The sequence below is a fragment of the Ischnura elegans genome (genome assembly GCF_921293095.1).
Source record: "Ischnura elegans chromosome 13 unlocalized genomic scaffold, ioIscEleg1.1 SUPER_13_unloc_1, whole genome shotgun sequence".
NCBI lineage: Eukaryota > Metazoa > Arthropoda > Insecta > Odonata > Coenagrionidae > Ischnura > Ischnura elegans.
Window position 1 is genome coordinate 9,852,490 of NW_025791657.1, and position 288,358 is coordinate 10,140,847.

General features: G+C 37.5%; 7 protein-coding genes and 1 long non-coding RNA gene across 14 annotated transcripts; 3 read left to right on the forward strand and 5 right to left on the reverse strand.

Moving 5' to 3' along the window:
• Window positions 1-6,072: 6,072 nt before the first annotated feature.
• LOC124172045 lies at window positions 6,073-77,389 on the reverse strand. Its single transcript, XM_046551452.1, has 11 exons — window positions 77,123-77,389; window positions 74,938-75,019; window positions 65,317-66,095; window positions 59,445-59,597; window positions 55,040-55,159; window positions 33,913-34,044; window positions 30,526-30,657; window positions 22,256-22,328; window positions 17,072-17,805; window positions 12,624-12,680; window positions 6,073-6,180 (listed from the first exon to the last, which is right to left on the reverse strand). The coding sequence occupies exons 3-11, from the start codon at window positions 65,860-65,862 to the stop codon at window positions 6,073-6,075; spliced, it is 2,055 nt and encodes a 684-aa protein (XP_046407408.1). The 5' UTR covers window positions 65,863-66,095; window positions 74,938-75,019; window positions 77,123-77,389.
• Window positions 77,390-90,023: 12,634 nt separating this feature from the next.
• On the reverse strand, window positions 90,024-115,301 carry LOC124172444. 4 transcript variants are annotated; one of them, XM_046551884.1, is made up of 6 exons: window positions 115,221-115,301; window positions 114,857-115,057; window positions 114,594-114,731; window positions 104,007-104,123; window positions 102,651-102,723; window positions 90,024-91,809 (listed from the first exon to the last, which is right to left on the reverse strand). In XM_046551884.1, the coding sequence occupies exons 2-6, from the start codon at window positions 115,022-115,024 to the stop codon at window positions 91,085-91,087; spliced, it is 1,221 nt and encodes a 406-aa protein (XP_046407840.1). In that variant the 5' UTR covers window positions 115,025-115,057; window positions 115,221-115,301; the 3' UTR covers window positions 90,024-91,084. The 4 variants fall into 4 exon arrangements, with proteins under 4 accessions (XP_046407840.1, XP_046407841.1, XP_046407843.1 ...); XM_046551885.1 differs by having other exon boundaries at window positions 115,156-115,227; XM_046551887.1 differs by lacking the exons at window positions 114,594-114,731; window positions 115,221-115,301 and having other exon boundaries at window positions 114,857-115,143.
• A 658-nt stretch (window positions 115,302-115,959) lies between these two features.
• On the forward strand, window positions 115,960-144,417 carry LOC124172299 (transcription factor A, mitochondrial-like). Of its 2 annotated transcripts, XM_046551736.1 has the most exons (6): window positions 115,960-116,255; window positions 116,336-116,505; window positions 116,587-116,792; window positions 128,355-128,450; window positions 137,658-137,918; window positions 144,178-144,417. In XM_046551736.1, exons 1-5 carry the CDS (start codon window positions 116,185-116,187, stop codon window positions 137,889-137,891), a joined length of 777 nt encoding a protein of 258 aa, XP_046407692.1. In that variant the 5' UTR covers window positions 115,960-116,184; the 3' UTR covers window positions 137,892-137,918; window positions 144,178-144,417. The 2 variants fall into 2 exon arrangements, with proteins under 2 accessions (XP_046407692.1, XP_046407693.1); XM_046551737.1 differs by lacking the exon at window positions 144,178-144,417 and having other exon boundaries at window positions 137,658-138,151.
• A 1,742-nt stretch (window positions 144,418-146,159) lies between these two features.
• Window positions 146,160-147,749, reverse strand: LOC124172218. The gene is made up of 2 exons (XR_006868087.1): window positions 147,090-147,749; window positions 146,160-146,580 (listed from the first exon to the last, which is right to left on the reverse strand). It is a non-coding gene; the product is annotated as an uncharacterized LOC124172218 (long non-coding RNA).
• Window positions 147,750-161,003: 13,254 nt separating this feature from the next.
• Window positions 161,004-162,952, reverse strand: LOC124172046. The gene is made up of 3 exons (XM_046551453.1): window positions 162,320-162,952; window positions 162,081-162,208; window positions 161,004-161,127 (listed from the first exon to the last, which is right to left on the reverse strand). Exons 1-3 carry the CDS (start codon window positions 162,950-162,952, stop codon window positions 161,004-161,006), a joined length of 885 nt encoding a protein of 294 aa, XP_046407409.1.
• Window positions 162,953-172,435: 9,483 nt separating this feature from the next.
• On the forward strand, window positions 172,436-213,907 carry LOC124172443 (zinc finger protein 813-like). 3 transcript variants are annotated; one of them, XM_046551880.1, is made up of 8 exons: window positions 172,436-172,714; window positions 172,816-172,953; window positions 185,020-185,190; window positions 186,847-186,966; window positions 187,830-187,949; window positions 200,902-201,021; window positions 207,322-207,394; window positions 211,741-213,907. In XM_046551880.1, exons 1-8 carry the CDS (start codon window positions 172,526-172,528, stop codon window positions 213,456-213,458), a joined length of 2,649 nt encoding a protein of 882 aa, XP_046407836.1. In that variant the 5' UTR covers window positions 172,436-172,525; the 3' UTR covers window positions 213,459-213,907. The 3 variants fall into 3 exon arrangements, with proteins under 3 accessions (XP_046407836.1, XP_046407837.1, XP_046407838.1); XM_046551881.1 differs by having other exon boundaries at window positions 185,023-185,190; XM_046551882.1 differs by lacking the exon at window positions 200,902-201,021.
• Window positions 213,908-244,225: 30,318 nt separating this feature from the next.
• On the reverse strand, window positions 244,226-261,640 carry LOC124172047. Its single transcript, XM_046551454.1, has 11 exons — window positions 261,585-261,640; window positions 261,228-261,489; window positions 260,970-261,107; window positions 258,214-258,381; window positions 257,290-257,409; window positions 255,299-255,427; window positions 251,162-251,293; window positions 248,636-248,708; window positions 245,239-245,468; window positions 244,870-245,074; window positions 244,226-244,777 (listed from the first exon to the last, which is right to left on the reverse strand). The coding sequence occupies exons 2-11, from the start codon at window positions 261,393-261,395 to the stop codon at window positions 244,593-244,595; spliced, it is 1,548 nt and encodes a 515-aa protein (XP_046407410.1). The 5' UTR covers window positions 261,396-261,489; window positions 261,585-261,640; the 3' UTR covers window positions 244,226-244,592.
• A 1,288-nt stretch (window positions 261,641-262,928) lies between these two features.
• On the forward strand, window positions 262,929-286,164 carry LOC124172048. The gene is made up of 6 exons (XM_046551455.1): window positions 262,929-262,974; window positions 265,301-266,062; window positions 266,973-267,140; window positions 268,629-268,748; window positions 275,840-276,037; window positions 286,099-286,164. Exons 2-6 carry the CDS (start codon window positions 265,523-265,525, stop codon window positions 286,162-286,164), a joined length of 1,092 nt encoding a protein of 363 aa, XP_046407411.1. The 5' UTR covers window positions 262,929-262,974; window positions 265,301-265,522.
• The last annotated feature ends 2,194 nt before the right edge of the window (window positions 286,165-288,358 follow it).

The window sequence follows — 288,358 nt, forward strand, 5'->3', positions numbered from 1 at the left end:
GTTTCTCCAACGCATGTTGTATGTAATGGGAAGTTATCATTGAAAGGGAAATATGTTTTAAGTTCGGCGTAATTGTGTTAGGTTTCGGCGTCCATTTATTTATTGCGTGTTAAAATATATTGCTGCTTTGCTTCTGTTGTCGTGACGATATGGCTTGACTGAATTAACTCGAAGTTTGTCTTTATAAAGTAAGACTCCCTAAATTTCGGTGTTTATTCTTTGATTAGGAAATGTAGTAGGCAACGCCCTTAACCTGTGCTTTCATGGATGATGATGGAATAATCTCGATGTTTCGGCCGCAGATGTGGAAAAATGAGGAAAAACATGGTAATGGTAATTTTCAGGATGGATGGAACAGCTGTGAACTAGTATATCGTGTGTAAAGCTCTGTGGTGTGACCTCATACTCAATGTTTTTGTGTCAGCCTATTACTATATGCTCACTGAAAATTTGAGTGGAGAATCGTAGATGTTCGAAAACTTTATTACTATTCGGAGTGATCCCTTCATGTTTTCGTGCAAGTATGCAATGATTCGACTGCCCATGCTATATATTTGAATAAAATTACAGTTTCATCGAAAATGGCGAATAATATGTGGAAGGGAATTTCGACTCGAGGGGCATGTATATTTGTATAGGCTGTCTACTTGAGTAAATTAACAGTTGTTGAAATATGGTACAATTCGTTTATTCGCATAATTCGACCAGATAGCTTACATTGAGACTCTTTTTCGTTGCTTGTAAAGTATTGCAATAAAATTATGGGTAGTAAATATGAAAGCATTGCGGAAAATTATGCTATCTGTGGTAAATGGTTGCATTAATTGTTATTTTTTAGGTTCTGTCGATGAAGCAACTTTGTGCTCCGCAAAATATGCTCGGATGTTTATTTCCGCACAATTCCTTTAATATAGTTGATTATTCAGCTCGCGTAAAGTTGGTTTCAAATCATTTTTAGCTATTGTTTCATTTAACATTATCTTGAAGAATGCTCACATCGCGTTAAAATTAGCCTCAGCCATGAATATTGAGAGAGTGCCCATTGATTCCTGTATTGATGCATAGTAAGTTGTTCTCTTTTAAATTTATGCAAGAGAAGCCATGAATTGAAGGTATTTTTTCACCTAAGGTTTAAGTAATTTTAAGTTGATAGTTCTTAGGTGAGTCTCCTTGATTGCACGCATGTATAAATATGCCTGCAATCTTATTAACGTAATTATCTATTTATTATCACACCACTTGACTGAATATTGCAACCAATTATTAATTGTTGGGTGTTTGCATTTAACGTATGTAATAAACAAGTTGTTATAAAGGTTTGCTTGCACACTGAATGAATAATATTTAGCTAAATTTACAATAACATATACCCCATACTTTGTGCTTTTAACATTATTTTTTATAACTATATGCCTGTGGCCTTACCATATCACGCACTTTGATTCGTCTAGCACTTATAACCTTATTGTGGATTTTGTCAATCATTTTGTGGGGTAAACACTTTCACAGAGCGTCCGCAGCGTTCATTTTTTTAATGTATGGCTATGTTTTATCCCTTTTAACCCTTTCATAAACTTTATCACCACAAAAAACGCAATTTTGTTAATTTTTATAAACAATCTAACTCTAAGGACTTATTGAACGAACCTCATGTATTAGTTCTCTTAAAGTTAGCCATGAATAAAGTATCATTTGGGAGCTAAGTAAGTGATATTTGCACACCTAATCCAAGTTTTGCAGTGGTTTTAGAGAATTTTTGCATTTCTGCATGCATGAAATTTGTTCATCATGCTAGTTAGTCTCATTGAATAGAAAATTTTCTTGCGATTCCAAATATATAAGCCAAAACTCTCCTAGGACTCCACAAACGTCAATAAATGCTAATGAAAAATGCTCAAACATCGCTTGAAGTCAGGTGACCTGGAACACCTTCTGACATCATTGCACAGTACACCATTCACTTCGCTAAGAGAGCAGAGTGGTGGAGCCTTGAATGCAAGATATCGAAGTAAAAATCTTCGTCGAACTTTGTGGTAGTTCCTAAAAGGACAAATTGACATAAGAGGGATTTAAGAAAGCACAATACCTCAGTTTACTTTTGGTCGACTTCCTTATGGCGGCTGATTTTCTGAAAAGCAGTGATTGCTTTGTCAGTATTGCAATGCGGGAGTAAAATAAAGCTGGTAAATAATCATGCAATTAATGAAAATTATTTTACAAACTTTTTAAATATATATTAATTGTCCATGTAGATTAAATATATTCATTTTTAGCTGCAAATCTATCTTATGTATTTACTTAGTTACCTACCATGCGGAACTTAGATAGTCTTCCTTAATCGGCCGGAGTTGAGATCCTAATGATCCTGAAAAGGTAAAATAAAGTATTTGATAGACACAGAAATAAGTTTCAAATACTATTTATTCTGTACTCAAGTTCCAGTTTTTGATACCCTGTCGATTTCTGTAACAATAAAGTCTGTTCATTGTCTGTCAGTTGGCTGTTCGCTCCCTGTTCCCTGACCAAGAGAGAACAGGCAGGCGACTGTTCGTAGAATGTAAATTGGAACGCCTTGTCTGTTCCTTGTCTGTGAGAAAAGGGTTACTTGTCTGTTCCCTCCCTGTTAAGAAAGCGGCATTCTCTGTTCCTTACCTGTTGAACCACAGACAATGAACAGGCAGGGGACTGTGCGCTGTCAGTTCATTGCCTGTTTTCTTCGGCTGTTAGTTCCCTGTACCTTGACCAAGAGAGAACAGGCAGGCGACTGTTCGTAGAATGTAAATTGGAACGCCTTGTCTGTTCCTTGTCTGTGAGAAGACTGTTATTTGTCTGTTCTCTCCCTATGCGCATACTTTGTTCCTTAACTGTTCGCTGTTGCTAAGTTGGGCATAATAGACAAGAGATGATTTATGTTAAAATAGAATTAAAAGTTGAAATTCATTTGAATGATTGTAAGAAAAACTTTTATTTTGCTTTTCCACATATTCCATTATAGTTATAAACATCTTGAATAGTTGTAGAAAAGCAAGCTTTGTCATCATTAACAGAACAACCACTACACCAACAAAATATTTCACATGCCTTCATCAAAGAAATATGTACTTCCTTAAATTAATACAACTCGGATTCTGCACTATGTCAACATAATACGTGTGATTTTAAAAGAGAAACACGCCTTTAAAGAATATTTTTGAACACGATGATTTCACTTCTCACAAACAAACCTACAAGAAAGACAGTCCTCTGACAATGTTTGTCGGTTCTTATTGGCGACGTAACGCACATACGCATAATACAAATACAATACAAATCTCAGTACTTGCTCAAAAACTTAAGAGACACAATAAATTATTAAATAAACACACTCAAGAACAAATATCACTTCACGACTTTCACTATCACTGAATGGATGCCCGAATTACTTAATTCGTCACTGTGGGCATTTAGCACAGGTTAAATAATACTCAAATAAATAACTGTTTTCTCCGCAACCAACAACTTCACCACAACACAGTCGACCATGTGCTCGTAAACTGTCCGGATAACGGTATCGGTTATTGGCGTCATTGTTTGCGTTTGCTATCTTCTATAGGTAGGTAGCAGCACCACGCTATCTTTCCGTCCTTGTTGAGAACCTGTTCACTAGCTGTTCACTGTTTTCTGTTCGTACCCTGTACCGTGAAACGGACAATGAACCGGCCCTTGCCTGTTGACTGTCCGTTCACTGTTGTCTGTTCGTTCCCAGTCCGCTGAAACCACAGAGTACATACTCTTTGGCTGAAACATACGGCCCCTGCCTGTAATTGGCGAAGTAAAGTATTTAACGTGCGTAAGCCGAGCGGATAGCTAATATAATTTGCGTGCTCACTTCAATAACCGAAATCCGTGGTTGATGGTAATCGTGATAATGAATTCAACCGTATATAATTACTGTTTAAGTAGATATGATATTTTCTTTGGATTCAATCAAACTTCCTTGTACTCAATTAAATTTGGATTAATCCAAATTGTTGTCCAAATTCCGAAACTTGAAACAATTGTTCGTACGTTGTTCATAATGTGTTCTCAAAATCTCCAAAAGGCTCCAAACTGACAGCGAACAGGCATTATTTTTTCGTAAATCGATAGGGTGTTTAGTGTTTGTTCACTGTTGTCTGTTCATTCCCTGTTCGGTGAAACATACTACCAACCGGCCCCTGCCTGTTAAAAGCTTGTTCACTATTGTTCCCGAAATGCTTGTTTCCTGCCTGTTTAGGAACAAGCTGCAAACAGAGTACAAACTGTTGGTAGGCTGTTCGTAAGTTGTTCCTACTTACTCACAATTGTGAGTGACCCGAGATTGTTCGTTGGCTGTTTATACCCTGTTCACTAATCTCGAACAGGCTATCAACAGACTTCAAACGGACAGCGAACAGGCATTGTTGTTTCAGAAATCGACAGGGTAAGAAACCCACTGCAGTAACGAGACGAAATTTTAGATTTTGCGTTGACATGCAGCGAATTTTATGGGCAACACAGCAGCAAATACTTAATTTACCTTACCTAAAGCCACATATTTCTCGTATATTCCTTATTATACCCATTGTTTAATCGTAATCAGTATTTATTCTCATGAATAGCCACCTTCCTTTATACATATAATCCCACAATCGGTGGACTGTTAGGTACATTTCTGGGGTTGTTTACTAGGTGAAATGAGTGATACCTACATCCTAAATTTGGTGGCCATCCGAGGAATACTGGCGATTTGATAAAAACCTATGGTAACTCTGATTCAAGAGTGCGCTTACATTGAGAAACATCCCGTTGATAATGTAAATGAAGTATTTAACTGCATTCCATAGGTCATCAACCACTTTCTTCTCTTATTTTTGTCCTTTGGGGCACAAGCAAAAATCTTCTCCGGTGAGAAAATAGAGGTGGGACTTGAGTGGTGGGACACTAAACACGATATATATGGTTTTCACACGTTTGTTTATTGAATATCCATGCTGCAATACACTAATTCCACTAACCAAATGATGTGGGTGTCCAACGTAGATCACAAACTGCATTCAACTTATTTTCATTTAATCTTTCCAAATCTCCCCAAACAATCCCCTTTATTTGTTTCAACAAAGCCTTGGCAACCTAAAATATTCACAGTCTGCATTTTGACGTTAAAACAGCAATTCTTACCGCCAAATTTGCATTTGAGCCCTCATATATCGATTTTCTATCCACTTCCTCAGTCTGTCATCAGTGGATACCGTGCCGTGATGTCACTCTCCGATAACGTCGTGTTTTCAAGCAGCCGATGAAGGTCTATTTTTAAAGACTCATAACTCAGCTAAAAAGTATTATTCATCCGCAAAATTTTCGGCGAGTACATTTGAGGCAAGGAGCTTATAATTAAGTTATTTTAAAAAATTGTGCGTGTTCCCCATTGTGGTTTCATTTCATAGATGACTTTTATAGAAGCTGCAAATCACTTTCTCATTCATCTCGAGTCAAATAAATATTTTTATTAAGTTCCATATCCTATATATACTAATATCATTTTTCTTCACAACTTTCATTCTGAACTGTATTTATTTACGCCTTTAAGGGGGGGGGCACCAGCCCCTCCTGCCCACCACATGCCCATGTGCTCAAGAGATTTTTACAAGAGGGAAAGTTTCTTGGCAAACAACTTTCCCTTGGCCAACGAGCAGGCGTGGCCTCAGTCAGTTGCTCTCAGACCTCCGTCGAGTTAACATCGTGAATCTGCTGGTGGAGCAGTGTTGTCAAACCTCTCCTTATATCTGTAACTATGCCTTCAACAATGGTGCCTCATTCAGCGTGGTACCTGACAGTGTCATGGGCTTCTGAGATTATCCTTAATACCTTCCATAGAGTAGTTATATTGTGTCGGTGCCGACATTTTCATTGACAAATTGGGGTGGTTATATATATTTGGTAACATTAAGTTTGCTCTCTCTCTTGGTACTGCCCCTACCCCATTAGCGAAGCCTTCTGATTTTGTTTGGGCTCTTACGAAAGCTCAATCACGAACATTAACACATTCAGCGAGGAGCACGTCAACTGAAGTGCTCAGCCAGTCAGGCCGGTAGCCCTTTCTCCACCACTGTACGTGAGTAATATCCACTTCTGAGCCTTCCAATTGTCTGCATGGCCTTCAGCAAGCTTCCCTCTTTTGACCTGTGTGCAGTTTGTAAATAGCAGGATTTGAACGGAAGATATAGCGCAAAAACCTCTATTTCTCTTTCTCATTTAATCGGCCGATTCTGACGACTTTCATGAAAATCAGACCCGCAGTGAATGTGTTAAGTGAATAGATTGTAGTAGATTCAAATGATGGATACCACACCTTCACAGTCCTAAGAACTCCAAGAAAATCCTCACGACGTACAACAACTGCCAATCATGGGCATACTCAGCGAGGGGCAGGAGGGGGCAGCTGCCCACTTGAAGCAAAAATTGCAAATGTCTTTAGGAAAAATAATATTTTTTCAATCAAATAATTTTAAAAACTAATGAAAAGCTGTTATATGTAGTTTCCTTAGAGTGTCGATTTCATTCACATTTTCCGTGCTTAAATCTTATCTACAACTTGAGCAACGAAGGCTTGCCCCTGATTTTCTTCCTGGGTACACCCCTGCCAAAAAGTTTATTCATTTTTCTTACAATTTGTGGATTGTGGACATAGGCTTAATGATAATCCTATTAAATAAATGAAGTTAATAATTAGCCTACGGTCAGGTGCAATGCATCTGACAGGCTCAGCACAAGTGTTTTTTTCACTTCTCCGTGCCAATAAGTGGCTTAGACCCTTTCTATTCATAGGCGGATCCACGTGGGCACGTGCCCCCCCCAGACCCTCAAAAATATGCAAGATTTTTAATACGGTCCCATTGTGATTGCGTTCGTTTTGTATTACGAGGTATCGTTGTGCCCCACCCAGAACAAAATCCTGGATACGGCCTTGCTTGTGCCCCTCCCAGAAAAAAATCCTGGATCCGCCCCTGTTTCTATTCATAGTAGCTGTTAGTTTTGACACACTATATGCAGCCGTTTGCATTTCTGCCGATAGATCAGTGGCGGATTATTTGGTATAATTAAGTAAAAATATGGTAAAGTAAAGTAAGTAAAGTAAAGTGGAATAAAAGTATTATTGGATATGTAATATAGCAAAATAAGAAACCCTAATCATATACAATTCACATATTAAATATATTACATACGATAATACTTAATAGCCTAAATAGCAGATTCAATCGCACCTTGCTGGATTGGTCCGTGGCAAGACGACGGTGTGTATAGGGGTTTATGCAAAGCAAATAAGGAATTATTTATGCGTTAGTCTACACTAACTATGGTGCTTCAAAGTTTAAATGGGTACCACTGAGCCATGCTAATAGTTAATTATGTCATTTTACATCTGTGCCTGTTAGGCACATTACGCCTGAACTCAGCAATTCCAATATTGTGTCTGATGAAAGGTTAAAGAATAACATTGTGGGCAACTCCGGAATGTTAATATTCTGACTAATCCCAGTATACTTAAACTGCCAGGTATTCAATTTGGTCGTCCCAGGGATTCTTCAGGAGTCACGAAAAATCCTTTAGAGAATTCCATAGGATCTTAGCAAATCCCATGGGTTTTTACGGCATCTATGAAGAGAGAATGTTTTATTGATTTCATGGCCACCGGTACTTTCTACAAGAATAATCAAATAAGCAGGTGAAGCAATTTTTACTGATGAAGCAAGGGAAAGTAAAACATGCACTTGAACAAAAGGAAAGATTAAAACATGAAATTTTATTTTTAGGAAGCAAATGCATATGATTTATTATACAAAAAGAAGATTGTAAATTCTTGGACCAAATTTGACCTCAAAGCAATATAAGTATCATATAAATCAGTGGCACCGACTCCATGGGGCTTGAGCCCCCCCAATAATTCGTTATGGGTGTGAGGAAAAAAGTGTCAGGCTTGTCGATTTTCCCTGGAGTGTCCAGATATCGAGATTAGAGTTATCAGGGTTCTAACTTTGATCATATGACTCTTATAAAAGGCAAAAAAGACTTACAATTCACTACTTATAAAATTTCCCGGGAAAAGATCCCCGTTTTGGGCCCCCCCAATATTTTTTGTAAGTCGGCGTGCCTGATATAAATTAATATCAGCTTGAAAGATGTGTACAGGTTTAACCTGCAAAATTGAAGTACCCATTTCTAATTCAAGAATACGCATGGTGTGTAATTCATTTCACTGCTTAATTTTTTATTCTCCACGTATGGCTAAAAGTTCAATGATTTGATAAGTTAAAGCCTTGCACTTGTCCATACTTCTCCATGCAATACTATCAAATGAGTGTTAAGAATTTTCTTTCTTCCCTTTTATTCATTTTAGAGGTTATATGACCCAATATTTCTGTGTAAATGTTTGTGTAGATTTTATCCACTTCACTTCAAATTTTTGTGTATTTAATCTAGCAATTAACTTTACCTAACTCTTTTAAGAAAAAAAATCACTTGTACCCCTTAGCTTCCAACCCACTCAAATGCAATAATCCATTCCATTTCTGAAATCTGCCCTTTCCACATGGTGTAGGTATATAGCACCAACCAAGCATACTCAACAAACTAACGGGTAAAACATGAGCCATTTACAAAATTCAATTGCTTTCCTCAAGCCATCAAACAATATACTAAGTGGTAACCAGGTAAGTTGGCTTGGAGGCAAAATTTCAAGCAAAGTTCTGTTTTTTAGCATTTGCCATTAAATAACCCCTCTTTTTCATTATTTGAAGAATCAAACCATAAACACAAATTGCCAAAAAACACCAAGGAAAATACAATGCATATAATCAGGCAAAAAATATGGAGTCAAATCTAGCTATGGAATTAGTTCTACACTTGATGTGCATTTTTAAAAGCCACGCACCCTAAAATGATGAGTGGCTTTTGTGCAGGGATGCCGACTTACAAAAAATATTGGGGGGGGGGGGGGGGGCAAACCGGGGACCTTGCCCCAGTAAGTTTTATTAGTAGTGAATTTTAAGATCTTTAAGCATTTTAGAAGAGTCATATGATCGACATTAGAACCCTGATCACTTGAATCTCGATATCTGGACACTCCGGGGAAAATCGACAAGCCTGATACATTTTTTCCTCACATCTGTAACGAATTTTTTTTTGGGGGGGCTCGGGCCCCCTCAGGCCCCATGGAGTCGGTGCCACTGCTTTTGTGGCCTGCTGCCTTATTTTCAAATTATTTCTTAGGTTAGGCCACAGTTCCTTGATCAAGTAGGTTTCGAGAAAGCCTTCTCCATGTTGCCCACAGCAAAAATAAGTATATTGGCCATTCCACCTGGAAATGTTTTGCGCATAAGCCTGAGGATTCCCAGTACAGTAGATTCCGTTTAATGGGTCCACCGGTTAATTGGGGCAGATCTTGAAGAAAAGAACCAAATTGTGGAACATCCCAGAGTATTCTCCGCTTAATTGGGACAGCATGCCACTTTATTGGGCCATGAGTCGGCGACATAGACTCTATACTCGGGACTAAATTAAAATTTTTTGTTTTCAGAATACTATTTTTTTATATTTTCCTCCTTTGATTTACTCTTATTTTTCACAAATACTCCTATTCTTGCCCTTTTTTCAAAGCTCTTGCTGTTAAACTACCCGCAAGAGGGTAGGACTTCTTTTTAATAGGACTTATTAAAAGATTCATTCAGCGTCGCCCGAGGCTGCAATAAATATTTCTCACTAAATTGTTACAATTATTAAAAATAATTATAAATTAACTTAACTCGCTGTTTTATTAATCAAATTAATAGTTTAATAAACTTATGTTGTATTGTAAACATTCATTAGTCTTCTTTCCATCATTTCAACGTTTTATGCCCATATACAGGATAGTTCGCCTAATTGGGGCAAAGCGCACAAGTCCCAATTAACCGGAATCTTTGGTACATGGTGAAGCAATAAATTTGCTCAATATGTACTGCCTCTTTACTCTCTGAGTGTATCCAGCAGACACCATTAGTAAATATGAATTGCTAACTGCACAAATAGTATCATGCCCAAGTTCAAAAAAAAATGTTGATAGGTGCAAGTTAATACACACAATTTCTAGATCCCATTCATTTAAAAAGAAAAAAAATTTCAAACTGTATGTGTGGTGTATATGGATTTGCTCAGTTTTTTTCTCCTGTAAAATAGTACCCGATGCCTTTTGGCAGTTCATATGTTCATAGTTGGTCTGCAAAGCCTCAACAAATGGCTTTGAAAATGCATTCATGTTTGGGTTGCATCTCCAAACCAAAAACCAGCATTGCTATTTCTCACCAATGGCATCAGCTCAGCCACTATGAAAAACAGAGACAACAATGTCTAATCATACTGACCTCTAGCCTTGTTCAATTCTTTGCTCAGCCTACCTTCAGGAATATCATAAATCAAATCCAAAATACTGCAACTTGGGAAATATCTGTACATCGCACGTCAATCTGAGAAATGCTTAACCAAATCACCCTATGAATTCTCTACAAATAACACATGATAATTTTGCGAGCAACAAATCCCACATTCTTTACCGGCATTGTTATTATGCCACAAGCCAATGTAAGCTTGAAGCTTTCATTTTTGTAATGAATATGTGAATGCATGGAGTAAATACACCAAGGAACTCATCAATAAACTTATTCAGCTCATTTTATGTTTTTAGAAGACTATTTGGTAGGAGTAACACCTTGTAAATCAACTTTAAAACAGCTGACAAACATTTCCTTGATATCTTGTTTTCTAAGTATAACTTAAATATCTAGAGGACAAATTCATTCATATTCACCCGGCTATTAAAATAGTGGCTCACAGCTATGCACATTTTATCCATTATATAGGGGACGGGGCACGGGACCACGCTTAAATAACTGACAAGATTTTTAATCCGGGTATCATTACCTTCATTTTATTTTGTTCATAACAGAGCCTTATTTTATTGTCTAAAACCAAAAGGTAAAAAATTCGTTCCAATGAGATGGCAATCTAATAAGACTTTAACACTGCCAAAACTGCTGCAATTGAACCTGAACTTCACTGAACCTCAAACAAGTTGGAAAAAATAGTTAAATACTCATTGTCAGCCTTATGAGACGGAAATTATTTTTAGGTATCACTTGAAAAGAAAGCAATGTACAACTGAGCAAGAGTAAGTAAAAATAATATTACTCCTTTTTCATTTGGTAATTAGGTAAAATAAAAGCAGGCAGCACGGTTGAGTGACTACCTAATTCAGGAGCTGCATCCTTTGCAATCAGTTACAACAAACCCTCTCTGTTGGGTGCAATAGATCTGACAGGCATAGCATGAGTGCTTTTTCATTTCTTCGCACTATTAGGCGGCATAGACCCTTGATGCTCATAGTGGCAGTTTGTTTTGAAACGCTCTATGCAGCCTTCTTGCTTAGTTTGACTTTGGTAGTCCCCACAGGAAGTTGTATAAGTTTGGATCTGAGAAGCTCATTGCACCTGAACTTGTCACAATTTTAAAGGTATGTATTTTTGATTGGCAGAATATTTTTTTTATAGGCATTATCACTTGATGCTTCTACGATGTTTACTACTCAATGCTTGAATACGTTTAGTGAAACATCATTATCTAAATAGCATGTTAAATCACACCTTGCTGGATCAGTTTGGAGCCGTATGAAGGGGGGACTAGGGTTGTATAATATATGTGGTAGCCTCTTCCTCGCGGTGAGTTCTGGGTAGTTTTTTTTACGAAACTAGCAGACAGCTACTTAGGGAAATGCTTGGTGTTCAGGTTGTTTTTTCTCAGCCTTGGTTGAATTTCCTGTTGAAAATAGCTCCACAGGTACGTTATTCACCATTATGATTGATGCTAATTTCAATAATTTACCTTATTATTACTTTTTGTGGGATTATTTACTACCATATGATGACTTATTTGATAGGAAATGAAATTCAATCGAAATAAGTATTATTTTACCTGCAATTTAGCCCCCAAAATGGAGTTTTAGAAATGTAGGCAAAAAAGAGTTTTGTGCGGGTTGTCTATACTCTAATTTTGTTGTTAATTCATAGACATTTTTTTAACCATAGATTTCGTCAAAAAAACTTGAAATTACATTTCCATAAACTATAAACATGTATCCACTCTATGATATTATCCATCATCCCATATTTTCATAAAATCCGTCTTCATAGCCGTTTGATTCTGAAATCAGCCTGATTTTTTGCAAAATTTTGAACTTTAGAGCTCGGGCGGCAGTGGTTAATATTATCCGATTTGAAAAAAATTTTGCGTGCGAGATCCTTATATCATTTCGCAACTTTCCCGCATAGGGCAAATTTGATCAGAAAAAAAACCCTTTCTAAAAAAAACCCACCCTATAGTAAATACTACATGAAAGACTTGGTATAAGTATTAGACTACAATGATAATAGCGTATTAACATTTCAACTTGCAGCTTTGAGCAATGCTTTGACTTAATAACGTCTTAACGTATACGTGCCTAACAGGCACATTGAGCCAGAACTGGAGAGTTCAAATATTATGCCTGCCGGAAGGTTAATTAAGGGAGTTATTAGCTAACCCAATAGAGAACTTACCTGCTGCTTCTGCAGTGGATCATGGGCCATAGCCCAATTCTCAATGAACTCTCCATTCTAAGTTAAAGTACAAGGCTGAAAGTAAGCAATGAGATTCCCAAAATTCAGCAATGCACAGAATGGCAATTAAAATATCACCATCCCATAAAATGGTATAATTCCCTCACCACAAAAAGGCAAAACTTTGGAACAATGTTGTGTTTTTTAATGAAATGCCTGAAAGTCGGCTAAGTAAAACTTTTCCACAGATTTTCATAGTTTTAATGTAATACAGTGACTAAATGCCTTATTCTAAGCAAAATATTTGGAGTTTAAAAAATTAAACTATGTACTATTTCCAAAATGATTATGATTCTGATCATGATTCATATTTGAGAGGTGAAAATGATTTTCTCAATTGTTAAATAAGTTTAATTTCAAGAACAATATAAAATTTGGACATTTATTTACAGCCTTTCAAAGAAAGGCTAATAATTTAAATAGCATAAATATTCGAATAACAATAGGAAGGTTCAAGAAACCTATTTAACACTAAAACATGTTTACTTGAAAACCAATACAATCGTAACAGTAATAAATATAACTCATAAGCTATGAACACATTAAGGAAGTGTGTTACCCATTACTTTGAATGTAAAGGATACTCACAAAATCCACCATCCTAGCGTATGTCACCAAACGCACCTTTTTCCATTTCATTGCCCTTTTTAATTGAATTATCAGTATTAGCATGGAGAAGTAACCATATGCAGTGCCCGGGAAGATTAGGGGGAGTTTAATACAGAGTTGATACAGTATACGGTAAAACACACAATCAAATCAGTGAATGCCATCAATTCACATCATCAAAAAGTCAAAGCTGTAGAGTACTTTAGGAAGGAAGGCAGGCATATTGAAGGATAACAGATAACAGGAGGATAAATTACCAGACATTTGTTACAGGGAGTGGTAGCAATTATGGTCAAGGGTTATCAATCGTTACAACTACCAGCTTGATTTAAAAAATTTAAACTGGTTACAGTTAGGTTTTGAAAAGAAATGCTAAACGAAGTCTCTCACCACAATTGGATGAGTAATGTTAAAAAACAACTTAATACACATACTTTGCATTAACAAATGAAGCATTTTACTTAAAACCCACAACATTAAATTCAGAGTTGAGAAAAATATCAGCTGACTTATATTACACTAAGATGGAAGGGTAGATTACAGAAATATCTTGCATTACCTTACATAGTTGGAGGGCAAAGTTGATAATGGTATGAAGCCATTAATGAAACATTTTAACTGCTCTTATGATTATACCTGTTGCCATTTACTGCGATTACAGCAGCCACCGTTTTAACTTAGTAATATATACTTGTGGGGACACACTCACCATCGCACTTGCTTTTGAATATGAGTACAGGCTGTCATATCACTAAGGTTGGCATTGCTTGTTTTCTGTTGGGTTGATTGTTTTTCGTTTTCTCCCGCTCTCGGAGATGGAGTGATAGAAGAGTAACATGTGAATTGTATCATGTTTGAAATAAATGTGGCTGTAAACATAAAGATATAACATTGCACTTGCTTTTTAATGTGAGTACTCTAGTTTGGCATGTGCCAATAAGAGTAACGATTACTTTCAGAAAGTAATGGATAGATTACAAGAAATAGTTTAATTTTTGAAATGCAATGATTCCACACAAAAGCTCTTCCAAACTCGGGTTTACTAATGCATCCACCCAACTTTCTCAAAACAACATAATTTGCCACTTCATCATCCCATGTTATTGTTGGTATCCCTAGTGCATACAGAATATCCAAAAATGCGTGATTAGAAACCTTCCTCATGGAATCATTTTGACGGCACACCATCTCTACTTGGTACCTCATCATTAATTACTCATTATTTAAGCAATAAATAAGTATACAACTCCTCAATTCAGATTTGCTTGAAGCTAAATTACAACAGAATTATCATTAATGATAATTAACCCGTCAATTATTTAAATAATGAATACATATATACACATAAAATTAAACATGAATAAAATCCTGTGTACTCATGTATTTGACAGTCAAAGTTACAAGTCAAGGTGAAAGACTTACCGTATTTCTCCGAATATAGTTCCCTTCTAAATATATACCCCCCCCTAATTTTGAGGCTCGAGTTTCAGGAAAAAAAAATGGGTTTGAATATAGTCCCCCTTTCCTTTTACCATGGGCATTTTTAAGGGAAATTTGTAAAAAACTTAAGGGAAATATGTTTCCCTGAAGATTTGAAGAAACGCAAGTGCGAATGCTCACGTAGCAGTTTTACAGAATGAGCATGGTTCTTTTTAATTGTTTGCTTTTCTTGTTTTACTACAGTATTATCCAAATTCCTGTAAAGAGGAGAAATAATAAATAAATAATGAAAAATTGGAGAAGGTAGTGCCAATATCCGACTATTCAATTTTATATATTTGTGCCTTATATTATGGAGGTATTTCCTCTAATTCATGGTCCCTTATGCGACAGAGATTTCTCGTGGGCATAAGGTACAATGAAAGCAAGAGAAAACCGATCGTGCTGCGGGAAAAAGCAAGGGAAGTGGAGGAAAATGGGAGTCTGGGAACGCCAAGGAAAAAGAAAAGGGAAGGGACGTGCCGAGAAGCGAAACTAAAAAATAGGTTTGATTCTAGTCCCCCCTTTACTTTTACCATGGGCATTTTTGGAAAAAGTTGGGGACTATATTCAGACAAATACAGTAATTAAGACAGGAAGTAAATTTCGCAAGACTAATGTTTCTTACCTGTGTGCTTACCTATGTGTTTGGCAAGGTTATACCTAGAAGCAAAGCCATTTTTTGGAAAAGGGGGGTACTATATTCAGACAAATACAGTAATTAAGACTGGAAGTAAATTTTGCATGACTAACGTTTCTCGACTGCGTGCATACCCATGTATTTGGCGAGGTTATACCTATAAGCAAAGACCTTTTTTGGAAAAAGGGGGGACTATATTCAGACAAATACAGTAATTAAGACAGGAAGTTAATTTCGCAAGACTAATGTTTCTTACCCGTGTGCTTTTTTTGGAAAGCCGGTTTTTGGAAAAGGGGGGACTATATTCAGACAAATACAGTAATTAAGACTGGAAGTAAATTTTGCATGACTAACGTTTCTCGCCTGTGTACATACCCATGTGTTTGGCGAGGTTATACCTATAAGCAAAGACCTTTTTTCGAAAAAGGGGGGGACTATATTCAGACAAATACAGTATTTATGACAGAAAGTAATTTTTCATGACTAACGTTTCTCGCCTGTGTGCGTACCCATGTGTTTGGCAAGGTTATACCTATAAGCAAAGACCTTTTTTGGAAAAGGGGGGACTATATTTAGATAAATACAGTAATTAAGACAGGAAGTAAATTTTGCATGACTAACGTTTCTCGCCTGTGTGCATACGCATGTGTTTGGCGAGGTTATACCTATGAGCAAAGACCTTTTTTGGAAAAAGGGGGGGACTATATTCAGAAAAATACAGTAATTATGACAGGAAGTAATTTTGCATGACTAACGTTTCTCGCCTGTGTGCGTACCCATGTGTTTGGCAAGGTTATACCTATAAGCAAAGACCTTTTTTGGAAAAGGGGGGACTATATTTAGACAAATACAGTAATTAAGACAGGAAGTAAATTTTGCATGACTAACGTTTCTCGCCTGTGTGCATACGCATGTGTTTGGCGAGGTTATACCTGTAAGCAAAGCCCTTGAGGCAGACGGTGCATGAGTACGGTTTACTTTTTGCGTGCGTTTGCATGTGTTTGGTGATTTGACCCCTCTGGGAGAAAGCCCTTCTGCAGACACTGCATGAATAAGGTTTCTCCCCCGTATGAGTGCGCATATGCTTTCTGAGGTTGCTACCGTCGCTGAAAGGTTTCCCGCAAACGCTGCACACGTGTGGTTTGTCCCCGGTGTGTGTTCTCGTGTGAATGTTGAGCAAGCTCCTCACAATAAAAGACTTGCAGCAAATACTACATGAATAGGGTTTTTCTCCCGAGTGAGTCCGCTTGTGTGTGGTGAATGCAGAGCTGTGAGAGAAGAGCTTGCAGCACACGCTGCATTTATAAGGTTTTTCCTTGGTGTGCGTGCGAATGTGGGTGGAGAGATTATATCGGAAAGTAAACGGTTTGCCGCAAATGCCGCACGAAAATGGTTTCTCTCCTGTATGTACACGCATGTGGTAGTCGAGACTGTATTTTTTAGAAAAAGATTTTCCGCACACGCTGCATGCATAACTTTTTTCTTCACCGAGGATATGTTGAACATAATTATTGGGCAAAATTGGGCCGGAGTGAGTTTTCTTTTTCGTGCTCGAACTTCTCTGATTAGGAAGGTTTCTATTTGCAGAGGAGGACTTCTGGGACAAATTTTGCGCACGTGGTTTCCCATTTACAACAAAACTTCTCCTCCTTTGTCTCACGTTTTTCTTCTCCACTATTCCCCCAGACATTTCCTTAAGAAGCCCGACTTTGTTTTGCCTTAGCCTGCTTCTTTTCTTGGAGGCAGAGGGCTTGCCAGACTTACTACATTCCTCATTCGATACAGGAGTTTTGAGACACTCATCTATACCCTTTAAAGATTTCTCATCACCGTCCAAAGTGTTTTTGCCTGAATGAATTTGGAGATGTTTGGAGAGCTCACTTTTTGTGTTGAATCCTGCTCTGCAATGGAAGCATAGATATGAATTACCATTTGACAAGCAACTTTTCCCCGAACTGTCAATTGAGCAACTATTTAACTCTTCTTTGTATTGTGTGGCAGTCTCTAGGCCACCTTCTCTGTTTTGACTTATTGTGGTTAGCCCAAGGCTATCTATGATTTTTGGGGTATCATCTATACCCCCCATAACAGCAATTGTTGCTACATCTCCTTTGATTTTAGAAGCTGGATTGCATTTCGAATTACACTGTGTATCATTTGGAATTAAGCCAGATGTTATCTTGCCAGTAGGAGGGGAACAAAAATTTTCCAAGTCCTTGTCAATCACATTTGTTACTTCCCCTGCATGGGATGTTCGAGTCTTGGATTCAATGAGTGACAAGGAGGCAGATGAACCAACGCAGTCGTCGCTGGAATCAATCCTTACATTTCCTTCTTCCAGCAGATATGAAGTTGATGCTGTTTGCAGATGCACTCTCTGAGGTTCTGAGATCCCTAGAAAAGAATTTAGCATTATAATTATCACTGTCCAACATAAAATTTATGAATGACTCAAATAATATTTTTCTCAAATAATAAAAGTCGCTTTTAAGACAGCCAAAGACATTTGATAAATAATAAGGGAATTGTTCCAATCGACCCAATACACAAAAAAGCACAAGATCATCCAAAAAAATAAATTTAGTTTAACGTCACCTGAATTATTTACTTTACTGCTATCAATTAGGTATGCAAAACTTAAGAGGTGAAAGGAGTTTTCTCCATACGTAGTTTAACCACCAGTAGTGAAGCTCAAAATCTGGGGGTCTCTTCTCTAACTTGAAGTGCGGTAGCTTTCATGTGGAGAGATGTTTAACCCTAATACAGGCAAGATGAGTCTCATGGACTCATCGCATCACATTTTTGAGAATTTTATTTTGTTATTGAAATGTCAGCATGTAAATTTTTTACTTCTTCTAATTGTGTATTTCCTTTAAATAAGAGTAATTCAAACTTTTTTCGGAATTAAAGTTAATTACAAAAAAATTTTTTCCCCAGAATTCCCACTAATCCGGGCAATGTGAGTCTGCTTGCACGAAATGTAAAAAGTAATGTACATTTTACAAATACTTGGTGTGAATTGTCAAAATAATGTAAAATTATCACTATGTACACGTCACGATAAATGTTTGGTGTTTTATGTAGTGAAAACAGAAAGCATTAGTCATTAGAGTCTACTGCACTCGCTATTTGCCTATGTATGAAATTAATAAGTAATGCAAAACTTTTGTTAAACGAAAAATAATCAATTTTATGTTTTAAATGGTTCTATAGTGCACAACATGTACAAATTGATGTGAAAATTAATATTTTTCACTGTTTGATAGTTTAAATTAAAAGCGTAAGTTGAAAGAGCCCATTGGACTCACCTTGCCGGATTATGTCAGAAAAATGTTTCCCCGTATTAGGGTTAATTAACCTACTAGCTCCCACTTGTATTCTCTAATGCTGAAGCTCCGGCAAAGGAGCTAGCAGAAGCTACCGGTAGCTTATTAGGCTCCAACCCTTATCCTCTATGGGCTTTGATGCTACTTCCGTAGCTTCAAACTAGCTACCACGGTAGCTTCGCGAAGTGCACCCTCGGGACCCCGCGCTTCAGCTAGCTACCATCAAAATACACAGGGAATTCATATGAACCGCCATAAACCAAGCGGCGCATGTTGCTAACCTTTTGTTTTATCCCATCAGAATTTTTCTTGGCCCGGCTAGCGATGGAGTGGTAAATAAGAAAAGTGTTGACTGTTTTTGTTGTCTTCCATAATTATTTTCTTTAATGAGGTCGGGAATGCTGGGTAAATTATTTGAAGCCTTCAATTATTGTATTCTTAACAAAGTAGTGGGAATGAGTGATAAATATTGTGACTAAACATGTATGTTTTGGAGTGAACTATTGATTGCATTTACTAGCTGATTTCATTATTTGGAGAAGAAGAATGTTGCTTTTAATCATTTTATTTCACTGAAATCTTATTGTGCATGAAGTCATTACTAGGGAGAAGACAAAACTTGGATACAGTAGTGATTATTATTGATGCTGCGAGAGATAGTGTGTTGTAGTGCTGGTACAAAGTGATGCGTTGAAATCATTACCAATGCTAATGTATCCACTGCACAGAGATGGATCTCTTATTTTTGCAAGTGTCTATACATTTATGATTAACTTTCCCGTGCATTTTCAGCTACGATCTTTGTTGTTAAGTGATTGTGTGAAGAGAGTTAAGTGTTACATAGATGCAGACCATGTAGAGATGGATATTATTGTGTTATAATTCAATGAAACGTATTTCATGATAGTTATTAATTAATTTCTTGCTCCTCCAATGAATGAATGTGTTCATGATTTCTTTCTGCTTTCATTTGTGTGTCTTTGGCATTATATATGCATTTAATTTCAGTGCCGGTAGTTAGGGCTGTGTATTTGTTTTGAAATTTGAAAAAGTGTAGCCATGGATATTCCCGGAGTCCACAGAGGAAGTCATCACAGAAACAATAATATAATATGACTTTAATATTGAGAGAAGGAACTACGTAGGTTGGTTTATCATAATGATGGTCAAGTTACAATGAATCGCCCTCGCTTGCAATACTGCAAGGTTGGTGGTGGGATGTAATACTGATTCATAAAACCATTAAAATATTAATTTAGCCGTCGTGAGAACGGAATGACAGTAGAGTTTTGTGTAAATATCGCATGAAGCTTATTGTGAAAAATGATTGCATAGGCCAATCTGAGCGAAATGACGTAACTTTCAAACATAATTATCTCCACCTTCCCATAAACTTTGTTGAAGATATTCCCGAAATAATATATACTTATCGTATACACATGTAATTGCAATATTCTTTCGCAGTGCAAAGGGAACAATCTCTCCACAGGAACAGTTGGTCATCAAAATTTTTGTATCAAACGAGTAGAAGCATAAGGAGCAATGAGTGAAAAGTTCTCGGGAATAAGAACGACAATGTCATTGCATTGGTTTTATGTGTTTGATGTTCACTAACATTTTCTCTTCACTATATTTACATGACCTACTGGTTATGATTATCATTCGTGGCATAAACTGCTACATCAATCGAAACTATTGCATCAATGTAAATGCCGCATAGCCTTATATAATTATTTATACGTATTTCTATAATAATGAAAGCTAAAGGCACTCAGCATTCCGTAATTTACAAAGCACATTAATTTTCACTAGAAGAAAAGGTCAGCCGAGAACGACTACATTATGATTTTCCCACAATGAAACGAGCGATTTCATTGGTCCTAAAAGTAAAACTGAGTTCGCACGAAATGTTTCTCATACCCCATATCCGTCTGAGAAAGCTCCCAGAAATTCTTGGTCTGAGTTAGCTACTTCCATTTAGGGAATACATTTGGTAGCTAATTCTGGTAGCTAGTTCGAAGCTACCAGATCGGGAGCTTCGAGTTAGAGAATAGACCCCCTGAGCTCAGTACAAAAAATAGTACAATATCATTGTTCAATACAATCAAGCTCAGTACAATATCATTGTTATTCAGAACAATAATAGCAAACTGCCGCACATGAGGTATTGAATTTGAGTTATGTTTCTCGGTCACCTTGATTTATTTTCCCAAGATTATTTCTCAATTCCATATTATATGCCCATTATTTTCCATTCCTAGGAGTCTCCATCCACAATTTACAGTTGGGACTATCAAAGCGCAGTTGCCAAGCTCATGAAAAAAAATAAATAAGAAAGTGCACGTTACAAAGTTTCATTCTAATTTTCCAATTAATTAAAAATGAACTAAATCCAAGCTTAAATTTTCTAAGAATGCTGCCATCAGCATGAGGGCGTACCCAGCGAGGGGCAGGTGGGGGGGGGCGGGCAGCTGCCCCCACCCTAGAATAAAAAATTGCAAAGTCTTTAAGAAAAATCAATACTGAATTGAAAAGAAAGTATTCAAAAAAGTCTCATTAACCCTTTCACTGCTGTTCAATCTCCGGAAACCTTCTCCTCACATGCGGCGAAAATGTTAAAATGCGTCTCCTGGGCCCATGGAGCAGGTACTTCCAGGATGGGTGTGGTACACCCTCCGAAGGGTCACTAATCCCCGACCCTATCCTCGACGAACTCACCCTCGCAGGACCGTCTCATCAGCCCTACCAGCGGGGGCCCTACCTCCGGAAAAGTGACCGCTCTGACTGCAATTTGAAAATCAATCAATCAATCCGATCATCGAAATATGATAGTTTTCATCGCACTCCTGCCAATCAAGCCATCAAGTACGTCTTTGAACCGTGTCTCTGCGATAAAAAATAACGATTTTGTTAACTTTGCAACAAAACGTGGCTGCGGACCACCGGAAAATGGCCATTATATCAAAGTTAACAAAATCATTATTTTTCATCGCAGAAACACGGTTCAAAGACATACTTTATTGCTTGATTGGCTGGTGTGCGATGCGAACAATCATTTTTTGATGATCGGATTGATTGGTTGATTTTTAAATTGCAGTCAGAGCGGTCACTTTTCGGGAGGGAGCCCCCCCACTGGGAGGGTCGAAGAGAGGGGCCAGCGAGGGTGAGCTCGTCGAGGAAAGGGTCCCGGATTAGCAAGCCTTCGGAGTGCTTCAGCGAAAGTGCTGAGCGCATGGCAGGGAGGAAGAAAAAGTACGTCCACCGCAGTCTGTCGTGCGGACGTACTAGGTACGTCCACAGCAGTGAAAGGGTTAAACCCATGAAAAATTGTATGTATTAGTATATGATATGTAACTAAAATTAAACTTTTTAAAGGATAAACTAATGTCACAACTTGACTTGCCCCCCCTAGTTATAATCCTGGGTACGCCCTTGCATCAGCAGGTGCTTCATCCTACACAATCAGTATCAACTAGCCCACCATGTATGGTTATTCAATGGACCTTGAGCGCACTCACCTGATGCCGCCATTGTAGACACAGGGATCATTGCAAAATTCTCAATTGATTCCCCATTCTCACCAAAAGCTTGCTGAAAGTAAGTAACATTGAAGGAATCATATACAGACCCGGACATTCGCACTCTTTTTGCAGATAATTAATTCTCACTGATTCTACAAACCACATTTCATCAAAATTTGAAACCATATATTTGATCAAAATTTGAAGTTTCCTCGTATCTACTTTTTTACAAGATACAACTTTCTTAAACACACTGAGAGTACTCAAAATTTTCTCATTCCTTCCGAAAGAGCAGCAGCCTCAGATATATTTTACGTCTGCATTGTAGCAATATTTGGAATAACAGCAAAACAACAATACGTGTGATTACTCAGCCCTTGATATCATCATTTTACAATTTATTTCATGATACCAAATGATATCATTAACAAAATATTCCAACCATTGATTAAAACTTAATACCAGTAGGAATATTAAAGTTAGTTTTTTCATTTCTCCGCAGAGGATTCAGCACTATGCACAGAAGCAATATGAACCTAAAATCTTGAAAACCTATTTAAGGACAGAATTACCTAGCTAGAAAAAGTAATGGCAAAATATTGGAAAAAGGCAATGTTTTGAAAAGTAACACATAACAGTCAACAAAGTAAAGAGCGCGTAAAAGTTAAGACAAAACAATACATCATCTTTTTTGACCCAAGGAAAAAGAAGAAGAGACCATATTTATTTTAAATAAAATATAAACTATGGATCAATTGTTAACACAACCTAAGTTTTAACTAAGGTCTGAACTCGTGTGGTCTTCAACCATCACCTGCACATACGTTGGTTACGGTTACAGATGTTACAGTTGTTCATAGTGATACAATCTGACTGCACAGTTAATGCCACTAGTGCGACAGAGAAATAAAAAGCCCTATTAGAAATATTCAATTGAATTGTTCAATAGAAAAATTTTCAAATATGCAAATTCATCCAAAATGGTAATTTTATCAGGTAGGATATGCTTAAATCCAAATTTCACAAACCCTGAATTCTATATCAATAAAATATGTAGACAGAATCAAGTCTCTTGATTCTGTCTACATATTTTAGATTATTATGTCATATATTAGGTTATTATTACATATATTAGATAAGATGATTAAGACTTGATAATGACCTCTATGGTTCAAAACATGTCTTACAGACAAAATAAATTAGCGGAAATCAACGAAGTCTCCTTTTCATTTCGTATTACAATTCACGTTCAAGCAACAATTATCCATAGAGCTAATGCATATAAACAAAGCATGATTGACCGCAAACCAATCCCGCTTGTAAGATTATAAACCACGGAAGGACTACCCTACCCAACTACCCTCGGAGTCCGAGATAATGCAGAGTCCCCACTAGAAAGGGTCAAAAAAGGCTCGTGATTAGAGTGTGTGATTATCCGTGAGACCTTTCTTAACAAATTTCCTGCAAAAATGCTCCATACGGAGGGGACGGAAGCATCCCTCGGGGCACAAAACAGCGGTCATGCTAAGGCAAGAACTCCGCTGTCTTGAAAGTGTTAAATAATATTAAATCTTTTTATTTACATAGACAAGGAATAGAATGTTGCATATTGTATTTAAAATTTCAATTTCTTCAATGCAAGAGAAGACACTGCATCGACCTGATAAGTTGATGTTGACATTACCTGGCATTCAATTCTTTGTGTTATCGAATCTTGCTCAAGTCAAGTGCTAGATATTTTGATTCTGTTGTCTTCTCTGACATTCCACATTTCGTTGTGGCAGTAAAAATTCTCCCAAGACACTTAAAATACCACAAACACATTTTAGGCAAATATAATGGGCGCTGAACTGACAAAAATTTCATGTGAAATGAATTTGAAATAGAAGTTTTTGAAATTCCTGGTCAAAAATTCATGAATAATTCATGCATAATTCCAGGACTACGAATTCACACACAATTCCCCATTTTCCTGGTCGCTGAATGCCCTGCATACCTTATTGAAAGTGGACCCATACATGACACTAATGCTTCAAAAAATATTTCAGCAACACTGTCCATATGCACGCAAATTTTTATCTAACATGATACATTAACGCTGTCCGATTTTTTTTAAATGGGTCAAAATAGAACACTTTCAACAAAATTAGGTTAAGAATACCTGATCTCCTAATTTTAGGACACAATGAAAGATACAAACAAAAACTGGAAAGTAATAACCTTGAATCTGTACCTGTATCTTTCACACTGAAGTAATTAAAAATTTGGAGGCTACCTTATTGTCTCTTAAATCCATGAAACAATCAAAAATATTAACTGGAATTATCAACTGGAAAATAGATCAGGAAGCACAGGAGTTCCTGAATGAAGACCAATTCAGATTCTGAAAGAAACAAAGGTACAACGGAAACCATTTTGATCACCAGTGATCACACAGCCACGAAAGTGTGGTTTATGAAACCAGGCCTTACATGGATCATTAATAATACAAGAACAACCATATTATCGCCGCTAAAAAGATCGCGAACTTGCAAAGAAAGCTCTCAATCAGTCCAGGAAGCACTCTTAAATTACAGAATAACTGTATAAATAATAATACCTATATTGTTTGTTTTACGTAAATTATGACCATAACAAAACAATTAAATGGAAGTTTGGATTGTCCGTGTTTTCCAACTATTCCTGCTGTATCTCCCCGTCATCTGCCCTGATAATCGGGAGTGTACTGTATTTCAATGTAAAATATTCGATAAAATTGGATTGCATTGCACTCCTCACCGTGCCGCGGACAATAGGGTGGTTTCCTATAATGCCCATGCCTCGCTTGACGCAATTTCGAGTAGCACAATTTGGATAAAGCGCAAATTTGTGCCTCGGGAAAATATTCCTATGCTGCTTCGACTAATCAAATAACCTTTAATCATCTCTAGACAAAATGTGAACTTGCACAAAGAACACATGTAATTATACTCATTTAGAGCATATCAATAGTTTTACTAGCCTCATATTTTATTCTTTGTTTATATATTCGTCGAAATCCATTGGGCAAAGACATTACTTGTCATGTGTCCGGACAGCTAACATACCAAAGTTATTTATTCTCATCCCCTTTACTGAATAACATCAGTTAATTTAGATCATTAATTAAGTTTGGAGCTAGTGAAATTGAGTTTTTTTAAGCAATATGGTTTGAGATGTCATTTTTGCTGTCATAGGTTGTAAGGCGAATTGTCTACCGCATAAAGGGTCCAACCGTCCAGCATTCAAGGTCATCAGGGAGCCGAGACCCAGTTGCATATGGATAGCATCAATGCCTAAAAGGGTCTGAGAGACAGTCAAAACAGCAGTAGGCCCTCTTCATCTCAGGAATACAGGGCGGCAGTTGTTCAGCAGTAGAAGGTGATTTTGATAGAGCCATACGGAGTAAAAATCAAGTGAACAATGGCAAAAAATATAGGAATGGGATACAAAAGTAAAGAAGAAATCAAGAAAGCCATTAACCAAAAAGAGATATTGAAAGTGATCACTTGCTTTGAAAATAAAGACTGTCAAGCAATAATGCACCTAAGTTTAAGCTCACAACGCCAACATTCCACGCTATTATTCTGAATTAAGACGAGGTTAAAATGTCAGCAGGGTTCCCACTCTAACTATATTATAAAATTCGTGGTTTTTTCCAGGTTTTCATGGTCTAAATGTTGTCAAATTCACCGTCTGTTGATAAGCCATTTCAGGAAAAAATATTGATGACATAACAATCACCAGCTAACAAAAAATTTATCAAACGCAACAGACGTCATGAATGCAAACACAGCAATGAAAGTACTCTCTCTCGTGACGTCACCTATTGATATCAAAATTCAGGGCCGGCTAGAGGTTGTGAGTGGGAAAACGGAAGGAGCAGGGTGGTAGGGAAGAGAAGATTTGATTTTTCGCCAGAGTAAATGAACACTTAGTTTACCAGTCTTCCACTCACAGGCTCAATATTAACCCTGGAACCGTACACCGGGGCACTCAGTGCCCCTTGGAATTTTAACTTTGACATAAATTTTATTTGGCAACACTGGCTGCAGCCGGCTTCCTTGATTTTTACTTGACCATTACGACCTGTCAGTTACTTTGCTTGCTGTGACCATGGCACATCGCATTTTTTTGTGGAACGTTTTTGGGGCACTGAGTACCCCAGTGTACGGTTACTGTGAGTTTTCATTCAAGTGTGTATATTTTGTTTTCATAGATTTTTTGGAATTTTACCAGAGTATTTTTACACTGTATTAGTCATGGATAGACTACGAACTGAGGAGGACATTTTAAGTTAGTTAGCTCGTTCCTCTGAGCCTGAGAATTTTGAAGATAAGTCAGAAAGTGAAAATGAACAAGACATTTTGGAAGATGATGTTATGTCAGACTTTTATTCACCCGACGCATCTGAAAATGAGTTTGTTCTTGGTGGAAGTGATTTTGAAGGGGAAGAAGGACAAACAACACACGCAAGAAAATGACTTAGACGAAATGAAAACGCACAAGACTTGCAAGGTGAACCAAAACACCTGGAAGATGCATATGAAGAATCAGAAACAAAATGCAGTTGAAAAAACAGTCCCCGAAAATGTTATTCAGCTAAAAAAGTGTCCTCAGGGGTAAAAATAAGTACCGTTGGGCAACAAAGCCTGCTGAAAGAGTTGAACGAACTAAAAAAACTGCACCTTTAAAAGACTTTGATAGAAAATGTAAGGTTTCTTAATTCTACAATTATATTTAATAAAATATTAAAACAAGTAATTAAATTTATGTTTTTGCAATAATTTAAGGCCCAAATAACGCGTTTTCAATGTTTTTTAGAATAAAAATAAGTTTTTGTATTTTACACGTTTTTTAACTTTTAGGGGCACTCAGTACCCCAGTGTACGGTTAGTGTAACAGAAATGGAGGTGTACGGTTGCAGGGTTAATGTGTCGTCATGGTACACGGACCAATAATTTTGCTTCGAATATACGTGTGGAGTTAAATGCGTGGACAGTGTCTGCACCAGACTGACCTTGTAACATGATCGACATAGCGATTTTTCTTTTGGTCTGTCTGTTTGGTCTAGTTCTACAATCGAGTTTGAGAAATTGTTAAGTTTTTTTCCAGGTTTTTTTCACGGTAGACGAAATACACGGCTTATTCACGGTTTTAAGGTTTTCACGGTAGAGTGGGAACCCTGGTCAGTTACATCAGCCGCACCAACTTCAGCCCAGCGGTCAACACATACGCGAAATTCATTGCTGAAATAAACAGAAAGACTTCTAATTACCTGGATTTATAATAAACAGTTGAATGATGTTCCTCTATCACAGGCAGTTATTTATGCAAAAGCTGTGGAAGTGGAAGTTCTGGTTGGTTCCAGAATTTTAAACTTCGAGGTGCTGTTTTAGTGCTACGATATCAGGTGAATCTGCAAGCACTGATAGCATATTTGGTGCAACATTTTCTGATGAACTCCAATCAGTGTATGAGACTGGCTCCTTTCCCCTTCAACTACTGTTTAACGTTGACAACATGGAATTGTTTTGGAAGAGAATGCAACCTCGTTTATTCATTTTCTGGGAAGAAAACCTGAGTTAGGTTTCACGGCATTTAAAGACCATTTCAATTTGCTTCTTATGGTACTAATGCCCCGGGGGACTTCAAATTAAAGCCAGTTATGATTATTCATTCATAAAATCCTTGAGTAATGAATTGCTATTCTAAGTAGCATTTGTCTGTCATTTGGATGATCAACAAAAGGGTCTGGGTGACACAAGAATTGTTTTTATACTGGTTTGAAAATTTGTCTACTGCCGGCAATACATTACGAAACCCTGATATAGCATGCATTTTTCCTGGATGTTAGGCTACCTGCCTGAGAGGTTGGAATTTCTAAAGCACGTACAAATTTATTTTAGTGAGAAAAAAGTCTTTCCATGCGTACATACTCTCTTTAACAATATTTTTAAGTCTAAACCATTATTTAAATACAGGAGACTCTCGTTATTAGTTCGTGGGACCGAAAAACCGTAAGTTCATAATAACGAAGTTCGTATCAACGTTTCTTTTAGGTATCATCAGAAAAAAACAGTTTTGATAAATAATATTAAATTACGCAGAAATATGTTTAAACAGGAAAATTCGTTCCAGTTTCTCCACAGAAGAATGCAGCATGACGCAATCGAGGGTTGATAAAGTAAGTCCGATATACGAACTGGATGCGTTCCTAAGTTGATAAACCTACAGTACGGCCGCCGAGAGTTGTCCTATGACACACAGAATTGTCTAGGTTGGGGTAGGATGCAAGGTTGCCAGCTAAGAAAGGGAAACGCCTACAAAGGGTTCAGCGAAGAAAGGATGCGGAAGGGCCGCCGCGTGAAGGATCCAGAGGAAGACTCACTTGTTTTGGTGATTCAAAGAAAGGATTTTTTGTGGATCAGCCTTATTTCGTTGGCCTTATGCAGTTGACAACATTGAGAGACAAGGCGAGGGTGTGTTTTGAGGACAGCGATTGGCTGTAAACCATGCTGGCGTAGGGTTGTCCGCCCCTCCTGTTGTGCCGTCATCGGGTGACTCTCGACGGCCGGACTGCATGAAATTGCACTGAGAGGTACGGTTTTCCTACAAAATGCAACACTGCACCACAATGTGCTCCACCTCACGATATTACGAACTGATCTAGCTGGGCGTACGACGCAGCCGGAGCTGAAAAAAATCACTCCTCTCAGTAAGGAAGAACGGGCAAAACGCTTAACAGTTCCTAAATTCACGCCGGATACTTTGTTCAGATTGTGCCCAAATTGAGAGTTCCACAACGCCAAGCCAAACCGCAGAGCATCGGCCAAATCGAAAGGCGCCAAATTTGAAATTTGAAAAATTTTGAACGCTCATATCTCTGAAAATTTGTAAATCGAATGTGCGTAGGCAGAGGACTAACAGTTCGTCCAATTTACGTGTGGTTACGAGTGGGTCACCATGGCTCAGCAGGAATGAAACTTATTATATGATGTTGCGTGTACACCGAAGAAAGAACCATAATTGACGCTCTTGGGCACAGTAAACGAGAACTTAAACGCGGAGCGATTATTATAACTTAGCATAGTGATTATCCAACTAAATCCCATTGCTTATGCGTGGAACTTCGTAATAAAGTTCATTTTCTAGCTGCCGGGACTGAGGTCCGTAATTTCATAAAAACGAAAATTTCGCATTAACGTTTCTTTTACTATAGTTTGGATATGGCTTTTCATCGGGACCCACGACTTGCTTCGTAATAACGAGAACTTCGTAATAACGGTGTTCGTATTAAGGAGAGTCTACTGTAATGTCTTCTAAGGATATAAATAGGAAATATATGGATAATAGGAAGTTCAATATCCAAAACCTATGCTATTGGGAGCACACCCCTATCTTCCCCATGCTAAAACGCAATCATGAAACGCAAATTGGTATAGTGTAAAGACCCCAAGGAACGCATCCCTTGTGCAAAGCGAGGCATGGGTTTATTTTTTTGTTGCATAAATCACAAGATTGTTACTCCTGAAGAACGTATTTCACGCTCTTAGATTTTTAAATGAAGATATCTATTTTTCGCGATCAAATGAAAAGTGAAAATTTTCAAGCAAGAGAAAATATGACGGCAAAGTATGAATGCTGGGAAAAGCCCTTGTGACATCATTCTGGTTCCGGCTGCTGCCGTGTGAGGCCACCTTGGTGCGAGGCTATGAGCGCTGCTATGTCAGCTGCTAGCAGGTAGCGCTTGGCTTAAATATGGATTATTAATACCATATCAAACGAAGGAAACTTTCTGACCTTGGGCAATTTTAATGGGTGATTATTAAGAGATGTTTCACTGAGCTCTGTGCCTCGTGCATGCATTGGGAATCTCAGACGATGTAAAACTGCTATCTACTCGTATAGAAACTAGGTCCCTGTGAAGTCACGTGGAGTGGCATCGCATGTGCACCAATCTGGCCTTGTTCAAATGAGGTTAAAAATTGACCATTCACATTCGTCTAAACTGGGATTTCTAAAACCAAATAATTTGTTGATTTCGAATGCACTAATGGTGGGTAACGAATCGCAATCAATGCCTTTCTTTTTCTTTGACGAAGGAAACTACCCTATTGGGTGACTTGAGAACCCTAGTAAAAGGTACAAATTCTACCATTAATGAAACTTGAAAGTCAAAATTTTCACTAAGTGTAATATCACCTACATTCAATAATATAATCAGAGAACAAGAATTTCAGGCAAACCTTAACATCATCTTTCTCCTCAGGAGATGGTTCCTTCTTGGGCACCACCAGCATGCAGTTGTGGTCTGATATGATGGATCCTGCGCCATCAGCACCCACCTCTTCATCTTGGGAAGCAGTGGAGGCCTGAGTCTGTACAGGAACCCACAATCAGTATTATTAATGACAGGGTAAAAAACATGGAGATTTGTCATTGAATTTGCCACCAATTTATTTCCAAAATTCCACCAAAATATTTATTTTATTTGTCATTATTTCCATTCCAATCCCCTATGTAAAACGGATGCGATGGCTCGCTAGCTGCATTCACGCCGTGCCCCTGTTTTCCAAGCCTCACAGGACGCAATTGCGCTCCATGATCACAGATACAGTGAGTCCTCGTTCTACGTCACCCCGTTTAACGTCATTTCGCGATTACGTCACGAAAATTTTGAGACCGTCATTCGTTTATCGCACCTTCGCTTTGCGATAACGTCAAGGCTTTTAAATTTCGCGCGAGAAAAAAACGCGAAGCGGCGGGCGTTGCAGGTTGTTCGTTTTATGGGCGGTAATACAGTCAGTCTAAACGAAGTGTAAAACGGTGTGTTTATTGTTAATTGCGATTACAGTTTTAGCAAATTCTCTGCAAAATGAATTCTTAGGTAGGTGCGCAAGGTTTTACTTGACATAATGGTTTTCAGGAACCTAAAAAGTGATTTCAAGGTATTTTTCCGTGTAGAACTTGGATTTTTTGTCGTCACTTTTTTCGCCGAGTTCACAATAATTTTGGTTCCTGTAACTGCGACGATGTTTCAGCGATGATGATGCTCAGGCGACGCTCGCCCGGGCGACCACCATAGCGAAGCCGAAAAGCAAATGCGGGAAGATACAAAAATGGAGAAGGATTTACGTCACTGCTGCTATTGTCGTCAATGAAGACAGGAACTCGTATTTATGCCATAGTTTGGCATTCCTATCGTGAAAAAATGCCCCAGATATGATTCGCTAAAATTTTTTCGCGTAGGAATTGTGAGGTCTAGGAGCCGATAATCACTTTTTACATTGTTTCTTATGGGATATAATGTTTCGATTAACGTCATTTCGCTTATCGTCACATTTTTCAGGAACGGTAAGTGACGTTAAACGAGGACTCACTGTACACGTCCTCCAGCAGTTGCAAGCCAGGCAACTTGTGCTAGATGCAACAACATGGCGTGGTGCCTGATTGTGTATTTTCCGACGTTGATCATTGGTTTTGAAGCATTCATGCAAACCACTTTTCTGCATCCGTGATCACACAGCCGCGTATGGGTGGTTTTCGTAACCAGTTCTTATATGGAGCCATAATAATACAACTAAAACTTTGTTATCGCCATTAAAAAGATCGAGGACTGGCAAAGAAAAACTCTCAACTCCGGGACTCAATGAGTCTGGGTAGCACTCTAAATTAACATAATAAGATAGTTCTTTGATTATTGTTGGGCACATATCAAAATAGGACATTTTTCAACCAAATCTGCAGATAAACTCTTCACACACAAAAACAATAAAACTTCAATGGGAAAATTGAAGGCTCATTTTACTATGTATGCACAATGTCTTCCTGGTGGTACAGTTACATTCAGGAACTACACACAAGTTAAATGACCCATATCTCTTTAGAACCTCATTAGTTTGCCTAAAAGACTGAATAAAATAAAACTAATTACCTCAAAAGGTACATGGGAGCATTTCCGTGCATCATAACTTATGAGTCAGACTAATTAGCTAAGTAACGGGAAGTCAAGTTACCATAGATGAATGAAACAAGAAATAACTGTTTCAGTAAACCGGTACTAGCCACGGTAATAACGTTTACGGAGCGACCCGCAATGCACAAATTGTGCGAAAAAATCCACAGAGGAAAAATCAATCGCCTTGACCGGGATTCGAACCCGGATCCCTCGATTTCCGGCCGAGTGCTTCAGCCAGTTAAGCTACCGAGGCGTCAATCTCCCCTGAGGAAATTTGTGGACTATATCGGACAAGGTGGTATGGACTGCTGAGCATATTATGCGACTAGCAGTCCAGGTCGTGCGCATGGCGCCACAGCCGGAGAGCAAAGCCCGAACTTTGAACACGAGAGGTGTTCGCTCTGGACTTATTTCAGTAAACCGGGACTAGACACGGTAATAACTTTTACGGAGTCACCTACAATTCACAAATTGTGCGAAAAGTCCACAAATTTCCACAGGGGAGATTGACGCCTCGGTAGCTCAACTGGCTAAAGCACTCGGCTGGAAATCAAGGGATCCGGGTTCGAATCCCGGTCAAGGCGAATGATTTTTCCTCTGTGGATTTTTTCGCACAAGAAATAACTACTGAAGAGAAGTCAAGAGTGAAAGCATTGAGAATAAGTGCCACTAAAGAATGTTGAAATTCAATTCGATCGAATGAGTAAGTAATGAGGACGTGATAAGAAGAGTGGGAGAAAAGAGAGGTCTTCAAAGTTTGGGACATGGCTCCAATAGTCTTCAAAATTCTTAAGGAGAAGATAACTCAATCAGTGACTTAATGAGATAAGAAAGCATGATAAAAAGTATCCCCGAAGTACAGGTAGAGTGAAAGAAGGGCTAAGAATGGTCCTGAGGTTGTTTCATAGACCATGTTATTACAGTGCAACCTCGATATAACGACACCCCACGGTGCACTAATAAACACTCGCTATAGCGAATTGTTGCTTTACCGGGGGTGGAGCAAATAATAGCCAATATACCTCTTGCAAACAGATATACCGGAACAGGAGTGATGCGGCGACAGATAAACATCTATCCGATAAACGTAAGCATAAATTCAGGAGAAAGGCGATGTTTTTTGCATCACTAAATTTCCTTACTCAAATAACGACTAACTATTCAAACAATTTATAAGCGCCGCACTGAATAAAAATCATGCAAAGCATTGTTTCGTCAATCATTATATTTATCGAACGACAGTTTACCACATAAATTTGAGACTGAGCACTCCATTAACTTCATTTCTAACAGATCGCTAGCAATTACAGAGGTTAAGAAGTCTTGATGAAAGTCTTCCGGCGGTGAAACCCTCGCTATGGCGAGAGCCAACACCGAAAGGGTCTCGTAAAAACGAATTTTTTAACACGCTTATTATAGTGTCAATTGGCGGTGCATCGGCTATCTCTTGTAATAGCCGGGGTGTCGCTATAGCCCGTACTTGCTTTAACGAGGTTCCACTGTAATTATTTAAAAGAGAAGAAGATTGTAAATATGAATAGATTTGCATGCAGTAGAGAGCGATGGAGAGCTCTGGGAATTCAGTTAGCAATCTTGATTGCTAACTGAATACGGTGACAAAGTTCACATGCCATTAAAGTTCAGTTTACAATAAATAATTCATATGGTACACTACCTGATTAGCAGAAGTTTGAGACATGAGTTCACTTGTGGCGCCATCAGTGCAATCAATGTGATCATATCCTTCTTCATCATTGCTGATCCGTTCTTCTTTAATTGAAGAGGACTGGCATGTTCCTGAGTCCCTCTAAAGGAAAGACAAACACTAAATTAAACAGATTTTCATTGATTGGAGCAAGAAGAAAAAGTGATCATAACCAAAACATGAATTGCAGAGCATCTGTAGAAAATAAATAATCCCTGATGAACGATTCTGGCCTGTTTGTAGAAAGTAGAATAACTTAATCAACAAACAAGATTAATCCACTTAAGTAATTCTTCCTTCTCATTTAATCTAATGAAAGCCTTACTAAGTAGGAGGAATAACCTTAATGGGCAAACCTTGTGACTTTATGGGTCATAAAGTTGTGGACTCAACCCTACCACTAAAATTAATCAACAAATAATTTGACATAAAACTCTACAATATCATTGAATTACATAAAAACTTGTGATTTTCCAATAAAAATCTTACTATACTAAATCTAAATTAAAAATCATAATTTCTAGTGATTCACACATTCAATGCAGGCCTGACTTTCATTAAAGTCGTCAAAATGGGCCGTTAGAAAAATAAGAAAGAAAAATAGAGGGAGGTTTCCCTCAACGCTTCATTACTTAACGCTCCAGTTCCGTGAAAAGTTAAAAAAAATGCGTTTGAATATAGTCCCCCCCCCTTTACTTTTACCACTGGCATTTTTGGAAAAAAAAGGGGTGACTATATTCAGACATATACGGTAAATACTATTCAACTCATTCATAAAGAAGAGCATGGTTCATTTTTATTGAAATACACATCAATTTAAATTTATTTATGATGCTTATGTTTAAAAAAAATGCGAATTTAGTAAAAATGACTGGATTTTTCAGTAGGGCTTTAAAATAACCTGCCGGCACTCATTGTGTTAAACAGTAGTAGTATAGTAGTATTATAGTATATTTTATTACCCGAAGACCAGATTACACTGATATAGGAGTCGTCAGGTACATAAAAAATATAAACAGGTACATAAAAAATATAACACAGGTACATAAAAAATATAATAGACAAATAATTATACACTATTACCCTGAAGAAATTCATCTACGGAATAATATAATTTTTCTAGTAAAAAGCGTTTAGCTTGTATTTTAAATGAATCAGAAGTTTTACAATTTTTTAAACTGGATGGTAATTTATTGTACAGGCGTAACCCTATAGTTTTTGGGCCTAGAAAGGCTGATTTAGTCCTGACATAATTATAATGAATGGTATCATGACCTCTTGTGTAATAATCATGGACATCACAGTTTTTAGGGAACTCATAGAAATTAGTTTTGATAAACATGAGGACAGAAAGAATATACACACATGGGAGTGGGAGAATATTGAGTCTTTTAAAAATAGGTCGGCATGGGGCATTATAAGGAGCAAAGACCATAAGTCGTGCAATTTTCTTTTGCAGCCTAAAAAGCTTAACTGAAGCATGTGATGATCCCCAGTAAATAATGCTAGTAATGATGCGGGAGTAAAATTGGCCATAATAAAGTGTTAACAGAGCACGTCAGAACTAACAGAAAATCTAATGAAACATATAAGAAAACAAGTGGAGCATAGAATTTTAAGTAGATAACAGATATGTTCATCCCAAGATAGATTTGACGAGATTGTAAGTCCTAGGAATTTAACATCTTGAGTTTGGCGCATGAATTGACCATCATGGGCAAGATTAAGGTCAACACCATGTTTTCTCCTGAGATTAAAGTGCATGGCTAGGGATTTATCAACATTTATATCTAAGCAATTTAAAGAACACCAGTCGCTCAACTGCTGAAGAAGTATTTCACTTTTCTCAATTGTGCACTGTAGTGATGTGGATGAAACTAGAATGTTAGTATCATCAGCATAAAGGACGATCTTTGAACAGTCTGTTTGTAGATTATGAGGGAGATCATTAATATGTATCAGGAATAAATAATATATCAGTACTCAGTATCAAGGTTCTTAGACTGTAAGGTTGCCTCATTCGTAACTGCGCATGCGCCAGCAGAAGTCCCGTTACGTCACTGTAGACCCTGTATCCCAGCTGATCCTAGCCATTACATTTTTTGCACGCCAGAAATTGAGAGAGTATAAGTTCCTGAGACCTTGCCCCGCCTTGTGTTTAACGCGAATCTGAACACATTTCATGCAATTTCACTGAAATCGTCTTTGTAATCCACTACTCACAAGACGAATTTTTTGTGGGTGAAGAGCACCTTTAATCGTTGGATATGCCAGGCTCCCGTTCTACTGTGGCAACGTCCTCCAACAGCTTGACGAAAACGAAGAAAGCTGGACGGAATGTCTCATATCACAGGTGGATGCTTAAATTGAAAAATCTTTTTATTGTGTATATTAACTAATTGAATCATTGACCGTGTCTCGCCCCCCACACATGTGAAAAAAGTGGTGAAAGTGAATCAGTCAGAAAAACTAAGTGGATATGCTAAAGATTTCGTAATCAAGAACTTAGATGCCTCTATTGCATTGGAAAATCAGAAATTCTTCCCTTTTAAGGCCAATTGAACTGAATATTTTGCGCACTCATTCATGCACGGACTATTTTGCAAATTCTTCATTTACCTCGTATGCTATGAGTAACATCGTGTGCCAATGGTAAGATATCAAGTAAACAAATTTCTAGTACTTAGTCTGTAAATTTGAGTCCTTTCATATGCCTTTGAGAGCTATTGAGAAATTTTCGAGGTCACGGTTGAGCAAAATTGTTTATTAGTTTAGGGACAGAAAATTTTTAGCGTGTATAAAAATATTTATCAGGAATCAAGTATTAAATCGTAGTTCACATAAAAGAAACTTACGTTAATTTTAATCATAATATTTTCTCTCGAACTAGTAAAGTGGTTAAGAATAGCCTTTATAAACTTATAAATGTTGACTTAAGTCAAACCAAATAATATTTTTATGTACTCTTTCGCATTTATATTTATCTGCAAACTGTAATGAAGTAGACTCAACCCTCTAATTAGGACTAATTCGACAAATTACCAATGTTCTCTGATGTGTCTCCAACTTGGACAAAGCAATTATTAAATGTTACGCCAAGCAGAGGGTCTTTACAAGAATAAAATGTTTGAACAAAAAAAGCAACAAGGAAGAGCAACTTTGGTAGTGCCACTAAAAAGATTTAAAAAATTGTTCAGTAAATCCTTTTACATAAATTCTTATTATTTACACCCTCTTCAAATGAACCTTGACGGTGGAGCTAAATTTCTACAACAGACTTATGATCGACCAAATAGCTGATATGCATTAGTCTAATTTTTGTTCCAGCAATAGTCACTGAAAATTATCGAATTTGTTTCCTGCAGTGCTTTTTGGTGCCATGAAGCATTTTTCTTTTAGGTTTTTTGACCAAAGGCTACAGTGGAAACTTTCTGTGGGATTTAAGATAGAGAAGAGTCCTCTGATTCGAAGGCTGTTCTCCACTCAAGCGGGCAACTATGGTGCTGTTTTGATAACGGCAATTGTTGGTGGTTCATTTTCCATTTCTAGAAATTAGTTTACCGGGGAATTCTCATTTCTCTCAGCATTATATTGACGTTAGTTCCGTTTCATCTGTATAATTTTTTGCTTAACGCATGATCACTTTGAATTGCTATTACGAATGATTTGAAAATGGTAAAAACGCTAAACTCTTTTCACTCTATATGCTTATTTTTTTCTTCCCATTGAAGTAAAGGATTTCAATGTGCATAATTTTCTTTATCTTATATATTTTCAAAGCCCGGCGAGGAATGAAAACGAGCATAATTTCTATTTAAAAAGTGGCGGAACTGTAATTTTTTGAAGCAACTTATTCGTTTTTTGCGTATTTTCCTCCCAGCTATATTAATCTAAGTTTAAATTATATTGCGGAAGTAGCAAGGAAAACAGTGTTTTTGAGAGTTACAGGAAGGAAGTGTGGACACGGAATTAAGTCGCACACCTTCCCATTTCATCACTTCATCAGGAAATTATAGCGTCTGAATACACGAATTTATCTTTTTTTAAATCTTAGCATCATTATTTTCATAAATCGGCATTCAATTTAAAATTCCGCTTATAGTGTTCGATCAGGGGTGCCGACTTACAAAAAATATTGGGGGGCCCAAACCGGGGACCTTGCCCCGGTAAATTTTATAAGTAGTGAATTTTAAGTCTTTTTTAAAGTATTTTAGAAGAGTCATATGATCAACATTAGAACTCTGATCACTCGAATCTCGATACCTGGACACTCCGGGGAAAATCGACAAGCCTGACACATTTTTCCTCACATCTGTAACGAATTTTTGGGGGGGCTCGGGCCCCCTCAGGCCCCATGGAGTCGGTGCCACTGTGTTCGATAGAGGGTAACTTCAAGAACTCGCTCCGGTAAGCAGTTATGCCCATGGAAAGGCTAGAATTTGAAATGGCGCTGGAAGTTGGGTCTACAGTGAAGTCAAGCCAATGGGAGCCCGAGTCGCGAATGAGGCAACCTTTACTCTAAGAACCTTGACTCAGTATAACTCTCAATTCCTTACCCCCCTTCTGCTCCGTACTGAACGGAAGTGAAAACCATTTGTATGGGCACAAAATTTATGACTGCTTAGTGCCGTGATGTCAGAGCTCACTTGATCACTGAGCGAAGTTGAGCTGCCAGGCCTGACTTTCATTAAAGACGACAGAATCGGCCATTAAAATAAGAAAGAAAAATAGAGGGAGGTTTCCACGCCATAACTTAGATTCAAACACTGCTTTTACCAAATGGTGCACACGGTTCGAAAGAGGGGTCCTTGCTGAAGGTCATACACACGATCGAAGAACTCGGGAGTGGATATTAATTACGTACGGAGGCGGAGAAAGAACTCCTGGCCTGACTGGTAGAGCCTGTCAATTAACATGCTCGAAACTGAATGTATAAAGAAATAAAGTATTTCTCAATAAACTATTATGTCCTCTCTGTGGAAGGCAGAGAGGACATAATAGTTATAGTAGACAATCTTAATCGACCAACAGCAAATGGCAATTGAAGTTAATATGCCATCTCATTTAGACTTATTCAAGCTTTGAGTAGGAGGAACAACATTTTCAGGCATATCTTGATACATAATGGCTGATAAAATGGTTGAAAAAACCCTATCATTTTAATTAATTACCACATAATTTGACATTTCACCCCATAAATGCATTGTTTCCTAAACACCTTGCGATTTCCTCATAAAAAATGGATTCAAAAGTATGAATGGCATCAGCAGAGAAATTGAGCATAACGAAGTCAAAATCAATTGACAATAACCGACGGTTTTATGTCTATACATAAATGGCTATTTTGTAACTGACACCTGGTAAACAGACGGTTTGTAAACACGACATCTCGTAACTGTGACAATTACTAACTAGAAAATTTGCAGCTGACTATTCAAACTACTTAGTATAAAGACGTACTGTAACCAGAAGTGAAATGAAATCAACTCATGGATAACATGAAAAATATTAATACTCAAAGTACCCAGAGTGTTCGCCATCCTCCTTGCACATTTTTGATAGTGTTTTAAGCTTATTCTAGTCTGAAATGTTTGCTTACGATGCCTTTGATCCACTGATGCCTAAGGAGCAATTAATTTTGCTTGATATTTGGACAATACTAATTTACTATCAAAATATTTTAACAAGTTAATATTTTAAAAATAAAAATTTAAACAGCTCTTTCTGAAGGGCTTTGAGTCCCTAGAGCCGAATTTGATATTATTCTGTTTGATTGTTAGTTTATGATCCACTGAACCCCAATTTGCCTTCACTTTTACTTAATCCTTGACATTTGCAGGTACACAAATAAAGTATTTGATCAATTAAATGTTAAAAATTAAAATATACAATAACAGCCTTCCTGAATGGCTTCAAGACACTTGAGTCAAGTTCCATGTTATAATAGATACAGTAAAACCCCTATGTACAGAACCTCTTTACATCATAAACCTCCATACTTCGTACCATCCCAATGGTCCTGTCAGATTTACATGTAAATTTATAGGCAAACCTCTCATTGCACGTACCTCTTTATCTTGTAAAACCTCCATATATCTTAGCAAGGAGACACCCCCAAGACAGCCTAACTACCTCCGCAAATCGTACCAAGAGAATAAATAGAAACCATTTATGTGGCCGGCTGCAATTACGTACATGGAATAACATTTTCAGCTATAAATGTTTCATGCCTATTTATTGGTTATACCTTTAATATGCTGTACTTTTCATGTTAGCCATTAGTTGTGGCAATTTTGCTATTTCTATGCTATCAGCTATGGAAATATTTCCACTAACTTAGCTCCCATCAATGGAGACAGAAATACTCAACCGCATTGCTACTTCCGCATCTAAAATGAGATATATTTCACGAATTTACCATGACTCAAATAGGGTGGTTTCCTATTATTTTTTTATTGCCTAAATCGAAAGATTATTTTTTACTCCTGGGGTACGTATTTCGCGCTTTTAGATTTTTAAATGACTATATCTATTTTTTGCGATTAAATGAAAAGTGAAAAATTTCAAGCGCGCGAAAACGCGATGCGTAAGTAGGAATGATGGGAAAAAGTCTGTGCAACGCATTTCTGGTTCCCTCTCCCGCCTTGTGAGGTGACCTTGATCGAGGCTCTGAGCGCTGATAGGACGCAGGATGCTAGCGGGTAGCTGAGTACCTTGCTGGCTGGTAGCGCTTGGCTTAAAAAAGGTTTATTAATACCTTATCAAACGAAGAAAACTTTCCGACCTTAGCCAGTTTTAATAGGTGATTATTAAGACATGTTTCCCTGAGCTCTGTGCCTCATGCATGCATTGGTAACCTCAGACGATGTATAACTCCTATCCTCTCGTGTAGAAACTGTGACGTCACGTGGAGTGGAATCGCATGGGCGCCAATCTGGCCTTTTTCAAATGAGGATAAAATTTGACCCTTGCCATTCGTCTAAAATGGTATTTCAAAAACCAAATAATTTGTGTATTATGAATACACTAATAGTGGGTAACGAATCGCAATCAATGCCTTTCGTTTTCTTTGATGAAGGAAACTACCCTATTGAGCGGATTGATTTCATTTCCTGTCGAAAGATTAGCTCATCAACAGAGTCAAACATCATCAAGTGTTCCCAAACATGACTGATGGCCACAAAATTCACAAATGGTTGAGTGAACGAGCAATTTTTGCAATTAAGAAGAAAGATGCCAACCCTATTAAAACAAATCCAGTTTTGCAATTATTTTATTGCCATATTTCCTTGTGTATCACAATCTTACTATACTGCCTTAGTAATTTTTTCAATGCTCGCGTGAAAAATGGTGGTCCACAGTTTAATACGCTTGGCGACAGTTATATGCCTGGCCTGCGTATTCATGCCACAAAATCTGACTCATCCATTGGGAGCCCTGAAAAATCAATTTGTATTGTCATGGTTCATAAATTGATGTATCACCACTTCACCCGGGCTATCATCCGGCAACTGTCCTAGAGGGTGTTTTGTGCAGCAGAATATTTTCCACATGCATCTCATCAAGCCATTCTCGAATTTTGCATGGGCATCAGTGCGACAAGGCCGTGATGCTTTTCGGAATGTTGGCATCGTGCACTAATGGGTGATTCAGAATGCATCCTGGAAGTGAGCACCGAGTTTTTATGCTTTCATTAAAATGCTCTCGCTAGAATGACGACTGCTCAGTGCCACAACATCAGAGCGCTCACTAGCTCAGTGAGCCAAGTTGAGTGGTCAGTGTGGCACAACTCACCCATTCTGTACAATACAACGTACTCATAATTTTGAGAGATTTCGTTATTTAAATAAAAGATCGTAGCACTTTCCCACAATTTTTTTTTACTGCATACAACGTGTTTCGGCTCACTGAGCCATCATCTGGTACGAGACACTGGGAAACATTTGAAAATCACCTTTATACCGTTGAGAAAGGGGGCTTGGGAGGATTTGACATCTTTGAAGAAGGGGGTGGGAACAGGGGTGTAGAGTGGAGACAGTGGCAAAAGATACAACTACGGGATGTGGGGAACCCATGTTGGAAGCAGGACTCAGTCATAACTGGAAAATAATGACTCGTGGGAGGAACCACAGAAAATGGGGGGGTAAAAAGGGAGGCTGCGTGTCATTAGAGATGGAGAGGAGTAAAGCGATAAACGAAAATAGGTGGTATTTGTCATTTTAAACCAGAAATTCTACACTTCGAAAGTAAGAGCACAAGACTTGATGTTTCAGAGGAATTCAAAATTGTACATAGTGATATGAATATGCTCATGAATGAAACAGTGTTTGTCACCCACTCTCCTCTCCTTAAGATCCCCTTCCCGAAAACAAATGGTCATTGAAAAACAAAAAAATGCAATTGAAAACAAATGGTAAACGAAATTTTGCAATGAACGACACAGCTCTACTCTGCATGTTAACATTTGACAGTGTTCCCACTAACTATATTACAAAATTCATGGCTTTTTCCAGGTTTTCACGGTATAAATATAGTCAAGTTCACGGTCTGTTAATAAGCCATTTTAGGCAGAAATATTGATGACCTTACAATCCCTGACCTCACGTTAAATAAAAATTTATCAATTACAACAGACACTGTGAAAGCAAACGTAGCAATGGAAGTGCTATTTCTCATGATGTCACCTATCAATATAAAAATGTTGGTGAAGCTTAAGGTTGTGAGTAGCAAAATGGAGGGAGCAGTATGGTAGAGAGGTAAAGAATTCTGATTTTTTGCCAGGGTTAACGAACACTTTGTTTGCCGTCTTCCAATCACAGGCTCAAGATCAATGTGTAGTCATGGCACAAGGACCAATAATTGCACTTCGAATATAGGTAAGGTATTTGGAGGAGGCAACCGACAGCTGAGGTCATTTGCGCCATGAGGGAAGGATGGGTAAGGAAGGGTGGAGAGAAACCCGGTGTTGGCATTAGCCTGCTCTTAACGAAAGGCGCCAAGGGGACCACGGCTTAACGTCCCATCCCACGGACGGAGTGTTGCGCTTGAAATGTACTCCACACGACACTCGAGCAGGCATTGGGCAGTGTCTGAAAATTCTCTGCCACTGTCGGGATTTGGACCCCAGTCCGCCGGGTGGGAAGCCAACACTCTAGCCACCACACCAATCCGATCCCCCACTTCAAATATACCTGTGCAGATAAGTGTGTGGACAGTGTCTGTATGTGGCTCAGCCTTGAAACACAATGGGGAACATGCATGAAATTTGTTCATCATGCTAGTAAGTCTTATTGAATAGACAATTTTCTCACGAGTCAAAATATGTAAGCCAAAACTCTCCTAGTACTACACAAACGTCATTAAATGCTTATTAAAAGTGATGGAATATCGCTTATTGTCACGTGACCTGAAATGCCCTCTGACGCCATCGCACGGTACACCATTCACTTCGCTAAGAGAGTAGAAGGGCAGACTCTTGATTGCAATATATCGAAGTAAAAATCATCAACGAGCTTTGTAGTAGTTCCTAAAAGGACAAGTTGACTTAATAGGGATTTAAGAAAGCACAATACCACAGTTTACTTTTGGTAGACTCCCTTATGGCGGCTGACTTCCTGAAAAATAGTGATTGCTTCCAAATCTCACCAAACAATCCCCTTCTTTTAAATCAATAACGCCCTGGCAACCCAAAATATTCACAATCTGCTGTTTGACGTTAAAACAGCAATTATTTTCCCCATATTTGCGTTTGAGTCCCAGCATAGACCGATTTTTTATCCACTTCCTCAGTCAGCTATCAGTGGATTCCGTGCCGTGACTTCACGCTCCGATGACGTCGTGTTTTCAAGCAGCCGATGAAGATTAATTTTCAAAGACTAATAACTCAGCTAAAAAACATTATTCATCCGCGAAATTTTCGGTGAGTACATTTAAGATAGGGATCTTCTTATTCTAGTACATTGTAAAAATTGTGCATGTTCCCCGTTGAAATATCTTTTTTTTAATCAGTCAATTGTTATCCTACGATCAAGTTTGAGAGATGACGAAATTCACGGCTTATTCATGGTTCTAAGGTTTTCACAGTTGAGTGGGAACCCTGGTGGAGCAAGAAATGTTTTCTGCTGTGATCATATATGCTAGGCATTAAAGAGTAAGCACAATGGTCACCAACATTAAAATATGGACCTTGCCTCAATGAAAATTTCAAAAACACTCATTCAGTTTGTGCTCATCTAAACATTAATACTGAGCATGGTCCAATAAATGCAAAAATTACAATGGATTTTGGTCCATTTTGAATTGAGGAAAATCGGTGTGAAATAGGGTGGTTTCCTATTATTTTTTTATTGCCCGAATTGAAAGATTATTACTCCTGGAGTACGTATTTCACCCTCTTAGATTTTCGAATGACAATGTCTATTTCTCGCGATTAAATGAAAAGTGAAAATTTTCAAGCGCGCGAAAACGCGACGTGTAAGTAGGAATGATGGGAAAAAGTCCATGCGACGCATTTCTGGTTCCCCTCCCGCCTTGTGAGGTGACCTTGATCGAGGCTCTGAGCGCTGATAGGACGCAGGATGCTGGCGGGTAGCTGAGTACCTTGCTGGCTGATAGCGCTTGGCTTAAAAAAGGTTTATTAATACCTTATCAAACGAAGAAAACATTCCGACCTAAGCCAGTTTTAATAGGTGATTATTAAGACATGTTTCCCTAAGCTCTGTGCCTCATGCATGCATTGGTAATCTCAGACGATGTAAAACTCCTATCCTCTCGTGTAGAAACTTGGTCCCTGTGACGTCACGTGGAGTGGAATCGCATGGGCGCCAATCTGGCCTTTTTCAAATGAGGATAAAATTTGACCCTTGCCATTCGTCAAAACCAGGTATTTCAAAAACCAAATAATTTGTGTATTATGAATACACTAATGGTGGGTAACGAAATGCAATCAATGCCTTTCGTTTTCTTTGATGAAGGAAACTACCCTATTTTTGGAAATAGGAGTTTTGTAGTAATTTTTTTCCATGCTCAGGATTGCCACTCAAATTAAATAATAAAAATCACGACATTTTCCAGTTTTTCACAGTCTTGATGTTGCCAAATTCACGTTCTGTTGATAAGCCATTTTTGGCAGAAATATTGATATCGTGACAATCATTGGCCGCATGCAAAGTAAAAATTTAATTAACCCATTAGTGCATAGCGTCCGATATATCGGACGTGTCCATGTCTCACATTAACGCTTCTCGAGTCATTAAATTCAATGAGTCAACTAAAATATTAGCGGGGGGGTGAAGACACACATCCATTTGAACTTAATACAGTATTAAAATGTGGCGCAAGTCAACTGGAGCCCATAACAAAATGAAATACACCCATGTCTCGTATAGCGCAAGGGATGCATTCCTTGGGGTCTTTGCGCTATACGTTTTGCGTTATCCGAGACCGTTTTAACATTGGGAAGATAGGGATGCGTTCCTGGTAGCATAGGTCTTGGGTATTGAATTTCGTCTAAAACATATATATTCCAATAAATAGCCTTAGAAAACATTATTTATATAAATGTTTATAGTTTAAAACATCTTTAAAGATAGTATGCACGCATTTGAAGACTTTTATTCACGTCAAAAAAAATTCTTAAGTGCTTTTGAAATTCCCTCCTGTCGTCCCGGTGGGCTAACATCTGCTATCTCAGGGGTTCATAATGCATTGCCGGCAGTGGACGATTTTTCAAACCAGTGAAAAACAACTATTGTGTCACCCAGGTCCTTTTGTCGCTCATCGAAGTGACAGGCAAACGCTACTTTGAATGCCATTTTATAGCTAGCGGAGTTTATGAATGATAAATCATTTTAATTTGAAGTCCTCCAAGTCATTAGCGGCTAAGTGAAACAGTCTTTAAATGTCTTGAAGCCTTCCCAGGTTTTCCTTCCCTGAAAATGAATTAACGAGAATGCATTCTTTTCCAATAGAATATCGTCTCGTCAACACTAAAAACTAGTTGAGGGGGAAAGGAGCCACTTTCAATCACAGCTTGGAGTTCATCAAAAAATTTTGTGGTGACTGCGCTATCAACACTTGCAGATTCACCTGATATCACCGCACTGAAAATACCTGCTTGCCGTTTAAATTCTGGAACCAACCATAGCTTTCACTAAATGTCTTGGAGCGATTACCACTCTCGTCTTTCTGTACTGATTCACTATGAACTTTCCGTATGTGTAGACCGCTTGGTTGAAGTTGGAGCGGCTGAGGTCACTGAAGTTTTAACTTCGTCTTTATTCAGAATAATGCATCGTGCGTTTAAACTTCTGCGCAATATCGCTTTGACGTTCTCCATTTTCAAAGCAATTGACCTATATCAATTTCTCTTCTAGGTTTATGGTCTTTCTTGACAAATTCTTGATTTTTCTACCCGCATTCCTATTTTTTGCCATTTTCTCTTGGTTTTTACTCAGCATGGCTCTATCGAAATCACCTTCTACTGCTGAACTGTGTTCTTGAGATGCAGAGGGCCTACGACTGCGGGGAGGGAACGAAGCTATTGTGTTTGAGACTCTATAGGGGGACCCTCTTATATGCTGGTGCTCTTCATGCCCAACTCGGCTACCGCTCCATTTCTCTCCCGTGAATACCGATGACCTTGAAGGCTTTAGAGTAGACCCTCTACCTGGAAGTCAATCGCCCGATAACCTTTGACGGCAAAAATTACGTCTCAACCAGTATTGCTTAAAAAAACCTCATTTCCACTAGCCCCACGCTTAATTAATGATCTAAATTAACTCATTCTGTTGAGGAGACGAGATAAATTACTTCGGTAGGCCGGCTATCTGGACCCAATGACGAGTAATACTTTTGGCCATTGCACAGCAATGGATTTCGATTAATATATAAACAAAAAAGAAGATTTGAGGCAAGCAATAATATTAATATGCGTAAAATGATAGAAATTTCGTGTGTACTTAGCGCAAGTTCACGTTTTATCACGAGAGCGTTTAAGATTTTTGATTAGGCCACACTGGGTTGCAATGTTTCCGCGAGGAACGAATTTGCGCTATACGAGACATGGGTGTACACACGTCCGATATATCGGACGCTATGCACTAATGGGTTAATGCAACAAACGCCAAAGGTCTTCACGACTAAGTGGGAGCCCTGTTTGATCAAGTAGGGGAAACGGTTGCGTGTTTCTGCTGAGTAGTGCTGGGAATATATTCCACCATGGAGTGAATCTGCATCATAGCTAAACGGCACTAAACAAGGCCACACATACACAGAACACTCAAAAAGTCATCAGTTGCACGGGGATCTGAGCTTAGCAATAATAAAAAAAAGTCATTAAGGACAAACCCCTAGTCCTCATTACAATTCATGAGGATAAAATAAAATGGTTAACTTCCACACACTTTTTTATTAACAAACTACCGACCCGGTTTCGACACGTAGTGTCATTATCAAGGTCACGTGGGACGGTCATTATCAAGGACACTACGTGTCGAAACCGGGTCGGTAGTTTGTTAATAAAAAAGTGTGTGGAAGTTAACCATTTTATTTTATCCTCATGAATATAAAACATTTCCACTATATATCGCCGGACACTGTGAATTATGCTCATTACAATTTCCTGATCACATTTACGACAACATCCGAATCTACAACAATCAGAACCCTGTATATATCAATCTCTTATGAGGAACGAGTTATGTTGTCGCATCTGGCTAACAGCTACATCATTATGTCATGGCCACTCTGTCAGAGAGTACCACATTAACACTTTGCATGCCGTAATATTATGTCCTGCTAATCCTTCTGAGGATTGCCATAGACGTAATATTACGTCCATCTATTTTATTGACTTTGTTCGCATCAAGCTGTAATATTTTGCCCGTGGTACTTTTCCAGTTTACTGCTTAGTGGTTCTGTTATTTCAAAAATCAACTGCTCTATGGAAAAAGAGTTCTTTTCATGTCTTGAGGACGAAAAGTCCTCTGTAGCTACTGGCACCCTTATCTCAGCCTACTTTGTGTGAAAATTCTTTGAAGGAAAGAACCATTCGTTGATGGTGCAGTGACCCTTTTTGTCATCCAGGATTTTTGATGATTTGCTCGGGACGATGCTTTTCTATGATTTCCAATGGTTTAAATAGCTCGAATTGAATGTAATAAAATAATTATTATGCATTTTATGGTGGTACATCATTTGTTGCGACTTTTTTATTTCTCAAAAACAGCTAGTTTTCATTATTAAAATATATATTTAACTCCCTACTGTACACATATATTTACGTGTGGACGTTTCCTGACCCGGGAGACAACGGCCGTATATTTACGTGTGAGATTTTCCTGGCCAGGATAACAAAAGCCATATGTATACATTTTCTAGCTCTCTCCCTTTCAGGACGGTCGAGGGTTTACGTCGTGTTTGTCTCAGGACCCAACCCTGCGGGGTATAGGATTTACCCTCGGAATCCGGGAGCAGGTATAACCCCTCTTAGCGGTAAGGGACAGCGGTCATACAATGGGAAATTCCACTGAAAATGGATGATTATTCGATAAAATATCTTTCGTGCTGAAAATTACAGTGAAAGCAGTTCTTTTCTAACCTGCATATTGTTCGTAAAATTCCAATTTGAATATTGTATATTAATCTTGCCCTCTAAATGACCCATCGCCATGTTGGCTGAGCGTGACGTCAGAGTCCAGTAAACAATGTGTTTACGTGGTGCCAGTAGACTATTTGTCCCAGTTTTAGAAAAACCTATGTATCTCTCTACATTTAATTTTTTTATATGTTAATAGGGATGGGCAAAAATAACCGGTTTTATTTATAACCGTTTTTTTTATTAGGTATACAGATTAAAACCCGGTTATTTTTTTATGCCGGTTAACCTGAGTATTAGGTTTTTTTTGGCACAACCGGAAAATATACTGAGAAAAATAATCTGACTCTTTTGATTCCCGCACTCTCTCGTGATCCGTTGGAACTACCAGCACTCTCCGGCCCACTGGGTGAGGTTTTCCTGCGCCCCTACCGGCCACAGAGCAAATTAAAACCGGTTATTTTTGATGCAATAGAAGAACCTAGTGGCCGGTTAAAACCTAAGCGACGAGTACTTGTTGGCATAACCGATGGCAGGCGGGAGAGAAATAACCGGATGAGGGAGTAATCGTTGGGGAAACCTATTGCTGTGGAAAGGTTTTTTCAAAGGGTCTCGAGTTGAAATGGAACGAGTACTCGGTTATTTTTCAGTAATGCGAGTTGTATCTAAACAACCAGCAGAAATAACCGGACGCCAGAATACTCGTGAGGAAAGCATGCTGCTCATTACTGCGGTATAGGTTTATTCAATGCATCTCAACTAGTAAAAACTGTAACGAGTAGTTGGTTGTTCTCCGGTTATTGAAAAATAACCAAGGCGTTGGAGTAGCTATTACGGAACTGAAATGGATATGAAGTACCTGAAATATTATATTAGTTTGTGAAAGCATGCCATGTGACCAATAATACAAATATGAACATTAAAAATTCGGGGGGGGAGCCGGGACCCCTTATCTGTTTATACAATCAGGGTCGAAAGGGTGGTAGTCCCCGTAAAATTTGGGGGGGGGGGGGGGTGGAGTGTTATGGCCCCTCTAGCTTTTTTTTGGACTTAGGTATATTAAAGCACATTCATGGTAAGGGGTCCTGTCCCCCCTGGAGGACCGTAGTCCCGCTAGAAAATCTGGGGGCGGGACCCCTTCCGCTCTGTTATAAATTTAGTTATGTAAAAGCATGTCTGCGACATCGGAGTAGCTAGGGAGACTTACGGGACCCGGCCGCCTATAAAAATGCGGGGGGGGTGTATTGTGACCCCCCTAATTTTTAATGTAGATTTTGTTATTTTCAAGCACGGCTTTTTTTGGAGGGGTCCCGGTCCCCCCGAGAGGATCGTGGTTCTCCATAAAGTTTTGGGGGGGTCCTAGGGCCCCCTTAACTTTTTTGTTTAACCTCCTACCTATGACTGTGCTTGAATATAACTATGTCTAAACCTCAGCCAGTGGGTCGAAGAGTGCTGGTAGTTCCAACGGATCGCGAGAGAGTGCAGGAATCAAAAGAGACAGATTATTTTTCTCGGGTTCTTTTTCCGTTATGGCAAATTTAATGTAATTCTCAGGTAAATGGCATCAAAAAACAACCTGTTTTTAATTGGCTTATCTAATAAAAAACAAGCAAGGATCTACGATAAACTACACCACGAAGAAGGAAGATGAAGTTCAAAAATGTGGTTGGTTTTTTTTTAAGAATAGAAGATATGCAACACGCAATGCTTTAGGTTATATAACCTGAATATAACCGGTTTTCTTCATCCGGTTATTGTACTCAGGTACTCTACTCACTCAAAATAACCGGTTAACCTAACACCGGTTTTTTTCTCATAACCGCCCATCCCTATACACCCATGTCTCGTATAGCGCAATTTCGATAAGCGCAATTTCCATATAGCACAAATTCGTTCCTCGGGGAAACATTGCAACCCAGTGTAGCCTAATCAAAAATCTTAAACGCTCTCGTGATAAAACATGAACTTGCGCTAAGTACACACGAAATTTCTATCATTTTACGCATATTAATATTATTGCTTGCCTCAAATCTTCTTTTTTGTTTATATATTAATCGAAATCCATTGCAGTGCAATGGACAAAAGTATTACTCGTCATTGGGTCCCGATAGCCGGCCTACCGAAGTAATTTATCTCGTCTCCTTAACAGAATGAGTTAATTTAGATCATTAATTAAGCGTGGGGCTAGTGGAAATGAGTTTTTTTTAAGCAATACTGGTTGAGACGTAATTTTTGCCGTCATAGGTTATCAGGCGATTGACTTCCAGGTAGAGGGTCTACTCTAAAGCCTTCAAGGTCATCGGTATTCACGGGAGAGAAATGGAGCGGTAGCCGAGTTGCGCATGAAGAGCACCAGCATATAAGAGGGTCCCCCTATAGAGTCTCAAACACAATAGCTTCGTTCCCTCCCCGCAGTCGTAGGCCCTCTGCATCTCAAGAACACAGTTCAGCAGTAGAAGGTGATTTCGATAGAGCCATGCTGAGTAAAAACCAAGAGAAAATGGCAAAAAATAGGAATGCGGGTAGAAAAATCAAGAATTTATCAAGAAAAACCATAAACCTAGAAGAGAAATTGATATAGGTCAATTGCTTTGAAAATGGAGAACGTCAAAGCGATATTGTGCGGAAGTTTAAACGCACGATGCCTTATTCTGAATAAAGACGAAGTTAAAACATCAGTGACCTCAGCCGCATCAACTTCAACCAATCAGCCGCACCAACGTCTACACATACGGAAAGTTCATAGTGAATCAGTACAAAAAGACGAGAGTGGTAATCGCTCCGAGACATTTAGGGAAAGCTCTGGTTGGTTCCAGAATTTAAACGGCAAGCAGGTATTTTCAGTGCGGCGATATCAGGTGAATCTGCAAGTTTTGATAACGCAGTCACCACATTTTCTGATGAACTCCAAGCTGTGTTGAAAGTGGCTCCTTTCCCCCTCAACTAGTTTTTAGTGTTGACGAGACGATATTCTATTGGAAAAGAATGCATTCTCGTTAATTCATTTTCAGGGAAGGAAAACCTGGGAAGGCTTCAAGACATTTAAAGACTGTTTCACTTAGCCGCTAATGACTTGGAGGACTTCAAATTAAAATGATTTATCATTCATAAACTCCGCTAGCTATAAAATGGCATTCAAAGTAGCGTTTGCCTGTCACTTCGATGAGCGACAAAAGGGCCTGGGTGACACAATAGTTGTTTTTAGACTGGTTTGAAAAATCGTCCACTGCCGGCAATGCATTACGAACCCCTGAGATAGCAGATGTAAGCCCACCGGGACGACAGGAGGGAATTTCAAAAGCACGTAAGAATTTTTTTTAACGTGAATAAAAGTCTTCAAATGCGTGCATACTATCTTTAAAGATGTTTTAAAATATAAACATTTATATAAATAATGTTTTCTAAGGCAATTTATGGGAATATATATGTTTTAGAGGAAATTCAATACCCAAGACATATGCTACCAGGAACGCATCCCTATCTTCCCAATGTTAAAACGCTCTCGTATAACGCAAATTCGATATCGCGCAAAGACCCCAAGAAACGCATCCCTTGCCGTATACGAGACATGGGTGTATGTTAATTCCATCATCAGTTATGTGAAATATTTATCCTGAATAATTGACAGGTTTAAAGAGTGTATGCAAACTGGAAGATGCAGCACAATCTTGACAAATAGCGCTTATTACTTTCTCATCCTCCTCATCCACGGCGATTTCCACAGTATAAGCTTATTGTTCTCACTTAATGTTCTGGTGTCACCTTAGCCTCAACAGTGCAAACGCTCAATTTTATTAACACTTGAACCTAACAAACTGCCGAAACACCGTATGTCTCTCTTGCAGACCAGGAATGCTAATTAAATCGGCGTAAAATATGATCCATGGTATTTCTCCAAAACGTCAACTTTACATATTCCAATATTGCGCCAAGTACACATTAAAAGCAATGAGGAAATGACAGTAGTTAAAATGAGATACAAACCAAGCATTAGATTACAAGCGAACGAGATTATTGATTTAATTTATGTTACATTTCAATTTTGCGGCTTCTCAACTCCGCGCCGAGAAATCTTCATTACCGGAGAAGAAATAAGCGGCCATGAATTAATCTTCCTGCATAATGTTCCCAGAGTGCGTCTTTATGAAGTCGGAGTCAACCATTGCGCAATACAAGCACCGTAAAATTTTCAAACTATTCACATCTGTTTTTCACACACCCTTCAAGTTATGAATCAGTATCGTCGTAGATGTTTGTTATCGTCGTTACTGTTTTGCTATTGCCATGGAGCGAGTCTGCTCACTCGCATTCTGACGTAACAGGGCATTTTTGTGGCGGGAAAGAATTTTGTAATTTTTGGGAACTTTGAAGCTCTGAAGCAACAAGAATATTGAGAATTATGAAGTCATACTTTGCAGACGTAAATAACTTATTTATCTAAAATTGTAAAAAATCACCTTTTTAATATTATGATAGCACCCCATTGTTTATCTAGTCAGTTTTTGAAATAAATATTTGTTAATTTACATAATAAATAAACTAAGAATTGAATTCTTTGTCTTTTGAACAAGGTTTACAATTTTTAAACGAATTTCTACGATAAATATTAACTTATATCTCCAGTTATGAATAAACATCAACATGGAAATTGCTGCTGCATTAAATGTGTTTATAATGACCTTAGAACTTCGTTTAAAATTTGACAATGCTCTGAAAAAATGAGGAATTCAATTCAAAGTCTGCAATTTACGTGCAAGCAACAATTATCCATGTGCTAAATACATATAAGCTATCCATAAGTTGACCGCGAACCAATGCCGCAGGTATCGTCGTAAACCCAGAAAGGAGGGAGCACAACTAATTTCCGTGTCCGAGATAATGCGGAGTTCCAGCGTGGAGGGGTCGAAAAAGGTTCAGCGAGACCCTTCTTAATGAATGTCCTCCAAAAATGCTCCGTACCACGAGAAAGAAGAGTCTCTTGGGGCTCAGTACAGCAGTCATGCAAAGACGAAAACCCCGCCGCCTCGAAAGGGTTAAAAGTTGGCAATACCGTATTTCCCCGAATATAGTCCCCCCCTAATTTTTAGGCTTCAGTTTCGGGAAAAGTTAAAAAAATGCGTTTGAATATAGTCCCCCCTTTTGCGTTTACCATTACCGTTTTTTTATTACCGTTTAGGCATTTTTGGAAAAAAAGGGGTGACTATATTCAGACATATATGGTAAATGCTATTTAACTCATTCATAAAGAAGAGCATGGTCCATTTTTATTGAAATACACATCGATATAAATTTATTTATGATGCTTATGTTTCAAAAAAATTGCAAATTTAGTAAAAATGACTGGATTTTTCAGTAGGGCTATAAAATAAGCTGCCGGCACTCATAGTTTTAAACAGTACTCAGTATAACTCTCAATTCCTTACCCCCTTCTGCTCCGTACTGAACGGAAGTGAAAACCGTTTGTATGGGCACAAAATCAATGACTGCTTAGTGCCGTGATGTCAGAGCTCACTTGATCACTGAGCGAAGTTGAGCTGCCAGGCCTGACTTTCATTAAAGACGTCAAAATCGGCCGTTAAAATAACAAAGAAAAATAGAGGGAGGTTTCCACGCCATAACTTAGATTCAAACACTGCTTTTACCAAATGGTGCATACGGTTCGAAAGAGGGGTCCTTGCTGAAGGTCATACACACGATGGAAGAACTCGGGAGTGGATATTAATTACGTACGGAGGCGGAGAAAGAACTCCTGGCCTGACTGGTAGAGCCTGTCAATTAACATGCTCCAAACTGAATGTATAAAGAAATAAAGTATTTCTCAATAAACTATTATGTCCTCTCTGTGGAAGGCAGAGAGGACATAATAGTTATGGTAGACATAATCTTAATCGACCAACAGCAAATGGCAATTGAAGTTAATATGCCATCTCATTTAGACTTATTCAAGCTTTGAGTAGGAGGAACAACATTTCCAGGCATATCTTGATACATAATGGCTGATAAAATGGTGGAAAAAACCCTATCATTTTAATTAATTACCACATAATTTGACATTTCACCCCATAAATGCATTGTTTCCTAAACACCTTGCGATTTCCTCATAAAAAATGGATTCAAAAGTATGAATGGCATCAGCAGAGAAATTGAGCGTAACAAAGTCAAAATCAATTGACAATAACCGACAGTTTTTTGTCTATACATAAATGGCTATTTTGTCAGAGAGCTCACATGATCACTGAGCGAGGTTGAGCTGCCAGCGTGGAAAAATACACCAAATCGGTTCACTAAAACGGATCATTCATACATGAAAGCTCTTCTGCAGTTGTTCATGGTTGATCAGGATAGGTAAAATGCTGCAGGTTTCTGCTGAGAGGTGTTGGGAATATTTCACAACGGAATGACATTGTGCCATAGAAAAACAGTACTATATAAGGGAAGAGCACACTGATACACAAAACTGTAAGCACAGAACTGTGCTTAACAAAGCAAAAGTGAACTTACCAAGTCATCAGTCCCAAGGCGGTCTAAGACACCACTTGAAATCTCAGCTTGATCTCTTGTGTAAAACACGGGATTATTCCCCTTCCCGAGGTGGTCTTCAATCTCCTCTTTCACATTGAACTGAAAGAAAATGCTTGGTGTCATTTAATAATGGCAAAATTATAATACCCTTTTTAAATAACGGCAATGAAAACCTACTATTTTACCAGAGACAACTCAAGCTGGACAAAATCATGTGCTCACGAGATTCTTATCACTCTTAGTTCAGCCTAGCAAACATTTAAGTTCAACTGCTGCAGTAATTTAGCCATGCTTTCCAATATTTATTATTTCATAAAAATACTAGCTGACCGGTAAACTTTGCACTGCCTTATACCCACTGAAGAGTTTAGTTACACCATTTGTTACTCAACAGTGGCTGAACTGATTTTAGTAATATTTAACTTATTGTAAGAAATTAATTTAAAAAATCAATAAAAATATAAAAATAAGTATCAAAATAGCTCTTTAGAAACATTTTTTTATCCAGACTTCACCAGGGACATCGACCAAGGCATTTGTGCGCGGATTTCTTCAGCGAAATTTCTAATTTTTATGTTTTTAACTAAGGAAATTTAAGATGTTGTGGTCTTATAAAGTAGTTAACAGTGTTGAACCCGTTCTTAGGGCATATTAATGCCATGCTAGTCTGATACTTGACTCATGCTCAAACCCTTGCAAAAATAGCTTCTAGGGAGCAGCATTAATATGTCGCGTGCCATTAATAACTCAGTTTGGAAAAGTGCTTTGCACAAACGTGCCCCGGTCTACCCTACACATTCGGATTTAATCTCTTCAGTCAAGTACCATCTGATACATGTTTTCTACATTCAGACCTCAAACACTCACCTTGGTATTAGTTAATCGTCATTGCAAATGCAACTTGCATTGGAAATTCAATTCGCTAACACTGAAATTGGTTGGAGTCATGGGAATCCTCGGAATGAAAATTTTCAGTGAATTTTGAGTAAAAAATGAATTTTTCTTTGAATTTTCCTTTGAGCATGGATGTGTGCATCGCACTGATTAACAGTTGTTTTAATCACCAAACAAATAACATTAATTAGTTTTGGTTGTTTAGATTTTAAAGCATCATCATCACCAGCAAACCAACCATCACCTGTAAATTGAGCTGTGGTAAGCCAGGAGCAACCAATAAGTTTAAAAATTCACATGGATAATTGGAGACTTTGTCTCCCTTTGTTACAGTCAATAGATTTTAGTGACAGCAGAGTGCCAACTATTTGATACTGAATTGCTAAGTTTAAGTAATGTAACATCTTTGTTCTTAGCGGCAAAAATTGCTCGTTCACTCAACCAATCAGGAATTTTGTGGCCATCAGTCATGCTCGAGAACACTTTGTTGTTGAGCTAATCTTTCGACAGGAAATGAAATCAATCCGCTTAATTCGTCAACAGGAACACCACCATTACCAACAGTCAACAATTGCTTGGAGATTTGACTACAAACACGGTAGTGATGAGTTTGGGCTTAGCTGGAATTAACACGTTGCGTACCAGGGTATTAAAATTCCTAGGAATGCTGAGATTGGAAATATGTGCCTATTAGGGCATAATGCCTTTGGTTTAAACATGGTTAAAAAGCTAATGTTTAGAATATAACTTTACCCAATCAAACGTTATGATGCATCAATTCATTATGAATAAAGAACAACAACTGAAAACATACTAACGAATACGTATTGTACGCTTTAAAATTGTTCAGGCTGACGTGCCTAAATGACGAGAATCTTCGTCATCCGTCCGGAACGTTCAGGAAAAACATGACGAGAATTCTCGACATCCGTACGCAACGTGTTAAATTTTTTAACCCTTTCCTGCCGGAACTTACAATTGGATAATGTTTTCCGTGCTATAAGTAGCATGAGAATATGTTAAACATCTCTGACTGGAGCTCTTTTTTGGGTTGCAACCCACCCTGGTATTTCCATTCCTCAGATTTTGGACCCAACTCAACCTTAACCCGGCCATTGGACTAGACCCTCTAACCCTATCTAAGCACGAATCCATGGTCAACTTATTGTGCTACCAATATTTTTTCAACCAAATATTGCAATAGATCATCAATAACTTACTCTTCTAAAGGAATTATGAACATTTTTTAAGGATTGTGGAATTTTACTCAAGATTTATAGCGTTAACAATAAAAAAGTTAGTGCACATAAGGTACTAAGACTACAAGCCCAGAAGTGTGTTATTTTCAACCCTTAACCAGTAACGGGCAATCCCTTTTACACTACCAGTGAAACAAAAATTCATAAAACATAGCGAAGTCATTTTTATTGCTTACAAGGAGACGTCGCCAAAGTGATGTTTAGAATCTGGATACGGATGTTATTTTCTAAAAATATAAAGGTAAGATAGAAAAAGTGTCACGGCTTTCTTCCAATAGGCCTGGGTTCGAGAGATATTCGCTTGTAAAAACTTCGCGCAACATGACATCCCTTGAGTAATCGCCGTATTAAGGCACAATTCGGAGTTTCATTTAAAATCCATAAATTGGTATTAAATATAAAAAAATCGTGAAGTAACTAAATAAAACGAATGGGGATAAAATGTAACAGTGACTTCAAAAATTAGAAGAGAGAAAAACACGGCCGTAGTTAAGAGGTTAGTGGTAACTCCAGGGACGTCATGCTGTGCGAAATCTTTACAAGGGAATATCTCCGGAACCCAGGCCTACGTGGAAGAAAGCCGCGATCCTTTTTCTTCCTTACCTATATAGTTTCAGTTAATAACATCCGCATGCAGATCCTGAACATCACTTTGGCGATGTCTCCTTGTTAGATTATTGTTTCGTTGACTTCTCAACAATTATAAACCTTATATTTAATATTATGCATTCCCAATACAAACCAACATTTTCAGTAAAAATTGCTATTTGAAACAGGATCAAAAAACTGATATCAAAAACACTTCAGTTATTATTATTAAAAAAACTTGTTGATATTATTATTGTACTTTTTTAATTCAGTGCCTAATTTTCCACGTTACGCACCTAAAATGCTTCCTGACAAATTATTAATTATTATAACTATTCTTGGAAAATCGCTAGGAATTGTTTTTAACAAGTTTTTGAATTATTTCCACCAGCATTATGTTTATTCCTTAATCCAATTAAGTGATGTGAGGTCTCTACGTGAGACCGCTATGAAAATTCAGTACTCCTAATATACAAATTATTTGGATTTAGAAATCCCAGTTTAGACGAATGGCAATGGTAAATTTTAACTGTATTTGAAAAAGGCCAGATTGGCGTTCATTTGATGCCACTCCACATGGCTTCAGAGTGACCTAGACTCTATATGAGTAGTCAGTAGTTTTACATCGTCTGAGATAACCAATGCATGCATGTGGCATAAAACTCAGGGGAATATTTCTTAATAATCACCTATTAAAATTGTCTATGGTCGGAAAGTTTCCTTCATTTGATAGGGTATTAATAATCGTTATTTAAGCCAAGCGCTACCTGCTAGCAGGGTACTCTAGCTCAGGGTCAGGGCTAGCAGCCTGCATCGTATCAGTGCTCATAGCCTCGCACCAAGGTGGCCTCACTCGGCAGCGGCTGGAACCAGAATGTCGTTACACGGGTTTTTCCCAGCATTCATACTTAGCCGTCGCATTATCGTGGCCTTGAAAATGTTGACTTTTCATTTAATTGTGAAAAATAGATATTGTAATTTAAAAATCTAAAACCGTGAAATATGTACTACAGGAGTAATAATCTTTCGATTTAGGCAACTAATAAAGATAGGAAACCACCCAATTATATTTGAAATTATCACATAAACTCGGCATTTTGCCAATTCTGGTATAAAACAATTTTAAGACTTCGAATGAATACAAATGCCTTAGTAGTAACAGTTTTAGGGGACACAAACAACGGAAAAGAGTGTTCATAAGATTATTTGGAAAACACTACCCTAGTTATTTTTTTTTTTCTAAACGAGTGCATACGTGAATGTGTTCATGTATACACTGCCCCAGCAGATTACACCATAAGAGATTTTTGAATGGACAATTACATTCGTGCAGGGGTAATTTTTGTGTATACTTTGTACCGCATTAACTATGTTGTATTATTGTATGTAACATGACATTAAGTTTTCGTAGGTTTTTCGCGCCCCCTTCTTTTGTGGGCATTTTCCTGCAGTGGGTTTTTTTTTCACTGAAGAATACCAAACCCTCATCCTCATGTTTTTTTCTCCAAAACAGAAATCTTTTTTCTTATACAAAATTTTCACATATCGATGATTAAGTACTAACAACAACTTTTCAACAACAGAAATTTTCACTACTCAAGGTTATTCAACCCAGGTTATACTGCACATGAGAAAAAACTTACCAATATATTGGTTCTGGGTACTCGGTAGTCTGGCACAGGAACGCACATCTCAGTCGTTCGGACTGAGTTGCCTCTTATCACATCTTGAACACAGTCTTTTGACTCAGCAGACGACCCCAACTTGTCATCATCTGCCCCCTTTCCTTGGATACCCTGCAGAAAAAGTGGCAGTGATCAACAACTCACCTCCTCCAAAATCAACAAAAATGTGATTTTTCCTAATCTCAATGAAACAGATTTTTAAGTTCGTTATCTATACTTTTTCATAAAAATTGAGTGGAGCCAGCATGTCTGTTTATTAATCTCTCAAAAACTACATAACTGGCTAAAATTTGGCATGACAATTCTTGGGTATATTTAGTTCACACAGTCGGTAGCAGTGGCCCAGCAAGGGGGAGGTTTTGGGGGATAAACCCTCCCCCCGAACTCAGAGAAATTTTTAAGTTTAACCTATTTCGCTTAATTGGATTAATATTACTTAAAGAATAGAGTAAATATTAATAAAATATCACTCAGAAGGCCATAAAACTCACCATTTTGAAGTATTTATCTTAAAAACTTTGTAAGGAAGGGCCCTGGCATCTCCTGCTTACCCTGGCGGGTATTCCACACCCTCAACACCCCAGTGTTTTACACCCGAAACCCCCCTAGCCTTAATTCCTAGCTGTGCCCCTGGTTGGTAGCACAGCGAGGGGGGGGGGGATTTGGGGGATAAACCCCCCCAGAGCTCAGGGAGACTTTTTAGTTAAATCCATTTCATTCTATTAATAATGGGTCCACTGGTTACTTGGGACAGCCGCTTAATTGGGGCAGATCTTGAAGAACAGAACCCAATGGAGGAATATCCCAGAGTATTCTCCGCTTAATTGGGACAGCAAGCCACTTTATTGGGCCATGAGTCGGCGGCATAGACTCTATACTAGCAACGAAATTCATTTTTTTTTGTTTTCAGAATACTATTTGTTTTATTTTCCCCTTTGATTTACTCTCATTTTTCACAAATGTTCCTATTTTTGCCCTATTTTGAAAGCTCTTATTGTTACACTATCTGCAAGAGGATACGACTTTTCTTTAATAGGATTAAGTAAAAGACATTCATTCGGCATCGCTCGAGGCTGTGAAAAATATTTTTAACTAAATTATTATCATTCTTAAAAATGATAATAATTTAACTAAAATCGCTGATTTATTAATCAAAGTAATGGTTTAATAAACTAAGGTTGCACTATAAACGTTCTTTAGTCTTCTTTCTACCATTTCAAAGGTTTTTTATGCCCATATACAAGAGAGTTCGCCTAATTGGGGCAGCCGATTTATTGGGGAAAAGTGCACAAGTCCCGATATGTCCCAATTAACCGGAATCTACTGTATATGTCCTTGTAGAAGAGTGTGAGGATTAATAAAATATTCCTCATAAAGCCATAAAACTCACAATTTTGATCCATTTATCATAAAAAATTTCTAGGGGAGGGCCCCCGTACCTATCGCTTATCCTGGTGGGTATACCACACACACCACGTCTAGTTGCACCTAAAAAACCCTTAGCCTTAATTCCTAGCTGCGACCCTGCACATAGCGGCTACATTGTAACATCCTTGTACCCTTGGAAGGCCTTCAAATTGACCCTTTCACTGCAAAATACATGATAGCCCAGGAAGACAATATGGGGGTCGTTCAAAGGTATTGATGTCGACAGCTTTCAGGAGCCGTTGACATCAATGGACCTCGCTGCAAAAGCCTACATTACAAGCTGTGCAGACATACATTTATTCCTTTTTTCAAATGATGAGTGCTAAAAATAGCCATCAACAATTGTAATTTTAACAGATACGGAATGAAAAACTGTTTTTTATTGTCTTGAAAATATTTTGGGACATTAAAGAGTCAAGCTTGCATTGTCATCCCACTCTACATAATCTTCACTTAAGGACAGAAAACCTGGAAAACGTTGAAACGAGAAATGAATCTCGCTGCAAAAGCCTACATTACAAGCTGTACAGACGTACATTTATTCCTTTTTTCAAATGATGAGTGCTAAAAATAGCCATCAACAATTGTAATTTTTTGAGTTACGAGAATGAAAAACTTATTTATAGTCTTAAATAATATTTTGAGACAATGAAGAGTCAAGCTTGCATTGTTATTCCACTCTACTTAATCTTCACTTCAGGACAAAAAAACTGGAAAACATTGAAATGAGAAATTGCAAAGGACATTTCAGGAAGATAAAAATATTCATACCAAGGTACGGTTATCACCGTATACTCTTAGGCATACTATGCCTTCCTTGGTCTCTATGAGACTTCTCAATAAAGAGCCTCTGCCACAGAGATGTCAAGCAGTAGAGGCTCGACAGGGTAATTTAAGCTCAAAAACTCAGCCCCTTCAATTAGTCAGCAAGCAACAAGACCATTCCGACGTTGTTGAGAAAGAGATTGAACCCTATTTTAGTGAACCAGCTGTTCCCATTGCCCTTGCAACTGAATACTGGAAGAAAATGGACACTCTTCCATGACTTAAAAAGCTTCCACAAAAGAATCTTAACTTTTCCCCAATACTACACACTACCGATGGCATCAAAATGATGTGCAGGCATCATTTTGATGGCCTCCTCTGCCTTTCAGCCAAAGCTCCTTCATTCTCAGTCGACTTCACCTCAACACTTGAAAGTGTTAACCAACTGTAAACTATAGGGGAAAGATTAGGACACATTAACTCTTAAACTGCGGGAACATTTTAAAAAGTTTTGTTTTTCTGAGATGGCCCAGGAGAGTTTTGCGATACCTACAGTGAGGGAAAGAACACTTGAGCTCTACCCGGGGAGCAATAAAAATTTTGGGAAACTGCTGTAGGTAGTCGAGTATCCTCTATATTATTTCTACTGTATAGATACCTTTTTATCAACTTATACGCAACCAAACTCTACAAATGAGGTACCAAAATGCACAGAATTTATCAGAGAACATGCGACGGTATATCTTACTTCCTTAATATTGCTATTGTTTCCCAAAATTGGTTTTTAAATAATTAAAAAAAAAACGAAAAAATGGTAAATATTCCTGACATTAACCGCACACAAACTGATACATTTGTTCATTTGCAACAATATCTTGCATTCTTTAAATAACTTTTATCAAAATGCGGCTGAGTCCACAGTCAAGTCTCCTGTTGATACGAAAGTATGAGTCATCATGTGCCTTTAACAGAGGATAGTGTAATTACTTCCAATGTTGTGTTTAAAGAGGTCCTCTGACCTCAATCTATACATGAACATTCCAATTAAATTTGTACTTAAGACCCTGTCTTTTTTTCTACATTTTAAAATTAGAAATGCGCCTATCCCTCTGCGGACCTGCATTGAAAAGAGTGGGGGAAGCCCGCTGGTAGTGGGCACAGCACACTTGTAAATATGTATATATATAATATATAAGTATACATAAGTATGTATAGTAGCGCTCACTCTGCCCTCAGTGTAGAGAAGCAAGGAGTAGCACATGGTACAACATAGCACTACTCGTTAAACATATGATGCCCGACACTACTGTCGGTATCGGTGCTTACAACTTTTTTTTTAAATACTATGGAAAATATGACTACAGGAAATGAACGATAAAACTATACAATTCAGTAGAAACTAGGAATGTTAAACTGTGCCAAAGTGCATGGAAAAAGAGCAGCAGAAAGGCATTTCGGTCCACTTTTTGTTCCACCACCTACCGAAAAAAATTATATGTACATGGCGACCGCAGGAAAATTAACTGAAGACTGCTAACAAAAACCAAAACATTTACATATGAGTAAAGATAAGTTAATATCAATATTAAATAGTAAACATCAATATTTGTTTGAGTATTTCCCCCAGTCAGTATGTTAACACTTAGAATGCAATGTCACTCTTAGATGCTGATAATTAACTAATCATACAATTGTCAATATTCATTTTATATTAACATTAACTACTTTCTTCAAATAACAAAAAATAACTCACATTACCAAAAATTCGTCAAATAATATAATTAATAGGTGAAATCACATATAATAATAAAGATTTCCCTGAAGTTTTTGAACATTTTTTTAAACCCAATTTTTTTCCCTAACCTACTGCAAAATCAGCAAAAATGCCTCGGCACTTTTGGCATAGTATGTACCTAGAAAATCGGTTGGCACTCGAATGGTTAAACATTTGAAAACGTTCTCGCAGTCTAATGGCGAAAATGTTTCAAAAATATGCAATCAGCATGGCCACAATGCTCACATTTCCTCTTTGCTTTCAAAGTGTCACACATGTATCCTAGATGACTTAAGTCTTTACCAGATTCCTTTCTCCCACTTATCAGTAGGCCATTGCCAGAAGGGCAGTGTCCTCACACTTCACTTTAACAACTTGACAACATGTTTTGCATTTAACCCTTATCTACTTGCAACGTTTTTTGAGATGTAGTACTGGCATGGCACATGCCAGATCCTCGAATTGTCCATTCAATTCCTTAATAACTAGTGAATTTTTCTCAAAACAACCATGCATTTTTGAATGTTAAAACTGGCTTTAACAGTTTTAGATTGTTAGATTTTGATATTTTCAATATTGGATATTTTTTCATAATTAAAAAAAATGCATTTTTTTGTAAAAATGTTAAATCATATTTAATTTTCCCTCCATTCAGGTCCTGTGAACTCATATTTCAATTATTTTAACAAATTGCAAAATAAAGTAATATACACCACTTCACCTCACAATGGTAATTACTACAATGCCAAAAAAATAAGGCATCTACAACACAACTAGTGGTGAGGGGACATACCAAGTCCCCAGAGCAGTTTGCACGATGTATACACTTCACAAGGGTGAGATATACTGACAAAAACCAGTTTGGTGGGAAGGGGAAAGTAGACGTAAAGTTATTTACTACCTAAGCGATGTAGCCCAATCACCCTGGAAGTAAACAAATTTAGTATCCTGGGGGTCTACCGTCACCCCATGCCAGGAGTTAAATTCTATCCTACATTTCCCTTAGCGAAAAATCTGTTGAAATGTCAACAGTTAATTGGGACCAATCCCACGGTAACTGTTGAATCCTACAGTAACTGCTGAATTCATTAATACATGTTGGATTTATCTGTCACTGTTAGAGTTAACAGTTATTGTTAGTTTTAACAGTTACTATTAGTTTTAAATGTTACTGTTAGTTTTAACAGTTAATTCTATTTTTAACAGTTACAGTTAGTTTTAACAGTTAATTCTATTTTTAACAGTTACAGTTAGTTTTAAAAGTTAATTCTATTTTTAACAGTTACTGTTAGTTTTAAATGTTACTGTTAGTTTTAACAGTTAATTCTATTTTTAACAGTTATTGTTAGTTTTAACAGTTACTGTTAGTTTTAAATGTTACTGTTAGTTTTAACAGTTAATTCTATTTTTAACAGTTACTGTTAGTTTTAACAGTTAATTCTATTTTTAACAGTTATTGTTAGTTTTTACAGTTACTGTTAGTTTTAAATGTTACTGTTAGTTTTAACAGTTAATTCTATTTTTAACAGTTACTGTTAGTTTTAACAGTGGTTCAATTTACTGTTGAATTCAACTGCAGTTACTGTTGGATTCAACTGCAGTTACTGTTGGATTCAACAGTGGTCCCAATTACCATATTTGTCTGAATATAGTCCCTCCTTTTTTTCCAAAAATGCTCGAGGTAAAAGTAAAAGGGGGGACTATATTCAAACGCATTTATTTAACTTTTCCCGAAACTGAAGCCTCAAAATTATGGAGGGAGGACTATAATCAGAGGGGGACTATATTCGGAGAAATACGGTAACTGTTGAAATTTCAACAGTTTTTTCGCTAAGGGTTTCCCTGCCGCTTTCTGTGCCTTACCGTACTGCCTCCTGCATTTGATGCAGTCAGCTCCGATGCATCCGTTGGCGATGAATATACTTTGTGCCCTTCATCAGAGCACCCAAGTTCCGTGACCGCCATACTAAGCACAAAATCCACACTGTCCTGAAGTATAGTAAGACACTGGTAGGCCTCATTGTTCAGTAAATAGATTGCATGATGGAGCAAATCAAATCCAAGGAAATAGTTACTGCTTGTCCCTAATACTTTACGACGATACTTTCTATCATCTGGTAACTTGGCAGCAAAATCCACTATCAAATTCCTACCAGTAGAGCGAGTTAACCTCCGACCATCCACCAAATTTTGATTCAGCCACTCTAAGCGGTTTTTCCCACAAAAGCTGTTCATATACCGATACTCCTTCCATTCCTCAGAAGCTGGAAGAGAGGTAATGACACTTTCCTGAGATTTAATTAGCACTTTCACAGTTTTTTGTTTACTTATCCACTGAGGAAGTCTTGGAAGACGTACTACCACAGTATCAGTTTTGGGGTATGATGACGATTTTCTTCTATACCTCATGATATCCTTCAGTATGAATTGATAAGGTACCTACAGATGAATCTAACAAAAGCATCTACTCGTGAATGAACAAACACTTCGCACAAACTTGGAGATGACGTTCAAGATCAATCTTCCGCTACTTGTAACATCAAAAATTAACACCATCATTAGCTCAGTTCCCAGGAATGGTTTCATTCAATTTCCATGGTTGGTGTTTCCTTAGCAGTGGGTAAACACACCGGTCTGAAAACCTGAAAAAAGAAATTAATTATATAAGTTTGATTTCACAATGGAAAGTAGCTGACACATTGCAATTCAAAATCATGAATACACTGCAAAACTCTGAATGTGAACTATACATAATTTTTCTATAGCTCGTTGATATAAATAAATAAAAAAATCTTTTCCAGAGGGCAAACTGAGGTGCTTGATCAATGGGGTACACCATAAAATGCATTTTTGAAATTTTTTTGGTGAAGAGCCATGCTGCATTGATAATATTAAGAGTTGTATAAGGTTATTATGCCAAACAAATTACATAAATGTGTTAAATGGATCACAAAAAACCTTGCACAAAACTACTCCATGTCAAGTAGTCAAAAGAATCAACTTATTTTCAAATAAGTCTCCCTAAATCGCAACAAACAATCCCTTTTCTTTCTTTCAACAACCCAACATTTGCTGTCAGGCACCAAAACTGTGTTTAAACTATGACCAACACTTTTTTAATTTGAGGACTTTTAGCCACTTAATTTTTATCCAATTTCTCACACTGTCCTCAGCAATACTGAGCCCTGAAGTCATGTTTGGGTGCTCAGATGATGTCAAGTTTTCAATCAGCCAATAAAGAGTTATTTCTATAGACATATCTGACTTGAAAAACATTCTTCACATGTGAAATTTTCCTCCAGTACATTATAGGTAGGACCCATAGATTTAGAAAATAGATGACAGACTACAAGAGTCAATCAGGGCTAGACATCAACACTGACCATTATTTACAAATGATGAAATGAAGAGTGTAAAGATGTAACCAAGAAAAAAGTTGAACATAGTGAGAAAGAGATTTAAAGTGAACTAAAGGGAATTGCAAAGTATTTAGAATATATTTAAGTTCAATGGGTTACAGCCCATTTACAGATTAATAGGGTAGTTTCCTTCATCAAAGAAAACAAAATGCATTAATTGTTATTCGTTACCCACCAGTACTGTATTCATAATATACATGTTATTTGGTTTTACAAATCTCAGTTTAAACGTATGCCAATGGTCAATTTTATCCTCATTTGAAAAAGGCCAGAGTGGTGGACATGCGATGCCGCTCCATGTGACGTCACACGGACCTAGATGCTAGACGAGTAGTCAGGAGTTTTACATCATCTGAGATTACCAATGCATGCATGAGGCACAGAGCACAGAGAAACATCTATAAATAATCACCTATTAAAAATGACTATGGTCGGAAAGTTTCCTAAGTTTGATAACCCTTATTAATGCCAAGTGCAACCTGCTAGCAGCCTACATCAAGGCAGTGCTCACAGCCTTGCACCATCACATGGCGGCAGCCAGAACCAGATTGACATCACACGGGCTTTTCCCAGCATTCATACTTAGCTGTCGTGTTTTCGTGCACTTGAAAATTTTTAAATTTCATGTATCGCAAAAAATAGATATCGTCATTTAAAAATCTAAAAGCATGAAATACATATTCCACGAGTAATTATCTATTGATTTAGTCAATTAAAAGATAGGGAACCACACTATAATAATTTTGTAGGAAGAGTGGCGCATAAAAAGGAATTGAAGTAAATTTAAGCAATATTTACACGATCCATGCTCGAATTTCAGATTACTTAAGGAATTTATATATTATATAGCATCCCCAAGAACACCAGAAAAATTTTAAATTCTGTATATTTCCACTCTACAGGTAACGTAACCCATGGAAGTTTGATGTAGACCAAGATTATACACAATATATACCAACAATAATATGTTTGCTACGTTTGCATAATTGCATATATTGCAGGAAACATTTCACATGGAAAGCTTGTTTGTTTGTTAGGGATTGCTTGTATTTATCATGTTTTTGTCATAGCAGTTGCATGAGATAAGTCTTGTGTTTCTAACAAAAAAGCCATTGACCTCATTTGTTTTGACTTACAAAACTTGCATTCCTAAAATCACACTGCCGTAACACTTGCTCATGATGTAACATCTATGTCATGGCAATCCACTGCGTTACTGAAGATGTAAGGATTATGTTCCACCCTGCGTATTATTTATTAGTTACAGCGTTATATTCCCCCTGAGCGCCAGCCACCGGTATAAGGGTATTTGAGAGGGTCAGTCAAAAGTCTTCGCTTGTTTGCCATGCTGAAAGCTCCGAAAATTTCTTTCAATTTTTTCTTTGTTTTGTCTATTTTACCTTGTTTAGCACTGCAAGGATGTCTTTGGAGGTGGGTTTTTACAATATATGTATTTCATTATTACTTTCATTTTATAATGCAGAAAATAGTCATTTCTGCTCTCAATTGTTCCTATACCTTTTTTAAAAAATAAAATATTACAAATATTCAACGTGAAATTAAAAAAAAGATCCCTTTGCAGTTGACGAGGAGACGTAAGATACTTGACTACAAGTTATTTTGACTTTCTTAATGAATTTTCACAAAATTTTTAACAAGTATCTATTTAACTGGTTTAACGAGAACGAATGGAAATATTTTCTCTAGATTTTATTTTCATTTTCAGTGTTCATTGACGCTAAGGTGGTTTACCGCTTGCCTAATTTTGGAAGTACTCCAGGCGTTTGTAAGTCACTTCTTATGATAAATAATAAATGCTTCCTTTCTCATGTTTTTAAAGTTTCCAAGTGAATTTCATTTGCTATGATGTTATCATGGAAAAATTTGTTTTTATACCCTGCACTTGAGCTAATGCCCATATTTACATAAATTTTACAATAACTTTAGTGAAGTCATTGTTCCACATTGCAAATTCTCTTTACTATTTACATTTTATGCTCAACAGCTAGATTTCCACATCCTTATGTTCACTTAAATTTGTATGAGACTCATTAATTGATTTTTTATGCAATATCTGAAATGCTTACAAGTATGTATTTGGCATTATCCACAGTAAAAAAATGCCTCCGAGAGCAACCTCCCCCAACCCAGGCTCATGCCGCTGAGCTCGGAGAAACTGATCCAACCCAAGGATATGTACGTCCGAGGATGTATATTGAGCAATGTGTGTCCCGAAGCAGGAATTACTAGATGGAAATATTTAACCATAGAAGAATTTCACTATTTTTTGGCCTTAACTTTCATACAGAAATTATAAATATTGCCCCTATCCCTGATTATTGAAAAACTAATCCTTTACATGACTTACATTGCTTCAGAAGACAGAATTCACGTGATTGATTCATGTCAATTCTCCGAGCCCTTCATTTCAACGAAAACCCATCTACATTCTCTCTGACTCCAGTACCCCTCTGATGGACTGCTTATTCACAATAAGCCCCGTAATATACGCATTCAAGGAAACAATGGACAAAGTAGTGACCCCTTCACCTGACTTCCCCATCCTTACGTTCACTAACATATGCATTAGAGACTCATTACTTGATTTTTTCCATAATATTCGAAATCCTTACAAGCATTTATTTAGCATCCCCCCCAGCAAAATATACCTAAGAGATCAACTTCCACTAATCCAGTCTCATGACGCCAAACTCACAGAAACTGATCCGGTCCGAGGATATATACACCCGAGGATATAAAATGGGCAATGCGTGTCCTGAAGAAAAATTACTAGATGAAAATATTTAACCATATAAGATGGATGGAAGATGACCCTTTTTGGATTTATTTTTCTCACAAGAATTATCAAAATTTCCTGTATCTGCGATTACTGAAAAGCTCATCCTTAATATGACTTGGATTTCTTCAGGAGAGAGAAGTCGCTTGATCAATTCAAGTCAACTCTCCAAGCCCTTCAAAACAATACGAACGTTCTCTGACTCTAATATCCATCCGACCAACTGATTATGCAAAATAAGCCCCATTATAGACGCATTCAAGCAAACAATGAAGAAAGTAGTGACCCCCTCACGTGACCTGTGTTTGGAAGAGTCTATGGTTCCATTGAGAGCTAGGCTGGGATATAGCAAATATATGATGGGAAAGCACCTCCAGTACATAATAAAGTTGCACATGCTGACGGAAGCAAAGGGTTTGGCACAGCAGGCCATCGAAACCAAGCAGCTTCCAATTCAGAAGAGTCTGAAAATGGGCATTCGGAGAAGATTGTAAAAAATTGATGGAGAATCATTGTGACTGTGGCCAATCCTTTTACATGGATGACTTTTATAACAGTGCAGCCAGTTCTAGATTCCATCCAAATGGAAAAAATTATGTGACGGGGATATTGCGGTGAGCCAAGAAGGGTATTCTTTCCGCTGTGCTCTCCCAGGAATTGAAGAAAGGTGAGGTGGTGGAGGCCTTTTCTGAGGATGAAATCTGTTTCCTAAGGTGGAAGGATAAAAGGGAACTGCGGATGATCAGCACTGAATTCGGTGAAAAAAAAAATGACTGAATCCACGAAAAGACGAGATTGCATACCAAGAAAGCCACTGGCGGTGGTTGAATACAGCAATTACACGAGTGGCATCGAACCTAGGGATCAAATTATGTCTCATCCATCATTTTTAAAGGAGAAATTTTTATTTCATTTAAAATCTATTTGAAAGGAAATCCATCAAATGGTACAAAAAAAATGGTTAATTCACCTGCTGAACAGTTACTGTGTTACTGAACCATATTTTTTCATTCACAGAAAATTTTTGGAAAATTCCTCTAAACGACTTTCGAATTCAAATTATAGAATATCTAAAGACAATATCTATATCTCAACTGCTTTGAAGAGACAGTCATCCTAGCCCGCTTCATCCAAAATCAGGGGACTATCAGTATATTTCCCTGACTATGCAACAGACAAGAAAGACAGAAAAGATGTAAACAGAAAAGGTGTAGGTAGTGCTTCAAGAAGAATGTCCACTAGGACACATCATATTACTGCCCCACCTGCCTGGCTGAGCCTTCATTGTGTCTCGAGTGTTAACAGGAGTATCACAAGATTTTTTTATGCTGAAAATTATTTACAGAGCCGGACAAAAATTTTTTTAAATGCATATCTTTTATATTTTCTAAGTAAATTTGTTTCTTTTATGAAATGATATTATTTGATATAAAGCAATTAGTAAATGAAAAAATCTTCTTCAAATGCTAGTCAAATTCTGATCTGTAAAACTATGTTTCATTAAAATAATTCTTCGTTTACACAAATTTTCCTTTATATTCATAGACCTATGTATGACATTATACAATCTTTTCCATAGGATATCATTTAGCTCAGTCACATTTTCCATGATGGGGAAGAACACTTTTGCTGGAAACATTTGCAATATTTACTTTAGTGCAATAAAACGTTTAAAATTGTATTTAATTGTATCATTTCCAGATTGAAAAATTAACCCTTTCACTGCGAAAATAAGCTGATGTAGGCTACTGAGGGTTCCTTGCGGCTACTGAAGGGCAATAAAAATAAAAAGAGGAATAAAAGATGTCCGCATGACATCTACTTGTCAAAGGAAGAACTTCTAAGCACCTGTGGACTCGAAAAGTAGATGCATAGTTCAAATCGTCAATAGACGATGGGACCAGGTTAAGAGTAAATATTAGCTGCATTATTATTTTTATTAGTTTTTTCCAGAAAATGATTAGGTGAGAAAGTGTTTTCGCTGCAGTACTGACAAAGGGCGAAGAAATATACCTGTGTTGCCAGAAGGTATCACAACTTTGACAGGATACTTAGGAAATTTAAATTTCAAATTTTTAACGAATGAAGGGTTACTTCTGGAAAAAAATAGTGAAAACGTGTACCCAGCATCACTAATCATAAGATCACGTCGTTAAAATACAAATAAAAAATACAAATTTTTTCCAAAATGTCTGCCACCAAGCATTTTCTCTAAAAAAATGGTGAGCACGGAATGTGTTGAAACGTGACAAATGTTTCTCGGGTTTGCATCCAGGTTAAAGCTTTTTTGTCGTCTTCCGAAACGTCGGCTTACATAAAAGCTTTAACCTGGATGCAAACCCGAGAAACATTTGTCAGAAGTATTCACCAGGAAAAACTTAAATCGTTTATTGTTGAAACGTGGTTTAAGTTCTCGCATTTTGTAAAAGCCAAAAAAGCAATCATTGAATACGGTTACCAAACATTTTTAGTAAGGAAAACTAACAAACGGCAAGCTATTTTGAGCATCATATGTAAATTTCAATAATGAATAGATGAATGAACCGCAAGCAATCGAACATAATACAAAATAAAGCAGAAACAACAAAAAAACTCAGATTCAAGGAAAGCATTGCCCAACATGATATTAGACTTTAATCACTTTCAAAACCATAAAAATCCTTTTCACTATCACCACCATCGAAAACGAGAATATTCTATATTATTTCTACTGTATAGATACCTTATCTTAACTTATACGGAACCAAACTCTACAAATGAGGTACTTGAATAGGTAATGATGCACAGAATTAATCAGAGAACATGCGACGGCATATCCTACTTCCTAAATATTGCTATTGTTTCCTAAAATTGGTTTTTAAATAAAAAAAAACCAGTAAATATTCCTGACGTTAACAGTGCACAAACTGATACATTTGTTCATATGCAACAATATCTCGCATTCTTTATATAACTTTTATCAAAATGTGGCTGATTCCACAGTCAAGTCTCCTGTTGATACGTAAGTATGAGTCATCATGTGCGTTTAACAGAGGATAGTGTAATTACTTCCAATGCTGTGTTTAAAGAAATCCTCTGACCTCAATTAGTACATGAACATTCCAATTAAATTTGTACATAAGACCCCGCCTATTTTTTCTACATTTTAAAATTAAAAAACGCGCCTATCCCTCTGTTGACCTGCATTGAAAAGAGCGGGTGCAGCACGCTTGTGTTGTTATGTTGTTGTTTTTTTAGCAGTCTTCAGTTAATCTTCCTGCAGTTGCCATGTACACATAATTTTTACGGCAGGCGGTGGACCAAAATACCTCGCTGCTGCTCTGTTTCCATGCACTTTGGGGTCGTTTAACACTCCTAGATTATACTGAATTGTATAGTTTTAAAGTTCGTTTCCTGTAGTTATATTTTCCGGGGTGTTTAAAAGAAAAGTTTTAAGCACCGATAACGACATGTGTGTTGGGCGTCAAATGTTGAACGATTAGTGCAATGTTGTACTATGTCCTTGCTTCTCCGCTCTGAAGGCAGAGCAAGCGCAACTAGTTTCGATTTCTTTTTGACGGGAACGGTGCGGTGTCACAAGGAAACCATCCCAGTTCTCTCCTTTGAGCTATATTTTTTTTGTCAAAAATTTAGTTCTACCTGATAAAATAAATATGGAAGATGTAGAAAAAGTTATCTTTATTTGGGCAAAAAATAGCATATGGTATTGAAAGTAAACTTGTGTTCTTCACGCGTAAGACACAGGTAACTTTTTAGAGACCAAATTTAGTAAAAAAGAGGGCATCTTATATGCGGTCAAATATGGTAGGTCTTCAAAAAAAGAGGTCAACTTCACATTGCTCACTTCAAGATGACACACTTCGTCTTTCATCAGCAAAAAAGGGTGAAAAACACAAGTACCAGGACCTCTATTTTTCAACGAAGCTACCAACTTCAATTCCACCAAAACAAAAGAGAGACTGTTGATTTCTGCAATGGCTCATATAATAGGGTAGTTTCCTTCATCAAAGAAAACGAAAGGCATTGATTGCGATTCGTTACCCACCATTAGTGTATTCATAATACACAAATTATTTGGTTTATGAAATACCATTTTAGACGAATGGCAATGGTCAAATTTTATCCTCATTTGAAAAAGGCCAGATTGGCGCCCATGCGATTCCACTCCGCATGACGTCACAGGGACCTAGTTTCTACACGAGAGGATAGGAGTTATACATCGTCTGAGGTTACCAATGCATGCATGAGGCACAGAGCTGAGGGAAACATGTCTTAATAATCACCTATTAAAACTGGCTAAGGTCGGAAAGTTTTCTTCGTTTGATAAGGTATTAATAAACCTTTTTTAAGCCAAGCGCTACCATTCAGCAAGGTACTCAGCTATCCGCTAGCATCCTGCGACGTATCAGCGCTAAGCCTCGCCTCAAGGTCACCTCACCGGGCAGGAGGGGGAACCAGAAATACGACGTACGGAGATATTTCCCAGCATTCATACTTAAGCATCGCGTTTTCGCCCGCTTGAAATTTTTCACTTTTCATTTAATCGCGAAAAATAGATGTTGTCATTTAAAAATCTAAAAGTGCGAAATACGTACTCCCGGAGTAATAATCTTTCGATTAAGGCAATAAAAAAATAATAGGAAACTACCCTATTTTTAAAAATTCTTAGCACTGTTATATTTCTATTGTTTCACTTCTGTGTGTTAGTTTACTATTTTTTACGTTAAGTGTGCAAACATTCATTTATCCTCAATATTAAGCATTACCTATCCCCACAGATTTCATTGCAATTAATTGTACTTCAGACGTAAGGAAGAAAAATCTCTTCGTGTTTGTGGGCAACAAACTTTGATAAATTCAAGAGGTTGATGTGAATAAAGCAAACCTCTGCTAGCTTCAATACTAATGCCTCAATTGAAAATTCATTGGTACTTTATTTATACTGCATAATGACATTAATGCAAGAACATACGGTATTCAGAATATCAATACTACATCCAAGATCGGTTGATATTTATTAGTGGCTTTGTATAGACAACAAAGCGTCTCAAAAGTGGATGGTTTTCTTCATTTTAGACACATAAGCATGATATCGTAATTGTCAATGGTAGCAAATTAAGTTTGATTTTGATGCAGTAACAAAGTAAAAAAAATAAAATATGTGGCTACAATGTCAGTTTATAGCACACCCTAACATCTTCTCAAGACCTAATGTTAGCAGGGAAAATGAATACTTTAGCATGTACAGAATGTAATTCCGTCACTTACCAATTAAAATCCAAGGACGAGCAGTAACTGGGGTTCTCAAAATAACATGGATGCAGAATGCGATTATTTGACTGGGTAATGCCTTAAAAAGAAAGATCAACGGATTAAGCAATTGACAAAAATTGTAGTCTATCCTAAGGGTAGCAGTTGATTTGAAAATTCTGCTGGATTATCAGATTAATTATAACAGAACAACATTGTTCTTAGCTGCCGACAGCTTTATTAATTATAAATTATATTTTAATACCCCAATTTCATTTTAATATGATAAATTTACCAAAAATCACGCATAAAAAATATTAAATCTTTCATGGAACAAGAAAGAACTACAAATTTTGCACAAGCTCCTTTGCTAAGACCCTTGTAGCTGGCAGTACACACAGTCATTCAATCATGCGTTCCTTCATATCCACAAGGTCACACCATTATTGTGCATACAAAACATAAATTTATCCAATGTTTATCACAAATAATTATAAAAAACTTAAATAATAATATTTTACTTGATCAAAGTAGTTCTATGCATTATAAAATGATAATAATATGAAGTGGATTGGGAGCCACTTTGGTAAAACTGTATCAGCGTACCTCATCAAATAGGACATATATTACAAATAAATGAATGCAAGAAAATATGCACAATATGATAACAGAACTCTGCATTGGCATGCTCTAAAAAAATACAAGAAAACAGACGAATAGTTATTGCAGCATTGCAAGGTGGGAATGGAAGGGTGAAGAGAAACCTATGGCATTAGGCTGCTCCGTATTAAATTGTAAAGGGGGCCATGGCTTAACATCTTAATGTTTTATAAAATACATATAACACCAGATTCGAGTAAAAGCAATAAAAAAATTGAGAGGTTGGACAGAAAATAAGCTTTCTAAAACAAAAGCACACAGATAAAATATGTACATAATTTATTTTTCTAAATTCGCAATATATAGACACAAATATCATAAATTAAATCCAATTGAGAGACTGGTCGAATTTTCATAGAGTGAACATGAATCTCTGTGCATAGAAGTTAGAATCAGTCAACCTTAACCCTCAATTATTTCAAGTTGAAAAACAAAGTTCGCGACAGAAAGACCGTTGACAAATTTATGCGTATGCATACAGCTTCGTTCTGATGATCGAGAAGTGGACTTTCGTATTAGGTCAATCTAAACCGAAATATGTACGATACAGCATTGTGTAAGTTAACAGAAAACTATCCAAACACACAGCTATCAACGTTCAAAACACGGTCAACATGCTTAGATATATTTTTTTCGTTTTTGTTACCACTTCTCAAAAATTTTAATCGTCATATGACTTCATAAACATCGAAATTATAAACGGAATAGTCAATTTTAAAAACTTCTGGTCGTTAGCGATGGCAACATCAGTTGCATTTTTCAGCAGTATAAGTTTCTGATTTGAAATTCACGCTCATTTCATGCTCACGCTCGTTACGCAAATACTATACATTCCCAAGATATAAAAACATTGTAAATATTTAATGCTTAATTGGCGAGGGTTAAAATATTACCGATACTCCAGCAGAGACGAATAGGTGGCTGGATTCGTTAAGAGATGCATTTATTACACAGGATAGTTCCAGCATAAAAAAGATATAAGATCACGAAGGAAATGTGCATGGTGAAATAACATACATACAAGGGAACGACGTCCTTGGGCGATTACGAATGAGCCACACAACGCATGTTTGTATACAATAGTCTATAAACATTTTGGACTTAGCTATTCACAACAAGAATGTAACCCAAATAAATTAAAAAACCGCATGCATGATGTAACTGTGAGGTGCCGATAAGAAATTATGCTTTTGTATTAGATTCAGCTGTACCACTTGGCAATTATAGCAAGTGTGCAATAGATATATTTTTATATACTAATATATAACAACAGTAAGTGACACATTTTTCCCCGCTAACAATGAGAATGTGATACACGAATAAGATTCGGTAACTAGCACATGGGAATACAAGATTACAAAATAATTTAATCAAAAAAACGACAAGACCTCCATTACCATTACCTCTTCAGTGCTTGTGCGTGGGTTAGCTTAAATTATTTCGCTCAAAGACAAGAACAACAAAATAATATAAACACATTAAATCCACAAGAACAAGAAATCTACTAACCTAGATTTGAATGACGTCCTGCATCATTTCTTACCTTATCTATATGCAGTATTTCAACTTGAAGATGCAGTCTCTGAACCAAATAGCTATGCCCTCGTTTCGTACCAAAAAAATCAATAACATTTTTACACTTTTGAAGACAAAGCCTTCACATTTTACGCATACAGCTATCTCTCACACCATTAACTATTAAAACTGAGTTCGAAAGAATATCCATGAGGAATTTTGATTAATTGAGAACTGCAATACCTCACACAAATTGAACAGCTACCCTATGCATTTACACCAACGGAAAAAGCGACTCATACGTGTTGGCGAAAGAGAAATCGAAATGCGCCTAGACTCGACACTATCGACTCAGAAATCGAAAAGATCGACTCAAAGGTGAGGTATCGCCTCATCGATTGTAAAAGCCGCGCGGCGGTCATTACAGTTAAGAAATAAGGTGCTGTGAGGTAACTTGGACACCGTTTTTCAATGTAATAGTACAATATCATTTTCAAATACTTTTTTTGTACAGATAACCCCAGTTAATGGCTGAGAAAAAACACGTTATGATTTATCAACAATTAAACTAGCACATCACGCACAGAATGTGATTTCTACCAGTTAGCAATATTTTATATTAATATTATTTTCAGGTCTCAGTTGGCCCCAGTGACCTCACGACTTAAGGCCTAGTTACACGGTACATTATTTTTTACATTTACATGATTACATGGTACATTATTACACGGATTCTGTATTTTTTTCTCAATGGTTATGGACAAGATCCACGATTAGGTGATTCCACGCTACCCGGTCAACACAACAACTATGGCTTCACTGTGGCCGGATAGTGGTTTACTTGTGGCAACTATGGCTAGCCACAGATTGCCATATTATGGCCAGACTGTGGTTGCCATGCATAACTATGGCCACACTGCGGATCGTCTCAGGAACGCCACAGATTGGCAAACCAAACATTTGTAAACATAAGCATATTACGGTTGCTATTGATACAGGTTGGTTGGTAAGTTATGAAAATGGAAGTTGGTTGATTCCATGGATATAACGAAAGTGTTTTATCCACATTATGGCAGGCCACACTTTGGCCGGGGGTCAAATTTGAACCGTTAACCGGGGGTTTAAATTATTATGGGGCCATAATGCCAACCCGCTATGGCCACAATTGTTGTGTCGACTGGGTATTTTTTTTCGGACAAGTTTTCGAACATTTTTTCCCTTTTTCTTCTGTTCCTTCCTATAAAAAATATTTTTCCTGGTCAAAATTTTTCACCAGATCAAGCTTCAATCGAGGGAAATCACTTCCAAACTCCACAGTAGATCCACTGTGGAGTTTGGAAGTGATTTCCCAGCACATGGTGATGGCATAGCAGGTATTCCCTTCTCATGAAGTAACTGTTTTGCCTGTCTCACAGTGTAGTCTGAAACATGAAATTCACTCATAATCCTTTTCCTAGACCAAAGTAAAGGGGCCAGGGTCAACATTTGAAGTTTACCCTGCCAGCTAACTGTTGGCAAGTTATTCTTAATTTTAGTCTGCAGACCATTCAATTTGGCTTTCTTTTGCTTGATGAGTTGACTGTCACTCTCATCTTCATCACTTCTTAGATTTTCCAGTGATGGATTCACTAATTTCAATGCACCAGACAAGGTGATGCTTGGACTGTGTTATCTTTCCTTTTCCATACGAGCATCTACTGTGAGCAGACAAAGAATGTAATTTCAAAGGAGAGCAGTCTAAAGCCTCCAAACTGCAGTTTGCTTCATCTTATTATCTATCACTTTCCACCAAAGACTTAACTGATGTAAGTCCTTTACCGCTTTCATCAATGCCATTGGAAACAACTTCACTTTTACAAATTTTTGAAATCCTCTTGTTACACCTACAGCAAATTTTCCCTCCAGGCTTCACCAGGATGCCCACTGCTCTCACAGACTTACACTTTTTTTAGAGGTATGGTCCTCAGAAATTTCCTCACAGGACCTTTATGAATGGCAAAGAGGTACAGCATTTAAGCTGATAACACTTGTATTTCTTTAAGTAGCAATGAAGATGATGAGAGCACACAGTCAATGGTGGTGAAATAGGAATATTGCACTGCAGGGCAATGAAATTTCTGTCCACTTCTGGTAGTTCCTCGAAATAGAAGGTTTGGGCTGTGTTTGTGTAGCTCTTTTTGTGAAATTGAGAACTGAGTTCTCGCACAATGATACCTCTGACATGGCAAGACAGACCTCAATACAAATGAGATGTTAAAATGTAAGCCTGGCTATCAGTCACACAAACATGAGTTACTTAGTCTGAAATTCAACCAGGATATCACTTAGGCAGCACCATATGACGGAGGAATGAATTAACTTCACTTAGACTGAAATTGCTCTCTTCTGATTTTACATTTTATACCATACTATTCAGTTAGGTTAAGAGATGGAAGAGATAGCCCAGTAGGAATAGTCCTGAAAGCACGAAATTAGCAGTACGTGGGGGAGTACATTCACATGATTACTTATGTGTTTCCTACTCTAAGAGCCAGTAGCATATGCTATGGTGAGATAATGCATGATCCAATATTGTTTAATCATGAGTATTAGCTTATATCTCCTCTAAATTGTGTAATTTCTAGGTGCCTTGAAAAAGAGCCATTTTTTTCCGGTGAACATGAACAAGTATTTTTTTTTACTAAAAGGAACGCCGGACTCACGATTTTTTTCATCAGGATCTTTGCTCATACATTAGTGATTACTTTAAACTGAACCAGGAGTCTGTACTCGCATGGCCTTTCCCTGTGGATGCTGATAATGAAAAATAGTGCAAGGGAGATTATTTTAGTAAACCTTATTTTTTTGCAGCTGAATAACTTCATGCAGTGAACATTTAATGATAATCGTGGGATCATTATGGACCACTTATCTTTGGAAAAAAATCATGACTTTTCATCTCACAGGAATGGAGGTATGGATGAAAATAAAAATCACCAAGTGTTGCACGTTGCGGCACTTTAGGGGTCACGCCTAAATTTCAATTGCTCATATTTCATTAACAATTGACATTTGGAAGCTAAAATTGCACACAATTTCTAAATATACCAGAATGTATGACCATGGCAAGTTTCATGAAAATCCGAGGCTGTGGGTATCATGGCCTGGTTGATTTGAAATGGAATGACCCTATTGCAATTTTTCACCCACCAGTAATGTCATGGAATAGAGCACAAGTGCACTCCATGGACACATTCATTCATTTGGTGAGTGAAAGGCTGTATCTTTTTGACCCAAGGAACCCCTTGTAGAGAAGCAAGGGGAAGAGGATATCCAGGTTCTGAGAGATTGCGGAGGAGATGAGTCCATTAAGATAGATATTGTTAGGCATTTTCATTCTCCTTTGATTACTGTAGATAACATTGGTGTGATCACTGCTAATGTATTCTACGTTGAACTTATTGTTCTTAGATTAAAATATAGATGAGAGGCGATTTCATAACTGTAATTTTCAGAGGCAATACCATTGCCGATGACTGGAAAAATAAATACTATTCACAGAGGACAACATACTTGGCAAAGAGGAGGAAGGTGGCATCCTTCAAAAAAATGGATTAAGGGCAGAATCAGTGAATACGTAGTATTTACCAATAAAATTGTTACTGCTTACCTTGATATATTGATAACATTTTAGGATAAATAATACTTTGGTAATTGCAATAACCAAAGTATAATTTATCCTAAGGGTCATTCCATTTCAAATCAACCAGGCCATGACACCCATCGACTCGGATTTTCAGGAAACTTACCACGGTCATACATTCTGGTATGATCAGAAGTTGTGTGCAATTCTAGCCTCCAATTGTCATTTGTTTGTCATGCCATGTCAGAGATAGCATTGTATGGTATTGGCAAAGAACACAGTTCTGAATGTCACAAAAAGAAACCAAACTTTTTATTTCAAGGAACTACCAGAAGAGGACAGAGAATCAATTGCCCTGCTGAGGACAACGTACTTGGCAAAGAGGAGGAAGGTGGTATCCTTCAAAAAAATGGATTAAGGGCAGAATCAGTGAATACGTAGTATTTACCAATAAAATTGTTACTGCTTACCTTGATATATTGATAACATTTTAGGATAAATAATACTTTGGTAATTGCAATAACCAAAGTATAATTTATCCTAAGGGTCATTCCATTTCAAATCAACCAGGCCATGACACCCATCGACTCGGATTTTCAGGAAACTTACCACGGTCATACATTCTGGTATGATCAGAAGTTGTGTGCAATTCTAGCCTCCAATTGTCATTTGTTAATGAAATATGAGCAATTGAAATTTGGGTGTGACCCCTAAAGTGCCGCAACGTGCAACACATGGTGATTTTTATTTTCATCCATAACTCCATTCCTGTGAGGTGAAAAGTCATGATTTTTTTTCTAATGCTAAGTGGTCCATAATGATCCCAATATTATCATTAGATATTCACTGCATGAAGTAATTCAGCTGCAAAAAAATAAAGTTTACAAAAAAATCTCCCTTGCACTATTTTTCATTATCAGCATCCACAGGGAAAGGCCATGCGAGTACAGACTCCTGGTTTAGTTTAATGTAATAACTAATGTATGAGCAAAGATCCTGATGAAAAAAAATTGTGAGTCTGGCGTTCCTTTTATTAAAATAAAATACTTGTTCATGTTCACAGGAAAAAATGGCTCTTTTTAAAGGCACCTAGAAATTACACAATTTAGAGGAGATATAAGCTAATACTCATGATTAAACAATATTGGATCATGCATTATCTCACTATAGTGTATGCTACTAGCTCTTAGAGTAGGAAACACAAAGGCAATCATGTCAATGTACTCCCCAACCTACTGCTAATTTCGTGCTATCAGGACTATTCCTATTAAGCTGTATCTTCCATGAGTAATGGGTAACTGAATAGTATGGTATAAAATGTAAAGCCAGAAGAGAGCCATCAGAAAGTTTTCCAATTTCAGTCTACGTGAAGTTAATTAATTTCTCATTCATATGGTGCTGTCTTAGTGATATCCTGGTTGAATTTCAGACTAAGTGACTCATGTTATTGTGACTGATAGCTAGGCTTACATTGTAGCATCTATTTTCACATTGAGGTCTGTCATGCCATGTCAGAGATAGCATTGTATGGTATTGGCAAAGAACACAGTTCTGAATGTCACAAAAAGAAACCAAACTTTTTATTTCAAGGAACTACCAGAAGAGGACAGAGAATCAATTGCCCTGCTCTGCAATATTCCTATTTCATCACTGTTGACTTGTGTGATAATAATGAAGAAGCAGTTCATCATTATGTCATGTTTCCACTCCATCTCGCCTGAAACCTCAGATTATATTGACCTGTGTGCTCTCATCATCTTCATTGCTACTTAAAGAAATGCAAGTGTTACCAGCTTAAATGCTGTACCCCTTTGCCATAGATAAAGGTCCTGTGAGGACCACACCTCTAAAAAAAATTCTAAGCCTATGTGAGCAGCGGGCATCCTGGTGAAGCCTGGAGAAAAATTTTGCTGTAAGTGTGACAAGAGGATTTCCAAAATTTGTAAAATGAAGTTGTTTCCAATGGCAGTGAAGAAATCAAGAGAGAACTTACATCTTGGAGGCTTTAGACTGCTCGCCTTTGAAATTACATTCTTTGTCTTCTCACAGTAGACACTCATATGGAAAAGGAAAGATAACACAGGCTAAGCATTACCTTGTTTCTAAAATGTCTTGTGCATTGAAATTAGTGAATCCATCCCTGGAAAATATAAGTAGTAATGAAGATGAGAGTGAAAGTCAACTCATCAAGCGAAAGGAAGCCAACTTGGATGGCCTGCTGACTACAATAAAGACTGATTGCCAACAGTTAGTTGGCAGGGTAAAATTCAAATGCTGACCCTGGCCCCTTTATCTTGGTCCAGGAAAAGAATAATTAGTGAATTTCATGTTTTAGACTACACTGTGAGACAGTCAAAAAAGTCACTTGATGAGAAGGGAATTCCTGCTATGCCATCAGCATGTGCGTGTAAACCGCGTCTAAACTCCACGGAAGAGCTGAAGAAAAATTTTTACCAGCTTGACAAGAATCCTAGACAGATTTCTGGAGTCAAAGATAAAGTCAGTGTGAGTAAGAATGAGTAGGTATATGTAGAAGAGGTTGAGCTTATATAACCTGAAGAAATTTTATGTGCTCTTCAAAGAGCAATATCCTCAAGAAAAAATTGGGTTCTCCAAATTTTGTTCACTTCAGCCAAAATGGTGTGTGATGGCTCGTGCTTCTAGGACTCATTCAGTTTGTGTTTGTGTCATACATCAAAATGTGAAACTGCTAATTAGTGCCTTGCAATTGAAGGAATCATAAGAAGTTAATTGCTATCATCAACTGTGACAAAAACAATTCAGATTGTATGCTCAGAAAATGTTTTTACTGTCCAGATCCTTCCAGGCTAAAGGATATCATCATTTCTAAATTTTGTGAATATGACCCTTCTGATACCGTGAAATATAGGCAGTGGGTTTCCACTGATAGAACAGAACTTCAGTTGTATATATCATCCATTGATGAATTCTTGGACATTCTATGCCTCAAAATGAATAAAATGATACCACATTATTACGTGACCTAAGAACAATCCTCGTTTTTTAAAATAAGATAAGAAACCCTCAGTCATGAAAAAGCAGTTATCGTAATGGAATTTAGTGAAAAATTTTCATTTTTAATTCAGGATGAAGTTCAAACTATCAATGGACCAATCTATCATGCATCATACACCCTTGATTGATTTACCAGAAGAAAGATGGTGCACTCACTACCTCATCTCATTGTTTCATATCTGATGACCTTAACTATAATGTGGCCTTGGTTATGGAAGTACAATGTCACCTGATAAAATTTTTTAAGAGAATTTCGCCTATGATCCAAGAGGTTCAGTACTTCACAGATGGATGTGCAGGGCAATATAAAAACTGCAAGTCTTTTATAAATTTGTGTCATTATTATAGTGACTATGGAATGAATGCAACCTGGTCTATTTTTCCACAAGCCATGGAGAGTCCTCTTGTGATGGTATAGGTGGTACCATTAAAGGAATGGCACAGCAAATAACAAACAGCACCGGGATACATGAATTCTGTAGAGATAATATGAAAAACATCAAAATCCATTACATTTAGTTTAGTGATGTGGCTTGGTCACGTAGTAAACTTCTTGAAAGATCCACCAAGGCAAAAACAATTCCAGGAACAAGAGATTTACATCACTTTTGTGCCTTTATCGGATAGAAAAGTCGCTGCAAAGTTCACTGGCCTGGATGATGAGTACAGCATTATATTTGATTTTTGTTCTGAAACAGTGGATTTCCCAGGTAATTTGGCTGTTGGTTCACATACAGTGTGTATTTATAGCAAGCAGTGGTACATTGGAGCAATGAAAGCTTTCAACCATGAAGATGGTGATATTTCAGTTAAAATCATGGCACCTAAAGGGCCCTCACCTTCACTCTCTTGGCCAGAGAGATTTGATGTTTGCTGGTGCCACAAGGGCACTTATTGTGTGTACTTTATTCTCATGCAACCACAAGCTCTAGGAGGTGATACTACTTCTTGAGGGAGGAAGTGGACAACAGAAAAAAAATATTTAGACTTTGTGAAAAACAATGAAACATCTTAGAATGTGGTCAGCCAGTTAATAAGAGAAGGCTCACTTTCAAATCAATTCGTAAGGTCATTAATTTAATTTTACTGTTTTTGCCTTAATTTCCAATGATATAGAATGACTAAATGAAACATTGAAAATAAGCATTAGGATGAAGTACCTCAGAAATTTCTCAATTCAAATGATTTGATGACGGTTCCCTTTGACATTTGATAATGTACATTCCTGTGATGTAAATACATCTTGGAATGAAATGTATTTGGTCTTTGGACACAGGTTAAAAGATATGTAGAATTTAATAGTGTACAATGGATCATGCAGTTTTTTTTATTAAAACTCCCTCTGCTCAAATAGTTCTGATAGCACGAAATTAGCAGTAGGTTGGGGAGTACATTGACATGATTGCCTTTGTGTTTCCTACTCTAAGAGCTAGTAGCATACACTATAGTGAGATAATGCATGATCCAATATTGTTTAATCATGAGTATTAGCTTATATCTCCTCTAAACTGTGTAATTTCTAGGTGCCTTGAAAAAGAGCCATTTTTTCCTGTGAACATGAACGAGTTTTTTATTTTAATAAAAGGAACGCCAGACTCACAATTTTTTTCATCAGGATCTTTGCTCATACATTAATAATTACTTTAAACTAAACCAGGAGTCGGTATTCACATGGCCTTTCCCTGTGGATGCTGAATTAAAAAGTAGTGCAAGGGAGATTTTTTAGTAAACTTTATTTTTTTGCAGCTGAATTACTTCATGCAGTGAATATTTAATGATAATATTGGGATCATTATGGACCACTTAGCTTTAAAAAAAAAATCATGCCTTTTCATCTCACAGGAATGGAGTAATGGATTAAAATAAAAATCACCATGTGTTGCACTTTGCGACACTTTAGGGGTCACGCCCAAATTTCAATTGCTCATATTTCATTAACAATTGCCATTTGGAAGCTAAAATTGCACACAATTTCTAAATATACCGAAATGTATGACCATGGCAAGTTTCATGAAAATCCGAGGCGGTGGGTGTCATGGCCGGGTTGATTTGAAATGGAATGACCCTATTGCAATCTTTCGCCCATCAGTAATGTCGTGGAACAGAGCACAAGTGCACTCCATGGACACATTGATTCATTTGGTGAGTGAAAGGCTGTATCTTTTTGACCCGAGGAACCCCTTGTAGAAAAACAAGGGGAAGAGGATATCCAGGTTCTGAGAGAATGCGGAGGAGATGAGTCCATTAAGATGGATATTGTTAGGCATTTTCATTCTCCTTTGATTACTGTAGATAACATTGGTGTGATCACTGCTAATGTATTCTACGTTGAACTTATTGTTCTTAGATTAAAATATAGATGAGAGGCGATTTCATAACTGTAATTTTCAGAGGCAATACCATTGCCGATGACTGGAAAAATAAATACTATTCACAGAGGACAACGTACTTGGCGGAGAGGAGGAAGGTGGCATCCTTCAAAAAAATGGATTAAGGGCGGATTCAGTGAATACGTAGTATTTCACAATAAAATTGTTACTGCTTACCTTGATATATTGATAACATTTTAGGATAAATGATACTTTGGTTATTGCAATAACCAAAGTATAATTTATCCTAAGGGTCATTTCATTTCAAATCAACCAGGCAATGACACCCATCGACTCGGATTTTCAGGAAACTTACCACTGTCATACATTTTGGTATGATCAGAAGTTGTGTGCAATTTTAGCCTCCAATTGTCATTTGTTAATGAAATATGAGCAATTGAAATTTGGGTTTGACCCCTAAAGTGCCGCAACGTGCAACACATGGTGATTTTTATTTTCATCCATAACTCCATTCCTGTGAGATGAAAAGTCATGATTTTTTTTCTAATGCTAAGTGGTCCATAATGATCCCAATATTATCATTAGATATTCACTGCATGAAGTAATTCAGCTGCAAAAAAATAAAGTTTACAAAAAAATCTCCCTTGCACTATTTTTCATTATCAGCATGCACAGGGAAAGGCCATGCGAGTACAGACTCCTGGTTTAGTTTAAAGTAATTACTAATGTATTAGCAAAGATCCTGATGAAAAAAATTGTGAGTCTGGCGTTCCTTTTATTAAAATAAAATACTTGTTCATGTTCACAGGAAAAAATGGCTCTTTTTCAAGGCACCTAGAAATTACACAATTTAGAGGAGATATAAGCTAATACTCATGATTAAACAATATTGGATCATGCATTATCTCACTATAGTGTATGCTACTAGCTCTTAGAGTAGGAAACACAAAGGCAATCATGTCAATGTACTCCCCAACCTACTGCTAATTTCGTGCTTTCAGGACTATTCCTATTAAGCTCTATCTTCCATGAGTAATGGGTAACTGAATAGTATAGTATAAAATGTAAAGCCAGAAGAGAGCCATCAGAATGTTTTCCAATTTCAGTCTACGTGAAGTTAATTAATTTCTCATTCATATGGTGCTGTCTTAGTGATATCCTGGTTGAATTTCAGACTAAGTAACTCATGTTAGTGTGACTGATAGCTAGGCTTACATTATAGCATCTATTTTCACATTGAGGTCTGTCATGCCATGTCAGAGATAGCATTGTATGGTGTTGGCAAAGAACACAGTTCTGAATGTCACAAAAAGAAACCAAACTTTTTATTTCAAGGAACTACCAGAAGAGGACAGAGAATCAATTGCCCTGCTCTGCAATATTCCTATTTCATCACTGTTGACTTGTGTGATAATAATGAAGAAGCAGTTCATCATTATGTCACGTTTCCACTCCATCTCGCCTGAAACCTCAGATTATATTGACTTGTGTGCTCTCATCATCTTCATTGCTACTTAAAGAAATGCAAGTGTTACCAGCTTAAATGCTGTACCCCTTTGCCATAGATAAAGGTCCTGTGAGGACCACACCTCTAAAACAAATTCTAAGCCTATGTGAGCAGCGGGCATCCTGGTGAAGCCTGGAGAAAAATTTTGCTGTAAGTGTGACAAGAGGATTTCCTAAATTTGTAAAATGAAGTTGTTTCCAATGGCAGTGAAGAAAGCAAGAGAGAACTTACATCTTGGAGGCTCTAGACTGCTCTCCTTTGAAATTACATTCTTTATCTTCTCACAGTAGACACTCATACGGAAAAGGATAGATAACACAGGCTAAGCATTACCTTGTTTCTAAAATGTCTGGTGCATTGAAATTAGTGAATCCATCCCTGGAAAATATAAGTAGTAATGATGATGAGAGTGAAAGTCAACTCATCAAGCGAAAGGAAGCCAACTTGGATGGCCTGCTGACTACAATAAAGACTGATTGCCAACAGTTAGTTGGCAGGGTAAAATTAAAATGCTGACCCTGGCCCCTTTATCATGGTCCAGGAAAAGGATCATTAGTGGATTTCATGTTTTAGACTACACTGTGAGACAGTCAAAAAAGTCACTTGATGAGAAGGGAATTCCTGCTATGCCATCACCATGTGCTGGGAAACCACGTCTAAACTCCACGGAAGAGCTGAAGAAAAATTTTTACCAGCTTGACAAGAATCCTAGTCAGATTTATGGAGTCAAAGATAAAGTCAGTGTGAGTAAGAATGAGTAAGTATATGGAGAAGAGGTTGATTTTATATAACCTCAAGAAACTTTAAGTGCTCTTCAAAGAGCAATATCCAGAAGAAAAAATTGGGTTCTCCAAATTTTGTTCACTTCAGCCAAAATGGTGTGATGGCTGGTGCTTCTAGGACCCTTTCAGTTTGTGTTTGTGTCATACATCAAAATATGAAACTGCTAATTAGTGCCTTGCAATTGAAGGAATCATAAGAAGTTAATTGCTATCATCAACTGTGACAAAAACAATTCAGATTGTATGCTCAGAAAATGTTTTTACTGTCCAGATCCTTCCAGGCTAAAGGATATCATCATTTCTAAATTTTGTGAATATGACCCTTCTGATACCGTGAAATATAGGCAGTGGGTTTCCACTGATAGAACAGAAATTCAGTTGTATATATCATCCATTGATGAATTCTTGGACATTCTATGCCTCAAAATGAATAAAATGATACCACATTATTACGTGACCTAAGAACAATCCTCGTTTTTTAAAATAAGATAAGAAACCCTCAGTCATGAAAAAGCAGTTATCGTAATGGAATTTAGTGAAAATTTTTCATTTTTAATTCAGGATGAAGTTCAAAATAACAATGGACCAATCTATCATGCATCATACACCCTTGATTGATTTACCAGAAGAAAGATGGTGCACTCACTACCCCATCTCATTGTTTCATATCTGATGACCTTAACTATAATGTGGCCTTGGTTATGGAAGTGCAATGTCACCTGATAAAATTTTTTAAGAGAATTTCGCCTATGATCCAAGAGGTTCAGTACTTCACAGATGGATGTGCAGGGCAATATAAAAACTGCAAGTCTTTTATAAATTTGTGTCATTATTATAGTGACTATGGAATGAATGCAACCTGGTCTATTTTTCCACAAGCCATGGAGAGTCCTCTTGTGATGGTATAGGTGGTACCATTAAAGGAATGGCACAGCAAATAACAAACAGCACCAGGATACATGAATTCTGTAGAGATAATATGAAAAACTTCAAAATCCATTATATTTAGTTTAGTGATGTGGCTTGGTCACGTAGTAAACTTCTTGAAAGATCCACCAAGGCAAAAACAATTCCAGGAACAAGAGATTTACATCACTTTTGTGCCTTTATCGGATAGAAAAGTCGCTGCAAAGTTCACTGGCCTGGATGATGAGTACAGCATTATATTTGATTTTTGTTCTGAAACAGTGGATTTCCCAGGTAATTTGGCTGTTGGTTCACATACAGTGTGTATTTATAGCAAGCAGTGGTACATTGGAGCAATGAAAGCTTTCAACCATGAAGATGGTGATATTTCAGTTAAAATCATGGCACCTAAAGGGCCGTCACCTTCATTCTCTTGGCCAGAGAGATATGATGTTTGCTGGTGCCACAAGGGCACTTATTGTGTGTACTTTATTCTCATGCAACCACAAGCTCTAGGAGGTCATACTACTTCTTGAGGGAGGAAGTGGACAACAGAAAAAAAAATATTTAGACTTTGTGAAAAACAATGAAACATCTTAGAATGTGGTCAGCCAGTTAAAAAGAGAAGGCTCACTTTCAAATCAATTCGTAAGGTCATTAATTTAATTTTACTGTTTTTGCCTTAATTTCCAATGATATAGAATGACTAAATGAAACATTGAAAATAAGCATTAGGATGAAGTACCTCAGAAATTTCTCAATTCAAATGATTTGATGACGGTTCCCTTTGACATTTGATAATGTACATTCCTGTGATGTAAATACATCTGGGAATGAACTGTATTTGGTCTTTGGACACAGGTTACAAGATATGTAGAATGTAATAGTGTACAATGGATCATGCAGTTTTTTTTATTAAAACTCCCTCTGCTCTGCGTGTCTCTGTCATGCGTGTGATTTCATGTGTGTGACGAGGTGGCTTTTTCTAACGAAAGACTTGGCACATTTGCTACAGGAATATCGTTTCCCTCTGGTGTGCGTTTGCATGTGCCTGTAAATGGTGCTACTCTGAGTGAACATGGTCTCTGTCATGCGTGTGATTTCATGTGTGTGATGAGGCGGCTTTTTCTAACAAAAGACTTGGCACCTTTGCTACAGGAATATCGTTTCCCTATGATGTGCGTTTGCATGTGCCTGTAAATGGTGCTACTCTTGAGTGAACATGGTCTCTGTCATGCGTGTGATTTCATGTGTGTGATGAGGCGGCTTTTTCTAACAAAAGACTTGGCACCTTTGCTACAGGAATATCGTTTCCCTCTGATGTGCGTTTGCATGTGCCTGTAAATGGTGCTACTCTTGAGTGAACATGGTCTCTGTCATGCGTGTGATTTCATGTGTGTGATGAGGCGGCTTTTTCTAACAAAAGACTTGGCACCTTTGCTACAGGAATATCGTTTCCCTCTGATGTGCGTTTGCATGTGCCTGTAAATGGTGCTACTCTTGAGTGAACATGGTCTCTGTCATGCGTGTGATTTCATGTGTGTGACGAGGTGGCATTTTCTAACGAAAGACTTGGCACACTTGCTACAGGAATATCGTTTCCCTCTGGTGTGCGTTTGCATGTGCCTGTAAATGGTGCTACTCTTGAGTGAACATGGTCTCTGTCATGCGTGTGATTTCATGTGTGTGACGAGGTGGCTTTTTCTAATGAAAGACTTTGCACACTTGCTACAGGAATATTGTTTCCTTCTGGTGTACGTTTGCATGTGCCTGTAAATGGTGCTACTCTGAGTGAACATGGTCTCCATCATGCGTGTGATTGTATGTGTGTGAGGAGGTGGCTTTTTCTAATGAAAGACTTCTTCACACCATTAGAAGTCATGGAGGAGATGGTGTCACAAGTACTACTACTTTCTCTGATTGATACAAGGGTTTTGTGAGATTCATTATACCCCATCGATGATTCTGCACTCACATCACCATTGTCAGCACCAAAATGGATATCCAGGTGTTTAATGAGCTCAATTTTTGTGTCAAATGCATCTATGCAGTTGAAACAATGATAATAATTATCATTAGGTCTATAACTACTCCCAGGACTTTCCATCAAACTACAAATTATCTCTTCTTTATCTTCCTTGACTGCCTCAGTACCAATTCTTCTGTTTTCACTTATTCTGACAAACCTAAGGGAATGTGGGATCTTTGGTGTATCACAACCACTTCTATTCCCAACAACAGTCACTTCAGCTCCATCTCTACTGATTTTAGATTCTGAACAGAATTGTCCATGGATAGGAAATGAGCAAGATGTCATCTTATCAGGATGAAGAGCGTCAAATTTTTCCAAGTCTTTATCCATAACATTCCCTTCTGACCCTGTATGAGATCCTTCGGTCTTGGATTCAATAACTGTCACCAACGCTGAGGAAGCTACACAGTTATCGCTTGGATCAACCCTTGGATGCCTTTCTGCCAGTGGATAGGATGTTGATGTTGTCTGCATAGGAACTCTGTCCGGAGCTGGGAGCCCTAAAAAGAGTTTCACATTAAAACTATCAAACTCACACATAAAACCTATGAAAAGTTCACCAAATTTTAAAAAGCCCTAACCGCCCTTACCTATCTTTAGCTAGAGATTTATGATGGGTAGTAAAATGGCCTTTTCAATTGATCCCTACACTAGCTGCTATACAAGCATAAATGAAGACATGCTTCATTATGTACTTCATATCTGGCTTATAATGGAAGAGGAAAAATGAAATCAGGCCCAATTTTAAGACTTGTTTACACAGAAGATAATCTCAGTTAAATGATTTTTCTTTTAACCAACTACTTTGGGAGAGACAAATATTTTTCAGACTACATTAATTCCCTACAATTTCAAAGATAAATTTTGTGGAAACAAAGGTATGCATTCATAAAAATCATTGAATATTTTTATTTTCCACTTTTTGCAAGAACACAGTAGACCAATGCACTTTCATAACACAATACTCTGATTAATTCCATTGCCCGAGGCCTATTAATATGGGTTGGATTTTTAACAGTTTAGGGCTGATGCTGACAATTTATGACAATATTATATTTATATATCAGGAGTAGCCACAGTGAAAACTTTACAGAGTCACACACAACAAACATTCTATACGCAATTCGTCAGAGAAAAAAATTGGCATCATAATCTGATCTCCCGATTTCCAGTCGAATGACTTTTTCCTCTGGCAAAAATTTCTGGTTTGCACAATTTGTGCATTGCAGGTATCTACATTTCCCCGTGGCTACCTACATTAGGCAATAGCAAACATGTTTTATTGTTCAATGTTAGAGCTTTGATCTCCGCCTGTGAAGCAGTGCACATGAATGGGAATGTTAGTCACATAATATTATCAGCAGTCCACATCATCATTTTCGGTATGGTGCACACATTTCCGCAAAAATGCCTTGGTTGCTTAACTGGCAAAAGCACTTTACCAGAATGCGAGAGATATGGGATCGAATCCCATTCAAGGCAATAGGGTGGTTTCCTATTATTTTTTATTGCCTAGATCGAAAGATTATTACTCCTGGAGTACGAATTTCACGCTTTTAGATTTTTAAATGATGATATCTGTTTTTCACGATTAAATGAAAAGTGAAAATTTTCAAGCACGCGAAAAAGCGACGGCTAAGTATTAATGCTTGGAAAACCCCATGTGGCGTCATTCTGGTTCCTGCTGTCGCTGTGTGAGGTGACCTCGGGGCAAGGCTGTGAGCACTGATACGACGCAGTATGCTAGCAGGTTGCAGAGTACCTTACTAGCTGGTAGCACTTGGCTTAAATAAGGATTATTAATACCTTATCAAACGAAGAAAACTTTCCGACCTTTGGCAGTTTTAATAGGTGTTTATTAAGACATGTTTCCCTGAGCTCTGAGCCTCATGCATGCATCGGAAAACCTCAGACGATGTAGAACTCCTATCTACTCGTATAGAAACTAGGTCCCTGTGACGTCATGTCGAGTGGCATCGAGTGGGCGCCAATCTGGCCTTTTTCAAATGAGTATAAAATTGACCATTGCCATTCGTCTAAACCGGTACTTCTGAAACCACATAATTTGTGTATTATGAATACACTAATGGTGGGTAACGAATAGCAATGAATGCCTTTCGTTTTCTTTAATGAAAGAAACTACCCTATTGGTTCTTCCTTAGCGGAATTTTTACTGGACATAATAATAATTAATCACTTTGCAACCTATATCACTAGTTGCCTGAAAGTGGCCACGAATTGTGCAATATTAAATCGAAATTCTCTGCACCTTTTCTGCAAAAAAGAAGGGGTGCATCTACCAGGATGAATCAAGCCCATTTAAAATCACTGCTTAGCCTTTTTCTTGAGTAAGTATGTTGCAAAATCTGCTAAATTTCCATATTTTGACCCTTTTAGACCACTTTGGAAAGTACCAAGAAATGCAGCCATTTTTTTCAGGTCGTCAATGGATAGCCTATATTCAAATAATCTGAATTTATTATGATAATTAACCCCACTCTTCTGAAGCGATACTCACAAGCCAATCAACGTTTAGAATTTTGAATTTTACCAAATGAATTTCTTCAGCTCAGAGAACACTAAAGCAATGCACAAATAGCCAAATCCAAATGCAATCGAAGTGAAAAAATAAACTTAACGATCATAAAGTATTGGCGACTCAAATCACTACTAGCGGCGCTAGTGTAGGTGACATAATTTTCCAAAATGGAGGATACATTGGTGAGATAAAGTTTGTTGCTAGAATAGATTGCAACGAGTTTTATATGGCTACTTAGCTCCAGCATTTGTTATATTTTTTTCTTAATATCTATCGAGTTCATAAGTATCGTATTTGCACGTCACGGTACACTCCATCACCTGCTGCTTACACTTTTACCGGTAGTTGGCGTCTTCCGGACTGGAATCGCGAATACTATCACCCATTTCATTTGAACTTTTAATGTCTGACCTCAATTAGGGTTAAGATGCAAAACTTACATTATACACGAAAGGCGTTTGCTCCTTAAACAGTATTACAGAGAAATGTCTTCGTTACGAAATCCTATGGACTGTCGAAATTCCTTTCGTTAACCCTTTCGAGATGGTGGAGTTGATAACCTCCTGGAGTCCTGCAGCCTGAGGGTTAATTCTACAAATCTGTCGATATCCTTGGGCATATGCAACACACTTTAGTATATCTTACATAACTGGCCACCATGTCTTATCTGACCTCATGTTTCTGCATAGAATCTCTAGCGGTTCTCTACGGACAAACGAAATTCTCCCTCTTTTCCGTTTTCATATTCCTCCTCGCCCCTTACGAAACAACTCTCTGCTTCACATTCCGCGATTCCGTCTCTCCATCTCTCAACGCTCTCTGTTCTACCGAATCCCCTCCTTGTTTAACTCCATAGCTTCAAAAATCCCTTCCCTGTACCTATTTTCCTCTGACACTAGTTACAAAGCCACCTTGAAATGCCAGCTCAATAATTCACCATTGTAATCAATAGTGCCCCTTCTTATGTTTATTAATTTTGTTTTCTGTTAGTTTTTATTTTTTGTGCTATTGTTTGTTATCTTTTACGAATTATTTATTTCAAGAACAGCCAATGCAAGCGCCTTTGTGCCGTTTTTGGTGAGGAAATAAATAAATAAATTAACACAGGATGATACAGTGTGCCTTGGGGAACAGAGATTCAAGGGGGTCAAGATTTAATTATTTCATTTGCCATTAGTACTTTGCGTGCCATGGACGTAATGTTACATCCTGTTAATCTTTCTGAAGATTGCCATGGACATAATATTATGTCTTTCTATTAAATTGGCTTTGTATGAGTGAAGCTGTAATATTTCGCCTGTGGTACTTTTCCAATTTACTGCTTAGTGGTTCTGTTATTTCAAAAATAAACTGCTCGATTGAAAAAGAGTTCACTTTACGTCTTGAGGATGAAAAGTCCTCTGTAGCTACCGGTATCCTTATCTTAGGCCACTTTGTATGAAATTCTTTTGCGGAAAGAACCGTTCATTGAGGGTGCAATGACCCTTTTTGTCATTCAGGATTTATAATGCTTTGCTGGGAAAAATGCTTTTTTATGATTTCCATGCTTTCAATTGTTCAAATTGAGCGTAATAAAACAATTATTATTATGCATGTTATGGCAGTTAATCATAAGTTGCAACTTTTTTTATTTTTTTCAAAAACAGTAGGTTTTCATTTTTAAATTATACATTTAAGAATTAGCAATAAATGTTATTCAACTCATTCATAAAGAAGAGAAAAGTCCATTTTTACTGAAATACACATCGATATAAATATATTTTTGATGCTAATGTTTTAAAAAATGTACGAATTTAGTAAAAATGGCTGAAATTTTCAGTGGGGCTTTAAAATTAGCTTCCGGCACTCAAAGTGTTAATTAGGTTTAACTAAATTTTTGCCAACAAAAAGTAGCTCAAAAGAGAGAATGGGGATGCGGAAAGGATCATTTGTTTCTGCTTTGCTTTGTGCGCCGATGTTTCTGCTTTGTGGGGCGCAAGACCCACCACCAAAAGTGTAAGAAAGAGAGACCAATGCTTTCAAATAAGTTTTCCCAGCAAATGGACAATGGCAAGATAAGTAAATTCCTAGGAAATACGAGGATTCGTTGAAATTGTTTCCATCGTGAATGCGCTGCGAACAGCAGGGAGCTCTCTCCTTTGGAGAAGGGATAATCCTGGTAGGGCTCCCTGTGGTGAGGGTGCCTTTTTTGCTCTCAGCCATTAGGTTTTGGTTATTGGTTATTTTCATCACCTCTGCAGTGAGCATTCAGTTTATGCGATTTTTTCCCTACATTCGCTCTCCAGAAACAAACAAGTCATTTATTTAAAAGATCAATATATATTATAAACTATATAAAATATTCAATATGTATGAACTTGGTTTTATGGTCATATTTTTCTTCTTTCTTTCAAATCTTTTCTTTTTCTAGTAGTAATGAAATGTTGTGGTGTGTTCCCATGAGTATAATATGTCCTTGGTAATTACGGAGGGATAGAAGACCCACCACCGATAGTAAATAAATAGTAATAGAGACCTATACGTTCTAATAAGTTTCCCCGGCTATTGGACAGCAAAGATAAATAAATTCCTAGGAAATGCAAGGATTCATTGGAATTGTTATCATCGTGAATACTGCAGGGATCTCTTACTCTATCGGAGAATCTGGGTAGCAATCCCCGTGGTGAGGGTGCCCAGTCCTAGAAAGATGCCTTTGTGCTATCTGCCTTTAGGTTGGGCCGAGTTCAAGCAACTGCAAGGAAAGGACGAAAATAAAACCTGAAGGAAAGGCAGCCAGTGGCAAGAAAATCTGGTCAAATGTTGAAAAACGTAATTCCCGCACACATCCATGCAGACCTTTCGAAAACGTTCCAGCAGTTTAAGGGTTAATAGGGTGGTTTCCTAATATTTTTTATTGCCTAAATTGAAAGATTATTACTCCTGGAGCACGAATTTCACGCTTTTAGATTTTTAAATGACAAAATCTGTTTTTCACGATTAAATGAAAAGGGAAAATTTTCAAGCGCGCCAAAAGCGCCGGCTAAGTATGAATGCTGGGAAAACTCCGTGTGACGTCATTCTAGTTCCCGCTGCCACAAGTGAGGTGACCTTGGGGCGAGGCTTTGAGTGCTGATACGAAGCAGAGTACCCTGCTATCTGGTAGCACTTGGCTTTAGTAAGGATTATTAATACCTTATCAAACGAAGAAAACTTTCCGACCTCTAGCAGTTTTAATAGGTGATTATTAAGACATGTTTCCCTGAGCTCTGTGCCTCATGCATGCATCGGAAAACCTCAGACGATGTAGAACTCCTATCTACTCGTATAGAAACTAGGTCCCTGTGACGTCACGTCGAGTGGCATCGAGTGAGTGCCAATCTGGCCTTTTTCAAATGAGTATAAAATTGACCATTGCCATTCGTCTAAACCTATAATAACCTAAAACAATAATTTGTATATTATGAATACACTAGTGGTGGGTCACGAATCACAATCAATGCCTTTCATTTTCTTTGATGAAGGAAACTTCCCTATTCTATAAATATGTCAACATCCTTGGTCATATGCAACACACGATGATGCCGTGTGCCTTGGGGAACAGAGATTCAAGGGGTCCCCAATGCATACCAATGAAAGGTGAATTGCAATGCAAACGCTGAAACTGAAACATTGGTGGCTTTCAACTGGGTGAAGTGCTTTCCAGAGGGAAAAGTCTAAGCTTTTCCTCATAGCATTATTCAAACCAAAGAAACTTGTTCTTTATTGTGAAAAATGTTTGGGAAACTTACTTTTACCCTTTCGAGACGGCAGAGTTTCTGTCTTAGCATGACTGCTGTACTGAGCCCCAAGAGGCTCCTCTTTCTCGTGGTACAGAAAATGTTTGGAGTACATTCGTTAAGAAGGGTCTAGCGGATTATTACACTCTCTGAGCTCCAACCTTTTTCGATCCCTCCCAGCAGGAACTCTGAATTATCTTGGACTCCAACTGTAGTTGTGTTTCCTCCTTTCCAGGTTTACGCACCTACCTGGGGCATTGGTTTGCAGTCGACTTATGGATTGCTTATATGTATTTGGCACATGGATAATTATTGCTTGCAGGTGAATTGCAGACTTTGAATAGATTTCCTCATTTTTTTCTAACCATTGTCAAATTTTAAACAAAGTTTAAAGGTCAATATTAATGCATTTAACAGCACCAATTGCATTTTGCTATTTATACAGAACTTGAGATACAAGTTAATATTTATCATAGAATTTTGTTTAAAATTGTAAATGCTGCTAAAAAAACAAAGAATTCAACTCTTAGTTTATCTGTCTTGAGAAAAGAACTAATATTTATTAAAAATGTGACAGGATAAACAATTGTATGACTTAGGTCCCTTATTGCTAAGAGGGAAAATATAGGACAAAGGGTCTGGGTACCTGCTCCCGGATTTAGCGGGTAAAGCCTAAACCCAGCAGTGTTGGGTCCCGAAACAAAGAAGTTTTACACCCCCGATCATCATTAAAGGGGGAGTTAGGAAACATATATATTTTGGGCATTCGTTCCTTTGTGCAAAAACGCTCTGACGAAAATATGCAGCTTTTGTCTCCCAGGTCAAGAAACGCCCACACGTATATTTTAGTCCTTAGTAGGGAAAAGGTTGAACTGAAATTTCGTTACATGGGAAATACATTATACAGGAAATTTTGTACAAGGAATGGAACAAAATTTCATTATACTGAATATTTCCATACACTGGCGTTCGTTATAAAGACGTTTCACTGCACCACCAATGGCAAGGTGGATAAACAATCGGTCTTAACTTTTAGCTGATGAGAAAAAGTAAGTATGGTCTGGACACCCACTATCATAATACTGCACAACAATATTCAGTTGTTCCGAATGGAGAAAGAGTCAACCATCTGGTATATCCACCAGCAGCACCAAAAAAAAATACAATTATGTGCAAGTATGCAGGGTCACCACACAAGCAATGATAAAGCACTGACAGGTAATTGATGGAAGGTTATAAGGAAAAAAAGAAACCATTTGATTGAAAGAAACCTGTTAATTCAGTTCTAGCACGTATGGACATGAAGTACATTTACACAACAATCTGAGTGAAAGGCTTTAATTTTTTGAATTGCTCAACTATAATCATATAGGTAATTCCTCTGCAGTCCAATCAAGATAAATCTACAGAAATAGTCAACCTTTTGGGTAGACTCAACTTTTAACTTTAGGTTTAGTTAACCTTTTCTCTACCGTACATGTATATATACGTGTGGACGTTTCCTGATCCCGGAGACCACGGGCGTATATGTACGTGTGAGATTTTCCCGGTCAAGAAAATGAAACCCGTATATATACGTTTTCTAGCTTTCCCCCTTTCAAGACGGTCGTGGGTTTAGGTCGCCTTTGTCTCGGGACCCAACCCTTTGGGGTTTAGGATTAACCCTCCGAATCCGGGAGCAGGTACCCGGACCCTTCGTCTTTTATAACCCCTCTCAGCGGTAAGGGACAGCGGTCATACAATTCTTTATAGAGTCAATTTTCGAAATAAATATTTGTTCATTTCTCAAGAAATATAAACTAAGAATTGAATTGTTTGTCTTTTGAGCAGCGTTTACAATTTTTAAACGACATTCTACGACAAATATTAACTTATATCTCGAGTTATGTATAAACATCAACATGGAAATTGTTGCTGCATTAAATGCTTTGATAATGGCCTTAGAACTTTGTTTAAAATTTGACAATGCTCAGATAAAAATGAGGAATTATATTCTATGTCTGTAATTTACGTGCAAGCAACAATTATCCATTTGCTAAATACATATAAGCAATACATAAGTTGACCGCGAACCAATGCCGCAGGTATGGTCGTAAACCCGGAAAGGAGGGAGCACAAGTACTCTCGGAGTCCGAGATAATGCTGAGTCCCACCGTGAAGGGGTCGATAAAGGTTCAGCGAGACCCTTCTTAACGAATGCCCTCCAAAAATGCTCCATACCACGAGAAAGAAGAGTCTCTTGGGGCTCGGTGCAGCAGTCAAGCTAAGACGAAAACTCCACGGTCTCGAAAGGGTTAATTAATCAGCATATGATTCAAGAAAAATCGAAAGAAAGAGCCAATATTTTTGGTAGACCCACAGATTTTATCAATTCTTTAGCATAAGATTCAAAACAAATCGAAAGAAAGAGTCAACCTTTTTGGTAGACTCAAAATTTTCAACATTTCCACAGCATAAGATTCGGAAAAAATCGACAGAAAGAGCCAACATTTTTGGTTAACTGAACAGTTAACTTCAGATTTGGTTAATTTCTCATGTTTATGATTCAAAACAAACCAACAGAAAGAGTAAACCTTTCAGGTAGACTCAAAGCTAAAACATGATTTTGGATGATTCCATAGTAGGAGATTCTAAAAATAATCAACAGAAAGATTCAACTTTTCACGTACACCCAAATGTAAACAATGATTTTGGATGATTCCTTAGCAGGAAATTGCAAAAATAATCGACAGAAAGAGTCAACCATTTAGGTATACTCATCTATGAGCTATGAATTTGGTTAAACTCTCAGTAAAAAAAAACTCAAAACTAATTGACAGAAATAGTCAACCTCTTAGGTAGAATCAACAATGAACTTAAGATTTGTTAATTGCTCATTATGATTATTATAATAAATAGACTGAAAGAGTATTTTGAGAATTAAGAGAAAGATTTTGTTAGACTCCACAAGTGGCCCTATGTACTTTCACAGAGTTGTTTATTTTTCCATATTGGTGCTGCTGTCAGGTATACCGGATGGTAGACTTTTTCTTCACTCTCTAAAACTGAACAATATCAAGGTACTGCAGCATGTAAGGTTTTGAAATTAAGTTGAGCTATTTCATAGATGGAACAATTTCTTTCCCAGAGTTAACTTCCATTTCCCATCTTATATCCACGTTAATTTACATGCATTGTTCTTACACGATTTATGCTGACACCACTGACAAAGTGAAAATGGAATAAGACTGAGCCCATTTCAAAGTTTCATGCTTATTTTTCCCTTAATTGGAAAATGAACAAAATCAAAGCTAATTTTTACTATGATTTCACCAAGTTGTGCTAGACTTTTCTAAGAACTGTCGGCACAGTATTGACACTGACATCTCACACTACATATGGGTGTTTTGCTGTTTTTTTTACACACAAAACATAAGGGTTACACATTTTTAGAAGTAAGGTGTAGATACTACATGAATCTTTGACTCCCAAAAATGCTGCATTTCACAAAACAGCAAACATAAATTTGCTCGTCCTTGTACAAACTAGTGAAATACTCTACAGAATGAAAAATTAACCTATGTCATGAAATATCAATAGAAAAGCAATTGATATAAGCACGCAGGAGTAAGTGAAGATAAGTTTTCTTCCCAGCTCAACTCATAAGTGAAATTATGAAAAACAGAAAGTATGGATACATGAATAATAGGGTAAATTCCTTCATCAAAGAAAGTGAAAGGCATTTATTGCGATTCGTTACCCATTATTAGTGAATTCATAATATACAAATTATTTGGTGTTAGAAATCCCAGATTATACGAATGTTAATGGTCATTTTTAACCTAATTTGAAAAAGTTCAGATTGGCACCCATGCAATACCACTCCACGTGACGTCACAGGGACCTAGATGCTATGAGAGTAGTCAGGAGTTTGATATCATCTGAGATTACCAATGCATGCATAAGGCACAGAGCTTAAGAAAACATTTCTTAATAATCACCTATTAAAATTGCCTAAGGTCGGAAAGTTTCCTTCAGTTGATAGGGTATTAATAATCCTAATTTAAGCCAAGCTTTACCTTCTAGCAGGGTACTCTACGCTACGGCCATGCTTGGCAGCAAGCAGCCTGCATCGTAGCGGCATTCATAGCCTTACACCCAGACAGCCTCACACAGCAGCAGCCAGAGGTCACACCAATTCTTCCCAGCATTCATACTTAGCCGTCCTGTTTCCGCGAGCTTGAAAATTTTCCCTATTCATTTAATCGGGAAAAATGGATATTGTCATTTAAAAATCTCGTGCTTCAATTATTTAAATATTGTCATTTAAAAAGCCTGAAATATGTACTCCATAAAATACAAATCATTTGGTTTTATATATTCCTGTTTATACCAATGGCAATGGACAACTTTAACCTCATTTGAAAAAGGCCAGATTGGCGCCCATGCTATGTACTTCCATGTGACATCACAGGGACCTAGTTTCTATATGAGTAGATAGGAGTTTTACATCGTCTGACATTGCCAATGCATGCATGAGGCACAGAGCTCAGGGAAACATCTCTTAATAATCACCTATTAAAATTACATATTGTGGGAAAGTTTCCTTTGTTTGATAGGGTATTAATAATCCAAGCCAATAATAATTATTTAAGCCAAGTGCTACCTGCTAGTAGCGTTATCCACTACCTGCTAGCATCCTGCATCATAGCCTCGCACCAAGGTGTCCTCACAAGGTGGCAGCCGGAACTAGAATGATGTCACACAGATTTTTCCCTGCATTCATACTTAGCCATCACGTTAGGCGTTTTTGCGAGCTTGAAAATTTTCACCATTGATTTAATTGCAAAAAATAGTATCGTCATTTAAAAATCTCGTGCTTTATTAATTTAAATATTGCCATTTAAAAAGCGTGAAATATGTACTCCAGAAGTAATTATCTTTTGATTTAGGCAATAAAAAATAATAGAAAACCAACATATTCAGGTGTTTTATCCTTCACAATCAGTTACAGCACTCTCTCTCCACATATATATAGAGTTATTGGCTAGCTGTGGACAGCACTCACCTCCTGAATCCATCTTAGACTTATGGGTCATGGTACAACTCTCAATCAGCTCTCCATCCTCGGCAAATGAAGGCTGTAAGAAAGTATCAACACATGAATCATGTATGGAAGGGAACATCATAACTATTTTAGAAAGTGATAAACTAAAACTGTCTTGTAAAATATACAACAACAGACACCCGAGAATCCAGGTTGCAGATTATCCGTGCATGATTTTCACTTTAGCTCAATTATTTCTGCGATCTTTATAAAAAGAAATCAAATGCAAAATCATCGGAATTACGGCATTCATGCTAGGATCACCGGGCTTATTAATTCCGTTAGAATTCCCTTCATGAAACGAAAGCGATTGCATGCAAGCTACATTCACGGAAGCACCTTTTTCTTTTTTTTCAAGCTTCGCAGTGCGCGACCATGCTCCGTGACCAACCAGCTCAGGACACGTCCCATAGCAGTTGCAACCTGGGCAACATGATGAGATGTGACTTGGTGGCGTGGTGCCTGGAAGTATTGTTCCGACGTCGAGCAGTGGTTTTGAAGCATTCGTGCAAACCACTTTTCAGTACCTGTGATCACACTGGCGCGAATGTGTGGTTTTCGAAACCAGGCCTTACATGGAGCATTTTAATACGAGGACAACCATGTTATCGCTGCTAAAAATATCGCGATCTGGCAAAGAAAGCTCTCATTGACTCTAGGAAGGACTCCAAAAGAACAGAAAAGTTGCATATATAATAATTTATTGTTTGTTCTAGGTAAATTATGAGCATTGCAAGACATTTTAAGTGAAAGTTTGGGTTATCAATGTTCTCCGATTATTCGTGCCGTCTCTCCCCATCATTAGCCGAGATAATCGGGACTGTACTTTACATCAAAATTTGAAATTTTGGTCAGAACTATTTTTTTACAAATAAATTCTATCTTCAACACACTGAGGATATTCAAAATTGACTTGTACAGTAGCTCTGACCTTGACGTTAGTGTTTTGCCACATAATATCATCAACTAAATATTCTAATCATTTATGCTAAGTTAACAAATATGAATATTACTCTTAGTAATTTCATTGCTTAGTGGAAAATTTAGCAGTCTGCACAGAAGGAACCTAAAATATTACTTACCAATTTAAAGTCATCTAGAAAATCCCTTGGTAGAAATTCTACAGGTAAAATATTGGAAGATGGCAATCTTTTAGAAAATCAAAATATCGCAGTCAAAAAAAGAAGAAAAGGAAATTTCTGTCCACACTACAAGGGAAGAACTTCAAAAATTCTGCATGGTGAGTTTTGATTAACAAATTAAGGATTTAGATTAACAAAACAAGGGTTGAATTGATTACATGGATTTCATGCTTACCTTGGAATTCTTGAGAAATGGCTCCTTCTTCGCCCCCGCAAGCTTCCCGTTGTGGTCTGTCAAGATAGCTCTTGTGCCCTCAGCATCCAAGACATTCTCTGGAGAGGCAGTTTTGACCTGGGCCAAAAACAGAGACGCAGAAATATACCAAGAAAGAGATAAAGAAATATACAGGATGCCAAGCCAATTGAAGCAGAAAAATTCATGCATAATTTTCGGTTTTCCAGGGATATTTTGACCCTTCAGTGGCACAGCAAATAACAAACAGCAGCGGGATGCGTGAATTTTGTAGAGATAATATGAAAAAAATCAACATCCAATACATTAAGTCTAGTGATGTGGCTTGGTCACGTAGTAGACTTCTTGAAAGATACACCAAGGCAAAAACAATTCCAGGCACAAGAAATTTTCATCATTTTGTGCCTTTACCGGATGGAAAAGTCACAGCAAAGTTCACTGGCCTGGATAATGAGCACAGCATTATATTTGATTTTTGTTCTGAAAGTGGATTTTCCAGATAATTTGGCTGCTGGTTCGTATGCAGCTTGTACTTACAGCAAGCAGTGTGGTACATTGGACTAGTGGAAGCTCTTAACCATGAAGAAGGTGATATTTCAGTTAAATTCATGACACCTAAAGGGCCCTCACCTTCATTATTCTCTTGGCCAGAGAGATATGTTTGCTGTGTGCCACTAGGACACATATTGTGGGTGCTTAGGTAATTTTCCTGCAACCACAAGCTCTGGGTGTCATACTACTTATTGAGGGAGAAAGTGGCCAACATTCAAAAAGAATATTTAGACTTTGTGAAAAACACTAAGACATCATAGAATGCGGTCAGCAATTTAAAAAGAGGAGGCTCACTTTCTAATCAATTGGTAAGGTTGTTCATTTAATTTTACTGTTTTTACCCAAATTTCCAATGATATAGAATGACAAAATGAAACATTGAAAGGGTGAAGTACCTGAGACATTTCTCAATTCAAATGATTTGATGACAGTTCCCTATGACATTTGGTAATGTACTATCATTTTCAAAAGTATGTAGACACCCATGAGCTCCACTTCACTGATGTGGTAGGGTCGGTAAAACCTTGGAAGGTTGGCACATTAGGTAACCTGCATTCCCCACACATACGCCACCAAGAGCCGACAAGGACGGGCACGGGGGCGATCGGGATAGCGAGACAGGAGTCAAACTACAGGCTCAAATGCCATAGCTGATAGAATCCACAGAGGAAACTCACGTCCATGCACAGGTTGGGTAGTCGGAGTGTTTTCTTGCGGGCTCCGTGGCAAGGTTTTCCCTATCTTTAGATTCATATTTGGACTCGCCATTAACCTCTCACAAATTCGTGGCTCCGTAGACCATTAGGATTATTCTGTGCGCAGTAGATGCGGTATAGTTGTAGGGGAGTTCGAATCCAAAGTGATTACATTTTTTTGTCATTTTATAAAAGAATCATTGTTAACATCAACGCAGTAGACACAGTTGACTTAAGAAAAAATCAATACTGATTTTTTTAAAGGACTTAATTATAAAAATTATTAATTAATTATGGTGACTCTATATATATCTAAGTTAACATATTAATTTCTGTACGGATTTATTCACAGTGAATAAATAAGCTAGGGAGGTGGCAGTGGTTGTGTCCTCGTGTCTTTTCGGATAATTACTGCCAAATCTCCATTGAATAAAATTCCTACTCTTAGTAACTACAATTTTCACTAAATAACCAAATACACTCATAGTTGAAATCATTTTGAGAATGCTAGAGCAAAACAAAAAGTCGCAATTCGATTGATAAAGATACTTTTCAAATTTATAGTACTCGATTATGAAAAAAAGAGGGAAGTTAGGAGAATGAAAACGCAAAACGCTGTCCTACCAGTGGGTGTGCGAATCAAGGTTATCTATAAGGACCAGGTGGGAATAAATTGCTATAAGAACGCTGTAACACCAATTAATCCAACGACTATCTAGTCTTTGGACACAGATTAAAAGGAATGTAGAATGTAATAGGGTAAAATGTATCATGCAGTTTTTTGTAATTAAAAAATGCTCTGCTCGAATAGTTCAGATAGCACAAAATTAACAATACAAGGGGGAGTGCATTCACATGATTGCTTATGTGTTTCCTACTCTAAGAGCCAGTAGCGTACTCTATAGTGAGATAATGCATGCTCCAATATTGTTTAATCATAAGTATAAGCTTATATTTCTCTAAATTGTGTAATATCAATGTGCATTGAAGAAGAGCCATTTTTTCCCGTGGCCATGAATGAGTATTTTTTTTTACTAAAAGGAACGTTCGACACACGATTTTTTTTCATTAGGATCATTGCTCATACATTAATGATAACTTTAAACTGAACCATGAGTCTGTATTCGCATGGGCGTTCCCTGGGGATGCTGACAGTGAAAAATGGTACAAGCAAGATTTTTTAAAATTTATTATTTTGCAGCTGAATTACTTCATGCAGAGAATATTTAATGATAATCGTGGGATCATTATGGACCACTTAGCTTTAGAAAAAAATCATGCCTTTCCATCTCACAGGAATGGAGTTATGGAAGAAAATAAAAATCACAATGTGTTGCACGTTGCGGCACTTAAGGGGTCACGCCCAAATTTCAGTTGCTCATATTTCATTAACAATTGCAAATTGGAGACTAAAATTGTACACAATCTATAGTTATACCAGGATGTATGACCATGGCAAGTTTAATGAAAATCCGAGTCGGTGGTGTCATTTGGTCAAAATATTGGTTGATTTGAAATGGAATGACCCATAAGGGCTCCCTCCTTTCGGGGTTTATAACCCAACCAGCTATATTAGTTTGCGGCCAATCATGCTTTGTTTACACGAATTAGCTATATGGATAATTGTTGCTTTAATGTAAATTGCAGACTTCAAATTGAATTCCTTGTGGCGGTGGGGTAAAGTCCTCGCCTGCCAAACCGAAGGTGGTGGGTTCGAATCCCGCCTTGGTAGGTGATCCCTACCCAGGGCATGGATGTTTGTGCTGTACTTTGTTAATATTGGAAACCCTCGTTGTAAAAGGCTGTTATGTGCTGTTTACGGGGGATGTGATAAATAAATAAAAATAAATAAATTCTGAGAGTTGTCAAATTTTGAATGAAGCTCTACTGTCAATATTAATGCATTTAATGCAGCAACAATTTCCATGTTGATGTTTTTACTGAAATCGAGATATTAGTTAATATATAATGTAAGATTTCATTTAAAAATTGTAAACCCTGCTCAAAAGACAAATAATTCAATTCATAGAATATATTTTTTTAGAAAGGGGCAAATATTTATTTTACAAATTGACTGGATAAACAATTGTATTACTGCGGACCCTTACTGCTAAGAGGGGATATGTAAGATGATGGGTCCAGGTACATGCTCCCAGATTTTGAGGGTATGCTATAAACCCTGCTGTGTTGGGTCCCGAAACAAAGACATCACACACCCGCGACCGTCATAAAAGGAGGAGAGCTAGGAAATGTACATGTTCGGCATTTGTTTGCATGGGTAGGAAAATATTCAATGAAAATATACGGCTTTTGTCTCCCAGGTCAAGAAACATCCTGATGCATATTTTTGTCTGTATTTTAGTAGGGAAAGGGTTAATCATGGTAAGGTAAATTTATAAATTAAGCAACGAATCACGAGTTGATATATTAGACCTCACCCAAAAAACATTAGGAAGATTTTTTTCCTCACGAGCCGGCCCAAAAATGGGGTTGAATGGGATACTCAAAGGCAAGGCATACACAAGTAAATACGGCATGTGTTTACAAGGCGGCTGAGCTTAAAGCCACCAAGTGCGTCCACCGGGTTGCGGATGGTGGGTCGACCTTTAGATATAGAGGTTAGCTGCGAGATAAGCGAGTTCTCTCGTCGAATAAGCAGTCGTGGACAAAAAGCGGCAGTGTTCTGAGGGGGTATTGGGCTACCCTTGGGTAAGGTAGACCATTTAAAAGATACCAAAACCTGTGAAGATACCGTGACTTGGCAACTGGGGGCCGCCAACAATTATGCCTCTCATCACCCGGGGGAGAGGGCAGCAGCTCTTCTTCACATGTGCGAAGGTGGAGACCATAATGGTTGGTACAGCAACACACATTCCACTACGGGCGTGGTAACATTTACTTAACGGCTGTAGTACTGCGATGTGGAAGGCAAGGGGAAACCACGACATTATCATCCCGAGGAGTCGCAGCTACTCCACTCAATTTATATAATGACATGATGTGAAAGAGAAGAAATACGTAGGTGTGAAACGATTAGCTGATAGGAGAATAGAGTGGCAAGCTGAGTCAAACCAATCCTAGGATTTTTGACCAATGATGATGATGATGATGTTTACAAGGACAAGAATTAGGTTCAGGAAATAGGACATTGCATTTAAAATTTAGATTTATTGAATGCAAGCACAGAGGCTGCTTCGGCCTCGTAAGTAGATGTTGACATCACCTGGATTTCTATTCCTCTTAACCCTTAACCAGTGACGTGCAATTCTTGTTACACTACCAGTGACGTGCGGTCTGGAAGACCGCAATAAATCAAAAATTCATTAAATATTGCTACGCCATTTTTATTGTTTTGTTTAATTTTTCTTTGAATGCTTAACTATTTTAAAACTTATATTAAAATTTTTACACTCCCAATACGAACGAATTTGTCATAAAAATTGTGATTTGAAGCAGGATCAAAAAACTGATGCAAAAACACTTGACTTATAATTATTATATTTATGTATCAATATTTTGCCAGATTCAAAAAAGGCCTTAAATGTTAAAGTTGGAAGGCTGAGTAGTAAGTAGCCATGAAATTTATCCCGCTTATTGCTTTTCTTGATGCATTCTTAGTAAGTGATGTGCGGTCTATCAGACCGCTAATTGAGTTCAATTGCAAATTTACAGAAATTAATAAAAGAAACGTTAAATTTTAAGAGTGGGATGTCCTTGTTATGCAAAAATATGAAGCTAACGAGAATTATAGATATTTTGAAGTCTTAATTATGAAAATATTCATAATTTTAGAAACGCAGCGGTCTCTCAGACCGCATGTCACCGGTTAAGGGTTAATCATAGTGTAATTAATTACTTACTATATTTAATTTTAATCCATTATAGTTTTTTTAATCTTCCTAGAGTCAAGAGTGCTAGAAATTTCGATTCTGTTGTCTTGTATGAACTTACACATTTAGATGTGGCTGTTTAATTCTATTAACCCTTTCAAGACAGTGAAGTTTTCGTATTAGCATGACTGCTGTACTGAGCCTTTTTTCTTTAAGAGACTCTTCTTTCATGGTTCCCACCCAAACTGAAATATGAAATTCAAGTTTTTTTCCAGGTTCTCACGGTCTAGATGTCTTCAAATTCACGGTTTTTAAATAAATCATTTTAGGCAGAAATATTGATCACGTAAAAATCATCCGCCTCAGGTTAACTAAAAATTTAACAAATGCAACAGACGCAGTGAATGCAAACGCAGCTATGAAAGTGTTATCTCTCCTGACGTCACGTATCGTTTGCGAGCTCCCGCTAAAGGTTGTGAGCGGAAAAATGGAGGGACCAGGGTGCCAGGGAGTTAAGAAGAGTCTGAATTTTCGCAGCTGTTAATGAATACTTTGGTTGCCAGTCTTCCCGCTTTGGTACAGCCTTAAGGTCAACGTGTCATCACAGAACAAACGGTCCAATAATTGCGCTCAGAATACACGTATGCAGATAAATGCGTGGACAGGGTTTTTGCGCATGACTGACCTTGAAACATGATCGACTCATCAATTTTTTTTTGCTCTTTCAATCATATTTCAAAAATCATGTTTAAGAGATTTTTAAGGGTATGTGACGAAATTCACGGCTTTTTTTCACGGTTTTTCTAGAAGATTCCAAATTTTCACATGGCACATGTCTCAACGCCGAAATCCAAGATTGAAAATTCGACCACCTCTATCATGGACAATCGAAATCGTTTATTCCTTGGAATTGTTTCGACACATGAAAATTCCAAGATAGCCAAAAAATCAATCGAAAAATCTAGTATCTTGCGTTTCAAGGAATTTGTCCTGCGATGACTGCAAGTTGGTCAAAAAAATTCTTTACGTAGTGCCATAAGAAAAGCATGGGGCACTTTAAAAAAATCATAAAAAATAGTAAATATCAAATCATGGCAATGACAACTACACCAAAAAATCAACCAAAAAATCTAGTTTATGTCAAGGGAATGTCATGTTCCTCACATATTTAGAAACACATTATAAAAGTGAAAAAGTTTTAACCCCATAAGGCTCCCATGTTAATTCAAGTCGATATATCTCGGCACGGTTTTTTCACGGCAGACAAAATTCACTGCTTATTCACGGATTTAAGATTTTCACGGTTGAGTGGGAATCCTGTTCGAACACTATTTTGGCCAATATTGGTTTAAATATTGATGCGTGGCATAAGGAACGTAACGCCCAATATTTTTAAAAGTATTGCGTGCTGATTCATTGGTCAATAAATTGGAAAGTTTCATACAGGCTTTACAATGGACGCACAAAAAATCCATCACAGATGCCTTTCAGGACTAAATGTCCTTTGCACACACATCAAATATCCAGATCGTTGTAAACATATATGAACAAGAACCGAATAACTTGCAAAATTTCTCAGTAGTATATCATTCCACAATTTAAAATGGACATCCAAAGGGGTTCATGGAGGAATTAATTTATGATGTGGTAGAATATTGACATCTTATTCACGGTTTTAAGGTTTTCATGGTGGAGTGGGAACCCTGTCTTCCCCTGGTACGGAGCATTTTTGCTAGACATTCGTTAATAAGGGTATCCCGGATAATCACAAGCTCTCAGCTCCAACCTTTTCGACCCCTCCCAGTGGGGACTCTGCATTATATTGGACTTTGAGGGTAGTTGTGCTCCCTCCTTTCCTGGTTTACAACCCTACCTGCAGCATTGGTTTGCGGTCAACTTATGGATTGCTATTCGTGCGTAGGTTTCCGCGGCGTTGTTCACGATGACTGCTAATTTCCGGGTTCTCCAGCCGTTTCTGTCGTTTATGGTTGACTACAGTTTCGGAAGCCATCCTGCTTCCGTCTTCTGGTCGAAGGTGAGAAGTTTTAATTTTTTGCCGTCTTATATAGCACTGGTCGATCTCCTCCTGTGCGCTGATTGGTCAGAACTCTCTTCCAAATGTTGCTGATTGGGTAGCCGTTGTCCCTGTAAATATTTTGTCTTTTGTGAATTTCAATTGCTTCCCTGATTTGCCTTGGGTAGTAGCGACTCTCTTTTGCCACTATCTTTGCTTTTTCAAATTCAATGTTATGGCCGGCCTCACTCCAAACATGCTCTGCAATGGCTGACAAGTGCAGTTGTTTTTTATTGGTAGCTCTCACATGCTCCTTCATCATTGTCGCCATTCCTCGGCATGTTTTGCCAACATATGATTTTCCGCAGGAGCATGGGACTGTGTACAGTGTACACGCCTTCGCATAGTGCCTGCGGGATACGATCTTTTAGCCCAGGTACAATGTTTTGTATCTTGGTCACGCAATTGAACCTTGTGACCACGTCATGCTTCCTTAGTATCCTAGCAAAACATTCTGACACTCCTGCTATGAATGGAATTGTAAGCCGTGCCGCAGATTTGGTCAATTCCTCCTCCTCTGTGGCCTATATGAGACGGCAAAAAATGAAAACTTCTCACCTTCGACCTGAAGACGGAAGCAGGATGGCTTCCGAAACTGTAGTCAACCATAAATGACAGATGCGGCTGGAGAACCCGGAAATCAGTCATTATGGATTGCTTACATGTATTTGGCACATAGATAATTGTTGCTTGCACATACATTGCAGAATTGGATTCCTCATTTTTGTATCTGAGCATTGTCAAATTTTAAATAAGTTCTATGGTAAATATTAACGCATTTGATGCAGCAACAATTTCCATGCTGATGTTTATACAGAACTCGAGATAACAGTTAATATATATTGCAGAGTTTCGTTTAAAAATATTAAACGCTGTTCAAAAGACAAAGAATTCAATTCATAGTTTATATTTCTTGAGAAAAGAAGAAATATTTGTGTTTTGAAATGTGACTGGATCAACAATTGTATGAACGTGGTACCTTACCGCTAAGAGGGGTAATATAAGACTGGGTACCTGCTCCCGCATTTCGAGGGTAAAGCCTAAACCCAAAACAAAGAAGTTTTACACCCCCGACCATCATAAAAGGGGGAGTTAGGAAATGTATATACTCGGCATTCGTTCATTTGCGTAAGAAAACCTCTGATGAAAATATTTGGCATTTGTCTCCTGGGTCAAGAAACGTCCATGTATATATATTTTCATCTTTAGTAGGGAAAAGGTTAAGCTACTTCAATAAAAATTATGCCAAACATATTTCATAATTATGTCAGAAAATGGGTGTTAAGCTGGAAACAAAAGAATATTAAATTCCAGGTTGGAGTAAATATTCATGCATAATTTTGAATCTCGTTGTTAATGTTATGTCTCACCACATTTCAGGGATTTTTGTGGTTATGTTGGTGAAAATTAGAGTTTCTCTAATAGTGAAGTTTCTGCTATTTTTTAATTTCATTCGGTGGGCTTCAGAAACTTGTTTGTGAGGTGTTTTTGTTAAAAATGCGTTTCACTTGGGTGGTGCCATGATTCAAAGGAAACGCTGGGACTGGGCCTAAAGTTCAAGTTTTAAGCTTTCTAACAGATTATGAGTTGAAGAAGTGTATTTGGGCGATAAGAAGAGACAATTTCACCCCTACGAAAACATAAAGGTATGTACCCTCTCTGCCTGAAATTACTTTGACGTAATTTCCAGTTAGAAGGGGCTTCGGGATGTTGATGAATGTCTCCAGGATTTAAGGTGGTGATTTAAAATATTGCAGCAGCATTTCATTTGAAAATTGTTGCATTTCAGTTGCCTTTTTTGGATTCTGTCGTTCGGTCAACGTGTGGTTGAAGGTGTTACTAGAAATAAGCAGCCAAGTTAATAGAGTCGAATACTCTTTCTTAGCTTGCCCTTTGATGTGTTATGCATCGGCTTTCATCATTTCAAAATATCTTATGCTCTAGTTTTAAATATAAAATTATTGAGGTATACAATTATTTCATATTTTTATTAGCCTAGTCATTTGATTTCTCATGCGGAAATGCCATAAATTGGAAATGAAATGCCCGAGTAATTTACATGGTATTTTCTTATTTTTAATTTTAGGTATGTCAGCTTCACTTAACACCTTGTGATATCAAAAAATAACCTGTGGCATTGGACGAGAAGAGGGGGAAGACGATTCGTGTTGAATTGAAGGTGCCCAGATTGGTGGAGGGTGCCATTACTTCAGTTACCAAATTATCATATTGATGACGGAGGGACATTGTAGTACAAGAGACTTATAGAACTAAAGTGGACGTGGATTTATTATTTTTGTCAGTGGTTGTTGTGATAGTGGACATACATTGGAGAAACTATGGAAGAAGGTTATTAGGGCTTATACCAGAGCTCTTTTAAATAATTTTTGTTTGAAAGAGAATAAGAATAATTATTCCTCCCTCTCCCCTTATAATAGCTCTGACCTTGACGTTAGTGTTTTTACCGCATAAAATCATCAACAATACATTCTAATCATTGATGCTAAGTTTACAAATATGAATATTACTGTTAGTAATTACATTGCCAAGTGGAAATTTCATCATTGCACAGAGGAGGAATCTTAAATATTACTTATCATAAATCCAGGGACTTAAAATTCACACTCACTTCCTAAATTTCTTGCTTTTCCTGGTCACTGGACATAAAATTATTATTTAAATTTTTATTTATTTATATTTTTATTAAAATTGTTTATATTTATTTGTGATGAACATTAGATAAATTCATGTTTCTTATGTTTTATATGCACAATAATGCTGTGCATATGAATGAACTCAGGATTGAATGACTGCGTGTACTGCCCTTGAAGACGCCATTCAGTGAAAAACTTCAGTTTTACCCAAACTTCCAATGTCCATGAAAAATAACTAGTGGAGAAGCCCTAGCAAAATTTTACATGGTTTCATCCCTACATGGAAGGAAAAAATTGTAAAGTTTTATCAACACCCATGCCGGTGGGTGTTATGCCTGGATGAACTGACATGAAATGATCTAACCACATAGCCAAGGATTCACACAGTCAGAAACATAGTTTGTGGAAAATTGAACCTGTTTCACTAATTCCGTCGACCATGAACGAGGGCTTTCCATTTAACGTAATACAGATGCTTAAAAAATGGTGGTGCCCAAAAGCTTTTGAACTCTGTTTTAAGTTCGCCTTTAGTATATGTTGGATTTCGAAGCTTTATGCAGTCACAGAACATTATTGATATTTTTCCTATACGTAGTGATTAACCTTTTACAACATCGAGACAATTCTAGCAAATTTAGGCTGTAAACTAATGAGTCAGCAAGCAAACAAATCCTCAATAGTTTTTTAATCCTGTCGACACAAAAACATCATTTTATATTCCGCGTCACTTGCCGCATACCATGAGGAAAATGAAAAGTACTCACCCTGGGAGTTATTCTCGACGAAATTTCTCTCAGTTCTGCGTCCGATTCAAAACAAATCTTCTTGAAATCACTGAGTTCCGTGAGTTTTTTAACACATAATGGACACACGATGGCGGGCAGGCCATCTCCCACAGAAACCTGAGATAGCAATCAACACGCTGGACGTCAAGAGAATGCGAAATCATCAAGGGAAATCTGTTCATAAGCGGAATGAAATAATAAATATTATAATGAAAATCTATAAAATGATACATTCCACTTACTTGTAGACCGACTAAATCATGTAAGGCATCCTTCACAGTAATTTTGTATGCTATATTTGAAGAGAATATGCTATAAAAATTATGATTCTTCTTCATACAAAGCCTGCACATATTACCCTCGGAATTACTATCTGACGAATCCCAGTCAATCCCGGCGGTAATACTCATTTTTCACAGCAATCTTTCATTCAATCTTCAAATCTGTTCAAGAAGAACAAAATCATCAACACAGCACTGGCTTTGCTAAAATTCCAACAAGTAAACAGCATTTCCTTAGATGATGTATGAAAATGTCATACAATTGAATGCTCATGGTCTCATGGCTCATGAATGCTCAAGACAACAAATAATAACTGACAATTACCTCAAAAATAAATCACACTGGGTACAAATTACTTTCACGATCATTGTTTATCAAAGCTATGATAAGCAAACAGGTAGTGTACTGATTGTTTAGTTGAGAAGTACACCATCAGAGGCACGCTTACAGCGCAGGCCTTTTGCCCGTTTGAAGACCAACGTGTAAAAGGAAACTGAGTACTTTTTCGTCAAAGCAAAAATGATTTAATTTCTATAATAATGTTTTTTTTTTTACGACGGAATATTTTTCAGATATAAATCTTCAAACGTGGGTAAGTGGCCTGCTCTCTAAGGGTGCCCCTACGGTGAAAATTAAAACTAGATGAACTTGAATGTTAGCCAATCTTTGCTTGCATTATCTTACACTAACAATGAGCATGAAAACTGCTGAAAACGGTTGTCCTTTGTGCTGCGGTGTGATTATGCAGCCATTGGGGGCGTAATATTTAGCTTTTTGAAATAGCATCAATTATTATTTTACACTTGGCGCAACATTATATTTCGCTGATTTTTATTGCGTAATTCATCACTCTGGTTGGTATGAAAATTGTCGAAGGACAAAAAATAGTCGAGTTATTCAGGAAGTTATTTATTAATATGTAACTATTAGAGAAGAAAATAACTAAAACATATTTTTAAACATTATTCATCTCTAAAAAGCGGCCAGCAAAAGCTAATTTAAGGTATTATGATAGTACCTGTTCATCACAGTGAACAGGAATTTTGCACTTCAACTGTTTAGTCATCCCAAATAAACAACGAAACACAATGATACGAGACGTGCTGATGCCGTGTAAGAATATATGCGCTAGAATTTCATAAATTCTTTCACTTATGTTATACATCTCGTGATGATATGCTCTAAGTGCCAGTAATTCAGCGGCCACATCCACATCCAACCGTTTCCCTGAAAAGTATGTAGGGCATCGACTAAAGTGATATAGTGGTTATCTCGTGCTTAAGTAACTATGTCGTTTTTTGAAAAACTGGGAAGTTTAGCGATCAGAGTTGCGGGTAACCAGGTATTTCTTCAGAGCAGGTAAACGTCGGTGAACTCGAAGAACTCCCTAAACTCGTGGAATGTTTTTAATCCTTCTATATTTTTTCTTATACTTGCAGATTACCGGTCTCATGCATAACCTCACATCGGTGTGCAAGAAGTGTAGTAAATGCTGATGACTTGCGAAGTTTACCAGAGAAACCGAAAAAGCCACTGTCACCTTACTTTAGGTTCATGGCTGAAATGAGACCGGATCTGAAGAAAAGCCATCCAGACTGCAAAATGCCAGGTGATTGTAAGCTTTCCTTTATGTCTTCAATGAGTGATATTTTATTTTAATTTAAACTGTCTATTGTATATGTATTTATAGAACTGGCGAAGTTGCTTGGTGAGAAATGGGAAAAGTTTCCTCAAGAAACCAAGCAAAAGTACTTGGAGGATTACAGAAAAGATATGATTGTTTACGTGGATGCAAAAAATAAATACGAAATGCAGCTGACAGACGATCAGAAGCAGTTAGTAAAAAGAGCCAAAGAGGAAATGGTGGCTGCCAAAGAAAACAGAAAACTTAAAAAGGTACGTTCGTTGTGGAAAGATTCCTCATTTTTCTTTTGTCTGTGCAGTGAGTGTATCCTTAACAAAGGCCTATATACACGGTACATTAACACGTACGGGTTCATGTCTAAATGTATGAACGCGAGAATGAACGTCAAAATGCACCGTGTAACCACCCTACTTGTGTAAATGCATGCACAGAAAATAGAACCTGTTCTAATTTGGTTCATGCATTCGTACATGTTCCGTTCCGGTCCACAAAAATCATTCACGCAAACGTACATTAACTCGTACGTGTATCGTGTAAACGTGTGTTGAAGTTTTAATTCAGGAAAATTTATTTCCGTCGCGGCACATCCCTTTGCTGCAGGAAAATCTCTAAGTCCCCTAATTTCTAAAAATAGCTCAGACATGCTGCGACATGTCTGACGACGCCGCACGTGCCAACGTGGGAGGTGGGTTGGAGAGCGGTCGGCGTCGGTGCCGTGTAAGAGCTAGCAATTTATTTTTAATCAGATTGACCCCTCCAGAAGTGTATGATGGTATTCGCGAGGATGTGCGTGATAGTTTGCCTCCTTGTGTCAGTTGGTTGGTTTGCTTAGAAGGTGACGGACGTACTGGTGTGTTGTCTCACTTACATGTGTTCTTAAAAACAATTGACAAGTGGCTACTTAGTGATTTAGTGAACTATTTTGATCAGAATACTTAAAACTACTAACTCTTGAACACCAAACATGACTTTGGTAAAATAAATTTAACTTCGATACACTCACATTTGTCAATAAATGTTTATCTTCTTTAGAGCAGTATTTCAAAGTATTGCGTTCAGAGCGACACTTCTGAACATCCAAAAGGTACTGTTTGTCAAATACACAGTCAAAATAGTTCACTAAATCACTAAGTAGCCACTTGTCAATTGTTTTTAAGAACACATGTAAGTGAGACAACACACCAGTACGTCCGTCACCTTCTAAGCAAACCAACCAACTGACACAAGGAGGCAAACTATCACGCACATCCTCGCGAATACCATCATACACTTCTGGAGGGGTCAATCTGATTAAAAATAAATTGCTAGCTCTTACACGGCACCGACGCCGACCGCTCTCCAACCCACCTCCCACGTTGGCACGTGCGGCGTCGTCAGACATGTCGCAGCATGTCTGAGCTATTTTTAGAAATTAGGGGACTTAGAGATTTTCCTGCAGCAAAGGGATGTGCCTAACCCGTACGCGCTAGGAAGGTGTTCTAGTTCCTTTAGCGCGTACGGCTTTAGCGGGTCCACGGCCCGCTCAAACGGGCGACATTCAAACGCCACACGAGGTCATGGTTGCGCTCTAAATCTTGGCGCAACTGTTCCACAACCTCGCTGGTGGCGCCCGTTTTGCGTAAAATACGCAATAGGTCCAGTGTCCCCCCTGAAACGAGTAGATTTCCTCTCTACACCATTAAAATAAAAACTTTTACCTAATATTATATCATAATAATAATACATGTTCCTCCCACGATTACTTAAATCGCTAAACCATCTATGTCATGCAATAACTTTAGTAATATCAAAGGGATACTTTGATAAACGAATTAAAAATACTAAAGTCAATGGCAAAGACAAACCATTGCCAACAAAAAATGCAACAACTAACATTCTTTGGTAATAATTCATATTTCGGCAAAATGTAATGTTTTTAATATACTGAGGCCAGAATCGCAAAGGGAAAAAAAAATTTTCTATTTTATTTTCCGTGACGTACTTACTGGTGAGATACCTTAACAAATCTAAACAACGCTGCATCTCTTCAGGAGTTAATTGATGTACAGCCATAGGTGAATAACGTGAAGAATTCATGATCCAACAGTTTTATTAGAACCTGGGGGTTTTACAGGAGCAGGATTAGTTTGCACTCTAGAACTCATAGTATATCTTGTGTATAATGTTTTTCTATATCTTATTTGCACAATGACAGCTGAATATGGATTGTTCTTAATTATGTAGAATTACTCTTCTAGTCTATCTCGGAAACAAGTGAGATTACTGGCTCGTCTGCAAGCTCGGTAGGCTCTCGGCGAGGGTGTTTGAACCCGGCAGTGAAGGGTTTTTCATATCATCCAAAATTATTTGAAGCCAAGTTCATCGGTACTCATGATTTCTCGATTCCTTAAATTGGATAATTGCTTAATACATTGTACATTTACAAAGTTTTATTCCTGGAATGTGCATATTTTTTAATATATTTTATTTTATTTAGCGGTTATATTAGCCTTTGACACCGTAAAAGTCACACGACTAGCTCTTGCTTTATTGGTTGAAGAAAAAAAGAAGTGACTGACAGCAAAATCAGGGAATGCCACTTCCGTCTAAAACCTAATCAAATCTATAGCTTCATCTCTTGTCTGCTTATTACACCAGACATTAATGGGTATTTTATCTTTATGCTAAAATCACCCATCGAGGCATTCTTCCTGTGTGCCAAATTTAGGCACACATGACTGCAGAATTCTGACTTAAACATACTATCTCTAAAATACGGCTCATACCTTCTTAAATGGAGAGCTATCTACAACATATTAAAAAGGAGGAAAATGAAAGGGGTAATGCATCGTCGAAAATCAATTGGGAAATTTGAATTTATTTAAATATTTATTTCTGAATTTCTTAAAACAATACCTTGATAATTTTTTCCAATGTCATAATTTGTAAACCTTTAAAAGGAGAAATTGCATGTTTTATATTTTCCTTATTTCCGTTATTACGATGTCTAATGTGGAGAAATTGTCGTTGCATCCCAGTAACTTGTAAAATGTCACCTGCATTGTGGAAGAACTTTTTTATGGAAAAACAAAAGAATAACCTGAATTATGGAAAAAAGGGTTTTCGTTTTCTGATGAATTGAGGATGGTTTTCTAAATTTAGTAGAAATCACTGACCCAAGGGGTATGTGGCTCGTCGAATTTGTTAGGAACAACCAAGATGTTGATTCCTCCCCATTTCATTGGGAAACGAAAAATTGTGCAAGCAAAGATGGCCTTTTATAAAGCACCAATTACAATACAGTCCCAAATGTCTGGGCTAATGATGGGTAGAGACAGCACGAATAATCAGAAAAAACAGGTAACACAAACTTTCACATTAATGTGTAATGTGTAATTTTAATAATGTATATAAAACAAACAATATATAATAGGGTAGTTTCCTTCATCGAAGAAAACGAAAGGCATTGATTGCGATTCGTTACCCACCATTGGTGTATTCGTAATACACAAATTATTTAGTTTTAGAAATCCCGGTTTAGACGAATAGCAAGGGCCAAATTTTATCTTCATTTGAAAAAGGCCAGATTGGCGCCCATACGATGCCACTCCACGTGACGTCACAGGGACCTAGTTTATATACGAGTTGATAGGAGTTTTACATCGTCTGAGATTACCAATTCATGCATGAGGCACAGAGCTCAGGGGAACATGTCTTAATAATAACCTATTAAAACTGGCTAAGGTCGGAAAGTTTTCTTCGTTTTATAATGTATTAATAAACCTTTTTTAAGCCAAGCGCTACCAGATAGCATGGTACTGAGCTACCCGCTAGCATCCTGCGTCGTATCAGCGCTCAGAGCCTCTCCAAGGTCACCTCACAAGGCGGGAGGGGGAACCAGAAATGCGTCACACGGACTTTTTTCCCATCATTCCTACTTACGCGTCGCATTTTCGCGCGCTTGAAAATTTTCACTTTTCATTTAATCGCCAAAAATAGATATCGTCATTTAAAAATCTAAAAGCGTGAAATACGTACTCCAGGAGTAATTATCTTTCGATTTAGGCAGTAAAAAATAATAGGAAACCACCCTATTACGTGTGCAGTAATTCTGTTCTTTTAGAGTGCTTCCCCGACTCATTTAGATCTTTCTTAACCAGTGTGCGATCTTTTTAGCGGCGATAACATGGTTGCACTCGTATAGCAATCACGGATACTGGTCAGTCCATATGAAGTGATCCAAAGAAAAATAAGTTGGTTGCTTGACCATTTTTAATAATTTTAAATTTTTAATATCTATTTACTGCAAAAATGGGAAGTTAAAAACAGATTAAAAACAAAATTTATAACTGTTTGGATTAAAGTGGAAAACAAAAAATTATCAGTTCTTGACCTTACAACAGTAACAGGAAGATCCTACTCAATCTTACCTGAACTCTGTGAAGATATAAAAGTAATGCTTAACTATCACTTGGGTTAAGCAGTAAATAAAATGTAAGTACAGTACTAATAATTGTAGTCACAGTAAATATCTAAGTAATACATTGTAATTTAGCTCATTTTTGGTGTTTTTCAACTCAATAAGTTACCTATTTCAACACTTTATATTATAACTTTTCAAATTAAGACAGTTTAACATATAGTTGATACTAGTAGCTGATATACATTATTTGCAAAAATGATGATTTCCTGCATTTTAAAAAATTCATAACTTGGTTCAGTCAAATAACAATGTTGAAATTTTTACTCCACTTTGCTATCATAAAGGACTACATAATGTGTAAAAATCGTGAATTTTTATCCTGTCCCATCTGAGATATGCAGTCTCAAACTTTACAAAAGTTTAAAAAATCCAAATTTTAAAAATTCATTAACAATTAACGAGTGAGTTTTGAATGCTGATACTCTATAAAATGTGTGTACCCAATGATATTTTACTATAAAAAATATTAACTCTGATAAATTTCCCCTTCATGGTTTTTTAATTTCTGAAAAGTGGAATTCTTCAATTTTCGACCCCCTGCTTTTGAGACCGTTTAGACAGGTAAAATTTGCAAAGGGGATTATGGCAATGAAACACTATTGTATGGAAGAAAGTACTGAAAAAGACGATTCCAGTTTCAATCTTGTTGCACGATGCAGTCCAGAGATAATCAATTTAACGCAAACGTCTACAAAGGGAAAAAATGCTCCGTGATTCACAACAAAAATGGCCACCACATGTAAACGGTGTAGGATAATTTTTAAAAATATCTGTTTTGAACTTCCCGTTTGTGTAGTAAAAACCTATAGAAAACATTAAAAATATTACAATTGGTCAAGCAACCTACCTTGGATCACTTCAAATGGATTGACCCATACATAAAAGTGGTTTGCACGAATGCTTCAAAACCGCTCCTCAACGTCAGAAACTACACTGTCAGGCACCACGCCAAGTAGTTGCGTCTCGCACAGGTTTCTCGGGTTGCAACTGCTGCAGGATGTGTATCCGTGATCACGGAGTGTGGTAAACAGGAACACGGTGCTCTCATGAATGCAGCTAGCCTCCGTTTTACGAAGGGGATTCAAATAGAAATAATAAGTCTGGTATAACCTAGCATTAACCTTTTCCCTACTGTACACGTATATATACGTGTGGACGTCAACTGACCCGGGAGACGACGGGCGTATATTTACGTGTGAGATTTTCCCGGCCAGGCGATTGAAAGCCGTATGTATACGTTTTCTAGCTCTCCCCCTTTTAGGATGGTCGTGGGTTTACGACATCTTTGTCTCGGGACCCAACGCTTCTGGGTTTAGGGTTAACCCTCGGAATCCGGGAGCAGGTACCCGGACCCTTCGTCTTTTAGACCCCCTCTCAGCGGTAGGGGGCAGCGGTCATTCAATTGTTTATACAGTCGATTTTAAAAATAAATATTTGTTCATTTCTCAAGAAATATACACTAAGAATTGAATTATTTGTCTTTTCAGCAGCGTTTACAATTTTTAAACGAAATTCGACGACAAATATTAACTTATATCTCGAGTTATGTATAAACATCAACATGGAAATTGAAGCTGCATTAAATGCGTTAATAAATGCCTTAGAACTTCGTTTAAAATTTGACAATGCTCAGATAAAAATGAGGAACTCAATTCAAAGGCTGTAATTTATGTGCAAGCAACAATAATCCATTCGCTAAATACATATAATCAATACATAAGTTGACCGCAAACCAATGCCGCAGGTATGGTCGTAAACCCGGAAAGGAGGGAGCACAACTACTCTCGGAGTCCGAGATAATGCGAAGTCCCTGCGTGGAGGAGTCGAAAATGGTTAGGCGAGACCCTTCTTAATGAATGTCCTCCAAAAATGCTCCATACCACGAGAAAGAAGAGTCTCCTGGGGCTCAGTACAGCAGTCATGTTAAGACGAAAACTCCGCCGTCTCGAAAGGGTTAATGCAGGGGTCATTCTATGTCAAATCAGCCAATATTTTGACCAAATGACACCCACCGACTTGGATTTTCATGAAACTTGCCATGGTTATACATCCTGGTATAACTATAGATTGTGTACAATTTTAGCCTCCAATTGTCAATTGTTAATGAAATATGAGCAACTGAAATTTGGGCGTGACCCCTAAAGTGCCGCAACGTGCAACACATTGTGATTTTTATTTTCATCCATAACTCCATTCCTGTGTGATGAAAAGGCATGATTTTTTTTTCTAAAGCTAAGTGGTCCATATTGATTCCGCGATTATCATTAAATATTCACTGCATGAAGTAATTCAGCTGCAAAGAAATAAAGTATACAAAAAAATCTCGCTTGAACCATTTTTCATTGTCAGCATCCACAGGGAAAGGCCATGCAAATACAGACTCATGGTCCAGCTTAAAGTAATCATTAATGTATGAGCAAAGATCCTGATAAAAAAATTTTGAGTCCGATGTTCCTTTTAGTAATTTAACGTTACCGTTTTTACCTAAATTTTTAATGATATAGAATGACAGAATGAAACATTAAAATGGTGAAGTACCTGAGAAATTTCTCAATTCAAATGATTTTATGACCGTTCCCTTTGACATTTAACAATATACATTCCTGTGTTGTCAATACATCTGGATAAGAAATATATCTGGTCTTTGGACACAGATTAAAATGCATGGAGGATATAATAGTGTACCATGGATCATGCAGTTTTCTTAATTAAAACTGCTAGAATAGTTCAGAAAGCACAAAATTAGCAGTACGTGGGGGAGTACATTTACATGATTGCTTATGTGTTTCCTACTCTAAGATACAGTAGCATACACTGTAGTGAGATAATGCATGCTTCAATATTGTTTTATCATGTGTATAAGCTTATATCTCCTCTAAATTGTGTAATATCTATGTGACTCCAAAAAGAGCCATTTTTTCCCATGACGATGAATGAGGTTTTTTTTAAAAAAAGGAACATCGGACTCACAAATATTTTCATCAGGATCTTTGATCAAACATTAATAACTACTTTAAACTGAACCATGAGTCTGTATTTGCACGGCCTTTCCCTGTGGATGCTGACAATGAAAAATGTTAAAACGAGTTTTTTTTGTTAACTTTATTGTTTTGCAGCTGAATTACTTCATGCAGTAAATAGTTGATGATAATCATGGGATAATTATGGGCCACTTAGCTTTCGAAAAAAAAATCATGCCTTTTCATCTCACAGGAATGAAGTTATGGATGAAAATAAAAATCACCATGTGTTGCATGTTGCGGCACTTAAGAAGTCACGCCCAAAAAACTAATTGCTCATATTTCATTAACAATTGACAATTGGAGGCTTAAGTTCTACACTATTTCTAATTATACCAGAATGTATGACCATCTAAAGTTTCACGAAAATCCGAGTCGGTGGGTGTCATGGCCTGGTTGATTTGAAATGGAGTGACCTGCAGTAATTCCAATGATTTTGCAACCAAATTAATTTTTTTTATAAAAATCGTGGAAAATATTGAGGGAAAGTAAAAATCACGCACAGATAATCCACAGTACGTGTATACCATGGCCGGATAATCAGGAGTCTGTTGTACTCAGTTGTGTTCTTGATTATCACACAATCCTTCAGATCGTATTTGTATGTGTATTCAAACCGTTTTTACAAGTTATTGAGGTATGAATGGGCAAGGGTTGATAAATAAGAATCCAGAGTGGCAAGATGCCCGGGTCGCAACTGCCATGGGATGTGTATCCGTGATCACAGAGTGCAGTCGCTCACTGCGAGGCTTGGAAAATAGCAACACGGTGCTCTCGTGAATGCAGCTAGCATACCAATCAACTGTACTTAACTGTGCCGTCAGCGAATAAAAAAATGAGAAAAAAGCATATAAGCTGTGGTTGAGCAGGGAAGCACTAATACTGCCAAAGAGAAGTAAATAATTATCAAAAATGTATGCACTTATGGCATAGATGAAAGGTCATCACATATTAACCCTTGTAGTGCTATCCTTCTTCCCTGGGTACAGTCAAAAAATGTGGAGGGTATTTTAATTAAATGTAGCAACTAGGAAAAATAAACATTACATAGTTATTTTTTTAGACATCTTTAAGCGGTTATTTTTTTAATTTAACCTTAATGAGAACCTTAATGAGATTTAATTGGACAATAATCACAACATTATTATACGATTACTGATGTACAATTTTTTTAAATTTCAATGTCCTAAAATTTAACAACAATAACGTAAAAGACGATATGTCGGCTCGCCACTCTTTTCAGCCGAGCGGTAAAAGCCGATATATCAGCGCACCACCGTATAAGGGTTAAGATATGAATGTAGCCGTATGCTATTTATTTAACAGAATATTGACCCAAAAGCAAATTATAATGTTATATTAGCTGAAAAATTGGCCTTTAGCTGGCTGGACATCTTTGTCAAAATATAAAATTGAGCTGAAATATTAGCACGTGGCTGGATATTCACTCCCTATGATGCCAAAGTCATTTCTATGTATGCCTACTGATGAACATAAATCATGTCTTTCTGTTTTATTTTATGACTAATTTTGTACATAAGGTGCAGTGGTAACAAAATAATTGATCACCAAAGGTAAAAGACATTAGTTTACACTTTAGCATGTGCCCAACGCATTGGTTGCATGACTTTTGTATAGGTGAAACTTGTATGAATATGTTTACTCACTCATTTACGTGATTTTATTGGAAGTAATTTGCCAACTCATTCCTTATATCATAGAATTTATTACATAATAATTCAGGGTTCCCACTCAACCGTGAAAACCGTGAATAAGCCGTGAATTTCGTCTACCGTGAAAAAACCTGGAAATAGCCGTGAATTTCGTCATAAAACCTTAAAAATCTCTCAAACTTGATTGTAGAATAAAGACAGACGGGTTAAAAGAAAAAAAAAACAATATTTCAATCATGTTTCAAGGTCATTCACGTGCAGGCAATGTCCACGCATTTACCTGCACACGTGTATTCGAAAGCGCAACTATTAATTGGTCTGCGTGTGCCATGACAGCACATTGACCTTCAGCCTGCGATTGGAAGACGTAAATCCTGGCAAAAATCAGGCACTTCTTCACTTCCCTGCCACCCTGCTCTCTTCATTTTCCCACTCACACCCTTTTAGCCGGACATGAATTTTGCTAACGATAGGTGACGTCATGAGAGATAGCACCGTCATTGCTGCGTTTGGATTCAAGGCATCTGTCACGTTTGTTACATTTTAAGTTAACGTGCGGCCGATGATTGTTCCATGATCAACATTTCTGCCTAAAATGACCTATCTACAAACCGTGAATTTGATGACATTTAGACCGTGAAAACCTGGAAAAAACCGTGAATTTTATAATGTAGTTAGAGTGGGAACCCTGTAATTGCAATACAGGGAAATAAATCCATTTGGCCTTACTTTCAGTATTTACTTTTAACCCATTCACTGCACACACTGCCATTGGGCTGGGTTGCCCAGGACAATAAAAAAATGGGACTCATTACTACTCTCGGCGTCAAAATGATGTGCCGCTGTACTTTGGAAATTTTTTTCTGGACTTCAGAGCGTGCCATAATAATGAATAACCTGTCATTTTAGAGGAAATTTTATTTTCAATTCTGATTAATAATTTTGTTTTATGAAAAATTCAAAAATCAAGACACGCGAGGGCATTAAATGAATCCACCCACTAAATAATTAGCCGTTTTGTCAATATCATGAACTTCGTAACACATCAGAGAGAAAACTACTACGTCTACAACGTTCATCTTCCACAATTAAATGCAAACATTAATGTAGATTAATTAAATGGCTTTTACGTATTTTTAGAATGCATATCTTGTTGTAAACTAACGAAAATGTTTAAACACTATCTAGTCCTACAGTTTACCCCGACAGAAAAAATTTAATTAAGAGAAACATTTCTTTATTTATTTAAAAATTTTCTATGATCCATAATCTATGAAACTATTGATATTCGTAAATTTTAATAACTTTTATTAATGCCATGTTGCTAAACGGGGCTGTGTAGGGCCAGTGCCAGTTACCAGGAAGCAAAGTTACGTGCGCAAGACCTGGCAACGCAGTATTCATAAAAATCATGTATTTTTGGATCATAGAAAAATTGCAAATAAAATAAGGAGTGTACCTTCAATTTTCGTTAGTTTACAACAAAATATGCGTTCCAAAAATATGTAAAAGCCATTTTATTAATCTACACTAATTTTTGCATCTTTTTGTGGAAGATAAATGTTGTAGATGTAGTAGTTCTCCTAGGTTGAGTTCCAAAGTTCATGAAATTGACAAGATGGTTAATTTAATGGTACGCATAGTCATTTATTACACTTACTTGTTTTGATTTTTGAATTTTGAAAAAGCAAAAATAAATCAGAGTAGGGTAATTTCCTTCATCAAAGAAACTGAAAGGCATTGATTGCGATTGGTTACCCACCATTACTGTATTCATAATATAAAATTATTTCGTTTTAGAAATACCGGTTTAGACGAATGGCAATGGTCCATTTTTATCCTCATTTGAAAAGGGCCAGATTGGTGCCCATGCGATGCCACTCCACGTGACGTCACAGGGATCTAGTTTCTATAGGAGAAGATAGGAGTTATACATCGTCTGAGATTACCAATGCATGCATGAGGCGCAGAGCTCAGGGAAACATGTCTTAATAATCACCTATTAAAACTGGCTAAGGTCGGAAAGTTTTCTTCGCTTGATAAGGTATTAATAAACCTTTTTTAAGCCAAGTGCTACCAGACAGCAAGGTACTCAGCTTCCCTATAGCATCCTGCATCCTATCAGCGCTCAGAGCCTCGATCAAGGTCACCTCACAAGGCGGGAGGGGGAACCAGAAATATGTCACACGGAGAGATTTCCTTACCCGTCGCGTTTTCGCGTGCTTGAAAATTTTCACTTTTCATTTAATAGCGAAAAATAGATATCGTCATTCGAAAATCTAAAAGCGTGAAATACGTACTCCAGGAGTAATAATCTTCCGATATAGGCAATAAAAAAATAATATGAAACAACCCTATTGAGAATAAAATTTTCTTTAAAATGACGTATTATTCATTATTATGGCGTGCACTGAAATCCAGAAATAAATTTGCAAAGAACAGCGGCACATCAATTTGACGCCGACAGTAGGCAGGGTATTTAAATGGATAAAAAGATGGAGGAAAAAGGCACTACTCAGATAAGTTCAAAACTTTCAAGCTGTAAAGAATGGGTTTATAGAGGTATTTTGTGAGGTAGAATAATCACAGTTTTCCATGTCGAATTTGCATCTGTTAATACTAATTTCATGCATTTTCTCCTGTGCTCTTTCTCGATAGAAAATGAAAGATCTGGGAAAACCACGAAGACCACCATCAGCTTTTGTCATGTTTTTCAGTTCTAGACAGAGTGCTCGAGGGGATACACCATACAAGGTAATTTTCTTTGATCTTTCCGCCCCGCCCACGTGATTTCCCTTCTCATACAAAATTGAACATTTGAATTTAAAATGTATAATCAGTATATTCTGTATTCAATTATTTCTGGTTTTAAAGGCTATTAGTTGAGTGATAAGATGACGTTTGTGGAATAAAAAAGGTACATTTTCTCCTCTATTTTTCTAAACTTTTTCAAGAGTAAGAACCATAATTTTTTTATTTCTAATGCTCATCATAAGATAAGTGGCAATGTGTAAATTGAAAATGAATTCACTGAATGATAGTGCAGTTTAAACCATTGATTTACATATTAGGCAGTATTTGTTATTATGCATAATAATAAATATATTACTGATTTGTGATTGAAAAACTTTGCTGTTTCTACAATTTGGTTTTGTATTGATTTTTGTTGTTGTTGTTTTTTTGTTGATCCCCAAATTGTAGAAACAGCAAAGTTTTTCATTCACAAATCAGTAAGATGGATTTCTACAATGTGAAGGCCTCTACTATTCAGTGCATAAATTTATTAAGTTGCATACTTTGAGCACCTAATCCTAAGGCACAATGGTATTTTTTCCTAATGTTTAGCCTATAAAATGAGGGCTTGGGGACTGCATTCAGTGAAATATACTGTATTAGAAAATTTAACTTCAGGGTACATGAAATTTTGTAATATGGTAGTTTCCTTCATCAAAAAAAGGAATGGCAATGATTGCGATTCAATACCCACCATTAGTGTATTCATAATATACAAATTATTTGGTTTTAGAAATCGCAGTGTAGATGAATGTTAATGGTCAATTTTAACCTCATTTGAAAAAGGAGTCATTCCATGTCAAATCAACCAATATTTTGACCAAATGACACCCACCGACTCGGATTTTCGTGAAACTTTAGATGGTCATACATGCTTGTATAATTAGAAATAGTGTAGAACTTAAGCCTCCAATTGTCAATTGTTAATGAAATATGAGCAATTAGTTTTTTTGGGCGTGACTCCTAAAGTGCCGCAACGTGCAACACATGGTGATTTTTATTTTCATCCATAACTCCATTCCTGTGAGATCAAAAGGCATGATTTTTTTTCTAAAGCTAAGTGGTCCATAATTATCCCACGCTTATCATTAAATATTCACTGCATAAAGTAATTCAGCTGCAAAAAAATCTCGCTCGTACCATTTTTCATTGTCAGGATCCACAGGGAAAGGCCATGCGAGTACAGACTCATGGTTCAGTTTAAAGTAATAATTAATGTATGAGCAAAGATCCCGATGAAAAAAATCATGAGTCCGACGTTCCTTTTAGTAAAAAAATACTCATTCATGGTCATGGGAGAAAAATGAAGTCTTTTTCACAGGACATAGAAATTACATAATTTACAGGAGATATAAGCTTATAAAAAATATCGAAGCATGCATTATCTCACTATAGCATATGGTACTGGCTCTAAGAGTAGGAAATACACAAGAAATAATGTGAATATACTCCCCCACATACATAGTGCTAATTTTATGCCTCCAGGACTATTCCTACTAAACTATCTCTTCCATGGGTAATGGGTAACTGAACTGTATGGTATAAAATGTAAAGGCAGAAGAGAGCCATCAGAAAGTTTTCTCCAAGTGAAGTTAATTCATTTCTCATTCATATGGTGCTGCCTTAGTGATATCCTGGTTGAATTTCAGACTAAGTAACTCATGTTAGTGTGACTGATAGTGTTATTATGTTTGGTTAACCCTTCCTTGGAAAATCTTACTAGCGATGAAGATGAAAGTGACAGTCAACTCATCAAGCAAAAGACAGCCAACTTGATTGACATGCTGACTAAAATTAAGAATAAATTGACAACAATTAGCAAACAGGTCAAAAATCAAATGTTGACCCTGGCCCCTTTATCTTGGTCTAGGAAAAGTGTTATGAGTAAATTTCATGTTTCAGTCTACATTGTAAGACTGGCAAAAAAGTTACTTGATGAGAAGAGAATGTTTGCTTTGCCACCACCAGGTTTTGGGAAACCTCTTCCAAACTCCACAGTAGAGCTGGTGAAAAATATTTGAACTAGAAATATTTACAAGAATTCTAGACAGATTCCTGGAGCCAAAGATAGAGTCAATGTGGGTAAAAATGAGTATATGCAAAAGAGGTTGATTTTATATAACCTCAAGGAACTTTACGTGCTCTTCAAAGAGCAGTATCCACAAGAAAATATTGGGTTCACTAAATTTTGTTCACTTCATGCAAAATGGTGTGTGATGGCTGGTGCTTCTGGGACTCATTCAGTTTGTGTTTGTGTCATACATCAAAATGTGAAACTGATGATTAGTGCCTTGCAATTGAACGAAACATATAAGGAGTTGATGGATATCATCATCTGTGACAAAAACAATGCAGATTGTATGCTCAGAAAATGTTATTACTGTCCAAATCCTTCCAGGCTAACGGGTATCATCATTTCTAGATTTTGTGAATATGACCCTTCTGATACAGTGAAATATAGGTACAGTGGAACCTTGATTTATCGTTTTTCAGGGGGATGGATGAAAAAAACGACGAATGCGGGAAAACGATCCAAGCGGGAATGTTTGTCCGGGTTGCCTATGTCCCAGGAAACGCTGAATTTTTGCGAATTATGACATTCATTAATGGATTCAAAAAAGATTTTAGCTGATTACAGGAATATTATTCCTTTATCGAAACACTTAGGTCATATTGTTGATTCGGATTTTATCTCTTTCAAATATCCTGAAGAAACACGCCGCCTTGCTAAAAAATGTTTCACTCCACTCGGAATTTTCACTGCTATTATGCATTTCTGTCCGATGTAAAAATTCTTATCCATCAAATGCCATTTCAAGTACACGTATTTACGAGAGAAATGTGCGCGTTATGCCTCAAACAACTGATTTCGCCGTCGCAGTGATTGGTTATTGGATGGATCAAGAAGGCCAAAAATAGTTTATTATTTGAAATGTTCCTTTCTTGCAATAAAATTTTTAATATGATTGCGGCAATGTGGCGTTAATCGTCAGCGGCACGCCCACCTGAACCTTGGCTTCATCTCACTTCTTGTTTTCACCAGGGATCTCGCTCTACCCCCACCCCTGCCGTCATGTACTAGCGGACATACCGAGGCGTGCGGTAATATTCACGCATTTCTAGCCCGGATTCTTTTCTTCGTCTTAAATTAATTTCAGTCTATCTTTTAAAGTTCTCACTCGTGTCTTCGGAAGGGCCATGGTCCGAAGACGAATGAAAATAAAACTAATAAAAATGAAACCGGACTCTATTGAACCCGCATGGAAAACACTCGCCGGTTTTAAGTCAACCCACCCTGGAAAGTACGGAACCACTCGTTCGAGGTGAAGTTCGGTACTAATGCTATCGCGTACGGCGTAAGCAGAGCTTACTGCAGAGGGTGAAGCATGGCCATAAGACTGCACAAATTTTTTTATTCTATGGAGAAGGCAGCTTACCCACTCATTTGTAACAATAAGTAGCGTAGCTCTAGATGAGCCGAGTTTTTGAAAAAAAATCCGCATCAACTGCCGTGAAGCTCACTATCAGCTGCGAGGATATCGATATTCGCAAGAAATCACCATCTCTTATTATTCCAACTATTTCCTTGCTTAAAATGGTTAAATAACGTTATAAATTCTTCGTGTTTGGTATCATTCTTTTTTGAATTACGTGCACATCACTAATATCTCAATCTAATAAAAGTATAATACCAATTGCCGAAATTCATTTTTACACACCTTTTGGGCTAATCGGTGATTCATGCAGCAGTTGACCTCCAGAGGATCTTTGAAGCGAGTCAGCTAAAAAAAAGTCAGCGGTCGAGAAAGGGGGAAGCGTGAAAAAGGTTTCTTTTGTTCTCGAGTAACTAGATATTTTCTTTCGAAGCTAAGGTCTTCGTAATACCATCCCTGCTCGAGCTAGGACCTTTTTTTTATTTCGGAGAAGAGGAAAGCTTCTGACGGGGAGAGGCGAGTGCTGAATGGAGGGGGATACCGGATCTTGGGAAATGCGATAATGTGACTATCCCACGGCACTCAGCTTCTCCCTATTGTATTTCAATCTCCTGGGGAAGATTCAAACTTTGTATCTGTCGTTATTAGCCATAAACAACACGTTGTAAACACTTCGTCTTATTTTTGTCAAACGATGAATGCGGGAACGATAAATCGGGGTTCCACTGTAGTGGGTTTCCACTGAGAGAATAGTACTTCCATTGTTAACGTCACCCATTGATGGACTCTTGGATATTCTATGCCTCAAAATGAATAAACTGATAATTACGACGTCAATAAAGAACAATCCTCATATATCAAAATAAACAAAGAAACCCTCAGTCATGAAGAGGCAGTTATCGTAATGGATTTTAGTGAAAACTTTTCATTTTAAATTCAGAATGAAGTTCAAAGTTATCACTGGACCAATCTATCATGCACCATACACCCTTGCTTGATTTACCTGAAGAAAGATGGTACTCTCACAACTTCATCTCATTATTTCATATCTGATGACCTTAACCATGATGTGGCCTTTGTTACGGAAGTGCAATCTCACCTAACAGAATTTTTAAAGAGAAATTTGCCTGTGATCCAAGAGGTTAAGTACTTCACAGATGGATGTGCGGGGCAATATAAAAACTACAAATTTTATAAATTTGTTCCATTATTATAATAACAATGGAATGAATGCAACCTGGTCTTTTTATTCCACATGCCATGGAAAGTCATCTTGTGATGGTATATTTGCTACCATCAAACAAATGGCATAGCAAATAACAAACAGTAGTTGGATGTATGAATTATGTAGAGATAATGTGAAAAACATCAACATCCATTACATTAAGTCTAGTGATGTGGCTTGGTCACATAGTAAACTTCTTGAAATATCCACCAAGCCCAAAAAAATTCCAGGCACAAGAAACTTCCATCATTTTGTGCCTTTATTGGATAGAAAAGCCGCTGCAAAGTTCACTGGCTTGGATGACGAGTACAGCATTATATTTGATTTTCGTTCTGAAACAGTGGATTTCCCAGATAATTTGGCTGTTGGTTCATATGCAGCTTGTATTTACAGCAAGCACTGTGGTACAAGGTATGAAGAAGGTGATATTTCAGTTAAATTCATGACACCTAAAGGGCCCTCACCTTCATTATCTTGGCCAGAGAGATATAATGTTTGCTTTGTAACACTAGGACACATATTGTGTGTGCTTAATTCTCCTGCAACCACAAGTTCTGGGAGGTCATACTACTTCTTGAAAAAGTGGCCAACATTTAAAAAAATATTTAGACTTTGTGAAAAACACTAAGACATCTTAGAATGTGGTCAGCCAGTTAAAAAGAGGAGGCTCACTTTCAAATCAAGGTTGTAACTAAGTTGTACTGTTTATACCTAAATTTCCAATGCATCACTAAATGAAACATTGAAAGGGTGAAGTACCTGAGAAATTTCTTAATTCAATCGATGACAGTTCCTTTTGACATTTGATAATGTACATTCCTGTGATGTCACTACATCTGGATAAGAAATGTATCTGGTCTTTGGACTGAGATTAAAGGAATGTAAAATATAATAGTTTACCATCGGTCATGCAGTTTTTTTTAATTAAATCTACCTCTTCTCGAATAGTTCGAAAAGCATGAAATTAGCAGTACGTGGGGGAGTACATTCACATGATTGCTTATTTGTTTCCTAATCTAAGAGCCAGTAGCGTGCACTATCATGAGATAATACATGCTCCAATATTGTTTAATCATGAGTATAAGTTTACATCTCCTCTAAATTGTGTAATATCAATGTGCCTTGAAAAAGAGCCATTTTTTCCCGTGGCCATGAATGAGTATTTTTTTTTACTAATAGGAACCTGTCTCACGATTATTTTTCATCAGAATCTTTGATCAAACATTAATGATTACTTTAAACTGAACCATGAGTCTGTATTCGCATGGCCTTTCCCTGTGGATGCTGACGATGAAAATTGGTACAAGCGAGATTTTTTTGTAAACTTTATTTTTTTGCAGCTGAATTACTTCATGTAGAGAATATTTAATGATAATGGTGGGATCATTATGGACCACTTAGCTTTAGAAAAAAAATCATGCCTTTTGATCTCACAGGAATGGAGTTATGGATGAAAATAAAAATCACCATGTGTTGCACGTTGCGGCAATGTAGGGGTCACGCCCAAATTTCAATTGCTCATATTTCATTAACGATTGACAGTTGGAGGCTAAAGTTGTGCACAATTTCTAATTATACCAGAATGTATGACCATGGAATGATTCTTTAAAATCCGAACTGGTGGGTTTCAGGGCCTGGTTGATTTGAAATGGAGTGACCCTAAGGACAGATTGGTGCCCATGCGATGCCACTCCACGTGACGTCACAGGGACCTAATTTCTGTATGAGTAGTCAGGAGTTTTACATCGTCTGAGATTACCACTACATGCATGAGGCACAGAGCTCAGGGAAACGTCTCTTACATATTCCTATTAAAATTTCCTATGATCTGAAAGTACAGAGAGTCCTCGTTCTACGTCACCCCGTTTGACGTCAATTCGCAATAACGTCATGAAAATTTTGAGACCGTCATTCGTTTATCGCACCTTTGCTTTGCGATAACGTCAGCACTTTTAAATTTCGCGCGAGAAAAAATGCGAAGCGGCGGGCGTTGCAGGTTGTTCGTTTTGTGGGCGGTAATACAGTCACTCTAAGCGAAGTGTAAAACAATGTGTTTATTGTCACTTGCGATAATGTTTATTGCAAATTTTCCGCCAAATGAATTCTTCGGTAGGTGCGTAAATGTCAAGTTAAGTTTTAGCAAATTTTACTTGACATAATGGTTTTCTGGAACCTTAAAAGTGATTTCAAGGAATTTTTCCGTGTAGAACTCGGAGTATTTGTTGTCACTTTTTTCGCCGTGTTCTCAATAATCTTGTTTCCTGTAACTGCGACGATGTTTCAGCGATGATGATGCCTAGACGACGCTCGACCGGGTGACCACCATAGCGAAGCCGAAAAGCAAATGTGGGAAGATACAAAAATGGAGAAGGATGTACGTCACTGCTGCTATTGTCGTTGATGAAGACAGGAACTCGTATTTACACCATAGTTTGGCATTCCCATCGTAAAAAATGGCCCAGATATGATACGCTATAATTTTTTTGCGTAGGAATTGTGAGGTCTAGTAGCCGATATTCACTTTTTACATTGTTTTTTTATGGGATATTGTGTTTCAATGAACGTAATTTCGTTTATCGTCACATTTTTCAGGAGCGGTTAGTGACGTTAAACGAGGACTCACTGTATCCCTTGTTTGATAGCGTATTAATAATCCTTATTTATTCCAAGCACTACCTGCTAGCAAGGTACTCTAGGCTACGGCTATACTCGGCAGCAAGCAGCCTGTGTCGTAGCGGGGTTCAGAGACTCGTACCCAGGTGGTGTCACACAGCAGCAGCTGGATGTCACATGGGCTTTTCCTAGCATTCATACTTAGCCGTCGTGTTTTCGTGCACTCGAAAATTTTCACTTCTCATTAAATCGCAAAAAAGAAGATATAGTCATTTTAAAATCTAAAAGCATGAACTGAGGTGCTTGAAAAGTTTCACTTTTAATAAAATGGCAAAAAAGTTTCATTTAAAAATCTAAAATCATGAGATACGTACTCCAGGAAATCTTTTGATATAGGCATTAAAAAATAGTAAACCACCCTATTATGAGGATAAATTCCAAAAACGTATCTTCATTTACAAAATGATTCAAGTTATTTTATAACAATTACTTTTAATGTGTGGTATGTACAGAGGACTCGTTAATGCGAACAACATTATTACGAAGTTTTCGTTATTACCAAGCAAATCGTTGTTCTCTACATAGGTTTATCATCTTACAAACTAGGTCTGAGAACGCATCTAGCTCATATGTCGAAGTATTATTGCATTTGGGAAGTTATCAGCCCTCGATTGCATCATGCCGCATTCTTCTATGGAGAATCTGAAACGAATTTTCTCATTTTTATATATTTGCGCATAATCTAATCGTGTATATAATAAATATTTTTGAACGTTTCCAAAAATACGAGAATACAAACTTTGTTATGACGTACATCCGGGTTTTCGGTCCTGTGAACTTCATAATAACGAGTCAACCATGTAGCTTACCAGTCATGCGGACAAGTACAAATTATTTTGTTCTTGCAGTAATTCAAAAGAAAATAGCGACATATATCTGCTTAGCTTATTTTAATGCGGAGGATTTTTTTCACCGCATCTCATATGGGTTTTAATATTCTAATGAAATTTTTGTTGGACCCTCCTTTATATCACATTCCATTAAGTTTAATTTCAAGTATAGCGTTGACATAAGACTAAGAAGTAATTGAGCCATTGCAAGAATGTGATATTTATTGATGTGATGCTGTCATGCACACAAAACAGGAGGGTGTGACTCTTGGAAATTGAGAATTTAAATAGGGTAGTTTCCTTCATCAAAGAAACCGAAAGGCATTGATTGCGATTTGTTACCCACCATTACTTTATTCATAATATACAAATTATTTCGTTTTAGAAATACCGGTTTAGACGAATGGCAATGGTCCATTTTTATCCTCATTTGAAAACTGCCAGATTGGCGCCCATGCGATTCCACTCCACGTGACGTCACAGGGACCTAGTTTCTATAGGAGAAGATAGGAGTTATACATCGTCTGAGATTACCAATGCATGCATGAGGCGCAGAGCTCAGGGAAACATGTCTTAATAATCACCTATTAAAACTGGCTAAGGTCAGAAAGTTCTCTTCGTTTGATAAGGCATTAATAAACCTTTTTTAAGCCAAGCGCTACCAGCCAGCAAGGTACTCAGCTACCCTCTAGCATCCTGCGTCCTATCAGTGCTCAGAGCCTCGATCAAGGTCACCTCACAAGGCGGGAGGGGGAACCAGAAATACGTCACACGGAGAGATTTCCTTACCCGTCGCGTTTTCGCGCGCTTGAAAATTTTCACTTTTCATTTAATCGCGGAAAATAGATATCGTCATTTAAAAATCTAAAAGCGTGAAATACGTACTCCAGGAGTAATAATCTTCCGATATAGGCAATAGAATAATAATATGAAACCACCCTATTATGATTTTAGATGATTTATATTGTGTCTTTGTAACATTAATCTTTTTATCTGTTTCTTTCAGGAATGGGTGAGCAAGTTGGGGAAGGAATGGTCAGATATGCCTCCTGAACTGAAAGCCACGTACCATAGACAGTTTTCTTCAGCCATGGAAAGTCATCGGCGGCAAATTCATGAATGGGAGGAGAGAATGATAAGAATGGGACACATTGATCTTGTTAGAAGTGAGGCTCTAATTGAGCCAAAGGTTACCTCCAGGAAAGCATTCAGAACTAGGGCAATGGAAAAAAACAAGTAATTTTGCACGTCACGCACCCTTTTGTTGGTGAGTTCCCATGAGCCATTGAATGAAAATTCTCATTGAGCCCAAAATTCAGTCAACATCATTTCATCGTCGAAATGACACCTAACTTCCTGCAAATCAAAGACTGCCGAGTGCCAAGTGTGCGATAATTGTCAATAGTGGGTGGCCTTGTGGTGCATCTATAATAGTTCCACTTTTCAGTGACTACTTACTTATTCATTCATAGTGTACCTATAATGAAATCATAAAAATCATGTTCAGGATTTATTATTCATTCGTGAGAACCTTAGTGCATGACATTAAAAGGACCCAAAAAAACTTCATTTCTTGTTTTGTAGCTAAAATGTTTTCACAATTTTTTTATGATATGGCCCCAGCAGTTAACCCTTTCGCTGCTGTTCAATCTCCGAAAACCTTCTCCTCACATGCAGCGAAAAGGTTAAAATGCGTTTCTTGGGCCCATGGAGTAGGTACTTCATAATGGGCATGGTTCACCCTCCAAGGGGTCGCTATTCTGGGACCCCATCCTCGACAAGCTCACCCAAGCATCGACCCTACCAGCGAGGGGCCTCCCTCCTGAAAAGTGACCGCTTTGACTGCAATTTGAAAATCAACCAATCAATCCAATCAACAAAAAATTATAGTTTGCATCGCACTCCTCCCAATCAATCAATCGAGTACGTCTTTGAACCATGTTTCTGCGATGAAAAATAACGATTTTGTTAACTTTGCTAAAAACGCGGCTGTGGACCACCAGAAAGTGGCAACATTACAAGTGTTTTGAATTCACCAAACTGAACTTCCTCTCCCATATGACTTGAGGATAGCTTCTGAGGAAAGAGGACATTTGCACATTCTACGACAGTGAATTGTATCTAAGTACTCCTCTGTCCTTCAGAGCTATTGTTAGTTGAAGGGAAGAAAACCAATTATCAAAATATGCTTTGAAATTTTGATACTCTGGCTCCTCAGAGCCATTTCAACGTCACCCGAAAAGTACATCTTCACAGGTTCCCTTCCCAGTATATATTTCAATGTCGTACTGGAGTCCCGACTGGGCAGCTCTCTTAACCCTTTCGCTGCTCTTCAATCTCCGAAAACCTTCTCCTCACATGCGGCGAAAATGTTAAAATGCGTTTTACTGGGCCCATGGAGCAGGTACTTCCAGGATGGGTGTGGTACACCCTCCGAAGGGTCGCTAATCCGCGGCCCTATCCTTGAGGAGCTAACCCACGCAGGACTGTCTCCTCGACTCTACCAGCGGGGGGCCTACCTCCCGGAAAGGGACCACTCTTACTGCAATTTGAAAATCAATCACTCAATCCAATCATCAAAAAATGATTGTTTTCATCGCAATCCTGCCAATCAAGCAATCAAGCATGTCTTTTAACCGTGTTTCTACGATGAAAAATAACGGTTTTGTTAACTTTTCTAGAAACGTGGCTGCGGACAACTGGAAAAATGGCCATTTTAGCAAAGTTAATAAAACCGTTATTTTTCATCGCAGAAACACGGTTCAAAGACGTACTTGATTGCATGATTGGCAGGAGTGCGATGAAAACAATAAGTTTTTGATGATCGTATTGAGTGATTGATTTTCAAATTGCAGTCAGAGCGGTCACTTTTCGGGTGGTAGGCTGCCTGCTCGTAGGGTCGAGGAGACGGTCCTGCGTGGGTGAGCTGGTCGAGGATAGGGTTCCGGATTAGCGACCCTTCGAAGTGCTTCGGCGAAAGTGCTGACCGCGTGGCAGGGAGGAAGAAAAAGTAAGTCCACAGCAGTCTGCCGTGCGGACGTACTAGGTACGTCCACAGCAGTGAAAGGGTTAAAAACTTAGAAACCCTACTTGCGCGCCTTGCTTTTGATATATTTTTTCCATTGGCTCCACCCCTTGAAAGTAATCGTTTGCTCGTCAATGGAATGGAATAAGTGGTCTCATTAGGGTAGTTTCCTTCATCAAAGAAAACAAAAGGCATTGATTGCGATTTGTTACCCACCATTAGTGTACTCATAATATACAAATTATTTTTTCCAATGGTCAATTTTTATCCTCATTTGAAAAAGGCCAGATTGGCGCCCATAGGATGCCACTCCACGTGATGTCACAGGGACCTAGTTTGTTTGATATTGTATTAAAAATTCTTATTTAAGCCATGTGTTACCAGCTAGGAGGCTACTCTGCTACCTGCTAGCATCCTGTGTCGTATCAGCGCTCAAAGTCTCGCCCCAAGGTCACCTCACTTGCGGCAGCAGGAACCAGAACCACATCACTCTTGAGTTTTCCCGGCATTCATACTTAGCCACCACGTTTTCATGCACTTGAAAATTTTCACTTTTCATTTAATTGCAAAATATAGATATCATCATTTTAAAATCTAAATGCCTGAAATGTGTACTCCAGGAGTAATAATCTTTTGATTTAGGCAATAAAAAAATAATAGGAAACCACCCTATTGATACAATTGGTCATGTTTAGGATGATTCTTGGGCTTTTGGTGGTTTTTTATTGTGAAATGTAAATACCGCATCAAAACGGAAAGCGATTGCAACTCATAACATCCACGATAGGAGTTTGTTGTAAAAGTAAACTTAGTTTCGTCTGCCCAGTACATTGTAATGTGACATTTTGATTGTTCCCAATAGTAGGATAATACTAATGTGCTACTCCATTTCCTTCAGAGATGAGTAAAGCACCACACTATTGTTTTGGTATTGACTAAAGGGATTACTCTTCATTCATAATGGTGAAAATCTCTTTGGATCAGTAGTACAAAAAGTAGTAATGTGGAGCATATGGTACCTGTGAAGGTGGTACTACTCTTACAAGCAGCATCTTCCAATGACAGATCACATTTTTGGGATGTGTATTCTCTCTTCCCTTTCATCACCTCAAGTGATGTCGATAGGGTAATTTCTGTACTCTGATATGTTGCCATAACTGAGTTCATCTAGATTGTCAGTGATATTGTCCTCCTTTCCAGACGTCTGCATTTTACGTTTGCTAAATATAACTGCGTATTAAGAATCCGCCAAAAGAATCACCACATTACCATGTAAGATTGCCTTCATGTCCCAGATTTACCCATCGTTCCATGAAGACCCATTGTTGCTTTGAAGCAACACGAATTTCGAATGAAATTTAAAGCTTATAGAAACCATGTAATCAGCTTGTGTTTTCTATGATAATTGAATTCAACAAAATATTTTAATAATGTATATAATAAAACATGATTTAATGATAGTAAACTAAAAAAAATCTTCATAACTACCAGAATGTTAGCGATAATTTTTAACCTTTCAGCATGCCTCATTTCATTCTCCCCTGACAAAGCGATATTTTCACCTATCATCATCTTGTGGCGTAAATATTAACTCTGAAGATACGGCTTTCAATGAGGATGCCTAAATAAAATGCATACCCTACGAATTTCAGGTATTTGAATTATATGTTGCTTAGAAGCAACACTGGGTGTTTAAGGGTTAACGGCCACCGAGCGATATATCTTATTTGCCCGACTAATTTGACTTTTTTTTTTTCGTGATTGTGGCCTTTTCAACAGCTGCAATTTAAGTAAACCCCCATAATTTATATATGGTTCTAAGCTATAAATATATCTTTAGTATTGATAAAAAATCTAGATGTATTAAATAAAATTAAGTACTTATAATAATTGGACATAGGTGAATCATGAACAACTACATTGTTAAAAGGATCATTCATGTGAATGCTAGATTATGAGATATTAACTTCATTAGTATAACGGTATTGGAATATTAATACTCTGCTCTTGTCCACTCTCATTTAAAATATTCATCTGCTAAATGAAACACACACATAAATTCCACATTACAACTTTAGACTGAGTTCAGCTACCTTTATATTATGTTAACATGTTGCGTACCGGGATATTTAAATTCCTAGGAATGCCAATTCTGGGTGGAGGCGTTGAGATTGGAAATGTGTGCCTATCAGGGCATAATGCCTTTGGTTTAAACATGGTTAAAAAGCTAATGTTAAGAATATAACTTTACCCAATCAAACGTTATGATGCATCAATTCATTATGAATAATGAACAGCAACTGAAAACGTACTAACGAATACGTACTGTACGCTTTAAAATTGTTTAGGTTGACGCGCATAAATGACGAGAATCATCATCATCCGTCCGGAACGTTCGGAAAAAAAAATGACGAGAATTCTTGCCATCCGTAGGCGACGTGTTAAGATCACTGGATGAAAACAAGGCTGAGGCTTAGATGGCATACCATTTGCTAATATTATTAAATAATAGTCCTACTATAACTATATAAATATGTTATGATTTCATACAATCAGTCACTATCTAAAGGGCCTTTTCCAAAATAATGAACACTTAGGTATGTCCCACACATATATAAGTATCGCACACCAGGTGACAAGTCTATTAACTATTGAGAATTAACAATCCAGTCACTTAAACTAATACTTTTCAAAGGGATTTTAATTTTTTACACTAAATTTTTCATTAAAGTTATGCATGCCATGCCATTGAAAGTGAATCATGAATGGGCTCAATGTATTTACAAATTTGGGACGCATTCAGCACAGTTTTTGAGGAGCATAGGTATCTCATAGGTAACATTAACCATAAGGGTACAAATTATATTGAGATACAAAGCATAATGAACATTACTGTATTACTATTTCTATATAGGTGAAACATGCATCGTAGGAATGCTACTTTCACTGTATGTATCTAGTTGATTAGAGATAGTAAGGCCAAACACTCCCTTGTAAATGACAAACAATTACCTTTCCTGTAGCATAGTTAGACCCGTGTGCTCCAATTCTCTCTCCAGCAATGAAGAAGAAACACAGCTATCGGGGATCGGGTTAGTGTGGTGGCAAGAGTGTTGGCTTTCCACCCGGCGGTCTCCGGTTCAAATCCCATTGAAATCTCAAATACTCAATTGAAATCAAAAATACCATTATACCGTTATTCATATGTTTACGTGCACATGGTTGTTGTGGTCAGTTGTAATTAATTTTTTGCTTGTGGAGAAAAGACTATTTAGTATCGTTGTTATTTAACCTGTGTTGATCCCCACAGCGTTGTTTTAGGTCATTCGTGTGTTTCTTCCGTGCTATAATGGAAGTCGTGATGTGATTGTTGTGCTGTAGTGTGTTCATTTAGTAATGTATCGTTTGCCTTCAGTTTTTTGACTGGTAATACTAACGTTTGTGTTTAAAATGTAAGCATATTTATATAACTTAATTAATTGTCGGAAAGTGTGTATCACGCAGGTTTGTTTGCGTGAAGTGAAATTCCCGTGTTCTTGTATAAACATGAGTGACATGTTTCTGTTGTGAAAAACAAGTTATGTTGGCTTCATGTCAAACCAGAAGTATATTTATCAGTATTTTAAAGAAGCCTTTCTTAGATAAAGACGTGTGAGATATTTTTTGGTGAAGTTGTTATCGCTAATCGCGGAAAAACGTCTTCTTTTCGACAACTATTCAACATTGTTTGAACTGGAAAAAAAAGTGGCTCTCATGGTATAGTTGTTGTTCTGATAATCATGGCAAAACTATACAGCTTTTCGATAACTATTCATGATTGTGAGAAGTGATGTAAGATGTGGAAAAGCCCAATTAAAGTTTTCATGACACTGCTTCTAAAAATATTTCAACTTTAATTTTTGTTCACATGTTTTATTTATTCAGAATTCGGGATTCGTGAAATTTAGATGTTAAGTATATTCTACCTAATAATAAGTTTACCATATTGGATGTATTAATGTATTTGTAATTTTTTCAATTGAACTGTTCCATTGAAAAGTGACAAATTTCAATGGAATTTTTTTTCAATTGTAAAAATTTTCATTTGAACGGTTCCATTGAAAATTTTTCAAATGAACTGTTCCATTGAAATTTGTCACTTTTCAATGGAACATTTCAATTGAATTTTTTCCCATTGAATTTTTCCAATAGGGCAACTCATTGTCCCTGCGTATTTGGCAATCTGGCACAGGAATGTATATTTCAGTCGCTTGGGCTGACCATGTTAACTGTGAAGCGGTATCAATTACATCTCGAATGTACTCCTTAGTCCGCACAGAAGGCTCCGACTTCTCATCAGCAGCCCCATCTCCTTCAATAATCTGCAGAGAAAGTAACAGTGATAAACAACTCATCTCATTAAAAATCAACAAATAAAATATACTCCTAACCTTTATAAAATAATATGTTAAACATATTGTCTCTGCTTCTTTATAAAAATAGTGTGTTGTCTGCATTTCAGGTATTCAATCACTGAAAAGCTACAGAGACGGCTGAAACAAAATTTGGCAGGAAGATCCTTCTTATAACTGAGTTAACATGGTGTCTATTTTAAAATTTCCCAAGGGCCATGAAAGTTGGCCCTTCAATGCAAAATATATGATAGCGCTGGAAGACAAAATGCTGATAGTTCAAAGGTATAAATAATCCCTTGTTAAAATATCTAGTATGATGTTGGGCACGATATGGTGGAAGTTCTTAATATTGTTAAAATAAGACATTGCAATATTTCCACTGAGTTTAGCGGAAAACTCAGTGGAAATATTGCAATGTCTTATTTTAAAAACAAAGACTTCTCAAAATAGAGATTGAGGATTCAATTTTTTACAGTTAAGAAAATGAAAAAAATAACTCTTATTCTTACACTTAATTTGCTTCTGCAATTGAAATTTTCGGAGAAGTTACTTACAAAATGCCAAAATTACTATTTATTCTTTCCTCAACAATGAAGTCTTAGATTAGGAGCTACTGATGTGCAATATGTTTTCAACGTATTTCCAATGTTCTAGAACTCTTGCTATTATTAAAATTTGATCTCTGGAAGATATAATGGGGTGTAATATTTATGCAGAAAGAAAATAAACCTCAAAATCATGTTCAATGCCAAAATTATTTCTATAAAACTGTATTTTAAATAACCCTGATAAATATTGCTATCCTTAAAACTTCAAAAGAAAGCAATCATACAGCAATTATTTATTAGGTGCAAAAGTTCCAGCTGTCTGCCAATAGATGGCTATCGCACCGATTGATGATCGATTTTGACATACGAGAAATATCATGACCATGAACATACATATGGATGCCCATCGAGCCAATGGCAGATGACCCCAAACAATCCGCTTTTAACGCTCACGATGCCACTCGTGGTCGTGACGCCACTACTCGGCAGAAAGCGGTACTAAAAATCTAAAATGCGGGTTTTCAAATGTGGCTTCAAGTCGGCCTGAGGGCAAAATAATTAATTACAGTTATTACGCTTTTAAAGGAAGCAATGGAGTAAATGCCGGCAATTATCTATTTCGGCAGCAAACGTCTTTTCACCACAGAAAGCTGAAATTCACGTAACGACACATTGAGTAACACTTTGCCTCACTGTAAACAAACTACATGAAATTTCCTAGGAGTAAAAGAGCTAAATATTTGGAACCAACCAGCCACAAATGCATCCTCTAAACTATAACCTGCAGCGCCAAGTATCGGTGCAAAATAATGAAATGTCTGAACAGCAGTCAACAAATGCATCATCTGGCCTTCATACATGCCATTAGCAATTCTATAACCTGCTCCGTGTAATAATAAAGCGAAATATACTAGAAATCACAACAGCAGCAGTGGCGCAGACTCCATGGGTGCAGAGCCCCTCAAAAATTCGTTAAGGGTGTGAGGAAAAAATGTCAGGCTTGTTGATTTTCCTCAGAGATCAAGATTTGAGTTAGCAGGATTCTAATATTCATCATTTGACTCTTCTAAAACGCTAGAAAACGCACTACTTGTAAAATTTCCTTGGATATGATCCCTGGTTTGGGCCCCCCAATATTTTATGGAAGTTGATATCCCTGAACAGCAGAGGTGTTACATTAATTACCTTTATCCTATTCCACGTACCAATGCTGACACTGGCATTATTGGGTAGTCAGCAGGTAAATTAAGTGACCATTTCATAATTAACTGCAAATTCCTGATGGGTAAACCATAATATTTACCACCCCATTCCTCTTACTGCTGGCTGCATTCCATCCAATATACTCAACATTTTGAAGCAACCATTCCACATCTAACCTTGGTAGTACAACGTGAAATAATAATTATTGTCATAGATACAAGGAAGTAATTTGTTAAATTTAGCAATGAAAATAATTGAGTAATACTTGTAAAAGAAAAAAAATGACATACTCATATATATCATATTAAGGTTAGGTACAAAATCAAAAAGTCAAAAACCTATGCAATGAAGGACTTTATTCATGATAGGAAAAACCTTTGATATATAATGTGTAAGTATAGAGGAATGAACAAATTTTAATATGTGAACTTCTTAGTACAGGGAAGTGGTAAAATCCATAAAATGTCAAAACATTCATGCATTGCTTCATCTCTTTAAAGTTTATCATCACATTCATGAAGCCTAAGTTTGCAAGTGATGACTAAAATATCTTGGAACCTGTATCATTCCTGGCACCTATCAAGTAATAACACTGCCAAGCAAAAATCAATATGAAGCCATTTTCTACCCAGATAAGTACGTTAAACATAGATGATGCAACAAACAGGAACCAGTCACTTCAAAAACTACCTATCATCACGAAAAACAATTTGATGTAATTTTCTTCACAGTTATGCCTGATGAGTACCACAGATGAATCTGCAAAAAAATTTATCATCAGTCAAAAGCATAGCAATACAAATGGATGCATATAGAGGGAATACGCACAAAATCACACTATTTCTATCTAAATACCAAACCGGGACAGACTACCATCCTCAAGAAATTTATTAGAATACGTCAAAAACAATGTAATTCATTGACCTTTGGAAAAGAGTAAAAATCAACTAAGACAATGCCTTTGATACAAATTTACAATGGTGTGACATGCCTTACAGCCTCAAAGTCTTGAACATAATTATTTAAGAAAAATACCATGCAACCAATAATCATTTCAGGTAGTTTTAACAGAGATGCTGAAGCATACAGACAAAGAAAGAGAAATAAAGAAAAAGGGGAATTGCTACACCTTAATGAGTAGCAGATGCTTCAGCTACTAGTAGGAGCCAACAACATATCACAGGGGAGATAGCGATATTACTAAAAAATAAGAGAAATAAAAAAAACAAAGATTTACCTCTTATCAGCTAAATCCATTGATTACTTACCATCTGAAAACAGGCTGTTAATAAGGTATTTATAAAGAAAAGTGCATGACATAGATAAACTTATTCCTCTTCTAAATGTAAAGTTCCTTTTGAGCTCCTTGTCAAGGCTTTTCCTCTCTTTGGATTCATATTTGATCTCACCCTTTTCTAGGTATAGGGATGTGGCTCCGTATCGCAGTCACTTTGTTTCACATGCATTTGTTGTGATAAAGTTTTGTGAGCGCTCGAATCTCAAGTTCTTATAATTTTTTTAATTTGCAAAAGAATCATCCTTGACATCTACATAGTACACCCAGTAGCCTCTACAAGTAATGGATACCGAATTTTATTAAAGACCAAATTCATTAAAATAATGACTGTCTACGTTAACACATTTATTTCTAATAGTAAGCATATTCATTCACTGAGGAAATAAGTCGAGGAAGTGGCAGAGTTTGCATCATGTCCTTTCGGATAATAGGGTGGTTTCCTATTATTTTTTTATTGCCTAAATTGAAACATTATTGCTCCTGCAGCACGTGTTTCACTCTTTCAGATTTTGAAATAACAAATTCTATTTTTCGCTATTAATTAGTAGTGAAAATTTGCAAGCACACAAAAACGAGACGGCTAAGTATGAATGCTGGGAAAGGACCTTGGGGCGAGGATATTGTGCACCGCTGCGATGCTGATCTAGCAGGTAGCAGAGTACTCAGCTAGCAGGTAGCGCTTGCCTTAAATAAGGATTATTGCTACCCTATCAACGAAGGAAATTTCTCCACCATAGGGAGTTTTAATAGGTGATCATTAAGATATGTTTCCCTGAGGTCTGTGCCTCATGCATGCATTGGTGATCTCAGACGATGTAAAACTCCTATCTACTCGTATAGAAACTAGGTCCCTGTGACATCACGTGGAGTGGCATCGCATGGGCACCAATCTAACCTTTTTCAAATGCAATTAAAATTGCCCATTGCCATTCGTGTAACTAGGAATTCTAATCCAAATAATTTGTATATTATGAATACACTAATGGTAGGCAACGAATCGCAATCAATGCCTTTTGTTTTCTTTGATGAAGGAAACTACACTATTACTGTTGATTTTCAGTTGATAAATATTCCTACTTATATAAACCAAATTCACACCAAACAATCAGACACACTCTTAGTTAAATTCATTTTCATAACCCTAAATTAAGATAAAATTGGAATTAGATAGATAATCATACTTTTCAAGTTTTCCAGTACTTGATAACTAAATAATACAAGAGGTTACATTTATGAAAGCACAAATGCTATACCAACAGTGGGTATGTGAACCAAAAATAGCTATAAGGACCGGGTGGAAATTCTACCATTCTAGATTGAAGAAAAGACATCATAGTAAAATCACGGATTAGCCTGAATTAGAAGTTTGAAGACATAAATGACCATTATTTCGGTCATCATTGTACAATTATTTACTGTATGTTATATATGAATACATGTATTATTAATTGTAAGTTAATTAGTTTCAAGAGTTCATTTACTAATATATTTCTGCCTATTTCAACTCTGGCAATGAATCTGTTTAGTAATTAATGCGTTAATGTAGAAAGTCATAAAAATTCGAAAATTAAACTTTCATGAGTCATCTGCATATGGTATGTTATTATAGGAATGGATCTTTCATAAAATGACAAGATTATGATTCCATAGGATTTGAACCCTCCATGAACTGCACAACACCTAGGGTGCGGTCCGTTGAACGCTACCAATGCTTCGGAGCGCCCCCAAGCGGTCCGTTATTCGCTACGGAGCGCTACAGGTTAGGCTGTGACGTCACGGCAAACGTCATACACCCATTTCCCGCCTCGCTCCAGACCAGCTCCAGACGCTCCCCTGAAAACTTGGGTCAGCGGAGGAGCGAGTCAATTTTTGGCGGAAATTCGAAGGGAATGCACTGAGGCAATGGAGAGTTTACTCACGTTGCAGTTGTTGGACGCTGAATGTGGACGCTTTTCTCCTATAAAAGTGACTACGAAGTAACGGAGTAGACGCACTTCGTAAATAGATATAAATTTAATCGTGATTTAAATAAATATATAGCAAGAACTATCTATCCGCAAACATTCTCGTATCTCCTCCAAAATGAACTCTAATGTCTCTGGAAGCAGCCTTAACATACAAAAGGCAACAAAAAATTATTAAAAGGGGCATGAAATATAAGAAAGGGTTGTAAGAACACATAACGACAAATCAACTCGTGCCATAACTTAAAATCTGAAGTAAAATAGGATTTACATGAAATGGATTAATGTTTTTAATAGTCTTTAGCCATAATAAGTTGACATGTTTCAACTGAGAAAACGATAGAGTACCTAATTCTTCCTTTTCTAGGGTAATGAGTTTCATTTTGAAGGGTTAGGCGAGGGTAGGTGTGAGAAATACGGTCCAAAGTTTCTTGCTTTACTTAGTGGAACCTCGATATTGGAAAATATAATTCATTTAAATGATATTCGAATATATTTATTAATATTCAATTACCATTATCACCTCAATTCGCAATTAAAACCATATATTCGATTTCATAAACCCAGTTTGCCCACCCTCGTTCATTTCTGCCATCTTGACTTCGCTCCTGACCGGTCCGAAAAGAAATTCCCGTAGCGAACGTAGCGCCTATGGACCGGAGCTCCGGAGCACTGCTGTCTGTAGCGTCTGGTAGCGAAAGTAGCATTCATTGGACCGCACCCCTAATGTGCACAGAATAGACCTGATCCGCTACGGAGCCACCTTTGAGTGGAGCAAAAATGATGAGTCTAGGGATGAACCTAAAGAGAGGAAAAAGCGTCGGACCTCATCACTGATCGGAGCTGGGAAGGCATAAGATGCAGGATGCTTAATGAGTCAACCTTCCAAGTTGTTACTGACCAGACTACATCACTTAAGTGGGGATATTGGGTGTGAAGATATTAATGGAAACAATAGCACATCTCATGACGATGCAGGAATGAATAGCAAGGAGTGCCTATGGGTGTCACATGTCCAGAAATGAATAGGTCAAACCTAAAAAAGAAAAATAGATGGTAATTAACGCATTCAAAAAATACCCATTACTATAATCCCAAATTTATCAGTACTTGCAGTAAAAAGGCCATCAGCCATAGTCTGAAGTGATATCTTTTCCTATGACAAAGGAGCTTAGTTTAACTTCAGATATTTCACATAGACATCTTTGGACTTGACGAAACATGACGAAGGAAGATGAATATAAAGGAGTCCATGTTGAGTAGCAAACATCCCCGATTCCATTGTTCACATCTAAAAAATAAATATACATGGTAATGCAGGCATTGAAAAAAACAAACTCATTATTAACCACTTATATGAGTACTTACGGGATGAAGGACATCCGTCATGGGCTGAAGCTAAGTGACCACCCTTTCAATACCAAAGGAGCTTAGTGTGACTTCAGAAGTTCCACTCAGAAGTCTTTGGACATAGCATGGCGAAGAAAGATGAATGGGAGAGTCCATGATGAGTAGCATATGTCCGGAATTTGATTGATAAGATCTAAAAAACAAAGACACATGGTAATGCAAGCATTGAAAAAAACACACTCACTAATAACCACTAATATGAGTACTTACGGGATGAAGGACCTGCGTTATGGGCTGAAGCTAAGTGACCACCTTTTCAATATCAAAGGAACTTAGGGCCATATTCCAGAACGTCACTCACTCCGAGTGATCACTCGTACTCATTCGAGTGATCACTCATTCTCAGAATGAGTGTGATTGTTGATCGGTATTCCAAGAACACACTCACACTCCACTCATTTGAGGGCCAGTATCGATACAAGTAACTGGGGATTGCTAGTTACTATGACGTATTTACACCAAAAAAATGATGAGCGATAATAATCTGCGGCAAATCTGATTGTAAATAAAAATGTCCAACAGGGCTACATTTTCGTCATTTCTTTGGGTTTCAAATATAAATCAACGTTAGAAAATAACACAACTGACACGCAAACATCAGCAGCAAAAAATAAAAGCTGGATGAAGGTAGCAGAGGAATTTAATGCGCTCAGTTTCGTTCATGGGGTATGTTTGTTAATGCTTTTATAATCGATGCCGATAGCCGAGACGAAAAGAAAAAAATTTAAATTAAGTCTTTGAGATGTAATTATGAAAAGCGGATGGATGAGCTACGTTACGATCAGTTAAACATTATTATATTGATGAATAATGCATACTGAACACTCACTTAAGTTAATATACAGGCGATGGGGTGTAAATAATGATATATGAAACATTCGTTTTCCTTAATTCCAATTCTTATTGTACGGTACTAAATGCATTATAACAAGAATATCCATTGGATTGATTTTCGTTTTTGCCTTAGCGTGATGTCTGACAGCCAAAATATAAGCATGGGAGAATATAACAGCTCGAAGGAAAGCCACCTTAGCAAAGTAGACGCAGGAGAGAATGGGCACTTGTGGAAGGCCTTACTCCAATCCCCCGACTACTGATCCCTTGCTGGAGATTACAGTGCCATGCACTTCATACCACATCCCAAATACAGTGGATAGTGATAATATAGTTGATATACATAGGTGGATGTAGGGACGGGGGCTCGCTCCCCCCCTTAAAAAATAAGGAAGATTTTAATACGGTCCCATTATCATTGCGTTCGTTTTGTTATGTATCCTTGGGCCCCCCCCCCCCCCCCCACAGAACAAAATCCTGGATACGGCCTTGTTGTGCCCCCCCCACCCCCCCCCCCCAGAAAGAAATCCTGGATCCGCCCCGTTGTTGTACATAATGATAATAGTAGTGAGATACAATACTCAAATTGCAGTATCATATTTTTAGTCTTAAAGTTCTTTTCTCAAAAGTTTTTAATTATTTTATTTGATTAATATTTTGCATTGCCTTCACTTGTGTGCTGACTTTCATACAATGGCTGGCATCAACAAAGAAGGAGCTCCATCCCTTACAAATACCACAACTACCATTCTCAATTCATCAACATCGTCTATAGCTAACAAAATACTGATACACCTTCATCGGTACTCTTACCAGCATCACTGCCACCCTGCACTCCACTTCAGCCACTAGCCAAAGCTATAAACTCTGAACACTGCCCACCCACCATTACCTCCATCCACCCACCCACAAAAAGAGCCATTGTTAATGATGAATACAATGTCAGGAAAAAAGATGCAAAATAATATTTATGGTTAAGAAGAAATTTTGAACACAAGGAAAGAGGCAGCTCTATTAGAAACAAAAATTAAAAAATATAACTTAATTAGAAGCGGAAAAATTCAACAGACACAAGGAAATCACCAATAGCTATGAATTTTTCCTCACAGGCTATCCAGGAAAAAAAAGTCAGAACATGATTTACCACCTTCCACGACCTCAGCCAAAAAAATGTATTATATAAAAACAATATCTGATACTTTAAAATAAATTGTCTCACTTAAGAAATGTTCATTTTTCCTCATTATAATTTTATACTCTTTTAGATTTGTTTATGTATGTTATTTCAATTCAATACCGATGATTATATTCAATATGTTGATTGCAACATCTAGTTTAAATAAATAAAAATCACTTGATTTTCCAAACTACTTATTGAATCATAAATCTTGTCTATGATTTACAAAAATGCACAGCCCCCTCCAATTATGGAGACCAAACTAATGGCATTCTTGTGAGCATACTACTCATGTCCTATTTAAAGTGATAATTATAATTGACCAAGCAGTTTAAATGTTAAAAGCACAGTAAAGAAATAAGCCATGCAGAAAATTAGCATTATGAAAGATAGGCATGATCATTATTGATTGTCAAAAGACTCATGGGTAATTTGAGTTAGCTGAGTAAATATTAATTCAACAAGTATGAGCTATGACTAAGATTTGAGGCTTATACAAACCCATGTGTTAGAAATCTAAGTACATATCATACATTCTTTAGCTACCATAATACTTGAAGTGCACTTTTGCTCATGCTAGTACAGTCACACACGTAATCCAACAAAATGGACCCATAAATTGCTAACCATGTACTATTTTTGTTCATCCTACCCACTCCTATACCATCTTCCTCAATGTTAATCCTTTATAATCTCTTTGACTTTTAAGCAGGGCAGCAGACGACTCTGCTTAGTAACAGCTATCTTTGCTCAATAAGGAGGACAAAATATATTGATGCAGTCATATTTAATGGAGCAATCATTAGTACAATGGAAGTAACATGGTTAACTGAATTCTTTAATTTTTTTTCTAAATTGGAGATAGTGAACCATCAGGGTGGATGTTAAAATGGCTATTATTCACTATAAAATATTTCTTCAAATGAACCAATAAACATAATATACATAATTTTGCTATAAAATTTTGATCAACTGCATAGATTAATGATTCGTGGCCTATCTCATCTATTAAAATTATGCGATCAGCTTAAGTTTAATCGATGATTGAAGAAATATTTTTCCAAAGGTCACTGACAATCACAAGTACTTCAGTCCGCAATTTTCAAAAAGAATTTCATGGATATGGCAATCCTCAAAAAGCAACCTAGGTCCATTCACATTTCTTGTGTAGATGAGTGATTACCTCAACAGCTTTGAAAAATGAAAACATTGTATTACATACATTTATACATTGTTATCAATGGGCCATAAGATACCAATTCTTATAAAATAATCTAAGCAAATCTTTACAGCTTCTGGCACAGTAATCTAACCATAATACGATTAATCAATGAGCTAATACCCTACTATCCATATTAAAAAAAGAGAAATTCCTTGTACATAACCTTTATTTTAAAGATATTCAAATGGAATAAATACATGACATGTTTGCAGGCTTAATAATTGAAGAATTATTGAAGTGGAATATCCATATTAAGAAGTTAGTTCAAAAATAGGTCATATATTTCCTTTCAGTAATATAACTTGATAAAGTGAGTGGTTTTATATTCCAATTCTGACTCATTTCTGGCTTTCCTATGTTTTTCTCAGTTAAAATCCCTGAACACTTAAAAATTAAACATTTCTATTCAGCAGATCATCTGAAAGTAAAGGTAGGCAATATCATAGGTGTATTACTACGCTCAATACTTACTAGCAGGAAGTTTTACAAATTATTTTAGACTGGTGAGTGTAACACACACATAAATTGGAGCACATTATTTTCAAATTCATATGAACTATAGGGAGTGTCATAGATGGCGATGTAGGTTTCAAATAATCAAAAAAAGGTGTGAAAGAGAAAATGGTACACTAAATGCTTTCCTGAACATTAAGTACATACTTAGGAAAATGTGAAATTTGTGTTAATGTCAATTGCTCTCTCTCATAAAAAAACTGGCATACCTACCCAGTGGATGAGAGGGTGGGTGAGCTGCATGCTATAACCTGATTATATTATATCACAATAGATTCAAGTTTACTGAATAAGTGAAAATATCCTGTGTAGTTAAATAGGTACCCATTAAAAAGCTAACCTTAACAAACTTTGATATTTTTGATAGAATAATTCTGAATAAATCAAACAACCTTGGACAAGACATGTGAAGTGAAATAAAAATTCTTCTAGATTTTTAACGCCATATTCACCACCAAACATTATGTGGTATCCAGCAATTAATAACTTTTCCAACTTAAAAACAACAAATGGCTACAAATCTTAGAAACACTAATGTCTGAATTGCTACTGGCACTGGCAGTTAAAGAATGCTAAGGTGTGGGGTCGAAGCTATGGGGATGATGAAATCTCTGACAATTTTTTTAAGGAAATCTAAATCTTGCGCAGACTTCTCTGTCGTGGAACATTTACATAGGGTTATTAAGATCCCTTATTCGCCTACTTTCAAGAGGAAGAGCTTCGTTACCATTAACTTGCAAATAATCGTCGAAATCGTGGAGATCCAACCAACTTTTTACCCATCCAACTTTGGTTAACATGTACCTAATGGACATTGAAAATTAATAAGGTTTCTTCGTTGTATGCTACGATACACAAATTGTATACCTTTATGATCCAATAGGAGCAAGGAACAAGGAAAAGAAACACTATCCTGTAACATCAAATATCTTCTCATCACATCGATGATTTAATTAAGTTTATAAACAAATTCATGAGTATTATAAAACGATAATCCTATCAGAATAGGAATACATATTCGAAGGTCCACTGACAAATGCTACACACAGTATGTTACAACAGTAGTAATCATAATCACTACATTTTGAAACCTTGATGACATGAAAGAAAGTAACGTGAAACCTATAACTAGTCCAATACTTGAAAATCTTAGCCACAAGTACACAATAACTTTGTAACTATTGCTTCATTGCACAAAAATATATTCAGTAACACACGATCACATTACCACAAACACTGTTGATTAAGCTGCAAACAGTCCTTCTCTATGCACTTATATAACTTAAAATAGTGAATTGAGAACTCAAAATTCGTCGACAAGCTAACTTCCTAAAACAGAAACGCCAATTTGGAACGAATGCATATTACCTGCTCATTTCACACTGGCAAAGTTTAGTTCATGATTACCTGTAACATTTTAATACATTCCTTAAAATTGAAAGCCTTTGAGAATACTTTACCCGATGTAAACCTATTTTAAGATAAATGTGATTCTTCTTGGGCTGTTCGGCGATATCTGTTTACTTGACGAAAACAATAGCAAAACTTTAATAGAAGACTCGCGGCAGTGAAGAGCGGTAAATTTGAACCTCGACGCGAGAAGTTAATTGAAAATAAATTTCTTCGGGGAATATTAATGATGCATTACATGTCATGCAGGGGGTCAAAACACTTTTATATTACTTAAATTTCATCATACTTTATTAACAGTGGTCTATATGGTTATTGTAAGTTGATTTAAAAATCGCAACCCAAGCCGAGTCAAAGCCAGTCAGTAAGGACCCCGTACTGTTTTAGTATTATTTTGAATAATAGCCGATAACATAAGTAAAACGATGCACAAATGTAAATAAGTATATCTTCATTTTGATATTTCCTACATCATATAGATTTCCATTCATAAAATCAGTAATTATTATCTGATTATAAATTATGCCAAATCACGGACCCGTGGACACCATGGGGTATCGGAAGGAACGTTAGTTGAACTTAATTAAAACGACTGACGCCTCTAAACTAAATTATAATTGTTTAATCATGCTTTATTTAAATCACTGGAATTAAATTTTGCTGGTGGATATCGTTTTACTCCCAATATTCCGCTTTAAATATGCGAGGTGCTAACGGCAGACATCTTGAATTTTGCTCACTACATTTGAGTGATCACTCGGAGTGTCCAACACAGGTCACTCGTTTCCGAGGGCAGTCCGAGGGAGCAACGTCACTCGAGTGACGTCTTGGAATACCAAAGTAGCGACTGAGTGCAGTTGGAGTGACGAGTGAGGGAAATCAACACTCGAGTGACGTTCTGGAATATGGCCCTTAGTTTGACTTCAGATATTCCACATAGACGTCTTTGGACTTGACGAAACATGACGAAGGAAGATGGATATAAAAGAGTCCACATTGAGTAGAAAACATCCCCGATTCGATTGTTCACATCAAAAAAAGAAATATATTTGGTAATGCAGGCATTGAAAAAAACACACTCATTAATAAACACTAATATGAGTACTTACGGGATGAAGGACATCCGTCATGGGCTGAAGCTAAGTGACCACCTTTTCAATAACAAAGGAGCTTAGTGTGACCTCAGAAGTTACTCAGAAGTCTTTGGACAAAGCATGGCAAAGCAAGATGAGTGGGAGAGTCCATGATGAGTAGTAGAAGCAAGATGAATATAAACGAGTACATGTTCGGTATTATATCTCTGTGATGTACTGATTAAATCTGAAAAAGATAAACAATGGTTATCATGGCATTGTGAAATACACTATACACTATCATTAATAACTGCCTTAATACACGAATGTTTATAAATACTTACTGGATTAAGAATTTCATGAATGATCATGAGCTGTAAGGAATGTCAGAGAGATTACATAAGGAATCTCTAATGCCTAGTGGTAATTGTCTTGGAGGAGAGTCACAATTAACACTATCACCCAATGTGAGGGCAACAAAGGGTAATGAAGGCACAAAATAGTCACAAAATGAACAAGATCACTACATGATAAAATAAACAGGAGCACTAAGGAATGTCAGAGAGATTACTTAAGGAATCTCTAATTTACATTATAACTTCGCCCTCTTCCTATTAAGGCGTGTCTCTTCCTGTTCTCTGTTGTCATTTTTGTTAGACACACGACATGCAAAGTGCATCCGTGTGGTAATAAAAAAATTTAATATCGCCTCTGTGAGGTTAGCCCTATGGTCCCCACATCCAACTAGAGGTATATTTGATTTCTCCTCAATTTCATTGATGAGTTTAAAAACTGAGTCCACACTCAACCCTTCCCTATTAAAGTGTGGACCAGCAAATTTTTCTAACTCATTTATTAAAAGGAAAAGTGTCTCTGATGCATAGGTTAGGTGGCCCCCATCTCGGTATGCAGTGAATGCTTCCCTTTCACTTATGGTGTTGGTATTTGATACCAACTCCTCCTTGCATCTTTCGCATTTGGTAAATCTAACTGCCTTCCTGGCCACATACCCAGCCAAATAACTTACAATGCCACCAGATGGACACATTGCAGCATAGGTGTGCTCAGCCATTACTGGACTCTTCAAATCTTCCACGGACACACCATTATCAATGATTCTGTCCAAGGTTGACTGGTAAAGAGACCATCTCTCATCTCTAGGTGTTATGTCCGTAAGCCTGAGCAAGGTCTCGAGTACATCCGGGCCTGACACATTGCAGCCTTTGGGTGGCTTCACCAGGCTGTATGTCCCCATTAATCGGAAGACCTGCACAAATTGCACTGAATCAGGATGATCATTAGCGCCACATGCTGCCCTCATCATGCTAAAGAACCTCTGCAATGCATAGGAAGAAGAAAACATGCCATTAGTTTCCAAGAGATTTTGACGAGAAAGGTACACTTTAACAACCCTCATGAAGAACGCCTAAATTGCAGTGTGCTTTGTAACTATAAATTTGGTAATAGGGTAGTTTCCTTCATCAAAGAAAATGAAAGGCATTGATTGCGATTCGTTACCCACCATTAGTGTATTCATAATGCACAAATTATTTGGTTTTTGAAATACCGGTTTAGACGAATGGCAAGGGTCAAATTTTATCCTCATTTGAAAAAGGCCAGATTGGCGCCCATACGATTCCACTCCACGTGACGTCACAGGGACCTAGTTTCTACACGAGAGGATAGGAGTTATACATCGTCTGAGGTTACCAATGCATGCATGGGGCACAGAGCTCAGGGAAACATGTCTTAATAATCACCCATTAAAACTGGCTAAGGTCGGAAAGTTTTCTTCGTTTGATAAGGTATTAATAAACCTTTTTTAAGCCAAGCACTACCAGCCAGCAAGGTACTCAGCTACCCGCTAGCATCCTGCGTCCTATCAGCACTCAGAGCCTCGATCAAGGTCACCTCACAAGGCGGGAGGGGGAACCAGAAATGCGCTGCATGGACTTTTTCCCATCATTCCTACTTACGCATCGCGTTTTGGCGCGCTTGAAATTTTTCACTTTTCATTTAATCGCGAAAAATAGGTATCGTCATTTAAAAATCTAAAAGCGTGAAATACGTACTCCAGGAGTAATAATCTTTCGATTTAGGCAATAAAAAAATAATAGGAAACCACCCTATTGAGTCCTTCGGTGAGGCACTTACTTCTAATGCATCCTGATTCAGACGAGCAGTCATCAAATATTCATAACCGCAGTTTGCGGCAAGGAAATCGTGTATTTCCATTGTGGCCTTCAGGGTTACCTTTAGCCCAAGATATGTGTTCCCAGATAAGAAATGATATTCATTTCTACCAGCCTCCAATTGCCACTCCTCTAGGTAATCCAGGAACTCCTTAATAGCCTATAAGCAAAAATATTATGTAGTTGTAGGCAAGAACATGGATGAAGATATCATTTCCACACAGACACCTATAACAGGTATACATCCTCACCCTCCAATGCTCTGTGTTCTTTCTCAGAGCTGTCCCTGGAACCCTGGAATTCATCGCCAGGAATAACCCTTTCACCCTCTCAATGACAGCAATTGTGGAATTGCAGTCATGCAGAAGAGGATGATGTGTCTTGTACGCCACCATAGCAGCAGCCACATTACGTCCAAAAAACTGTAAATGAAGGAATGGAAAATAAAGACATCACTGTTAGCAAAAAAAGTCGAACTTAAATAATCTGAAATGTTTTAACCCATTAAGATGTTATGGGTACGTAGTCATGTACCTGAAATGCCCTGGCAACATTCATTTTTTGGTTTGGCCTAGGGCGAATGTGGTCCTCGGACAGCTTCGGGCATGCTTTCAAATGGAACCCCTTAGGTTTATCCATTTCGATGACAGCATCCCAATGCCTGATCTTCACAGGCCCATCTGGAGTCTGAAGAGGAAAGTAACAGAAAGGACTTAGAAGAGGCAAAGAATAACTTGGTTATAAATAATGCATGCATGAAAAAAAGGAATACCCAAGAAACATCTCGAGAAATGAAGAATTTCTCATGTTCTTAATGAGATGAGGGAAGTCGGATATGAACCACAGGCGCCTTGACTGACTGCAGGGATGTTCACAGCTGCAGTTTTTGCCATCGATTTTGAACCTTCTCCACATGCTTCTATTCCATTGGGCTCCATCGCACGTCACTGCATCCACATAAAAGTTGGCTTGTTCCACCAACATGATGCCCTCCAAAATTATGTGGTGCAGGACAGTGCTAATGCAGTGGAAAATGCATCGAAATGGCTGAAACATAAGCACCAACGCATGATCCCCCCTCTCATTGCGTTGGTGCAGTGGAGTGTAGGCCCCCAAATTGGTGAAACCTTCCAACTTCAATGTTTTCTTATCAAAAGATAAAGCCTTTGAAAGTTTCATTTCATCCCCCAGTAGAACACTTAGAGTTTAAGAAAAACAGATTTACCAAAATGACAGAAAGGTTAATATATAATTTCATTTAACTTCAAAGGCAACCCAAACCTCTCCTTCCTCCGCAGCTAGCCCTTCAGCCTTCTCCTTTAAGCAGTGGAAAAATTGCCCCCTGAAATCCGTATGCCCCCTTCACATTACGGATGTACCTACTTAAGGTATTAGCTCCAGGGAGACAAAGGATGTTGTTTTTCCTGAGGTGTTCATATGCTTTGCAACTTTTAATCCTAATAAGTAGGCACTCAAACACCCAACTGAGTGTATAGCACCTATTCTTAGGATTTTTTAGCTGAGGTGCAGCAAAGCATGCCCTCACACCTTCTTGCTGGCGCTCTGGAAGGTTAGATATGTTTGCAAGGAGCTGAGACTCCGATGATGAGGAGCATTTCTCCTGTAACTCCTGCATCGTGGCCTTCAAATGGTTAACCTTTAAAGGAGATGAGGTATGGCATCCCACTCCATTACTTTATCAAAAATAATCAAACTAGTACAAGGGGGCTAAAAAATTTACAGTAAGAGTAGTTTTCGCGAAATTGGATTTTGAAATTTTTATGGGAAATTCATTTCCCTACGCAAGGCGAAGTTTGTCACAGATTCATTTTGTTCACACACTAAATATACTCTACATCCTTTCATCGAAGCAAGTACATTCGTGAAGGAATGGTACAATAATTAAAATGCTAAAATCAATAGGTGTCAAAACCTCATTTTGGTGGTTATTATGGCATGGAATGACCCTATGGTTATTATACATGCTTACCTTGCTGGTCAATCTCCTATTCTTTGCACGGCATATCTTCAAGGAGACCCTTGCCGGACGCCTGGACCCTCTTTCTCCACCATTCCTCTGCTTCCTTCTCCTATCCATTGTTTGCCGCCATGTTGCCGACTGTGCAGGGTGGGCATCTCATTTTAGCCCTTCTTTTCCTCTCACCGCCAGATTTGGCATCAATGGGAACAAAACCCAGGCAGCCAATAGATGTTCTGGCCATTTGAAGAGGAACTCAATTGTCAATTATGCTATGTATAATACAATATCACAGTGGAGAAATAATCTGAATCCATTAAAAACTTATACAGTGCAACCTCGATATAACGACACCCCACGGTGCACTAATAAACACTCGCTATAGCGAATTGTCGCTTTACCGGAGGTGGAGCAAATAATAGCCAATATACCTGCTGTGAACAGATATACAGGAACAGGAGTGGTGCGGCGACAGATAAACATCTATCCGATAAACGTAAGCATAAATCCAGGCGAAAGGTGGTTTTTTTGCATCGCTAAATTTCCTTACTCAAATAATGACTAACTATTCAAACAATTTATAAGCGCCGCACTGAATAAAAATCATGCAAAGCATTGTTTCATCAATCATTATATTTATCGAATGACAGTTTACCACATAAATTTGAAACTGAGCACTCCATTAACTTCATTTCTAACAGATCGCTAGCAATTACAGAGGTTAAGGAGTCTTCATGAAAGTCTTCCGGCGGTGAAACCCTCGCTATGGCGAGAGCCAACACCGAAAGGGTCTCGTAAAAACAAATTTATTAACACGCTTATTATAGGGTCAATTGACGGTTCATCGGCTATCTCTCTTAATAGCGGGGGTGTCGCTATAGCCCGTACTCGCTTTAACGAGGTTCCACTGTAATATTCTTTACAGTGAAAGATGATTTGATATACATCTATGCAATGGAGATCATCCAGTGATTAGTTGAAGAAAAATTATCTCAACTGAAAACATAGGAAGAAAATGCAGGCAAGTTGGATACACAAAAAAAGTTTACATTCGGCACCTACGCATAATATCATACAATAATGTATGATTCTACTTCAGTTATGGCCATGAGTAATTTGAAATGATGATATCTTGACACCAGACATAATGCAACTAAAATATTCCATGTAACAGAAATGCCTCTCATACCTTTCACTGTTTGGCACTCCAGGACATGCCCTGAGTCCATCTACTGACATGACCATTGGCCCAATGTCGCCGACATCTGTCACTCTTTCTATCCCTGGAACCATGACTTCCAGACCACGGAATATGAACTGGTGGAAAAGAAGGTATGATTAGAAGTTTATCACATATTATTGAAATTAATTGCTTTTTCCTGTCAAACTTAAAAATAAAATTAGTCGGATAAAATTTATAAACCATACCTTAACCCTCATGTCCTGTGGTATTATCACGCTTCTCTCTGTAACGAAGTCATGGCCAATGCGGACAAACACGACATTCCTTCCAACTAAAGCCCTAGCCCAATTTAATCCAGGCAGTTTTACAGAGTCAAGGGAATTAATAAAGCGAGAAAATTCTAGTTTTCCGAAACTTGCAGCTTCCCGAGACTCAGCCGCATTTGCTAGTAGGAGAAGACCGCTTGCTTCCGGTACGTTCTCCACTGCCTCATTATTGTCTCCTGAGGAGACACCATTGTCGGAAGGCAACAGTTCTCCCGGATAATTTTCTCCCAGGACACATTCATGGCACACCGTCCTAGACGTGGGTGGTTTTCTAGGACGAATGTTTTTTGATAAATAATGAGGGAGATTGGGGAAAATAGATGGCACCGCATCTTGAACTAAAGCTGGCTGGTTCCTCTCTATCCTGTGGGTGGTACCATCAGGCAACTTCGTTTCGAACCACCGGATTATGTCAGAGTCTTGAAAATGGAGCTCGCAAATCACATTGTGCTCCTCAAAGACCAAGTCTTTTCGCGGAATCGCCGCTCTCCATTTCTGTAGCTGCGCATTGCTCTGAAAGTAAAGCTGGTCATTACTATTATTGTTCAGCATTATTATTCGAGAATCAACTTCAGCATGTTTATATATGGCCCGGTGTCTATTTTGTTGTTCATGCAGAAATTAACACATGCAATGACACTTGGTTATAGATCATGCAAAATGAGATGCATGGCTAAATTTCTCATTAACCGCGAGAGAACAGTCTCAGCAAGTAATTAACTTAGGAGGTATATTCAATTATAATCCCCCTTCCTATTACTGGCATCACCAACAAACCCCAGCACTATCCCTGTGGGATATACCCTTACATATATACTTCCCAAGCATAAACCAGACTCGACGCCTTTGATCACGGAAGCTCGAAGATATTTGCCTAAAATTGAACCTGTTCTGTAGTCCGAGAAAATCTCATACTATGGAACCACATAAATTTCATCAAAAGTTAAATACTCATCCATTAACTGTGACACTAAATGCCAATTGACACCCATTATGGACTGCTAACCTTGCTACAGCGAAAGCATTTCATACAACGAAATACATCTATCAAGAGGTAAGACCGTGCTTAATGGCACTACTGGGCTATAACAATTTCTCTCTAAATATCAATGAACCACCCAACAAATGAAATTATCAGTAATAAGACACGCCATTTAATATTCCAATTCTAATATCGCCGTGATAAATACATGGCAAATTATGATCGACGAGATGTAACCAAACAAGGCTTCCCACAAAAAAACCGTAATGGCTGCCTCATTCTGCACCACAAAGAAATGACCGCATGGCGATTATTATGGCTTTTCGGATTTCCTGTGCACTTGTACACATGTTCCGTTATGGTTGGTCTACAATTTGACTACAATTTAAAAAAACAAAACAAATTTAATATAATAAAGGCTCCTCACATGAATATGGCTGCCTCGATTTCAATCACTAAGGAATGACCACATGGAGAGTACAATTGCATTCCTGGTAAGACCCAAAGTTCAACATTACTTAGAATAAAATTAAGGGAATACTGAACATACAAAAGAATGATTTTTGAATACGCACTTCACAAACATCCAACAGAATGATACAACAATTGGTACTTAAAGAGGCTTTGAACACTGATTTGTTCCTGACGCCCAGCTTGGCATTATCTGCCCTCGTTTTCGGGTAGCCCATCTTGCATCTGGGCACAAAACAGCTCCTGCTTTTACTAACAATTGCGGGATTGTGGCGAAGAGTATAAAACCACGAAAAAGTGTAAAAACACCAATATTTCGCACAACCACGCACAACTCTCAAAGCTGTCCCACGCCGTCCGATTGAAACCGTTCAATTCTGCTTCCAAGAGAATATACTGCGCCTCTATTACACTCACATCCAACTATGAATAACGTGCTATAAATAGTATGGGCAGTTTTGCTGAGGAAGGTGTAATTACTCCACAATTCTCAATTTCATCGCTGCCTGACACGAATCTCCCTACTACCGCCACGTAATTTTAACGTGACACACCAGCCTCTTTCCAGAGTAGTGACACGAAGTGACAAATTTTGTAAACCTATCGACCGGGAGTTCGGGAAACAATCCCGTGCATGCAGCGCCCTATGTCGACGATAGTCCATATGTATGTTCATGATCATGACTCAAGGACAGACATGTTCAAACAAACTGCTAAATGACCATAAAGAATTTGTATCGGTATTACATACTTATTGTTGTTTGAAAATGTCTGAGTCTGTGCCAATTAACCGCACACTTTGTGGGAAGAGTTGATTTCCTTCTTTCATTCAAAGAAAAAAGGGGATAAGGTGCATTGAGAGATCCAAAAAGTTTATGGAGATGCTCCCCTAAGTGAAACAAGAAGCTATGATTGGTTCCATTGCTTCAAAGACTGTCATTTCAATGTTGACAAATGACCATGTGAAGGAAGACAAAAACCTCCAAATAGGCTGGATTAGAGGCATTGCTAAAAGAATATCAATGCCAAACTCAAGAAGAGCTGGCTTTGTATTATGAGTCTACTAAGCCCTCATTTCCAAGCAATAGCATACATTGGCCATAATTCAAAAGCTAGGAACTTGGGTCCCTAATGATTCAAAAGTAATTCTAAGCATGACAATGCTCGACCTGAACTTACAAAACCCATTAAAACCAATCTGGAAATGTTAAAATGTGAAGAAAAATAAGAAGGTGCATCCACCAAATTCCCCAGACATTGCCTTGTATGATTATAGCTTGTGTTATTCGATGGCACAAGGTCTGGCAGATCAGGAATTGAGTACATATGACAATATACAGTTATACATCAAAAAATGGCTTGCTTCATGCATAGCTTCAAATGATGAAAACTTTAACCATTACGGTGTTTGAGCCCTGCCACAATGATGGGGAATATAGCAGCTAGTGATGGACAATTCCCTTTCTTTGACATGTCACCCGTAAGAAATGCTGAAAGCTCTATTTACATCATAGGGTAGATATAACCTAACCAACCAACCAGGTTTTTAAAATTATTTATCTCATCAACCATTGAAAAACAACACTAATACTTCAAGGGAACTAACATTTAAAACTCTAAAATTAGGTGAAAAGTTTTTCACCACAGAAGTCTGCATGATGTCGAAGATATTCTCAGAAAAAATCAGCAAAGAGCATTAATCATTCCCTCATGCATTCCATTAAAAATATATTCCTGTCAGCATAATCCAAACTCATTGAACAAAATTTATCAACATAAAAACAGAATCCCTAAGTAAATGTCACACAATTACCACACAAAATATTATAAAAAAAAAAGGTTTCCAGGTAACTTATTTCGAAATAAATTATAAGAATCAAAATACTCTGCATTCACATTATTACAACTCATTTAAGTCACAATCCCCTAAAATTAAAAGCCGGTGTCCCACGGTCAAATTTACATCAAAATATTTGCATCAAAATTTCTGTCCAAAAATTTTGATGCAAATATTTTGATGTAATTGGATGGGGGTGTCCCACGATGCATCTCATTTTGATCAAAAACAAACGAAACATATTTATGTACACAAATTTGGAAACTTGTGGAGGTGAAGGATTCTGTCTTTTTTAGCAGGCGAAATTGTCAGAACAGGCCTCTTGAACATTAAAGGGGCAAAAAAAAAAGAAAACAAGGAATGCTGAACTTGGCCTTGACTGGAAAGGGGGTATGAAAGCATTGGAATAAGCATGCTAAACATGTTGGAGAAGGAGTTGGTCGCCGATGTTCCTGTATATTATCGATAATAATTGACGATAAGTGAGGAAATTTTCATGTCCCTTATCAGCTAGGTTGAGGGTAGAATAAAACACCAGAATACTAACGTAAGGCAGTTTATTCCCGCGAGGAAAATGTTATTAAAAAATGATGGACATTGTAGTTGAGGAGATGTTACGAATACTGCTGTATGCGTACACTTAAATCACATTTTTCTCTCCTAATCTAGCAGTTGCTAAAATAAGGTCCTTATCCTATAATCATAGTAATAGAAAGGGGCAGCTGTAGTGTTTCACAGGTATAATCGTCAGTTCATATTAGTCATTTCTCCAGCTGCTCACACGCATTATATGCCCTCCACAAAGCTAACCAGGAGAATTGCGATTCCTTGTATTGCGATTCTAAAGATCGCTTCCTTCTTATTAAAGATCAACTTATTATTACGGATTTCCTAGTTGAGACTTTCCATTGCCTATCAAGACCAATTTTTACTACAAATCCATTGGGTCCAAAAGCCAGATGGATGAAATTTTGACCGTGGGACAGGGTGCGCGTCAGTTGCATCAAATTTTGATGAAAATATTTTGATGCAAATTTGACCGTGGGACATCGGCTTAAGAATGAAATATTGCATTTCATATACCTTGCCACGGTTGTGAAGACTGTTATGCAGGATAAAAATTTCAAACCATAAAAATGTTTTTCCCAACACAGGTCACCTTTAAACTTCTTAACCGCATACGTAATTCATAGAAAATTTTCATATTGCAATAAGGGAACAGCTTTTATAAACACATGTACAAATAATCTTCATAAAGGTACTAACACAGATGGTTTTATCCATATGTTTGGTTATCTAATTAATCACAGTTGACGCAAAAATAAAAAAATTTATTAAAATATTGGAAATTGGAACAAAAAAAAATACTTAAGGACTACAGAAAAGGTCTATCACATCAAAATTCCTTATTTGCTTTGTAATTGTACAATTACTTAAAATACTTTCCAGGATAATTTTGGCGTACTAAAAATTAATATTTTTATACACCTTGCTACTCTTGCATTCAATGTACCCACCACCTATTCATAAAAAAACACCTTAAAAATGAACAATCCATTTCAGAAATGCAGTGAAAATATTTTGGTATACACCCTGGTGAAAATGAACTGTTCGCTTAACTGTTCATAAGCTGTGCACGTACTGTGCAAACGGTTCACAAATTTCCTGGGCCGTTCATGAAGTGTTTGGGAATTGTTCGCACGCTCTAACCTGGTACCCACGAACGGCCCATGAACGGAACGCCTTATGCACGGCTCCTGCATAGCTGGACATGAACGCTTCCTGAACGCTTCATGAACATATATTTTAGTTCTGCACATCTCCTCCACAATTACTAAATGAAATAATTTATCCATGATTCACTATTTTACGTAATTGATCATAAGGAAAACAAGCATCATTGTGTTCATAATTTTCTATGCAAAATTAGGATCAGATATTGACTTAAAACTTGAAAAATTTCCTGGGCCGTTCATGAGGTGCTTGGGAATTGTTCGCACACTCTAACCTGATACCCACGAACGGCCCATGAATGGAACGCCTTGTGCATGGCTCCTGCACAGTTGGACATGAACGCTTCATGAACAGATATTTTAGTTCTGCACATCTCCTCCACAATTACTAAATGAAATAATTTAGCCATGATTCACTATTTTGCATAGTTGATGTTCATTAGCATATCATCATGAATTAAGGAAAACAACCATCATTGTGTTCATAATTTTCTAAGCAAAATTAGGATCAGATATTGACTTAGAACTTGACAAATTTCCTACACCGTTCATGAAGTGTTTGGGAATTGTTCGCACGCTCTACCCACAAACAGCCCATGAATGTCTTGTGCACGGCTTCAGCACAGTTGGCCGAGAACGCTTCCTGAACAGATTATTAAATTCAAGAGCCCAACCCATTACTTCCACAGTTACTAAATGTAAAAATTAATTAATGCTATTCATGATTCACTATTTTGCATAAATGATAAGCATGAATTTAAAGAAACTTGAATGAGTGCATTATAAGGGAAGACATTTAAAAGTAGGGCTAATATGTTCAAAAATTCATAAGTGCTTTAACTGTGTGTGAATGTTTATGCTGAGTTATTGGTGAAATGTGCAAAAATTGCCAAATTGGTATAATGAGGGTAATATATATTTACATTGACAGTTTTAATAAAAGTGTAAATATATAAGTACAAATGTTTTGAGGTTGCTATGCATTTACAACAATAATGTGAGCAAAGTAAATAAAGTGGTGAATGTGTGACTTCCAAATACAATCCAGAGCTTGTGCAATAACTAAAAGTACTGCAAACAACCCCAGAAGATTCAAAATCTTAATTCCCAAAGACTTGAGAGCTCTTCCTGAACAGTTTAGTTTCATTGGTATGCAACACTTCAGTTCAGCTTAGCTACAGTTTGTAAACATATCTACCATAGCTTCCTGATCAAGCACTGGTATTATTAAATGGATTTCTTTTTCTTGACCTCAATTACTTAATGATGATTAATGTCTTGGTGTATAGGTCTGAGAATGATATACAATTGTTATGAATGATAAAGGTTGCATACCTGGTGAAAATAAATTGTTCAAGAACCATTCCAAAAGTGTGACACAAAATGTTCAGAAACTGTAGCAGAAGTGTTCATGAACTGTTGGAGAACCATTCTTGTAGTGAATTTTGGCCCCTTGAAGCGTTGCAAACTTCAAATAAGCTATTCATGGGGTATTTTCCTGCTGTTCATGAGGTCTTTTCAGATGTTCATGACGCATTCTTTTACCTTTACAGGAAGTGTTTACAATTATACCAATGATGATTAATGTCTTGGATTGTAGGTCACAAAAAATACAGAGAGAATTCAATTGTACACAAATGTAAAAGAAGAGACAAGAATTTTGGCATATTATGTATGTAAAATTGAATTCTATTTACATTTATTATTTTATTGTAACAAAACATTGTAATAACCTTTCATTCCTTTATGCATAGGCTGATTTAGGGGGGGGGGCACGTGCCCCCCCCTAGATGCTTGAAAAATAGACAAGATTTTTAGTATTCTTTTTGTTTAATTGGGAGTGTCAATCATTCACATAATTTTATATTAATAAGTATCTTGTTAAGATAAAGAAAATATATTGTACCTACAGTAATTTTTCTATGCATATTGTTACCCTTTAAATCTCAAATATGAGAAGACTGTTTGCCTGTCACACCCATGTGCCCCTCCCAGAAAAATATCCTGGATTCACCCTTGCCTTCATGTATCAATTTAATGTAACCATTATCATTCATAGCCCAGAATAAGGTATAAGGAATATATCGAAATGTTGGTAAACAATTTTGCATATTATTCTCACAATTGTTATTTACACAATTATTATTGTCAGACCTACACTTCGAGATGTTAACCATCATTGGTATTATGGTAAATGCTTCCAGTACAGGTAAAAGAATGCTTCACGAACATCTGAAAACACCTCATGAACAGCAGGAAAATACCCCATGAATAGCTTATTGGAACGGTTCGTCACGGTTCAATGGGCCAAAATACAGTCCATGAACGGTTCAATAATAGTTCATGAACACTTCGGGAACAGGTTCTGAACACTTCGTGCAACGCTTCCTGCACAGTTACAGAACACTCCATGAACAGCTGAACACCTCATGAACAGCTGGGAAATGCCTGCTGAATAGCTTATTGGAACGGTTCGTCACGGTTCAATGGGCCAAAATACAGTCTGTGAACGGTTTCCGAACAGTTCATGAACACTTAGTGAACAGGTTCTGAACACTTCGTTTAATGCTTCTTGAACGGTTCGTGAACAGTTCATTTTCACTAGGGCAGTGTGTTCCAAAAAGAATGACTCGATTTCAACTTGTAATAATATTGAAACAAATGTCACTAGGCAAGCGAAACAGAGCCAGATGTGATCGGCATTGTTTAGAGTTTTAGAAAAATCTGCTGAATGTCACTACGAGCGATGTGGAGCGTGCAACCCTTAGACCATTGGTCTAACAATACGGTGCAGCCAGTCTCGCTGAAGATGATGTACAGGACCGCGAGAACAGACTTTACACTGTTGGCCTCCTAGGTCCCCTGACATGACACAATGCGATTTTTTCCTTTTGGGAAATGTTAAACAGCATGTTTACGTTCCTCCCTTACCTCGTGACATTGATGAACTAAAAACAAGAATATCAGCTGCTGTAGCTTCAGTGACAGAAGACACCTTACGCTCAGTTTAGGATGAATTCAGCTATCGACTAGATTTCGTCCGCGCAGCCAATGGAGGACATATTGAACTTTTATAATGGCTTTTTATAAACTTTTGTCTTTTGTGAGTAATTTAGTATAGAATATGTTGATGTTAAGCCCTTCTTCCTAATAAATAATCTTATTTAGAATCGGGTCATTCTTTTTGGGACACACTGTAGTTCACCAAAACCTCAAGAGATGATAGTCGAGGGTAAACAAGAACTCGAACAAAAGAAATATCATACGTTTGCGTGCACTTGAGACTATGCTTGACGACCGACAAACAAACTAATTTCTGGGTATCTCACATTTCGTACATTAGCAGTAAATTGTCTGGAATTTGTTTTTTCACTTAAATATACTCCGGATACCCAATCGAATACTTAAAAAGGGAGTGTGGTACAGCCTAGTGGGTGGACTTCCTTTTTGAGTTGATCAATGGTGAATTTGAAAGCCATACATTGGTACACACATGCCATTAGTACACACATTAAGTTTTACCATAAGACAAAATATATTCAGTCGTGGCCTTTGAAACACCAACTGCATAACTAGGTCCTTGCCAATGATTCACACACATGGAACAGTTTGATCATGTCCCCAATTATTGTAGATAAAAAATTGGTTTGCTCAACTCTCTTTCGATCGTTAAACGAAGTGCCTCTACTTAAAAGGTACTGGATTAAATGGCCTCATGCAGTAATACAATATATTTTTCCGATAATGCCACTAAGCGATTATCTATTACCAAATTCAGTTAATCCTTACAAATTTTTGTCGTAACAATGTCATTCCGCAAATAATTATCTTCCAAGATTTCTTACTGCTGTTAAAACAAACCAAAGAGGGTCACTAATAACTCTCCGAAACTTAACGCACAAGTCTTCAAATAAGAAAAAACGAAAAGTACTCACCCTGCTGTAATTTCGTAGCGGAATTTTTCTCAGAATTGCGTTTGATTCGAAACAAATCTTTTTGAAAACACTGAATTCAGTGAGTTTCGTCAAACAAAGGGGACACATGGTAGCGAACAGGCCATCTCCCACAGCAACCTGAAATAGAAATAAACAAGCTGTGTGTCATCAGAATTTTCTTGGAAAAAACGAAATTATAATACAGCAGCACAAATTACAGGGAAACTCTCTCAAGGAAACTGCATTCACTTCAATGATGAGTGAAAATGAAAATACTATGAAATTATCCTCGAAAGGACCAAAAACGCCAACAAATAATACACGTAACACATACATCACGACGCAATAGCATGGACTGAGAATATTTTCAACAAGTTTTGACACGATTCCTTGTACACAACATCACATGTTATTTGTTAATATAAGACAATACATTAAAACACCGGTCTAGATTCGAGTATTTCTAGTTTCCATTTTTACCGCTGAAAGCACACCTGAACTACAGGCCTAATATCCGCGTTTGAAGACTAACTTCTTTCCATTTGATTAAATAAAATAAATGGACACTGCATTTGAAATTGATTGCACTTTATTGATTGATCGTATTCTACAATTTCATTTGATTATTCAATCTGCCGGCAATAAACGGAATTGAAGCCCAACTTCGGCTTGCACCCGGTCACATTATAACGTCTTGAAATCAGAAAAAGGATTCCAAAATTTCCTTATTGTGTAAATTATAAATATGTTTTAAAAAACCATGTTAACGCTCACTAAATGAATATAAAATAAACGCCCATTTGCCATTAAAATTGCTGGAATATCGCATTTTTCGATAGAAAGCCCGTTGTATATGTAGTCCTCTAGTGGTAAGATACGCAGATAAAGTACGAGATCTAAACTAAATCTTGCTTACCTGGTCTGATATAAACTGGGGTGTCAATGGGCATGAAATTCGTGCAGAACTTTACTCTCCATTCTGTTGCGAAGTGATTTCTGTTTGAGGTCGTATTCAAATGTGGCTTTATATGCCCTTGTCCTTGATCAGTCTCAATTTTTCGTATTGACGTACGTCTTGGAAACGATCGTAGTGTATGAGGAATTTGGCAATCTTTACCAGTGCTGTGTGGATGATTTCTTTGATGAGTGAAGTGGTTTTAAGATTGAATGAGTTATTTCTTTGAAAACATGAGTGCGACCATTGAGAACTCCTCGGAGTCTTCAGGAAGGATTCACGAAGGTACCCTGTGCAGACTTTGCATGAAGAAAAATAATTATTATTACAACATATTCACTTCAACTATAGCAAGACAGATAACTGTAGCGGATGCCTTGTATGATTTAGTCGATTTAAATGTAAGTGATTTCCTTAGTTCATGTTTTATTCTGTTCTATGAACATATATTCCACGATGAGTCTGAAATCTCTTGACGCATAGGCTTTCATTGCTTTCTCAGGTTGCTGTGGGAGACGGCCTGCCCGCCACTTTATGTCCATTATGCTGGGGAAAACTCATGGAATTCTCTGAATTTAGAGATATTTGTCATAAATCGGACGCAAAACTGAGAAAATTTTTGCCCAGAAATTGCTTCAGGGTGAGTGCTTTTATTTTAGTTTTCCATGGGAAGCCTGGTGAAACTATCAAGTAATGTTAAATCATTCACGCAAGCAGGAAAATGACAATAGATGTGAAATATATTTAGGATATATTCCTTTTGCTTTTGACCACCTGTTTGGATTTAAATTTTAGGTCTTTAAGTTCATTAATAGAAACGTTTGAACTGCTGACGTTATTGAAGTTTATTTACCATTTTCAAAGTGTATTATTACACGAAGAGATGAGAGAAATGCAAAAGTGTACAAGGACTAAAGAATAATATTTCTGTTTGAGACACGATGTGGTGGAAGTTCTTAATGTTAGTAAAATTGGACATTGCTATATTTCCACTGAGTTCTATTTTGACACTATACGTTTCGTTGTTGTTTATTTGATAATGGTACTCGTAATAACGGAACGCATAATGTCAAAACTCGGTGGAAATATTGCAATGCCCTATTGTACTAATAATTTAGCCGTACAAAAAATATCCAATAAATCAGAACATTCGTGGAATAGAACTGCAAGTATAATATAACTTTATTTCGTATCCAAACTTAACGAATCAACCATAAATACGTATCGTCTCTTGTAATGAGTAATTGAAAAGCAATGCAATTCATTACATTTGTAAAATAACCCTGTTGCTTTCTTTAACAATAACCCCTGTTTGTCGTCTGTTTAGTAGGCTATTGGCTCCCTGTGTCTTGTCCGAGTGAAAACAGTCAGGTGACTGTTGGTAGGTTGTAAATTGGAATGCCTTGTCTGTTTCAAGTCTGTGAGAGGAGTGTAACTTGTCTGTTCTTTCCCTGTTGTGGGATACGGCAATCTCTGTTCCTTACTTGTTGATTCACAGCCAACACAGCCAGCCATTTCAGTGCCTGTTTATGTGGCTGTTACATCTCTGTTTACTGTCCGAGTGACAATGGGCAGGCGACTATTGGTAGAATGCTAATTGGAACAGCTTGTCTGTTTCATACCCATGAGATGGTGACTTGCCTGTTCTCTCCCTAGTCGCAAACTTTGTTCCTTACCTGTTTGCTGCTGCTAATTTGGTAACAGACAAGACATAATTTATGTAAAAATAGAATTCAAAGTTGAAATTCATTTGAAGGATTGCTAAAAAAAACTTATATTGTGCTTTTCCACACATTCCATGAGTTATGAAAATCCTGAATAGTTATCGAAAAGCAAGCTTTGTCATCATTACCAGAAAAACCACGACACCAAAAAATATTTCACATATCTTCATCAAAGAAAGACTTCCTTAAATGAATACAATTTGGGGTATTCACTTTGCCAATATTATACGTATTACTCAGGAGAGAAACACGCCATTAATGATTTTACATGAAAACAATAATTTCACTTCACACAAACAAACCTAGAAGAAGCACAGTCCTCTGACAAATGTTTGTAGGTTCTTATCAGTGACGGAACTCGCATACCCATAATACATTTTAAATACAAACATTAATAATTGCTCAGAAACTGAAGACATACAATAAATTATTAAAGGAACACACTGAAAAACAATTATCACATCAAGACTTTCTCTGTTACTTGTATGTACGGATGACTTAATTATATGCTGCAGGGATTTAGTGCAAGTTAAATAACACTCAAAAAAATAAATTTTTTCTCTAAATCAACAGCCGCAATACAGTGCACATAAAGATGTACAGATAATGGTTTCAGAGATATCGGCATTGTTGATTGCATTTGCTATCTTCCATAGGTAGGTGGCAGCACCATGTCCACTTTTGTCTTTTTGTCCAATAGGTGATCTTTTTCTTCCTGTAGAGATACCTGTTCACCACTTTCTGTATGCTCCCTTTAGTGTAAAATGGATGATCAACCGGCCCCTGTCTGTTGAGTGCCTGTTTACTGTTGTCTGTCCGTTCCCTATCTGCTAAAACGTTAACCAAGCATCCCCTGCCTGTAATTGGCAAAGTAAATATTTATCATGCATAAGCCGTGATAGCTGTTATAATTTTCGAGCTCACTTTATTAGCCATTATCAATGGTTGGTGATAATAATATTAATGAATGGGTCATTCCATGTCTAATCAACCAATATTTTGACCAAATGACACCCACCGACTCGGATTTTCATGAAACTTGCCATGGTCATACATTCTGGTATAATTAGAAATTTTGTACAATTTTGGCCGTCAATTGTCAATTGTTAATGAAATATGAGCAACTGAAATTTGGGCGTCACCCCTAAAGTGCCACAACGTGCAACACATTATGATTTTTATTTTCATCCGTAAGTCCATTCCTGTGGGAAGAAAAGGCATGGTTTTTTTTTCTAAAGCGAAGCGGTCCATAATGATCTCGCGGTTATCATCAAATATTCACTGCATGAAGTAATTCAGCTGCAAAATAATAAAGTTTTAAAAAATCTTGCTTGTACCATTTTTCACTGTCAGCATCCCCAGGGAATGCCCATGCGAATACAGACTCATGGTTCAGTTTAAAGTAATCATTAATGTATGAGCAAAGATCTTGATGAAAAAAATCGTGAGTCCGACGTTCGTTTAGTAAAAAAAATACTCATTTATGGTCACGGGAAAAAATTGCTCTTTTTCAAGGCACATAGAAATTACACAATTTAGAGGATATATAAGCTTATACTCATGATTACACAATATTGGAGCATACATTATCTCACTATAGCATATGCTACCGGCTCTAAGAGTAGGAAATGCATAAGGAATCATGTGAATGTAATCCCCCACGTACTGCTAATTTCTTGCCTTCAGGATTATTCCTACTAAGCTATCTCTTCCATGGGTAATGGGTAAATGAATAGTATGGTATAAAATGTGAAGGCAGAAGAGAGCCATCAGAAAATTTTTCTCCAATTTCAGTCTAAGTGAAGTTAATTAATTTCTCAGTCATATGGTACTGCCTTAGCGATATCATGGTTGAATTTCAAACTAAGTAACTCATGCTTGTGTGACTGATAGCCAGGCTTACATTTTAACATCTCATTCGTATTGAGGTCTGTCTTGCCATGTCAGAGATAGCATTGTGCAGTGTTGGCAAAGAACTCTGTTCTGAATTTCACAAAAAGAGCAACACAAGCACAGCCCAAACTTTTTATATCAAAGAACTTCCAGAAGTGGACAGAGATTTAATTGCCCTACTGTGCAATATTCCTATTTCATCATTGTTGACTGTGTGCTCTCATCATCTTCATTGCTTCTTAAAGAAATACAAGTGTTTTCAGCTTAAATGCTGTACCCCTTTGCCATACGAAAAGGTCCTGCGAGGAAATTTCTGAGGACCATACCTCTAGAAAAGTGTAAGTCTGTGAGAGCAGTGGGCTTCCTGGTGAAGCCTGGAGAAAAACTTTGCTGTTGGTGTGACAAGAGGATTTCCAAAATTTGTAAAGGTGAAGTTGTTCCCAATGGCTTTGATGAAAGCGATAAAGAACTTACATCAGTTAAGTCTTTGGTGGAAAGTGATAGAAAATAAGATGAAACAAACTGCAGTTTGGAGGCTTTAGACTGCTCATCTTTGAAATTACATTCTTTGTCCTATCTTAGTAGACACTCATATGGAAAAGGAAAGATAACACAGGGTAAGCATCACCTTGTTTCTGAAGTGTCTGGTGCATTGAAATTAGTGAATGCATCCCTAGAAAATCTAAGTAGTAATGAAGATGAGAGTGACAGTCAATTCATCAAGCGAAAGAAAGCCAAGTTGGATGACCTGCTGACTAAAATTAAGAATAAATTGCCTACAGTTAGCTGGCAGTGTAAAATTGAAATTTTGACCCTGGCCCCTTTATTTTGGTCTAGGAAAAGGATTATGAGTGAATTTCATGTTTCAGACTACACTGAGAGACAGGCAAAAAAGTTACTTGATGAGAAGGGAATACCTGCTATGCCATCACCATGTGCTGGGAAACCACTTCCAAACTCCATGGTAGAGCTGGTGAAAAATTTTTACGAGCTTGACTGGAATTCTTTACAGATTCCTAGAGCCAAATATAAAGTTTATGTGGGTAAGAATGAGTATATGCAGAAGAGGTTGATTTTATATAACCTCAAGGAACTTCAAGTGCTCTTCAAAGAGCAGTACCCGCAAGAAAAAATTGGGTTCTCCAAATTTTGTTCACTTCAGCCAAAATGGTGTGTGATGGCTGGTGCTTCTGGGACTCATTCAGTTTGTGTTTGTGTCATGCATCAAAATATGAAACAGCTAATTACTGCCTTGCAATTGAAGGAAACATATATGTAAGGAGTTGATGGATATCATCATCTGTGGCAAAAACAATGCAGATTGCATGCTCAGAAAATGTTATTACTGTCTAGATCCTTCCAGGCTAAAGGATATCATCATTTCTAAATTTTGTGAATATACCTCCACTGATACAGTGAAATATAGACAGTGGGTTTCCACTGATAGAACAGAACTTCCATTGTTTACATCATCCATTGATGAACTCTTGGACATTCTATGCCTCAAAATGAATAGACTGATACCATATTATTACGTCGCTAAAGTACAATCCTTGTTTTTCAAAATAAGCAAAGAAACCCTCAGTCCTGAAAAGGCAGTTATCGTAGTGGATTTTAGTGAGAACTTTTCATTTTTAATTCAGGATGAAGTTCAAAGTTATCACTGGATAAATCTATCATGCACCATACACCCTTGCTTGATTTACCTGAAGAAAGATAGTACTCTCACCACCTCATCTCATTGTTTCATATCTGATGATCTTAATCATGATGTGGCCTTTGTTATGGAAGTGCAACGTCACCTAATAGAATTATTAAAAAGAACTTCGCCTCCAAGAGGTTCAGTACTTCACAGATGTATGTGCTGGGCAATATAAAAACTGCCAATCTTTTATGGATGTGCCATCGTTATAATGACTATGGTATGAATGCAACATGATCTTTTTTTCCACAAGCCATGGAAAGACCTCTTGTTATGGTATAGGTGGTATCATGAAACAAATGGCACAGCAAATAACAAACAGCAGCGGGATGTATGAATTTTGTATAGATAATATGAAAAACGTCAACATTGATTTAAACATTAAGTCTAGTGATGTGGCTTGGTCACGTAGTGAACTTCTTGAAAGATCCACCAAGGCAAAAACAATTCCAGGCTCAAGAAACTTCCATCATTTTGTGTCTTTATCGGATAGTAAAGCCGCTGCAAAGTTCCACGGCCTGGATGACGAGTATATTATTATATTTGATTTTTGTTCTGAAACACTGGATTTCCCTGATAATTTGGCTGTTGGTCCCTATGTAGGTTGTATTTACAGCAAGCAGTGTGGTACATTGGACTAGTGGAAGCTCTCAACCATGAAAAAGGTGATATTTCAGTTAAATTCGTGACACCTAAATGGCCCTCACCTTCATTCTCGTGGCCAGAGAGATATGATGTTTGCTGTGTGCCACTAGGACACATATTGTGTGTGCTTAATTCCACTGCACCAAAAGCTCTCGGAGGTCACACTACTTCTTGAGGGAGGAAGTGGCCAACATTAAAAAAAAATATTTAGACTTTGTGAAAACACTACGGTATCTAAGAATGTGGTAAGCCAGTTAAAAAGAGAAGGATCACTTTCAAATCAATTGGTAAGATTGTTAATTTAATTTTACTATTTTTACCTATATTTCCAATGATATAGAATGACTAAATGAAATATTGAAAGAGTGAAGTTCCTGAGAAATTTCTCTATTCAAATGATTTGATGACAGTTCCCTTTGACATTTGGTAATGTACATTCCTGTGGTGTCAATACATCTGGATATGAAATGTTTCTAGTCTTTGGGCACATGAAAAGGAATGTAGGATGTCATCGTGTACCATGGATCATGTAGTTTTTTAATGAAAACTCCCTCTGCTCGAATAGTTCAGATAGCACGAAATTAGCGGTACGTGTGGGAGTACATTCACATGATTGCTTATGTGTTTCCTACTCTAAGATACAGTAGCATACACTGTAGTGAGATAATGCATGCTCCAATATTGTTTAATCATGAGTATAAGCTTATATATACTCTAAATTGTGTAATTTCTATGTTCCTTGAAAAAGAGCCATTTTTTCCTGTGACCATAAATGGGTATGTTTTTACTAAAAGGAACATCGGACTCACGATTTTTTTTCATCAAGATCTTTGCTCATACATTAATGATTACTTAAAACTGAACCATGAGTCTTCTGTATTCGCATGGGCGTTCCCTGTGGATGCTGACAATGAAAAATGGTACAAGCGAGATTTTTTGTAAACTTTATTATTTTGCAGCTGAATTACTTCATGCAGTGAATATTTGATGATAATCGTGAGAATATTATGTACACTTAGCTTTAGAAAAAAAATCATGCCTTTTCATCTCACAGGAATGGAGTTACGGATGAAAATAAAAATCACAATGTGTTGCACCATGCGGCACTCTAGGGGTGACGCTCAAATTTCATTTGCTCATATTTCATTAGCAATTGAGAAATGGAGGCTAAAAGTGCACAACATTTCTAAAGGCCGTTTTACACAGTATACGGAATTGTGCAATCTGACGTACGTGCGCAGGCGCAATCAAAATTGCGTCGTGGAAAGCGGTGAATTACTAGAACACATGCCAGAATGCGTGGATGCGAGATGGCAAAATAGCCCATGTTCTTATGTCGTTCATGCATTCACTCAATTCCACGCCATTTTAGAAATTAATGCAGCTCTAACCTGCGCAATTCTGTGTACCGTGTAAAACGGCCTTAATTTTACGAGAATGTATTACCATGGCACGTTTCATGATAATCCGAGACGGTGGGTGTCATGGCCTGGTTGGTTTGAAATGGAATGACCCGAATTCAATCAGGTATAATTTCTGTTTAAGCACATAATATTTTGTGTAGATTCAATTTGTTACGGCAATGAAATGGATGGAAATGGACGTGAGTGACTGAGTGGTGCCCCAGAAGGGGATGGACCCCGTTTGGGGTGCCCGGGCAGGGGATTGTATTGTAAGGAGTGCCTCCGAAGGGGATGGGAGAGGAGACGGTGTTATGAAAGGAACAACTGCGCAGTCAGTCACAAGAGAGCGACGGTCGGTGGAAGGTGCTTGTTCCACAGCATAGGAAAGTTTCAAAAACACTTTGTAACGACGAAATTAAACAACTAAATACAGTCCATTTTTAAATCTAAAAACAGTTCATTTATGTTGACATGCCGAAGGTGCAACACAATTAAACTTCCAAGTACGTAATGAAATTGATGTTGTTTGTAGGCTGTCCATACTCTGTTCGTTAAATCTCCAACAGACTTAAAACTAGATAGCAAACAGGCATTATTTTTGCAGAAATCAATACCTATTGATTACCCTTGGGTGTATAGTGCGTTGACTGTTGTCTGTTTGTTCCCTGTGCAGTGAAACATACCACCAACTGGCCCCTGTCAGTTGATTGCCTGTTGTCTGTTTCTTCCTTGTTTGGTGAAGTGCACAACCAACCTTCCCCTGCCTGTTGAGAGCCTGTTCACTATTGTTTGTTCGTTCCGAGATGAGAGCAGCCCATTTTTTTAGCATTCATTTTTGTTTTAAACAACGGATGAAGTTGAAATATTTAAGAAGTTTAAATTTACAGTGTAGAAAAATGAATTGCAAAAAAAACGATTCAACTAATAAAAAATTAAAAATTTTGAGGCAGGGTCATGACTTACCGTGTTACCCCCCTAAATCCACCTCTGGTTGGGAGATGTAGACGACAAACCAGTCCCTAAGTCCCTTAGTTGAGAGGCTGTTCAATGTTTTCTGTTCGTTCCCTGTGTGGTGAAACATAAAACCAAACCGGTCCCTGCCTTTTAAGAGTCTGTGCCATATTGTTCCCGAAATGCCTGTTGCCTGCCTGTTAAGGAACAAGCTGCAAACAGAGTACAAACTGTCAACACTTTGCGTGCCATGGACGTAATATTACGTCTTGTTAATCTTTCTGAAGATTGCCATGGACGTAATATTACATCTTTCTATATATTTGTTTTGTACGGGTGAAGCCATAATATTTCGCATGTGGTACTTTTCCACTATACTGCTTAGTGGTTCAGTTATTTAAAAAATGAAATCCTTGATGGAAAAAGAGTTCTTTTAATGCCTTGAGGACGAAAAGTCCTCTGCAGCTACCGGCATCCTTATCTTAGGCCACTTGGTGTGAAAATTCTTTTGCGGAAAGAACCGGATGTTGAGGATGCAGTGACCCTTTTTGTCATCCAGGAATTTTAATGATTTGCTTGGAACAATGCTTTTTTATGATTTCCATGCTTTAAATAGTTCAAATTGAGTGTAATAAAAAATTGTTATGCATGTTTTGGTGGTACATCATATGTTGCAACTGTTTTTATATTTCAAAAACAGCAGGTTTTCATTGTTAAATTATATTTTTAAAAATTAGCAATAAATGTTATTCAGCTCATTCATAAATAAGAGAAAAGTCTCATTTTTACTGAAATGCACATCGATATAAATATTTTTTTGATGCTTATGTTTTAAAAATGTACGAAGTTAGTAAAAAAGGCTGGATTTTTCAGTAGGGCTTTAAAATTAGCAGCCTGCACTCAAAGTGTTAAAGACTGTTGTTGCCTGGTCGCTGTCTCTTTAAAGCCTGTTGGATATTTACTGAACAGAGTACCAACAGCCTATGAACAATCTCGGGCCACACGCAAGTGGGAGCGTTGATTAATCCTTTGGGTGCCAACCTATCTCCTGGGTACTACACTGATGCCTCGTTCACATTACGATCGTTTGAGCCATCGTCCCGATGATAGCTGACTGAACTAGCCGTGTGAATGCATGTCCCGACAATAGTTCACATAGTTCCGAACATTGCCATTTTACAATGGTTAGGCCCTGGGAGACCGGAAGAGACAAGAGAAAGACAAAAAGCTCTTGTAGCTATATTTTTTTCATGGATTTGTCCTAGGAAGGACGAATATGGGTGGAAAGAAATTATTCAGTAAATACACGTCTTGTCCATGCATACCTCAACAGCTTTGCTAACCGTCAATTTCCCGTTCATTTTAGATGTCAGCACTAGTGGGCAGCACAGGTTTCGACCATCGTTGTGTGAATGCATGATAGTTCCAACGATGGCTGGAACTATCGTAATGTGAATGAGGTATCAAAGTGCGAAGGCATTGTTGCTGATTTTGCAGTTGGTTAGGAAAAAAAATGATGTCTCAAAAACAACTGGAGGTATATATTTAAAAAATCTAGGAAATATTTATTATATGTGGTTTCACCTTTATAATGTAGTATTTGATGATTTTTTGGTAATATGAGTTAATTTTTATAATTAAAAAAATTCGCAGGAGTGCCATGGCGCTCGTGACACTTTTAGCAAGATATAGGAGGAGCGCAATAGTGCACCCCGGCACTCCAAGGGTTAAATAAAATCAATGATCCTAATCAAAGACACCATTGTTGAACAAAGAGAATTTAGTGGTTTTGAGGTAAGAAATACAACTACGTAGAAAAATGTTACTGTGCAAGCAAAATGAGTCAAAGAAAAATAATTTTTTTTTCATTCGTTTAACTGTGAAAATTATAACCCTCGATAAGGAAATTTAAGAGGGAAATTGAGAAGCCTCTGCATGACCTTCATATTTTTTATAATTGCTGTTGAATATGCCATGAAAGAGCCCACTTGAAGGCCTTTCAGGGCTCCAGGGCGATTTTCATGTAGCCTTAACATGAACCCCAGGCACCAAGTAACTTCTGCCGAATTTTGTTTAAGTTGGTCCTATAGATTTTGTGTGATCGAGTAACTCATGTCTACCACTCAAAATTTATGTATGTAAAAGTGTGGATGAGATATTAAAAATCCTGTTTCATCAATGGTTGGAACTTTCACTTTTGTGGTGGTTTTGATGGAGTTAAAGTGGTTCACTGTTACTTTCTCTGTTAAGTATGGAAGGATAGAAGGCAGCTGATGACAGGTTTGGGTCTCCTGCTGAGACAAAGGACTGAATTGTGGGCCGTGAAGTAACTCTAATTGCATCTGCATTCAAGATGCAATTGAAGGCACTTCGCTGTGCATACTGAGTTCTAATGACTAATACATGCATTCTCATGCCAGACTGCTAACTATCCAAAGCCTATATACTGTATATGTCTGAATATAGTCCCCCCTTTTTTCCAAAAATGCCTGGGGTAAAAGTAAAGGGGGGACTATATTCAAACGCATTTTTTTTTAACTTTTCCCAAAACTGAAGCCCCAAATTAGGTGGGGGGGACTATATTTAGAGGGGGACTATATTCGGAGAAATATGGTATTGGTATGTTAATCGCTCTTCTACAGTAAAAACAGAGGAGAATGACCTTCAGTTGTGAAAGTGTAAATATGTATTCCTATGGGTAGTCACTCTACAAATATTATATGACCCTCAGTTGGGCAACTAAACCAGAGCCTAGACATGCTTATCTATTTTTATGTTAGTAACTCTAAGCTTTACGAAACCACTTACCTTCTGGTAGAGAAATCACACACCAAATGGAGTAGGCCTATAGTGATCAGTGTCTATTCTATTAAAAAGCTGAAAGTCTTCATAATGGACTCAATATTAACTTCCATATTTCATTTGTGATATAGGAAGACGTTGTGAACAAAATTAACTCATTCCACATAATTTTCTAAAATACCCCTATGAAAATATTTTTTACTGATGGTACTCTGCATTATATTATTGCCGAAGCAAATCCAGTGAAAGATTTAGAAATTTAGTTTTTCTGTTCATTTACAGTGACAATAGTTATCCTCTATCTCTTTTTTAAGTGTAAGCTGGTAATTTGAAAAGAAGGGAATTAAGATTCTTGGCATGACTTCCATGTTCTCAAAGGGCATCATGAAATTTCAAGGTCTTCTTATGGCCCTAAAGATGTTTTAATAAAGCCATAATATGGACTCAGTCTACCAAGAATGGTCTTGCCCAGTTTTGTTTTCTGGCTTTGTAGTTTGGCATGATCGACTAACAGACATATGGATACCTTTCAATTTTTACTTAATGGCGTAGGTAATATTTCAAAAATTCCGCTTCATCAGAGTTAACAACATCCCTAATTTGTTGATTTTAAAGGAGGTTTTAAGTTTAAGAGACACCAATGAGTAAATTTATTATTTAGTGATTATGTCCTTTCAAACGCAACTTCTCTGAAAATTATTATTGCAGAAGCAAATTCAGCAAAACAATAAAAAATTTTTTGTTCATTCAGCAGTGAAGATTCTTACTCTCAATCTCTATTTTAAGCCCAAGCTTGCAACTTGAAAATAGGGGAATTACGATACTTTGCATGACCTTGATATCAATTCCAGGATTAACATGAATTTGCTGTGAATGGGACGATATGAAGGCCTTCTCATGGCCCCAAGGATGTTGTAATAGAGCCATTATATGAAATGAGTCTACCAAGAATCTTCTTGCCCAATTTTGTTGCTTACGACCATGTAGTTTATGAGTAGAGATGTGTGAAAATGGCAAATGCGATATAGATGCGATGACAAGACGTCTGTGGTAGTTCTATGCAAATGTGCCTTTTTGATGGCAAAATTCGTACAGTTTGTGCCAAGCGCAGTTTAAATGCTCTACCGACACTCACCGCTTAAAGCATGTGAGCGACTGGCCAGCTGCTAGTTGGCTGGGACTCAACATGGCCGCAAACTACAAGTGGGCGCGGGCAAGCTACACCTCCGCCTCTATTTGTCTTATTCCTTAATTTATTATTGTTCTACCACATAATTACTTAAAATATTCTGTATTTTGTCATATAACTGTGTTTCCCTACACTTTATTGTCATCTACCTCATTAGGAAAATAAAAAAATAGACGCTACAAAATGCGATAAACTGTTATTGAAAGTGCGATGAAATAAAAGTGAAAGTGGGATTTTCACGTATCTCTATTTATGAGTGATTTTTTTACAGGCACCTTTCAATTTTTATGTAATGGCATTGATGAGATTTCAAAAATCCTGTTTCATCAAGATAAAAAGCATTTCTGATTTGTTGATTTTGAAGGAGGTGAGTTGTTTATAAGTGTAATTCTCTCAGCAGAGTATTGAACAAGTGAAGGAAGCTGATAAAAATTTGGGGTCTTCTGCTGAAGCGAAGGACTGCATTCGAGATGCGATTGCAGGCTCTTCACAGATGGCATGCTCAGTCCAACCAACTGAAATATTCATTCCGGTGCCAGACTTCCATCTTCCCACTGCCAATATGTCGGTAAGTGTTATCATCATCCAGGGCTGTGGCAGATCCAGGATAGCGTCAAGGTGGAGGCTAAGTGGGGTTAAAATACCAACTGTAGTGGGGGTTGGAAAAAATTACCATTCTATCTAGTGTAAATTGGGTACCCAAGGATAGCCCAACCCCCCATAGATCTGCCACTGATCCAGGGTAAAACCTGTGTTGAAAGATTCATTCTATAATTTTTGTTGTACTAATAATTAATTTGTATGATGAAAATGGGTTTGACTGGCGTAAGTATTGGCATTTCTTTGTGGAGACTTCTTTAGTATTTTCACCTTCACTTGTATGACAGAAGGCAAAAAGTCTAATCACGCTTATCCATTTACTCATAAGTCAATCTTTGCTGTACAACACTGCTAATGTTATGAATGAAATGCTGCTTATCCTATGCAGTAGGCCAATGGTGAACTCTCTCAATTCTGCTTACAAGCCAGTAGTCTTTGCTGTAACACGGTTTGGTATCAAGATTGTTCTCTATTTGTTTAACCCTCTTAGTGCGGCGCGCCGATATATTGGCTTTTACCACTCGGCTGAAAAGTGCGGCACGCTGAAATATAGGCTTTTACGTTATTGTTGTTAAATTTGAGGACATTGAAGTAAAGAAACATATATCAGCAAATATATAAAAATGTGTGATTATTGTCCAATTTAATCTCATTAAATTAAAAAAGAACCGCTTAAAGATATCTAAAAAATTAACTGTATAATGTTTATTTTTCCTAGTCGCTACATTTTATTAAAATACCCTCCACATTTTTTGACTGTACCCCGGGAAGAAGGATAGCTTTGAAAGGGTTAAGCAACCTTCTCTCTTGACTTCAGTTTAGTAACTTGCCTTATTACATGAATTGGAAAATCAAAGAAGAACACAGTTACCTATATAAACTTGAGGTAGTTAGCTCTACACTTAATATAACTTGGATTCTCTTCCGCTGTGCAATATCAACTCAATTGATGTGCATGACTTTGAAATAGTCTGAGAAAAGTCATCATATGGTGCATCAGGGTGGTCTTTATTGTTCGAATTTCTTTCGGGACACCCCCTCATTTTATGCCAAATGGTGTAAAAACATACCCTGTGACATGTTATTGCGATTGAATAATGGGAAAGGTTATATCGACGAATATTAAAGTTTATCTAAAGAATTTTATGGTTTTACGATGAGTGAGAATGATCGACAGATGTTGAGTGTATGCTACCCTCGTGCCACCAAAAATGTCTGCCTAGGATGGGACGCGCTTACTTTTGGGGACGTATCTCGGGAACCACTGGTCACATTTAAAAAATATTTTAGGAGAATCATGCCAAATGTCCACTGTGTCGTTAGTTACCATAGACAATCAGTTGAAAAATACCTGCGCCTTCTTAATACCATTCATATCCGAAAAACAGCCGAAAATACCAAAATATCTCAACTTTGAGTGTGATGCGGCATGTTTTCCCATTATCCAATTGCAACAACATTTTACAGGGTATGTTTTTACACCATTTGGCATAAAATGAGGGGGTGTCCCGAGAGAAATTCGAAAAATAATGGCGCATATATTTTATTATTATTATTATTATTATTATTATTATTATTTGGCTTTTATCGAGTGACACCAGCATTACCCAGCATTTTCTTCTAGTTTCAGGTAAAAGAGGAGAACAAAGACCCCCTCAGAGAAGAAGATAATGAGGTGATGCATGGAACACTTTCAGATGGAATTGCATGTGATACCATAGACCCCTTGGGAACCAACGACTTAGTGAGTGAACACTCTTTCCTTGTTTACCTCACTTTTGTTGTGATGTAAATCCATTCCTCTGTGGAACGTCCCCAGTCTCACTTCTTAGAAACAAGCCACCTTTTACCTGACTTGATAAAAATTTAGTCCATTTCATCTAAGTTAGTCGCAAAAATCTCATGCATTGAGGCATTTGGCTGGTATTAGCAGACTCAGGTAAAAGAGAATAGGTACAGTAGATTCCGGTTAATTGGGACGTATCGAGAGTTGTGCACTTTGCCCCAATTAAGCGGCTGCCCCAATTAGCCAAACTCTCTTATGTATGGGCATAAAAACTTTTAAATTGTAGAAAAAAGACTAAAGAATGGTTGTAATGCAACAAAAGTTTCTTAAATTATTAAATTGATTGATAAACCAGTGAGTTTTGTTAATTTATTATCATTTTTAAGAATTATAACGTTTGTTAAAAATATTTTTCACAGCCTCGGGCGACGCTGAATGAATGTCTTTTACTAAGTCCTATCCTCTTGGGGATAGTATAACAACAAGAGCTTTCAAAATAGGGCAAGAATAAGACCATTTGTGAAAAATAAGAGTAAATCAAAGGAGGAAAATATAAAGAAATAGTATTTTGGAAAAATAATATTAATTTTGTCGTGAGTATAGAGTCTATGTCACTGACTCATGGCCCAATGAAGTTGCATGCTGTACCAAATAAGCGGAGAATACTCTGGGATATTCCTCTAATGGGTTCTGTTCTTCAAGATCTGCCCCAATTTAGTGGCTGCCCCAAGTAACCGGTGGACCCATTTGACGGAATATAATGTATTATTTTCATCATTATTCTTGGATTTAATCGAGTAATACCCAGAATTCTCTTCTAGTTTCATGTAAAAGAGGAGAACATGGACCCCCTAAGAGAAGAAAATAATGAAGTGCTGCATGGAACAGCTCCGGATGGAATTGCAAGTGTTGCCGTAGACCCATTGGCAAATGATGATTTGGTGAGTGAATGCTCTTTCCTTATTTTGCTCAGTTTTTTGTGACCTAAATTCATTCCTCTGTTGAACATTGCCAGAACCACTCAATAGAAACAAACAACCCTTTCCCTCACTTGACAAAAAGTGAAAAAATACAGAGGAGCTGTGTTGAGAATGAACGAATCATTCAAAATGAACCACTTATTGTAATTAGCAAAATGGGTGCATTCTATCTCACTAGGTGCTCACATTTGCTCTCTGAGTGAGTGAGTGGTCTGACTTCATGGTACAGTTGGCCTTTTATTGAGAGTTGAGTCACCCTGCTCACTTCGGATCAGCACGGAGCAGAAGGGAGGGAAACAAGTGAGAGTCATGATGCCCACACTTGCATCCGGTACGCTCTCACTGAGTGGTCATGAGTTCATGATAAATGAGCAAGGTGCAGCTGAATACACCTGATGATTTGAATCATGATCCCCTCATTTAATAGGCAATATGAACAATCATTCATCATGAGTGATTTATCCTAATCATGTTCAGTTTGTTGTATTTGGTTGCATTGCCAGAGAATTGGATTTTTTGGACCCTGGCTGAGTTTACCAAAAATAACTTCTTCTTATTGAGGGATTTAACTTAACCAAAGTCAAACTGTAGCTGATATGGATTTTGTGATAACTGTGAACAGATAATTATTAGGAAGACTGGGGGTTTGTCTTCAACCATCTTTATATGGGGTGTTGGAATGTTGACTACAGGCATCCCCCGAGTTACGTATGCCTCGACTTATGTAAATCCGTACTTACGTAAGTGATAACCCTATTTCAAGTGACTACGTTAATTTTCGAATGCGAGCACGTTAACGTAGATATTCGCTAGCTTACCCAATGGCAGAAAAAATATCAAATTGTTATCCAGTTTTTTAGTGCTAAACAAAACAAAGTCGCTCATTTTTATCATTCCTCGAATGAATTTTCATTAATTTCCATAGAAAAATCGCTTGTTAATCCCAAGTCACCAATCAACGTGAAAATTTGCAGTTCTAGCGATGGAAGGTGTTGCACTCACTCCAGTACGATACAGCTTGTTACACAGATACACACCCGAACTCCGACTTTCAACTATTTAAAAATTGTATCATTAAGTTTGGACATTTCCATCTGAGGAGTTAAAAGAAAATGGAGTACGAGCAGAAATCTTTATTGTGGAAAAGAATTGGTTAGTACCCATGTAAAGGCAATGAAATTTCGAGTGTTGGCAATGAACGCTGCGAAAAAGTGCAGAAAAAGTTGACACACGATATTAATGGCGTACTTGGTTACTTGTCTCTGGTGACTGGGTTACCGTGTTTTTTATTTTTCGAAGATTTTATTAAGCTGCATTTTCTCATTCTATTATATTGTGTGCCAATGTAAATGAATACTGCGTTATTGAAAGCTTTTATGCACTATTTCATTGCAAGTTAATGACGGGAGTTGGCTGAATAAAAGCTCACTTTTAATTAGCTTCGTGCATTGGAAATACTCTCTGAGGTTTCCTGCAGAGTAAATATTCAAATGATGATATTTTGACATCATTTTATTGAGATATGTGAGAAAGAAAGTATGTTTGCGTGTGTGAAAATTTGAGTGTATGTGCGTGTGAATGTACCTAAGAATGTAGTGATTTACTGGTATTTTTGTGTGTTATTAGCTCGTAATCCTTGACATCCCTGCTACGTGTATTAACTGTGACAGTGAAATGACCAGATTCATCAATCAACGTAATATATTAAAGGCAGAAGGTATAATGATTAAAGGTAAGTAGACAATGTAGACTATACGCCCTTAGGTTGCAGTATAACATAATGAATCAATTTAAGTACAGTAGACTCTCGTTAATACGAACAACGTTATTACGAAGTTCTCGTTTTTACGAAGCAAATCGTTGGTCCCGAGCAAAAGGCCTATCCAAGCTATCGGAAAAGGAAACGTTATTACGAAATTTTCGTATTTACGAAATTACGAACCAAAGTCCCGGTCATGGCGGTTACAAAATGAACTTTATTACGAAGTTCCACGCATAAGCTATGGCATTTAGATGGACATTCACTACGCTAAGTTTTAATAATCACGCCACGTTTAAGTTGCCCGCGTGTACTGTGACCAAGAGCGTCATTTATGGTTATTTCTTCACCATTCACGCAACGTCATATAACAAGCTTCATTCCTGGGGAATCATGGTGACAGACTCATTACAGCTGGTTAACTTGATGCACAGTTAGTTCTCTTCCTACGCACATTCGATTTACCAACATTCAGCATTCAAAAATTTCAATTTTCGAATTTGGCGTCTTTTGCTTTAGCCGTTGCTATGCCGTGCGGTGTAGAGAAAATCGTACTCTGGGCATAATCTGAACAACATATCATTCATTCCGGTGTGAAGTTAGGAACTGTTCATCGTTTTGCCCGTTCTTTGCCGCGGAGAGCGATTTTTTTCGGCTCTGGCTGCGTTGCACGGCTATCTAGATCAATTCGTCACATTCGTGAGTTAGCGCACGATTGTTGTGAAGTGTTGCATTCTGCAGGATGACCGTAATTCTCGATGCCTTGCATATAGTACGACTTGTCCCATGACGACACAATAGGAGGTGCGGATAACCCTTCGCCAGCGCGGTTTGCAGCCAATTGCTGCCCCACAAGCGCACCTCACACCATCGCCTAGTCATACAACGTTGTCAGATGCATACAGAGCTGCGAAAAAAGCCTGATCCACTAAAACATGCCCTTTCTTCGAAACCCTAAAACAAGTGATTCTTTCACTGGTTCCTTCACGCTCTTCGTCCTTTCCGTCTCCTCTCTTCATGAAGGCCTTTATAGGCGTTTCACTTTCTCACCTGGCAACGCTGCCCCGACCTAGACTATTCTCCCTGTCGTCGGACAGCTCTCGGCGGCTGGACCGTAGGTTTATCAACTGAGGAACAAGGTATTGGAACGCATCTAGTTCGTAAATCGGACTTACTGTACTCGGGAGGATATCAACCCTCGATTACGTCATGCCTCATGCCGAAACTGGAACGAATTTTCCTGATTATGTATATATTTCGGCGTAATTTAATCGCATATATCACATTCGGTTTTTCGACGATTCCTAAAAGAAATGTTCGTACGAAATTCGTTATTACGAACCTCTGAATGTTCGGTCCCGTGAAATTCGTAATAACGAGGGTCTACTATATTCAGTTTAGTAATGTAGAGTTGAGATACCGTTGAATACACGCGATCGGACTATTCGGGGAATAATGTTACGCATTTTGATTGGTAATGATCGAGATGCAGCACTCGGACTATATTAATGTTTATTGATTTTGTATCTAATAACTTAAGAATAGGTGGAAGAGTTCACAAGAGAACATGAATATGGCAGTGAATTGAATGAAACTTCACCGAGAATTTACCACGCATTTCTCCGCTTAGAATTCCCACCCGATCCCCTCCCCACCGATTGAAATCTCTGAAACAATAATGCAGAATGTTCAACTTACGTAAATTTCGACTTATGCAGAGTCTACCAGAACGCATCTCTTACGTATCTCGGGGGATGCCTGTGTACAGGTTGATTGCCAAAACGAATCAATTAATATTTCTTTGGAAGTATTTTAACTTAGTTGGGCGAACATTTGACTTCGATTTAAATAGAACGCCCCGGTTTACTTGAATGGATGAACCCAACATTTTGTGCTCTGCACGAGCATGTTCACAATAATTCTTGTTCTTTAACTATCCTCATCGTCTGTCCAATATATCAAAGAATATGGCTCATTTCACTACTTTCCCGCTTGGCAAATTTGATCAGAAAAAAAACACTTTTATCAGCCCACCCTACTGTCCATTGCCCTTCTCCCTGTCCTTCTGTGCTTAGAATATTTTTTTATTAGGCCTAAGCATCTCGTGATGTGGCCAATTTAGTTGTCTTCCTTTTAGAGGTTTTAGAAGGGCTGTTTATTCTTCCACTCTCCTTTTCAATTTCTCATTACTTTCTCAGTCCATGTGATTTATCACCATCATAATTGTGAACTTGTTAGAGATTAGCATAGCTTTGTTTTGTAAAATTATTATATTTTTGCTATTGAGTATATTAGAGAGTATATTCCCTAGCAAGGAATGTCATCAAAAATTTTTGGGAGGATATGCCTTCAGTAGCATTTACAATATTTTTTGGATCAAATAACATTTTAGTTAATTTAGTAATTGCTATTTTGTATCTGCGTGGAAAACACACAAAAACAACCTTCTACATCAAGTTCTTTAGAAATTACTAAGTATGTATATCCATGTTACAAAGATATGAATTAACACAGAAATGGCTTGCATTTTCATGGGCTCGTAAGTTTGAGTGGAAGAGGAACATTCATGGATATAATTAACTGTATGAAATAATAAATAATGGGAAAGATTTTTAAATACTTTAGGAGGTGAACTTCAGGCAAGGTGAGACAAAAAGCTTATGAGTACATTCTTTTGTCCATCTTCAGTGGTCTCATGTAAAAGAAGAGGGTTTATCATCAGGGGCGCCGACTTATAAAAAATATTGGGGGGGCCCAAACCGCGGAAATTTTGTCACCTAGGGAAATTTTCTAAATTTTAGATCAAAAATAGTGAGTTTTTTTTAAGCCTTTTAGAGGGGTTTTATGATCAACATTAGAACCCCGAAAACTCGACTCTCTATAACTTGACACTTTGGGAAACTCTACAAGCCTAACACATTTTTTGGCTTTGAAAAAAGAAACAAAACATCAACAGCACGGTATTTTGGTAAAAAGCTAATTTCATTTACAGTTATAAATACGCTCATAGACTACTACAGAGCAGTGAATATATAGTTCTGAAAAAAACTAAAATTATATTTAAATAAAATATCATAAAAAGAATAAAACATAAAATATTGCTGTTGCTCAGCAATAGCACTTTGATTAATAAGTGATGTAGGTAATTTAAGTTAACTTTGAAGAAGACTCTACGGCTCATTTAATTAAAACAATATTTCAACGTTAATCCTTTAATACAGTTGGCAACTTTTATAAAGTACGCCTAATACTTTCAGTCAACAAGTTGGTAAATAGCGGGTTTTAATTGGGTCTTACACATTAAAAAAACCGAAGTACTTGAAAATAAATAATACAGTGCTATAGTACGAAACAAGATATAATCATAATATATAAATACAGTACTGATCACTAACATTTTGAAACAAAAAATGTAACATTCTGTATGTATATATCTGTTTTATAAAGATTTTTAATATTTCTATAAATACCATCATTAGTGCAAGAGTGTCTTTAGAAAGGTGCAAATGTCGACCGTCTGACCGGATTACTGTATATGAAGTCGTTGATGACTGGTCGGATATCCAATTCATCCAAAACATCACGGTGGGCATGGAGAACAGCCAAGTTGTTCAATCGCTTCTGTCCCATTGTTGATCGAAGATATGATTTCAGACGTCCACATCTACATAATATCCTGCGAGCCACCTCTAGGGTGTTTGGCAGGGGGTGATCAATCACCAGCATGCAGCATGCATTTCGACTCCCACATGCCCACCACACCGTCCAAAAGACGTCCCGCATAATTACAAACTATACTACTATATGCTGTTAGAAATAGAATATCGAATAGAAATTCAGAAACATGCATGAAGTTTTACATAGGTTAGTAGGCTACACTACAAGTCATGCAATCTATTTACGAGTTCTATTGCTGCCGTTATAATCTCTTATTGATCGTGGAAAAAATAACATTCGCAATCTGTCTGTTCTACAATCTATCTCTCTTATTTTATTTATATAGGGCGTCTAAGGGCGCTAAATGACCGTTCTGCTGTCGCTGTCGTTATTGGAACTACTTGGAGAAACTTAATGCACTTCACTACTTCGCATAACATTTCTCCAACTGCAGGCTCTTATGTAATGTACTTTCTTACATCACGCATGTTTTTAAGACCAGTTGTTTTTTATTAGCGATATGGGCTAACATATGCAAGTGTAAGCGCAATCTTTCAATGTCGAGGTCATTTTTGAAAAACTCAGTTGAGTTTACATTGTTTCCCCTATGTTCACTAAAAGCAAACACTCTTGTTCAACTGCAATAACCTGCGTGAGTCCAGTGGATGAAAACAGCTCAGTAGTGCAAGATTGCACCGTTTCACAAACTTCAATGTAGATAGCTTTGTAGTATTCCTTTGGGGTTTTGAATGTGTGCGGTGAGCTGGCTTTGTCGTTTTCATATTTCTTTGTCATAAGTCGATTCCGAGGAAGCGGAGGATCATTAACTTGTGAGGGTTTCTCTTTTAAACACTATTCCCAAAAGTGTTAAAAACTACCACGCCTTCCATTCCATCAAGCCCTCATATATTTTTCCGAGATCAGCAACACTTAGATGAGGGCATTGAATTTTTTCATTGACATCCTCTACTGGGTTCATTACATGGCAATAAAGACGTAAAAATAAATGAGTCTTAAATTGTAACATTGACTCAAGGTAGCCTGCACATTTGTAACCAGCCTCTGTTTTGTCCTCTGCACTAAATGTTTAAAAAAACACCAAAAGTTCTTCAAAGTTTTTCACTATTCTCAAAATACTGGAAGCTCGCATTGTCCATCGAGTTGGGCAAAGAGGTCGTAGACCAAGTTGATCGTTGGCGCTCTCACAGCGTATGCTTCTGAAAAGTCCCATCCTTTTGGTGGATTCCCTTACGGTGTTTATTATGTCCTTGGCAAAAGCCATAATATCCCTCTTACACGTAAGAGCGCGGAGACTGTCTACAACTGCCAAGTTTAAACTGTGAGCAGTGCAGTGCACATAACGTGCTTTTGGTTGTACATCCAAAACTAACTTTTGTAGTCCTTTGAACCTACCTCTCATATTAGAGGCACCATCATAGCACTGTCCTCTCAAGTTATCCATTGACTCAAGACGAGCCAGAACGTCTTTTATTATATTAAATAGTCTGTGATTCAGAGTTGGGGATCTCGTATAAGCCAATAAAGTCTTCGTTGATGATTAAAGAATCATCGACAGTACGAATACAAAATGTACTTGTTCGTGAATCGAAGATACACTTGCTTCGTCAACTATAATAGAATAATGTTCAGTCTTCTTGATTGAAGCCAATACCTTTCTCAACAGGGTCTTTCCTAGTAGATCGATGATCTCGTTTTGAATATCGTGGGATGTTCACTTGTACCCGAACGCCCTAACCAATATTTTAACTCAGGTACGTCATTCTTTCGGAGTTCCAACAATTGAAAACAATGTGAGTTTACATCTTCTTGCCCTCTGATTGCTAGTCCTTGTCGGCATAGAAATTGCACGGTAGTAAAAATTGTCTCATGATCTAAACGGTCTTTTGTCATATCACTATCTAACTGTTCGTTCAGTTGGGAGACCACACTTCGGTTAGTGATAGAATTTAGTCTCAGAACACCTTTTTTATGCGTAAACGTATTTTCATGAAGACGGAATTTTTCCAAGGCCTTTTTCCAGTTAGATTAGCCTAGGGAAAGAAATGCATCTTCTTTTTTTGAAGAAAATTGTAATACATTTTTAGCATCTGCCTCTTTGCAGGTTTTGCAATTAACTTTTTAGGTAGATGCTTCATCTTCTAACCATGCATATTTGGTCAACCAAGACTTCTGAAATGATCTTCCCTTGCCGGATTGTCCACGTATCGGCTGTGAACACTTCTCGCCTGAAGACAATGAAGCAATTGACGACTCAATGATTGCCGGAGGTTGACTTGCAGTACCATCAACTTCCAAGCGCGCCTTTTTGGTAACAAATTTATCCATTGCTAACTTAATTCACAATACACTAAGAGACTAAAGTAAACAAATAACATATAGTCACATAAAAGAGTCTCCTAAATACTAAAGTCGAAATGCTAAACACGTCTGCACTGAAAGGAAATATCCACACTGAATGACTGCGCCAGCATGGTGAACTCCATATTGCCGCGGTGTCGTAATGTCTTGAAGTGTCAACGCGCCGCGATGCGGAGGCGCGCAGTGCTTCAGGTGCTTCTGCTTTCTGATTAAGTCCTTTTGCAGTCGCCGCGGCCGCAGCGCTGGCCCACAGGCCTGCAAATTGGTCATTATTACCATTATTTCTGCTGATCTTGATCATTAAAAGTCATTATAATTCTAAAAAGTCTCTAAAATTCAATTCTATACCGTATTTACTTACAAGTAGGATGAGGATTTTTGTCGCTTTTACTCGCATAAATCGGCGTTGTTATATGAGCGCAAGAGAAGGATTCGCGGCAGACGACTCCAAGCTGCGTATGCTTCGGAAGCGAACGTGTAGATGAGCCCGATGTGTCGGCAAATTCATCTGATACCCAGGCGCAAATCGACAATTTCTGACTAGCATCTTTGTTGCACCTTCCACAACAATGTAGTGAGGTGGATTGACCAATCCATCAACAAATGTCTCCTGGATATATCCTGTTTTGGTTGACCATGAAGGTAATGTAGCCAGGCAGTCAGGCGACAGATGAGTAGCATTATGGTAGGGGTGAGATTACTAAATGTACGAATGTAGCGAGCGAATGCTTCACCTCCACAACTAAGTTTTATTGAAGAACAATACAATGTTACAATACGGACAAGATCTTACGTAATATTGTTCCAGTCCCTCGTTACGTAAGACCATGGAAGACAATCCTAACCCCCACTCTCCCACAAAACGCCATCCATAGTACTTAGTAGGAGCAAGGAGGTCCAATTTCTTTTTTTCTCTAAAATCCTATATTGTTCTTTTTTCAAAGCCGTCTTATGCGTGAGTAACTGCGGTAACACAAAGGGTCCAAAACGCCACAAACCTCCCATTATTATTTGGCTGGTTTCAGTAGGGTTTATGTTGTATTTGGTCAATTTGTGATCATTATTGGCGCAAAAATAAGTCATTCTTCCATTTAAATCAACCGGGAGGCAGCTTACATCCCTCTTGGCCCGTCAGTTTGTACCCGAAGGTTCACGCACCGGGAAAAATTCAAAGTGTGTCGCAGCCCTGAAACACTATAATGATTCACACCACTTTTTTCAGTTAACCTGTTTAATGCCGCGATAATTATTGTTTTATATCATTACTGAATGTATTTTAGAAGGTAACTATCGTCAAACAAGGAAAATAAAAAATACCAACATATTTTTGTGATTTTACAAAGCACAATATCACTTAATTAATTTCTTGAATTATTGGGGGGGCTCCGCCCCCCCAAACGAATTATTGAGGGGGCTAGAGCCCCCTCAGGCCCCATGGAGTCGGCGCCTATGTTTATCATTATTTTTAAAGAGGTTATTGTTATTCTTTTTCCTTTACTGACAAGGAGAGACCATTAACCATGCTCTGCCTTTTTCAATGCTGTATTTTTTATTGCCTTAAGAATGGTGAACATATATCTGAACTAGTAGTGGTTCCCTTGAATGGGCCTTAGTTTGGTTGTAATTAAATTTATTAGTTTGCATGCAGTACTTTTAACAAGCCTTATACAATTCCAAGACATCGCTTCAATTGCAGGTAGGCTTGTTGGTATACTGGATAGCGTCGTCGACTCCCACCTTGAGGGACAGGGTTCGAGGCTTCACCGCAGCAGTACATTTTGTAATCTTCATCTTGATCATGAGGCAGCTAATATTTCATTAATTGAAATTGCAGCAAGCATAGGCAAAAGAAATTTTTTTATCCATTTTAGCATTTAGGTATTTAGGCAGTGTGATTTCAAACGTGGAGATATGACGACTATAGTACCAAGGGTGAGAGTGTGCTAGAAAGTTTTTTGTACTGCTTATACCGGTCAACTTCCAAATTAAAAATGAAAACAACTTCTTGCAAGAGCACATGCCATTAAAGCTCACAACAGGCAGTAATATGTATGCAGATGTAATTAATAATAACATGAAACGAATATAAATTGCCATATCTCCCGAATAATTGTAATTCACATTACTCTACTGGGAGTTTACCTACAAAGTACCTATGCACTAAAAAAAACATTGGAAAATATCATTTCAATTGACAAATAGGATGAAATAAAAGTTGATTATTTAAAATAAAGAAATATGCTTGTGCTCCCTGCTTCCCAATATCTTCCGTACTCCAACCCGCATAATATCAAGAACCACCTGCAAATGTCACTTCTTGAAAAAAAGCTACTGCTATTACTCCCCACTAGTCTTTTGGTATGTTTTTGAGGAGGGTAGCAAGTTTATTCTCCTTATGTCCTCCTTCGAAATTACACTGCTTAAATACTAAAAGGCCATTATGAGGATAAAAAAATTCTCTCATGCTAATGCTTGCTGTGATTAAAATCAATGAAAACTCATCGCTGTCTGATCAATATTGAGACTACAAATTAATCTGCTGTGGCAAAGCCTCAAACCCTGGCCCTTAGGGTGTGAGTGGACAACTTTATCCACTATATCAACAGACCTACTGGCAATAGAAGTGCTATTTTGGAATGATATAAGTCTTGCTAAAAGTACTGCAGGCAAATTAATTAATTACAGCCAAACTGAAGCCCATTCAAAGGAACCACTACCTGTTGAGATATGTGTTTGGCATTCCGAATGCCATAAAAATGTGATATTGATAAAGGCTGAGCAAGGTACGCGGTGTTTCCTTATAAATGACTCCCAGCATTCTCTTCTAGTTTCGCGTGAAAGAGGAGTACAAAGAGCACTTACAGAGTGCTCTGTGCAGTACAGAGAGTCATTCTGCACTGCACACACCAGATCCTGCTAAAATTTTGAGTGATGTCACCGACCCACTAGCAAATGATAAATTGGTGAGTGTACTCTTGCCTTGTCTAGTGCAGTTTTGCTGTAAGGCAGATTCACTCTTTGGTGGAATATATTCCCAACACCACTCACAAGGAGACAAACCAAGACTGATGTTCGGGATCTGAATGCCTATTTTATATTCTAAAACTATGTAGGTAATGTAGAAAAAGGGTCATGGATTTCTTCCAGATAGGCCCCGGTTCGAGACAAATTCTCATGTTAACACGTTGCGTACGGATGACAAGAATTCTTGTAATTATTTTCCCGAACATTCCGGATGGATGACGAGAATTTGGGCGAGTCAACCTAAACAATTTTAAAGTGTATGATAGGTATTCATTAGTGCGTTTTCAGTTGTTGTTCGTTATTCATAATGAATTGATGTATCATAACGTTTGATTGGGTAAAGTTATATTCTAAAAATTAGCTTTTTAACCATGTTTATACACAAAGGCATTACATCCTAATAGGCACATATTTCCAAATTGGCGTTCCTAGGAATTTAAATACCCCGGTACGTAACCTGTTAAAACCATGAATTTTGTCTACTGTGAACTAACCTGGAAATAGCTGTGAATTTTATTCTGAGACCTTAAAATCCTCTCAAACTTGATTGTGGAACTACAATTGACCATTCAAAAGAAAAATCGATATGTCGATCATGTTTCAAGGTCATTAACTCTCAAACAATGTCCACACATTTGTCTGCACGTGTACATTCGAAGCACAATTATTGGTCCGTGTGTCATGACAAGAGACAGACCTTAAGCCTGTCATTGGAAGACTGCTAACCAAAGTGATCATTAACCCTGACGAGAAATCAGACACCTCTTCACTTCCCTGTCACCCTCCATTTCCCCACTCTCAACATTTATCCGGCTCTAAATTTTGCTAACGATAGGCGACATAAAAAGGAGTATGTACTTTCATTGCTGCGTTTGCATTGCCGGTGTTTACAGTGTTGGTAAATTTTTAGTAAGCGTGCAGTCGGTGATTTTTATGTGATCAATATTTATTCTTAGAAATAAAAAAAAACAGACTGTGAATTTGACAAAATATAGACGGTGTAAACCTGGAGAAAACCGTGAATTTTATAATTCAGTTAGAGTGGGAACCCTGTTGTATTCTGAAACTATATTGTTAATGTAGAAAAAGGGTCATGGATTTCTTCTACAGTCCTGGGTTTGAAAGAGATTCTCATGTAAAGATTTCGTGCACCACCTTGAGTAATCGATCCCTCTCAGCTACCTTGTTGGCCGAGTGCTCACCCCTTCCAGTGTCTTATGCAGCTTGGGTCATGTTTGAGTCCCGATGTAGACTAATTTTATTCCTCTTTTGCACCCTTCGGAAATATTCCATTGTAAAATATTAAATTGAACTATTCCATTGAAAAATATTAAGTTGAACTATTCAATTGAAAAAAATTCAGGTGAAAAATATTCAATTTAAAAAAATCCAATTGAAGTTTGTCACTTTTCAATGGAATTGGTCAACTGTAAATACAGTAGATTCCGGTTAATTGGGACGTATCGGGACTTGTGCACTTGGTCCCAATTAAGCGGCTGCCCCAATGAGGCGAACTATCCTGTATATGGGCATAAACAAACGTTGAAATGATGGAAAGAAGACTAAAGAAATTTTTTAATGCAGTATAAGTTAATTAAACTATTAATTTGATTGATAAATCAGCGAGTTTAATTTAATTTAATTTTTAAAAATTATAACAATTTAGTTAAAAATATTTTTCACAGCCTCGGACGACACTGAATGAATGTCTTTTATTAATTCCTTTTAAAGAAAAGTCCTATCATCTTGCGGATAATGTAACAACAAGAGCTTTCAAAATAGGGCAAAAATAGGAACATTTTTGAAAAAAAGTGTAGATTAAAGGAGGAAAATAAAAAAATAGTATTCTGAAAACAAAAAATTTTAATTTTTTCTCGAGAATATAGTCTAAGTCATGGCCCAATAAAGCGGCATACTGTCCCAATTAAGCGGAAAATACTCTGGGATATTCCTCTATTGGGTTCTGTTTTTCAAGATCTGCCCCAATTAAGTGGTTGCCCCGAGAAACCAGTGGACCCATTTAACGGAATATACTGTATTATTTTCATCATTATACTTGGATTTAATCGAGTAACACCCTGCATTTTCTTCTAGTTTTATGTAAAAGAGGAGAACAATGAACCCCTAAGAGAAGAAAATAATGAAGTGCTGCATGGAACAGCTCTGGATGGAATTGCCTGTGCTGGCGTAGACCCACTGGCAAACGATGATTTGGTGAGTGAACACTCTTTCCTTTATTTTGCTCAATTTTTTATGACCTAAATTCATTCCTCTGTTGAACATTGCCAATAAAGCAGCATACTGTCCCAATTAAGCGGAGAATACTCTGGGATATTCCTCTATAGGGTTCTGTGTTTCAAGATCTGCCCCAATTAAGCAGCTGCCCCAAGTAACCGGTGGACCCATTAAATGGAATCTACTCTGTTATTTGAATTTTTAAAATTATTAAATTTTCAATTAAAAAAATTACAAATTCATCCAATATGGTAAACTTGTTAGGTAGGATGTACTCAACTCTTTCCCTGCGATTGACAAAAATGGCAGCAGTCGTTTTTTGACTTGGGAGACTATGGTGGCAAATTTACGCCGGAGATTTTTATATGCAGGAGAACGAATGCAGAAAAAAAATACTTACCCTTGCTCTCTCCCTTTTATGGTGGTTGTGGATTCGTGAAATCTAAGTTTCAGGACCTAACAAAGTGGGACGTAGACCATACCCTCGAATTCTGGGAGCAGGCTCTTGGACCCCTCGTCTTATATCACCCCTCTTTGTGGTAAGGGACTGGGGTCATACAATTGTGCATCCAGTCATTTTGCAAAATAAATACTTGTTTTTTCTCGAAAAATCTAAGTGAGAATAGAATTTTTTGTCTTTTGAGCAGCATCTACAACTTTTAAACGAAGTTGTATGAGAAATGATCTCTGCATTTCTTCAGGGTTTTCTTCCGCGTCAGCTTGTTTGTGGACTACAGTTTCACTGGCTATCCTGCCAGCGTCTTCAGGTCGAAGGTGTCGGCTGTTGGTTTCTGCCTCGCTTATATACTGTAGGCTGGATGGGAGCTGCACTGTGATTGGCCGTCTGACTGGGCACTTCTCTCTGATTGGCTCTCTCTTTGATCACTCTTTTCCAGGCGCTGTGAGGGAAGTATCCATCTTCTCTGTTGAAATTCAAAGGTGTTTCTTGAATTTCAATTGCTTCCCTGATTTGTCTGGGGAAGTATCGGCACTCCTTAACTAAAAGTTTCTTCTCCTCAAATTAGATGTCGTGGCCAAGTTCCGACCATGCATGTTCGGCTCTACGGGGTTCTAACATTGTATGATAAATATTTACTTACATCTCAATTCCAGTATAAACATCAACATAGAAATTTTTGCTGCATTAAATGGGTCAATATTAATGGTAGAGCTTTGTTCAAATTTGACCATTCTCTGAATAAAATGTGAACTCCAACCCTCTTGCCCATTTTTTGTAAGTATAGTGATTTTTCAGCCCCAAAAAAACTCAGTTGAAGGTCCTCAGTACGCAGGGCCCCTGAGGCATGGGTTCCCCTAGTTAAGAGTAACTAAATTTTAGCATGTGAATATTTAACCTCATTTTTATCATTTTGAGCCTAGGAAAACATAATTTATCTCAATTCGGAAAAATAACGGCCAGCCTATGGTTGCATATGCTGTGTATTCTTGAATATGTGTGTATTTCTCCAGGTTTTCCTTGGACCAAAAGGGATGCCATGTTGTTCTGTTTTCTCAAAGCTTTACTTTGTTGACAGTGATGTGTTACTTCCCTAAACGATTGCCTCGTTTCAAATTTATGCCATTACTTCTTCTAGCAAAGGAATATGACTTGGGTAGCAGTTAGACAGTACTTAAGATAGTGGGTTGGTAGTATTACAGTGAAACCTGTATTAAGCGACCACTGACGGTTCCACTGAAAAATGGTCGTTAAGAGGGGTGGTCATTCAAAGGGGGTGCGGGTGTGTTTCTGACTGCATAATTTCAAGGGAGCAGATGTAAAAAAGATAGGTAACTACTGAGTTCACGCTTTACTTTAAGCAACATAAATCGCGTTTTATTCAGTGTTAGTTTTTAATTGCTGGTAAATTTTACACATTTAGTAATTTAATTAATATTAAATATTTTCTCACTACAAAGTTATGTAGTATATCTACATCTACATCTGCATAATACCCCGCAAGCCGCCTAAAAGGCGTGTGGCAGGGGGTGTTAGGACACCAGCCGTTTACAGCTTAAAAAAAAAATTAAGTGCTCAAACGAAGTTGGGACTAGCGTTTATTTAAGTCCTTTATGGTTCGGGGGAAAAACGAATTCCCATATCTATCCGTTCGGCAAAACATCTCTCTTAATTTATCACATCTATCGGACCTGGAAATATAGTGTGGCTCTAATATTATGTTCTCTGTGTCGCTCTTAACGATATCCATTCTCAATTGTTCCAACAATCTAAGCCTAGCGCGCAGCCTCCGAGTCTCCAACGGCTCCCAGCCTAATTCGCTTAACATCTGGGTAACACTGTCTGTATGCCCATAGCAGTTTTTGCACAAGAACATTTGCATTAACAGCAATCTACAGTAGAGATGATTACCTCTTTATTTTTTATAATGTGTACTATATAAATTTAAATATTATACGCATATACCATAACATATATAGCCTTATTAAGCTGAATTTTGAGAAAAATATTCGTCACTCTGGCCAAGGAAGTTAAATCTCACTTTGGAGCCTATGAGAAGTAAAACAAACAGTGTCAAAGCCGCAGGAACTATAGCATATATATCAAATACATATTTATTAATAACGTCCACTCTTATGAATAATGACTTTAAACATACATCACAGTATTGAGGAGAAAACATCACTTTGAGACGAAAAAAAACTGTCGTATAGAAGTTTGCTTTAGGTCATTGCACTTTTTTTTGCTATTTCAGTTTCCAACACATATTTTAGTTCTGTAAACAGTTCATTGATTTTCTCGCTGTTGAAATCTGCACTTTTCATTGAATTGTGACACTTTTCTATTAATGAAAGTGTCTCTTGAGGGCTTAATCTTGGTTCTTCGTTTGGCACAATGTCTGAGTCATCTTCATCTTCAGTAATGGTTCCTTAAAATACAATATTATCGAAAAAGAGATAAGAAAAACGGAGATAATAGATATGAAATAATGCACAATGTTATTTTTAAATACGTACTACAATAATTGAGGTAATATTGGTTATTAAAAATCCTACCTTTTGCTTCTTTGATGATGCAGTCCTCCCAATCACCGCTGAAATCATAATAGCAATCGGTGTGGTTTTCCTCCTCGGTCACCATTTGGCTGTACTCAAACCCTGCAGCTCGAGCCAAAACATCCACATCCTCTGATTTTGTCTCTTCAATTTCTTCTTCGTTGACAGGATTGAAGAAACCTAACTTCTGAAAACTTTCACAATGGTTCAACTTTCCATGCAGTTTCTTTCCATGCAGAACGCACCCATGACACAGCATCACTCACTGTTATCTTCTTAGCTAAATCCGATGCGGTGGCAACTTCATCCATCCGTGCAATCAAATGTTGTATCATTCGCTTTCTGTACCTCAATTTGAATGCCTGGATAATGCCTTGGTCCACGGGTATTAATTTTGATGTGGTATTGGGCGGGAAGAACTGCAGGTGGACATTGGTCAGTTTTATTTGATGAGAGTGACATGTAGCATTGTCCAGGAACAGGAAAATATTTCGATTTTGCCGTCTCATTTTTCTGTCAAAGGTCATTAACCAATCCTCAACAATCTTCGAAGTCATCCATGCCTTACTGTTTGCATACCAAGATATACCCAACTTTGTCATATCAGTATTCTTGAAGCATCTTGGCCGAAGAGATTTTCCAATCACCAAGGGTGCCTCTTTTTCTCCATCAGCGCTTACACAGAAACACACGGTCAATCGTTCTTTGACCTGCTTTCCACCCTTGCACTGCTCTGACTTAAGTGGGTGCTTTCCATTCATGCGACTCGTGAGTCGACTAGTGTCGACTCGCGGTAACTGTTTATAACTCTACTATTCCTGTGCGTTACCGTTTGTTGACTTGTGTCACTACAGTGGGCGACACACACCGAATGGAACACGAAAACTGCGACGCAAGTCGACTTGTGTTGATGTGTGTCAATGAGTGGAAAGCACCCAGTGTCAGGGATTTAGATGGCAGAGTACGGGAAAAAGTCCGCTTTTGTCCATATTAAACACATGCTGCTGTTTTCGGGTTTTAATAATCGCTATAAGTCTCATATTCCAATCACAGACCACTTCTTCACTTATGTCTCCAGATTCAACGGAGATCCCACGGAAGGTAATGCTATGCTAGCCACGAAATCTTCATCTTCTAATTCTATAGCAAATTGCAAGGCCTTCTCTTTTATTAAAGATCCACTTATGGGAATATTTTTCGATTGTGCGACTTTTAACCACTCAAAAACTGAAGAGTTAATTCCTTCGTATTTTTCTTGCTGCTTTCTTTACACTCCTCGGCTCCGGTCACTGTTTTACAACTCTTTCAAAATTTCTTCCCTAGATTTTAAAATTCCGTTTATTTGGGTTTTCCCACACTTAAAACGAATCCGCTAACCTTCTTTCAGATGAACCTTTATCTCGTTCTTCAATAACTTGAACCCTTTCCTCTAAACTCAAACAAACTCTCTTCGACATCTTGGACTCGGAGATTGTTCTTATATCGTCACTCAAAGCAAACTGCCACGACTTAAATATGAAGTGGCAGTTTTGCCCACGAAAGGACTCGCTGATTCACAATTTACAAATGTTTGAGCAAAAGAAAATACATTGTATACAAAACAGAACCCCTACGGAGAGGGTCAAGCCTACGAACCCACTCCGCCTGCCGTGACAAGAGGGTAATTATCCTCAACGGCCGAATTGTTCCGGTAAGTGCAGGTATAAACTGGTGCTGCTTACAATATAGACTTTCCTAGCAGGCTAGTAGAATTCCTTGGTCGCCTAATGGAGGGAAATTCCCGTGGTAGTGGTGGTCTTTGGTCGGGGTGAGGGGTGGTCTTTGTATAGGGGTATAAATACATTGACTATACGGGCATCACAATCGGTTCCGAAGAAGACTGGTCGTTAGGAGGGGTGGTCGCTGGATAGGAGTGGTCACTAAGAGAGGTTTCACTGTATAAGTTGCTTAACCCTTTCAAGATGGCAGATTTTTTGTCTTAGCATGACTGCTGCACAAAGCTCCAAGACACTCTTCTTTCTCATGGTACTGAGCATTTTTGGAGGACATTCACTATGAAGAATCTCGGGGATATACACACGCTCTCAGCTCCAACCTTTTTCGACCCCTTTACATTATCTCGGACTCTGAGAGTAGTTGTGCTCCCTCCTTTCCGGGTTTACGATTCTAACTGCGGCAATGGTTTTTGGTCAAATTATGGATTGCTTAAATGTATTTGGCACATGGATAATTGTTGCTTGCACGTAAATTGCAGACTTTGAATTGAATTCCTCATTTTTTATAAGCATTTTCAAATTTTAAACAAAGTTCTATAGTTAATATTAATGCATTTAATGCAGCAACAATTTCCATGTTGTTGTTTGTACATAACTCAATATATAAGTCAATATTTATTGTAGAATGTCATTTAAAAATTGTAAACACTGCTCGAAAGACAAAGAATTCAATTCTTAGTTTATATTTCTTGAGAAAAGAAGAACTATTTATTTAGAAACATGACTGAATAAACAATTGCATGACCGCAGTCGCTTACCGTATAGAGGGGTAATAAAAGACGAGGGGTCAGGGTACCTGCTCCTGAATTCCGAGGGTAAAGCCTAAACCCTACAGTGTTGGGTCCCGAGACAAAGATGTCATACAGCCGCAACCATCGCAGAAGGGGGAGAGCTAGGAAAGGTATATGTTTGGCTTTTGTTCACTCGTGTGAGAAAATCTCCGGTAAAAATATATGGCTTTCGTCTCCCGGGTCAAGAAATATCCACAGGTATATTTACATTTTTAGTAGGGAAAAGGTTAAACTTCTGTATTGTTGAACTTCCTACTAAAAATTGAATTAGTATATGCTGTATTCATATTTGTAAACTCTTTATGCATTTTTAGAATATCGAGTGGATACCAAATGATCTCTGGTTTTCTTAATGTGGTTGGAAACAGTAGAAGAAATAAGTGTTGAAGCCATTACCAAGGAAACATTAATTCATGCATGGTAGTGTAGGGAAGAAAATACATCAATAGCAGAGCTATTTTATAAATATGATGTTACAATGCATACATAAGATAATTCAACGACTGCTTCCAAGTTAAAATAAATGGGAAAATAATAAACGCTCTGATGGCATTGAACATTTTTATTTTGTAAAGAAAATGTTTCTGAGGAATTATAAATTTTGATATTATGTGGTTTATAAATTAGTTTTGGTAAATATTTTCAAAAAAGTTCTGAGTCTGCTGTTTGTACATGATTCTTATTTTGATCCTTACTTCCAGCTTATTTCAGACGAGGATGGGGAGCCAATTGAAAGTTTTACTATGGTGCAGGAGTCCAGTGGAGAGGCATTTGGTGAGTACTCACAAGGGCTTGCACATTACTCCCAACATGCAGGAATTGATGTTAATAATTATGGAGGATGTACATGCTTATCCTTTTATTTGGCAATTTTTTACTGTGACCAGAGAACTAATTGACAATTTCGCAGTGGCTCGTCATCCACAATGGAAGCAGTGGGGAAGTGCTTCCATGGGCTACAAATAGCTGTGCACAGATAAGGCTTATTGTGACTGTTTCTGAAGGATTAAGAACCTGAATTAGTCATCTATCCATATTTTCTGTTTTCTTCAATATAAGTGCCAATTGGATAGGGGAGAAGAGTTATATTTACTTACTTTTTTGTAGTCATCTGCATGTTGTATAATGGTCCTCTTTAAAAAGAATTTTCTTCAATGTTTGAGTGTCCAACTACTTGGACCAAATGCTGGAGAAATATTCTCTCTATGGCTTTTTTGAGTTTAAAATTCATATAAGAATTCTGTCATGGTTCTTCCAAGCTATGAGACGAGTTTATTTAACCTCATACTCAAATATTTTACCAAATATTTATATATATAAAATTCTGATTAATATGGGTAGGGTAATGAGTAGATATCAACTGAAAATAAGCACGAAGAAAACCAAGATCTTAGTATGCAGCAGAAGAGAAGAAGTCAAGACCAACATTAAAATAGGGAGGCAAAAACTGATAGAAGTGGATGAATTCTCTCATTTGGGAAGCAAGATAACTAGTGACGGGAGAAGCAAGAAAGAAATTATCAGCAGAATAGCCCAGGCGAAGAGAGCATTCCACCAGAAGAGAGACCTGCTTACAGCGGGAAACTTAAATATGGATGTAAAGAAACAATTTATAAGAACCTACATCTGGAGTATGCTCCTATACGGAAGTGAGGCATGGGCAATGACCGCAGCGGAGAAAGCAAGGATATAGGCCTTTGAAATGTGGTGCTACAGAAGAATGATGAAAATCAAATGGATCGACCGAGTTAGTAACAAGGAAGTCCTAAGAAGGGTAGGAGAGAAGAGAAGCCTCATGAAAACCTTAATAAGAAGACGGAACAACCTTATAGGCCACATCTTGAGACATGATGGCCTGATAAAGACAATCGTCGAAGGACAGGTGGAAGGCAAGAATGGAAAAGGAAGACCTCGAACAAAATATATGGAACAAGTAAAGAGAGATGTGAAAGAGAAGAAATACGTAGGAGTGAAAAGATTAGCTGATAGGAGAACTGAGTGGAGAGCTGCGTCAAACCAATCCTAGGATTGTTGACCAGTGATGATGGTATAAAGAACTCCAATTTCTTTTAGGATTCCAAGCATTGTGTTCCAATCCACCTTATCAAATGCCTTCTCTAAGAATGAACGTTGGTTTGTTCTTCTCCATTCTCTTCTCTATGAGCAGCCTAAGAGCTAATATTGCTTCCCTTGTTTATGTTTTTTTCAGAATCCAAATTGGTCCTCATCCATGTACTTTTCTGCTCTGTGCTCTATGCTTCTATCTATAAATGATCCTTGCCGGTATCTTCAACTAATGTGTGGTCAGTTTCATGGTCCTTAAATCATTGCAGTTCTCTGCTCTTTTAGTCTTATGAATTGTGATTCCTTTATGTGGTTCCCCACTATCCTGTAGACGGCCTCTACTTTTCCATGTTTAAGATTGTTTTGTACATCTTCACGAATATTTTTCATCCATGCTTCTCTAGCTTTCCTCACTTTATTACATATTTCGTTCCTTACTTTCTTGTTACAAATCGGCCCTTCCTCTGTTTTCCCAGCCTTGTAGTTCATTTCTTCAACGAGATCCAATACTTCCTGTGTGATCCATGGGCTTTTCATGATGCCTTTTCTTTTTGCAAGAACTTCCGTAGCTGCTGCCTGCAGACCACTTGTAAGGGTTTTCCAACTCTCTTCCACTGATTTATTGAACGTATTTTCCCCTATTCTATTTTCGACAGCTTCTTTAAAAGCCAGTTGATCCTGAATCTCCTTCAATTCCTCTAACTGCCATTTATTTTTCTTTGCTGCTTTATTCTACTTTTTTTAATTTTAGGGGACTTTCATCATAACTAAGTTGTATCACCTGTCGATATCTGTCTCTGGGTAGCTTTTGCAGTCCTTCACCTAGTTCCTGAATTTTTATTTCACTAGAATGTAGTCGATTTGGTATCTTCTAAGGTCTCCTGACATATTTCATGTGTATCTTCTTTGCGGAGGATTTTATAATAAAATGTGGGCAATCACTAGCCTATGTTCAGTGCAGAATTGAAGTAGCCTTTCTTTGCTGTCATTTCAATTTTCTAATTCATATTTCCCAGCTGTCATTCCGTCTTGACATTCGCTGAGGACAGCATTCCAGTCGCCTAAAATAATAAGATTTTCTTCCCCTCTTTGATAACTTCCGTTATACCTTGGTAGACATATTCCACTTCTTCATCATCAAAGTAACATGTGAGCATATAAGCCTGCACCCTGACAGTAGCTACAGGGTTATTTTCTAACTAAACTATTACTTTGCTTTCATTAAACTGCAAGAGGCCTGTATGAAAATTAATTTAGGAGAAATTTAAAATTACAGTTTAAGATAGACTTGTGAGGGCAAATTTAGGAAATGGGTAAATTATATGGGAAAATTCAGAAAATTGAATATCATTGTACTAACTGGAAAGCAATAAATTCTGCCATTTTTGCCAAAAAAAATAAAAGGAGGCTTTTATAAGAAAATTGTAATAAGGAGAAATTATACCTTTTTTACTTCTCCTTAGCCCTTTCGCACCGGACGTCGGGTGGAGCCGACGGGCATTTTATATGCAGAACACCTGACGTCGGGTGTAGGTGTCGCAAACTTTTCTACACAGACGACCTGATGTCGGGTATAGCTGTCGTGGGGGATGGGAAGCGACCGCAGCGGTAGCTATGGTCGGTGGTATTCAGGCCCGGCCGGAGACCGAGCTTAGGGAGAGCCTTGTGCCTCCCCTTAGGCAATCGTGCCCGACCCTCCCACTCATTTATGATCCTTCCCACAGCAGGAACTTGCGGTGAAGTGCTTGAAACGGCAATGGTTTTTGCAAAGAATAATTTGTTGCAAACTCAAATTTTTTATTTATTGTATCGAATTCTTCGTTTTGTTCTGTGCGTAGGCAAATTTTAAATGAAATTTTAGTGTTATTTTTAACGAACTTCTGATGTGAATGCTTTAATACCTTGTTCTTTCATCTTACGGAATGAAAAATATGTAAAGGGGAGATGCTGTTGTTTTATTGTTTTATCGCTCATGAATGTTACAATCCAAATAACTTCCTACATTACATACCTTTTATTTTCTGATCCATTCAATTTCCCCCGAGTAACTACTAATACGCCGGTATTCCAAAGTAATGTTACTTGTATATCCAACTTCGTACCTGCGTTGTATGCCCTATTGTTAGCTACTCATTTTGGGTAGAACATGTGCTCAGCTGCCTGACGATGTCTCGGGTAAAGTACGCGGAAAAACCAAACCTTCCGCTCTCATAATGATATCGCGCGTGCATTCATACAGTCCAGGTGTTGAGCGCTAATGACATTTTCGCCGAATTTTTCGATGGCCCTCTCCGATTCAAAGAAAAGCGATCCTCAAAATACTATTGTGCTAGTTCTTTCATAGGTTTTCAGGCTTGCATTCCTTTTTCCCTACCCTTTTTCCTTTATTGTTGAATGCATCCTCAACTTCTATGAAAACGTTATCACTTAAACCTATTTCTTAGTACTTATGCCTGCCCATACGAGAATGCATTCTCACTCTAATTTCTCACCTTACCTTCTAAAAATCTCCAAACATCTAACCTTCTGTAAAATGAAAAGGTCCTAACTAGGTTATTATCAACGCTAGAAACCCGTTTAAAATTTCACAATGCTTAAAAATATGTCAGTTATTATTATGTAAGTGTAATTTCTCAGAAATCTTAATCAATAATTATTTATAAAAAACACCGGTAAAATAATAAGTTGACCACGGACTCCCGCTAAGAAAGGGTCCGAGGGTCGGGTGAGAGGCAGGGCGCCCAATTGAGTTGGGTCCCAAATCCGAGGGACGAGTGTACCCGGGCAACTCACGCCCAAAAAAGAGCTCCATATAGAGATTTTTAAAATGTTCTTATGCTACTCGTAGCGAGGTTAAGTTTTGCTTTCGTAGTCTCCGGCAGGAAAGGGTTAAATTTAATCTATATAGCAACTAATTTCATCATCCTTTGAAGTAGCTACCTCTACATCAATAAAATAACTTTTGTATCATTCTAAAAGGACTTGTAGGAATCATGTCACCAAGATATAGTTTTCATATACAACTGTGATAATGTTAATGTAAAATTCTTTTTCAGGGCTACCAGCTCCTGTCATATCGCACGTGGGAATATCTTCAGCTCCATATCTGCTGGCAGAAAGAAATGTAAGGATTGATCTAGGCTGTGACCATCTTCCTCCCTCAGCCTCAGTGACACCCCTTGAATCCAAGTCTGGAGCTTCTTGTGCAGAGGAAGGAACGAATGTGATTGAAAATGACTTTGAAGAATGTGGCACTTCTCATCCTGATAAGTTAACAGCGTGCTTATTTCCTGATGATAGACAATGTTATACGAAATACATTCATACATCTAAAATCAGTGGAGATGGAGCCAGAATGAATTTTGTTGAGGATAGAGGTGGTTTTGATGCACTAAATACCACTGATACCCTTAGCTGCATCGAAAGCAGAGAAAAAATAGGGAGTGGCACTGAGGCGGTCATGGGAGAAAAGGAAGAGGTAAGTAATTGCTTTAACATAAATCCAGAGAATTATCGCAGAGCAAAGAGTAGATCATATCATACCTTCAACATCAGAGGTGGATTCAACAGCAAAAGTGAGCTGAGCAAACATCTCGAAACTCATCATGTTGCCAGAAATTCAGATGTTGATGCTGAATTGTCAGCGGGAGACGATGAGTCTATGGAAACCATTGTGTCAAATGAAGAAAGTGATATTTCTTGTCAGCCTACAACCTCCAGAACGATAAAAGAGCTGAAGATTAAGAGACAAGGGAAGAGACGAAAAGGAAATGGGCGCATTGAAAAAAATTCTGGTGGAATGGGGGAGAGGGAAAATGTGAGAAAAAATAGGAAAACTGGCACTGCACATATGGAACTGTGCGCACAAAAGTTTTCTTCAAAGTCATACTCTCCTATTGAGAACCGCCGTGATCAGGAGTGTGGGAGTTCAAGAGAGACAGTTTACTCATGCAAAGTGTGTGCTAAGACTTTCACTGAAAGTAGAACCCTCAGTGAGCACATGTTAACGCATTCAGGAGAGAATTCTTATTCATGCGGAATATGTAAAAAGTACTTCTCTGGATGTGATTCATTAAGTGAACACATGCACATTCACTCACGGGACAAGCCTTATGCATGTGATGTTTGCAACAAGTGCTTTTCCAAAAAGAGCCGCATTGTTGACCACGTAAGAACGCACACAGGAGAAAAACCGTATGCCTGTGACGTTTGCAACAAGTCTTTTACTCAAAAGGGCAACCTCGTTATGCACAGTCGCTCACATTCGGGAGAGAAACCTTACGAATGCAATATTTGCTCCAAGTGTTTCATTCAGAGTTCTGACGTCACCAGACACATGCTTACGCACACCAAGGAGAAACCTTATTCCTGCAGTGTCTGCAGCAAGTCTTTTATTCACAGTTCTGACGTCACCAGACATATGCTTACGCACGCCAAGGAGAAACCCTATTCATGCAATGTCTGCAGCAAGTGTTTCACCCAGAGGCACAACCTGGAAGAACACGCACGCACTCACACGGGAGAGAAACCTTATGCGTGCAGCGTGTGCGGCAAGTGTTTCCGAAAGGGTGGTCATCTCACCGATCACATTCGAACACACACCGGAGAGAGACCATTTTCGTGCAGCAGATGCTGCAAATCTTTCACTCATAGGACCACCCTCAAAAACCATATCCTTACGCACACGCGAGAAAAGCCTTATGCATGCAGGGAATGCGGGAAGTCTTTCTCTCGAAAGGAAACACTTGTCACGCACTTAAATGTACACAAGTGATAGACCTTATCCTTTCAGAACCACCCTCAACAACCATATCACAGAGTATACATATACAGAGGGGACAAACCCTAAACTTAATGAATATTACCTTAAAATCCTCAACAACCTATACACTGACAGTTATAAAATGATGGCGGAAATATATTGCCAGGTACCATTTATAAGGAAGTGTCTTTTAATAAACCCAATGCGAAATGACTCACGTGGCCATCTTCAGTGTAAGATCATTACGTTACATCTTTCATGGAAAGCCAGCGCGCATTATGAAGTGGATATCATTAGACAGAGAAGAGTGAGCGAAAATGTCTGTTACTTACATTACATTACAAGATTCAACATGCATTAACCTAAAATTCTCAGTCTCTGTCCAGTCCTCGAGGAGAGAGGACTTACCTTGCCGTAGCTCCCTAAGTGGAAGTTGAACCGTTGACCATGGTCAGGGAGGGGAGTAATGTTACAGTTTTGAAGTGTTCCGAGTGCAAGAAAAAGCTGAGAAATGGCGTGCAATGTGGGAAGTGCGGGAAATGGTTCCATTTCAAGTGCTCCAGATGTGCGATTGGGGACTGCATTAAAGAAAAATGGCAGTGTTTTCAATGTAATTCGGAGTCAGATATGTTGCAACAGAAGGAGAAGGAAAGGATAATTAAGAGTCTGAAGGAGGAGATATGTAGGCTTTCCTCCCAAATGGAAGCGCTGAGTGCGGAAAATGAAGTTTTGAGGGTTAAACTTCATCAGAAGGAATGTTGTATTAGTTGCAATTCTGGGAGCATTGGTGTTGAGGGTTCCTCGAATGTGCGCGAGGAAGTGACTTCCGAGCGGAGTCAATGCAGGCAAGCAGTTAGGGTGACAAAGAAAGCGAGTAAGGGAGCAGAAACACCCGAAGTTGGGAAGAAGGACGATAATGGGAGACCTCCGAAAGAAGTGGCGGAGGAGGGGAAGGGAGCGCTTGATGGCCCACAGATGGGTGGAGTCCTTCCTGGAAGTGCAGTAAAGAAGGGCACCCCAAGGGTACGTAATATGGGGGACTCACTACTGAGACATGCTGCGGAGATACCGAGGCTTAAAGGGTATGTGGTCGATTGTTTCCCTGGTGTGAGAACAGAAGGTCTGGAGAGTATCATTGGAAGAATGAAGACCGAAGAGAAGACTATTGGTGGCAATGACGAAGTGGTGGTCATTCACGTTGGGACAAATGACGTGAAAAGGGCTAGAACAAGTGACCAAGTGGTGGGGGTGGGTATGGGATATGTGCACAGCTGCTAGAACGGCTTTCAGTTCGGCAAAAATAATCATAAGTGGGATTCTGAGAAGGCGAGATGTGCCGGACAGAATCATAGATTATATAAACGAAGGTTTTGATTGGGTTTGCAAAATGAAGGGGATGTTCTTTGTGGATCCGAACTGTTAGGTAAAGTCAATTGACCGTGGAAGAGATGGGCTGCATTTAAATAGATCCGGATCGCAGAAGTTTTGAAAACTAATTTGTTATGTTGTGGAAATGTATTTGTCGGGAAACTAAAGAAGGGACTTGGTGGTGATGATCATAATGTTGATCACAGTGGGGAAGTCATTGTGAAGGGTGAATTGGAAGGTACAGGGAAACAATATTGTAATGAAATGAGTAAGCCCGTTTCAGACGGTAGTGAGGGTCCCTATATGGATACAGGGAAAGGGGTTACACTAATGGGCAGGAGTGCAAGTGATACAGACGTAATGGAGTCGTTAACAGGAGGTGCTGAACAAATAGGAGAGTTCTACAGCGATGTTAATACGCTAATGTGCAGCACATCGGCGGGAAATGTCACCATCCCCAATACTTCACAGCACCAAGGTAAGATCTTAAAAATTCTTCAGGTTAACTGCCGCAGCATAAGAAACAAAATAATTGAAATTCAGTCGCTAATTGAATTGTGTAATCCTGACTGTGTAGTAGGCACTGGGTCGTGGCTTAAAGAAGATATCAACTCGAAAGAAATATTTCCAGATGAGTTCAATGTATACAGGAGGGACAGGACTGACAGGGGAGGGGGGTATTCATTTGCGTCAAGTCAAACTTATTGAGTAGCCTAGAATGGGTAAGGACAGATTTTGAAATGCTGAGCGTAAATATATTTACGAAGGAAAAAGGAAAACCCTTAAATTTAATTGGACTTTACAGAAAACCGGATGAGGATATGAGTATACTAGAGGCTTTGGCGGATGCGTGCGCCGAAAAACCGAACAAATAAATCCTCATAGCAGGGGATCTTAATCTGCCAAATGCCAACTGGGATGGTAATGCTAAAGGCAATGGCAAGGTTCAAAAACTTGTAAATAGACTAGTTTATGAAGAGGGATTCGAGCAGCTTGTGAAGGGACCAACGAGAGGAAGTAAAATATTAGATGTGTTCCTTATAAGGCCATTTAAGGGTGTTCAAAGCTTTGAGATAATACCGGGTATAAGTGATCACTCGGCGGTTTCTATTGAGCTAGAATTGTCACCGACTATGTCAAAGAAAAAAGTTGAAAAATTCATCTGGAACTATAAGAAAGGAAATGTGACGGGTTTTAAAAACATGCTAAGAGAATATTTTCCAAAATGGGCGGGTCAAGGTGCTACTTTGGATGAAATTTGGAATTATTTTAAGAATATTTTGCTCGAGTGTATAGAAAAATTCGTACCTAGGAGAAGGCTTAAACATAATAGCGATCCAGAGTATTATAATGTAAATATAAGAAGACTGAAAAGGAAGGCAAGGCGTGTGTATAAACAAAGAAATTTAAGCCCTAAAAACCTTGAAACTTATAAAAATATAATTAAAAGATTTAATATTGAAAAAAGGGAAGCCCGGGAGAGCTATCTGGTGAATATGCTAAGCCAGAAGAATACTAATGAATTTTTCAAATATATTAGAAGGAAAAAAGATATTAATAACGGCATATCTATGATCGTGAGTGAAGGTGGGAAAGTTATTTTAAGTGACAAAGACAAAGCAAACGAACTAAATAAGTGGTACGCTAGGAGCTTTAAGGAAAGGGATGGTAATTTTAATTTAAACTCTAACACCGAACATTGCGAACACTCATTATTATTATCTAGCCGTGGACAAAATAAATTAGACTATATTAGCGTGACAGGTAATGAAATTTTAAAACTAATACGGAAACAGCAGAGAAATAAATCAATGGGTCCTGATAATGTGTCCATGGATGCATTGAAATTAGGGGATGAAGCAATAGTTCCTTACATTAGAAGACTTGTTTTAGTCACACTAAATAATGGGGTCTTACCTTCCAAATGGAAAATGGCAACCGTCATACCCATTTTTAAGGGGGGTGATAAAACTAAAGTAGATAATTATAGACCAGTAAGCCTAACGTCAGTAGTGAGTAAATTAATTGAAAAAGTTATCGCTGGGTACTTGCGCGAATTTTGGGCCACAAATGATTGGCTATTCAAGTATCAACACGGGTTCAGGAAGGGCTTTTCTTGTGAGACCCAGTTACTAGGGTTATCGCAAGACATTACTGAAGTCCTGGATCAAGGCAGTGAAATTGATGCGGTGATCATTGACTTCAAAAAAGCTTTTGATACAGTGCCACACGTTCAATTGATAGAGAAAATTAGTAGGCTACAGATAGATGATAGGATTAAAGTATGGATTTAGGAATTTTTGAAAGGTAGATCTCAGACGGTAAGAGTAGGTGAAGGATAATCTATGGACATAGCGGTAACATCAGGGGTCCCGCAAGGAAGCGTATTAGGTCTGCTATTGTTTCTAATTTATATTATTGACATCCATGTGGGAGTTGACTCCAATATACGACTTTTCGCAGATGATTGCATAATCTACCGTAGGATCAAAGCCTGGGAAGACCCGTGTATCCTTCAAAATGACCTGAAAAAAGTATCTTCATGGATAATCTCCAACAAAATGGATGTGAATACGGGAAAATGCATGCAAATTACATTCACGAGAAGGAGAAACACGGAGAGTCGGTCATACAGCTTGCTCGGGGAAAATATTTCCAAAGTTAGGGACTTAAAATACTTGGGGGTAAATTTCACGTCTAATCTTGATTCGGGAGTGCATATTGATCAGGTGGTAGGGAGATCATTTAAAACCCTGCATTTGGTCATGCGGAATATAAAAGAGAGCAAAAAAGAAACTAAAGAAATGGCCTACATGACCATGGTTCGTCCTGTACTTGAATATGCAACTTCTGTGTGGGATCCCTACTATAACAATGAATCTTCTAAGCTTGAAAGGGTTCAGCGAAAGGCAGCCAGGTACACTCTAGGGAAACATGGAAGAAGGGAAAGTGTATCAGCAATGCTAGGGAGCTTAGGATGGAAACCTCTAAAAGTGAGAAGAACCATTAATAGGCTATGCGGCGTATACAAGGCATTTACAAAAGAGCAGGGTTGGAATGAATTAGGTCTAAAGCTGAGCTCACCCTGCTACATAGGAAGGAAAGACCATAAATTTAAAATTCAATTGAAAAAACAGAAAACAGACATTTTGAGAAAATCCTTCCTACATAGAGGAATAAAAGAGTGGAATGACCTACCTGAAGTGATTTTTAAGATCTTCCCTTCAAATGCCAAAATTTTTAGGAAGAAGTGTGAAGCACTGACCTATTGATTTAGTACATAATGGTTCAAAAAGAGAGTTTGAAGTTGGGTCAATGCACAATTTTTAGTTGTATTATATTAGAATAAATGTATTTAATGGATTGTTTTAAATTGTTTTATTGGGATAATGTTAAATTCTTAGTTGTATGAGATTAGAATAAGGGCGTTGTTTTTATCATGGATATGTATTCCGGTTCTGTTTCCTTGTATTATGTACTTCCTGATTTTATGTTACCACCCGACATTATGGTCGACTTGTAACAATTTATGTAATAATTAATAAAAAATAATAATTAATTAATTAAAAAAAAAATCATTCACATTCACTTTAATTGATGTTATGGTATATACATTCATGAATATTATATTATCTTAAACGCTGAATTTTATTAATGTTACCTTGAAATCTAATGACCTCTCCAAAGGAGGCCATAAAATAATGGAGAAATATTACGTCAGGTACCAAATTTGCCCAAATTTCCTAATATGTATCCAACGTGGGATTATCTACCTGGCCATTTTTACCGTAAGCACAGAGTGGATATATACAGCGGGGACATTCGGTGGCTGTACCATACGTTTCTCTGTAGTGATAAATCGCACGGCGGCCATACTGAAAATAAGTAAAATTATGCGGCAAATTCAAACCAAATAGTGCTAACGACTTAGCATCCACAGAAAAAAGAGGGTTTAAAATTCAAAGTAGCCTAATTATTTCTTTAATAATAAAGGTAGAGCAAGGAACGCCAAATCGCACGCACAAATCTGGCAGTTATTATGTAAATAACTGAGTTTTTTTTCTAAATCCGACGGACGACATCGAATCGCCCATTCCTTGGACCTGCGCCAACATCACAAGTTCTTATCAAACTTTTTCGACAAATTCGTTTCGCATGCAAAATAATACTCGAATATAAGTTTAGTTTCTTCCATCAGCAATGTAACTCAGAAAAAATGTGAAATTATTTACCTCACATGGTCTTTAGGGAAACTGAAGAAACTCAGCTTTGCTTCCGTCATGCCCGCATTTTTTTTGCAGTTAATGGTTGAACACCAAGCAAAACTTTTTCTCCTCGTCTTATTTTCCACTCCCTTCATTTTCCACGTTTCTTTAAAACACTAGCTCACTACGTGAAAGCATTGAAGAAAGGAGGAATAAAAAAAAATTGTGCGACAACACTCCACGCCAAGCGCAAATGATAGCAACCAAATAGCAACTCAAGCCACGTTTCCTTATTTAGAACATGGTGAAATGCGCAATGAGCTGATTACCACCTTCAGCCGTTTTGTCCTCTCTGTATATCCCTACTCTGAGACCATATCCTTACACACAAGCGAGAAGAACTTATACATGCATGGAATGAGGGTGTCTTTCCCTCGAAAGAGCCACGCACTTATGTATACACAAGTGAGAGCACTTATTCTTCCAGCAGATTCTGTGAAGCTCTCACTCTGGTAATACATCTACTTGCACGTGGCATGTGTACTAACCATGAAATTAGTAATCAGTGATAATGAGGTACACAAGAGAGATGGTGAAACATGTTATGTGATTTCATGAAGGAGAAACCGAATCATGTAATTTTCGAGTTCCGGTATGTATTTTGAAGAAGCGCGGTAGTGAAAGAAGCACAAGGCAGCTCAAGCATGTGGGGATCAAATCACCCACATACCACATTTTGAATGAACACCTCCGTAATTCTTCTCGCTCTGAAGTAATATCTGCCCCATCATTGGTCCCACTATCCTCCCGCACGAATTTCCACGATATTTCCTTCATTTACAATGCCTTAAAAGGCAAGTTCCGATCCTCAGATATGCTGCCTTTCTTTTCACTCCACATTCCCACCCGCGCATTCCGTAATTACCACCTACTACACCAACCTAAATTCCGTCTTTCTCTCTCTCTCAGAGATCACTATTTTACGGACTCCCTACCCCCTTCAATTCCATTTCGAGTACTCACCCTTCCCTGGATCTTTCAATGCCCGTAAGATTATTCAAGAGACAGTTTCGAAAAGTCATCTACTGAATCCCTTTTTTTTTCTTTTTTATATCCTTTTGACAGTTTTTTTTATAGTTTATATTTGTTGAAGCTGCAGATTTTATGTTTTGTATTCAATGTAACGGCCATTTTGGCTGTTTGAATAATTAAATAAATGAATGCTCATAATTTTTTACACTTACAAGGGGAGTATCACAAAATCGGATCTCAGATTTTAATCAAACTTTAGTGCTGGGGTCCAGCAGGAGCTGTCTAAATATCACCCCCAAATTGGTTTATATAACCAATAGTTAAACAATAAACGCAGTTTAACATTTAAAGGCATTATATATTCCCTTCGAAACACGCTCCTAATGAGAGCGAAATGCAATTCAGTGGTTACGCTGCACGACTCTTGACCGGAGGTCTAAGGGTCTATTCTCGCAGTCTACAATTTTTTTTCATATTTTCTTTTCACAGTAGCTATTCATCATTATTTTCATGATATTCCCCGAATATTTTCTTTTCCTGCTTGGAAATCTTTTCATACAGTGCGGCAGCATCTGCTGTTTTTCAATTTTTTTCACACATGTTTATTTTCAATCATGATATTTCCGTGTCGCAAAAGGAAGCGTTTTTTGCAACACACTTGTTCGGATATTCTACATTTCAATTATTTTACTGCAACCTTAATTTAAATACTTGAGGAAGCGTGAATGCATTCCACTACTAGCTGATGCACGATTCCTACATTAGTGAAAATCTTCCCACACTGGAAGGAAAACACCTTAAACTTGCGCACGATTTAAATGGCGGTAAGTACATAACCTTTTTGTGGCCTATCCACTGCGATTGAGTATGGATGCAAATGCAAAAAGACTTGGAAAAGGTTTTCAATTAATATACTCGTCCACACTCCCCCATGCGCTATTGAAATTGAGAAATGCCCCCAGAATTTCAACAGAGTTGGCGGCGTTAAACTCAGCCAGACCTGGAAAAGAATCTTCCGGAAGAGAAAACGGTGACTATGTAGCCAGCAAGGTTATTCACAAGATACGAGAAAGAGTCCGCTTACCACTCAAGGACAGGGCTGAGAGTTCTGCTGACGTCAGCGTTGCCCAGTTCCCCCACTACTCCAGTGGATGGAGGAGGGTGGACGACTATATTAATTGACAACCTTTTCCGAATTATTATTCATTGCCTGATGATGTGCCCTGTAATGGATGCGAACGCTTGCAGGACAAAGTGCAACATGCAGCTGCTCCCGAAAGCCGTTAGCGATGATAGTAACAGTAAACCCAGTGATCGTCTTCATCTCTAAGGGAAATCAGGGTGTGCCCCTCGAAAAAGTTCTTTTCACCTTATATTTGTCAATATAACCCATCAACCCCACTAAACACTACAGATATGGCCCTAAAAATTGTCATGGTAAGTGAGAGATTCATTTCAGGCGTTATAATTTAAATTGTGTTCACCATAGGGTGACTTTTCTGGGGCTATTTCGCAGCCACGCACATCAATTAAGTTGAAATTGTACAGTAGTAGAAAATCCAAGTTAAAATTAACTTTGAGCTAATTACTTAATGTAAATTTAGATAACTATATTCTTCATGGCTTTCTCACGTAAAACTGGGCAAGTTCCTTAACTTAGGTTCAGAAGAAAGATTACTTAACCCTTTCACTGCTGTGGACGTACCTAGTACGTCCGCGCGGTAGACTGCTGTGGACGTACTTTTTCTTCCTCCCTGCCATGCGATCAGCACTTTTGCCGAAGGACTCCGAAAGGTTGCTAATCCGGGACTCTATCCTCGACGAACTCACCCACGCAGGACCATCTCCTCGACCCTACCAGCGGGGGCCTACCTCCCGAAAAGTGACCGCTCTGACTGCAAGTTGAAAATCAATCAATCAATCCGATCATCAAAAAATGATTGTTTTCATCGCACTCCTTCCAATCTAGCAATGAAGTACGTCTTTGAACCGTGTTTCTGTGATGAAAAATAACGATTTTGTTAACTTTGCTAAAATGGCCATTTTCCGGTTGTCCGCAGCCACGTTTTTAGCAAAGTTAACTAAATTGTTATTTTTCATCGCAGAAACACGGTTCAAAGACGTACTTCATTGCTTGATTGGTAGGAGTGCGATGAAAACAATCAATTTCTGATGATCGGATTGATTGATTGATTTTCAAATTGCAGTCAGCGGTCACTTTTTGGGAGGGAGGCCCCCCGTTGGTGGGGTCGAGGAGACGGTCCTGCGTGGGTGAGCTCGTAGAGGTAAAGGTTGTGGATTAGCGACCCTTCGGAGGGTGTACCACACCCATCCCGGAAGTACCTGCTCCATGGGCCCACGAAACGCATTTTAACCTTTTCGCCGCATGTGAGGAGAAGGTTTTCGAAGATTGAACAGCAGTGAAAGGGTTAATAAAATAGAGAACATACTTGACACCTAGCCGTGTTACAGTTACGAGTATTTTCTTGTAAGTAGAATTGAGAAAGTTCACTTAAGGATGTGCGACATTTAATTCGTAACATTAGTGTTGTAATAAAACTAAGATTAAAATATTAGCACATGGATAAGGGTGATTAGCCATTTTGACATATATCATATAACTTAACCCTTTCGCTGCTGTTCAATCACCGAAAACCTACTCCTCACATGCGGCGAAAATGTTAAAACGCGTTTCCTGGGCCCATGGAGCAGGTACTTCCAGGATGGGTGTGGTACACCCTCCGAAGGGTCGCTAATCCGCGGCCCTATCCTTGACGAGCTCACCCACGCAGGACCGTCTCTTCGACCCTACCAGCGGATGTGCATGTATCCCAGTGCATGGTCCAAATTCTCGGAAATGCCCCTTGGACCCACGCACCCTAGGGAGGGAAAAGTAGCGTCACGCCTCCTTTCCCGCCACCCAGAGTATCTTCCGACCACCACAAACCGAATATGCAACAAGTGAACTTATGTGTGGAGTCTCGCAAAATTCATACATCTAATCTGAGAACCAAAAATTCTAATAATAATAATATTAACTAATGAAACAAATTTAGTAATATTGTAAATACTACGTATTCACCTAGATTAAATCGGCGTTAGTGGTTGCAATTGATAGCTGCCTCTTCCAATCCAGTTCCTGGGGTCCTTTCTCAGCTCACAACTGCATTCACCACGAGTTCACGAAAGAGTGACGGAGTTGATTTTCAGAGTAGGTGGTGTCAGTTGAAGCCGCTAAAACAACTCCTTGGGTAAGCTTCCGCGAACGTTATTATTTCGTTACTATTTCTTTTTGCAACGCACTCGATATCTTCCTAGCTACCTTTTTTCCCACAAAAGTCACTTCCTTCGCCTGCCTTACTTTCATTATTTGAACTGGTTTCACTAACATGGACTACAGTTTCACTCAATTCTTCATGACTGATTTATTCTGTGTCACTTGTAATTTCCAATTCTCATTACACGTCACTCTCAGTAAAGAAGATAAGCAGATAGGAAAACATTTCAAAGATATAAACCCTGTAACGCAAAATCCACCGCATAGTAGCTCTAGATGTCAACATGAGGATCAAAATTTCACAGGAGCTTTGCAGACAGCATGCCATGCTTCGTAAATGCTCACCATATGATAGGTAATTTTGGGATTGTATCCTGATTGTATAAATAGCATTATATTGTATACAGATTGCATCTTGAATGGCGAGAGTTCAAATAACGCAGCAGCTGAGGGTGAGGGTGAAGGTATTGAGTAAATTAGCCGGTGTGTCATAAATTTAAAAACTCTAATATCACGGTAAGAAATTGGGCTAGATCTTGTTGCACTCATATTTTCGCATCAATGGCATTCCAAGTTGACATGAAGAATGAAATTCCAGGTTGACATGAAAGACATGAAGAAGGTTCATACTTCGAATTCTTGCGAGTCTGATTAGATAGGTAACCAAAGTTTTTCCGGGGTATGCAAAAATTCATTTTGTAAAAGATGCTTCATGAATGGCGGGATAGAGCTCTTTGCGCCCTTTTCTGCTCATGAATGAATAAAATAAATAATGTGAAAAGGTTTTTGTGAAAGTATTACAGAGGGAATGACTTCAATATTCAAAATTTCAGAAGGGTATTCAGAAGCTTTTTTTCGATATAATGTATCAGTTTATAATTCAGCCAAGCAGAGCCTATAAGAGTAAGCAAAGTGAATAGAAACAGAGATTAATTATTTATACATGCAGTTCAAAATTTTTAAAGAAAATTAATCAATATGTAAAATAAATTCATTGAAAACTATTTTTACGAATTCAGATTTCTTAGAATAGAATAATAATTGAAACTATGTAAAGTAGAAATTTGTGATGAAAAAGTGATTACATCCTATAGTTAAAATAGATAAATGCAATATGAAGCCTATTGTTGAATTAAAATAAACGTTAATACTTAATTTAAGCTAATTTAGTTATAAATTATAATGCCAAACAAAACTATTTATCCCATTACACGATTCCATTCGGTTGAAAAATATGTCACAGGTTGGACCAAGGGAGGGTTACTTTGTGTCCACCGCGTATTTTCGCTCTCATAACGTTGTATGAACAAAATTTTCCATATACATCAAGATTTATTTATCTTTTTAAACCTATATTTGACAATATCACGAAGTTATAAATCTGTGTTGGGTGAATGAGTTCTTAAAATAATGAAAAAATAAAAAGGTGGACATTTTTTGGCCCTCCCTTGGTCCTCTAAGGGTTAACCCTTAAAGGACCAACCTTTTTCCGGTTACACCGTGGACCAAGGGAGGGTCAAAAAATGTCCACTGATATTTTTAGGTTTTAACTAATCATGAAACAATATATCTTCAACAATTGTTTTTATATTGTTAAAACATTTTAAAAGTTGTTTATCCAGCTGAAAGTCATAAAATCGCAATAAAAATATTGAAATTTTCAAATCTTTATAAACCGATCAAAAACGAAATTATGATAAAACTTCTTCACAGAGGTTCCGGGTTTCATGCTCTTATTTGAAAATTAAGTTTCTAAATCACCGATAACTGTGCATCTAAAATAACAATAAGGCATAGTATTTCAAATTGAAGTAAATTTTCAGCAACCGTACTCCAGGACAACAATTTTATAATTATTTAAAATAAACCTAAAATTTTCCACTCCGTTTTCAGTTACCTAATTTAAAAGTACATGATAAATCATAATACGTCTCCTAATTAAAGAAATTATGTTCTATATTTTTCGTAGTATTTATTTATCAATAATCATAACATTCCGACAAAGCTATAAAATTATTAACATTAGCAATCACTAATGAATAATCAACTCGAATCTTCTGATAAGGCAGCATTATTGCCAGTATTGTATACGTTAGTTTTTATGCCATGTTTACCGCAAATATAACTGTTACATATAGTACATATAATCATAGTTTTTTTATAATTTGTTTGGTTTTTCTCTTTTTGATGTGAGTGCGTTGCTGCACGCTTAGAAACTTTCTGTGCCAATTACTTTGACAGCAACATATGACGGCTGTATTTTTCTATCCGCGACCCCTTCCATCATCAACAAAATGTGGTTCTGTAAACCTATTGTCTTTTCCAACTAATACTGTATTGTGGCTGTACAAGTTCAAGGCCCAACAAATGTGCCTAAATGATGTCTCCTTTAATTTTTTTATATTTTACTGAGGAAAATGAGTATAAAAAGAGAGAATCCATTTAGGGCAGCAATGTCGATTAGTGCAAAGAAGACAGATTGGCCAACTTCTTGTTGATCTTTTTGTGGAATACTTGCATAGCATCTGATCAATAACATCAACTCCTCCTTTGGTGTTGTAGCAGAGCAAATTTACGTCACATTTATTTTTGAAACAATTACTGACATTTATATCGGATATGAATAAATTTCTATCTGCTGTGTGGATAGAGAAACGATATTTTTCTTAGGCTTCTCTTTGGTGATGAATGATAAGAGTCACCGGTGGACTCCCAGATCTCGGGTCTGTAAATTCAAACTAACTTGAAAAAATCTTCTGACTAGCTGTTCCCTTCGAAAATTCCGAAATACTTTTTCTGTTACTCTGCATAGTTCCAACCATAGTCAATCCATAAAGTTCTTCTGCTGGCTCCACATAATTATAGTATCTACCCATTGACACATTTCCCCCGGAATTCTTGATTGGGACCACCAGGCGTTCACTATTTCGTTTGAACCTCTGCTTGTTGATGGTTCATTATTTTCTCAGGCAACAATTTCCATGTTGAGCCCATACCTCTCATAACAGTCGGTGAACATTCTTATAAGTATCCCATACTACCCTGGTTATTTTTTCATGAATGCTATAAATCTACACCTCCTAAACAATGATAAAATTTCATCAACTAACATATCGGGTTCACAAATGTAATATTTGGGTGATATCGCATTGACCATTTGGAATGACGAAAAATAAGCGCAACTTTGTCTTTTCATCTTTGTCTTTCCCCGAGTAGACTTTTCATCAAATAAGGCAATAGTTCCTGATATCAGTTTCAACTCTTCGCAGCAATATAGGAGGACCTTCCAAATCTATGTAACCACCAATCATGCAATTCTAACTTGCTATCACCGTTTGCACCGAACAATATCAAAACTCCTACGAAGGATTTTAGTTCTACCGTATCATTTTTAGACTTTGAGCTCGTTCTGCTTCTTCATTTGTATGCCGTAAAATTATGCCAAGAATTTCAGGGTTAAAATTTTTTCAAATGACTTGCGCATATCGTTTTCCTTACCAGCAGGTGGTAAACATTGCTTTTTCCGCAATATATTTTGAATGGTTCGCCTAGTCACATGAGGAGGATCACTCAGGTTCACCTTGCCATTTTTGCAACGCACTCGATATCTTCCTAGCTGCCTTTTTTCCCACAAAAGTCACTTCCTTCGCCTGCCTTACTTTCATTATTTGAACTGGTTTCACTAACATGGACTACAGTTTCACTCAATTCTTCATGACTGATTTATTCTGTGTCACTTGTAATTTCCAATTCTCATTACACGTCACTCTCAGTAAAGAAGATAAGCAGATAGGACAACATGTATACATCAATGTATTTCACATTTTTTCATTGACTTCAATTTTATCATTGCAGATTTAATTACAACAATTAATGGCTAATTATGAAATACTCAAGCATTTCGGGTGCAATGGAACATAAAATTTCGTACATTTATACATGGTTTGGCTTTTACAGTTTCGGCAACTACTGAATTTTTTAAAACTCTATGGCCAAATTCGTCCTTTCATGCTTCTCGAATCCGCGATGAATATTAAGGCCTAACTTTTTCTATGTTTATGGAGGCGAATTGTATAGGGGTACGTCATCTACTGACTGATTCACTTCACTTTTTAGATGCGTCCCTGCTAGATACGATTTGAATTCTAACAGTGAATTTACTTCCGTTGCATAACCTGTACAAACTCCTGGCGTTAGTGCAAACGCTGTCCAGTAACTTGATAAGCTAGGACCTTTTTTCCCCTGAATTCTATTGCGGTAATTTGCATTTGCATTATCAAGTAGGTCCACACCTCCCATGTATTTACTATACTCCCCAATAACACGAATAGTATTTTCTTTTATTAACATAGAATAGAACGTGAAATATTATTTTCTTTTTTCTTCTGAAACTTTTCCCTGTGCCAAATGGAAGCGAAAAACTTGTATTGCTGTCTACAGGGACAACCTATTTATCATTCCATCGAACAATACGAAGACCTTCGGCTTTATCAAATGTTTGTTTTCATGTTCCTCTCGGTTTCACGTCGGTGGTTTAATTATACTCTATCAGGCACTCCTCAGTTATACGTATTTACTCGTATTTTCACGCATGGCTCCAGTGACAAATAATCCTTTTTATTTCAAAACAATAAATAGTCTTCAAGATGAAAAGAAGTTATCGAAAAACATACGATGATTCGAGGGATCAGGGATAACCTTGAGAAATTCCAGAATAACACTTACTTCCAAGCCTAAATTTCGATGGAAGTAATTTTCTATCGCCTGGTTGAATCCTAAAACCGTCTGAATAATACAAGCACCAAAGTTAAAAGCAAAATCTAAAAGGCTCGTTTTAAAAGAACATTTATGCACTGTAGTGACCAAAGTAAGGTACCATTTGCTCATTAGTTCAAAATGTATGCGCAAATATTCCGAATTGTAATAATTTTTAATTCAAGTCGTCACATTGAGGTCATAATTTACAAATATGTTATTTTTGTTCAGACAGGAATTGTCTGAAAAGTGTAATTATTTTTGATTAATCTAAATGTTTTGTTTCAATCATTTCCGAACCGAATCTACGCCTTATCGTCTTCATTCACCCAATATTCTGTTGTGGAAGTCGGTGATATCGCTGAATCGTGAAGTAAGGAAGGATTAATTCGGATTGAAAGCACAAAGTTTTGTGTTCCTTACACCCGAAATGCTTTCATTTTCCGTAAAAATATTCACTTTGACTCATTTCTTTCAAGCCGTAATGCATCTCCATTTTACATTGGATTTAGGTAACATAATGCAGCATATCATTGGAAATATAATATCTAAGAATCTTAATTATCAAACATGACGATATCTGTCAAATACGAGGCATAAAAATGCGTAGGACTATATCTGACACTAAAAACGGCATATTCCTACGAGACCGAAATATATGGTAATGTGGGTTGCATAACTGCCTATAGATATCGGATTTGGCCAACGTTGCGAAAACGCAACATTATTTTCCAGATCTGATTTTCGCTTAATGTTGACTCCCTGACGAAATATAAGCTTTAATATCTGTTAATTGAAATTTCTACGTCCACGTGGACGAATAAAAAAGTTAACAAGGGAATAGTTACTCTTAGGAAAAATTATTTATGTTGCTTAACAGGAGACTCGATAATTGACTCATTTTGAGTATTTTAATGAATATCGAAATACTTATTAAATGTTATTATAATCACACTAAAAATCAGTTTAAACTTATTTTTATCGAAAAAAGCGAATTCTACATTAATAAAATTCAATTGAAACACTTTTTTGCATTTCTCAATAATGTTGCGTTTTCGCAACGTTGGCCGTAAATGGGTTAAAAGGAATGAAAAGCTACCACTGGAGTGATATCTCTAAGCAACATTGAGGTGATAACGTGATTGAAGCACATGTTACATTCTATGAGTTAGTACTTACGATGATATTAGGGAGTCCATCCATGCCTCAGGAGTCCCCGCCGGAGCAGTGGCATAAAGCTTATGGAGTGCATCCCAAAGCACCCACTCCGGCGGAGAGTCCCCTAACCTCATCCCCCGTTTCAACCCTAGGTACCTCCGCCTCAGGTTATTAACCTTATCTTTAATCTGGCTGGCAGACCTTGGGTATCCTAGGGTTGACAGCCGCTCCGCCAGCTCCACCCACACTCCCGCGTGGCTCCTCTGATTGCTCTGTAACCTATTCAAAGTAAAAGAAGTGATCAACTACTTTGCAACGAACATTTTGGTCTCAATAGGATATTCTGATTAGAAGTTTTCCGAGACGAGAAAAACTTAATTTAAATCATTTCATAAGAATGAAAATTTCTGTTCCAATACTAGTTAGGAAGGAAAGAAACTTCAAAGCCTACGCAGAACTAGGAAGTCATAACAATGACACCGAAAATATAGGAAGAGGAACAAGGAAAAAGATGAAACCCATGATAGTTGAGTGTAGGACCGTAATTACTTTCAGGACACACATAATTCACATAGGCACATCCCACGGAGAGCGTAAGAACATACACTTCAGTGTTTAATTAGAACACGAAAGATAAACACATTGCTACGCTTTGTTTTTCACCAAGACACTTAACGAAGGGTAGATCACACAGTAACCTTTTACGCATGAATCACTGCGTTATGAACACGTAATCAATTCAGAATATCAATGAGGCACTCAGCATTTTACGGTTTGATGCCCTATGACGTTAACATGAATTGAGCAATTCTATCCACTTTGTACAAGTGGTAAATGATTTTCCAAACAATCATCACAGCATTCTACATGCAAGCACCATACTTCAAATTAGTATTTCAGAAATTGACACCATGTGCTCAACACATTTTGTCGTAAGTAGCGATTAAAATTACTTATTTAGGAAAAATAAAATCACTAAATACCCACAAATATTGTACAATAAACTTACTTTCTTTGTATATGGTTATCCGAGAAGAGAGCGAGTAGAACCTCCACCTCCTCGTCAGAAAATATTTTCCCTTTATCTCCCTCCATTTCTTTTTCTTTTTGCTCTATCTTCAAAAGGCGGGAAGGCTGGATAAAAATTGAAAGACGTTTTGCGATCGATCATCATTTCCCTTTTTTCTTGGCACACTAGTGCTAACCATCGTAAGTTCGGCAGTGTTAGGTACTATGACCTACGATGGTAACTCTGCGCGTTTACACGGCGTTTTGAGGTTACGCGCGTAGGGATCAACGTGGCGACGATCGTTGTGTAGACGGGGCATTACCGACACCGACAATCGTCGGTACGGTGTACAGAATTCTGCCTCTGGACACAGGCGATGTCTTCACTCACAATCTTCATTGCCATAATTATATATGCACAGGTATATTTTTTTACGAGTACTTCACCTTTTTTTATATCTTCATTCACAGTTTTTCACAATATAATTTTTTTTACTTCTTTCGTGCCTCTGGGCTCGTAACCTGTTGAATTCTTAGCTATTTTATAGTTTTTATTCGAGAGAAAATAAAGACACGTTTCAATGTGTTAAACTGAACAACAATTAACCTTATCTTTTTATTTTCTGAAAACAAAAAATGTCTCCATGTAAACATTCACATGCCAACCACAATAACACATGAAAACTGTCTAAGTTTAATAACTTCTTCCAACAAATTTGAAAACTCTTGCACGACAAAGGATCCTCCATTAATGGCCTATTCCTCTACAAAATTATCCATTTCTATTTATATTTTTCCTATCTCCTTTATTAGTAAATTTTAATGGATTCCGTCACAACTATACAAATCCTCACCTGTGTGTTTTTAATTACCATAGAGCAAATTATGTCTTTAACTCCCAGTTATCCAGAACGATGAGGTGTAACTAAACTTAGTCATAACAGTCCGTGAATCCTTTTAGAATCTAGATTCTTCGAGAGAATATGTCAAAAAATTACGAATATTCACGCATTAAAGGCAATACATAATGCTCTTATTATTTAACTAGAAAAGGCAAAGATTTCGGCTTAATTCGCCTCAAGTAATGATTTCTCCATGTCTTCATCTGAATGTTATAGTTATTTGTGGCGAATTTTATCGTGAAATTCTGTATACAACGATTTTTTATTGGTTAACATTTTGTGTATATTTGTTATTTTCCATCATCTGTAAAGTATAATGTAAGGACACATGATTATGGGTTGGCCTGTAAATGAAGTAATACATAAAACTGGTATAGTATAGAATATCCGATATCATTAATGGCTAAATAGAACATCAGAAAAAACTTTCCCCTCACGTCCTTCCATTACCTGCTCAAAAATGTCTTCAATCGTTGTCATATAACTTGGATATATTAGAGTTATTTATGAAACATCAATTATCGTATCAAGTTTGCAACGGCGCGAAAGAATCGTGTATGCATCGATCTTCATTTCCTAACTCTTTTTTCTTGGCGCACTAGCGCCAACCATCGTACCCCGTAACCCCCGTAATACTCCGTTTACACTACGATCGTATCGACGTTGATCCGTACGCGCGTAACCTCAAAACGCCGTGTAAACGCGCAGAGTTACTATTGTAGGCCTTAGTACCTAACACTGCCCAACTTACGATGGTCAACTTGATCGTAGAGAACAATAATAAACAATATTGATACATGAATAATGGTTACGAAAAAGTTGTTTTTACAATAATATAATTAAAAAAATGAGAAAGGAATACACAAGGATTTTGACATTAAAAAATTATTTTATATATTTTTTAATGTCAAAACTCTAGTGTATTCTTTTCTAATTTTTTATTCTATTATTGTAAAAAACTGTTTGTAACCTCAATGTATGTATCAATACTGTATATTATCGTCGTCTCATTTTTTTCATTCATAGCCCTGATGAAGGTTTTAAAATAAACCGAAATGTTGGCAAAAAAAATTTGCATTGCATGACATATACTCCAGGAATTATTCAATCATTAATTAGGAAAGGTCACGACAAGAGAAAAAAGAAAATGCAATAATGTAAACCAACATCATAAAACATTAGATGCATTAAAAATATTCGTTTACATAAAAATTCATTATTCTGTATCATATCAAACTATTAAGCACTTTTACATGAGTGATGATGCAAACACGTTAGCTTACCACGTCCGCTAACTAATTATACATGAGAGTTTATCATGCACGCTTAAAATACATTAATAAACCGAAAATCAATCATATTAATGCCAAATTACCACTCAAATCAATGATTTTAGAACATACCATCTCTTCGCAAGACAAAATTTCAGCATACACGATCACGAAATGAAAACATTACCTACCGTGCTTGGTGAACATGTTTACATTAGTTCAAATCAGTTTTCCCAGGCAATATATTACTAATGTGGTACTTTAAAAATCACGTAAAATCGATGGAAAATATTATGATTATCATTTCTACCGACGAGGTTCGCACAACATTGCATGACTCAGGAAGACCACACAAGAGGGAGTATCACATAACACTAAAAATGATTCCTGACGTACGTAAATAACCTCTGCTTCGTTTTTTTTCATGTAAATAACTGTCGAGTACGAGGTTCGAAGTGACATGATATAACGTAAACAAAACAGCCTTTTTTATCTACGCCCTACCAAGTCGACACAATCTCATAGATGCCCATGATGCCGTCTCTGGACAGCCAATGTTACGAGCGAGCAGTCTTCAAAATGCACGATTTGAATTACTAACAGTATTATACGTGCAACACTTTTCAAAGAGTTATTTATGATCACGTATCACCTACCTTGATTATCTCAGACACTGTGGATTGCGTCATCTGGAATAATTCAGCGCAGACTATCTGTAAACGACGAAATCGTAAAATTCATACTGGCATTCTTGGAAATCAGAAACACGCAAAACTTAGATAGATATTTCACATATTAAACTATCTGGTGTCACAAAAACAGAAATAAATGATAACGTAATGGCATTCGTGTTTTCTAAGTAACATTACCGCTTTTAAACAACTACTCTACTGAGGTGAGTTTACGTTCAATTCTTACAACGAAACGAGAACTCTTAACACATATTTTAAAGGAGAAATGAGCACTTAAAGACTATTTCACATCATGCATAAGGTTGTTATTGTTGCCGCGTGCCAACATTGGTAGGAATACATCTGTCACTGTCTCCTTGGAAAATCTGTAACTTGACATTAATTCCCTTTCCGAATAAAATTCCACTGTATTTTGGCGATTCCTCAAGTGATGCCGAGATTAGTAATCGTGCATGGAAAAAAGTGGTTTGAACTATCGAATTCTGATGAAATTTACTAAACTTTTCGGTCGTCACATGGCTCACTGAAAAATTCGGTAACTATAGTAATAGTAGGTAATATATATATTCGGTAACAGTTACCGAAATGGCCACTGCAGTTCGATAAAAACTACATGAGGCATCGGTGTAGAGATGGTTTTTAGCGTGCTGGGTGATATACTTAGCATGGATTGGGTCTAGTACGACGACTTTTATCACATGTCATTCAACATGATTGCGAACAATTATGCCTCAGGAATACCTCTAATTAAAGTTTTAATGTGTCGAAATACACAAACATCTCCTTGCAGCTTTAATATAACGGGCTAACGGATAACATTGCAATTTAAAGCATAAATAAACAGAAAAATTAACGTAAATAAAATTAAAAGTTATCGCCATCACAAATAATAACAAAATCTTCTCTACCAATCTATCTTTTATGTGAGGCCTGTTTAAAAATCTTTAAAGTGATGAAATGGTCGAGGTTTTGAAGTGGATGTGAAGGCTGGGCAAGACCAACCTACGCTGACGAGGTGTCCTTCACAAGCAAAGTGCGCTGAAGGAGACCTTCAGACGAATCTCGAACTGAAATCTATCCTTCAGGAGGCGAGGAAGATGAAGGATGGCTAAAGAAGCGACAGACGATACCGGCCTAAAAGTGCATTGCCTGTGTTTGGCTACGAACAGCACTTAGGCTATAAAAATCACAATTTTTTCCGTTGAAGGCAACGCATTAGAACACGCAGAGAACAGAAGGCTTATCTAGCTTAAGGTGCCTTTCCGAATCTTTTTCTATCAAAAGGATGAGAGGTCACTTTAGTCACAAAAAAAATAATAAGTAAATCTCCACACTCTAAATGCTAATTTGCCATACCAATTCATTAATAATTAATGTCATACCATCTTATGACCAAATCAGTCATTCTTACAATTTTTTACCCACACGAGCTGAATAGGTTGCATCAATTTGCCTTTCTCAACTTCCAAAGAAAACTCACACAGCATATTGTATATACTACGTAGGAAACGTGCTAAATCCTTTCTTTTTCACTAGGGATGGACGGATCCAGGATTTTTTTTTCGGATCCGGATCGGATCCTTGATTTTCGGAGCCAGATCTTTTGGATCGGATATTTTCGGATCCAAATGCATTTTCCTGCACTTCCTGCTATTAAACGAAGTAATCATTCAAGTTTATTCTGGGTACGATAATCGAAGGAATGCTTTTTAGATTTTCATACACATTTTAATATTTTTATAAATTAAAAATCATTTTTATAGGCCTTCAAGTTGTTTTTTTTAAACATTTTTACTTGCTCAGGACCTAAACTGTTACTCTTGGGTTTGAAAATGAAAATACGAAATTTCTTCGGATTCACTGACCAGTGGCGTAGGAGAAGAATCGCATGCGACGGCGCAGTCGAAGAGAGAATCGGAGCTCTTTCCACCCTTATGCGTTGCATTCACTGACGCTATTACTTAAAATTTCGGAACCAGATCCGATGTCTTCCACGACTTTGGATCCGATGAGGGGCAATATCCACCGATATTTGGATCCGAGGTATCCGATCCGACCATCCCTATTTTTCACTTACCTCATTCATTCCTATATATTTATCTCCAAGAAATACCAAGCCGTACACCAGATATTATTAATGGACTTACCTACAATTTTTATTGTTGTACTTTGCCAAACATATCCCTTGGAAAATGAAATAGGATATTAACAGACTACCCCCTTTCACCCCATGACATATATCCTCACATTTAATGTTGAATAGGGTGGTTTCCTATTATTTTTTTATTGCCTTAATCGAAAGATCATTTCTCCTTGAGTACGTATTTCACGCTTTTAGATTTTTATATGAAGACATCTATTTTTTGCGATTAAATGAAAAGTGAAAATTTTCAAGCGCGCGAAAACGCGACGGCTAAGTATGAATGCCGGGAAAAACTACACGTGACGTCGTTCTGCTTCCCGCTGCCGCAAGTGAGGTGACCTTGGGGCGAGGCTCTGAGCGCTGATATGATGCAGGATGCTAGCAGGTAGCTGAGTACCATGCTAGCAAGTAGCGCTTGGCTTAAATAAGAATTATTAATGCCTTATCAAACGAATAAAACTTTCCGACCTTAGCCAGTTTTAATAGGTGATTATTAAGATGTGTTTCCCTGAGCTCTGTGCCTCATGCATCCATTGGTAATCTCAGACGATGTATAACTCCTATCTACTCGTGTAGAAACTAGGTCCCTGTGACGTCACGTGGAGTGGTATCGCATGGGCGCCAATATGGCCCTTTTCAAATAAGGATAAAAATGGCCATTCGTCTAAACCGGTATTTCTAAAACCAAATAATTTGTATATTATGAATACACTAATGGTGGGTAACAAATCGCGATCAATGCTTTTTTTTTCTTTGAAGGAAACTACCCTATTCTATAGTGATATCACATGCTAGTAAATCAGAATGTAATTATTAGGTACGATCTTTTTCTCTCTTTTAATTGCCAATTTCACTTATTAAATTGTTATTATGGTGCTAAAATAGTGGAAATTGATTGCTGATATCGTAGATACGGATAAAAATGGAGGATGCTGCGCTTGGTCGATTATTTCTTCTGTATATTATCATAGGGTAGGTACTTCAGCATTTCAAAACATCCGCCATTTTTAACTATTTAAACTTCACGTTCACCTTTTACTCGAGGGAAATCCATGCTTTAGCTTGACTATCGTCCCAGTCAGCACAAAAGATAATTTTGACGGAAATTTTTCTGGTAATTTGGGGCAAATTTACCCAAGTAAGCTTTACCCCTTCTTTACCACGTTATTACTCGCGTGCAGAATTGCCAACAGCGAAGTGTAAAAAATATAAAGTGAGTAATTTATTGCAAATGGTTATGGTTATATGTGATGGTTATGTAAAATCTGTGCATTAATACGCGTTTTCATGCTCAGATTTTACATAACCATCGATTATAAAACAGAATTTTGGGACTTAACCGACGCTTAGCTTAAACTCCAGTCCAACCCAACATTATAAAACGGCCCCTAATATTACAATTTTTTTGGATTATGATGCAAAATACTTTTCATTTAATAATATTTTTGATAGATTTTATGCGTTTTGGTTTTATCATAACCAAAAGTGTGGTTTTCACTAACCTCCAGACAAAATATAAAGATTAGAGTTCTTCTATTTTTATCAGAGCACATTTTGCTTTAAAATCTATTTTAATTTCTTTGCCAAGGACCAAATTTATAGAATTAGAAAACTATAACAAAAAATAATCATCTTTGTCTAAAATATTTCATAAAGCATTACATATTCTCAAGTAACCCAGATACTAATATGTGTTTATAACTGACAAAATCAACAACACAAAAACGAGGTGCAAAGATAAATGTCATCGTATATATAAGAAATAAAGTATTGAAATATATATTTAAAAAAACAGTAATGAGATTATTTTACAATAAGAACCTGACAACAGCACTTTCAGCAAGGGTAACTGCCCTTATAAAAATTTTATAAGAAAAGAAAATACATTTCAAAACAATATTCACTCTTTTCATGAACAATTACACTACTGCTAAACATGATGGTTTGGCTGAAGACTATAGATTAGTGGTTAGTATCATGAGGAGTCCTCCTCATGAATGTGTTAAATTCATTGCAAAAATCATAACCGATTTCTCCTCATGTGAATAAAACATTAAGGTTTCTTTAAATTACTCTCTTTAATTTCTCTAATTTCTTAAAATCTGCGAAATAAACTTTGCAAACTTGATGCTAAATCAACAGTAGTTAGTCATTTAAATCCTTTGAGGTAAGTGGGAGATAGTAATGCAGAACACAAATTTAAAGAAAGAAGATATTACATTACTGCCCACCAAGGCTGTTCACAAAACATGTTTAAACAATTAATTTCAAATTGAAAAATGGGATCCCCTAATGCAATATGATACCACAATGAACAACCCCTTAGGGGGCCTTCACAGTTCGGCGTTGCGTTGACGCCGCGGCTAGCAAGCCAATCAGAGCCCGTCTTTGAGAATTGATGACGTCACGTCTCCAGCTCGCCGCGTCGTCGCAGAAAAACTGAACCTGTTGGATTTCCTGGCGCGTACGCAGCACTTTGACCGGGGACTACGAAAAACATGGAGAGTTAGGTAAGCAGATAAATTCACATTTTGGAGGTTTTATCTTATGAACGACGACAGAATGCGATATATGGCTTTGTATTGTGTTATATTTGACTTTCCATTTGTATTATTTGCGGGTTTTTCTGTAATTTACGTTTATTTCATCGCGGATGAATCGGTAGTAGTCCATCCCTGATAAAAATAAACTCCTCCATTAAGGAGAGGTTTACCCTCCATTGAGGGTACAGGAAGGATAGGTGTACCCTTCCTGTACCCTTCAGCAAGGGTACACGAAGGGTATTTTATAACATTGGTGGGTACGCCCTCTCCTTCCTGGAGGGTACGGGAAGGGTTTGGCCAGCCTCGATGAAGGGTACAGGAAGGATAAGTGTACCCTTCCTGTACCCTTCAGCAAGGGTACAGGAAGGATAGGTGTACCCTTCCTGTACCCTTCGGCAAGGGTACACGAAGGGTATTTTAGAACATTGGTGGGTACGCCCTCTCCTTCCTGGAGGGTACGGGAAGGGTTTGGCCAGCCTCGATGAAGGGTACAGGAAGGATAAGTGTACCCTTCCTGTACCCTTCATCAAGGGTACAGGAAGGATAGGTGTACCCTTCCTGTACCCTTCAGCAAGGGTACACGAAGGGTATTTTAGAACATTGGTGGGTACGCCCTCTCCTTCCTGGAGGGTACGGGAAGGGTTTGGCCAGCCTCAATGAAGGGTACAGGAAGGGTAGGATAAAATAAAAACTAAAAATCCATAAATTAACATAAAAATTTAAAAAATCGCTAATAAACTAAATTAAACGAAAGGGGATGAGTTGCAACAGTGATTTCTAAAGTTATAGGGCATGAAAAAATTAGCCTTCCCGTGGTCTTGAACCCAGGACCTACATATTACAGGATCACGATCTAGAGATTTAACAACCTCGGCTATCGAGATACTTGTCGGAAGATGTTTCTCAATGGTACTTATACTACAAAATCTTAAGATGAGAATCGCACCTGGGACTATGTGGAAGAAAGCTGTGACTTTTTTCTACCACACCTATTTCGTTTCAGAAAATAAGATCGGCATTCAAATACTGAACATCACTCTAGCGATGTCTCATTGTCAGCCACACAAATAGGTTACATCCTAAAACGTGAATGGAAGAACTTCTAAATGAGCTTTTTTCACACAATTACAGAAACTATTGTGTACAGTGGCGTAGTCATGACTGCAGGAATTTCGTTTGAGGGGTCCAAAACCAGGTGGGAAAAGTTTTGAAAAACAGGATAGTAAGTATTGGAATTCAACTTATTCAAACACTTTTCATAATCGAAAAAACTTCAATAGTCAAAGAAATAATTTTAAATTCATTATTTTTCAATATTTTGATTTCTATTATGAAGGAAAATGATTGTTTTTTTATACTTCGGGGGGGCGGAGGGTCCGAACCCTCCGGACCCCACCTCTGGCTACGCCACTGAATATGTATATTATTGTTTTCCTTAAGGAATTTTTAAAGATTAGTTGTGTAGCCCGTCTATCTTTGCTTTCAAAGACTGCTTACGTTCTTGTACGGAACTCAATACTCTTTAGCAGGTGAAAGAAGCTAAGGAGACTCTTTCAGGATATTTTTTCTTCAGTTATAAATGCTAAGTCCCAAGGAAGGGTACACGAAGGATTTTTCTATCCTTCCCTTACCCTTAATGGTGGGTAGAGGAAGGGTACATGGATGGTAAGCGAAAGAGTTCCAAAGAAGGGTACACGAAGGATTTTTCTCTCCTTCCCTTACCCTTAATGGTGGGTAGAGGAAGGGTTGACGGATGGTAAGGGAAGGAGTTCCAAGGAAGGGTACACGAAGGATTTTTCTCTCCTTCCCTTACCCTTAATGGTGGGTAGAGGAAGGGTACACGGATGGTTAGGGAAGGAGTTCCAAGGAAGGGTACACGAAGGATTTTTCTCTCCTTCCCTTACCCTTAATGGTGGGTAGAGGAAGGGTACACGGATGGTAAGGGAAGGAGTTCCAACGAAGGGTACACGAAGGATTTTTCTCTCCTTCCCTTACCCTTAATGGTGGGTAGAGGAAGGGTACACAGATGGTAAGGGAAGGAGTTCCAAGGAAGGGTACACGAAGGATTTTTCTCTCCTTCCCTTACCCTTAATGGTGGGTAGAGGAAGGGTTGACGGATGGTAAGGGAAGGAGTTCCAAGGAAGGGTACACGAAGGATTTTTCTCTCCTTCCCTTACCCTTAATGGTGGGTAGAGGAAGGGTACACGGATGGTTAGGGAAGGAGTTCCAAGGAAGGGTACACGAAGGATTTTTCTCTCCTTCCCTTACCCTTAATGGTGGGTAGAGGAAGGGTTGACAAATGGTAAGGGAAGGAGTTTCAACGAAGGGTACACGAAGGATTTTTCTCTCCTTCCCTTACCCTTAATGGTGGGTAGAGGAAGGGTACACGGATGGTAAGGGAAGGAGTTCCAAGGAAGGGTACACGAAGGATTTTTCTATCCTTCCCTTACCCTTAATGGTGGGTAGAGGAAGGGTACATGGATGGTAAGCGAAAGAGTTCCAAAGAAGGGTACACGAAGGATTTTTCTCTCCTTCCCTTACCCTTAATGGTGGGTAGAGGAAGGGTTGACGGATGGTAAGGGAAGGAGTTCCAAGGAAGGGTACACGAAGGATTTTTCTCTCCTTCCCTTACCCTTAATGGTGGGTAGAGGAAGGGTACACGGATGGTTAGGGAAGGAGTTCCAAGGAAGGGTACACGAAGGATATTTCTCTCCTTCCCTTACCCTTAATGGTGGGTAGAGGAAGGGTTGACAAATGGTAAGGGAAGGAGTTCCAACGAAGGGTACACGAAGGATTTTTCTCTCCTTCCCTTACCCTTAATGGTGGGTAGAGGAAGGGTACACGGATGGTAAGGGAAGGAGTTCCAAGGAAGGGTACACGAAGGATTTTTCTCTCCTTCCCTTACCCTTAATGGTGGGTAGAGGAAGGGTTGACAAATGGTAAGGGAAGGAGTTCCAACGAAGGGTACACGAAGGATTTTTCTCTCCTTCCCTTACCCTTAATGGTGGGTAGAGGAAGGGTACACGGATGGTTAGGGAAGGAGTTCCAAGGAAGGGTACACGAAGGATTTTTCTCTCCTTCCCTTACCCTTAATGGTGGGTAGAGGAAGGGTTGACAAATGGTAAGGGAAGGAGTTCCAACGAAGGGTACACGAAGGATTTTTCTCTCCTTCCCTTACCCTTAATGGTGGGTAGAGGAAGGGTACACGGATGGTAAGGGAAGGAGTTCCAAGGAAGGGTACACGAAGGATTTTTCTATCCTTCCCTTACCCTTAATGGTGGGTAGAGGAAGGGTACACGGATGGTAAGGGAAGGAGTTCCAAGGAAGGGTACACGAAGGATTTTTCTCTCCTTCCCTTACCCTTAATGGTGGGTAGAGGAAGGGTACACGGATGGTAAGGGAAGGAGTTCCAAGGAAGGGTACACGAAGGATTTTTCTCTCCTTCCCTTACCCTTAATGGTGGGTAGAGGAAGGGTACACGGATGGTAAGGGAAGGAGTTCCAAGGAAGGGTACACGAAGGATTTTTCTCTCCTTCCCTTACCCTTAATGGTGGGTAGGGCGTGGGTTCTGCAAGGGTAACTACCCACCATGAAGGATGCCACCCTTCCTGTACCCACCATGGTGGAGTTTATTTTTGTCAGGGATCCTCGACGTCGAAAATTATTTTATAAGTTTTATAAGTCCCTATGACGTCGTGAGGGTTACTATAATATTTCATTGTAGTGCACTTGTTTTAAAATGCTGCTTACCTGTTTGTATTGATGAGTTTTTAATACATAACGTGTTGAGGTAACGCCGTTGCACATGTGCTTCCGACGATGACTCATTACATGTTATTCCCAGGCTAGCCACAGTTCATTTAAAAATATTTTATTCGTCTGTCTCGAACCCTTCCAATTCATCATCGATAGGCTTGCATATTATTCCTTTTATAAGGTTAAAATTCCGCACTACTCTTGTTAAGTATTTCTAGTGTTTGAAAATTTTAATTTACGGATAATGAATTCATTCATTAATGTGCACACGAATCTCATTCGGAGTTAAAACTCGTTTGTTAGCGGGGTGTATTCTTTCTTTATTGCAAATAATGTGATGAAATTAATGCATGGGCAATGTGTTTACATTGGTACGATGCTTTAGTGACTACTGCACGTTCAAGAACGTTATTAACATTGGCAATTCCATGTAATTAGGAAACCTGTAGTTCCACTTGCACTATAAAATTTTAGTGTTTCAAAGACAGTAATCAAAATAAAAGGTTAATGAAGTAACGTAATTACTCTAGGGACATAACCGCACTTCATTAGGAATTGATATACATATTTACAGAAATTACTAAGTAATACACAGGAAAGCCGTTCAATTAATTTGATAAGATTATCATCAAATTCAGATTCAAAAGGTAATATCTAGGTGTTCAGAGGAGTTTTCATTTATGATAACATACATTATGGTATCACATTGTTACTTTATTTAATGCGCATTTTTTGAACTTGAGGAAAAAGAATGAAAAAAATCAAAGTCATACCACTATAAGCTACAATCAGTTATTGTTCTGTAAGTAATCATATTTTTGGTGTATTTGGATGGCTGGTAACGAAAATAGCAAGGGGTCGAATTTCTCATACGGATGTTTAGAATTGGGAAATTTTGGAAACTTATAAGTTAGCAAGGTCTATAAATCAGGGGATTTAATGTTAATTATCTTACCTTATTATTAAGGAAGAGCATTCCAATATGCCTTTTACGAATTGAAAGAGTGTACAAATGCAATTGTTGTGCAGAAATGTTGAGTCCTGTGGCATTTTCTTAAGATTTATGGTCAAGTAATTTAAGACATTTCATTTTCTCACTTTCCAGAGTATGCATGTGGGTATCATAATATGGGTTCCCAATAACCATACCCTTCTTCCATGACCGTACCATGGAAGGAGGACACCATACCATATTCCAAAACGTACGTAACCAAGGTAGCATAGAGAAGTGATCAGCAATTCAAACTTTTTTAATCTGCACATTCGGTTAATTAACCCCAACATTTTGTATGCTTTAATTGCAATTCATGATTGTTACGAGTTCTTATGTTCTCACCTTTAACTTGCTTTCTCAGTTGAAGTCCAAGCGATAGATGAATGTAGCCAGGGTGTTCAGAGTTATCACTTCTTTTTCAATATAGCAGTCTGCTTTTTCATTGGCAGTGACATATGCATGATACACTTTCTTTTACTTCAATCTGGTTCCCTTAAGTATGGCTTCTTAACTTTCCCATTAGTACATCTGTGGCCACTGCTCGGGCAAGGTGCCTCGGGATGCTATTGGCAACCATGAATGCTTCCTGAATCTCACTCATGTGGATCAATTGCAGGGGAAGATATATCGATCGGGAGAGAGTAAGTTTTGGCCTGATCAGGCATTAATATCATTTTTGGGATTGATTGCACGTGTTCTTGAAAAGAAACTCATCAGCGGTACCTAATATCTGTCCTTTCTTTCAGTTATCATCACCGATCAAATATATACTGACCAAGTGTGGCACAAGGGCAATTTGGTAGAACCTGGTGAGTGACTATATTTACAAGTGTCCATAGTTTTCATACAAATGTTGGGTAACGTAGTTTGTAGCAGCTTAAGTTGAGAGTAAGCAGTGTCATTTCCTGCATTATCATTAGCTGGTATTAACTGTAAGTGAAACCTTTGGATATGTAGAGCCTTGATTCACATACAATGTGAAAATGGTGATGTGAGTATCAGTTTTCTAAAATAATGTAGTGTGAGTAATGTAAGAACACTCGTAAACAAAATGTAAAATGCGAGTACTATTTTCTTAAGTATTGGTCCCTTTGTGTTCAACCTAGAAGTATTTCATAAGCCTTTAAGTAAGAATTCTAGTCATTCTACAGTGCGGTTGGTTGCTGTGATGAATGGAAACAGCTTTCTTGTATTACTTGTAGGGCCCTCAACAAGCAGCAGTGGGGAGACTATTGGTGAGGTATTCCACTGAGAAACTATTTCCTCGCACATTATGTTTAAGTATGCAACAAATGACTATGTATCAATTCAATTTTCAGAGGACAACTGCCTCATTAAAGCCCTCATTATGGAGGTGTGGCAGCGACCACCACTACTCGACATTTGCCTTCCTCTCAAGGAGAGGACTCCGGAGAGGAAGGCAATGTTGTGGAGGGAGGTACACTTGGCCTTAGATGGTATGCATTGACAAACTTTCCCGAGTGTTTCTCTAGTTATTACTCTGCCAGCTTCAGTTAAAGTTCTATACATAACCAATCATTGCACGAAATATCCCGGAGGCAGAGCTCCCCTCGAAATTCAAAAGCCTGAGGGACAAGTATGTCAGGGAGAAGAATGTGCACCCACCCAGTGGATCAGAGGCAGTGAAGAGGAAGAAGTGGGTGCACTTCGACTCTCTGACATACCTTAACAGTTGTATAAAATACAAAAAGTAAGTGTCGTCTGTCCTTGGGTTTTTCATATGAGCTTCACGAATAATTACCTGAACATTTTATTGAGATGACTGATGATGTGCTTTAATTAATATCTGTTCTTATAGGACATCATGCAGCCTGAATGAGGGGAATGGAGCACGTTTCACTCCAACTGTTGGCTCGGGAGCAGTTCCTTTACCATCCCTAACCTCCAAGTCTTGTAAGTCTTGCCGTCATGGTCTTCTTTTGTTACTTTTCTTTCTACAATTTGCTCCTTAGAAATGTTGGAAGGCATGGTGGTATCACTTCATGCAAAAAAGCCACAGAAAACTCCGGGCGTTTCCGAGGTTAATATGTATCAAGGTTTGATTCATCAAGGATTTCAAAAATTGCCATGTCTTCATTCTGAGATGCTGCCACTGCTGCTTTGGAGCGCCCTCTCACCCTTGACAGGCGGAACCATTCCCCTATACTCCTCTTCACCACCACCATGTCTAATGGTACGCCGTTAACATTCTTCTGCTTCACAGCATCTGAAGGAGATATTAGAAATGTTGAGCAGATTATAATTAAAAATATGCAGTACACCCCAAGCGTCTCAACAGATGACAATGGCATTACATACCAAATATTAGGTCAATGATGTGAGGATACTCAGCCTCAAAAGGTATTTTTTGTGATGCTCGCCCTGTCATGCAAAATAAACGACTTAGGTCATTGCACATAATTGTGGCACACACAATGTTTACAGTTTTGTTTAGGGAAGTTGTAAATGTTTTCCCTGTACTTTGGAAGAGGGCATTGGAGCATCTGCTCTGCAAGTATTTCACCTGAAAGGAATAATTAACTTCATTAATGGTTCATACGATGTTACAGGTTATCATCAAGTCTCCCATGAAAAATGCCATGGACAGTAAATTCAGAGGAATATTGATGTAATGGTGATTGCAAAGAAATAATAGGTATTATGTGAATAATTAATAAAAACACACACCATAAATGCTCTGTACTTTGAATTGGAGCGAACTGTCTCCTGAAATTCAGTCAAATCCTCCAACTTCTTCAAGGGAAGGTCATGGAGAACCTGCACTTCCTCCTCATGTTCTTCCCCTGCAGGCAAACTATCCATTTTTAGTGACAGCGCCTGAATACTTTCTTTTATCTCCTTCAGCTCAGTCATTATCCTGGCTTCAAATATTTGGAAGTTGTAGTCATCACCCCCGACTGAAAGCAAGAGAAAGTAAATATGAAAGCAATAATTCAAGGGACAGTGAAGAGCTTCATTCATTTAGTAGGACCATTTCTGGACCACAAAGACATGCATAGTGAGTAAATGGCTGTGACTTTAGCACTTTCACATTCATGAGGCATTACTTGCTTAGATTTTCCTGCATCACTTCTTGCATCACTACCCATGTCCTCAGAAAAACTTTGCAAGGTAGAGGAAAACTGTGTGTGTGTGTGTGTGTGTGTGTGTGTAAGGAAGTGTATGTAATGAAAATTGGTACATGGAAATGGGACATGTATTGGGAATGGCTGACTTCTGATACAGCAACTGTGAATCTATTCCTTTTTTGTCGATACCACTCCCCCATTTGGGGCACCCCACTGCTAGGTGTTGAGGGTGTTGGAGCTTCTATTGGGCTAACCCAAGGGTTTTTGGAAATTTGCATCTCTGGTAGCATATTTCCTTTTCCTGCCTTCTGGTTCAGCCCAGAGTTCTTGGTGACGGATGGCTTAGGTAGCATACTCCTTTTTCCTGCATTCAACAAATTTCTCCTTGATCGTTGAACTTTGAGTTGCCTCATTTAAAACCTCAACATCTTCACTTTCAGTTTCAACAGGGTTAACATGCTGCCTTTTTAACCTTTTCCCTACTGTACACACATATATATATATATATATACATACATATGGACATTTCCTGACCCGGGAGACGACGGCCGTATATTTACATGTGATTTTCCTGGCCAGGATAATGAAAGCCGTATGTATACGTTTCCTAGCTCCCCCCTTTTAGGATAGTCGGGGGTTTACGTTGTCTTTGTCTCAGGATCCAACCCTGCCGGGTTTAGGATTTACCCTCCGAATCCGGGAGCAGGTATAACCACACTTAGCGGTAAGGGACAGCAGTCATACAATTGTTTATCCAGTCAGTTTTTGAAATAAATATTTGTTCATTTTTCATAAAAATAAATCAAGAACTGAATTATTTGTCTTTTGAGCAGCTTTTACAATTTTTAAACGAATTTCTACGATAAATATTAACTTGTATCTCGAGTTATGTATAGACATCAACATGGAAATTGCTGCTGCATTAAATGCATTTATATTGACCTTTGAACTTCGTTTTAAATTTGACAATGCTCTGAAAAAAATGTGAAATTCAATTCTAAGTCTGCAATTTAAGTACAAGCAACAATTATCCATTTGCTAAATACATATAAGCTATCCATAAGCTGACCGCAAACCGATGCTGCAGGTCTGGTCGTAAACTCAGAAAGGAGGGAGCACAACTACTCTCGGAGTCCGAGAAAATGCTGAGTCCCAGCGTAAAGGGGTCGAAAAAGGTTCAGCAAGACCCTTCTTAATGAATGTCTTCCAAAAATGCTCTGTACCACGAGAGGGAAGTCTCTCTTGGGGCTCAGTACAGCAGTCATGCTAAGACGAAAACTCCACCATCTCGAAAGGGTTTAAGTGCAATTTTGCTTTTCAATCCTATTGATCAGTTTTATTGTCATTTTTGATCTAAAGGGCTAATTAAAACTTCACAAAAATTATCCTCAAGTAATTATTACAAAACTAAAAAAATGGGCTAAATTGCAAATTTATACATTTTTAATGATCTTGTGCAATCAGTAATAACAGTTAAAAACCATAAATATGCATATATTAATAAAAACCTATGCTATTTGTAAACTTTTTTGCTATAACGTTAAAAGATATTTATTTTATTTTTTTTACAATGAAAAAAATTTTTTTTTTTTTCATTTTAGTCATTTTTTTAGGTGCTTTGCAGGATCCGAAGATGGCGTCTGATTTTAATAATTCTTTTTGTTTTCTTGTGCAAACGTATTGCAATTTTTCCGCGCTATAGCGGCACGAAATTTGTAACTTGAGTTTTTTCGCACCACTCTACTGGTCACCCGCTGTCATTACTCTGCAGAACTACAACTGCTGCACACAAGGTATTTAAATCGAGTTAAGCCTATTTTCAGCCAAAAAGATTTTTTTTCTAATCACACTTTATCCATATCTGTTAGGCCTATTTAAGTACAGTAGCCAAGAGCACAAAACAGTGAATTGATTGGGGTGTCTATCAAAGCAAAATTTTACCATCATTTCAAAACTGAAAAAAAAACACTCGATCTCAAATCAACAAGTTCCATGTTCATTTTTTCTTATGATGCCACAACTGACATGGTACATAACTGGAATCTCATGCTTATTATTCTTAACAAGTTATTTAATTAGTTTTTTTACTATGATCCAGTAGTAAAGACAAAATTGTTACCCAAAGTACACTGGAATTCCCATATGAATACAATGAAATAAATCATCATTACACCCACAAGCAAACCGTAACTAAGGATATTTTTCAGAAACACATTTTCAAAGATCCACTACAAGAAATAATGGAATTGAGAATTGCTTAAGCATCATGGGACGATAGTCTGAAACTGGCAGAACAAGACTGCATATATTGCTGAATGTGAAGCATGTTGAAAATTTTACTAGACATTTGCCGACCTCATTACATTCTCAAGCAGAACTATAAATCATAAACTTAAGATGTATAGATGGATGACGAATATAAGTGCTACATCCTTCACAAGGGGGCTGTCCAAAAACCGGGTCTCACAATTCAATCAAATTTTCTTGTGTTATACATAGTCCATTGGGAGCTGTCCTTGAATCAGACCCAATATGGGGTTATATAACATAGTAGTTTAAACTGAAATGCATTTAAACATTTACATGTCAAATATATTCATGTACAAGAGCCACTCTGCAAAGGGTGAGCATCAGTCCAGTGGTTAAAGCGCCCAGTTGTCATGCCGAGGACTCTGGGTTGAGCCACATTTAAAAATAAAATTTTCAGTAGACGTAATGGAAATATTGACAAAAAACAAGCTTTTGTAAAATAAGAGTGTAGAAAGAAAGTATGAAAGAAACCTAATTCAATATTACATTGAATATGAGATCCACTTTTTGGACACCATCTAGTAGGAATTAGTTAAAATCTTTTCTCTGAAGAGTCATTTTCAAAGCACTGAAGAGTAAAATTCTTGTAAAAGCACTTTAAAGCTCTAAGTATTCTTGTAAAGCACTTTCTTGTAAAATCTCCAGCTATATACAAAAACAAATGAAGTGACAACGCCAACACTCACCCATAGCCTCCATGATAGACTCCATGGCCATTGTTCGATTATGAATCACCCCTCCATTCTCCATAATAGTAGGCTGAAAGCAACCAGATTTCAGATTTACAAATGACATCTTTAAAAAAATGAAACAAAAATTTTCCTTTCTTGTAAAATCTCCTGCTAAATACAAAAAAAAATGAAGTGACAACACCAACACTTATCCTATACACTCTCCAATAATACACTGTCCTAAATACTAAAATATACACTCCTTTCTGGGGAAAAAGTGTGGGCCAGGAGAATAAACAAAAGGCAAGGTACAAATATTGTGGGGCAACCGGTCTTCTTCAGAGTTAGTTCTTCTATTCTTGCTTATATAGTGGTTTTATTCGTGAATCTTCATAAATCGGGGAATTCATGTGGGAACAGTTTTACTTATTGGCTCTTCGTCATGGATGGGGATGACCTCCTTGGCTGGCTCCTGCAGCGTCTTCATTCACCATGGGCTGAGAGAATATTTAATTCAAGGCGTCGTGGGTTGACCTTATTCCTCTTGGCACGGGAAATCTACCATTGTATTCTCCTGGTTCCTCATCTTCGCCACTCTTCACCTCACAGTCTAACCTCCATGATTCTCTTCTCTTTCTACCTCTTCTCCACCTGACATGCAAGACACTATCAGTTGTCGGGCATAACCTTTGGCTGCAACATGAAGCCATGGTGGATATGTCTCCCCAAGCTGAAATTTGCCCATATTTTATTAACAAGAGCGCGTTATTTTCTGAGGTTGGGGCAGCTGGGGGAAACTTAGGAAGCCGGTTTTCATAGAATCCTTACCACGGTGAGGGGAGATTGCCTAAACATGTTCTCCTTTTGTAGAGAAAAGGGGTACAGATTCTGTCACCCTACATTCGATGCTCACAGGTATTGTTTGGAGGGAGGGCATTGGGAAAAATGTGGACCTTCAACCGATCGCGTACCCATCACAGAAAAAGCACAAAATTGGGAAAGCAGGGAATCATGGGGGGAGGGGGAAACACTCAACACTCCATTCAATCATCACTCTACACCCTCACACATCTTTACACACGATATAGAAGCAGTTCTCATTACCTTGTGAATGGTGATTTAAAGTTACCAAAGAAAAATTTTAAGCGGCTATGGTTGCAATAAGTTGTGCCCATTTTTGAAAATATTGATAAAGATCTCACAATTTGGGCTCAAGTGCCCATGTTTGTAGTACTTAAAATTCAAAATTTCCCACAAACATCACTTTCATCCATTAATTTAACCCCTTAATCCCCAGCATTGCATAAACGCAATTTTATTGAATCGTAATTATTGGAAAAAAACTTTCCGCAGGATAATTTTTTCTCAGGTTTTCTGAATTTCTGAAATGTCTTTCTTTTTTATTCAGTTACTTTTGTAAAAATTTAAACTAAAATAATAATTTTAATCTTCAGAATTTGTCCATTTCGAAGCATTGAAATACCACAAATTGTAAATGATATTTTACAAATATTTACAGAGTAATGCCACTAAAAGTAATTTTTCCTCTACGTTCTAAGTTTCTTTATTGATCATGTTTATTTTTGTCACGAACTTTTCCCATTCCTGGTAGAAATATGGTTGTTCCAAATAGTGTTGCGTTCACACAACAATGAGAATTCTCTGGTAGAGCAGGGGGCTTTTCTAAAAGCATAACAAAACTTGTCAGTATGGCTTTTTATCAACAATGTAGTCTTTCGGAGGCAGGTCAGCTGCATTTTTTGGCACACACAGGTTGTGAGTTTAAGAAGTAAAGCGTGAATAGCATTTTGAATTCCAAGTTGGCCATCTGTATGAATTTCACATCAAACACTCTGGTACTTCTTAGAGTCTAACTGTTACAAGCACACATGGAACCGATACAGGGCAATGTCATTCCCATGTCATTGAGTGGAAGTATTTCTTTGTGGACATTGAATTCAGCTTAAGATGCATTCTGTTTCAGAGACGGTAGAATGAGAGGGTGAGAAACGTATTAGTTGAAGCAGGATTGTGATGGAAGGTGGAGTGTTCCTCTAGTCGCTCTCTGGAATTTTCTCCGTGCAATCCTGAGTTACCTCTCTTTTTCTATCGCTTAGTTGTTGTAAGGCTAATAGCTTCAATTTTAGCTAGATCTAGCTTCAGTAGGGTCCATATCAGTTAAATATTCCTCTGAAATGCATCTGTAACTCTCATCCGGTAGTTATATCAATAATACTGCAGTAGTTTATGCTCAGCCTTTAGCAAAACAATTCATCCAGGTGTTTCATTCAAATTAAAATAAGAAGAAGAAAATTTTACCTGTTATTTCTACGTCTCGTATACTTTAGAAGAAGCATCAAGGAGGTAAGTGAAGAATATAAATTAACAGGATAGGCGATGTATGATATTTTCTAAACTTTGGAACCACAATGGGGATTAATTAGGTCAAAAGAAACCGTATAATACAAAGTAACCAAAGGTAAAAGCCATACATGCAATTTGGGGAATAATGGGTTAATTGAATGTGGATTTCATGCATACCTCAGTGGCATCAGTCTCCTTGGGAGATAGTTCTTTCTTGGCTAAAACCTGCATAGAGTCAAGGTCTATCTCCATGGCTCCAGTACCTTTAGCATCCACCTCTTCACTTTGGGATGATGTTGACGCCTCTGCCTGCACATGAGTTCACAATCAGCATCATTAAAAACAGGGAGATGGAAACATAGAATGAGCTTGGTGAGTTTGCCAAAAAATAATGATTCTCATATACACAATTGATAAAAATCTATACACCACCCCAAAACATTCACTTGTTTATATTCACAGTTACAGCTTGTGTGTCACATTTATATGCACTAAATTGCACAATAACTATAATGTATCACAGTGCTCAAAAAGGGAAATAACTCCTGCTATCAAGAAAATGCAGGATTAGTATCAAGTAAGAAAAAAACTACTACATAATGTGCGAATGATTATTTGTCTAATGCTTGAATGAGTGACTGAGATTTGAGTTTAATTATTTAAATTTCTTGAAATATTGTTGCCCTAATAATTCTTTACTTTGACCTATCTTCCACACATGCTAAAAGCGTTTCTATTCTGTGGATTCTATCTGCTAGATGCTTTATATCATGATAAAAATTCTTATTAATCTTTCAAAATATAGATATAAAATTCAATTCTGGGCAAATCACTTACAAGAGCACGGAAAATATACAAAGCATGCTGTGTTGAGAGATACATGAGATGTGTTTACTCACTTGCCAAGAGTGCATCATATTGTTAGCTCATCCTACTGCAATGCCTGGACCTATTACCAACCTTTAAATCCCATGGTAGCCTTTACAAATTCTTCTGAGTTTTGAAAGTGATAATCATAGTCCCTGCTTTTTTTAAGCATTACCCTACCATTCTTTCCTCTACCAAGATTACTACGATGATCCGAGGGGTTGTAATTCCATGCGTCGGTATAGCACAGTTTTTTATTCTGTAGTGAGCCAGGCAATAAATAGCTAAGGAGTATAAAGGAGCAACTCATAGCTTGCAAATAATAATGCAGAGTTTTACTCATTCCACTGTCTATCTAACCTTAAGTCCAGAGGGTAAGTTACCTCCCTCTTTACATACAAGAAGTAAGCCCAAAACGATCGTTGGCATGCTATTATCACAACATTTTTTTAAGGGTGCTTCATAGGTAGAAACTGTATTCAATGTGTATTACTTTAAGCAAACGAATTTAACATTTAAGGTAAAAATCTGAACATGTATAAAAATTTTAAGGTTTACCAATGCATGTGACTCTACAGTTTATTCAACCAGCTCCAAACTAACTGATCTCTGTAAAAATTTATGCACATTCCACAAAATTTCAGTTCTCCTTATTTGGGTGTAAAACTTGATAATGCAGTCTCCTTGGAGGAACATATTCAGAAGATCCGCAGAAAAATGACATCTACTTGTTTTTTTATTCTCTCAGATAAATTTTAGTTACTGATGCATTAATGCCATTTTATTATGGTGAATTCTACCTGAATATGATGTTTAGTATCCTCATCTGGGGCCGTAGACCCAATAATAAAATAATCTGCAAAATTCAAAAGAGGCTACTGCAACTCTCAGGTAAAATTTCTCCTGCAGCTCTTACGTACTCTCTCTCCATCCACAGCCAGTCACCCTCTACTTTAAAAGTTAACTATATTATATCAACCCTCTGTGTTCATGTATACTGCAATTGTTTGTGCAAAAAACTATATATGTACATAATTATGACAAATTTCTTCATAAAAAATTCATTCATTTCTTCATTAGTACTGTTTTTGCAACTTATATACTCTTTAACACATTCAATGCGGATGATATTTTCACCGAAACCTCCAGTGACGGATGGGTGATTTTCCTTCATAACGGTGGTCTTGGAGGTAATACAACAGAATTTGCAATTTTTTTTGTTTCTATTTCAAGCAATTTGTAAAAAACCCTAATGACATACATGTATGCCACCCGTCACCAGTAATTGACAATTCACGCAACCCGCATTACACACATGCAATTTTCCTTGTATGAAGGAGTGAACTTTACATATTTCCGTTTATGATACTTCTTCTACCATTGATTCCTTAGGTTAATGACGGAAATATCTTGGAATTAGTCTTTACGTGTATTTTTTTTGTTTCAACGGCCGTAGATTTAATTTTTTCAAGTCACAGAAGTAGAACACACAATGAACGGCAAGAAAAATATAAATTTATGGGATAAACATTTTTTTAATCTATGTTACCTCAGAGTTATTGCAAAATTGAAACATTTCAATAAAAATTCTCACAAATGTTTATGATATATTTGAAAGCAAGGCCTTAGATAGTGCCCTGGTTGACTTTCACATTCTGGGCAAATTGCAGTCACTGTCCTACGGATGCCTTCACGGTTAGCGGAGAAATGAAGAGCCTGCATCATTCCTAAAAACCTATCACGGCACATTTTCTCCCGAATATCAGTACTCACACTAATTCTGACCTCCAATCGTTAGAAATCGTGTTAACCCTAATTGCGCCCATCTGGAGAAGAAGGCCCAGCCAAGTTTCCAGTTCTCCCTGTCCAACAGCTTCCAATCCATTATGCCCTTAGTGAGGGCCCTTAGTGAAGACCCTTGGTGAAGGATTTCGGAGGAAAATGCTTTCTGCATTTTTCTCCGTCTATGAGAGGATTATTTCAAAGAAAATATCATTTGCAAGTTGAAATAATCTCTGGGAGTGCCGCTGGTAGGGAGGGACTCCCACCTTGAGCCTTAAAAATTATCCAGCAAAATAGTACAATTTGTGTAATGGAGTGTTGCATGATTAATACCTTAGTTTTTATGAAAATTAAGACTGTATCTGTACCTAACACTAGAATGTATTAATGACCTACAAAATGAAAACACCATAATGATTAGAGGACAAGTAATTGATGCGGAGCAATGACTGAGAAAATATGCCGTAAAATTAGGAAAAAAACCCAAATTATGTAAAAAACGTAATTTGCAATAATTATTTTAAAATTATTAATAAAGCATAAAATACGTCCTTATGGACCGCATGGAAACATTTTGGAATAAAATAGTAAGTTTTGAGACGGGAATACACGTTATTAACAAAAACTAAGTCTGATAATAATTTTTGTGGTTGCACATATGATATGAATAAATTAAAAAATAAGATAAAAATACTATTTCAAGGGAATAAATAATGGTTAAATGCCGTAATGCTTAAAATACCTCTGAGTCTATTTTTTCCGCAATTTCGTTTACAAAGCTAAGGAAACAAATAAACGAGTAAAAAAATACAGACCAATACTGTAGATAATGTAATGCAGTGTTGCATACGCCATTAATATGTTATTTTTTTATGAAAAGGAAGAAAATCTGCAACTAACCCAACACGTATGAATAACTCAGAAAATGAAATAAAATCGAAATGAATAGAGGATTGGTAATTGACCTAGGGAAACGAATGAGAAAATATGCCGTAAAAGTAGAAAAAAGACCCAAAAAAATCACCCAGGATAAACGTAATTTGCATTAATAAAAAATGTTCCTAGCAAAAGAAATTCAAATATAACATCATTAACTGAAGCACCGCACTAAGATCATTTTTTTTATAATGTAGTGAGTATGAAACGGGGATAAATATCTTTAATAAAAGAGTTAGTCTAATCATAATTTTTGTGATAGCACATAAAATATAAATAAATTAAAAATGAAGGTAAAAAAACAAATAAAAAAAAATAATCCATATGTAAGACATGATTATGATATTTACGATAAGAATGATGAAAAAGAGACGATGGAAATGAAAAGAAAAATCTCAACCTGCCAAATTGTTCCAAAAATAGCACTAAAGTAAACAAAAAAACATTAAAAATGAAGGAACACGTAGAACTAGAAACGGACACTTCCGCAATGGTGTAAGGTCAATCCCGAACTGCGGGAGGGTGAAAAAGTAACGCTAGGCGCGCTCGGAGCACCCTAGTGACCAGCGGAAAAACGTACTCCCGAAGACATACATTTATGTCATCCGCCTGAGTGGAAAAGCCCTCATGACATATATATATGTCATCCGCACTGAATGTGTTAACATGTCTTATGTTTGTCCAAAGAAATCACTGGACCAATTAAAATATTATTATTATTATTATTACCTGATCAGAGGCTTGGAACATGAGGTCATTTGTGGCCCCATTAGTGCTTGCATTGAGTGCACATCTTCCTACATCATCACTGAACTGATCTGCTTTTACAGAAGGAGACCCACATGTTCCCATGCCACTCTGAGGAAAAAGGGATTTAACACTTCATAAAGGTTTTCACCGATTGCTATTAGAAACAAAAAGATCACAACCTATACATTAAATGTATGGCATATGCATTACTGGAAAATTCCCTGATTAGCTATTCTGACCTAAGAGAGGAAGGCAGGATAAATTTATTGACTAACAAAATATGGTCCATTAAGTTAATCTGCCTTTTCAATTAGCCATAGGAAAACCTTCCTAAAAAGGAACAACAAATTTATCAGCAATAATTTGAGACATCATGGTCTCATGACATCATTATTGACAACCAAGAATCATTATCTACATGTGCAGATGTAGTACAAAAAAGTTGATTTAATCCATAATAGGTAATCATTATATTTTATTTCAATCAAAGTTGAATATATGACAGGTGCCATTAAAATCAGCTCACAGAAAGAAATTGATGCCTCTCAACAATCACCCTGGTTTGCCAACATCTAATACCCTTTCAAAATATGGTGAAAAACAAATCCTGAGTCCGCCACATAATTTACTCCATACAGTTCTCACCACATCCACATCTGCTACAGTTAGAATATGCCCTCTTTTTTTGGGAACAATTCATGTTTGGTAGATTTGACTAGAAACTGCATCACCTAATTACATGGCAATACAGCCAGCCAGAACCAACACAAAAGGATTTATCATTCACCATGAAAGGTGTTTCTCATTTGGAAGGATTTCACCAGGGAATCATGTATCAAATCATTAGGGGTAGCCAGCCACACTATGATCAGTGATCTGTTGATCATGATATCACAATAACTCAGGGTGAGAGTACACAGTGCTACAACAGGTAGCATGAATATCACCTGTTTTCCTTCCATATTGTTTGAACAATATCGAAGGAGGAGAATTTCAACTTGTCTCTTCATGAATGCAAGGCTTGGATGTTGACAGCAGCAGAGAACTGTAGACTAGAAGCATTTGAAACATGGTGCAGCCGAAGAATGATGAAGATAAAATGCATCGACCATGTAAGTAACAAGGACATGCTCAGAAGAGAGGCAGAAAAGAGAATTCTTCTGAAAACCCTTAGCAGAAGGCAGAACTACTTAGTTGACCACACAATGAGACATGATGGCCTGATAAAAACAGTCGTTGAAGGACCGGTGGAAGAATAGTAAAGGTTACAAAATATGTAAAAGAGAAGAAATACGTCACAATGAAAAGATTAGCAGACAGGAGAGTTGCCTCTAAGATATCTTAGGACTTATGAAGATGATCCGTCCTTCTATTCTGTGGTGATTGGAAGAGAGCATGGTGTTTCTATGCCGACAAAAATGGGAAATTCCATGACGACAGTCCTCAATTGCTCAGTGATCAAAGGTGAGTGATCAGAGTAGCTCCAGCCCTCATTCTGTTGAGAACAATGAAACATTCATTTTGAATTAGAGCTATGCATCTCTACATTAGTTAAAAGAAACCTTTTGGGCCCATGGGCCTAAATTTTTGGGACTTTGATTCCCTTAATCTCCCTTGAAAAAGAAACCAGAATCGGTCGGGAACCATTAAGGCCACCCAAAAATTTACAAAGGCAACATAGCGCAGAAGCTTTTCTTTAACTAACATGGCTAACTGTGAAAGTTCTAATGAAGGCACATCTCAAGTTTACTTATTCACATTTGACGAAGTTAGGGAAAGGTGATGCTTTTCCAGCAATTGATACAGGAATATTACACGGAGGAAATATTCCTGTGAGCATATTCCTATTCCATATTTGATAAAGGAAGGAAAAAGGTATTGTTATTATGGTAAATGATATAGGAATAATACATGGAGGACTGAATTTGTGAAGTAGCAAAAATGTGCTAAAAAAGCAAACGTGAACTTACCAAGTCGTCAGTTTCCAATGGGTCTAAAGCATTACTTGGAATTCCAGCTGGATCTGGTGTGTTCATCTCAGGATAATTACCTTCACTGAGAGGGTCTTTGTTCTCGTCTTTCACAGTTACCTAGAAGATAATGCTGGGTGCCAATCAATGGGGGCAAAATAAAAATGTGAATAATTATAAATAATAACAATAAAACCTCCTCTTTCACCTGAGACCACTCAAGCTGGTTGAAATCAGTTTGCACAAGACTTTAGTGGCAACCAAAAACGAAATGGCAGACATGACCAGTTCACTCGGCACACCTTGGTGTAGAATGCATCTCAATGTGCTACCCACAGTAAAAGAGGGTAAATTCTTTACCTTCCAACTCAGACATTTTGCCATCCTATAGAACCTTCATTTATATTGCCATTTATAATTAATTATATGTTATAATTAAAATGTCCACAGCATAACAATAGGGACAGAGGGATTAGTGTTTTCTCATTATTTGCAAAGCAGTGAAGTAAAACCCTCATTATCAGTGAATCCATTTCGAAACCGAATTTCAAGAAGTATATAATCACATTGTCTCCTTAATAGCTTACTAGCTGATACAAATACATAAATTGATTTAGAAAATTAGATCCACAGAAAAATATATCGGTAAATTCATTAACCAAATAAATTTATTGATCCAAATTATAAAATTGATGTTATTTTCCAAGCAGCCTACTTTTCCTCTTATATCTTTTTTAATAGGGTGCTGTCCTGTTTTTTCACCTCATGGCATCTGGTCTCCCTAGTCACACAAGCAAGGGTGACTGCCCGTACAAATTCATTCAGTTACACAGGGCAAAAGCAATTTCGTCATGCAACCTAGTAAATACCTACAAATTAAGATCATATAACCAGGGTTTCACTTTGGATGAGGATAAAACTTACCAACATATTAGCTCTGGATTGATGGGGGTCTGGCACAGGAATGTATATTTCAGTCCTTTGGACTGAGCAAGTGAGATGTGAGGTGCTTTCTATCTCATCTTGAATACAGTCTTTTGTGTCAGCAGAAGACCCCCACTCATCATCAGCTACCTGATCTCCTTGGATACTCTATGGAGAAAATAACAGTGATAAACTCACCTCCTACAATGACAACAAATGAAGCATACTCCTTATATCGATAAAATAGGATTTTTAATGTGATATCCAAGCATTTATATAAAGATTGACATGTGTCTCTTAATCAATAACTCAAAAGCTAAATAGCTGCTGAAACCAAATTACGCAGGAAGATACTTGGTATTGAGTTCACATAGTGGCCGTATTACAGCATCATTGGGGCAACAGAAGCAGAACATAAATGTTTTCAACGATGTTGTCCTCAAATGTGAACCTTTCATGAAGTATATATTTTTGATTCAATTTTATTCTAATTGACATCTTGTTTATATGTACCTACTCAAATATGAACTCTGGGATAGAATAGGTATATCTCATACGTTGGCCACTTTCTGAGGAGGAAAAGTATGAAATTAGCAGCCTGATCCTGGATGGGAGAGTTTTAGAAAAGCGTTAAAGAGAAGGAAAAAATATTCGAAGTCAAAAAACATCATAGAAGAGAAGGAAGTAAGAGATATTTTGGACCAATTTTAACGGGTAAGAGAGCTATGCCTGAACAGTCTGTGCACGAAATAGTGAACGGCTTAACAAATATGATACACACGAATCTAAGAAATTCTGACAGCTCCTCATCAATAGTCTGGTGGATGAAATGTTAATAATTTAGAACATTTCTTCAAATTTTCAAATCACATAACTCAGAAAAGTAAATAAGTTAGCATACTATTTGAGCTCTAGATTTATGTAAAAAAGTTCTTTGCCTAGGAATTCTTCATTTATTTGAAAGTAAAACTAAAAATTATAAAACATCAAATTCATTCCATTCAATGCTCAAAAGATAATTTCTGACTAAATATTAAAAATCCATTTTAAAAAATTTACTTAGAAAGTGGAATACCAATCCATTCTCTGTACAAAGAAACACTTCAAAAAACCTTTCCTGCAAAGGTAAACACCCAACAAAATTACTTATCTAAAAAAATATATAGGTTAAAAAAAACAGACCTCAAAATGTATCATAATTATCAAAATACCCAGTATCACTTTTACACAAAAAAACTTCCCTGAACAACCCCTAAAAATGCAAGATATGATATGGCACGCCATGATTGCGAAGACTGTAACATAAATTAATCATCTCAATTAATAAAATATGGTATTTCACCACCTAAGCCATCTTTAAAATCAAATAAACAGGGAACATCACATTCAGTGCATATCTTAGCCGGTAACCATTAAAAAGAACCTAGCAATTTCATAACACCGAAATTTGAAACACAGATTGCAAATTTTAACTAACAGATTATACAAAGAAACATTACTTTTACTGAAAAACATAAGTTGTAAAAACGGAAGTGACATAAAATTCACTAATTCTTGGTTAACTTTGTGGTATTCCATTATTTCCTGGATATAAACAGTTACTTATACCACTTATTTTATAAGAGCACGACCCGGGTTTCAATGAGTAATCATCATCATCAGGCGCTAATTATAATTATTAAATTATAATTAGCGCCTAATAATGATGATTACTCATTGAAACCCGGGTCACGCTCTTATAAAATAAGTGGTATAAGTAACTGTCTATATCCAGAAAAAGGAAGTGACATACATTCTTCTAGCAAATATAACATACTCATATTAATAAAAATTCATGCAAAAATGAAAATGTAAATATAATCTTGTAACAATGTAACTAACATGCATACTAAACATATTGATACTTAAGAGATACATCACAACCATTTTCTCATAGTGTTTAATTTTATGTATATAGCTTAAAACGTTAGAAATGACATTTTTTGCAGCTATCATCTTCAAAGCTTAAACGTAATTTTAAATACTGGGCCTTTTATGCATGAAACCCCCAAGAATCCACATTTTGTGTGTGTGCAGTTGAGCCTATGATTGGACACTTAATAACAGCTCAATTTCAGTTCAAACTGACAATTACCAGGAAACGGCAGGAGATTTTTTGTTCATTTTTACATGCTTCGGTGAACCAAGTGAGTAAATATATTAAAAGGGATTGTTTCATAGCGTAATGGGTGCATCGCCTATAACGAGTTGCTCCACTATGTTAGCTATGATTGTTTTACAAACACATAATTAAATAAAACAACAAAACGTCTTTACTTACCACCACTGAAACATGAACTGCAAGGTAACAAGCACTTTTCATGGAGATTGAGAGAAATAGCTTGCGGAGAAACTGGGCGAGTTTCACTAATCCTTAAACCATGTACGACGGCCTTTAAAGTTCTCCAACATTATCAATTAACAAAAATAATGCTCTTTTTATTTTTAATCTCTCACCCAAGTACTTTTTGAAATAGAGTTGGATTTACCACCTTCAAAAAGTCATACAACAGCCTATTATACTTAAGTTGTGGCGTGAAGTGAATAATCAATCTAACTTTTGAGTTAATCCAATCAAATAACTGCTATAACTTGTTCAATCCACACATAATACTCTACCTGGATTTCTCATTGCTGTCGACACAAACCAAAGATTCTCACTTAACATTTTCCGAAACATACCATGTCTTTAAAAGATAATAAACGAAAGTACTCACCCTAAAGCAACTAATCCCAGAAAATTTTCTCAGCTGTACGTCCGATTCTAAACAAGTGCTTTTGAAAGCACTTAATTCCGTGAGCTTTTTCAAACATCGTGGACACAGGGTGGTGGGCAGGCCATCACCCACAGCAACCTAAGATAGCAATCAACACGCTATACATTGGAGAAGTGCGAAATGATGCTCATAACACGGAATAATGAAAGCAATATCAAAAGGATGAACCAAAAAAAATGTAGGCAACGTGCCACTTACTACTAAACCGAGTAAACCATTTAGGGCATCCTTCACAGTTATTCTGCGAGCTACGTTGGAAGTGAATATGTTGTAATAATAATCATCATCCTTCATGCATAGTCTGCACAAGGTTTTCTCAGATTTCCTTTCTGATGAAGCGGTGAAAATCCCGGCGGTACTATTCATGTTTTAATTTCTATCACTCATTCAATCTTTAAATATGTTAAATCGTCGATGAAATCATCAACACATAACAGACTTCAGATCTCCAGATTCGTCACTGAAATTACATACATTTCGATGATACAACAATTATTTAGAATGCACACGGTGAAAGACAAGTTTAAATTTTTATATTAAATAACTTATAATCACCTCAACCAAAAAAATACACCACAGCAAAATATTACGGTTGACCTTGCAGTTCACAGTAGCCAATGTTAATGTAAGATCAAGCAAGAAAGATTGGTTTGCTGTCGCTGAGTGTTAGTTTTCTTTTCTACCGCTAGAGGCTCAACTACATAGCAGGCCTTTAATCAACGCGCGTTCCGAAATTTACCGGCAGAAGTACTAACTGTTTGCTTTTAATTTAGCATAATGTCGCGTAGTAGGCCTACAATAGATAAATAAGGTATTTCCAACGATGAGTGATATTGTATTATTTTAAACATAAATATTGTAAAAAAATTTTAATTCAACTTTCAAGATATTTTGGTAACGTTTTTCAGGACCGTAAATGAACTGTAACCGTGAGGAAGATGAAGGCGGGCTTAAATTCCGTTTCTGGCCTAAGTATTGAATAATATTCAACCATAAATTATTATACTACCATAAATTTAAAGAAGATTGACGAATCAAAATAAATGTCCCTTTATTTTGTCAAATGGAAAGAAAATAATCATCGAACGCGGATGTTTGCCCTGTTCTATAGGTGTGCTGTTTGCGGATAAAATGACAACTAGATATCATCGATTCTATGTTGATGCTTGATTGCATGGTCTTGCATCAACAAATAAGCGTGGCGGATCAGTGTTGTGTTCCTGGGATTAGCAATCGTCGTCATTGTGCATGTTTTCTTCGTGGGATTTACGATTGTGTTATAAATTGTTGAAAACATTCTCAGTCCATGCTATTGAGTCGCGATATGTCTCTCAGGCGATTGCTGTTTGTTGTTGGCGTTGTTGGTCCTTTCGTTGGGTATTATTAAGTACTTTAATTTTCAAACATCAACTTAGTTAATGTGCGTGTAGTTCCCTTGTGAGATTTTGTGATCTTTGTCACTGAGGAGATAATGTCTTCGACGATAGACCTGATTTAAATAGTGAATGAGATATTGAAGTGAAAACATGTGTCGCACCAGCGACTAGATATTCCAGATATTCACGGAATCTTCAGGAATTAATTGCAGACTTTGCAGGAAGAATTATGATTATTAATACAACATATTCACTTCGAATGTAGCATGCAATATAACTGTGAAGGATGCCATACGTGATTTAGTCGGCTTGCATGCGAGTGGCGCATTAAATGCTATCAATTTTCTTTACATTGGTGCTTACTTCGTTTTGTTTTTTTCCAATATAATTACGACTTCTGTTGACGTGTAATTTGTTTATTAATATCTCAGATTGCTGTGGGAGATGGCCTGCCCACTACCATGTGCCCAATGTGTTTGAAGAAACTTACGGAATTCAATGTCTTCAAAAAGATTTGTTAAGAATCAGACGCAGTTCTTAGAAAAAGTTTGCAGAGTAATTGTTGCAGGGTGAGTACTTTTCCTTTTTTCTTATTTGATGACTGGCGTAGTATAGGTATGGCCGAGTTAAAGGTGACACTCTTCGGTTTTTGTCGACAATAGTAGGAATCTGAAGTATAAATTTTGCGGACGGAAATAGTTATGGTATAAAGTTGTGAGGATTAACACTGTTGTAATCGATTAATCTCTTGGTGACACAATTGGAGAAATATAATGTTGTAGAACTACCGGTGGCCATTAATGCGAATATTAACTAAAAAAGCACTTCGATTAACGGTCAAAAGATAATTTAGCATACATTTTGTTAATCTACAATAAAAGGGTACATGAAAGGCCCTCGTCCATGGTACACGGAAAAGTGCAATAAGTCCAACATCCCATAAACGGTTTTTCCGAATCGGTGAGCCCTTGGCAAGAAGCTAGCTATGTTGCAGTGGGTTTTTCAGCGGCAAAGGCTGAAGACATTTAGTCTTCTGGTAAAACTTAGTGTTTACTAGTCAATGATATTCAGGAAAGTATGGGATTCAAATTCACCATTTATCAACTTTAAAAAAATTCTTTTTCTGTGACCTCTCCTTTAGCTTTAACTATGACCTCATCAGGCTAAGATTATGTGTGACTAAAAACATCGAAGCGACATTTCGGAAATTGATTTTTTATTTTCAAGGCATCTTCGATGAATAGATGGTGAGTACAATGAAGGTGTAGCGATTTACTACGCTGAATAATACCTTTGTACGCTAAATAACACACTTGTGTCGTTTCTGTTATGAAGTGAATGTTCTTACATCGAAGTACAGATTCAACTGACTGAATCATTGTTGGCCGAGATCACTTGTTTATACAGTAACGGCGAACGCCGCGCTGGAAGTTCCTGGAACGTTCCCGATTTTCTGTTCTGCGTTTTGTGGCGGATATTGTGCCACAATGGCAAGATTGGAAATGTATTAGAAATTAATTTTAGTGCGTAAAAATTACCCTAGAAAACATCTTCATGAAAAATGTAAAATAAGAAAAAATTAGGAATTTGGATGTGATATATCCTTTCTGTAGCTTTTCAGTTTATTTGTATATACTTTTTTCAATATTTAAATATAATTTTAATATTAGCATCAATTTTGCTTAGTTAGATCACAAAATACATGGCTAAAATCATTCCTGATAGTGCCTTTTTTGAAATTGTTTGTGTTTGTAAAACTGTTTCTTTAAATAATCTTATAGATAAACACTCTTTTGTTTAAAAAAATGCATTATACAATTTTCTATGAATATTGTGATTAACAAGTTAAAATTATTAATTATATTGAAATATATTGTGGTTTAAGTTTAAACATGACCTTATTACAAATAAGTTACCTGTACCTTTATTGTTACCATTCTTGAGGAATACATTTTTTAAGTACTGAGTGCGTATCCTACATAACATCCTTCAAAATCTTGGCTAAGGATATATTATGCTGAAGGTTACCCAAGAATTACTCGGGGTCAGATTCTTCAACTCCATCTTGGCTGACGTTTCTATGTACCAGATGCCCTGATGACGATGGGCAACTTGAACATCGAAACTTCGGCTGATTGCGAGATGGAGTTGGAGGACCTGACCCAGTGGAATTCTTGATTGATCTTCCACAATTATGTATGCCTGGCTAACCTGTGATAATTCTTAATATTATATGCATGCCTGGCAAGGTTATTGCATTCTTAATTTTTTTGGGGCTACCTTCTCAAATTAGGTGTAATAATGCTTGTTCAGAGTATTTAAATTCCTAAAAGCTATTATTAGGTCTATTTTCTTAAAACCTTTTTTAATAACATTTTGGGTAGTAATTGCTTGAAATTTATTGCGTAATTGCATGACTGATGTTAAACGAGATTCCATGGGAGATGGCGTGATCAGCAACAGCACTAGTTTTTTTACCTAAAATAATTGAGGGTTACGGTTGATTGATTCTCTCTTTTATAAACTCTTACCAGCTGCATTGAAGACATTATGCATTGCATAACAGTACCAGTAGGTATTCAATTGAGCCATTGGTTTTAAAATTAGCAGATATTTGCATCGTTTAAACACCTTCAACTTTCATGGTTTTTAAAATTTGTCACTCTCAAACAGTTGGGAATACTTTTAGTTTCCTTGCATCCAAACTGTGAGTCATTAAAATGAAAAATAAGGGATCAAAAGGCACTCAAACTTGGGGAACATTTATAATCTCTTTAATATCTCTTAACAAGATAATAATGTCTCCATGGGTTTCAATTACAACATTGAGGCCATGTTTTTTTCTGTTGTGAATTTCTTTGATCTTAACATATATAATAATGTTTATTTTTTCAGGGTTTGTTCGCCTACTGATATTAAAACATCAGCCATGGACATTTAATGATACCCTTCCTGGGAAATGATGTACAGCTGTAGATGTTCATATTTTACATCGCAAATAGTGGAAAATTAATCTCGAACATCATCTCATATTTCATGCAGATTATTTGTTGACTAAAAAGCAGAGAGTTCTGTTGGATTCATCTGTAGTGACTTTATAAATTGTATTAGGATATCATGAGATATAAATCATCATTACACACCAAAACTGTTAATGTGGTGGTGCGTCTGGGAAGACTTCCTGAATGGATCAGTGAACAAAAAACAGTGAAAGTGTTGATAAAATCTCAGGAATATGTAATTACCTCTCTACAATCTTCTCTACCATGGAAGGAGTATCGAATTATGAACAGCTTTTGTGGGAAAAACTTGTTGCCATCACAAAACCAAGATTTGGTGAATGGTCAGAGGTTAACTCACTCTACTGGTGGGAACGTGACAGTGAATTTCATGGGCAAGTTACCTGATGACATAAATTATTGTTGTAAAATAATAGGGGCTTGCATTAACCCTTTCCTTGGATTCGATTTGTGTCATCATGCAATCTATTTACTGAAAAATGAGGCCTTCCAGTGTCTTACAAAAGTACAGGAGAACATGGATTTTGTGCTTAGTATGGCTATCACTGAAGCTCAGTGTTCTGATGTAGAGTGCAAAGAATGTTCATTACCATTGGATGCACCGTGGCTAGCAGCATCGAATTCTGGAGGCAGCCTGGTAAGTTGTTGAGAGCACCAGGGAAAAGGTGGGAGTGAAGTTAAGTGGAATACATGTGGTCAATTTATTAAAGAGTGAGGAGACGTAATTTTGTTCTGGTAATGGTCCAATGAGTAGTAGGAAAGCAGAATTTGGTGAAGACTTTTGTGGTCTGGGATGCATGGTTTGCAGATAGATAGCTAAGAGGAAGTGTGTGCATTGTAGCCATGCTGATTGCATGTTTTCAAAGCCTTCTTTAACATGTTCTAATTTTACCTTAAGAGACCTCATTTTGTTGATTCATTTTAGTGCTGAGAGGTCATCTGAGGGAGAAGGGATCATTTTAATGGCAGTCAATAGTGCATAGTGTTGGGGAAATATTAAGATTCTTTTTAGCTAACCTATTAAGTGTTTGGGGAAAGTGTGTTGTCCTCCAATATACAATAAGTTACCTAGTCAGTGGGAAGAGCTGGTTCGCATAAATGATGTTCAATATTTTTTCCCAATGTTGAAATTTCCTTCGCTGCTTGCTAATTTATTGAAGAAGCTCAGGTATTCAGCCCAAATAATTCTCCTCTGCTTCATTTCTCTCTTTTCCAGCAGTTATTTGGGGAGAATTCTTAAATAAACCAAATAATAAAATGTTAGCTGAAGAATACACCTTAATAACCATACCTCTCTATGCGTACTATTGTCATCCTGAAATATCCTCACCACTTTCTCATGACAATGTTTTCCAGGTCTTTTCTTCTTAAATTTAGATCAATTGGAGTGGCTAAGCAATGCATGCTTGGCCCTTCAATCTCACTGAATCTTTTCTAGTATTAGAGGTAAAATTTCAATAATCCTGTTTCATTACAACTAGGTGTTCCCCTAATTTGTTGGCTTTGAAGGAGGTGAGTTGTTCATCTCATTGTTACTTTCACTGCAGGGTATCAAAGAAGAAGAGGCAGCCGACGACAATTTAGGGTCTTCTGCTGAGAGATACAACTGCTTGCAATTTGTCAATGAAGGCACGTCACAGCTCCCATGTGCAGTCCAAACTACTGATGTATACATTCCTGTGTCAGACTGCCAAGAAACGAGACCAGATGCTTTGGTAAGTTTTATTCTCATCTACTGTAACACTTGAGTTCGACGGCCTTGAGTTGGGTAAATTTCTCATATGTAGTATGAAAATGGGTGTGCGTGGCGTGAATAGGTACAACTCTCAATTCTATTACTTTCAGTTGTGCGATGCAACACGTCAATGTCACTCAAATAGCCAAATCACGATTATCTATTTACACATGCAGGGTTTTTGTTGTAGAACAGTATTAATCTAATGGCAGAGATTTTGCTTATCCCATGTAGTAGGCCTGAAGTGAGGTGGCTCAATTCTGCTTGCAAGCTAATAAATATTCTTATGTATAGCACTGAACGGTCTTAAGGCTGTTCCCTGTTAGTTCAATCTTCCTGCTTCACCTTGATTAAGAATCTTGCCTAAACTCTCATGTGACCTCTGTATAGGCTTTGGAAAAGCAAAGTAGAACACAGTTCTATCTATACCTGTAGCTATGAAGTAATTACTTCTGAAAATTTCGATCATGACTTTAATTTAGCTTATCTTCAAACTGAAATATCATGAATTCTCTGGAGAAGGTCTATTTTAAACTGTCTCCAGTCCACTTTCCAGCCAATAAATATTCTTCCCAATAACACGACTCTCTCAAGATTGATCTGTAGTTGGTCATCTTCCTGCTTTTCCTCAACTATTGGCAAAAACTGTCATGGAACTTCTTTTAAAGCAGGAAAAAGATAAGAAGAACTCAATTTATTATATTTATGAAGTGATGTGTGCTAAACATGTTATGATCACTTGGATTTTGAATAACTTTTCTGTAACAACTGTATTGATGGCTATGGATGTGAAATAGCCCCCAGAAAAGCTAGCCAATGGCACAAAAAATTTTAATCATACTGCTTGAACAAGACCTTTTTTATGTGTGGGGTGCCTGTATTTGGTACACAATATAATTTGAAGGTATTTTTTTCATGGGTATCTCCTCATTTGCTCAAAAATGAAAAAAATAACATATGAGTACATGTGTGTAAATTTTTCATTTACCATCAGTGTAGATGATAGTTTCTTGGTAGATTGTTTGAAATTCCATCCATCAGCAGCTTCAAAAATGTGCACGGATAATTCATGGTTTCCTGTCCTTAGCAAATAATTAGAATGAATCGATCTTATTCACTTATTGCCATGCTGCACACATGTTGAAAACCCTTTATAATGCCACCATAATGATAACATAAATCAAGGTTTTACAGGATGGAATGGGGCCTTTCTTTTTTGCTGTCCCATTGACTATCTACAGAAAATTTTAGGTTTTCTCTTCCTCATTGGAAAATATTTCCTTCCTGTAAAAACAGCTAATTATGGTTTTGCTAGTAGTGGCCCTCATTGCCCTAAGGACACGGTTGTTTTCATATCCCGTCCCATCCATCTCTATCCTCTCCCTGGAGGCCTACATTGAATGTGTTAAAGAGGGTCTTAGTACTATTATTTTGCCTTTATTTAGTAACACCTAGCATTCTGTTCTAGTTTCACGTGAAAAAGGAGAACGAGGACCCTCTCAGTGAAGGGAATTATCCTGTGATGTACACTCCAAATACCCTGGAAATTTCAAGAGATGTAACAGATCCATTGGCAACTGATAAATTGGTGAGTGAACTCTTGCATGGTTCAGTGCAGTTGTGCTATCATATAAATTCATTCCATGGTTGAATATTCCCAATGCCACTCAGCAGGAAAACAACATTTTCCCTAAGTTGATGACAGTTGAATCATAGAGTACAGAGGTATCATTTGTGACTGCATCCTTCAAAACAAACTGTGCATCGTAATGAAAAGAATAGGTGTGTACTGCCACTCAACTTTGCTCATTGCTGGCGCGATCCAATGAATGCCACATTCACTCCAAGATAATTTGGACAGAAGTGCTGCGGAGCAACACGCAGTTTTTGCACGCAGTTTCACTGCAAGAATTTATTTTCAGACGGGTCAAGAGCAAAGTCAAAATGTAGGATAAATGAGGGGAGCTTAACATATAAAGAGATGGTTTTGATTGCAAATTTAGGCAATAATTATCACTGAATATTAATGATTATGGTCGAATATCTTTAAAATGAGATTTTTCCAATATTCTGGTTCCATAAAGTTAAGGCTGAATTTGTCACACCTACCCCACCTACCATGAATGTTGATGAAACTCATTACCCTGAACAGTAAAAAGTATTTTATTGCTTTAAAAAATGTTGAAGTTGGCACATTTTTCTGGTTTTCAAACAATTGGAGCATATATATTTCCCAACCAATTGAAGTTTCAACTTCTTTAATAATATTTCCTGAAAGTAACAACAAATTGATCTCTTACAAGATTCTTCCAACATGATAGTGTAACTATTGCAAAAATTATAAACAAGTGAAAACTGACAGTTTTCCCTGGGATCAAAAAATAGGCCATTTTTATAATTTTACTAAATGGCCATTGTGAAATAACGACTTAGATTGATGAAAATGAGTATTATTTTTATTTGCCAAAGTTGATGGCAATAAAATGAAGTATAAGCCAAAATGCACTAAAAGTCTAACTAAATTCTCTGATATTGAATATATTTGTTTTCTGTAAATATGTTTTAATGCATGGGTACTGAAATCATATGCCAGATACTCCCTCGAGCAGCTCTCAAAAGAAAAGAATATGATCTCCATGCAGTCAAAAAGTAATACATGCATCTAAATTTTTTTCCACTCTAAGCACCAAATTCAAATACTCGTGACCGTTCTGAGCTGATTCCAAAGTACCGACACTGTGTGATTGGTTCTCGATATCAGTTCCACAGGGCGAGAACCAGGTACCAGAACTGACCTATCTCTAATTAATAACTTCCACCACATCATCATCAGCTGGTTTTCTGTCTTTCATTGGCAGGTATCCCAAACACCAAAGAGGTCTCCTCCTCATTCCATCCGTTTTGGTTCCCCTTTCGCTTCATCCTAATCTCACCTTGTCCATCATCTTCGGTCCCATTCTTCCTCTTCTCTTTTCCCCCATCACTCTTACCTAACTGCTGTATTTAAAATCCCCATCCCTCTTAAAACATGCCTGATGCAAATCTTATTCCACCACATAGTGCCACATAATTCTAAGATTGGTTTGACGAAGCTCTGCTATTAGTTGTTCTTGTATCACCAAGCCTTTAAACACTAACATAATTCTTCTACTTTACGTCCTTCCACACCTTTCTGTACTATGGCTTTCCAGAAAATAACATGTTTAGACATAGCACATCAGTTGGTGGGCCTAGTGCCACTTTCTTTGCATACAAGTGCTCCTACACTCCATATGCGACCAGCCGTGGTATCCAGTCAGTTGTGAATTGAGAGTTGTGAAAAGGTTTTTGTCAGCAAAAATCACTAACCAAAACGGTGAATTCCTTTATCAAAGAAAGCAGCAGGCATTGGTTGCGATTTTTTACCCACCGTTAGTGCATTCATAGTGTACAAATTGTTTGATTTTAGAAATCCCAGCTTAGATCAATGTTAATGATCAATTTTAACCTCATATGAAAAAGGCCAGATTGGCACCCATGCAATGCCACTCCACGTAACGTCACAGGGACCTAGATGCTATGCGAGTGTCAGAAGTTTTACATCGTCTGAGATTAGCAATGCATGCATGAGGCACAGAGCTCAGGGAAACATCTCTTAATAATCACCTAATAAAATTGCCTATCGTCAGAAAGTATCCTCCTTTGATAGGGTATTAACTCATTAAATCCCAAGCATGTTAACAACTTAAAAATTCCAAATATTTTGATGAATAAGCAATAAAACAGACTCAAATAAGGCAAATTATCCATTAATATATTTTTATTGTTTTTAGTTTGCCATTAGTGAAATGTTGCGCATATGCAACATTGGGATTTCCCGTGTCAAATGATATGTGTTACACTTTTTTCAGAACTCTGTTATTTTTGCAAATAATTCTTTTTTATTATAACCAAAATATATAATTAATCTAATATATTTCTTAAATTTTGTATTGTTCTTGAAATTAAGAAGAGCAATCAGTATGTTGATGAACATTGCACTTTTGGTAATCACTTAGGGCCCCCGCGCACTGGCAACTTTTACAAAGCAACTATTTAGTTGCTCTGTGGATTTTCTAATAACACTCACAAAATTGACTGTGGCCTTGCGCACGGGCAACTTTTTAGTTGCCGCAACTGCCGTGTGTTCAATACGGACTTCGTCAAAGCAACTAAATAGTTGCTTTGTAAAAGTTGCCAGTGCACGGGGGCCCTTATCTTCTGGCTGCTAGGAACTCGGCATCTTCGTCGTTAATTTTTTCGTCGCGATCAATAAGTCTTTCCTTACTGCATTTCGCAAATTATTTAACCTATTATGTCCTATATTATGGCAATTTTAGTGACTATGAGGGTAGTTGTACAAATCGAAACTTGAAGCTTGTAGGTGGTGGAAGTCTCCATGTTATCAGTTAGAGACTCTTTGTGGCTTCCACTAAGTATTTGTAAAAGTTAAACTATTTGACCAGTTTCGGCTATTACGCCATTATAAAGTACAGAAAATATAAAGCAACCGATGATTTAATATAAATTTTTACTTCGCGGAAGTAACTAAGTGTCTGCTATTGATAAAGTGTAATTGCTCATTTTCTTTTTTCTTGGGGTAACATAACACTATTTCTTAACAAAAATATGTGTAACTGATGGTTAATCCAATCACAACTTCAAATTTACAAATGTATCTTATGTACGAAAATGTGGTAATACATTAGGTAACATATCATGCCAACTCAAAGAATAATGCATTCGTTTACCGATCATATAATCAAAAGATCCTTACTTTCACTTGGACAGTTCCTTTTGAGTGCGGAGAGGGCACCTTATGACTGTTTTCCCTCGCATTACAAGTCATAATTGTGAAAAATCCCATTTGAGACACAAAAGACTGCCATTTGGAGCCTTACCAGCTCATTATTGTCAGTGGCCAGTGGGCATGAATTTCTCAGAAAATACTGCGATGATGTGATCCCTCCTGACTCTGCGTTCTCTTTGCTCACTCGCCAACCCCTGCTGTGCACGGAGACTCACTGGTGCCGGGATATCTCCGCCCAGCCTAGCTATGCTTTTTTTCCCTCCCACTGCCTTCTTTTTATATCCTTATCAACAACACCACGTAATATACGACTTTAGAATCTATTTACTAACCCTCACATACTCACTTGCTCTTAGCATACCTGTCAACTGTGATAAAAAGATCGTTCTTACCTTAGGATGCCAGCATATCTTGGAATTGCAGACACTTACAGAAATCATTATATTTTCTGGGTAACTCTATAGCAACGTTTTTATGCTTCTTTTATGTTAAGGTCACAGTAAAATCCCACTATAGCATAAGTAAACGCTGATTTAATCTTGCTCGATACTTGAAGTTAAAAATATCAAACAGTCACAAATTTGTGTAAACCCACCACCTGCCAAACATCCTATTAAATACCCTTCAACACTTATGTAGATGTATATTTAGGACTAAAATACTGTACAATTGCCTGAAACTAAAGTGTCACCATAAAAATGTAACATTTTCTTGATAACTTTTTCATTTTTTCAGTCCAAAAAGCAAAACTCTAAAATACACCTGCCATGGCACACCATTTCCCTGGATTACTGAGGTCCTCCCAATGTTGCGTGAAGGCAAAACTTCCTTTATTCTTTAATAATTTGAAAACCACTTACAAGGAGACTTTGCCTAACTGATGTCAAGGAAGAAGATGAAACCTTTTTTATTTGAAAGTAGACACTTAGATAGGAGTACTGTTGAAGGGTTTTGTCCAAATACGCCCGGGTTTGAGAGTAAAAAGCATTAAAAAATATGGTTACCTAGAATTTAATATTAAATTTTTCGCCAATTGTTCAAGGTCTATTTGGCTGAGTGGTAGAGAGTCGAGTTTCTGTTATAAAATGCCAGGGTTCGAGACTCGGAGTGAGAGAATTTTTTCCACACCGTCACCTCCTACATTTTTTGTAATCTGTTCCATCATCTTCAGATTTGTTCATTTCAAACGTTTTACATTTTTTTACTTCACTTCTTTTTAAGAATACACCCTAAACTGACATTTATGTCGCAAGCTAATCCTTGCCTCAAATTAGTCTTTCCGTTGCCAAGGTTCATCCAAGCAGGAATCATAAAACTGTGGTGCTTGTAAAATTGTCGATACATGTGAATTTTTAATTACCTGGAATATACTACTCGGCCTACTCAAAATTGGCTTCTTTTGCTTTTTCCCGCGGCACGATTATGTTCAGTTTTCTTTTGCTTTCATTAGACCTTATGCCCGCGAGAAATTGCTGTCGCATGAAGAACCATGAATTGGAGGAAATACGTCCATTATTTAAGGCACAAAAATATAGAGTTGAATGATACTGAAATTGGCACTGCCTTCTCCAATTTTCCATTATTTATTAATTATTATTTCGCCAATTTAAAGGAATTTGCATGGTAATTGTCATAAAAACAAGTAAATCTCACAATTGAGAATCACCATGCTCATTCTATAAAACTGTTACCTGAGCATTCGCACTTGCGTTTCTTCAAGTCTTCAGAACATTTTTTGAACTTGAAATACAACCCAATCGTAAGTTTTCCAGATTTAGAATACACAACAGAAACATTTAAAAATTCACTCTCCTGTTTCTTCTAACACTCGCGGAGCAAAATCACCTCCAGGTTTTGACATGCACAATAAAAACTTTAGGAAGCAGCTCTCCTAAGGCGGTAGTATCATACTGCGCTGTATATGAGTGTGATACTTCGACCACATTCCCAAGAGCCACCTGAACAATATTCTCTTCTTTCTTGGGGAGCGTTCTCTTTATATCCACCTCTACGGACACCCGGTATGATCTGTATTAATAACAATATCTATTATATTTGGAGATTGAGCCTTATGTTTGCTTCTGATACGTCATTGCTGATTGCAATACTTCAGCACACGCCAGCTCGCTCGTTGACATATATTTTGTTACTTTAGATCCCGCGATCTTCTTAGGTGTCTCTTCTTGAAAGATGCAACCCATGAAGTACTGGTAGAAAATTCAAATCCTGGATATATATGCGGTAATCACGCTGAAATAGCATATTCTTGAAACGTCCGGGTCATCACCGGCTCATTCCTGTTCCTGTCTTCCACAAAGTGATCATATACCCATCTGTTGATCATTTCAAGTTTGTCGAGTTTTGTTCCCCCTGATTTTTATTTTTCTCCCGTATGGAGCCTGGGAAACTCTCCGAAGACAGTATGTTTAAAATATTTTGCTTTGGAAATGAGTTCCCTGCACTTCGGTGCCAGCACCAGCTTTATGATTCCTGCTTGGATGAACTTTGGCAACGGAAAGAATAATTTGAAGCAAGGATTAGCTTGCGACATAAATGTCAGTTTTGGGCGTATTCTCAAAAATAAGTGAAGTAAAAAAATGTAAAACTTTTGAAATGAACATATCTGAAGATGATGGAATAGATCACAAAAAATGTAGGAGGTGGCAGTGTGGAAAAAGTTCACTCGCTCTGAGTCTCGAACCCTGGCTTTTCATAACAGAAACTCGACTCTCTACCACTCGGCCAAATAGACCTTGAGCAAGTGGCGAAAAATTTAATATTATATTCTAGGTAACCATATTTTTAAATGCTTTTTTCTCTCAAACCAGGGCGTATTTGGACAAAACCCTTCAACAGTATTCCTATCTGAGTGTCTACTTTCCAATAAAAAAGGTTTCATCTTATTTCTTGACACCAGTTAGGCAAAGTCTCCTTGTTAGTCAAATTCACCCAATTTGTTGTAATGGCCTTGAGTACAAATTCATCATTATATTTGCAGAAAGATAAAATCATCAAGAGCATCAGAATTTACATAATATGTTAACTTAGAAGATATTGTAAAATAATGACTTACATATAAATGAAAAGGTCAATGTAAAAACAAAAGTTATAAACTTTCTTCCGTAGAAAAATTTATAACATTTTAGGAAGCATTGAAGATACCTATGTTAAAAATGATAACTACTAATCAACGACAAATATGGAGAAAAAAAATCGCTAAGTCTGCATTGCATTCACGCAACATTGGGAAGAAAAGGGTTAATAAAAATTTATTTAACCCAAGTGCTACCAGCAGGCAGGGTACTCTGCTACTTGCTAGCATCCTGCATTTTAGAAGTATTCATAGTCTTGCACCAAGGTGGCCTCACACAGCTGAGACCAGAATGACGTCGCACAGGCTTTTCTCAGCATTCATACTTAGCCTTCGCGATTTCGGGTGCTTGAAAATTTTTACTTTTCATGCAGTCGCGAAAATTAAATATCGTCATTAAAAAATCTAAAAGAGTGTGATACATACTCCAGGAGTAAATAATCTTTTGATTTAGGCAATTTAAAAAATAGAAAACCACCCTTTTGTCAAAAAGCACCCCTAGCGATCTGCGCACCAAAACAATTTATGTACAGGATATCCCTCATATTTTATAAAAATTCCTATTTTTTATGTTATTTTTGATTTCAAAACTTCTATTACTATCTGGACAGTCCTTGTATGTATCTCATATGAGGCCCACATATGCCATTATTCCCTTCCACAAGGCCTTCAATGATAATTTTCACTCAATACTATACATTGTTTACCTAGCATGTTTGGAACATAATATAATCGCTTACTTCTTTATACCCCATTGAAGGAAGAGTATGCGGAGGAATTGGGTGGAGAGGAGGGGCCGTTTGAAGGGACGGAGGGTAAGGAAGAGTCCTATGATGTGCACTGCAAAGGGGGTTATGAGGAAATGATGGAAGAGGACTCTGCTGAGGAGGGGCAACTAGAGGAAGTAATGGATGTGAGAGCAGCTCCTGCAGATGGCAGTGCGGTTGCTGTTGCTTTGGTGAGTTCCAGACATAAAGTGTGAAGATATCAGTTATAAAATTAATACTACTGAGTCGGATTTTGATTTAACATCTTCGCATTTAATGTTTTTCTTCATTTAATACTTATTTTCTGTGGTCTTTGTTCATTCCATTAGAGAACAATGTACAAATTATCCTCATTTAGCATTTCCGCATTGCACATTAATTACCGTAAAAATGTTTACCCGGTAAACAATCGGCCGTGTTGTTGTTTAAATGAATAAATTAAAATTAACAATGGTAGTGAGGGACACAGAAAGAAAAATAAGGGAATCGTGTATGGAGAGGAGGAAGAGATAGACGTGTTATAAAAGGATTGGGAGAAAAGCAAGCATAATGTTGAATTGAGAGACTGGAGGAAGAGATACGGCAGAACTCAAGATCCCCACTGGTGCAGTTCATGGCAGTGGCTCAGAGAGTGATAGTACAAAAGGGATTATAATAGTCATGGCAGGTGGATGTGTATTTTTTGCTCCCGAGTTTTAAATTATAAAAGTTGTATATAAAGTGTAATTAAATTATTTGTTAAGTTAGACAAAAGAAATTAAACATAACGTTACAAGCTCTAGTCTATTGAAAAAAGGAATCATATATCATGAAAAAGTATAATATTTACCCAAAAAATTCAGTACAATCGATAGGATGACTGTGTCTGACTCTGTGACACAGATCCTATTTTCAAGTTACATATATATTATATACCATTACATACAGTCATGTATGTTTTACCAATTCAGGAAGTACCTCACTCAAAAATTTTATTACAACATATTTAAATTCTAATACTATTTACAACACACGATACTAAAATATACGATACCATTTATGCCTTATTATGAAAGGGAGAAAAGCACTTGGGACAGAGTGGAGGAGAATCCTAACAGCCAGTGTAGATGTCTGCTGTCTTTTTCCTACGTCCAAGAGTGCTTGCACCGCAATAGTGCAATACTTGCACCGTCGATACTTCTTTCTGCCACCTTCCTCTTGGATGAGTTCAGGGAAGTGAGATTGAGATATTGATAGTAAAAGCGGTTTGGAATAACGAATGTAGGATGCAAGGGTAAAGGATCTAATAACAGGAAGACGGAATTTATGAAGGGAAATCTTTTCACTGGGTTCACGATAAATGAAAAAGCGTGCATAGCTTTCGGGAAGGAATTACTAGGAATAAATGGGGAAGTAAAATGAACCTAAAAGGGATGGATTTTTTCGAGGAAGTACTCGGTGAAAAATGAGGGCTTGAAGAATGCTACAGAATCAATCACGCATTATGTACTTCTGAAAGAAAGGCAGGTCAAACAAGATATCAATGCTCCATTAGTCGGACATATTGTTTAAAGGAATACTTCCCTTGTGAAATAAAATGCTTTTTAAGGTAAAAAAACTCTTCATACATCAATTGTTTTCAATTCCTAACCTTTCCTTTCGAAGATAATAATAAAGTTTGTCGTTGGAAGGGGGTGTAGCAGTGAGAGCTGGGTTTTCTATGAAAGTAAGATTTTGAGGGGTCACTGAACTTTGCGTCCACCACGAAAGACGTTCGGATGGAGGAGGACTGGCGGTATAGTCGGAGGGTTCAGGGAAGGAATAGAACAAAGAGAATGGGCAAGGGATTGACATAAAAGAATCGGGCATAGAAGAAGGTAAAGGAGTACCTGACTGTGGTTCATCCTCCTCTTCGCTCATTACTAACTGGGAGCAGAGAATGCCGGATTCCCACTCTCATCCAGGAGCTCCCGCATTTCCGCCTCCATGTACATTCACATAGAGAAGGCAGAGAGCTCGGAAGGAAATGTTTGTGTCCTTGCGGAAGTTTCCTCCCTTGATGTCGATGGCTGCAGGTCCTGAAGTGAGGTGGAAGACTGCTGATCATTGGCAGAGGCTGATGAATAGGGAATTTCACCTCTTTCTGGTGGCGTCGACTCCCAGCCAGCATGCAAAATTTTCCGTTTTACTCCTCGCTGCCGTACCATCTGCAATAAATATATTTTATATTTTTGTAAAAATTCCGATAAATAGCAGGATCAAAATAAACACTGTGAAATAGTCCAAAGCTAAAATTTAAAGGCAGCTTTACTGACGTAAACCTATTTATAGGACCTAAATATATACAATGGAGAGGCTAAGAATTGATAGCACCCATAAACCATTGATTTCGCAGCTATCGAGAGCATGAAAGCAGTTTTTTAAAGCAACTCCTTAAATCACTTCTTCGCCAAGCCGTGGGATAATTTGCAAACTGTTATTTGCAATTATATTTAGAATGTTTATGGGTGCATAACATGCATAAATCAGCAATAACTCTTATAAATAACTTACACTTTTTCCGTAAATAACTTTCTTTAATCTCGTAATATTGCCTCTTGTAGATCCCCTCACTGCTTAGGAGTTGCACTGACAAACAAAGGAAGGGTGCGAAAGTTAGAGATATGTTACGTTGCATAAGTAAATGTAATGGCAGTTTGAAATTTACATTAAATTTTAAGTAATCACAGCACTTTATGTATTAATTGAATAAAACTAATAAGCATCAGACAATAAAGGTTTGAAAAATACCAGCCTTGCATTTAAGAAAAATAAGGTAGGATTGAAAAAATATTTATATACTCGCTAAACATTATAAAAACGGAATGTAAAATTAATAAACAAAACTTAAGTAATTTATACATAGCAAATACTTATGATTCGTAAAATAGGACTCAAATAAAAATAGTCGTACTCAAGAATTAATTCAAAGAGATAAAAATAATAGCATACAATATAGGGGAAAATGAATGGAAATTTGCTTGTCTTAAGATACAAAAAAAATTCTCCCGATCCTCAAAGGAGAAGTTGCTTGAAACAGTTTTCACAATTGGACTGCTAGATCCCTGCTGAACAACTTAAGGGTGTAAAAGGTCATAGTAGAACTAAACCGAGCTATTATAGAGAGCCGGAACCCTCAGGGTACACATGATATGGTATCACCTAATCAGCACCAGGGGATAGAGCACCATGACGTGATATCACATCATGCCACACTCAAGGTGTGTTCTTTCCAGCTCTGTGGTGTTGGTTTTCCCATTTTTAGATTCATATTTGGACTGGCTATTTTACACCTACCGTTAGTGGTCCCATGGCCAAGTTGGTCTATATTGTGCGCGGTAGTTGCAATAGAGTTCTATGGGGTTTGGAATTGAAAACTATTGAACTTCTTTTATTTTTTAAAGAGGCAAACTGAGCATCAACATAATCTAAGGGGGCTCAACTTTCCGAAACCATCCTTCACCGCAGGGTGTGCCTCCCAGAATTCGCTATCCTACTGTCCACATCATATTGTTTCCTTCCCACTCTACCCTGTTAATATGCCCCACACAAGTGGCCAAATGTTGGCCCATCCTTTGGTAAGAAAGAAAGAAGTGCTGCCTCAGATTTTAAGGGTTCACTCCTTGCTAGATGCTGGGTCATGCTAGAGGGATGAATATCTCTTGGTTCCCTCTTGCTCAGGCTGGTAGCGAAATTCAAGAACCCGCAGCTGAAGGGTTAACTAAAAGTAGCCTCTGAGGTAATCTGCATTATGAAAGTTTAAAGATCTACTAGCTTAGGAGTGTAATGCAGAAAATAAATAAAAAATCCAAAACCTGTTCTCTAGGGAAAGCAATTAAATCAATGATGTGAGCAGTTCCAGTGTAATTCGTACACCTAGTGCACAAGCATAGAAAAGACTTATCCGAAAGTCAGTCTACAAAATATGACATCAACTTTGCCGTAGCTAATTGCCGTAGCATTAAAAACAAGAGCGCAAAAATTGAGCATGAATTTCAGGATCCAGACGTGGTAATAGGAACAGGGAGTTGGGTAATAGAGGATATATGAGCAACAATTAAGCTTTTTCTCCTGGACATAAAACTTTAGGATGCAATAGGACTGGTGGCAGAGTTATTATAACAGTGTAATCACTTTTTCTCAATGCCACCCATGAAATAACCAGCAATTAAATAATTAGAGAGAGTGTGATGTACAATCAAACAACAAAACAGAAGGGAAACAGTCTATTCCAATACCGAATCAGTTCTCAAATAATGTTTTGATAATTAAGTAGTTGACAGTTCTAAGAAAGGAAATAAAACATTAGGCCTTTTAGCAGTAAGCCATCTTAAATAGGTGAAGCAAATCAATATTATTGAAGGTTTAAGTGATCACGGAAAAATTTTTGCAACCTGTTTGCTCTTTTTATAGACCTCCAAACTCCGTAGTTGATTATTTATCAATAATAAAATATAATATCTGCCTTGACTTTAAGAGACAACAAAGATGTATTAATGATTAAGGAAAATTGTAATCTCCCAACTCTAAATTGGGATTCATGCACTGCAATTGGAATTAATAGAAAAGGGAAATTAGTGCAATTCTACTTAACAAGCAAGAAATTCATTCACTTACACAAGTCATTGACATGTCTATGAGAGGAAGTACAACATTATACCTTTAAGCAGTAGGCCATCATAGGTTGATAAAACAAATAATTACATTGATGGTTTAAGTGATGACAGTAATTTTTGAAACCTTAAAAATTGGAGTAGAACCATTTGTAAAACCAAAAAGGAACATTAATTTATTTGATGAATGCCACTGCATTTAACTTGTCAAGGTGCTTAATTAATTGTACACGGAATTTGTAGCTAAAGCTGGAAATATAAACATTGACGTTCCATGGAGATACTCTAAGAAATTCCTCACCAACTAATTAACTACTATATTCTGTAAAAACTGAAATTTCATTCTAAAAAAATTCACTGGTAGAACAACTGTTAGGAGGAGAAACATGGGCAATTGTGCTACCTACCTAAAAGGCCCTTTTTATTTTTTATGGAATAACTAGACAAAATTTGTTCATTATATAGATAATTGACCTGTGGCACAACATTGCATGCTGAGGTTGTTCACTTCCTCATGCATGGGCAGTGGATAGTTTCAATATAAAAGTGGCAGATAAAGGGAAGTATCTGGCCTTATGATAACCTCAAACCTATCGTGTGGAATATGTGTAAGAAATATTGGTGGCAGATTCCTGAAGAAGTTAGAATTACACAAGCATACTGTGAGAATATTTTCGGATGATAAAGTGCTTTAGTTTATATACCCTCGTTTCAAGGCTCCTAACATTATCTGCAGGTGCAATATGTTACAGGGTACTCTTCCTCCCTCATTTTAAGGGAATATTCGTGTGAACCTTGATCCGTGGAACCTCTGATTCGTTGCTTGATACTTTACCCACTATGCCACTGAGGTGATCGTATGTTAAGGCGGTCTGAATGCCCATTATGTTGGCTGTGCTTGCAGATTTCCTGACTAGAGTGAACTCCATCCAAGATGAGTCGTGGAAGAAGCACACTTCTGAGAATGCATAGCTGAATCTTCTGCACATCCTCGTAATGCTATTAATGTGATTATTTCCCAGGTTTAAGGGGCATATAGCTTTTAAAATTTCCAGTTGCTTGAGAGTATTATTTGGGCAAAATTTAGGAAGACATGTAGTTGCTGAATTTACCGCTTTCAGACACCAATGAGCTGCGTCTTAATACTTTCTGCCATTGTACTTATTGTACCTCAGAAATTTTATCATTTTTTCCATTTGATGGTATGATGTCGTAGTAATACCTATTACCTTTCTTCTGTGTCTCAATACATTTTAAAATGGTTCATGTGAGCTTGTCTCCCTAAATATGCATTATAATCTTGATTTATCGTTATTGATCTGCAGACAAAATTTGCCTGCCATGTTTCATAGGATGTAGGGCTTGTTTAGGTGCCCTAGATCATGTTGTAACCATTTAGTTAAAATTTGACCATATTTAGGGCTTGTTATGGCACATTTTGGGCGAGATCGATTTATGTTGAGGCTGATGGCGTATCAAGGCTCGGTTAGTCCTATAGTGTTGACTGAGCATATGGCCCTTATTCTAAGATAAACTTAAACAAATGGTGATAATAGTTTCATCTTTATTGATTGATAAAATTCAGCACATTTAAGTCCTCTCCTACGATCAAGTTGAAGGAGTGGCATATATCTGATGCCTTATTAAAGACCTGGATGGGGAAAGCCACCCAGTTGGGATGCAAACCTGCAACCTCTGGGTTGGAACGTGAAGACTTAACCCGCTTATTTTGTGACAGGTAAATGGAGAAGCAGTCAACACCAATGTATGCAGAACAAACTTGTCATGTCAGCCATAATATTGGAGGAGAAAATGGCACATAAAGATTTAAGTTCATATCGAATTATCTTGATAGGGGGATGCAGTTTTGCAAAATACTTTATATGTATGAATAGTACGCTGCCTTCTAGCTTACTGTTAAAAGACCTATCCCAGCAACTACAGTAACAGGTCTGCAAAAGATATCTATAAAATGCACAATTTTATGGATCATAATTTCAACTGTAACAACTGCATTAGTTTTCTTTAACTTATATTTTGTTTTGTAACTTATTTTTATCTTGGAGTAAGAGTTTCAGTCCCTCACCTAATTAAATAAAAAAAATATAAGGGAAAAATGGAATTCCAGCATTTTCGATTCAATTTTTTTCAGGAAAATGTGTCAAGCAGAATGTGCATCATTGCTAAATGTGACCTATATGGCAAAGATTTTGTCTTTATATTTTTATTAATATGTCACAACTTTTATCTCCGTAACTATGGGAATAAGTCTGAAAAAGGCATCTGTCGAATGCACACTTGGATCGATAATACCTTCCACTCTAATCATTCGATCCGCTGGATTTTACTTTTGTATGATTAAACACGTTAGCAGTAATACTATATTTGAATTTCGTATTCTTAATTTGAATATCGATAAAGTTATTAACGAATAAAGCGTATCCAACGAGATTTGTATCGATATAACTCTCACATGAATCGATCAGATGGAATGGCCAGCATTGGAAAAGTTGATTTTTTTCATAACAGTTTCACCCTGAAAATTTCATTCGTCTAGCTTGAACGGTTGCCAAGTTATTCAAGATCGTGTGCTTCACAAAATAATGGCGACAATGATTTTTCATGTGCAGGATATTTTTCGGAATTTTATCATAAATTTACCAATACAAAAAATCTGTGCTGTGACTGCACTAAATCTGCACTGTAACTGGACTAAACTCTGTGTTTAGCTCAGTCACAGTACACTTTTCTGTAATAGACTGTACTATGGCAGCTAGAATTTGAGAAGAACTGTACTGTAACAGTGCTGGATCACTGTGCTTGGACTGTGCTAGAGCTCAGACTGCACTGTGACTGGGCTGGGTAACATGACTGGAGCTGTACTATGGCTCAAACTGGACTGTGACTGGGCTGGGTAGCTGGACTGGAACTGTACTATAGCTCAAACTGGACTGTGACAGGGCTAGAAAACATTACTGGAAGTGTACTATGGCTCAAACTGCACTCTGACAGGGCTGGACTTAAACTAGTCATTGACGGGAGAAAGTATTTCCTATATTATTTCATATTACGATCAACTATCATTTCCATGAGATAATGAATGCGTAAATTATATTAAAAAAATTATTTTGACATTACCGCGGCAATGCATAGCTCCAGCTTGCTTATTATTTTGGTAAAGTATGGTCAAACGAACAACTTCCGCCGATACTCAGCCATCTTTGTTAGGCAGCATTGGTGTTGAAACCGGTTGTAACATTACTTGTGTACGTGCTCTCATCCTCTGAATTCTACGCGGTACGATGGATGCGTCGATGTAAGATCGACGCTAAGAACGTGAAGAAGTGAACGTTACTTCAATTACATCAAAATTAGCTACCTATCCGGGAATTTTTCTTGCGGGTGAAGTGATATCGTCGATTTTGCTGAAAGCCGTGTGGTTCGCGATGAATCAACTTTCCACGATTTATTCCGACGAATCGCAATCTACTCCTTGCGATGCACGAGAGAGTTGAAAAAAGACATATCTTTATTTATACTCTGCTGCTGAGGGTAAGTACTCAACTTCTCTTAAATTAAATTCAGACAAACTTAAACAGTCAAATTTTGGCGTACATTTTTATTAGATATCAGTATGTAATGTGTTTTCCTATTAATTTCAGGAAGGAAGCCAAAGAGGCAAATGAATTGAGCGGCCATGCCTTAACAAGACTTTCATTTTTATGTTTATAATCATGAGTATATTTGTATTTAATAAATGTCTTTTATTTTCATATCTTATTGTCATTTATTGTGCTCCACGGCGTTAGTACTGAAACTTCATCAACAAAAACTATCGAGGTGGGCATAATCGTGGCAACTAGACAAATAGCACTGAAGTAAATTTGGGTGGTTTTTATGTTGAGTGCCCGTTCATGTGTAGAATAGGATTTGTCAATTTTTCTCATAGAACCTAAGTGCTTCGATAGCAATATTTTTAGTACCATAAACTTTGTTCATATTAAGGAAATGGAACGTAACAAATTCAATGAGTGTCTGTTAGGAATATGGTTTGTCTTTCCTTAGACTAGTCAACATTCGAATGAGTGTAGTCGTTTTGGCCACTGTTATCTCTTTGCGGTTTTCTGATTGGATCAGGAAACCAATCTTCAAACACCTAAAAAGGGAACTATATGTCTCTGCTAATTGGCCTATCTTGATTTAATTCTGCTTCTTGTTTTCAATAAGATATACAGGGAATGCAATAGCCACATCAAGACTGTCAATTATTGATTCATGGAAAGAGTATTACAGTAAAAACTGTGCTACGGCAGCTGCACTGTGGCTGTGCTATGGCAACTGCACTATGATTGTGCTAATGCAATTGTACTGTGACTGTGCTATGACAACTCCAGTGTGACTGTGCTATGACAACTCGACTGTGCTATGACAACTCCACTGTGACTGTGCTATGGCAACTCCACTCAGACCGTGCTATAACTGTACTGTGATGTTTCAATTCATGTGCAGTCCTAGTAGAGTCACAGCCCTTTTAGCACAGTCACAGTGCAGCTTTAGTACAGCCACAACACAGATTTTTTTGTATGGGTACCAAGAGGTTTACGGGAAAATCAGGGTAAATCGTGAGAATAAGAATAATCGAGAGAAAGTTCCCTCAACGGTTTTTTCAGAAGATTCCAAATTTTCATATGGCACATGTCTCAAATCCGAAATCCAAGTTTGAAAATTCGTCATCTCAACAATGGATAATCGAAATCGTTTATTCCTCGGAATTCTTTCGACTTATGAATATTCCAAGATAGCCAAAAAAATCAAGCAAAAAATCTAGTATCTTGCGATTCAAGGAATTTGGCCTACTATTATTGCAATTTGGTAAAAAAATCCAAAGATAGGCCCGAAAGAAAAGCATAGGAAATTTAAAAAAAAATCATAAAAAATACTTTTTATTAAAATATCGCAATGACAGCCACATCAAAAAATCAGCAAAAAAATCTAGTTTTCGTCAGAGAAATTTCATTTTCCTCAGACATTCGTAAATACGCATTAAAAGGAAAAAAAGTCTTAGTCCCATAAGGCTCCCATGTTGATTAAAGTTGATATATCTCGAAAACTAATCGACTTTTCCGAGGTTTTGGAATTTTTCTCTGGATCATTTGCGGTTCCCCACCTGTGTATCAAATTTCAGCTCCCCAGCTCTTCTGAAAGTGGTCGGGAATTAGTATACATGAGTGAGTGAGTGGTTACACATGCGGTTATATACATAAGAAGAAGAAGAAGATTTTGCTGTGCTGCTGTACACCTTTAAATTATTTATCTGAGCTTTTCTCCCTTTATATGCAGTATAACGTAGATTCTTTAATTGAAATGATAAGTAGTAGACAATTCGCAGCAGTGTTCTTCAAGGTGTATGGCATGCAAGCTTTAGGAGCTGTCCAGTTGGAAAAAAAGCCGTACGTATGCTTGATTATGCAAATGTAGGGCAATATCAGTTTATGCTGGGGCTGATGATGTTCCAAGGGTGAGGTGGCCCTGCAATGTCGATGAAACAAATGGCCCTTTTTCTAAATAAATATGAACAAATAATGAGAATAGCTTCATCTTTATTGATTGAATGAATTCAGGACTTGGAAGTCCTCTCCTACAATCGAGTTGAGGACACGCAAATATTCCAAGGCCTGGATGCTTGAAGGCCACCCATTTAGGATTCGAACCCGTAACCTCTGAGTAGAAAGGTGAAGAATTCACCCACTTCTACTATGGCTAGCACGTTGAGAAGCATTCCACACCAAGTTGTGCAGGGTAAACTGGTCATGTCAGCCATTTGAAATCTTGTGCAAAAATCATTTCAGCCAGCTTGAGTGGTGTCAGGTGAAAGAGAAAGTTTTATTGTTATTATTTATAATTATTTACATTTTTATTTTGCCCCATTGATTGGCACCCAGCATTATCTTTTAGGTAACTGTGAAAGGGGAGAACAAAGACCCTCTCAGTGAAGGTAATTATCCTGTGATGTACCCACCGGATCCAGATGGAATTTCAAGTAATGCTTTAGACCCATTGGCAACTGATGACTTGGTAAGCTCACGTTTGCTTTGCTAAGCACAGTTTTCTACTTCACGAATTCAGTCCTTCATGTTATATTCCAATATCATTTACAATTATAGCAATACCTTTTGCCTTTCTTTATCAAATATGGAATAGGAATATGATTACAGGAATATTTCCTCCATTGAATAGTCCTTTATCAGTTGTCAGAAAAGCAAAACCTTTACCCTAACTTTGTCAATTGTGAATGAGTAAACTTGAGTTGTGTCATAAGTCTTCATTAGAACTTACACACTTAGTCATGCTAGTTGAAGAAAAGCTTCTGGGCTATGTTGCCTTGAAAATTTTTGGGTGGCCCCAACGTTTCCTAGTTGATTCTGTTTGGCTGTATTGCCGCATAATCAGGTGATGTAGTTTCTAGCCAAATCTACCACACATGACTTGCTCCCAAAAAAGAATTTCAATAAGGCATATTCTATTTGTAATGGATGTGGTGATTAGATTAGATTAGATTAGATTAGTTTATGCGGTGGGGGATCAGCTCCCAGGGCACTTAGACCTATAGGTCCATTGTGCTAACCACCGATAATGGATCATCCATAGAGGCCAATGTCCTTAACGAAGGACAAAAGGTCCCCAATGGGAAGATCTCTTACTTCCTTGGGCTCTATAAAAGGTGAGCCCAGGTGTCTATATCGAGTCCTCATGATTGCGGGACACTCGCATATTAGATGAGTAGTTGTTTCTTCTTCCATCTTACACCATCTACACCTATCTGAGTCTGTTATCCCCAGCAGGTGCATATGTCTCATTACGTGATAGTGACCCGTAATCAGGCCTACTACCGTCCGCACATGACTTCTGTTCATAAGAAGAAGTCTTCTCTCGAGTCTAGGAGAGATCTCTCCTATAAGGGTTTTTGCCTGACGTAAACCCGGTGTTTCCCGCCGGATCTTTAGGTGTTGGGTTGCTCCCCACACTTTAATTGCAGCCATCCCAATTGATGGGGCAACTGGCACAATTGGTTCTGGGCCAATTGGATTCTGTTCAGCGCCGGCATTTGCCAGTTCATCTGCCTTCTCGTTTCCGGTGATACCTGAATGTCCAGGTACCCAGAAAAGTTCTATTTTGCAGCGGCTGCCCAGAATATTGAGAGCCTTGTAGCATTCAGCCAATAGTTTAGATCTGCACCAAGGTGAGTTCAGGGCTTTTAGAGCAGCCTGACTGTCAGTGCATATATGGATTGGTCTCTTGTAGAGACCTGTCTCCTCAATAGCGTGCACACAGGTTAGGATAGCAAAAATTTCTGCCTGAAACACTGTGGCATATCTTCCTAGGGGAACATGTATGCTCCTAGGGGGGGACTGGCTGTAAACGCCTGCCCCTGCTTTCCCTTCTTTCATGGAGCCATCGGTGAACCACACTTGGGCTCCATTATGAAGGGCTTTCCCCTCTTCTTTTGCCCAGCATTCCCTGTTTGGGAAATGGGTTTTAAAAAGAGGCGGTGAAGAATTGAACGTCGCCATCATGGAATCCGACCCCATCTCAAAAATGGTGCTAGACTCCCTCAGTCCCGTCCACAGTTGTCTGTGTCCAGAGAAATTTCCTCTGTCGTACCACATACCTAGATTTCTCAATCTGTATAACGTGGGTCTTGCATGAACCTCTACTTCCACATAAAGTGGGGGAAGGTTCAGCAGAGTTTCCATCGCCAAGGTTGGAGTCGTCCTCATTGCTCCTGTAATGCCCATACAGGCCATTCTTTGTAGGTGGTTAAGCTTGTTCCAAACAATAATTTGTTTGGTCTTTTTCCACCATACAATTGAGCAGTGGAGG

Excerpts from the sequence above, each read along its gene's own strand:
- LOC124172045 (XM_046551452.1), bottom strand. The coding sequence starts at position 65,862 with ATGAGGTATAGAAGAAAATCGTCATCATACCCCAAAACTGATACTGTG. Across the intron at positions 59,598-65,316 it reads CAAATGCAGGAGGCAGTACG|GGTATCCAAGGAAAGGGGGC; the intron begins GTAAGGCACAGA and ends CTTTTTCTGCAG. Across the intron at positions 6,181-12,623 it reads ATCCACTGCAGAAGCAGCAG|GTCAAAAGAGGGAAGCTTGC; the intron begins GTAAGTTCTCTA and ends AACTGCACACAG.
- LOC124172444 (XM_046551884.1), bottom strand. The coding sequence starts at position 115,024 with ATGAGTATTACCGCCGGGATTGACTGGGATTCGTCAGATAGTAATTCC. Across the intron at positions 114,732-114,856 it reads ATGATTTAGTCGGTCTACAA|GTTTCTGTGGGAGATGGCCT; the intron begins GTAAGTGGAATG and ends TTGCTATCTCAG. Across the intron at positions 102,724-104,006 it reads CATTTCTCAAGAATTCCAAG|CCTTCATTTGCCGAGGATGG; the intron begins GTAAGCATGAAA and ends ACTTTCTTACAG.
- LOC124172299 (XM_046551736.1), top strand. The coding sequence starts at position 116,185 with ATGTCGTTTTTTGAAAAACTGGGAAGTTTAGCGATCAGAGTTGCGGGT. Across the intron at positions 116,256-116,335 it reads CAGGTATTTCTTCAGAGCAG|ATTACCGGTCTCATGCATAA; the intron begins GTAAACGTCGGT and ends TTATACTTGCAG. Across the intron at positions 128,451-137,657 it reads GAGGGGATACACCATACAAG|GAATGGGTGAGCAAGTTGGG; the intron begins GTAATTTTCTTT and ends TGTTTCTTTCAG.
- LOC124172046 (XM_046551453.1), bottom strand. The coding sequence starts at position 162,952 with ATGCTGAACAATAATAGTAATGACCAGCTTTACTTTCAGAGCAATGCG. Across the intron at positions 162,209-162,319 it reads CACAGGACATGAGGGTTAAG|TTCATATTCCGTGGTCTGGA; the intron begins GTATGGTTTATA and ends CTTTTCCACCAG. Across the intron at positions 161,128-162,080 it reads GGAGTGCCAAACAGTGAAAG|AACATCTATTGGCTGCCTGG; the intron begins GTATGAGAGGCA and ends TCAAATGGCCAG.
- LOC124172443 (XM_046551880.1), top strand. The coding sequence starts at position 172,526 with ATGAGTTATTTCTTTGAAAACATGAGTGCGACCATTGAGAACTCCTCG. Across the intron at positions 186,967-187,829 it reads CCTTGGGAACCAACGACTTA|TTTCATGTAAAAGAGGAGAA; the intron begins GTGAGTGAACAC and ends ATTCTCTTCTAG. Across the intron at positions 201,022-207,321 it reads CACTGGCAAACGATGATTTG|CTTATTTCAGACGAGGATGG; the intron begins GTGAGTGAACAC and ends CCTTACTTCCAG.
- LOC124172047 (XM_046551454.1), bottom strand. The coding sequence starts at position 261,395 with ATGAATAGTACCGCCGGGATTTTCACCGCTTCATCAGAAAGGAAATCT. Across the intron at positions 258,382-260,969 it reads CTGGGATTAGTTGCTTTAGG|AGTATCCAAGGAGATCAGGT; the intron begins GTGAGTACTTTC and ends TTTTCTCCATAG. Across the intron at positions 255,428-257,289 it reads CATTGGAAACTGACGACTTG|AGTGGCATGGGAACATGTGG; the intron begins GTAAGTTCACGT and ends CTTTTTCCTCAG.
- LOC124172048 (XM_046551455.1), top strand. The coding sequence starts at position 265,523 with ATGAGATATAAATCATCATTACACACCAAAACTGTTAATGTGGTGGTG. Across the intron at positions 267,141-268,628 it reads AAACGAGACCAGATGCTTTG|TTTCACGTGAAAAAGGAGAA; the intron begins GTAAGTTTTATT and ends ATTCTGTTCTAG. Across the intron at positions 276,038-286,098 it reads GTGCGGTTGCTGTTGCTTTG|GACTTGGAAGTCCTCTCCTA; the intron begins GTGAGTTCCAGA and ends GAATGAATTCAG.